Source organism: Mustela putorius, unplaced genomic scaffold (assembly GCF_011764305.1).
Source record: "Mustela putorius furo isolate JIRA1106 unplaced genomic scaffold, ASM1176430v1.1 tig00000765_pilon_pilon_pilon, whole genome shotgun sequence".
Lineage (NCBI taxonomy): Eukaryota > Metazoa > Chordata > Mammalia > Carnivora > Mustelidae > Mustela > Mustela putorius.
In genome coordinates, this window is record NW_025421470.1 from 2,351,483 (window position 1) to 2,628,587 (window position 277,105).

Below are 277,105 nucleotides of genomic sequence, written 5' to 3' on the forward strand. Positions count from 1 at the left end.
TGCCACAGCACCCAATGAACTACCTCCCTCTGGCTCCTGTACTCTGGGGAAGGGCAGAGCCTTAGGCCCTGTCAATACTTTCTGGCATGCAGTAGGTGCTTAATACTTGTGCTTCCAGAATGAAGCAGGTGTGAAGAACCCACATGGAAAGGAGCCCACCCCCAAAGCTGGCTAAGGTCATCGCTTGCTGGCAGCTCAAAGTCAAAGACTCAGGGCTTAGCGGGAGCTGGGCACATGAGTGGATGCCCTCCTGCCCAATTCCAGGACCCAGGGTGGCGCCGAGCCTGGATTTGGCCTCAGGTGGCCCAGCAGCAAGGCCTCCACTGGGCACTGGCTGGCCAAGGTGCACGTACCAGATGGACCGCCCACGGGGCCAACTGAAACAGCGGGTCTGCGCTCACCCTCGTCCCTGGGTGTGTGGGCGGGGGCACCGGTCAGACACAGCACGCTAGGGCTTCACATCATAGCATCATCCCTGCGCCTTGTAGGCAAGAGGAACTGGGCTCCGCCTAAGCCCCACATTTCAGGACTGGGGCTGACCGGGAAGGTGTGCGCCCCCCAGGGAAGACAGGCCCCTCCCAGCGCCCAGTACAGATCCCGACCTGAAGCTTCCCCATCGTCCGGTGGCCCCCACACAGATGAGGCACTTCCTCTCTCTCAAGCACCCCTCGCTGCTGCCCTCCTGTGCACACTCTGGAGGTGGGGGTCCCGCCGCTGCGCCACAGTAGGCAGACGGGGCCCCAGCGGCCGGGACGACCTCGTGTACACTGGGGCCCGTCCTATCAGGCGAGCAGCAACCACCCCCCTGCCCAGCGGGGCCTGTGCCAAGCAGCTTCACCCCTACACACTCACAACTGTGGACGTTCACACACAGTGTGGGGAGTGGGGGGCGAGACGGACACATAGACAACTCCCAGCGAGAAAGAGCCTCTTTGCAAGTCTGGCTTCGCAGCCCTGTCCCCGGCCCTCCCAGGGGGCTTCCAGCCTCTGGGTCTATCGAGTGGCTGCGGCCATGGTATTTCAGCGCGAGTACTGACTGGCTGCTCTCGGGCGAGAGGCTCCTAGTTACACACTCAGTGAGGCCACAATGACCCCTCCCAGGCCCGGCCTGGCTCAGGCCCCGGACCCCGTCTGGCTCAGCACTGCAGCGTGCTGTACGCGGTCCTGCTGTCGAAGCCCCCACAGCGCTCAGACAATCCCTGCTGGGGGCACGGAGGGGTCTGGGCCGCTGACCTTGAGGTTGCTGGGGTGTTTGTGTGTCCATGCCAGGAGCATGGCGGCAAAGAGGTCCCCGGTGCCCACAAAGACCGCGTCGACCTTGTGCATCTCCATGCGGATGCGCTCTGTCACCACGGAGCCGTCGGGGTTCCCTGGAGGAGAAGAGAGCGGCCCATGGGCTCGCAGACCTTGGGTCAGCAGAGGACCAGCCCCTCGGGTCTGGGAACTGGCCGTCCCCCCTGCCCACTCCTCGCCTGCCAGCGTCCCCTCTCAGGGGCTCACTGGGGCAGACGCCCTGTCCCAAGGAAGGTGGTGGTTACTGGAACCCCCAGCAGCATGGCGGGCACGGGGGGAGCGCGGCTCCTGCGATGGGACACGGGCGGAGCCCGCGGCCAGGGAGCAAGGAGAGTGTCTACGGCCACGGGGACGTGAACTTACTGAAACGGGGGTGTGTGGGGGCGCAGGGGTACGCCCTCCCACAGACACGGAGGGAGCGGCGAGGAGGCCGTGTGCTCTCTGCGGCGGCGAGAGTGAGCCGCAGGGAACCCAAACCCAGGCGCATTCGCACGGTCAGTGAGGGACCCATGAGGCCCCACAGGCCCCCCCAGGACTCACGAATCCTCTGGCTCCCCAGCGCGATCAGGTAGTCACTGCCCCTCGGGGACGGCAGGTTGGAGCTGGTGATGACCACCGTGTCCGGGCCCATGGCGTGCAGCTCGTCCATGACCTGCCAGGGCACAGGGGCGCGTCAGCACAGGTCTCGGGATGAAACACCCAGTGGGTGAACCGGCGGGTCGCGCTCATCTCAGGAAAGGGGGCTCGTCCCCCGGGGGCAGGGGCAGCACGGCTGAGCTGCAGGGACGCCCACCTGCTACGGGTCACTGCAGACCCGGACGGGCTGGGCTCTGTTGTAGGTCCCAGATGTGCCCCCCACCCCCGTGTCAGCGGGCCCCGGATGCGCGCGCCAACACCGTGTGAGGAGTCTCCCGGTGCACACACAGACCCCCGTGCACTCAGACATGACCGTGCCGCATGCATGTGCACACACGGACGCCCCATGTCCGGCCATGCGCACCCTCCTGCTGGCCTCTGCCAACCCCGCCGACGCACACGGGTCCCGGCTCAGGGTGCACAGCGAGCCCACAGGAGACGCTGGGATAGCCGTGCACCACACTGTCTCTCCAGGACAGATGTGCGGACCCCCGGCCTTGGCCTTGGCAGGTCCCAGTCTCCTGCTCTGCAAACTGCGTCGGCGTGGACGCAGCCGAGCACGAGGCTGCCGGCATGGGACTGGCTGCAGTGTGTGGCATCTTTGGTGGGGACAGTGCCATCGAGACAGAGGATGCGCCCACCCCCACAATCACACCCAGAGCGCCCGCCATCGCCCTGATCTCCCAGGACCCCAGAGAGGGTGACTGATCTCAGCCCCTGTGTCTGCGGCTCTATTTGGGCCGCCCCAGGACCCCTGCAGGACCCCCTTGAGCAGAGCCAGCCACGGGGTCGCCCAGGCCCAGACCCACACTGCAACTGCCGTGCCCAACACAAGGGCCGCAGCCCCTGCAGGCCCCCAGGGTGCCCATCGCTCTCGTCCCCAGGGCACTCGGCTGTCCCCTCCCCACCATGCCCGTGCCCCGTCCCAAGCCAGCCTCGGGAGGTCTTACCGACAAGGCTTCTTCCTGACTGTGAATCTTTCTGCCACTCAGTAACCTGCGAACAGGTGGGCACAGGTGACACCCTGCTTCTCTGGGTCCTGCCGGAAACGCCCCCAGAGCTGCGGGGCTGGGTAACGCCTCCCAGCCTGCAGCAGCTCGCGCCTGCTGGCCATCACAGACCCGGCCGCCGCGGCGACGTGGCCAAGGACCCGCTGAGAGTAAAACTTAACCCCCAGGGACAGCTGCACAGGCCCCTCAGAGGCCCGTGACTGTGACCGACGTCCACGGAAAGTCAAAACGCGGACTGCAAAGGGCAGGTGATTGACACAGCGCCCTCACAGGGACAGGTGGGCCAGGTCGCGCACCCCAGCCCCCGAGCCTCTACCTCCCACTCCTTCAAAGGCAGCCTCACAGACGGGGGAATCCACCAAGCCACACTGTGGCACCGACGAGCGCACGCAGACACCCCACGGCACCAGACCCTGCTCGTTGCCCCCCAGACTGGCTCTTCATCAGGGGCCCCACGATCCGAGAGACGGTCGGAAGCTCACTACCGCGAGGGCCCAACCAGCTCCTTTTAATCCCACCCAGAGACTGGGACGTGGGCTTCCGAGCACCCGGGCGGGTCCCCTTCATCAGCTGGCGAGGGGGGGTCTCTGCCCGGGGCCTGTGTCAGCCCCACGGGCCCTCAGCTCCTCCCCTCTCCTGCTGCTTAGGAGCTCGGCTGGGGTCAGCATGATCCCAGGACATGCGGTGAAATGACCGCCCACTCCCATTGGGCTGCGGCGCCCCGGGGGTGAACGGCCCATCCCCCCGCCCTGGCCAGATCTCTGCTCTGCTCTGAGGCCGGGCCGTCCGAGGAGTGGGGGAGGCTTGGCGGCCGGCCCGGCCAGCCCCACGGGGCGGTGTGAAAGCCTCAGTGGCTCCGGGTTACTCACTCAGCCTCGAACTGGTTGGGGGTTATGATGTCTGCGAGTGGCACGACCTTCTCCTTGTAAACCGGAAGGAGGTCCTCGGGCACGTACTGAAGGGGCGGGCGACAAGGCACAGGCTGATGCACCCAGGAGGGAGCGGGACCAGAGCATGTTTGCAGAGGGGCCCCCGGTCCTGGTGGGGGCCCACGACAGGGGTGCACAACGGGCTGACCCCTGCCGCCCCTCCCAGCCCAGGAGTCTCGGGGGCCACAGGCGGATTCTTGCCCGCGGGAATCCGCCTTCCTCCCTGGATGGCACCCCCGCCCCTACCCCCGCCACCGCTCTACATGACACTGAGGGTCGGAAGCCACGGCTGGTCTGCTGTCACACGGTTGGGGGAAGGTATAAAAAGTAGTACTAAGAACACGTATGACACACGGAAGTTATAGGAAATTCAAATTCCAGTGTCCACATGTGAGCTTCTGCTGGGAGATGGCCGTGTCTGTTCCTTTGCAAAATGTGGCTTTTTCTTGAAAATTTTACTTTTAAGTCATCTCTACACCCCACATGGGGCTCGAACTCACGACCCTGAGATCAAGGGCCGTACACGCCCCCAGCTGAGCCTGCCGGAGGCCAGCGGCTTTCTCACGCGGCGGGGACGTAGCCGCAGATATCTGCTCTCTAGTCCTTCACGGGAAACCCCGTCCGCCCACCCCTGCTTCGGGCAGGACGACTCGGCCGCGTGCAGGGCCCGGGGTGGCCCCAGGCGTGCGAGGACTAACCATGGAGCCTTGGCCGTTCCATTCGTCGCCCATCACCGGGTCGCACACTGTGGAGACACAGAGGGCATCCGTCAGCAGAACAGCTTACCCGGAGGATGAGGGCCCTCACGTTCCCGTCCGTGTGCAATTTCACGTATGCAGCCGACAGCCCGGAGCGCACGGCCTCCTTCCTTCGCTCGCCCTGTCACCGGGCACCGTGTGTTTGGTCGTCCCAGACGAACGCGTGCTCGGGTTTGTCTGACCCTCACTGTGCCTTTCCCGAGACGGGACGTGGAGCAGCACCCCACTCGTCTGAACCCGCATGCCGGGAAGGCCCCGTCTCCGTGACGGAACTGACAAGACGAGAAAGGTGTCGCACGGTGTGGGCCCCCCAAACCCGGCTCCTGCTCCCCTGGACACGTCCCCACGTCAGGGCACTGGATGCCCTCCCAGATACAGGAAGTGTCCCACACATGGCAGGACCCTGCAGAGCCTGGGCTGTGCTTGTCTGAATGCCAGGGCGGGAGAGCGGCCCAGATCGTCCACGTCCCTTGCAGCAGAGGCCTCTGGTTGGCGGACACCCTAGGAGCTGGTGTGGCGGCCTGGGGCTAGGGACTGGCCGGCTGGCATGTGCCTCAGCCTCGCCCCATGTCCACCCTCACGAGACAGACCCACCGGGACACCCATACCCTCTGCTGTCCTCTCTAGGCCTGACAGTGGCTACATGCACCCCAACCACGTCCGGCCCCTCCAGCCCTCACGCGCGGACAGATTAGTGCCCATCTGTCACCCACTTCCCACAACTGTCCCCACACAGACGAAGACGTTCTGAACCCTTTCCAGAGCCCCGAAGGCACGCGCCCTGCACGCCCAGCAGGTTCCGAGCTTACAGGCCGGGGGAGGTGGACAGGAAAGGAGGGGCGCCAGGAGGAGGCCGAGCCCCCGTCCAAGGGCCGCAGGTGCGTCCCGCGGGTTAGAGGAGGTGCCGGCCCAGCACGTACCGTACACCAGCTTGGAGTTCTGCTTCTTCAGCTCCCGCACAATGTCCACCACCGAGGCCAGGAAAGACTTGTCCCTCGTGTAACCTTTGGGAGGGAAACCCGGGCCACGCAGAACAGAAGGGTCACGTCAACCGCCCGGGACCGAGGCAACAGAGCACCCTCAAAACCGTTCTGCTTCACGGAACGGCAAGCGGGGCTCAGACCAACAAGTGTCCCAACGTCTGCGGTCCCTAAGGGGACACCGGGCATTTCCCCGAAGAAAAGCCAAGGGCTACATGAATGGAACAGGCCAAGAGTGAGAGGTGGACAGGAACACGCCCCTGTCGCGTTTCCCGAGTTCGAGAATAAGCACGTTGCGCCTAATGACGCCGGTAAATGGAAACAGGTCCTTCACCGTAAACTTGACTAAGGAACCAATGCGGGGCTGGGGGGCAGGACGTGACAGACCTGGCGTCTGCACCCCGCCCTCCCCAACACCCTGCGGTCCTGCTGCGGGGGACCGGCAGTCACCAGGACGGCGGACCGGGGACTCACCTGTGAGCACGTAGTCATACTTGTTCACGCCGTTCAGCTGCAGACCCTCGTAGAGCTCGTGGAGCTCATCAGAGTTCAGCACTTGACCCTTCCAGTGTGCGTAGCCTGTGGGGACAGAGCGACATTCAGCCCTTTTACTGAGTCGCGGGAGGTCCCCTAGCAAACTGCCAGGTCTGGGGATGGTCTCGGGGGGCCCCAAGCATACTGTGGCTATCCTTAACCCCTAGGAATGTCTCTCCAACCTTTGAGCTCCCAAAGCCTCCCTCCTCCAAAGCACATCACCCTCTCTCCCCCCAGTGGGGTCTCTGAGACTGGCAGCACCAGCAGCCTTGCGGGGGTGGGGCGGTGTGTGCCATCTGAAATGCAGATTCTCAGGCCTGGGCCCCGCCAGTGAGCCCGTGTTTGCGGGGAGGCTGGCACTCGGTTTAGGAAGGCCCCGGCTGATCCTTACCCACAGCAAACGTGAGAAACCTGGACCCAGAGGAGGAGCCACCAAAGCAGGCCCCAGGAGCCCCATCTGGCCTCCAGGCTGAGTGAGTTTTTGTGTTTTCACGTGGTTGGGGGAGAAAAAATAATTTAGACTTGTGAGAATTTCGTGAAACTCCGCTTTCAGTGTGTGTTTGTAAACCTCCAGTTCTGCCGGGCCTCCGAGCCCCATCCCTTACACGCGGTCTCCGGCTGCTTTCACGGGGTGAGGGCACCGAAGGGGCCAAGCCTGGTTACTCATCCCCGTGCCAGCCCTACTCCCCAAAACCTGCTCACCCAGGACCGAGCTTCCCTGGCCTCAAGCCATGGCCAGTTCTTTTCCTTTTTTTTAAGATTTTATGTATTTGACAGAAAGCGAGCACACAAGCAGGGGGAGGGGCAGAGGCAGAGGGAGAAGCAGGCTCCCCGCTGAGCAGGGAGCCCAGTGCAGGGCTGGACCCCAGGACCTCAAGATAACCACCTGAGCTGAAGGCAGACGCTTCACCGATGGAAACCCAGGCGCCCCCGGGAGCACCACTCGGAAGAGCCGTGCCCCGTAAACCCATGCCCATCAACAAACGGACACAGGAGGCAAGTGCGGTCCGCCCCCACCGGGATGGACTGTCACCAACCACACACAGGAGTGATGCACAGGCACACACGACCACGAGGGCGAGCCTGGAAGACATGCAGCTCAGCAGAAGACGCCACTTAAGGTCGGCTGTCATGTGATCGTTTCTCTGGAATCTTCAGAGCCGCAGATGGAGGTGAGCAGTCCAGCGCCCAGGAGGAGGGCCAGGGGGAGGTTGGGGAGCTGCTGTGCTGCGGGTTCCAGCGGGGCAGGGAAGACGCCCCCCCCGTGGGTGTGCGGGCAACCTGCAGTGCCACGCTTGACCACGTGAACCCGCTTGACGGCACAGAAATATGCTAAGAAAGAGGCTGTTTACAAACACTGGGGTTTGTGCCTGGGAGAGTGGGCGGGTGGCAGCTTGCGGCGTACGTGGGGACAGAGCCGCTGGCAGCGCCTCTCCACCGGCCCGACCCTGGGACACAAGCAGTGTGGGCGGCCGTGTTCACAGGCCTCGGCAGTGACCAGGAGCTCTCTGGGGCCCCATGTGTGAGCCACAGACCTGCTTGTCGAGCAGGGAGCCGACGGCACGGGGTGATGTCCCGGCCGGTCATGCACGGGGCGAGCCGAGCACCGAGTGCACAGTAGGACTGACAGTGGAGAGGGCACCACAGCGAGGCCCGCCGGACAGCAGGAGCAGCGCGGTGCTGGGCTAGGACACTTGTGGACGGGGATGGGTGGTGCGGTGACTCCCCCGGGACACAGTACCTGCTCGCCGGGAGTGCCTTGGTTCTCCTTACAGAGAAGCAACGGGGAGCCTGAGGGGTGTGGTAGGTGAAGCATGGTTGTGGTCGTGGTTGCGGCTCAGATCATGATCTCAAGGTCGTGAGATCGAGTCCCGCGTTGGGCTCTGTGCTCAGTGGGGGGTCTGCTTGGGATTCTCTCCCTCCCTCTGCCTCTGCTCACTCTCAACTTTTAATAAAATCTTCTTTAAAAAAATTTTAAAAAATTTAAATAAAAAGGTAAAATGGGAGCACCCAGGGGGTTCGGTCAGTTGAGAATCCAACTCTTGATTGCAGCTCAGGTCATGGTCTGGGTTGGGAGCTCGGACTCCGGGCTGGGCTCTGTGCGCAGCAGGGAGTCTGCTTGTCACTCGCTCTGCCCCTCCCCTGCTCATGTTCTCCCTCACATGCATACATAAAATCTTCAAAAAAATAAGGAGCGCCTGGATGCTCTGTGGGTTGAGCCTCTGCCTTCAGCTTGGGCCATGATCCCAGGGTCCTGGGATCGAGTCCCACATCGGGCTCTCTGTTTGGCAGGGAGCCTGCTTCCCCCTCTCTCTCTGCCTGCCTCTCTGCCTGCTTGTGATCTCTGCCGAATAAATAAATAAAATCTTAAAAAAAAAACAAACAAGATCCTCTCTCCTCGCCTGCTGCCCCGCCCCCGACTCTGCACACACCCCGTCATCGTCTTTTAACGAAGAGAGAGAGAGAGAGAGAAGGGGAGGGTACAAAGGACCCGCAATATTTCCGGGTTCGAAGCCTCGGGCTGAACCCCTGGGACTTGGGATCCAGCTGCAGAGACCACCCTGTCGAGTCCAAGCTGGGGGTGCTTCGGGTCCCTGCTGCCCGGGAGCTGCCCGACAGGTCCCCTCACCAGGCGGGTCTGCCCAGCACCTGGAGGCCGGAGTGGGGGCCCTGCCACAAGCCCCTGCACCTGCGGGTCCACGCACTCGGGGTCTGTCTTTCACCCCCCTTCTTGGGCGGGGCAGAGGCCCCTCGTGATGGTCAGTCCAGCCCCGAGGAGGTTCTGGGAGCCCACGAGGCAGCGCGCTACCGAAGGCCCCAGAAACCCCTCCCGCACCCGGGGACCTGGGCAGAAGCGGCGGAGTCTTGGCTTCTACCGAACTGAGGCTAATTATGGTGCCGTGCGATGTTCAGCAACGAATTTAATTCCAGCACCGAGTGGCTCAGCCAGTCTGGCTCCTTTAGACAGAAAGGCAGGTGGTTAAACAGCCAGGAGAGCCTGTGGGACCCGGGGAAGTTATTTCACAGCACTCGGAATGCGCGGCAAAGCGAGTTAGGGAAGGGCTTTCTGCGAGAACTTTCTTCTGAGTCCCAAACATCTTCCCCTCCGTCCACAGCTCACGGCACCCCGTCCCTTTTGCGAGAAACTCCACCAGGAGCGGCACAGCCCATCTTTCCTGGCGTGTGGGCCGGGCTGAGGCACCCACCCGCATACCGGTAGGCACTCTGCCAGCCTGAATCTAGAAGGTTCTTGCTGCAGGTTCCATCTGGGTTCAGAGTCACTGCAGGAGGGGCGATGCTGGGATGTTTCCAGGAGGGCAGTGGCCTCACGCCCCCGCCTCTACGGCACCGTGGGGTCACACGGCAGGTGGCCCCTGGGGCCATGGGGTCAGCCGATGAAGGAGCGGGCTCAGGAACCTTGTCCCCACGACCCGGGGCCTCTCCAAGGGCGGTGTCCCTCACGTGTCCTTGCGTTAGCAGTTCTGTTTCAAAGCCTCTGTGCACAGGAGTCGCTGTGCCCCCTGCGCTCAGACAGGTGGCACCACACGAGTTCCCAAGGTGCTGATTTCAAACAGAGAAAATCTGGATCCGCTCCATACCCCCCAGGGGCACGTGCATACATGGGGTCCTGCTCAGGGCCTGCGGTGGCATCCAGAAGAGGGCTCGGCCCTGCAGCTAGAACAGGTCTCCATCTCACAGAGGAGACCGGGGTGCCAGGAGGCTCCCCCAACCTGCCCTGGGGCAGTCAGCTTCAAGCAGCCAGGCCAAGACTCAAATGTGGCACCTGCACCCAAGGCCAGGCTACACCCCAGCCCCCTGCACCCCGCATGTGCTGGGTGGCCCCCCCACTCCAGCTCCTGACCGTCAGGCGAGGGGTGGGGTCCCCAGATTTCTCATGGCCCTTTCCTGTGTCCCCCTCTCCCCACTTTCGGTGACTCTCAGGCCAACAGCGCCTTACCTGTGTGGTTGGAAAATTGGACGGAGTTCAGCGCATCAACCTCGAATCCCAAAACCTACAAGACAAAAAAGGACCGGCTGTGAGAGAGCCAGGGTGCTGGGAGCAGGCAGGAGGCTCCCTGGAGCTGGGTTCAACACGTGGACTTGGGGGCCATGTGTGTTGGCCAGGGGCCGCAGCCAGGAGTACGCGGGGCACCACCACTTGGAGCGCTCAGTCTCTGGAAATCCTGCAGAGTAAAAATGCCCGAAAAGTGCGCGACAGCGTGGCGTCCGTCTCCAGACGCGGCAAGAGGGCTGTGAGGTCCTCTTTGTTTCAGGGATGTGGATTTGAGGTCACCGCGCCTCTCGGGGGGAAGTGCCCAGGGCTCCCCACTGCACAGCACAGCTGGCTGCTCCGTCCCCAGGAGCCCAGCTCTCACGGGCAGGGCCACCCGCTGCGAGGGGGCACCTCGGGGCCAGGGGCTGGCCGCGTGCCCACGACACAGGGGGCAGGTTACCGCACACAGGCTCCAGGTGCCACGGAGTGAGAAAGGAAGTTTGTACAAAGCAAAAGCTCCTTCTTCAACCAAGGGGAAGAAAGGTCACGTCCAAAACGGCCTAGATGCCTCCCCAAGCCACTGTGGGGCTGGCGAAGCGGCCAGGCCAGGGCGATCTTCCCTGGGGCTCACGCTTCCCGTTTCTGCGCATGCAACAGGCAGGCACGGACTCGCTCAGGGAACAAGACGCAGGCACGAGCCACACTGTCCTCTGTGGGGCCCGTCCCACAGCCCACAGCCCACAGCCATCAGCGCGGGTGGGTGTCGGGACATGGCTCGGCCCAGCCCTTGGCCGTCGTGTCCTATGCCGGCCCCGTGACCTCCTGCGCCTGACCTTCTGGCTGACCGTGGCTGGCATCGCTGCTGAAGACCCCGGCCCAGGGCCCTGCTGCACGGACCCCGACCGCTCTCGGGGCAGCCCTGCGTCCCTCCTTGTCCCTCCGCAGAGCCAGCTCCTGAGGAAGTCTTGCCCGGTGCGGCACAAAGGCCTCTGGGGCTCGCGGTGAGGGTAAAGCCCCGAGGTGAGGCCCCGACACCCAGGACGGAACCGAAGCCTAACGAGCGTGAGTAGCGCACCAGGGCCCGGCCGTGACCTCCAGACCCGTGGGAACCAGGCAGGCCCCCAGCGGGACCTGGGGTGGGGCCCCGGGTCCATCGGCACGGGGAGCCTCGCTCGGGTCTTCCTTCTCCCCCAACCCCGGTGTGAATGATGCGGCGGGGAGGGGTGTCAGGCTCACACTCGGGCTCCAACCACAACCTGTCTGGGGGCCACTTCATGCCCAAACAGGCTCACAGCCAGCCCTGACCTTGGAGCCACGTGACCCCACGTCAGGACAGCTGTTTAATTCGGATTCTGCTTCTGTTCAGAGCGGGCCAGGGCCCTGGCGCCAGCACTGTGGGAGGACCCACAGCCGGGACAGGGAAGGACCTCACCGGGCCAGAGCAGGAAAACCACGCCCCCCTCCGCGGGGACGAGTGAGGCACAAGCGTCTTGCCTGGAAACCCAGAGGCACGCGCTTACCCAGCAGCGGCACCTGTCTCCCCGTCTCTGCCTGCTTCCCGTCACCCCCGCCGGGTCCTGCCCGGGCCAACAACGTGACCTCTCCAAGTCTCTGTATCACCCTTTCCTGGGGAAGCACAGCCTTCCTCGACCCTCTCTGTCCCTGCGCACAGCTCCCTCGGGGGTGGCACAACGCCTGACCCAGCGGCCGGTACCTGCCTGCACGAGGCCACGGAGGGGCGGGGCCTGTCAGCCTGGGAGGATCCTGCTCCCCCCCAGCAGTGCTCCCGGCTACATCACACCCACCCCCCTGCGGCCCCAGGGCTCCTCCGCCAAGCCGGCCCCCAGCCCTCCAGAACCCAGTGCAGCACCCCCCCTGCCCCCTCCCACCCTGGCTGGGTCTCAGTTCACGTTTAGGGCCGAGGGCGCCCATAGACTGCCGGAGTCCCCGACCACACAAGCCACACACAGGCAGAGGGACCCCGGGGAGGCACCAAGAGAAGGGCCAAGGCAGCCACCCTGAGGGAATGTGTGCCATCCAAGCCCCCTGACCCCAGCGGCTGATGGTGGGGACGGAGGTAACCCCTGGGAAGGCGGCCCGGGAACGTTAACACCCCCGTGAACTGAGTGCGCGGGTTTGTCGGGTTCACGGGCCCGCTGACCTTTGGATTTTCTCCCTCTCCAACCCCAGAAAAACAAGAACAAAGGAGCCTTTTATGACACTGGTCCACAAGGACAGGACGGGGGACCCAGTGGGTGAGAGATTTCCACAAATCTGGAGACGCACAGATACTCCACGGGGACCTCAGCTCCCGCAGAGGGCCGCATGGGGTGGGTGGGCGTCCCGTGGGATGCGGCGGCCGAGGAGACAGCGGGGCGGTGCACAGATGAAGGAGACAGACTGGAGGGTCTGGGGGAGACACACGGAGAGGAGACCCCACGGGCTGCGGGTGGCCAGTCTCTGGCCGTCCCCTCTCTCTCCTACACACCAGGGACTTCCCGGCCTCTTCCCCTACTCACCCAACACCGCCCGCTCGCCTCCAGGCCTCCCCCGAACCTTCAGAGACGGGCTGCACTGCTCTGGTGCTCTGGAGCGGCCTCGGGCAGCCGCGGGGGCGAGGGGACGTCTGGGTGCTGCTCCCATTCCCGCTGCCCGGGAAGGATCTACGGTCAAGCTCCCCCTGTGCTCGCCCACCGAGCCACACACCTGTGACCTGGGTCTACCGCGCGCCTCTCTGAAATATGTAAGCATTTGAGCGGGTGTTACCAGAACTCGAAGAAAGAAAATATGACCCAGGGGCCCCGTGAAACTCCACAGTTGACACTGGCCCTTGGCCAGAGTGCCCGCTCGACAAGCAGCCTCCCGGCCTGCCGGCGCGGCTTCAGATCCCACAGAATTCTCATCACGGCGACAGACACAGCTCTGAACTGGCCACGACACAAATCCCGAGAACCTGCCAACTACCCGCTCACTGCTGCCGGCTGTGCAGATAATTAATCCCCTGAAGCCAAAACACGATGGGAGAATGAAGTCCCTACTTCACGCTTCAGGACCAGGGCCTGCTTTTCCACGTCAAGAGTAGCACCAGACACGGCTTCTTACTCAGTGCACATGCTGTGCCCAGGGCATGTACCACTGCAGGTATGCCACTGCGCAGGCGCGGGCAGACCACGGAGCAAGGACAGTCCAGGGGGCGTGCACCCATGCAGAGCCCGTCCTCACAGGCTCCTGGAGGCCGGCGCCCCTCTTGGCTTCCCGCGCAGCTGCTTAGGGAAGGTGGCAGGTGTGGCCGCGCTCGGAAGGCAGGTTTCCCGCACTTTCTGAGAGCAGGCGGCCCTTGGATACTGGGTGGAAGCCGGTGCAGCCGAAAGCGAGGGGCACCCTATGCTTCCCACAAGCTCGTGCAGCTCAATGAGGCTCAGACAAGTGGCCTGCACGAGGGCCAGTGGTTTTTCCGGGAAACATCCTCCGCGGGTTTCCAGAGTTAGCGGAAACAGGCCCCCATGGAAGCCGTCTGTGAAAGGGAAGCGGTGACCGTGAGGTCAGGACAGCGGGGGACAGTGGTCCCCGGTTAACACCTAGTAAATCCTCTCACTCAGGTCCCCACTCCGGGGCTGGACCTCACTGCACCTGCCACCTCTCCTGCAGCCCCTGCGGAGCCAGATACGGGTCGATACTTGGTCCAGGAATCCGGGCCGTGTCTGGACACCCTGGGAGCCCCTGGGTCCCCCCACCCCCTGGCCACGCTCCCCACCTGCTCTGTGTGCGGCCCACACCCAAATTCCAGCCCTGGACAAACTTCACGTGAGTCTTGTTTGGTGGGAGGAGTCCTTTGTGCCCCATGGGCTCTGCGGAGGGACAGGACCAACCCCCCACTGCTCCGGGACAGCCCTGCCTGTGTGCGTGTTCTGTGCGAGTCACATGGTTCCAATGCCTGAGAGCCCACGGCCCCTGGGGACACCCAGCACAGGTGCATGTGAGTGCAGGTGGCACCTCGGACGGGGGTCTGTGGCCCCAGCGAGGTCACCCAGGTAAGGCCAGCCGCCTCGGGGCAGGTGCTGAGCAGAGCAGCTGTGTGAGGCCGTCTGGTGTGGGACTGTTGCAAAGGCCGGAGTGACAGAACCCACAGGAGTTACATGAGTAACGAATGTAACACCCGCCCAACCGCAGCCCTCCCTATGACTTCACGGCCTCTCACCACGAGCGCCACTCCCTGGCCTAGTGGCTGGACTAGGGCAGGATCCCACATAACGCAGGCCACAGCGGCCACACCTCTTCCACCCACACAGACCGTGTGCGGTCACCATGGCAACGGGCACACGCACTGGAACCAGCCGCCACCCCTCACTTTTTATAACCTCTACCAGCACACCAGCAGCACGCAATCAAAAGATGCAAAAGACCCTTTGAGAAAGAGAAAGAGAAAGCCTGGCCACAGGAGAGGGACCCCCGCACCCCCAGAGTCCCCTCCTCCCAGCACTGCCCAGCTGGTGGCCACCAGCCCCCATGGGAGGCCAGAAGCCCTGGCCTTCCCGCGTCCACCATCCCGTGTGCCTCGGGACGACGGCTGGCGTGGCCAAAGCCCACGGCCTGGGCTCCACCAGCAAACCCGCCCCCATCTCAGAAAAACCCTGGGGGCCTCGGCCAAGCAGACCCCACAACAAAGCCCGCTCCCTCATCACGCAGCTGCAGAAAGCTGGCGGCTCCTGGACCACAGAACCACGGCCACGCTGCGGTGGCAAGCATCTCAGGCTCAAGCAAGCCACTGAGGTTCTCGGCCAGCCCCAACTGGAGGCATTTCTGGAGAGGTGCCAGGGCTGGGCACCCGCAGAAGGGCCCCTCCACCTGCCAGAGGCTGGGGGTGCGGCCGTGTGCATGGAAGCAGCCCATGTCCTGCTTAGAGAAGGCCGAGGGGCTCTCCCCTCCCATGCCTCCAGTGAGCTCTCCATGTGCAGGGGTGGGGGGGCGGGACATCTGCAGTGACTCCTCGGGGGAGGGGGCTTTCAGATGCTCCGTCGCGGCCATGCAGCCACCAGCAGTGAGCAAGGACAGCTGGGGTGCCCGCAGGACACCAAGCCCCACGTCCTGACCCGCACAGGGGCCACGCTGTGCCCAGATGCAGAGCCGGGGCCCTTCCTGAGGGCGGCTGCACATCGGGGGGGCCCTGGGCGGGTGACGCACGCTCTCCGCGGCCGGAGCCCCCTCTGTGCTGCAGCTTCAACCCACTCTGCTGACAGCCAACAAGACACGGTCATTAACGCAGCAGCTCGTGGGCGGGGGTGCGGAGCACTCCCAGCCGCGGAAGAGGGAGGCTCTGGAAAATTCCAGCGCGGCTCCCCCACCCTGCCCAGACCACCCCGGTCCCTCTGCGGGAGGTGGTCATTGTCTTCAAGAATCCTCTCTACGGCTTGTTTTGCAAGATCTGTTGCCGCTGCTGCAGGAAGTCAGAAATAGGAAAGAAGGGAGGCCAGAGTGTCACGTGACCACGGGCCCCCGTCGGGGTCGGCCTTGGGACTGAGAGCCCGGGCCCGGCCCACACCCTGGGACTACTGGGCCTGGCGGTTCGGCTCGACCCTGGTCCACTGTCCTCCGACAGGCGCTCCTGCTGGAAACCGCCCTGCAGCCGGCCCTCAGTCCCGTGGCCATCCCTGCCCATGTGCGTGCACCCCTCCGCCTCGGCCATCACAGCCCTGGACCCCCGAGACCCCTGCCCTGCTCCCAGCACACCCCGCGCCCCGATTTCCGGGCTCCCCGCGCTCGCGGCCAGGACCATGGCCCCCTGCCAGGCCCCGCACACCGTCCCTGTGCCAGCGGTTGGCTTCTGCTGGGGGCCGGGCTGCGCTACAAATCCCCAGGTCGGGGGGCCTCACCCTGAGTTCCCAGCAGCACCCTGGGTCTGGACGGGGAATAGGGCAGCTGCTCTGGGAGGGCAGCAGGAGAGGCACTGCCCCCTGGCCAGCCACGGGATGCTATATGAGGCTGTCTCCTTGCCTCCTGAAACCCCGTCACTGGTTCTGTTCCTCGGTGTCACTTGTCCACACCGCTGTGTGCTCACAACCGGCTGGTTCTAGGTCGGCGTCCCGCATCAGCGTACCCCGGGGACGACCAAGCCCACGAGCCACAAAGCCCACGGCCCCTGCGTCATGTAAGCTCCTGTGCACGGACGTACCCGCCCTGCCCAGACGGCGTGGACCGCGCTACCCCAGACCCCATGAGGCCCGGTCACTCAAACAGAAGCCAGAGCCCCACTCGGAGCACAGCACACACGCACGCCCACTACTCATCACACACACGCGCGCACACGCCCACACACTCATCACATGTGGGCACACGCACACATGCACACAGACACGGTGAGGAAAAGATCAGAAAATGGGACCAATTGCGTTCTGGCTTCCTCCATAACAAACAAAGAGGGGGAACAGAAACCTCAGTCCCAAACCGAGAAGCCGGTTAGGGGATCAAGAAATTGAGCAATTCTGGACCTTCCTGGAGGAACCGCAAAGTGACTCAGGCTGCCGACACACACACATTCCGATCAGCCGGGACCTGCGGAGGCTGGGGAGGCTGGGAAACGGGAATCACCACAGGAGGCAGGGTGTGAAGCACGCAGGGCTATGTGTCCTGGGGCACGAGGAAACATTCCAGAACATGCCTGGACCTGCTCCAGACCCAGCACGCCGCCTCCGAGGAAGTGGATGTCCATGCCGGGCAGGAGGCTGCTGCGCTCCCTCATGTCAGCGGTCTGGCACCGCTGGCCACTCCGCGCATCACCGGGAACAACGTCAGGGCGAAAACCCCGTCTTTTTAAGGATGACCTTCTTCCGGAATCTTCCAAGTGCGGTTCTGCTGCAGAAGGCCCTTCTAGCCTCGGGATGCTTGGGAAAAGAACGGAAAGATCTGCCTCTCAGCAAGGTCCCATGGAGGCTCCAGGGGATCCTGAAGGTGAAACGCTGTCCCCACACCGTCACGAAGACCCAGACATGGGATTCAATGGGCATGAGGCGAAGGCGCACCTCAGATACTCTGAGCTACTGGAGGGGACGCTCCAAGGCTGCGCCTCTCCGCTGTGAGCCCGCAGCGACATCGCCACCGCAGCACAGAGGTCATCCCCGACCAAGGCACGGAAGGCCCCTCCCCCGGAGCCCCCGGAGCCCTCCGCAGGCGTGCCGTCCCGCCACCACCAGGACTTCAGCTTCTGGCCCCCAGCAGGGTGAGAGAATCTCTGTGGTTTTAATGCCGCCATCTGCAGCGCTGGAGAGAGTGGCCCCAGGACACTGACACGACCCCAACCCCCACAGGTCTGCTGTACCCTCACCGCTATAGCCCAGGAGCAGGTGGTGTGGCTACCTGGGGGGTTCTGGGCGCTCCCCTCTCCCCGGGGGGTGCCGCTGACACACAGGGAGCCGGCTCAGAGGGACGGCACCTCCCGGCTCGGGGGAGCTTCCAGTGTCCAATTCCCGAGAGGAGGCCGTCCCACTGGCCTCTGGTGCCAGAGGCTCGCTTCATCTCCTGTCCCCCATCCCCCCCACCGCTCTCTCCGGGCCCCAGGATCGAAGGCCGGAGCAGCAGGAAGGCCGAGCCATGCACAGAGAGGCGTCCCCCAAGCCCTAGACTTGTCAGCCGCCTCTCCACCACCAGGGCCACGCGGGCCGCGAGCCCGCCCTTCCTGTCCTCTCTCTGCAAACATGGCATCACCCGCCCGACCCTCTCATTTCTCTGTTGCTGGTCTCTAGAACATACTTTGGACTCAGCCCAAAAGCCAAACTCAAAACCAGGGTCAAGGTTCTGCTCCTCTCTCTTTGGTCTGACCCCTTTCTCTGCCCAGGGAGGGTGGCTGCTCACGGGCCGTGCCTGAGGTGGCAGCGGTGTGCTTTGGGGTTAGGGTTAGGGTTAGGGTGGGAAAGGCTCGGCCCGCGGTACCCAGTCCCTGAGCCTGAGATCCCGAGACAAAGGGACAGCGGGCCAGTCCCCACAGGGGCTTCTCCAGAGCCCGGCTTCTGCTGCCCCTCCTAAGTTCTCTTCCCACACTCAGCTGCGTGCACAAGCATGCCTTTGTCTAGCTCTACGGATCGATGACCCTGAGAATGTACCCCGCACTGAGCACAACTCTGGGTGCTCAGGGATGCCTCCCCCCCGACCCCCTGCTGGAAAGTGCAAGTGTGGGGGCCCCAAGCCTATCCCAGGCCCTGTCCAGCCCAGCCCATCCTGTGCTGAGGCTACTCTGAGGTCAGTCAGCGGCCATCCCCACCCTCTCCCTACTTGGCTCTGCTCCAGCAGTAACCAGACTGGGGGGGGGGGTGAGGGGGGGGTAGCAAAACGCCCGTAAGGGTTTGATCCTCCCAGAGCTAAGGAACACAGGCCAAAGCAAGCACTTGCAGGCCGACAGGAAATCGCAGTGTGCGTGCAGTGAACTAAGAAACTTCTGGAAATTGTTCTTTTTATGGGCCGAACGTGTTCCCCAAATTCCTATGCTGAAACCCTGGTCTTCAGCAATTCAGAATGTAACTGTGTCTGGAGACAGAATCTTTAAAGCGGTACTTAAAGCAGAACGGGGTCATCAGGGTCGCGGCAGTGCACTCTGACCCACGTCCCCAGGTGAGGAGACAGACGCGCACAGAGGAACCAGGTGACCCCACCATCCACATGCAGACGCCGCTCGGGGATGGCAGCCGTGGTGAAACCTCCAGAACTGAGGCCACAGACGCCACAGCTTGAGCCGCCCGAACACACGGACACTGCCCTGTCTGGGGTCCAGCTCAGCGGGGAGCATGTTTGGAGGACCACCATCCCTGGCGTTCCCCTCCTCAGCCCTCTCCATCTCCCAATACTGTATCTTATTTCGGTAATCAGCAGGAAGAGGAGGAAATTAGGGCAAAAGACACACACAGGTAAGAACTGAAAAGCCAACCCACATCCCCTCCTGGTAGAGGTCGCGGCCTCCAGGAGATGGCGCAGGCAAACTTGTGTGCCAACCCTGTCCGGTCCTCCTGCATGCGCCCCGGGCACGCTGGCCCACCTCATTCAGTAGCCAGCACCTCCAAGGGATGTTCACATGCCCCAACTCTTCGGGCCCTAAAACCACCCAGGAGCAGGCATTCATGCCCATTCTACAGATGAAGCAACTGAGCTCAGAGTGGAAGAGCGCCTCCTGCCTTCGGAGACCCCAGCCATACGCCTCCTGGGCCTCACCACCCTAGAAGGAAGTGCTGGGATGGGTCATCTCAGAAGCAGAGCCCCTCCAGCCCCCCGGCAGGTGGGAAGGAGGTAACAGGACCACCACGCTCGCCCCAGCCTATGTCCCACGGCCCCGGCACACGGGCGAGGATGCCGGGCAGGAGAGAAACCCCAGGTAAGAACCGCAGCTCTGACCCTAAGAGGCGCCTCGCTGTGGAAGTTCAGAACACAGGCCTGGAAGGAATAAGGGCGCCATTATGGGGGTGCCCAGGTGAGCCGAGGAGGGGAACGGTTTGCCCGGTGCAGGGAGAAACAAGGGAGTGTGTGTGGCTGGACAGTGAGGAGGGACTAGGCACAGGGCACAGGGAAGCCAGCAGGGGCCCCGCACACCTCTGCCAAGGGCAGCTCCCACGACTCCTTGGCCAAGAAGAGAGAGGACTGCTCCTCTGACAGGGACAGCAGGCTGACGCTGTTCTCAAGAGCCCTTCCTGGTCCCGCCTTTGGGGGGGGGGGCTGCTGCACAGACCCTGCACCTTTGTCCCAAGCACAGGACCACCCCAGGGAGTGTGTCCACACCATCCACCCAGAAGCAGAGCTCCCCCTTCTCCAAGGACTGAGGGGCACGCAGGGGCCCAGCCACACTTGCTTCTTGCCCTGGGGTTGCGGGCCAGGGACAAGAGGCCAAGGCGGGCAGTCCAGGAGAGCCACGACCTTGCTGTGACCACCCAGCACTCCTGCTGGGCAAACAGGCAGGGGCGTGCCCCTACCCTGGTACTGCCTCTGGGCTGGCATGAAACCCCACGGCATCCAGGCCTCCTCCTGCCCCTCGCCTGGCCACCCACCCTTGGGGCTGCAGCACGAAGCAGTGGGCTCCTGGCCTGGGAGACCCCCCAAGGACAAGCCCGAGCGGCGGGAGTAAGCCCAGCAGGAAGTCGAGGCTCTACAACATTTGAGAAGCGGCTTCGGAAGCCCAAGGGCAGGGGCCCGGTTCTGCGTCCGGGTCTCCGGGGCGCCGACACCTGCCGGGAGGCCTTCGCAGCCCCGCCCGCCGCCCCGGACCACGTCCCGGAAGAGTCCCCGGAGGTGGGACCCACCGCGGCCGGCGGGAGCCGGACTCCACCGGCTGGCTCGGCGTCCCCGGCGGGTGCGCGGCCAGCCCCCGCCCTCCCCGCGTCCCGCGCCCCCGCCCGGGGCAGGGTCAGGAGGCCGCCCCCCCCCCCGCCCCGTCCCCGGGGAGCCGCAGCCGGCTGGGGCGCGGGCGGCCACTGCGCCACGGCTCCCGCGGGGCCCGACGCTGGGCGGAGGAGCGCGGGCCGGGCGGCCGGGCCAAGGTCGGGGGCTCGGGGTCCGGCGGCGCCTACCTGCAGCGGGAACGTGGCCGCCCGGTTGCCCACGTAGCCGCGGACGACGTGGCTCTGGATGGAGAGCACCCGGCACTCCGCCTCCATGCCGGGCCCGCCGCGGCCGCGCGCGTGTCCGCCGCCCGCGGGGCTCGGCTCGGCTCGGGGCAGGCGCTGGACTCGGGGCAGGCGCTCGGCTCGGCGCGGGCCGCCTCCGTGACCTCAGCGCGGCCGGGAGGCGCGGGTCCCGCTCGGCGCGGGGGCGGGCGGGGCGGGGCTTCCTCGGTCCCCGCCCCCGCCGTGCGCCCGCCCCGCCCCGCCCCCTGCGCGCGCCCCTCCTCCCCGCGCGCCCGCCCGCCCCCGCCCCACCCCCCCTGCGCCGCGCCCGGGCGCCGACCTCCCCGCCACCACGCCGCCCCTCGGGGAAGCCCCGGCCGGCGCCCGCCCTGCTCTCCCGGGGCGCCCGTCTGGGGGCCGCCCCTCACCCCCGCAGCGGCCTGGCGGCGAACCTCTCCGCGGTGCCAGGTCACCCTTGGGGACCCCCAGCCGCGGGCACGTGGCCGACCCTCCCGTGGCAGGACGCCGGGGCAGGCCACGCACGCACCCCCGCGCGCCCCGTCTCTGCCTTCGGAGCCCGCCGCTGCGAGTCCCTTCCCGCTGCCCGCGGTCACTACCCGCCCTTCGCCTCCCACGCCCACCTCCGCAGGCCCGGGGCGTGCCCTGCCCCCCATCCCGTGAGGCTCCCTGCCCCCGGGGGCTTCACGCTATAGGACTGGGTGATGGGGGTCCTTGGAACCCGTCTGTCCTGGGGGCAAGACCGATGCGGGCGGCAGGCGCTGGCCCAGGCGGGAAGGAGAGCAGGGCCTCAGGGTCCAGCTTCTCGAGAGCAGGGACATCCTGACTAATGCTAACGGCGACATGGAGCGCCTACTGTGTGCTAAGCCCACGGCCCCATGAACATGTTTAAGCTCCCCAAGGCCCGATGGGGCCGACTTCCCAGAGGAGGAAGCAGGAAGAGAAACCCGGCCCTGGGGCCTGCCGGGACCAGACGTGCCAGCCGCCGTCCTCACCGCCTGCTCCCCGTCCTCCTCCCTGAGTTCAGCCACCCTTGGCTCTCAGGACGCCTCCTGACTCTCTGCCACAGACCTCACCCCTCCCCACCTTGATCTCTCACCTCCCACCCCTCTGCTTTTCTGGACAAACCTCCTGAGCACCACCCCCCACCTTCAGCCCAGGTAAACCCAGAGCACTTAGGGGGGAAGAGGCTGACAGGCCTCCGGGACCCCAGGCTCTAGTACGCTTCTCCTTGACAGAGGGCCCAGGTTGAGGTCAAAACCCTGGGCATGACATTTTGGTGAGTTCGCTTTTCACTTGGCTTTGGAAAGGTCCTCACTTCCAGGGCACCCATGGACATCAGGCTAGTCACGGGAGAGTCCCCTGGAGAAGCTGGGAAACCGAGTCTGGCCCCAGGGGCAGCTTTCCAGCTGCAGGTGCTTCGGAGATCACTCAGGTGGGGCAGATAAGGGAATGTCGGTATTTCGTGAGCACAGTTCCTGCTAGTGATTTGTCCTCAAACAAACCTCTTTCCTGGGGACAGATAGTGCAGACCTTGCGAAACCTCAGTCTGCTGAAAAGATCCTCAGTGTCCAGGCCAGCCAGGTGATAGGTGGGGCGTCTCACCACTGTGTCGGGGTGGGGGAGGGGTGCTGAGCCCCACCCCCACTCCAAGGCAGACCTGCCCTTCCTGGGAGAGGACACAGAGCCTGTCCTGGAGGCTTGCTCTGAGCTGATTAGGAAGAGGCAGCTGATTGCCAGGTCCCCTGGGGGAGAGGGTGGCGGGAGAGGCAAGTGGGTGGGCTCCAGGAGGTTCCCAGAAAGTGGTTCACCGAGAAAGAACAGAAAGAATCTGTGGCTGAGCCTGCTGTGTTTGGGGCCCCCCAGACCCAGGTATGTGTGCACCTCTGTGCCATGATTATTAGTCCTTCAGAAGAGTACCCCTGGGGCTGGAACCGCACTTGGGCCTGGGTCCACCCCCCCCCCCCCCCGCCAACGCCACAGGGGATTGTGACCTGGGAAAAGGCTGGTTGAGCCCATCCCCAGAGTGTATTACCTTCTACTGGAGGTGACCTTCACGGACAGGCTGCCTGTTAGGGGTTGACTGTATTCCCCCAATTCACATGTCCTAGTCCCGAACCCCAGTACCCGCGGGGTGTGACCTTATTTAGAAACAGGGCCTTCCACAGATGTAATCAAGTTACAGTGCAGTCCTTATGGTGGGTCCTAAGTCCAGCACGACTAGTGTCCTTATGAAGTAGGGAGCACACTCTCCTCCGCAGCCCCCAGAAGGAACCAGCCCTGTTCACACCCTGGTCTTGGGTCTCTGGCCTCCCGAGCTGGGAGAGAATCCGTTTCTGCTGCTGAAGCCACCCGGGTCCCTTGGCCATCAAGCTTGGCCCCCTAATGGTCCCAGGCGTTGGCACCAGTCCCGAAGAAGCAGACAGCCATGGAAGGACAAGCTGGCCGGGCTCAGCTCACATCGTGTGTCCCAGATTTTCTGCGGCCTTCCCAGTGTCCAATGTCGTGTCCTACCAGCAGACCGTGAATACGGACTTCAGCCCCAGGAAAAGTCATCACTGTCCCCAGGCTCCTCCGGGCCAGGGCGCTGCCTCTGACGTCAGCTGCAAGGGATAGGAGAGACTTAACCACTATAATCACTATTATATTGTCTGTTGTATCCCCCAGAATCCTATGCTGAAGCCGTACCCGCCAGAGTGATGGTTTCTGGAGCTGGGCTCTGTGAGGTCATGAAGGTCGAGGGACATTAAGGGGCGGCGTCTGACTTGGGAGGTTTGGGTCCTTAGAAGTGCAGCAGCAGAGGGGGGTCCCTGCGTGCAAGCTCAGGACAGGCCCGCGGGCACGCCGTGAGCAGGAGGGGACACCTGTACGCTGGGAAGCGAGCTCTCTCTGGGGCCAAATCCGCCCAAGTCCAAGGGGAACCTTCGACTTCCAGCGCGCGGAACTGGGAGAATTGAGCCTCTGTCGTTGGAGCAGCCCGGCCTGTGGGATTTTTGTCCCAAGCTAAGGTAGTCACTGCCAACATCCTTCTCCCTGGTGGGCCAGGCGGTTCTTCGATGCCCCTGCCTCTACGGTCAGACCCCGGCACCTCGCAGACCACCGTGTCCCGAGCATACGACCAAGGTGCGCACACCGACAGTGTCTTTCCCAGCACCAGCTTTATCCATTCCTCAAGGTCAACGTGCTGATGAGGCAGGGTCAGGATTCCAAACTCAGCGACATCTCCCCACGTGTTGACCGTGGCTTCTTACGGGTCACACACAGCACAGCACGAGACGGGCCACATGGCACTTTAGGCAGGACAGGACGTGGACGCGAACAACTCCCACGCGACGTCAGTCTGTGAGTGCGCCGTGAGACAAGGTCTCCGTCGGTCCGGGTCACCTCCTGGCGCTTACTGCTCTTATGTCCCAGCAGGGAGGGATCTCCGTTCCTCTCCGAGATCAGTCTGGCAGTGCCCCGGACTGCCCCGGGCAGCAGCTGCCGTTTGAAGAGGTCAGACACGCCGGGGTCAGGGTCTGAGAAGTCTGACGGTTTGCCGTGAAATCCTCCCTTTGTAGAGGGCTGGCATCAGTCCCGGGCCCTGCGGACCTCCTCTGCTTCTGCTGGTCGTCGCTTCCGGCTGTGGTCGGCCGGGGCTGGGCTACCGCAGGACCCCCGAGAGCTCACCTCATGGCTGGACGCACGCCCCTGCTTGATGAGACAGACTCCGTGGTGCTTTCTAAAATGTCATTGCACTAGGTGCTCTCTGTCCTGCGGGTGGGTTTTGTTCTTGGCTGAGAGGTGGTCCGAGGTAGGATTTCGTTCTTACTCACACGGTGAGGTCAGCAGGTTGGGAGATGCTGCCATTGAAAAGATAGTCTGCCACTCAAGGTTTCCAAGAGGTCAGGGCGCCCACGCCACACAGGGCCACATGGGCGAGCACCAGGTGGGTTGGAAAGGGGGGGTGCACAGGCAGGAGACTTTATTGGGGTTTCAAGGAGAGGGGCAAGGCAAGGCTAGTGGGATGGACATCGATTGGTTTGAATACCTGTGGCAGGCTCTGGGGTCCAGGGCTATCTCTGGTTGTCTGGTCTCCGGGCAGAGCCATGGCAGGAGAAGGGGCGTGGGATGTGGGTCTGGGCTGCTTCCTTTGCATGGCAAAGGCCCATTTGCTGTCTCTGAGGGTTGGCTGGCCCCGAGACGGACAGTCTCTCCACAGCCAGCCAGGCCCAGATCCCGGGGCTCGGGAAATACAGAAAATAGGGCAACGCAGGTCATGTAGCAGGGTGAGCTCTGGACACTGGGGTCACACTGGCCCGGCGGATTCCAGCCCCTCATGGCCGTGGGCATCTTGGGAGTCAGTGTCCCCCATTTCTTCCAGTGTAGACGACACCTGGGTGGGGCACCGGCCAGCGTTCCTGGGAGTCTCTTCCTCATGATTTATCAGGATTCCCTGGTCTGTGGGAACCGAGCTGGTGGAAAGGTTCAGTCTCTGATGACCGCTGGACTCCAAGCCGCCATTATCGTGGGGTGAACACTCTAGCTTGAAATCCTCCCGTATTTACAAGCGGCTCCATCCATCCTCTGAGAATAGGCATCTGGACATTGCTCAGTTCCAGAATGTTCTTTTTTATTTTTTATTTTATTTCTTATTTTTTAAAAAAGATATTATTTATTTCAATCTCAAGTAGGTGGAGAGGCAGGCAGAGAGAGAGAGAGAGGGAAGCAGGCTCCCCACCGAGCAGAGAGCCCGAAGCAGGGCTCGATCCCAGGACCCTGAGATCATGACCTGAGCCGAAGGCAGGGGTTTAACCCACTGAGCCATCCAGGTACCCCCAGAATGTTCTTTTTTTTTTTTTTTTTATTTAAATTTTTAAAGTAAGTTCCATGACATGAGGCTTGAACTCACGCCCTGGAGATGGAGACCTGAGCTGAGATCGAGAGTCAGACGCTCTGGACCCCTGCTGTTGAGCCACGTGTCAGGCTCGGGCTTTGCCAGCAATCTCCCTGGGACTCTCTCTCTTTCCTTCTCCCTCTGCTCCACGCCCTGCTCGCTCGCCCTCAGATAAATAATAAATAATAAATCTTAACAAAGAAGAGGAGGAGGAGGAGGAGTCTGATGCTGAGGAGACCGACCCACCAGGTGCCCCCAGAATGTCCTTCTTGAGAAGCAACGAGTAGGGGGAGGGCCTGGCTGGCTCCGTTGGAAGAACGTGGGACTCTTGATCACAGGGTCGAGAGTTTGAGTCCCACACGTAGGAGTTTACTTGGTGCAGAGTTTACTTGGAAAAAAACAAAACAAAACAAAACCCAAAGAGGCAACAGCAGAAGCCCAGGCCTGGGTTCCGGGGTGTCCTTTATTCTGAAGGATTATCTCTTTTGCTTTCCTTGTGGGAAGATCCTCAACTTTTTTTATTTTTATTTATTTTTTTTTTAAAGATTTTATTTATTTATTTGACAGAGGGAGATCACAGCAGGCAGAGAGGCAGGCAGAGAGAGAGGAAGGGAAGGAAGCAGGCCCCTGCTGAACAGAGAGCCCGATGCGGGACTCGATCCCAGGACTCTGAGATCATGACCTGAGCCGAAGGCAGCGGCCCAACCCACTGAGCCACCCAGGCACCCGATCCTCAACTTTTTTAAATGATTTTTTTTTTTAAGATTTTATTTGTTGGTCTGACAGAGAAATAGAGAGAAAGCACAAGTACACAGAGCGGCGGGCAGAGGGTGGAAGAGAAGCAGGCCCTCTGCTAAGCAGGGGGCCGAAGGCAGCTGCCCAACCAACTGAGCCTCCCAGGCGCCCCGGGCCACGACTTTTTTGAACCTTGAGAGAGCACTATGGGTCAGAGTCTTCAGGAAAAAAAAAAAGAGAGCCCAGGGAAAGCGAAGGAATCCGCGGCCGGAGTAGCAGCTCTGGGGAGGGGAGTGGCCGGATGTCCCACCGTCCGAGCGGGCCCGCTGCGCTGACCGTCCTGGCGACCGCTCTCTCACGGTGCCCCACGGGGACGGGTGCCGGTTACTCATGGTTTCCTGGTCGCAAGACAAACTCATGTCGTAGACCACTTGGGGAGACGACAAACATCACAGGGAAGAAAATGGAAACCACAGTCCCATGTCTCGAGGGCAGACGAGGGTTCGGGTCGTCTTTCTCGGCCTGTCTGTGTGCGTTTACGCGAATGTGGTAGGTGCTCAAGACACAGACTGACGTGAGACGTTCTTCTTCTTTTAAGATTTATTTGGGAGAAAGAGGGAGATAGAGAGAGGGTGACGGGAAGGGGCCGAGGGAGAGAGAGAATCCCAAGCAGACTCCATGCTGAGCAGAGCCGGACGCGGGCCTCAATCTCATGACCGAGATCATGACCTGAGCCAAAACCGAGAGTCAGACCCTTAACCAACTGCACCATCCAGGCGCCGCTTGAGACCCCCTTTTTTTTTTAAGATCGCAATTTGTGGACACCTGGGTGGCTCAGTTGGTTAAGCGTCTGCCCTCAGCTCATGAGGATCGAGCCCCATATCAGGGTCCTGGGATCGAATCCCGCATTCGGGCTCCTTGCTCACGGGGGGTCCTGCTTGTCCCTCCCCCTGCTTTTGCCCCCCCATCCCTCCCTTTCTCTCTGACAATGGAAAAAAGATTTTTTTTTTTTTTAAGATTATAATTATTCGACAGAGATCACAAGTAGGCAGAGAGGCAGGCAGAGAGAGCGAGGGTTCAATCCCAGGACCCTGAGACCGTGACCTGAGCCGAAGGCAGTTGCTTAAAGCAGACTGAGCCACCCCGGTGCCCTGTCGCGGCCGGCGCGACAAATCGACCAGGAAACGTGAGATAAGAGGACGGTGGAAAGAAATTCAGAGACGAAGAGACGGGGGCAGGAGGAGCACTGCGGAGGGTGTCCGGTGTTCTTCCCCGTCTCACAAGCATTTACAAGGCAGACCCCACCAGGAGGAGGAATACAGCAGTACCTAGTCACATGACCGCTAGTTTCTAGAACAAGTTTACATCAACTACGAGCCAACCTCGTGATGCCAGGTAGTCTCGGCTAAAGCCATTAGCGAGACAATCAGCCAGGGAGTGGGTCGTGGGAGGCACAGGAACGACGCGGCCCACGGAGAATTCCTGACCCTGACCGCATACCGCATTGTTCCTGCTGCAGGGAGAGCGTGTGGGAGGTCACGTAGGCGCGCGCCCGGCACACAGCGCAGACCCTTGCTCCGGGTCACTCGGCTTTCCCGTCCTTAACCCCTTGTCAAGGGGTCCGGACTTTAAAGGAGACACAAATCAGGGCCTGGTTTGATTCACGACTCCAACCGTGCCGTGGCCTCCAACAGCACCCCAAGATCACGACTTCGAATGGATAATGTACATTCATAATACTACATTTTTACACCTCCCACACGTCCTCCAGGATTCTGGGACCTTCCCTCCCACGGAGCTGTGAGAACGGAACGAGTGTCTTACTGGACGGTCACGTCCAGTGCGATGACAAATACTTCACTAGACTCGCTCGTGGGTAAATCTTCACGTGCGTTCCTGACGACTCAGTACTAAGTCGTTGACACGGAATAGTTCGCACCTTTTGCTTCTAAAGGTGAATTGTCTGATTTCACTCCCATCGGTCCCTGACCATCACTGTAGCTCGGCGGCTTCCAGACCAGGGATCTCTGTTTTCAAGGAATCCTTAACACTTGGCAAATCAAAAACACAGGAGACAACTCCAGGTGTGACTCCGTATCATTTCTCCCTAGAGTGTCGTGGAAGTCGAGAGGGCAAATCAAGGGGATGAATGTAATCGTGGTCTGTGTGCTTCTGAAATCACACTGGGCAGGGGTGACCTGGCCTGGGTCGTGTCCCCCTGGAGGCCACGGCAGTCCTGGGCTCACATGCCCTCAGCACCACCCGTGGGCCTCACGCGGGAGGGCGGTGGCCTGGGGGGGTCCCCTTCAGCGCGTCAGCACCTCATCTGGAAAAGTCCCAGGGGCTCGTGGGTGGTTCTGCTGGAAACCACATGTGGCACACACGTGGCACTAGCCAGTGCTAGCCAGGTCCCAGAGGAGTTGAACCCTCCTTTGGCCGAGAGCCGCCATGGCCCAGGCCACACGTGGGCTGGCCTGCAGGGACACAGGCTGCACCTGACTGATTGCTTCTGTATTGGGGGGTAAATGAAATGTATTACTGAAATGGATTTCACCTGTTTTTTTTTTTTTTTTTTAAATGTGGCTCCTGGACAATTGGGACAGCTGTCCCCACGTTTCCACTGCACGGTGCTGGCACTTCCATGACGAGTGGCCTGTGGTCCTGGACCCCGAGCAGCCGCCGTTGCTGCCCGCACCGTGGAGCCTGGCATTTCCTGGCCATCGCACGCAGAGCCCGGGGCCCCTTCAGTGAGCGGCTGTGGGGTGCCAGGAACAGGGGGGTACTGAGGGGCAGGTGGCTCAGGGCGGGAGCTGGGCCTCCTCCCGCCAGTCCCCCTGCAGGGTGACTACGGAGCGGGCGGCGCCTGTGTTCAGACTTGGCTCCCTGCGTTATCAGGCGTCTCCCTGGGGAGCGGGTCCTGAGCAGGGCGCGCTACCCTCCCCAAGGCCCGCCTCCTCACTGTTCTCAGAATTCACTGACCAGGTGCCTGCCGCAGGGCCTTTGTGTGTGCGACTCCTTCTGGTCCAGACACCCACAGGCTCTTTTCAATCTCTTTGGGCCTGTGTTCAAATGCTACCTTCTCGTGAGCAGCCTCTGCCAGCAGAGTCAGTTAAGTTAGGGCAGAGACATCCGCAAATGAAACCATGCATCTTACCAACGCTTGACACAAGCAGCAGCGCTGCCAGTCTCTGGACTTCTGTGAGCTCAGCAGAGACTTAGAAGGTAACCCAGTGTCGAGTCTGGTACCAATCTGTACAGGCTCGGCCTGACGTAGGGCCAGGGTGATCGTTCCTCTGGACAGCACCCGCCCTGAGCACCACCCCCCCGAGCTCTGACTCACATGGCCTCCCTGCCCGTCGGCTCCAGCGGCTCCAGCGGCCCCTGCAGCGCAGAGCCGGGCAGAGTTGAGCCTGTCACGGAGTGTGGGAGGGTGGGTGCCCCCGGGGAGCTCAGAGTCCGGGCGTGCAAACGGGGAGAGGGCCTGTGCGGCCCACTCTTAAAACTGATGAGCACAGGGGCGCCCGGGTGGCTCAGTCGGTTGATCGTCTGCCTTTGGCTCAGGTCACGATCTCCGGGTCCTGGAATCAAGCTCCCTGCTCAATGGAAAGTATATTTCTCCCCTTACTGTCCCGCAGCTCAGTTGTGCTTTCTCTCTCAAATAAAATCTTCAAAAAAAAAAAAGCCCCAAAATACAAAAAAACCCAAAAGCTTTGACGTGTGCGGTTTTAGGTCTGTGGGAGATGAGTGATGGGACTCCCAACCCCAAGCCCTGGGCAATGGGTTTGCTCCGACACGTGCAGCATCTTAGGATGGGGTGAGTGTGGGCAGAAGGCCCCGTGCCTCCCCCACCAAGGGGCGAAGGGTGAACGAGAGCCAGGCAGAGGCAGTCGGGCCAGGCAGGAGCCCCTTCTGGGAGTTTGCATTCAATCGAGGTACAGCCTGCAAAACCTGGGCTACGTTTTGGAAAAGCGAGAGCCCGAAACCCAACTGGCTGCTGTGGCAGGAGTTCCCCAAGGAGACCTGGGGTCAGGTCAGGGTGACGAGCAGCGGGGACAGGTCCCGCAGGCATTCGAGTTGCTATTTGAGGGGCGAAGTCACACTCTGCGGGCTGGTCTGAAATCCAGACCACAGCCGAGGAAGTCTGGGAGCGCGTGCAGGTAAAGCTGGAGCACGGCCCTGGCGCCCGCCCGCCCACCCAGGGAGCCTGTCACGGTCCCCCCACACAGTGCGGCAGGTCACCCGGCAGACCGGCCTCAGGCTGCAGTGGCAGCCTGTCTCTGGGGCAGAGCTGGGTGTCTCCGCCCGGGACAGGGCACCTCTCTGCTCACGTGTCAGGTGAGGCCCGGGGAGCAGAGGCGTCCGGCTGGTAGTGGTGTTTCTGCACAGGCAGCTGCGGGGATGCTTGAAGGGTCCGGGAGCCGCGCCCAGCAGCCCCTCACGGAGTTGGGGTAAGGATGTGTGGGGGAGGGACAGGGCCGAGCCTCCCCGTCAGGCATGTGGGCCGATGTCCGCGTCCGCCAACCCCCTGCCTTCCGGTCGTTCCCCAGAGGCGTACAACATCAAGGACTGATGTGAGTGCAAAGAGAGGTTCTGTTTATTGGACTTGGCTTGGATGCGACGGACACACTGCAGACAGAAGTACAGACTGATCGTCAACACACGGTTCTTGCCAGCAGAGCCAGGTAAATCCAGAGAAAACACACAGATCAAAAGACAGGTTCCATTTCATGTCCTTTCCAACACCAACAAGCGCTTCCGCACGTCCCTGACCCTCCTTTGTGCTTGCGGGTACACGGGAGTTAGGACTACGCATTTATAAAGTGTGGTACCAAATTGTACAAAACTAACCAGACAGGGGGTCGGGGGCAGGAAGAGGACTGTTTTACAAACTACTAGATCACCAGCGTTAAGGTAAGGGGTTTCCAGTTTTGGACTTCCAAGTCCCCTTCGCTACTCTGCCTGGGAAAATGACATGCACCGTGTAGAAACTGGTGTTCTAAATACATTTCTTTGCGCAACACACTCGTGTGTGTCTGTAACAAGAATTAAAAAAGTTTTCTTCCTTCGTTGCCAAAATCTAGGTATTAAAAATATGCCCCCGTAAACCTACCGAACTTACCCACAGAGTAAGTCAGGACAGATTGGGAGGAGGGACAGGGTCCCCGGTTGCTCCCGGACCCGAGTCCGGAGGCGCGGCCTCACCAGCCGGCCCAGCTCCCGGAGCAGCAGAGGCCGCCGTGCGTGTGACAGGAGGTCCCTGCATTCACCCAACTGTGCCCTTGGGTGTCTCGCTACAACATCTCAAGCCCGCTGGACTACACGGCCTATCTTTAAAGCTAAATTAAAAACCGTTAGAAAAATAATCTGGCCAATGGTAATGGGACACTTTTTTCTTAGACAAAAAGTTAAAAATACACGACTCTTCCAATCTCATCATCTGCCATGATCGGGCTGGGTTCTGTCTTACCAAACGCAGCACTACGCAGCACTACCGGCCCACGCAAACACCGGCCCAGCACCTCGGACACCAGACTTCCTGTTACAGGGACTGACGGCTCAGTCGAGTCACGTCTTCTCTCAGGGACTAATCAGGACCGAACTTCATTACAGAGCAAGCAAAGGACAGGGTGCACCCCCTCTCTTGGCCGGCGTCCACTGCACGGGCCGCCTGACCCCAGGGGCGCGTAACTGCAGACAGAGCCCCACCCTGGCGACGTGACGTAGAAACTAGAGTCACGTCAACACAGCCCCGCCAACCAAGGGGGCCTCCCTGGTCAGGCGAAGTGGGGGCTGGTCCCACTGAGCAGCCCTGGGGGCCTGTACGGGGTGGAGGCAGGACGGGGAGGCAGCCCCCACTCCCGGGAGGCCTGAGGTCCCCTGAGCAGTGCGCACCAGGGCAGCACTGAGCACCCCCACACCCACATCACAGACCTCCGAGTTCATTCCTTTCTTGAGGTCTGTGATTTGTGTTCGTAAACTCTAACGGGAGCCGGGGGCCCAGGGGCTCCCCTAAGGTGACCACGTGATTCCCGAATGCGCCCCCCGTCCATCACTCGAGCTCGGGGCTGGATGCAGCTTCCCTGCGCTCCGTCCCAGCTCCTCCTGCGGAAGGCTGAGTGCCCGCCTCTGACTCTCATAGTGAGCGAAAAGCAGAAATCTACAGAAATCTTCAGCGCAAGCTTCCACACTTCAGGAGAGGGGGCCGCGAATGAATCAAGACGCACACGCAGTTCTCAGAGGGGCCGGTGTCGGGCTTCCAGCGGGAATGCAGGCCGTCGACACTGCCGCTGCGCCTGCGAACTGACGCCTTTCCGCCCGGAGTCAGGAGAGTGGCTTCCGCGGAGGCCGCTCACTCCGGCGGGCGGAAGGGAAGGAGGCAACCGGAGCACAGGACCCCGAGCAAGGAGTGTGCTCCGTCGCAGGTGAGCGCCGAGGAGCGTCGCTCACCGGTCAAGACACTTTGGGCTGGCCTGAGAGGTAGGAACACGGAAGGAAACAGGGCCCAGGGGAGGGAAGGGGCGCCCTGAGGGCGGAGGCTCCCCTCTCCCCGCCCCTCCTGCAGGTCCGCGTTATTGCTGGTCGGGTTACGGGCGTCTGTCCCGCACAGACTGCCAGGAGTCTGCAGACCGGGGGAGACCAGGAGCCTGCGTGGCCGCCGCAGTGCTAGTGCCCGAGCTACGCTGCCGCCTCCAGGCTCCCGCGGCCTCAGTGCCACTTGATGGACGGTCCCTGTGCTCAGCTCCCAGGCTGGTGGGGGTCCCAGAAGTCACCGCAAATGCCAGGCCCAGAGCGCTCCCACCGACGGCATGTGTAGCAAAACCTTCAGGCAGAGGCCCACAGCGCCCGCTCACACCTTGTTGACACGGAGTTCACGGGGACTTAGAAACCAACAGAAAAGGCCCCACCTTCTTAAAGTTATAATTTATAGGCTCTGTACAAACGCGGTCTCTGAGAGGTTCTGCGGCTCCTAGAAGAAGTCCGCAGCCGTTGGCCTCCTCTTTGGCGTGGCGGGCAGCAGCTTCCTGGTCCCCGGCGGGGTGCTGGTGGGCGAGCTCGTGGCGGTCTTTAGCACTCCATGCAGGGGCTTCTGCTCAGGGTTGAAGGCCACTCGGGAGGGGCCCGTGGGACTGACCAGGATGCTCTTGTCTGTCTTCTTGAACTCTGGCCCGGATGAAAGCAAGGCCCCACGTTAATGGAGCAGCACTTCTGACCTGCCTCCCCCGGCCAAGCAGCATCCCCCGTGGGCACTTTCGCCATTTCACACCGCCGGCGGCTCCCACGGGAGCCAGGCCATGCACCCCAGCAGGGCAGTGCCTGTCCCGAGGCTGAGAATGGGCCCAGGGCTTCAGAAGGAAATGGAGCCGGCATCCTGGTTCACGGGGCCGAATGAACCCATGTCTGCAGACACCACGGGAGGGGAGGGCCGGTGGGTCTGATTCTGAGAGGAGGGGGGTCAGGGGCGCTCAGGGAACACGATGACTTCCCTTCCCGCTCTCTGGCGCCCCCCACCATCCGATGTCTCCAGCTCCCGGAACAAGGCCTCGCAAGCCCTGGGGCCTCTCAGGGCCGCGGGATGGTCCCTTCCCTCCTCATGCACACACACGTGCACACACATGTGCACGCACGCACACATTTACAGGTGGGCCCTACGAAGAATCAGGTCTTAAACACACTGCATCCTTTTAGAGTCTGGCTTCCGTTAACAAAACAAAACAAGCCGATCGCACCTGGACTAAAAGCAACCAGACGAGAACGTCCCTACTGCCGTCTCCCCTGGGACATGGCTCCCGAGGCAGCCACCGCTGGCCACCATCCGTCGGTGCACCAGGCCAGGCCAGCCTTGCGCATTCTGGGTGGTCCAGGCTCAACAGGGCTTTCCACCACACCTTCTCCCAGGCAGACACGCCTAGAGGCAAAAGGAAACCCCTCCGCACCCAATCCTGGCCGCCCCACCGAAAGCCTGGCAGCACGACTTACTACTCGGGAATAGGTCAGGGCCTGCGTCGCCCACACTCACCTGCGGTCATGTTTCTGTTCAGCCCGAAGGTGACTTTCTTGGAGCTGGATGGCATCTTGTCTCGCTGCAAAGGGAGAACCACCAAGGGAATGAGACAGCAGTGGTGGGGGCGCTCGGCCGGGCGGACTGCACCGACCCCCGGACACCCTGTCTGGACAGGCCAGCCCTGGGCCTGGTGTCTCTGGGCACACGTCAGGCACCCTGGGGGTGATGCAGGGCACGGCATAAGGTCTGAACCTCCCAGCCGACGGGAGAGCTCAGCTCTTCAGAGCGGCAAGGGAGCCCATTCACCTGGAGTTTCACAGTCTCACACACACCAGGGACGGATTCTGGCTTTGGGAGGCAGCGCACATGCTCCCCAGCGTTTCCCACACAGATCGGGGGCTTCTAACAACTCAGAGTTAGCCAAGATGCCTTCTGTCTAGAAGACTCCGGGTGCGGGCCCGCCCTGCATGAAACACCCCATTTCTGGTGAACCCCCCAGTTCTGCCCACACCATTCATGCTTTAAGGCCATACATGTTTTAGGACAGGAACTTGTCTCCTGTCCTCAGGGTCATGTGGCAGGTGTCCCCGGGACACGGTACGTGTACGTGGCGAACACAGGCAGTCGCCCCTCCGCTAGTTTGAGCAGGTACCGTGGCTCAAACTCCTTTTCCCAGAACGGTCCCTGTGCTGTGGGCCTCCCGGCAGGGCCAGCCCAGCAGCCCCCGGTCCACTCGGCTTCGGTCTGCATCTGGCTCCACACCCCCACCGGCACCTGGTGGAGCTGGCCATGTGCTTTACCGCGACCCCGACCCAGCCTTCCGGGAGTAGCCGCCACTCCTTCCTCAACCCTGATCAGTCCTCTCCTATGTCCTAGGCAGTGACCCATGCTGACCTCCTCCAGGTCTCCCCTGTTCTCAGGCATTCAAAGACGAGGCTTCACCCACGGCACCTGCAATCCCCGCAGCCAATCCCTCAGGCCATCCCAGATTGCCGAGACGAGCCCGTGTGACCCCTGCCCTGGGGACCCCCAGCACGGCAGACCGGGGCTCCACGGACAGCAGTGGGCCCCGAGGCCCAGCGCCCCGCGCCCGCGTGTGTGGCTCCCAGGCAGCAGTGGGCTGTGCGGCTGTGGGGAGGCTGAGCTCACGCACCTGCATGGCATGGGGCGCAGAGGCGACGGCGGTGCTGCTCTTGGCTTTTCTGAAGAACAGTGGCTTTGGTAAGAAGGGGGTGTCGAACCGCACAAAGTCATTCTCTGGCCTCAGTGGCCGCTTCTTGGAAGGGCTGGAAACGCCCCCACCCCCCTGTGAAGGGAGGGGGAGAGGAGAGGTCACACCCGTGTGCAAGGGGGGACCGGGGCCCACAGGACACGGCATCTGCAGCTCAGACACTCCCCCGCGCCCTGCAGCACTCCCTGCGCCCGACGCGGCTCTCGGACTCAGCGGGTGTAGACCCCGGCCGAGTGCTCCCCAGCCGCTCAGCCACAGGAGCCACGTTTCTCTATCTTCCCGCTTAGCTGTCCCTGCTCTGAAGACGCCGGCCTTTCAGAGACCACCTGTGACACGGAGCTTGTCTCCTCATTTCTGACCAAAGACCTCACCAGCCGCTGAGACGTCGGGGCCAGGAGAGTGAACATGAGGTTCAGTTAGGACCTGCAGGTTGGTTATGGCCGACAACCCTCCCCAGGTATGTGGCAGCCAACTGCTGGCCCCGCGAGGCCCCTGCTCCGGCTGATGTCATGCCGCTGGTCTCTGCAGGGTCTCGGCGTCCCTAGCTTGGAAGCTGCTGCCTTCCCTCAGCAGACCCCATGGTGCCGTAAGCAAGGGCCTGACCTGGGGGCCTCTCTCGCATGCCAGCACCCCACGGCAGAGACACATGACCGCTTTTGAGAGGAAAAACCTCCCTTAGCAATTGTTCTGGTGCCGAGGAAAACTGTCTGGGCCTGAGAAGTAAGACGAGATTGCTCGGATAGTCTCAGCGAAGAAAGAGACCAAATGAATGGTGCGCGGGGGCTGAGGGACGGGGGTACCAGCGACAGAGCTGCTCAGGGGACGGTCTAAGGCGAGACCGGGCTTCCCAGAGCCCAGCGGACAGATCTGTGTGTTTACCCAGCTAAGACTTTCCCCAAGCACAGACTCACCTACCTAACTGTCAGAAGCACCGTTAGCCTGGGAACAGCGCTTAGAGCAGACATGGGTGCCCCTGACCCACGGCCTCGGCTCCCTGGGTGTCGCACAGCAGTGCGTGCCCATGCGCATGCTGGACGCGGGCAGCAAGCCTGTCTGCGAAGGGGCCAGGGAGGAAGAACTGACAGCTCAGTGGGTCGCAGGGTTGTAACTACTGCGAGGTGGCCACATAGTGGGGTGGGGGCAAAGGGGAGGGACACATAAGCAGACACATAAGCACAGACGGGCAGACAGGCTTTCCATTAAAAAGATAAGAAAGGTAAGAAAACTGGCCCCAACAGCATCAAAGAAAAGCTGGGAGTTGACGAAGGAACAGGAGAACAGGGCCTGGCGGGGACGCCTGCCCGTGTATACGGCAGGGCAGCAGTGTCCTCGGCCAGGGGCACTCCCTCCTGGCTTGGGGCTGGCCCCTCTGCAGCCGCAGGGGGGAGCAGCCTGCTGGGGCGGGGGCGCCAGGGCACCGGCGTAGTTCCTCGTTGGCCGGGGCTGTTACAAACCAGGGCTGCTACTCGGCCCGGAACTCTGGCCTGTCCCCCCACCTCTGCCCTGAAGATCGGGGCCGGTGGCCTTACCAGAGCTGGGACGAGCGTGGCCTCAGCCTCTGGCACCCCGCTGAGCGACACAGACTCAGGCCCCTCCTTCCTCCTCTTCCTCTTTTTCAGAATGGCAGCTTTCTGAGCAGACGGGCTGTGCAGGTCAAGGCTGCTTGGCTCCCCCTTCTTTTGCTTCAGCCTCCCGCCCGGGGACAGGGGCCAGGCCAACACCGGGGGGCCGCTGCCATTGACCGGGAGGGCTCCCAGTTTCCGCTTCTTCTTCGGGATGGGGGCCCCACTGGCTGGGGAGGCTCCTGGAGCCAGGGCCTGGGTGCGGGCGCTGCTGGGGCCGCCAGGGGCCGCGTCCTCCGGAGGCAGGGGTGACGCAGGCTCCACGCCCCCGCCCTGCACCGTGGGGCTCCTCTTCCTGGGCCGTTTTCTCCTGCTGTGCACTGGGGTGGGCTGCACGCTGCTCTGCTCCTGGGGGCCCGGGGTGGCCACTGTCCCTGGCTCCACAGGCGTCTTCGGGACTCCGCCCGTGCTGGCCTCCGGCTCGCCACCCCCGTTCTGCTCTGGGCGCATGGCTTCCGGCCCCGACCCCGAATGCTCAGGCTGGAGGTGGTTCTTCTTCTTCTTCTTCTTCCTTTTTCTCTTCTGAACACTGGCTTCGCTCTCCTCTTCCTCAGCAAGAGACAACTTGTTTCCTAGAAAGACACCAGAGCCCGTGAACAGTGTCCAACGTGGGAAGGGCCATAGGCTTTGTCGGGCGCCTTGCTTTCCCTGGCCCAGCCAGGACCAGAGCCTCCGAAGACCAGTTCCCGCAGCCGCGTTCAGGCCCGTGGGAACCGCAGAGCCAGGGCGGACGTGAACACCAGCGAAGGGGGGTGCCGAGTCCCGCGCTCTTCACACCTGCGCACTGCCCCTGAAGGTGCCTCCAGGAGGGAACAGGGGCTCTACATTCTGGGAGGCTGTGGGTGGTCCCCTGGACAGCCACGACACTCAGCTCTTTCCCCTCCAGCCGCCAGGAGCCCCGTCTGGGGCCAGGCCTCCCAGCGCTCCCCGACAGCGGCCCGCACCCGCCGCGCCCTCCTCCCTCGCCAGCACCGGCTTCGCGGCTCACCTCGCTCCTTCTCCAGGTCTGTTCTCTCTACAACTTTATTTCCTTTTCTCTTCTGCCTTCCTCGGTCGAGGGTTTGGTCATCTTCATCAGCAGAAACACCGTCCACAAAACCGAACTGAGACACGCTTCCTGCCGGACCCCAGAGCCGCCGCTCGTCAGCCGAGACCGTCAAGACTCCGCACCCGCCTCGCCCGGGAAGCTTCTCCACCCTGACTTCCACGTCCTCATCCTTGCTCTCATGACCTCCCCAACCCGAAGCTGCCGCAGACGCAGGGATGGCACCCGTGGGGGAACACGCTGACAGCGGGGCCCCTGGGGCTCAGCCACCTCGCTCCCATGGCACTGGCCACAGACGACAGCTTTTCCCCAGGGGCACAATGACCATGACAGCAGAGGAAAGGGAGCCCAAGAGCTTGACTCCTTTTTCCTGGAAAGCTTCAAACTGGAAGTTTCCTGGACCAACAGAAATTCCCCCATTGAAATGACAAGGACCCCCCTGCCCTGCTGCGGCCTGGGTGCACGGTGGCGGGGCAGCTCTGCCCGCGGACGGCCGTCACAGGCGAGGGCTGCTGCTAACGCTCCCAGCGCCTCTCCGTCCTGTGCCTCAGCATTTGCCGTGACTGCCCCAGCGGGGCCACGTGCAAGTACCGTCACCCGCTGCTTTCCTCCGGCCTCCTCACCTTCGGAGAGATCCCGGAACCTGAAACACAGAACAAAGGCCCCTGAGGAAAGCCCTCTTTTCTCTCTTCCGCAAACACACACGACCTGACGTGTAGGCTGTGCCCTCTGGGCGGGCGCAGGCCACTGTCTTTTCCTTCCCCAGGGGAGGCCAAGGGTGCTGGCAGCCAGAGGCCTGAAGTGGGGGAGGAACTGCCCTCCGGGACACGGCGACCTGCAGACTCTGTCTTGGTTCGTTCACACAGAACAGAAAAAATGACAATTTCTTTCTCTGGGCTAGAACAGTTTCCCTCTCCGCCGACAGCCCCTTGTCCTCTCTGCTCACCCGGTGGAGAAAACGCTCCCCGCGGGGCCGGGGCCGGAGCACATGGTAAGCGTGGGGGCTGTGTGCTGGTGGGGGGCTGAGCTCTGGGGGTGTGGGGAGCGGGCCTGAGCCCGGCTCTGCCGTCTGCCAGCTGGGACACCAGCCGAGCCCCGTGGGCGGTGGGGAAATCAGAGAAGCCGTCCTACAGGGCTTTCCTCAGCGTGGACTCCCGTCCAGTGCTCAGAGGGGCGGCTGTGCACAGGGCGGCAGTCCCGTGGGCTGCTCCGTCCGAGTTACAGGCGCAGCCGCTCTCCGGCATCCCCACGGTAGGAGGGTGGGGCGGGGGGCGATGAGGGGCCTCGATCCCAGCTGAGCGGCTCGCCTGCACCGCAGTCTCTGGCTCTGCTGATGTCCGCCGCTGCCACTTCTCTCCGCACCACTAGGAGGCGGCCGCGTGTGGGCAGGGGCGTGGGCAGGGGACGCACCCTCCCCCACGAGATGCGTGAATACAGGCCGTGCCCACTTGTCACCTACTTTTTGATGAGCTTGGAGAGACGCTTCCTGTTGAAGGGAGGGATGTTCTTCTTGTTAGTGATTTCTAGGAGTCGGTCGGCAACGGCCTTGTAGTCAAACTGTGCGAGAAGAGCAGCGAAACGTGACCCGCAGGCGAACCCACTCTTAGAAAGTCCCTTCCGCTGGTGACAGACACCGGCAGCGTGGGACTCCGGGCGCACTCAGCAGGATGGTCCACAGGTGAGGGCTAAGACCCAGTGACCAAGAAGTTCAGGGCCATGTTTGAAAAATTTGTTCTACTTTTTGTCGGGGGACGCTAGACCTCGTCCGTTCTATTTATTCTTTCCAAGTCGTGGCAAACCACACCCCATGAAGCTTGTCCGGGTGTGCGTCTTTGTCAACTTAATCTAGATGTCCAACTCGTGCTTGGCAACACGGTAACCTTTCCTGGAAAAGCACGGAGCTGCCTTTGTTGTACAGAACGGGATCTATGGTTCGGGCCACAGTGGGACTGACATCTTTCAAAATTCCGTCCCCTTGGTCTCCAGTGAGCTCCTCGTGAGGAGGAGGACGTCAGCGGGTGAAGACTCCGGCCGCGCAGAAAACGAGCCGTGACCCTAATTCCCACTTAGCCAGGCCTCACCACAGCGAGTCCACGTTCTACTAACCTGGAGCAGGGGCCCGGCGTCCTCCAGGCGCCCTCCAGGCTCCCCGTTGTCGTGGACCCCGTCCTTTCTGGACTGCTGCTTGCCCAGCGCTATCAAAACACACCCAGAGACAGAGCTGTTCAAACACGCGGCCACGACTACTTCCACAGGAGCCACCGTCTCTGCCTCTGCACAGAGAAAATCCTGCCAACACATCTGTCAGCTCCCGAAGAAGTCTGTTAAAGGAAGTCCCGGACAAATCGCACATTTTGCCTTTCAATGACGTCACAGACAAAACCTCTGCTGCCCTCAGTGCCCGCCAGTGCTCTGTCTTCACATCAGCCGCAGCGGGGACAGGAGGCCCGGGCACATAGGAGCAGAGCACTCGGGAGTCTGTCCTGGTTTCAGGTAAATTTGAGATGATGCACTAACGTCTCACAAGGCTGCTGCGGCAGACACAAATTATTAATAATGCGACTCTTAACATTTAAAAAGGAATTCAAAGAGCACTGATGACCATGAAGAAGCAGATAGAGATCACCAAAACTCACAACTTGTCATATCCTAGAGGCTGGTTAGTGGTGGGGCCTCTGGGCCCAGCCTGGAGAAGACAGCGCAGGGCTCTGTCCACGCGGGTCCCAGGCAACAAGCAAGACCCACGGAGCTGGGGACAGCCCCGTGATCATGCAACACCTGCTCGAGGTCACCTGGTTAGTCCCCTCACCCACGCTGAATTTAAGATTAAAGTTTTTCTTCTTTCGTTGTAAAAGAACAGTTTTTCGGATTAAAAAATAATGCACGATTGCCGTAGAAAATGGAGAGCAACAGAAAAGGCACAAAGGAAGCAGAAGTCCCCCATAACTGCCGTAACTGCCGTGTGGGGCCGGCAACGGTCATTCCTGTAGCCTCCCAGACTTTTAAGGGCACGTGCCAAACCAGGCACCTTGTACGTAGTTTTGTGTCCTTTTGTAAAAAATGCTGAAATTCCCTCTGGCCATCAGTTTTTGAATCTCAGCTTAAGGTCTATGTAACATTTCAAAAGCCTGGGTATACCCTGACTGTCCCGTTTACCTAACGCCACACCCCTCAGCACTGCCAGGGTCAAGGGGCCCCTGAAATGCAGGGTCCAGGGGCAGCCCCAGCGGCAGCAGCCCACAGGCTTCGGAGAGACCCCGGGGCCCCGGAGGTGAGGAGGCGGCGCGGGAGCAACGCCCATGCGCAGGGAGCACACCTCGGACCCTCTGGCAGACACAGGGCCCCATCAGGATGTTTAAACCTCAAAAACCCAAAACAGAAACAAAAGCGAGTGCAACGACAACATAAACCCTGCGGAGACTGGTGGGACCAGGAGGCGCGGGCGTGGTGGGCATGGAGGGGGCTCCTGGGTGCAGGGCTGCGTGTCAGCGCAGCGGGGAGCCAGCTTCCCCCACCCCACCCCACCTGCTTCTCTGCCTACTTAGGATCTCTGTATCAAATAAATAAATAAAATCTTAAACAAAAACAAAAACAAAAACAAAACCGTTCCGCTGAGAACTCTGTCCAGACCCACTGTTGGGGGAGTCGTCTCACCCGGCTGCTCTTTGCGGACTGGCTTCCTCCACGCTGCCTCATTTCCCGGCATCTCTTCCTCGGAGAACGCGGTCTCACCCACTTGGGTTCTCTGTTCCTCGAGGGTCTCTTCGGGGCCGAAAGGAGACTGGTCTACGATGGCTTCCAGAACACCCCTCGCTATTGTCTGCACCAGTGTCTGGCTGAGGGCGGAAGACAGCAGGGAGAAGGTGACGACAACGCGCGGCCCGGTCGTGAGCGTGGGTGGCGGGGTGCCCAGCGCTCGGCCCACGCAGCCTCCCGAGCACCTGCCGGGACCCGTCACCCAGGCAGCACCGTGCCTGTGCCAGCCAGCCGCACCGGTGCGGGGCCAGCGGACAGCCACGCGGGGAGGGTGGATGCAAGTGGGAGGGCCTGACTCCTGGGATGTCTGGGGTCAAAGCCAGCAGAGCCCATGCCGGACTCCAGGCGTCCCACATCTCGCACAGGGAATTCCAGAGTCCAGCTGTTCTGGGCTCTGCATAAACCATCGCGGGTGCCCTGAGTCGCGCCTCCCAGCGACTCTACCACCACTGCCCATGGTTAAGCACCGAATGAAGCCGCGAGAGCACACATGGGACTCACTCCTTAGTCCTGGCCGCAATTTTGCAGAATGGATCAATAAACTTGAGATTCTGATCTGCCAAAAGCTGAAATTCAAAAACAGAACAGAAACAATGTTTGATACGTACTAGGAAACGGAGCCACTCACCTTTTCCACACAGGTTACGTCTGGAAAACAGTTCTGTCCACACCCAAAACCCACCGTGTGAACTGCTCAGATGGTCAGAGGCAGGCCAAAGGCCACGGCTGTCTTCCAGTCGCCTGGTCAGTCCACTGACCAGAGAAAACCAGCCCACTAACCCATGCTGTTCTGCGTTCTCTGCCCTACAGACAAGCTCTTCACAGATGTCAAAAACTGTAATATTTTTAAAATGTAATATTTCTACTTCCTTTTAATTAAAAAAAAAAAAAAGTGTTCACTGCAGAACACCTGTAAAAATAAAAAAGCAAAGATCGCTGACAGTCCCGAGTGGGAACCCGAGTCCTTCCACACACAGTCCATGCACGGGTGAATCCACGCTCGGGAGAGGCATCCGCGAGCACAGCTTTATTTGCTGCCTTTCAAAACATCGATACCATGACCCCATCCTTGTGCTGATACTGGACTATGTTCGTCGCTTCCCATGGTCCCTAAGTGAGACCTCCCGGGGCATCCTTAGCACACAGCCTGTGTTCCCGCATGCCCTGCGCCGCTCGGCACGTGCTCCCAGCTGGGGAAGGATCCGCTGAAAGAGCCTGAGCCCGTTCCTGACACCCCTGCGGCAGAGCACAGCGCCTCCTCCGCAGCCTGGGGGCCACGGGCAGAGCCAGCGCCCCGGCCAGGCCGGCTATGATCAGGGGACACTGGCAGCCCCGCGGCGTCTTACCTCTCTCCCTCCCACTTTGGACAGCTCATGCAGATAGATGCCGATGAAGTGGAACTTCACCCCGTTCGGAGACTGGCTCTCGGGGTGCAGGATTTCTTTCATCAGGACATCGAGAAACAGCTTGATTCGGCTGAAGAAACCACACACACGGTTCTATGAACTACGGCAGGCCAAGGCCTCTCTCTTCCCCAAAAAGGAAATAGTCACGTTCGTTCTCATGCTCCGCGGCGTGACAAAGCACTTGAGGCCGAGCGCGTGTTGCGAGGAGAAAAGCAATCCGTGCAATGGGTAGAACACGCGGCACGTGGGCCCGGCCCCTCCAGGAGCCTCTTTGGGCTCCGAGTTCTTCACGCGGAAGGAGGCTCTGCTCCTCCCCGGAGTTAGCAGAGCGGAAGGCAGAGATGAGGCAACTCATCCCAGCTTGCTCATTGAAATGCTTGAAAAACACACTATTACTTTGAAAGATTTATTTTACATTTTTATTTTTTTAAGATTTTTTTTTTTTTAATATTTGACAGAGCCACAAGCAGGGGGAGCAGCAGGCAGAGGCACAGGGAGAAGCAAATCCCCACTGGACGCGGGGCTTGATCCCAGGGAGCATGACCCGAGCCGAAGGCAGACGCTTCACGGAGTCACCCAGGCGCCCCTACTTTAAAAGTTTTAAAGCCACCAAATGCTGGTCTCAATAATTTACCGACCTCTCTTCCCAGCCATCTCTCTTCAGAACCTCGAAGGACTGCCTCAGGACCAGACGGATCAGCTGGAGAGAGACAACTTTTGTTACCCAAGGAGAGAGAGAAACGTCCGTCAGCAGAGGAAGAGACCCATGGAACCGGCAGAGCCGCATCTCCGAAGTGAGAACAGTGTCAGCATCACTGCAGGGAGCGCTAACGAAGGACCCAGACTCACCGACCTCGAGAACACAGAGCCGCCCTGCAGCGCGGATGCACATACCGTCCCGTGACTGCAGGAGCCCTCGCCTCGCCCCACCCGGACACCCTTCCCCTGTCCGGAAGCCGCCGGCCGCCTGCCCTCCCCAGGCCGCTGAAGTCGACGGGGGAGGCGCGCAGGTCTTACCATGTAGAACTTGTCCAGGCGCAGCCGGTCTATCCCCTTCCACTCGCGGTTCATCGTCTGCCAGAACGTCTGAATGAACAGGTGCTCTGCGGCGAACGAAAGGCTTTGAGTACTCGGTGTCGGGCTCACATACGACCACACAGCAAGAAAGTAACACAGGGAAACAAACTAGGATTCTCTGTTATTTACTTTTTCCAAGAATTTTTTTGGCAGCTAGAAAATCTGGTCAACAATTAAGTTCACTCAGTAATTTCTTTTCCATTTCCACAAAGCCCGTCATAACAGGAAGGCTGCGGTATCTTGCTGTTCAACCACCCTGCTCTACGCAGCGCTTCTATCCATCCCCTGCAATGCCTTGTTTCTGTCAAAATCAAAAATTCTCTGAGCCTCGTCTACAGGGCCCCTTCCGCCCACCTACACCTAATCACCAATCCAGAGCCATCGATTCTGACGAGCGCTTGGACGATCTGCGCAGAAACTCAGCTTTCGGTTTCACGTTCCGTGTCAGCTGGTTGAGTTCTTACCAAACATTCTATTTTTCTCTTCTGAGCCGCGAATCTACCACTCTTCCATCCAAAAATAACTGTTGAATTTTTCAGCCTGTTTTTACTTCTTTATGCACATTCTTCCTTGATATGTGAAAACCTAGAGAATATTCCGCGTGTAGACTTCTGCTTGTTATGAGTGGGCTGGAGCCCGGCGGAAACATGGAGCCGCTGGGGTCCCTAAGGCCGGTGGGGGCCCCGTGCTGCGCAGCACTAAGCGGAACCGACCGCCACTTCTGCGATCTCTTCCCCCTTAGTCAGGGATCAAAGCCCGAGTGTCTCAGGGATAATTCATCTATCCCTCTGCCTGTGCTTTCTAGTACAGAGGGCTCACTGCGCGGTCTACCAGTGATGACCCTCCGTGGTGCCAGTCTTCAGGTCAGCCCGGCCGCCAGAGGCTCCAGCGAGCCCCGGCACATGCATGCTGAGCCTCTGAGCGCGTTACGGCAGCTCAGAAGGCACAGACTCTGGAGAGTTTCACTTTTAAAAACAAACCGAAAAAAGAAAAAAAAAAGATTTTATTTTTTTGAAATCTGTGCGAGGTCACATCATACTGCGCAAGATGCCTCTTTCAGGGTCATGGCTTTCCCACGGGGAAGGTCTGTCTCCCGCCAGGTGCGCACTGGTAGCCCCAGGTGCTGTTCAACAAGCCCCTGGAGAAAGGAAACCCTCAAGGAAGGAGAAACCACAAAGCCTAGTTTCCCAGGCAAGTTACCCAAGCTGATGGACGAGGAAGCTTTGAAAAGCAGGAAAATGTCAGGACTTACGGGCCTCTGAGTTGTTAACAACGTGGACGAGTTGGGAAATAGTGTTCGCTAGCTCCTCCTGCAAAGGCGGGGTCGGGGAGAGACAGCGGGGTTACTAGGCGGCAGCACCGGGACGGGGCAGCATCTGCTGGCGTCCGGACCTCCAGCCGCGCACCATGTCAATTCCACCACACGCGCAGGTCCCAGTCCCAGGGGACTGCTGTGCCACGGGAAAGGCCTCTGCGGATCACGCTGCGTGTTAGGGACAGCAGCTCTGGTTTCTGCGCAAGTGACCCACACGGGCAAACTAGCTGCCAGTTCCTGGCTGTAAACATCTGATCGCGGGATGGAGATTCCAGCCTTAGCCCCAAACTACGGCACAGCGATGATGGCAGGGTCCCCTGGCGGTTAGACACGGGACGGTCACTCCTCAGGGCTGCATGTGCACAGACAGTCCTGGCCTCCCCCGGCTTGCGGCAGGCTAGAGCGGGCCCGGGGGGGGACGCGAAGGTGACGGGCTCCCATCCAGGCTCCGCCCAGGGCCAAAGGGCCCCATGAAATCAAGCCCTGCTACAACACGGCAAGCCCGCCGGTGGGGAGAATTTGGTGGTCCGGGTCTAGGAAGAGACCTCCCCTGGGGAGTGGCCACCAAAGAATCCTGCTCAGGACAGGAGCACAGCCCTCGTCAGGGGGACCTGCGTCCGCCCGCGCTCACGTCTTCCTCCCCCGCTTTAAATGAGCTCCCAGACTGGAAAGGGGTGCTCCCGCTCCTGTTTTCTTCCTCCACTAAAGCTGTCGGCTGTCACTGCTGAATGTAACTGAAAAATATTTGGCCCTGCTGTCCTACTCAAAATGTGTTCAGCGGAGTAAAAGCAGTAAATCAAAGTGTGCCATCACTCGGCCTGGGGAAGCGGGGGGGCCGCACGCTAATCCAGACCCGTCAAGGCCGCGATGGGCTTGCAAGCCGGCGTCCCCGAGGCTCACCCTCTGCCCTACAGAGGCAGGCCTGCTCTTACGCACACGCAGCGAAGCTCTGTCAACACTCAGGCCCCTCCGGAGACGGCTTTGGTGGTGGGGCTCAGCGTGCGTGGCAGCTGGGTCCAGAAGAACACGCACCTCCGTGCCCAGCCTCCGCCTGACCTTAAGGTTCGGGCGTCAGAGGCAGGTCCGGGGTTGGTCTACAAAGATCCCGACCCCCCGCAAGGTGGCCACCCAGTCCTCACAGGCTCTCAGACCACTGCTGTGCCACGACTGACCACCAGCAGTAACAGACAAAACAAAACTTGAAAATATGCAGTCATGTAAAACTTCCATGGGATGAGCTATGAAACTATGACAGAGAAATACGGAATCTCCATTGTAGGCACATTCTTGGTTATTTAAAAAGGTAACCTCACTGCCTGGCCCCAGGGTCGCTCTCTGGATGGACGAGAGGCGGGCAGCTGAACCCTGAGCAGTGACGTCACAACGCGTTTCCGTGCACGGGACACGGACCCAGCAGAAACGAGCAAGCCCCTTTCTCCACCTGGGCCAAAACACCCCAGCCATACGACAAAGGGAACTGTATGTTACCTGGAGGAGGGGTTCATCCTGCACCCACATGCAATAGAAGAGCCCTTTCCATATTTTTAGAAGTTCTTCTTGACTGAAACCTCCTAGGGGACAAAACAGCACAAACGTCTTAGAGCCCTCGCATTTCCCGCCCAGAGCCTAGAACCGCCACGCGAGCAGGGACAATAACACGTTTTCATTCTCTTACCCACAAAGGTCTTTTTACCAATTTTTTTTTTTATTTTTAAGGCTTTATTTGAAAGAGAGTAGAGTCTGAGCACAAGTTGGGGGGCAGAGAGGAGAAGGAAAAGCAGACTCCCCGCCGAGGAGCTCAGTCCCAGGACGCCGGGATCATGACCGGAGCCGAAGGCAGATGCTTCACTGACTGAACCACCAGGTGACCCACAAATGTCCTTTTTATTCTGAAGCATCCACTTCCTCGGGGTATAAAAATAAACCTGTGTAGATCATGTAGTTTTATGCCTGACGGGGCAGGTGGTAGTGGTGGTACGTCCTCATTCTCTGGGTATTGTGTAAGGAAGTGCATGCCATCACAACAAAAAGTCAACTAGAAGGCGGTCATTTACAAAAGGAGCTCCCTCTAGGTGGCCCTCTCCACCGAGAGCCTGCGTCTCACCCCGGCACGCTCAGGCCGCACTACCCACACTGGCATGGCTCTTACAAAACACAACTGCAAGTCCCAGTCCCGTACAGCTGCCCTGGGGACACTAGGAGAGCTTTGCAATATTTTTGCAAAGACACCTTATTAAGGATCCTGCCAAGAGGTCAAAGGGCCACACCCCAACCTCTCTCCCTCCTGGTTACAGTTTTCACTAACTGGGCAATGTCTGCCTGACTTTAAGTGACATCACCTTGCTTAGTCTTGTCCGGACTCATTTTCAAGCCATATACCCCCCTGAACAAGACACGAGTCACACACAGCCTTCTCGCTCCCGGGCAGACCCCCGGCATGGAGTAATTGCTGAGTGACATAAAGGATCGCAAAAATCAGGTAAGTGTACATTCTTGGGAGTTTCCAAGCCTATGGAGAACAAACAGAATCCTCGAGGCTTGGCTCATGTCCCCAATGGTCTGTGTTAACACTTCACTAGGAGATGCCAGCAAAACGCTTTTGGAATATCAAAGGACGACAAAATAGGTGAGTGCCAGGAAGCTCGTACACACCGGGCATCAACGTACTTTCAATACACTGAAAGGTCATTAACAAGCGGTGAACAGACCCCTCCTGACATACTGAAGTTAGTTTGTCCACAGCGGGAGTGCACCGCCTTCCAAGTTACCCGAGACCTTTCTCTATCAGCTCTTTTATTACAGTGCATTTGGATTCTCTGTGATAGGTTCTCACTTCAAACCACTATACCAGGAGCTAAAGTTTATTAAGATGTATTTCCTTTAGGGGTTGGGCGAATGACATGGCAACCAGCTTCCCCACCCCTCCTACCTTGCGTGAATAAGCCACACCTGGGGGCCCGCCGCTGCTAGCACGACTATGGCGTGAGTGACAGATCTGGAGCCCCAGCCAGAGCGAGTGATGCAGCGGCCGGCTCCTGCCTGGATCCTGTGGCTCAGAAAAATCCACGAGGTGATGGGAGAGCTCAGCAGTTCAGTTCAGTTACTTCATAGGAAGAAATTAAAAAAAAAATGTGTGATACTGGTAGTGTGGTTGTGTGAGAACGAGTCCTCAGGCTCTGGAGAGCCACAGGGAGGTGTGTGGAGGGGAGACGTCTGCGGTTCACTTCACGACACCCTGGTGGAAGGGCGACGTGGACAGAGGGGACAGCCCAGGCAGGGAGTCACGGGGCGGCAGCGGAACAGTGAGTCTGCTCCTCTCAGAGGCTCCTGCCCTCCCCCCACCTGCCCGTGCCGGAGAGCCTGCGGGAGAAGGGACGGAGGAGCCGGCCGAGGAGAAAAACAGTCTGGGGCCATCAGGTGAGCTCCTCCGTGAAGCTGTGCTTTGCTGTTTCCCCTAAAAACTAGTCTGGCTTGGGGGCCCATGGGTGGCTCAGTCGGTTCAGTGTCTGACCCTTGGTTTCGGCTCAGGGTCACGGGATCTGCCTGACACTCTCCCCCCCCGCTGCTCCCCGTCTTGCTCACTTGCGTCGGCACACACTCTCTCCAACACGTCAAATGAAACCAGGGCGTCCGTGTGGATATTTTGTCAGGCTGTAACTGAGAAGAAGTCTTAACCAATAAGGACACATTTTTATGGCAAGATGCTCGTATGTTACACCAAAAGTTACACAATCAAAAGCGCCTTGTTCACTACCCCCTAAGCCCCCAGGGACCCGGCGTCCATCTCTCCGGATCCTCCCTGGGTGCCAACGTAACGCTCACACGCGTAGTACAGAAACGCACGGACGCATGGCTGTGTGTGTAACCTAGACAGCGTCACACGTGCTACGCTTTCCACATTTGGCCACACGCTTAAAAATAGCGCAGCGTATGTTTATCTCCAGACGGTTCTTCTCACCAACTCCAAGCGACAACCTGACGCACCAAGCACGTGGGGCTCACCCACACCTCTAACAGGCAGAGAGGCAAAGTGTGTGTATTGGAGAGCTTCACGTGACGGAAGACTACGGATCCCACCCCAGTAACGGGCCGACAGCAGACCCCAGACCGTGGGCAGGACAGGGGGTCGGACGTGAACACACAGTCTGTTTCTTCCCCTGGGAGGCAGCGAAGTGTCGTGGACACGAACCTGTGGCTGGGCCCCAGCTCGCTCCCTACTGGCCGTGCTGTATCGGAAAGCCAGCGGCCAGCCCTGGGCCCGTTCCCTCGCCTACAATGTATGTAGTTTCTGGTTAGGGTCAAAATCAAAAGCATGTTCTAGACGCGCTTTGTAAGAGCAGAGCACTAGTCAGTAGCACGAGCTACTGGTAGGTTTTATGATTTTTCACGGTCTCCATCCACGTGCACGTACGTGTACTTTCAATATATGTATAAAAATCATTGGTTTTCACCAGGAATTTAGTTGGTCAAAACACAGTAGCATTTTTTTTAGACATTTATGAAGTAATCTCTACCCCTAACGTGGGGCTCGAACTCATGGCCCCGAGATAGAGTCCCAGGCTGCAGTGAGCCCCCCGTTTTTCTTTTCTTTCTTTCTTTTTTTTTTACGTGCACTTACAGTTGACACACTGTGTCACATCAGTTTCAGGTGCTCGCGACAAGCTACCGTGGGTCACCCACACGACGCCGTTACCATGTCACTGCCCATATCCTCCGTACCTTTCACCCTGTGACTCACTCATTCCATAACCGGAGGGAGGCCTCAAGTACCCATTTTTGAAGCATTTAGAGTAAAACAGAGAAATGCTCATCATTTAACTTCTCTTCACTGTGCGGGTAAAGTACTCATCCGAAGCAGTTTTGGCTCATAACTGCTTTTCATCTGTCTTCTTGGGGCTGACTTCCTCAAAGGAGTGCCACTCAGCTTCTGGCACCAATATGGGTTTAGTTACTTCGCAACAAACGAGGCGAACACGAACTGAGATGTGGGCAGAGTAAGCTCCCACGGGCTGTGGGACCCGTGGAAGGGAAACACCTGACTGCCGCTGAGCCCCGAATGAGCTCAGGAGTCATCTGAGGTCCGGCGAGTCCACATGTGGAGAGCTAAACACACCCCCAGCTCTGCACGAGCCCAGAGACCCCCTAAACCTATCAGTATGAGGAAACACTTCCCCCATTACTGAATCTGAAAGCCCATCACCCTAAGATGCACGGCTCCTTTATGAGCCACCGTATGAAAGCACGAGGGCAAATAAAATGCTCACAAGGTTGATTTTAAGAAACGTTCCCAGGTCTGCAGATGTAAATGTTTAAAGTTGCAGAATCAATAAAACTGGGGGGTGCGGGAATTCTATCTTTTGTTGATTGCTCTATTCCCAGTGCCGAGACTACGGACAGCACGCAGGAGGAGCTGTTTGCTGAAGACGTGAACGCACGAAGAGTACAAACGAGCTCTCGTTTGGAGGACAGCGATCGTTCTGTGAGTGCTTCACGCAAACCGTTAAAACACCAAAGCAATATTTAGCGGCTTGAGGCACCGCAAAGATTTCCAAATTTGTTTTTAGAATCCTAAGGCCATCAGGGCATCTGGTTGGCCCTGTTGGTGGAACATCTGACTCTTGATCTCAGGGCCTTGAGTCTGAGCCCACTTTGGGTGTAGAGATTACTTTTATTTTTTAGTAAGTAGGCTCCGTGCTGAGCGTGGAGCCCAACATGGGGCCTGAACTCATGACCCTGAGACTGAGACCTGAGCTGGGATTAAGAGTCAGACACTTAACAGACTGAGCCATCCAGGTACTACAAGATCACTGAAAAACAAAAACAAAAAAAACAAAAAAACCCCAGAACAAAACACAAAGCTATCTATGTTGCTGATGGGCAGTTTTGTATCACTAAGATGAAGATTTCACACTTCCTTTACTAGGCACACGACAAAACACAACAAACTGGACGCCTGGGGGGCTCAGTGGGTTAAGTTGCTGCCTTCGTCCAGAACGTGATCCCAGGGTCCTGGGATGGAGCCCCGCATCGGGCTCCTTGCTCGGCAGGGAGCCTGCTTCTCCCTCTGCCTGCTTGTGCGCACTCTCTCTCTGATGAGTAAGTAAATAACATCTTAAAAAGACAAAAACAACAAAAAACCCGCAACGAACTGTGTGCCTGTCAACGAGATGCACACGTCAGGCCAAGTTACTCCCCAACCGGCATTTCACGCTGATGGGGCTCAGCGGCAGCAAACACCTTGTTTATTCTGTCCTCGTGGTCACTGCCTACCACACTCGCCATACAGTTTGTTTTCCGGAAGCCCAGCGTACTCCACGCATGGTGGTGAACGAGAGACACAAAATAAGTCACTCTCAGCGTGATGGGTGCTGATCAGACACGACTTTGTGAGCACGGGTGTATGCCCAGTGGCCGCACACCCCCGTGTCCCCTCAGATCCTGGGTCTGCTCGCCAGAGGGGTCTGAGCAACAAGCTCTGTCTGGCCGTCTCAGCCCTCATGTCCTTACTCTGCTCTGGGGCACAGGCCGCCCCGCATTCGCCTGATGTGCTCCCACTTGCGGCTGAGCAGACGGACGGACACTCAGCCTGTCTGGGGAAGGATGGCACACGGACAGGTAACGAAGCCGCAGCTAAGTGCCAGGCAGGGACACACTGGCTGTTCTGGAACCCTGGTGGGGCGGGGCGGGGCGAGGCGGGACGGAGGGAAGGCACTGTGGAGGGAGTGACGCTGGGCTGAGCGCCGGGAGTGAACAGGAGAAGCAGAGGCCCAGAGCAGAGAAACCAGAGCCTGGAAGCGGCACGAGGCTGTCGTGCAGGGGCTGAGGTGGGAGGGCCCTGGGAGGACAGACCGTGGCCTGCAGACCAGAAACCCAGGAAGGTCGGACGTGATGAGAACAGTTTCAGACCAGCCCTCGGCTGGTCGGTGGGGGACAGGTTCAAGAGAGCGGCAAACGGAGTTAAGGAGACTGGCAGGAAGCAGGCTCAGAGTCCAGGTGGCATCCAGGGGCTCAGGGAGGGCAAAGAAACCCGGAGGAGGACACACGAGGACGCAGGAGACAGCGGATGAGGGCTGGGGAGCCGATGGGGGAGCGGCGTGTAGGACACCACCGGGTGCCCAGCCAGACGCTGAGCGGATGGGGACAGAAGTGAGGCAGAGGAGACCAGGTTTTAGGGGGAGGAAAATGAAACGCTTCTGGGCGTCTGAGTCTGCGGTGCCCTTGGGACACCAGGCGGGAGGACCCTGCCCACAAGGCCTATCTGAGCCGCGGCAGCCAGGCCTGCCCCGGCCACGTGGGTCAGGACCCTTCAGCGGACGTGGGATGCCTGAAGCCGGGCCGTAAGTGGACTCCAGGGGTCCCGAGCGGAACGGAACTTAGCAATCTGGTCTTCCCCCCTTTCCCACAGACTTCCCCTAAAACGGCGTCTGCTCTCCCGGGTGCCCGTGTGCGGTTTCTCCCCGGCGGAGGCCCACTGAGAGGCCGGCGCCGCGGCCCGTCGTGGCTGCTCCGCGGCCTCGGAAGGCAGCAGCGCTCGCAGCCGTCCAAGCACGACACAGAAGCCCCGCTCCCCACGGCGCTCGCGGCGTCCGGAGCCCGCGCAGCCTTCCGACGGCCTCGCACGGGTCAGGAGCAAACCACAGGGCCCGGGTGACCCGGCCACCGCCGCTCGTCCCGCTTCGAGCCCCAGCAGCCTCCGTCTCGCTCCTCTGACGGCCGTTCCCGGGCGCGCGCGCTCCCCCGCCGCCGTCCGCACCCGCTCCCCGCCCAGGGGCCCGCCCGGAACAGCCCGGAACCGGGGCTCCCCCTTCCCCGGGCCTCCCTTCTCCTTCCCGGCTCAGACTCGACCGCCGCTCCCGGCGCCCGCACGGCTCCCGGCGCCGCGCACCGCAGGGGCCCGACCGTCCGCGCCGCCGGCTCCCGCCAACACGTGCTCCCGCCGAGGCCCTCGGGGCGCGGCGGGGGCGCGGGGGCCCGGCCCCGGGTCAGCCGCCCTGCCCCCCCGCCCCGCGCCTCCGGGCGCCCCAGCCAGCCCCTGGGTCGGCGCGCTGGGTCGGCGGGGGCGGTGCCCGCGGCGCCGACGCGCACGGACGGGCCCCCGCGCCCCGCACCGCCCCGCCGCCGGCCGCCCGCGCCCACCTGCCTCCCTCTGGGTCTTCACGCTGAGGTACTGGCGCAGCTTCCTCACCGCCCGCTCCCGGATGCCCTTCTCCTGGGACGCCAGCCGCTGCGCGAACTGCAGCTCGGCCGGCTGCATGGCGGGGGCCATCGCGCCCGCTGGACCATGCCCCGCCGCGCCCGCCGCCCGCAGCCTCCCGCCGCCGCCGAGCAGCCCGGGGCCGCGACTGCGCAGAAGGCGGCTGGCGGCGGCGGCGTCGCGGGCTGATGGCGTCACAAAGGCGCCCGCCGCGCGCGCTCGCGGCGCGTTCCGAGGCCGAGCGCGCGGACCCTGGCGGCGGGCTGAGCTGCCCAGCGGGGTTCGGGGGGCGTCCTCCGGCCTCGGGGGCGCGCGGGTCGCCGCAGCTCCGGGCGTTCAGCGGCGCGGCTAGCCTGCGTCCGCGTTGCCGGCGGAGACGGAAGACCGTCTCGGGGCTCTCGAGTCTTGAAGCCCGCTCCCGAGGGCTCCGTCCGATGGGGCGCTCCCCGCGGGAGACGCGGCGGCGAGCCCTTAACGAGGAGCCGCCTCTGCGCGGGGAAGACCCAGAAGGACGCGGTCCTTGGGGTTTTGGCGGGATGCTGAGGACAGCCCCACGGAGGGGTCGTCCTGCTGGGGGCCAGGTCTGAGCCTCTGCTGCCGTCGAGGCAGCGCCTTCCAGCGTCCCCAGTGTCCAGGTCCCGGGGCAGGTCCAGGGCGGGGACAAGTCCGGCGGCGGGGGTGAGGGGCAGGGCAGGACCCAGTGCAGAGTCCGGGTCAGCTCCTGGTGCAGGGATGGCAGGAACAGGGTCAGCGTCAGGTCTTCGCAGAGGATGGCAGGGACAGGGTCAGGGTCAAGTCTCTGTGCAGGGGGGTGGCAGGGTCAGGGTCAGGTCTCTGTGCGGGGGTGGCAGGGTCAGGGTCAGGTCTCTGTGCGGGGGGTGGCAGGGTCAGGGTCAGGTCTCTGTGCGGGGGTGGCAGGGTCAGGGTCAGGTCTCTGTGGGGGGGGTGGCAGGGTCAGGGTCAGGTCTCTGTGCGGGGGTGGCAGGGTCAGGGTCAGGTCTCTGTGCGGGGGTGGCAGGGTCAGGGTCAGGTCTCTGTGCGGGGGTGGCAGGGTCAGGGTCAGGTCTCTGTGCGGGGGTGGCAGGGTCAGGGTCAGGTCTCTGTGCGGGGGTGGCAGGGTCAGGGTCAGGTCTCTGTGCGGGGGTGGCAGGGACAGGGTCAGGTCTCTGTGCAGGGGGTGGCAGGGACAGGGTCAGGTCTCTGTGCGGGGATGGCAGGGTCAGGGTCAGGTCTCAGTGCAGGGGGTGGCAGGGTCAGGGTCAGGTCTCGGTGAAGGGGATGACAGGGTCAATATCTTGGTGCAGGGCAGGACACGGTCAGCGTCAGGTGTCGCGGCAGGGAATGGCAGGGTCAGCGTCAGGTCGGTGCAGGGAAGCAGGGCCAGACGCAGGTACAAGGACAGAGGCAGGGGATGATGGGCTGGTACAGGTCCCGACATGGATGTAGGGATTTAGAGTGTGGTTGAGCCTGTTCCCAGGCCTGGACAACGGGCAGGGGACCCTGACGTTGTTGTTGCCGGCCAGTTACAGAAACGGACGAAGTCTTAGTTGTGCAGTCACCCCGTCCCCCTGATCCACGGGCTGCACCCTACTTTGCAAACTCGGCGGGCACGCGGGGGCAAGCGAATGGACGAGGTGGCCTCTTCCAGCTGGCGGTGGGCGTCTCAGCTGCGGCGCCAGCTGGCCGGACCGCCCTCCCTATCCAGGGCAGACGCGGAGCCCGCTGTCCGAAAGCTTCGGGCCTCGCTAGTGTCGCTCAGAGCCCCGCGAGGGAGCGTGGCCGCCCGCCGTGTGCGGACGGTCCCTCGAAAGCACCGCCCCCCAAGCAGGGCAGGTCCGGTTCGACTTCCCTAACTTGCCACTTACACTCGGGTCTCCCTGTCCTTCTACTTTGCAGTTAACGACTTTAAAAAGTCCGGGCGAGCCGGGACAGCGCACGTGCGATCTCGCCCACCGCAACCCTCGTCCGCGGAGCCGAGAACGCCGCTGCCGCTCTGCGAGGTTTGACCCTCACTGCGCTCCGTTTTCGGCCGCGCGTGGTCGCGTTCCCGCGCTTTCGGCCTGAAGGGTCAGAGGGCGCGGCGCAGGCGCACGGAGCCGAGGCGGCGGCGGCGGCCATGGGCGAGGCAGGCGGCGCTGAGGAGGCCTGTCGGGTCAGTGAGGAGGCCTGTCGGGTCAGTGAGGAGGCCCGGGCTGCCCCCCGCCCCCCCGGCCTTCCCGCGCCGGGCGGCCGCCCGTTTGGGCTTGCGCGGTGCGCCCCGGCGGCCCGGGGCCTGGTCGGTGGCGGGGTGGCCCTGCGCGGGGGCCGGGGGTCCGGCGGGGCCGCTGACCGCTGGGGCCGGGGCCGCGACGGCCGGACGTGTGCAGGGAGCCGGCCCTCGGGCCCAGGTCCCCGCGCCGTGGCCCCCGCTGCCGGTGAGGAAGGTGGGGGAGCCCCGGGCGTCGGCCTGCTCGCGCCCGTTCGCGGCGCCCCCCGAGCCTGTGGGCGGCCCGACCCCGGGGGGCGGAGGACGCTGCGGGCCGGCCCGAGGGGGCAGCTGCGGCTTCGTGCGGGGAGCTGGGCGCGGGGCGGCCGGCGTCGACTCGGCCGTCGGGGGGCCCGGTGCCGGCGAAGGGCCGCAGCCGGCTCCCTCCGGGGCGTGCGGGGCGCGGGCGCGGGGCCGGCCGCGGGGACACCTGCCTGTCTTGCAGCGCGCGGGGGCCCGAGAGGAGTTCGTTAAAGTCCGCAAGAAGGACCTGGAGCGGCTGACGACGGAAGTGATGCAGATCCGGGACTTCCTGCCCCGCATTCTGAGCGGGGACGTGCTGGAGAGCTTCCGGAGGCTGAAGATCGCCGAGAAGAGTGAGTGTCCTCCGCGGCGGCGGCGGGGCGGCGGGGCTGCGGGGCCGCGGGCGGGGCCGCGGGCGGCGGGGCTGCGGGCCGCGGGCGCTGGGCTGGCGCGGGAGAGGCGCCCGCCGCCCGGGCCCTGCCCTCCGGCCTCTGCTCCGGCCGTGCGGACGCGGCGGACTCCCCGCGGCTGCGCTCCAGCGCTCAGGGCCGGGGCGGGCGGGGTCGCGCCCCCCCACGCCGCGCGAGGTGTTAACTGCGTCGGTGACCGGCGCGTGTTCACTTGTGCCGCGGCGAGTGGACAGGGCAGTCGCTCGGGGGTGAGATTTCTGGGCTTCAGAGAGAGGCGGAGAGTCCCCGGCTGACTCTGCTGGGCCTGAGGCCTCCCGTGGGCTCAGCCCCCCAACCCGGAGGGCACGACCCGAGCCGAAGTCAGGAGCTGCAGGGGTGACGGCCCCACCCAGGGGCCCCGCCGGCGGCCAGGTCGCTTCTAGGACTGACTGAAGTGCAGAAGTGCCGGGCCTTGTCCACGCGGGGTCTGAGGTTTGGCCTGCGCGCCGGAGCCGCTGCAAGGCTCTTAGATTCTGGGATCGGTTCTGCGGATCGGTTCTGCGGTTCCCTGACCGCGGTGAGTGGTCCTGAGCCAGTGTTTGGCGCTTCAGGCTGGTCCGGCCCCCTGCACTGGCCGCCGCCCGGCCTGGCCTGCTCTCCAGACGTGTTTCTGGGGGTCGGAGTGTGTGTCCAGCGCCGGCGTGGGCAGAGCGCTCTCGGGACCCAACAGCACACAGTTCTGGTTTGTGCAGATGCTCCTGGTCAGGACGGCAGCCGGCACGGTGAGAAGGGAGGGTGCTCACGGCCACCACGTCCCCTGTCCTGCTGAGCTTCTCTTTGGAGCCCCCAGATCCGCCCTGGGCTACCCTGTGGCGTGCTCTGGACGGGGGCTCCTGCACACAGCCTGCCTCTGGCCTCCTTGCTGGCCGCCAGCAGGGCTTGCAAGTGGACGGCCTCATGGACGGAGAGAGGTTGGGTGCTTCCTCCTGCTCCCTCCAGGCCGTGACTCCCACCCCAGGACCTCCAGCGAGTCTCCGCTCTCGCTGGGCTCTGGTGACAGGTGTTCTCCGCGTCGTCCTCCTGGAGGGCTGTTGCTAGCCTCCGGGTGCCTCACCAGCCCCTGCGCTGCTCTCTCTAAGCCGTCCTGCCCGCAGATGTCAACATCGGCGATGGAGACCCTGCGGGATATGCTGTAGGTCACCGGTTATGTCATAGCTCCAGGTCCCCGGCTTCCCAGCCCCTGGTTTTGAGCTCACGCTCAGCCCCCTGACCTGAGAGCAGCTAGTCACCCACGTGCACTCGAAGCAGAGCATGTTGGCGTGCTGAGTGCTTGGGCTTCTTTGCAAATTAGTGAGCCGGCGTTCTGGAAACTACAGCGGGGTCTCCTGGGTTGGTTAGCACGAGTCCGTCCTTAGTCGGTCTTCAGAGATCACAAAATCAAAGTTGTGCGTACGAGAGCAAGGGCCACGAACAGATCCGTGCCGACGAGGTCCGTGAGACTTCAGGAGCTCTTTCCTCGTGGTCCCCAGGCCCGGTCGTCCTCTCTCCCGCCCTCTGGCCCTTTGGTCATGGTTTGCTTGGCGGGTGCATCCTCTGCAGCAGCCTTTTGGCTAGTGGAGATGCCTGAAGTTCAGGCTTAGGGCCCTTCCCGTCACTCCACGGCTCTTCTGTGGGCGGTTGCAGGCACTCAGTTTTCGTTCCCAGCTTGGTGCCAGGGCCCCCAGGTTCATCTCTGGCCCTAGGTTTGGCCCAAACCGCCAGGCTCAGTTAGGGCCCCGTATCCCACTCCTACTTGGCATTTCTTCTGGTCTCACCTTGTGTCAAGTTCTCAGCATTTGTCCTCGTCAGCCTGCAGCCGTCAGGAAGCAGCCCCGGTCCGGCCAGGCCAGGTTCGTTGCTTCCTTACCGGAGGGAGACACACCCTGAGGAACTGGGGGCACCTTGCCAACGAGAAGCTAGAGTTGTGGGTTTGGGGAAAGGGTCGAGTTTAGGCGAAGCGCACATTAAACCACATTGATCTGCTGGGCTGCAGGCGAAGTAGGGCTGTGCGTGGGGCCATCACCGTGTCCTACTGCCGTGGACCCAGGCCTCGTTTCTTTGAATGCTACAAAGTTTAGATCAACGTAGAAAATTGTGTCTGGACGTCCCTTGTTTGAAGTTGTGCAGCTAGCGAGAAAGCGGGGCTGCTTCCCTTTGTCCCAGTGACTTTGACCCCGCAGGGGACCGAGGGAGGTTTCCTTTTTACTGGTGTCATTCCAAACAGCAACATTGACGGAATGGAATGAGCTTGTTGTGCGTAAGAAATCAGCCGTCCCTGACAGGGGTCGCTGTGACCCTTTACTGCCAGGCTGTGTTCTCGGGAGAACCGTCGTTTCCTGGTGACTTGGCAGCTGGGTTCACACCTCTGCTGGCCAGCCCCACAAACTGCAGGACAGGTTTCCTCTGTCCTACCTCTGACTCATGCTGTCCCTGCCCTCCCCTACCTCTGGGCTTCCTCGGTGTTCCTGGGTGGGCAGAAGCTTCACCTAGAGACCTAGGATCCCCCTCAGGGCCCACCCCTCCTCACTATTCACTCCCCTTCCGCCCCTGCCCCCACCTCTCTTTCCATAAGTCCTCACACGTCCCCTCCTGGCTGGATCCTGAATTCACGAGCCCGCGGCCACCGCAGCCACCGCGGCCACCGAGCCCAGGCTCCCATCATGTCGCTGCATCCCTGCCTCCTGTTTGTCCACTCACCATCACTTTCAGCCTGTCGCCGTGTGGCTTTTCGTAGCTCTTTGGTGATGTCATTCCCCTGCTTGTGTCTTCCATGGCTTCTCCTCGCTTTTAGGATAAAGACAAAAAAAAAAAAAAGAAAACCAGCTCCCCTGAAAGCACTGCCACCCAAGAACCTGAACCAAACGGTAGGCGGCTCGAAGGGCTCTGTGTTGCTGGACTGAACCTCAGTGCGTACTCAGTGCTTGCCTGACTGCCTAGACAGGCTCGGTCTAACCGTGGGTCCCGCCGGGCGTTCTTACGGCATACGGTGCTGTCCTTCTGAGAGCTGCTGTCCTTCTGAGAGTGTCATGTTACTGTCCTCCTCCGGTGACAGGCGTGGGGGGCGGGGCCCCGCGTTGGCCTCCCACGCGTTCTCTGTGCCTGGGTATTTGGTCCGGAGGGGCTTCCCCTTTCCTTGCGCGTTGTTCCTTCTGAATTGCTTGGTTCCCGTGGGGCCGGTGTGCTGTGGCCACCTAGGCCCGGCCTAGAAGATGTCCTCCTGGAGCAGCTTTTACCCAGTTTTGGCTGCATTTTTGCTGCTTGGGTGACGTGAGCTGAAGAAAGATCCTGTCCTTTTCCATTTTGTAAGGACTGGGTTCGGCGACTCTTACCTGGGCCTTCTGAGACCAGTCACGGGCGCCGTGGCCTTGAGAATGGCTCCCTCAGAGGCCACCCGGGGACCACAAGGCGGCAGCGGGAGCTGCTGGACACTCCGTGTGCTCTAGGAGGGCTCTTGGCCTGGACCAGGATCAGAGCTGCCTTCGCACTACAGTCCGTGTGCACTTGTCAGCTAGGAGGTGACGCCGCGAGGAATGAGCGCGGGCGGGGAGCGAGGCCGGGGCAGCTCGGCCTGCCTCGAGGGGAAGCTTCGTTTGGGGCGTAGGTGTGGTTGCTTCTTGGGCTCAGGCCTGCGGGCCCCACGTCCAACCAACAAACGAGTGTCAAGCCGTGAGCGGGACTTAATTCCGGCTCCAGCGTAGTCACTCCCTGTAGGGAGCCGGGCGGATGCGGTGGAATTTGGATTGGGGCAGCTCCTGCTGCTCCTGAGGTCTTCCGGGGATAGGGGAGTGTTGAGGAGCGAGGCGGGCTCTGTTAGAGGGTAAGAGGAGGGTGTTCTCGGCTGGGGTCATGGCGTGTGTGCACGTCCCAGCCCGGAGACCGCGGGGTTGCCTGCCGGCCTGTGAGCTCTTCCTTCTGCTTGATACGTGGAGCAAGGATTGGGGTATGGGGGAGTCAGGGTCAGTAAACGTCCGCGGTTCGTGGAAGACAAAATAATTGTAGTTTATTGTCTTTAATTTGCGACGAGAGGCAGGTGGAAGTAGGTGGAAGTTACCCCGCGGACCTGATGCTGAGGTAGCGACTAGACGTCGTCCTCAGCAGACGATTTCTGTATCGGAGCGAAGGGACAGTGTGAGGACTTGGGCGGAAGGGAGGGGAATTAACGATAGATGCTCGCGGGGGGAGGCCTGGGCGTCCTCCGACCGCGGGATGATGGCTGTGCGGGCGGCGCGGACGGGCCCACGAAGAAGTGATTAGTCTCGGTGCGAGGCGAGGCCAGGGCTCCGCGTGGAAATACGGAGTGGCCTGGACACTGCTTCGGCCGAACTCTCGGACGTGTCCCTGCCTGTAAGGCGGGGCCGGGGCTGTTTGCCTCAGAAGGTAGTGAGACTTACACTGAGACTCTCTGCGGGAAGCCCTCAGGGAGGAGGACCCCCACAGGCCGAGGGGCCCCTGAGCACTTGCTGGACCGAGTGAAGAAAGTGCCCTGAGCCAGCAGCGCCATTCCGGCCCGGACCGCGCCGCTCCGTGAGTTCGGAAAACGGTTAGAGAGGGTTAGGAGTGCGACTGACCTTGTTCGAATTCTTGTTCTTTCTTATCTGCGTGGAATGGGGGTACCTGTGGGTCCTCAGGCCTCCGTAAGGTGACCTCGGCGAAGCAGAGACTTGGACGTACCAGCAGAAGTTAACTCACTCCCTGGTCTCACCGTCTCGCGTCTGTTCATCTAACAACGACGGAGTTATTACTGTGTCAGTGTGTGTCAAAAGTTTTATCTTTATTACTACTTATTTTACTTACTTTTATTAACATATAATGTATTATTTGTCTCCGGGGTACAGGTCTGTGATTCATCATCTTACACCATTCCCAGCCCTCACCATAGCACATGCTCTCCCCAGTGTCCGGCCACCCCGTCCCCTACCCACCACCCCTCCAGCAACCCTCAGTTGTCTCCTGAGATTAAGAGTCTCTTAGGGTTTGTCAGGTGCCTGGGTGGTGCCGTTGGTTAATCGACTGCCTTCGGCTCAGGTCATGATCCTGGAGTCCTGGAATCGAGCCCCACATCGGGCTCCCTGCTCGGCGGGGAGTCTGCTTCTCCCACTGACCTCTCTCCTCTCATGCGCTCTCTGTCAAATAAATAATAAAATCTTAAAAAAAAAAAAAATAGAGTCTCCTAGGGTTTGTTTCCCTCTCTAGTTTCATCTTGTTTCCTTTTTTTCCTCTCTTCCCTTAGGATCCTCTGTCTTGTTTCTCAACTTCCTCATATCAGGGAGATCATGTGATAATTGTCTTTCCTGATTGGCTTATCTCGCTCAGCATGATACCCTCTGTTCCATCCACCTCCTTGCAGACGGCAAGATTTCATTTCTTTTGTGGCTGCAGAGTATTCCACTGTGTAGATACACCACATGTACTCCATCCGTTCATCCGTGGACGGACATCTTGCCATGGGCTCTTTCCATAGTTTGTCTTGTGGACACTACTGCTGTGAACATTGGGGTGCACGTGCCCCTTCGGATCACTGCATTTGTGTCTTCGGGGTAAATACCCAGTAGTGCGATGGCTGGCTTATGGGGAAAAACGTGTGTCTTAAACCAGAGTCTTATTTTTTAAAGACTTTCTTATTTTATTTTTTTAATTTAAAGAACTTATCGACATATTTTTTACTTATAAATTGACATGTTGTTTATTTTTTCCCCTTTTCTTAAATTTTTATTTTTTTAAATTTTTAAATTAACATATAATGTATTATTTGCCCCAGGGGTACAGGTCTGTGAGTCGCCAGGTTTACACACTTCACAGCACTCACCATAACACATACCCTCCCCAATATCCATAACCCCACCTCCCTCTCCCTATCCCCCTCCCCCCGGATCTCTTATGGTTTGTCTCCCTCCTGATCCCATCTTGTTTTATTTATTCTTTTCCTACCCCCTAACCCCCCACATTGCATCTTCACTTCCTCATATCAGGCAGTGTCCACAATAGCCAAACTGGAAAGAACGTAGGTGTCCATCCACAGATGAGTGGATAAAGAGGAATATATATACACAATGGAATACTATGCAGCCATCAAAAGAAATGAAATCTTGCCATTTGTGATGACATGGACGGAACTAGAGGGTATTATACTGCGTGAAAGACTTACTTAATTTATAGAGAGAGAGTGTGTGTAAGCATGGGAGGGACAGAGGGAGAGAACCTCAAGCAGACTCCCCGCCGAGCACAGAGCCCATCATGGGTCTCTGTCTCATGGCCCTCAAGCCATGACCTGAGCTGAATCAAGAGTTGGACTCTGACCGACTGAGCCACTCAGCTGCCCCTAGAATCCTATTAGAAAAAAAAAAAAATCCTGTTTATATGTGGTACAATATGTAAAATAGAGGGAAGTTACATTTTCGGCATATTTAGAAGATTCTGTCAGAACGTTACTTGTAAGATCAGCACAATGAAGGAGTTCTGATGAAAACAAAATATAATGTTACAGGTTTTGGAAATCAGATGCAGTACCATCTTCAGTGTCCAACTTCTATTTTTAGGTTTGGTTTTCAAGTAACAGGGAAAAGACACAAATCGTAGAGATAAGGAATTGCAAATGGTGAAGTTTTCAACATTTCACTCTGCAGCATCATGATGCTTTTCAGTGAAACTGATCTGAAAGTGTGAAGCCCGTGGGTCAGATGTTTTTGTTTTACAGTGAAGTCACAGGGTCCAACAACTCCCGACCTGTCCTACTGACCCAGGTGCATTTGGAGAGAGGTGGTGGAAAAGCCACTGGCCTGTCCTGTAAGATGCTTTGTAAACACATATGCTGCCTCTGCGATGGTGGGTGACGTAACTTAGCAACAAGCGGACATCTGAGCGGCAGGTGTCAGACACTCACCCCAGAGTCTGGGGATGGAATCAGGTACCATTTCCTGTTGACACCAAGCGAAAATTATGGTCTCGTTTCTTATATTTTAAAATCTGCAACATTAGTTTTTTTTTTTTAATTTTTTATTTTTTATAAACATATATTTTTATCCCCAGGGGTACAGGTCTGTGAATCACCAGGTTTACACACTTCACAGCACTCACCAAAGCACATACCCTGCCCTGCAACATTAGTTTTAACCTTTCAAAACTTTTTATTTAAATACGTGTTTAAGTGCTAATACTGTGAACTAGCCTTGTTTTGTTCCGGGAACATCAGTAATGAATAAGGAGCAGTGCAGCCATGATACACGGGGAGAGACCTGGCTGATTTTCTTTAGCAACAGGAGAGAGTTATTCTGTGTGATTTAAAATTTGTACATGTCAGCATGGTCGCGTAGAACCTTCTGCTGATGAAGTATTATGTGACTCTCGTCATCCTTGTCTGTTTAAGAAACAGGCAGTGGCCGCATGTGGCCAACTGGCCCAGCACCATTTACTGAGAACACAGCCCTCCGTCCTGTACTACAGTTGGTTTTGTTCTAAGCGGCTGGCATGTGCGGATTTGATTCTGAATTCTTTTGTTAGTTTTATTATTTGTTTTCATATTGTTTGTTATCAGTACTTACTAGTTTTTTAGCTGTTTTTTTTTTTTTTTTAAAGATTTTATTTATTTGACACAGAGAGAGAGAGAGAGCGAGATCACCAGCAGGCAGAGAAACAAGCAGAGGGAGCGGGGGAAGCAGGCTCCCTGCCAAGCAGAGAGCCCGATGTGAGGCTCGATCCTAGGACCCTGAGATCATGACGTGAGCTGAAGGCAGAAGCTTAACCCGCTGAGCCACTCAGGCGCCCCCTTACTAGTTTTTAATACTGATTTTTTACTTGGTTGTGTTTTATTCCAGCTTCCCAATGGAATTCTCTTCTTGTCTTTTGCCGGAACATTAACCACAGTTATTTTAAAGCTCTGGATCTGGCAACTCCATTGACTGGGTCACCTCCTGGTCTGCTTGTAGTGTCTACTTTCCCTCTTGGTAATCTCGGTAATTTTTTTATTGATTAACAGATTTTTAAAAAGTGAACACTTGTGGAGGCTTTGGATGGTAGTAATTTCTCTAACGAGTCATCCCCCCTCCCCTGCACTGTCTGTCCACCTCTGCAGCGTCTGTGTGCTGCTGACGTGTTGCTGAGTGCCTGGAAGAAGAAGGTGGCTCTGACCTCAGCGCACTTCTCTATGCTTCCGTCTGTTCTGGGACCGCGGCCCACCCCAAGTCCTGGCTATCGAACCGCTCTGTAGCTTATTTTCATTTCCCAGCTCCGTGCACTGCTGACTTCTCTGTCCAGCTTTGCTGCCTTGTTGCCTGTGCTGCTTTGGAATATGCCAAGGTCCCTGGCAGGAAAGGGGTGGGAGGCGGGGCTCCTGTGCCGCATGGCCTGTTCCGGCTCCTGGGTGCTGGCCTTGTTGCCTGTGCTGCTTTGGAATATGCCAAGGTCCCTGGCAGGAAAGGGGTGGGAGGCGGGGCTCCTGTGCCGCATGGCCTGTTCCGGCTCCTGGGTGCTGGCCCGAGGGCCCCCGTAGCTCAGTAACTCTCACATGCCTCCAGAGGGCTTAGTTGGTTTAAATTCCGCTCTCCTGATGATTCCCCAAGGGAAGGTTGCTGTGCCGCCTCGCGGTCGCAGCTGGAAATGGAAGCCCTTCCACGTATGTGGTCGTGATTTTTAAGTTGTTGAAAACACACCGTGATGTCATAAAGACAGGCCGTGCATACGATCCGAATTAAAGGAGGCTGAAGGTAAAACTGAAGGCCATACCTGCCCCTGGACTGGTGGTGGTGCCGGGAAGCAGAAAATACTGTAAAGGGCAGTTTGGGGTCTTTCGACAGAATCTGAATGTCAGTGGTAGATTAGTTAGAGGTATTAATACTAATTTTTCTAAAGTTGACAACCAGGCCGAGTAGGTGTGTAGGACATTATCCTTAGTGTGTGTGGGGGGCGGGGAGTGATGAGCAGACGTGAAGTGTTGCCGCACATACGTCTGGGTAAGAGGAATATGGGTATTGTCTGTATTATTTTTACTCATGCGATGTTCTGTAAGTTTGAAAAAGTTCGGGAAACCTCGTAAAATGGAAAAAGTGTTTGTAGAACATACGTGTCCTTTAGGCTCTCTTACGTTGTCAGCAGCGGGTTTGAAGGCCAGTGTACTGCGCGGTCTCTAAAGTGTTGGTGGGTGTTTCGAGATTAATTTCCCAAGAGTCTGGTGTTAATGCGAAGAGGGAGCCTCTGTTTCAGCTCAGAGAACGAGGCGTTCTGGTCCCTGGGCACGGGAAGGAGAGAGAGCGCCAGTCCGATGGGAGAGGAGATGGCGAGAAGGGGTTACAGGGGCACCTGGCTGGCCCCGTCGGTGGAGCGGGGACTCGCGATACGGGGGTGTGAGTTTGAGCCCCACGCTGGGTGTAGAGATGACGTAAAAATAAAGTCTTTAAATAAAAGAGATTTTTAAAATCAAATAATGACCCAAAGTTTCTAGTGACCCAAGTCTCTAATATCAGAGTGTCTCCTGCCCAATGTTCGGCGAGAACAAAAGGGGCCACCAGAAGTGTAATGAGGGTAGTGAGGGCACACAGGTGTGGGCAGGGTTTGGGGGAGACGCACGAGGGTCACCCCTGGCAACTAGAGGACTGTGGTGCCAGGACTGCCCCGAGAGCTGCCAGTACACACGAGGGCAGGTCCCTCCCCCAGAAGGTGGTTACTGCGGCTGGAAGGTCGGCAGGAATGGCGCAGAGAAGCGGGTGTCCTAGCAGGTCTCTGACCCCGGTCCCTGTGGAGACTGTCACTGTCCCAACTGAAGAGGAGGCTGAAAGCCTGGGAGACTGCATACTCCTGGAACACAGAGCGTGGTGGAGGGTAGGCCCGAGGGGCACAGAGGAGGGGGATGGTAGCCACGGTGGAGACAGCAGCGACGGTGTTGGAACGTATCACTCTGACACCGTCTTTAACTGGGCGTTCATGTGCCAATCAACGGAAACATTTCCCGTCTCTCTGGTTTGAGAAATACGTTAGCAGATCTCTTGACTTCGGCAAGATCGATCTTAGTTGTTTGTGACGGCATTTATTTTCAAGTGTTCAGTGAACGTAGTTTCTAAGTCCGTTAGGGAGGTGTTCACTATGTGCCCGGCATCTGTCAAGCACTGCTAGGTAAGATCGAGACACACAAAGGACAAAGCCTGCCCCTTTCCCCTGGGACTTTACAGGGAGCGCAAGGAGCTCCCACCTTCAGATGCTGCCGGCGGTGACACAGGTGCTGCCAAGTCCATTGGCAATGCCAGCACAGAGCGGATTCCTGTTAGTCACATGTGATCTTCGTCTTATAGAAGAAAACTCCAGTGGCCTTTAAGGTAGAAGAAGAGCGGTTTGGGGAGCAGAATTTTGGCAGCATGGGGAAAAAAAAATGCTATTTCCATGTTCTGGTTCCAACTCTTTTCCTCTCCCCCCTTTGGTTTGTTTAAAACACAATTACGGTTAATTAAGGTGTTGTTCCACTGGCGTCTAGTGTGTAGAAGGATCTGAAATGCACTTAGGCTCTTTAACTAAAGCCCCCCCTTTTAATGAACCCTGAAGTATTCTCATTTTTCCACTTTCTGAACTTACACTGTGGACAGGCTGATTAAGTGAACATGAGATCTTTAGGATGGGTCCTGATCCAGGATGACTGGTGTCCTTACGGAAGGGTACATTTGGACCCAGAGACAGCTGTGCACAGGGAAGCTGATGTGAGGAGACTGGGAGCAAGCCCAGTGACCGTGGAGGCTGATGGGAATCCTGGAAGATCCAGGCTGCTGAAAGCCGGAGGAGCCAGAGAAGGATCCTCACCCACAGGTTTCAGAGAGAGCCCAGGCCCGCTGACACTGGCCTCTGGATCTAGGGCAGAAGCTGTTTCTGTTGTCATAAACTGTCCACTTGGTGGTGCTCTGTTGCACATCTTCCAAAGACAGGGTCCATCAGCAGCTAATTATGAATTCTTTTCTAAACCTATTAGAGACTGACGTGGAGAAGTTAAGAGCTATTAAAGACACTTTCTTTTGGGGGCGCCTGGGTGGCTCGGGGTTAAAGCCTCTGCCTTCAGCTCAGGTCATGATCTCGGGGTCCTGGGATCGAGCCCCACATCGGGCTCTCTGCTCAGCAGGGAGCCTGCTTCCCTCTCTCTCTCTGCCTGCCTCTCTGCCTGCTTGTGATCTCTGTCAAATAAATAAATGAAATATTAAAAAAAAACACCAAAAACCCTTTCTTTTGGATTTGGGATCTTAAGCTGTTTTGGTCAAAAATAATACTTTGATGTTAACGTGAAGCTGTTTTGGTCAAAAATAATACTTTGATGTTAACGTGAAGCAGCTGGCAGTTACTGCGTCTGGTGTGGGCGCCGGTGACAGAGGCAGGGTAGGAGACCGTGATCTCTCTCACAGGGCTTCCATGTATTCGCTCGGTATTTTAGAAGCGCAGCTTTTCCTTTGTAGCGCTGTCTCCTGTCGCTGATAGTTCTCCGCACCCTTCCCGTGAACAAGTTAGCTTAAGGGGTACAGTCATTCTCGTGTTACTAAAACTTAAAGAAGGAATGTGCATTTCGGAAGCCATATCGACGTGGAAACGCCTGTGGCGCAGATCGCGTCTCTGCACTGGGAGTCCGTCCTGGCCGCCCTTTCGCTCCGCCGACAGTGAGGCCGGTGCCGGAGACCAGAAGTCAGAAGACGGTGTCGGCTGGGGGGCAGCTCCTTTCCTGTTCTGATACCGAGGCTGGATAAGATCATGTCTCGACTATATGTAATGTGTCATTCACTGTCCATACTCCTTCTGTCCCTGTTTTGTTTTTTTATTTAAGATTTTATTTATTTATTTATTTGAGAAAGAGATGGTGAGAGAGAGCGTGGGTGGGGGGAAGGTCAGAAGAAGCAGACTCCGCGTGGAGCCGGGAGCCCGAGGCGGGGCTTGACCCTGGGGCTCCGGGATCATGCCCTGAGCCAAAGGCAGTTGCTTAACCAACAGGTGTCGTCTTCTCTCTGGTTTTTAAAAAAAAGTCATGGAAGCAGCATCTTCTCATCATTAGGCCTAATCGCAGTGGCTGTGTGTTTTTCTCTGTTCGAGGGGTAGCAGAAGGAGTGGGTAGAGAAGTGAAATTCTTCTGTGTGACAAATATTTATAAAATTCCAAGTGCCATTGTAGGGATTTGGGGTGTATGGGAAAATGAACCCTGAAAATGTCTGCCTTGCCAGGGGTTTGTTCAGGGCTGCAGGCCCCGCTGGGGGCCTCGGGAGAAAAGCAAGGTGTGGGTTTTGTCGGAAGGCGGTGGCAGTGCTCCCCCCCAGCCACCAGGCGGCGGCCTCGTACAGCGGAAAGGCGCCCGCCGCCTCAGGGTGCTTGGGGTGGGCGGGTGCGGACTTGGAATTTTGTGGGGCACCTGGCGGGGAGTGGGATGTCTGATCCTGCCCCTCATTATGGCAGCCTGTGGCAAGGTCAGGTACAGCTACACCGGGCGACTGTGAAGTTGTCCTAATGAGAAACTTTTGGGCGGCCAGAATTAATTCCTGCCTATTTTTGTAGGTACGGCTTGTAGACATGAGATGTTGTGTCTCCTTTGCCACGTTTGAGTGACGTGCAGCTTGATGATACCAGCAAATTCAGAAGTGAGCTGGAAAGAAAAAGCTTGCACCACTAATAATTTTATTTTAGTTCCATTTTTCTTTTTTTTGCTGACCACGTGCACTTCATAGTTCCCTCATAATTACAAATAATGCAGGTCTTCATTTACGTTGTTATACGGCGCAGGTGTGCAGCTGTCCAAGCATAGCCCTGGAGTGATGGCTGATTTCCTGGGCGGCCGGGGCTTGGAGGCGGAGCAGAATCCCGGGGAGGGTCCCGATGTGGCATGATACGTGGCAGAAGAAAGACTTGAGCAGAAGAGATAGTCCCACGGTATTTCCCGTGGCTTCTGAGAAACGCATTTTAAGAGCACTCCTGCCAGCCGGTTTCAGAATCTGTACTGAGTTTGCAGCTTTAGGTGCTAATCTTCTCTCTAGGACAGAGGTTCCCTGGAACACGCAGACTCCGTTTCTCCAGAGCTTCGGGGATGCCCTGCTGTTCTTGGCAGTCCCCCGCCTTCTCCAGCCCTGGGCCACGAAGCCGCACCCCTCCTCTTGTCCGCACCTCCCCCGAGCGAGTGCCGCCAGCCGTCTCCCCCTCAGGTAGAGGGAAGTGCCAGCTCGCAGGCTGCTGCTTCCCACCACCTTCTGGTTTTCCGCCCCCTCGTTCCGGGTGCTGGGCTCGCGCTGGCTCTCGCTGGTTGTGTGTTGATTTCATTGTGTTAATGACCAGAGACCAGGCTGTCGTCCTGAAGCCAAACCTCTCAAAGTCTGTTCCCAGACCAGCGCCATCTGCCTCACCTGAGAACTTGCTGGAAGGGCAGGTTCCCAGGCCTGAATTGGCAGCTCTGCCCTTTAGGGGCTCCTGATGGACAGTAACACGTGGGGACCACTGTCCACAGCATTGCTGCTTGAGTCGGAGAAGGTGCGAGGGCTGCATTCCCCTCAGCTCTCAATCTACGGTCGCATAAAAATGGGAGATTTCTTAGTGCCTGAAGTCAGGACGCTTAAATTTTTAAGTCCTATATTTCTTTGCTTTTTAAATGTCAGTATTTCTACATCATAATATCTTTTATTTAAAATTGATCAGACGTGGGATGCCTGAGTGGGTTAAGCCTCTGCCTTCGGCTCAGGTCATGGTCCCAGGGTCCTGGGATCGAGCCCCGCATCAGGTTCTCTGCTCAGCGGGGAGCCTGCTTCCCCCCCACCCCCTGCCTGCCTCTCTGCTGCTTGTGATTTCTCTTTCTGTCATATAAATAAAATCTTAAAAAAAATTAAAAATCAATTTTGATTTCAGACCCAAATGTGGATATCTTGAGGATTTTTGTGGGCTTTCGAATCACCCATCTGAATGACTCTCGTGGAGAGGAAGAAAACCTTAGCTCCTTGCTCTCACGGTGGCCTTTTCTGGTCCGATCCCGGCTGCTGCCGCCCCTCTGTTGACAGCTGCCGCAGCTCTTCCTCCTGAGTCAGTCTGCCAGTCGGTGTGAATCAGCCCCGGCTGCCACTGTCTCTGTGCCGAGCCGCCTCCTGCTTGCTGTGGAGCAGATCCAAGTCTGTGCCACGAGGCAGGCGGGCTTCTCAGCCCTGCCTTCAGTCTCTTACATAACCCACTTCCTTAAAGCCTTGACTACGAGTCTGGCAGTAAAATGAGGTCTTAAAACCCAAGACTGAAAACAACAACAAAAGTACTGTCTGGTATGGGCTAAAAACGGACAGAAACCTGGAAAGCAGAACTTTTAGAATGCTGGTCATCGAAGGCCCGGTTCTGTGACTTAGCCCCCCTGAGCAGCCAGGGCCCGTTTTCCTAAAAGATGTGGCATGGTGGGTTCTCAGAGGGGACTCGTGCTTTGAAACGCTGAGTGTTATTGTGTCTCTCTCTTTCCAGGCCTGGAAAGGAAAGAGCAAGAGGTAGAGCAACTGAGGACAGACTGTGCGCACTTCAGAGCCCGCCTGGAGGCTGTGCAGGCTGACAGCATGAGAGAGAAGAAGGTACGAGGCCCGCAGGCCGCTGCCGGACACCCCACGGAGCGCTGTGGCGGCCGCGCCAGCCCTTGAGCCTCAAAGACTGTAGTTTAAAATGTACAGAATTATGGGGGCGCCTGGGGGGCTCAGTCCATTAGGTGTCAGACTCTTGATTTCCCCTCCGGTTGTGATCTCAGGGTCCTGGGATCGAGCCCTGCGTCAGGCCCAGTGCTCAGCGAGGCGTCCACTGGAGATTCTCTCTCTCTCTCCCTCCCCCACTCCCCATCCCCGTGCTCTTGCGCATGTGCGTGCTCTCTCTCTCTAAAATAATGCGTAAGTCCTAAAATAATAATAAAACGTGTAATTCTGAATGCTTGGAAAATAGTCAAACATTTGATTTTTTGACCATTTCATGTGGAGGCTCTTTACTGGATGCCTTGTGATTGTCACTTCCTGTTTATATTACTCTTTTTACTTTTCATTTTTTTAAAAGACTTATTTGAGAGAGAGAGCATGTGTGGGCGCGCGAGTGGGGGCAGTGGGAGAGGGAGAGCGAGAAAGAAGCAGACTCGCCGCTGAGCGAGGAGCCAGATGCAGGGAAGATCTCAGGGCCCCCAAGGTCATGGCCTGAGCTGGAGTCAGGAGTCAGACGCTCAACCAACGGAGCCACCCAGACGCCCCTAATTTTTATGTTTCCACTTCAGGGCACCTGGGTGGCTCCATCGGCGAAGTGTCAGCCTTGGGCTCAGGTCATGGTCTCAGGGTCCTGGGATTGAGCCCCGTGTCAGGCTCCCTGCCACTCCCCCTGCTTGTGTTCCCTCTCACTCTCTCTATCAAATTAATAAATAAAATCTTAAAAAAAAAAAAAGACCACTCTTGGACATTAAAAGCCACAGCATGATAAGAATCTTGAAAAAAGTGCACATTATAATTTATAATCAGAGATGTATTAATTAGAAATATTTGTACTTAACCTAGGGGATCATTACTGATCATGAATTGTTGATGTTAGAAGTAGCCGATGAATTTTATTATTTGCTGAGACTAATAGTATTTCTTCAAAATTACACATTCATGGTGTTTGTGTGGACTTAGTTGTTTCCCCTTCTCGTCTATAAAACTGGAATGGTCCTGCCACATCTGATGAAATTTGAAGTGTGTATGTTTTCATTTTTAACCACTGAGACGGTAACAGTACGAGGAACAGTAGCTAGCATATGCCGTTCCCTGTGCGCCCGCGGGTGGCCCGCCGCTGTCCGTGCTTCTCCCGTGGTCGTCCCGGCACGGCGGGCTCAGGAGGCGCTGTCAGCCTGGAGGGGGCCAGGTAGCGGGTCACAGGCCCGTTGCCTCCTGCGGAGTGTCTGGTCATGCTGCCTCCTTACGGGAGGGAGTTCCGACGGTTTGTGGCTGCTGTGGACTTTCCCCCAAACTGGTGGGTTTTGTACAGACTTTAATACTGAGCAAGCAGAAAAGGTCAGGGAAAGAGTTTTAGTCTCGAGACTGAGTGAGGTCGAGTGTCACATAATGAAAGTTGAATCTTAGCTTTGTCCTAGGCTAGGTCACGCTGAGCTAAGGTGGAGGGCTGGCTCGTTTGTCGGGGCCCCAAGGGTTCCTGGTCTCAAGGAAGTCGGCCGGCAGACCAGAAGGAATTTGGTAAAAGTTAGCCACGTGCCTGTCGGTTCGTGACTTACTGAAATTGCTGAGACGTCCTTGTTAAGGTTGAGACTTAACTGGGCAGAATCTTCGCTTTCCTTTTCTTCCTTAATCAATAAGGATAGGGAAAATGGGCGCTTTGTGAGCATTTCAGATGCGACACTTAAAAGTACGCCCAGGCACCTGGGGCCTGAGGGGTTTGAGCATCTGACTCTTGACTTGGCTTAGGTCATGGTCTCAGGTGGTGCTGACCCTGAGATCTGTGCTGGTGTGGCACCAGCTTGAGAGCGTCTCCCCCTGCACCGCTCCCCTGCTCATGGGCTCGTGCGTGCCTCTGCACGCTCTTAAATCAATAAAGAACAGAAAAAAATAAGCCATTCCGGTAAAGCGCGAGCGTAGAGGATGAAAGGGCCTGGTAGAGGAAGGTCAGACGAGTAGCGTGTTCCTGCCCTGACAGTTTGCCCTGAGTTAAAATGTGCAGATATTTTGGATTAAACGATTTCCTGTTTCCACTGAAGTTTCCTGTTTAATTGTCCTGCCACCGTGATACAGAGGGGAGCCCTTTCAAGTTTGCCGTGGCAAGGCCACGTCTCTTCTCGTTGTACAGAAGGGACAGCTGCCTTTTCCGTAGCCTTTTCTGTGGTCTCTGTCCAGGTCTGCACAGATCATGAGGCGAACTCTGGAAGCTTCTTTTAGACTTGTGCAATCCGGAAGGAATGCAGGGGCCGGACCCCAGATGAGAGCTTTGCCAGCAAGTGCTGTGGTGTGGGCAGACGTCACGCGCGACAGACAGAAGCTTCTGGGTCCAGGCAGTACGATGCGATGAGGAAACACAGTGTGGGCTCCAGCTCATAAAGACGTGTGCTAGCCGAGCCGCAGCCCCGGCCCCTGCCCCCCGAGAACGGCCACCGGACAAGGAAAGCTTGCTTGTGGTGGTTGAATCAGATCAGTGCGAGGCCAGCTGGGCCTTGCCGTGGACTCGGGGGCCGGCCGGAGAGTGCCCCATGAGGATCCACTTTACCCATGTGAACTTGTCAGGACTTAATTACTGTTTCTTACTTTACCAGCCGCTCTCTTGAGAGATGTTTCGTGTGACAGAGAGACCTGTCGTGCCAGTGGAGTTGGGTCACCTGTAGTGACTGTGTGTGCGTGTGCAGTATTACCACAGCCCATGTTGCTTTTGGTTAAAGTTTTTAAAAAGAATTATGCATGGCAGGAAGGTACGGAGAAATCCAGGGAGGTCCCCTGTGCCCTGCGCCCAGTGTGCCCTGTGGCAGCATCTGGGCTCACTGCGGTGTGTGGCACGAGCGGGAGACCAGGGGGACGACCCTCGGGGTGTGTCTGTCCATCACCGGTGCACACGCACTTCTGTGTGTGTGTGTCTAACTGGTTCTGTGCAGTTTTTTAAAGAAGATTTCATTTACTTCGTGTGCGCTGGGGGAGGAGCCGAGCGAGAGGGACGAGTAAACTCCCTGCTGGGTGTGGGGCCCCACGGAGCCGACCCCATGACGCAGAGATCAGAACCTGAGTGGAGAGCAGGAGTCGGACGGTCAGCGACTGACCCCCGCAGGCGCCCCCCCAGTGCAGTTCTGTCCCACGGGGACGTTCCTGGGACCACCACCATCTTCTAGAGGGTGAACTCGGAGATCAGCATGGACGTCCCTTCACGGCCCCCTGCTGCAGCCACACGTCCCCTGCTCCCCGCGCTCGCCTTCTGGCAACCACCAACACGTAGCTGCCATGTCAGTCCTTGTAATTTTATGTCAAGAATGTCACGGAAAGGGGATGTCATGAAAATGACTTTTTTCCCTCAAATTCATCCAAATTCTTGCAATCAGGAGTCTGTTCCTTTTTATTCCACAGCACGGAGCTGTCACAGCTATCTAACTAACTTCCTCCCTCGAAGGACAGTTGGGTGGTTTCCGGCTTTTCACTGTTACCAAGAGCGGGACAGTGAGCATCCGTGCGTAGGTTTCTGTGTGATCGTGCGTTTTCATTTCTTTGGGTAAATGCCTAAATTTGCAGTCACTGGGTTGCATGCTAATGCATGTTTCCTGTTTTGTTTTGTTTTTAAGGATTTTATCTATTTGACAGAGAGAGATCACAAGTAGGCAGAGAGGCAGGCAGAGGTGGGGGGAAGCAGGCTCCCCGCTGAGCAGAGAGCCCGATGTGGGGCTCAATCCCAGGACCCTGAGATCATGACCTGAGCTGAAGGCAGAGGCTTAACCCACTGAGCCACGCAGGCGCCCCAATTCTTTTTTTTTTTTTTTTAAGAGATTGGTTTATTTTAGAAAGAGAGGGGGCATGAGTGAGGGGAGGGGCAGAGGGAGAGAGAGACTCTCCAGCTGACTCCCTGCCGAGTGAGGGCTGACGGGGCCCGAGCCCACCACTGTAAGATCACGGACTGAGTCAAAAACAAGAGTCAGGGGCGGAGCCACCCAGGTGCCCCTGCATGTTTGGTTTTGTAAGGAATCGCCAACTTGTTTAGCAGAGCGGCTGCTCCATTTTACGTTCCCTCTGGCAGCCCGTGAGTGATTCTCTTGTTCCGCGTCCTACCCGGCATCTGGTGGTGTCGCTGGTTCTGTTTCGGCTGTTTCGGCAGGCGTGTGCTGGCCTGACTTGGCGGCTCTTTCCCGGCTGATCGCGTCGAGGCCTGCCGACATGCTCATTGGCCGTCTGCGCGTCCTCTCCTGGATCCGCTCGTGTCTTTTGCCCACTTTCCAGTGAGCTGCTGCTTTTGCCCGTTGGGAGGGTCTTACCACCCGCCAGGCAGACGTCCGTTACCGGACGGGCGGTTTGCCGACCGCTCGTGGCAGGCGGGAGTGAGGTGCTCCCCCTCTTGCTGGGGTCCTCCCGGAGCACACGCGTTCCGTCTGCTGGGGTCCTGTCTGTGGCTTGCTTTCTTCTGTGGTTGTGGATTTTGTGCTCTAGGAACTTTCCCTGTGGCCCTAGGTCCCCACGATTTCCATTTGTCTGATATTTTCCTATGTTATGTTTAAATTCTTGATCCATGTTGAGGCAAGTTTTGTTTAAGTTATAAATTTTGGTTGAGGTTTTTTTTTTTTTTTTTTTTCTCCCAGGGGCTCTTGTGCTTGGTGGAAGAGATGCTGTTTCTTCCATGGACCTGCTCTAGACCTCTGGGGGGTCCGTCAGGCGTGTTCTGGCTTCTCGTGTCCGGGAGCTGTTCTCCCGCCAGAGCTCACTGGCCAGGTTACCGTGGCCATGTAGTGAGCCCCAGCGTTGGGGAAAGGTTTCTTCCTGTCGAACATTTCTTTCCCCAAATTGTCTAGAAAGGCCCTTTACTTCTCCATATACGTTTTGTAATAAGCTTCTCTGTGTCTGTAAACATTCGTGCTGGGATTTTGATGGGAACGGCGTCATGCCTGCAGGTGAGTTTAGGGAGAGCCGCGATCCTGTCTGTCGTGTTCTGCCGTCCGTCGACAAAGCACGTCTTTCCGCTTCTGTGCGTTGTCTTTAATCTCTCTCATCAGCGGCCTGTAATTTTCCGCACACGGATCCTATACACGTTTTTTTAGATTTTTACTGAAGGCTTTCATTTTCTTTCTTTTTTATTTTTTGGTTTCACAGAACGTTTTTATTTTTATTCAACTGTAAGCAAGTTGCAGAATTAATACACCATTTGGAAACTCCAGACTGGCTTTCCTTCCTCCAGTGAAGAGCGATCAGTTTAATGGCGGACACCTGGGGCTTACTCACCCAGCCCCACAGCTCGTCTAGACCACCGCGCAGAGCCACAAAGCGACTCTCCCTGTAGCTCCTTCCAGTACCCTCTTTAAAGGAACCAGAGACACTGACCCCCAGTAACCAGTCTCCGACATAGCATACTAGGGGGCTGGCGGTGTCATGAAGACGGACCAGAAGGTGCCGTCAGGCCAACTCCAGACTCAGACTCGCAAAGGCAGCAGCAAGGAACCTGGTTTAAAAAAAAAAAATCTGTTTTTTAAAACCTCCCTTAAAGAATCGTTGATGCTCTGCTCTATTCCCGTAGACCGGATCTTCTCACCTGAATTTTTTCTTCTTTAAATTCTGAGTTGCTCTTCTTATGTTGATGATTTATGCCATCCTAGCACCAACATGTCCTCCAAGACAGAGTTCAGATTTGATCAGAACATAAAGGTATGACTGTTGAATTACAAAGGACAGGCAGAAGGGAAGGTCAGCCCGAGCTCTGTCTGGGAGAAGGGGAGCAGGGAAGGGGGAAATCTACCGGCACCCCCGAATCGAGATACCGCTCGGCGTCTCCAGGCTCTTCCCTGCTCTGGGCTCCTTTCTGCCTCCAGACAGCTGCTCACCGAGCTGGACACGTCGTCATTCTGTTCAGTCCGGAACACGTGCTGGCCACCAGGGGCCCAGGCTCATACTTTTCGTGGGAAGATGCCACTTCGAATTTACCAGAGCCGTCTCTGGATTGGCTGCTGAGAACGGCCTTGTCCCACCTCGCGGCCCACCTGCTCGTAAAGCAGCCAGACAGACATAAAGGTGAAGGCGTGGGGGCCCAGATCCCATGTAACTGGAGAGCAGTGTGCTGCTGCTGATGACACTGCCCTCCATGTCGACCTCCGGAGAAGGCAGCCATTGCCCTGCTGGGAGCGTCTGGGTCTGTCGTGACCAAGGCCTGGGTCAAGGCCATCCCATGCCATACTGGTGGGCTGATTCTTAACCTTGATTGGCATCAACACTTTGCCCAGCTCGTCTGACCTCTGCCCTGGTGTATTTGACCTGCAGTGGGTGTCCTGGCTGCTTGTTGACTTCCTGCAGGGTCAGGGGCCCAGACTACTTGCTGAGGTCCACCAGCATCGCGGGGCCGACCTGGGCAGACAGTGCTAAGTCTTGGCAAGGCGTAGGCCTGTAGTGCTGACTCAGAGTGGTCTGTAGACTGGCCGTGGGAGGCATGGGACCAGCGCTGGAATGCCTTTCTTTTTTCTTTTTTTTTCCCCAAGATTTTATTTGTGGGGCACCTGAGTGGCTCAGTCGTTAAACATCTGCCTTCAGCTAGGTCATGATCCCTGGGGCTTGATCCCAGGACCCTGGGATTATGACTTGAGCTGAAGGCAGACACTTAACTGACTGAGCCACCCAGGTACCTGGCATTTCATTTTCTTTGGAACAATTTTGAGTGGTGTTGTGTTTTAAATTTTAGTTTTCACTTTTTTGCTGTTAGCACACGGAAACGAGATTGCTTTTTGTGTGTTGATCTTATAGCTTGTGAGCTGGCTGGACTCACTTATGAAGTCTGAGGATTTTTTTAGATTCCTTGAGATTTTACATAGACGATCGTGGCATCTGCAGATAGGGAAAGTGCTAGTTCTTCTACTGTCTCTGCCTTTTGTTTCTTCTGTGTTCTACACGCTCTGGAACTTCTGCCACTGTGTTTAATCAGAGTGGCGAGAGCGGACAGCTTGCCTTGCTCCTGACCTTGGGGGAAGGCAATCTCTCACCACTAAGGACGATTTAAAAAAAAATAGATCTTGGGGTTTTTTTTTTTAAGTTTTTATTTAAATTCCAGGTAGTTACATAGAGAGTTGTATCCGTTTCAGATGAACAATACAGTGATTCAACACTTCGTACATCACCCAGTGCTCCTCAGGACGGGTGCCCCTGACCCCCCACCCCTACTTCCCCCAGCCCCCGCCCACCTCCCTGCAGTCGCCATCAGTGAGTTCTGTGTAGTTGAGAATCGGTTTCTTGGTTTGCCCCTCTCTCCGTTTGTCCCCTTTGTCTGTCTGTTTGGTTTCTTACATTCTATGTGTAAATGAGATCATCTGGTATTTGTCCTAATACTCTCTAGTTCCATCCATGTCATTGCAAATGGTGAGATTTTCTTTTTTTTTTTTTCTTAAAGATTTTATTTATCAGAGAGAGAGAAAGTGAGAGACAGAGGAGGAGCGGTGGGGGGGAGGGGAGACAGGCAGAGGGAGAAGCAGACTCCCCGCTGAGCAGGGAGCCCCATGCAGGCCTCGATCCCAGGTCCCTGAGATCATGACCTGAGCCGAAGGCAGACGCTTAACAGACTGAGCCACCCAGGCGCTCCGATTTTGTTCTCTTTTATGGCTGAGTAGTATTCCGTTGGTTCACAGCAAAGTTGAGTGGAAAATACAGAGATTTGCTGTGTATCTCCTGCGTCCATTCGCTTGCAGCCTTCCCCGTTGTAGGCCGAAATGCGATTGTAGCTGCAGTGTTTTGTAGATGCTTTTTATGGACTTGAGGACGTTCCCTTCGGATGCTGGTTTGCTAAGCATTTTTATCACGAGCGGGTGCTGGGGTTTGTCGGGTTTTCGGAACCTTCCATCCCACACTCCCATCCCGTATCTGTGTATGCTTAGTCCTCGGTCCCTGGCTCCGCCCTAGGCTACCCCAGACCTGCTGTCTCTAACGGTCTGCGTCTTCTGAATGTTTCGTAGAAACAGAAACACAACAGGTCGTCTTCTCCGTCGTGTAATCTTTGGAAGTTCGTTCACATTAGCGCGTCGGTCATTCCTTCCTGCAGTACCACACTTTCTCGATCTCAAGGCAGCTTCTCACTCTGACGGGTCATGCTGCCTTGAATGTGCACGTACACGTGCTCGTGGGGGTGTGTACTGTAATTGTTCTTGGGGGCTCCCCGGGGGCGTGGCTCTGGGGCCGGACAGTGAGTGTGCGGCTCACCTCGTGAGGACCCGCCGTACCGTCTGGCAGAGCGCGTGTGCTGTCCTGCTTTCTACCCGGGAAACGTGGAGGCCCTGCTTTTCCATATTCTTGTGGACACTTGGTATTGCTGGTCCTTTGAGTTACAGCCGTTCTCGCGAGTGTGTAATGGTATCTCACTGTGGTTTTCATTTCCATTGTCCTTGTGGTGAGTATCTTTTCACGTGTGTATTATTCATTTGTGTAGTTTTCAGACAGATGTCTGTTCACATCTTTTACCTTTTTAAATTATGTTTTTGTTACTGAAACAAACTTGACATATAATGTTAACATGAGTTTCAGGTGTACAACTTTGGCCTTTTTCCCAACCAACATCATCTTTTTAAAAAAATTTAAATTCAGTGTAGTTAACACACAGTGTGTGACTAGTCTCCATGGTAGAGGTCAGTGATTCGTCAGTGGCATAGAGCACCCAGAGCTCACTCCATCACGTGCCCTCCTGAATGCCTGTCCCCCGGTTACCCATCCCCCCACCCCTTCCCCCTCCAACAACCCTGTTTGTTTCCTGTGATTGAGTTTCTTGCGGCACCTGGGTGGCTCAGTCAGTGAAGTGTCTGCCTTCGGCTCAGGTCATGATCCCAGGCTTCTGGGATCAAGTCCCACCTTAGGCTCCTGGCTCAGTGGGGAGCCTGCTTCTCCCTCTGCCTCTGCTGCCACTCTGCTTCTGCTCTCTCTTCTCTCACACTATCTCTCAAAATAAATAAATATTTTTTTAAAAAAGGAAATAATTTAGTTTATTGATTTTGATGTTCAGTTTTTTTAATGGATTATGATTTTGTTATGACATCTAAGAAATTTGCCTCACCTAGGGCCAGAGACACTTTTTCCTGGCGATTTTACATTTAGGTCTGTGATGCATTTTGAGTTAATATTATTATTATTTTGGGTTGCCTGGGTGGCTCAGTGGATTAAGCCGCTGCCTTCGGCTCAGGTCAAGATCTCAGGGTCCTGGGATCGAGCCCTGCATTGGGCTCTCTGCTCAGCAGGGAGCCTGCTTCTCTCTCTCTCTCTCTGCCTGCCTCTCTGTCTACTTGTGATCTCTGTCAAATAAATAAACTCTTTTAAGAAATACATATATATTATTATACATATGAATATTTATCTAGTTGTTTTAGCATCAATTTGTTTAATAGATTATACTTTTTCCATCGAATTGCCTTGGTACTTCTGCTAAAATCAGTTGCCATAAATATTAATGTTTCATGGTTTATATGTTTATGTTTATGCTAGTACCACACTGGTTTGATTTCTGTAGCTTTATAATAAGTTTTTGTTTTTGTTTTTGAAATCAGGCAGTGTTAGTCCTCTTTAACATTGTTTTTCTTTTTCAAGTTTTTTTTTTTTTGCATTTCCATATGCATTTTAGAATCGGATAATCTCTTTGAACAAAGAAGCCTGCTGAAATTATGGCAGGGATTGGTAGACATTGAATCTGTAGGTCAGTTTGGGGAGATTATCATCTTACTAATATTAGTCTTCCAGTCCATGAACATGGTATGTCTTTCCATTGATTGATCTTCTGTACTTTTCCTTGGTGATGCTTTGTAGTTTTTATATACAGGACTTAAACTGCTTTTCTTAAGTTTATTCCTTTTTCTTATTTTTGAAGTTATTGTGAATGGAATTACTTTTGTTGAGTTCTTCTTGATATTCTTGTACTAAATGTGCAGCCCTGTGCCAGGGCATATGTGCCTGTAAGCACCACATGTGACTGTGGTGAAGACAGTCCTGTCTGGTCATTCTCAGCAGTTACTGTGTGATCTTGTCAAAGGTCATCATAACCAGACTAATTGGAATACGGACTGCTTCAACTGTGAGAAAAGCTAGATTTTGGAAAGGGAGTGCTTGATGTAGGTTTGCACATGTCCCCCTGACTTCTGTGGGTTCAGCTGCAGACCCCTGAGGAACACATCTAGGAATCCAGACTAGTTATTAGGATGAAACCAGGATTTGTAATCACCTAAGGCAGTATTAGCGTGTTTCGTCAGTTCAGTGACCATCTTTTCTCCTACAGTGAGTGTGAATATAGGTCTGGATGTGTATGGTTCTCTGCATACCAAATACCTCTTCCCCAGGGAGCTGTGAATGGACCACCCTCCGTCCAGCTGTGAAGGCAACAGTTTGATTTGTGGCCCATTGCTTCCTTTTCTTCCCCACTAACTGACCTGCACTCACCTCTCTAAAAGAAAAACCTAAAACACTTTAACTTTTCAAAAAAGATTTATTTGAGGGACGCCTGGGTGGCTCAGTTGGTTGGACGACTGCCTTCGACTCAGGTCATGATCCTGGAGTCCCGGGATCGAGTCCCGCATTGGGCTCCCAGCTCCATGGGGAGTCTGCTTCTCCCTCTGACCTTCTCCTCGCTCATGCTCGCTCTCATTGTCTCTCTCTCAAATAAATAAATAAATAAATCTTAAAAAAAAAAAAAGATTTATTTGGAAGAGAGCATGCGTGTATGCAAATGGGAGGGGGTGCAGAGGGAGATGGAAGCAGACCCCCAGCTGACTGTCAGGCCTGACATGGGGCTTGATCCTACCACTCTGAGAGCGGAACCTGAGCTGAAATCAAGAGTTGGACGCTCAACCGACTGAGCCACCAGGTTTCTATATTTCTTGAGTTTAAGGAAGCGCTCTCACCTTTTGAGGGAACTTCAGGTAACAGCAACAGTGCAACCAGGGGTGGAGGCTGGGGAGGCCAGGAAGCCCCATACGAGCCAAGAGCCACGTGGCACGAGTCTAGGAGTGATCGTAAGGTCTAAGGGCACATCAGGAGGACGGTTCACTGTTAGCAGTCCTGGCTGAGGTTTGCCGGCTGGCCCTCATGTTCCCGTCACACTGGCACCGGCATGCCTGGGCGCCTCCTTCCCACTTCTCCCTGTCTCTGCCCCAGATGTCCTAGCCGGGCTTAGCTGTGTCATCTGCTGTCCTTCCACTCGAGTGAGCCGGCTGGAGGGGGCCCTTCTACTGCAAACGGTGCTCTGTGGATGGCTGCATTCAGTCCTTACTTGGTTCAGGTGCCCCCACTGGCGTCAACTCTTGGTGCTTTACGTTTCGTTTTAGTTGAAGCTGGTTCAAGTTTTTGGTGAAACTTACAAGCTCTAATGCAGCAGTGCATTCTTTTTTAAAGAGCGTTATTTTTCTCTGAACTTTTAAAAAATATGGATCGTGACTGTCTAAGGATTAGTTTTCATTTGCCAACTGTTTTCTGTAATTCTGCATGCATTTTTAATTTTTTAATTTTAATCTTTATTTTTTTAAAGATTATTTATTTGACATAGAGAGAGAAATCACAAGTAGGCCGAGAGGCAGGCAGAAGGGGTTAGCAGGCTTCCCGCTGAGCAGAGCCCATTGTGGGGCTTGATCCCAGGACCCTGAGACCATGACCTGAGCTGAAGGCAGAGGCTTAACCCACTGAGCCACCCAGGTGCCCCCGCATGCATTTTTAAAAAACAGTTTGAGTAAGAAACCTGGTAGAGGTATTTGAAGGTTGAATGCTGTTCATTTGGCGGATCTTATTCTGTTCTGATTTTAGGAGAAGCTCGCTCTTCGGCAGCAGCTGAACGAAGCGAGGCAGCAGCTCCTGCAGCAGGCAGAGTACTGCACGGAGATGGGGGCGGCAGCCTGCACCCTGCTGTGGGGCGTCTCCAGCAGTGAGGACGTGGTCAAGGCCATTCTGGGAGGAGTAAGCATGCCCCCTGCGCTCCCGCGTATCGCCCATCCGTGTGGAGGGGCCCCAGAGGGCTCCGTGTGTCCTCTAAGGCACCCACAGATGACATCCACGTCTTCCGTTCATCCGTCCGGTAGCGTTGGCGTGGCGGTGTGCAGGGCCTGTGAGAGCTGGGGCTCTGGGGGTATGTAAGATGAACGACAGAAGAACCCTCCTGTCCCAGACCGTTGCACTTCACGATCGTTCCTTGACTTCTGCATACACTTAATGGGGTTCACAGAGGTTGTCATATCCACCCTGTAACGCAGGTTATTTCCTGGTAACATGGTATTTGATTTGTTGAAAGTTTCATGTTACTTTACATACGCATGTTAATAGTACACACACACTTTCTCTCTCTCGCGCTCTCTCTCAAAGCTTCCCAGAGGAAGAGAGATTTGACATGGGCTTTGAGGAGCTGGAATCGGGGTCAAGGGCATGCATGGGGAGGGAGAGGAGTGGCATCCTCAGAGGCACGGGCTGAGATGCCTGAAGTTAGATTTAGGGACGGTGCCTGGGTCAGTGGACCCAGAGCGGGGGGTTAGCACGGCAGGGCCGGGGGCGGTAACGTCACAGAACAAGGACAGTGCGTGAGTTTGGAAGGCCTCAGGTGCTGGGTTGCTGATTTTACCTAGTAGGTGGCACGAGTGGACCCCTGAGGGTCTTGAGAAAGAGAGTGACGGGGCGAGAGACCTCGGGAAGATGGTGCCGACCTCGAGTGAGGTAGATAGGAGGGGCAGGCGTGGGAGCGAGGCGGGAGGACTTACTGGAACGCTGGCCCCGTGGCGCAGGCAGGGCCCTGCTGTGCGCGGCAGGGAAGGCAGGCCCGGTGCCTGAGCGCCAGACGGGCCGGCGCGTGTGGCTGCGCTCTAGGCGGACGCTGAGGTTGTGCACGGGGAACAGGTGCAGGAAGGTTTGACAGGACGCCTCGCGACCTGGAGAAACAAGTTACGCATGACTTTAGGTGCAGATGGATTGTGTCTTAACATCTGTGGAGCTTTGTTAGGCTCAGTTACCGTAAAGCCCAGCCGCTGTGAGTGTGCAGCGCACCGGCTTGAGGTAATTTCCAGAGCTGTGCCATCCCCACAACCCGGTCTCACAACACTGTGGAGCCGTGGAGCTGCCTTGTGCGGTTGGTGGGGGCGTCGGCCTTGAAGGTCTCCCTGAACCCGAGTGCCCCTGGGAGGCGCTTCAGCAGTTCGGGGTGCTGGGAGGGACCTGCGCTGAGTAACAGAGATGCGAGGTGCCCGCCCACCTGCTCACCGCCGCCGTCTCCCGACGTGCTGGCGCTTCTCTTAACATTCTGTTTGGAAAGCTCTTCTCCAGTGGCTGAAACCTGTGGTTTTCTGCCTGGACCCAACAGAGAACGTATTTTGCTCGCATATTCCTAGTGGACTCGGGGTGAACCCCCCGGTACTTCCACTGCTGCGCAAGGTTGCTCCGTTCCCTCCCGTGTATTTCATTTTGCTCTTTCCATCGGGCTGCAGCGTAATTTTTCTACGGATTCCAGACTTCCTCTTTTTTGCTCTTTTCCATATGGGAACTTGTAACGAGGGAGTGGACTTTTAAGAACTGCTTTTGTCCTTCACGCGGAGGCTTCCTGTTGTGCCCTTGTGTTTTGCACCAGTATTTGCGCAGGGGTGTGACCCTTTCCTTTCCACACTTTCAGGAGAAAGCTTTGAAGTTTTTCAGCATCACTGGTCAGACCATGGAGAGTTTCGTGAAGTCACTGGATGGGGATGTCAAGGAGCCGGATTCTGATGAGAATCAGTTTGTGTTTGCTCTGGCTGGGATCGTGACAAGTAAGTCGTCCTTCGGAGACGCGGGGACTGCTAGCCGTGTGTCTGGGGTGGCGAATACGGCCCAGCTGTGTGAGTAGGAACGTCTCCCGGGAACGTTTTCAGTGTCCTGGGGTTCTGACCCCACAGAACCTGGTTGGGTGGGTCTGGGGTAGCCACGCAGTGTGTGTGTTGTGGGGCATCGCCCAGGCGATTGGGATATACTCGGTCAGGAAGAAGACTGATCTGGGAAGCACAGGATGGGCTGGCATGTTCTCTTTAGTTCTGTGCCTGGAAAGGAGGCAAAACAAAACCGTACGTTAGCTGCTTGTTACTTGGAATCACTTTATTAACATCTGGTTAAAGTAGGAGCCTTAAGCGTAAGCGGAGCTCTTGCTGCTGTTTTTAGTAGAGTAATTAAAGGATTCCGAAAACCCCAACAGTCTCCCAACGAGTATAGTTACTCTAAGGTAGAGTTCTGTGGCAAACCTGCTGTAAGTGATAAAGCCGGATAACTAGATAATTAATAAACACTACCTCAGTATAGTGGGAAGTGATAGGTAGCAGTGAGTATCCCTGTTCTGAACTCAGTGAGACAGATCTGTTGCTGTGACTGTTAGATTTACTTCCGATATTTTTGCTCTGTTCTGTCGCTCTTTCCTCTGTGCCCTATCCTGTGCCACTCGTAGGGCCATTCTCTGCTGTGAAACAGAGACGAAATCTTATTTTTCCTCATGGCATTATCCCTCATTACTAAAATCCGAATGAGGTAGATCCTGTGTAGACATTTTCTTCATAATCCCTTAAAAATTGGTGATTTAAAAAAAATTGATAACACTGCTTTGAACTGGATATGGAGACTCCAACGGTGTCTGGGCCAGTCCTGATTCAGCCCGGCCCTTTTCTAGGCTCGCATGGCACCTTCAGAAGGAGGGGGCTTGTGTTGCTCCACTTTTTAAATTGTTTTAAGGTATTTTTAAAAAAATATATTTTATTTATTTGACACAGAGAGAGTGCACACGCGCTTGTGCGTGCGCCAGTCAGTGGGAGTGGCAGGCAGAGGGAGAAAGAGAAGCAGGCTCCCCGCAGAGCAGGGGAGCCCAATGTGGGAGTCAAGCCCAGGACCTTAGGATCATGACCTGAGCTGAAGGCAGTTGCTTAACCAACGGAGCCACCCAGGTACCCTGTTTTGAGGTCTTTTTTTAAACAGAAGGCAGACTTGGTGATTGGATTCTCTGCTGTTTGCTGGGACCCCAAAGCCCTGTGATGAATGTAATTTGTCATTCTGCTAAGTTGTGAGTCCGAGCTGCTGGAATTGCTGGCTGGCGTGTGGGGCTGAGGTGGCTGGCCAGCAGGTAAAGCAGCCTTGTTGCCGAACATACGAACTCAGTTTGACCTTATTTATTTCGACTCGGAGGGGCTCACATGGGAACTCATAAAGAATTGGGAAGTACCCACTTAAATTTGTCACTTATATCTTGTGAATTTCACTGGAAGATGACTTCATTAAAGTCCTGCTTCACAGAGACCATGGGGGCTTATGCATCTCTCATACCAAGACTGTCCTCTGGGGAGCAGACAGTACAGTAACCTTGGCTCAGTTGTCACATAGTTCCTCTGCCTTCTAAAACAAGAAGTCTTTAAAAACATCTACATGTGCTTGGTATTTTGATAGTGATTGCCTTAAGTGTGTAGATTGCTTTGGGTAATATAGACATATTGACAATATTTGTTCTTCCAATCCATGAGCATGGGATGCCTTTCCATTTCTTCGTGTTGTCTTTAATTTCTTTCATCAGTGTTTCATGATTTTCAGAATACAGGTCTTTCACCTCTTTGGTTCAGTGTATTCCTAGGTGTCTTTTTTTTTTTTTTTTTTTTTAGATTTTATGTATTCATTTGGGAGAGAGAGAGAGAGAGAGAGCAAGCACAAGCAGGGGGAGAGGCAGAGGGAGAGAGAGAAGCAGACTTCCTGCTGAGCTGGGAACCTGACTCGGGGCTCCGTCCCAGGATCTGGAGATCATGACCTGAGCCAAAGGCAGATGCACTTAACGATCTGAGCCACCCAGGTGCCCCTATTCCCAGGTGTCTTACTGCTTTTGGTACAGTTGTAAATGGGCTTGTTTTCTTAATTTCTCTTTCTGCTGCTTCATTATTGATGTATAGAAATGCAATAGATTTCTGTGTGTTGATTTTGTATCCTGAGACTTGGCTAAATTTGTTTATCAGCAGATTTTTGGTGGAGTCTTTCAGGTTTTCTGTATAGAGTGTCACAGCATTTTTCAAGAGCTAGAACAAACAATCCTAAAATTTGTATGGAACCACAGAAGACCCCAAATAGCCAAAGCAACCTTGGGGAAAAAAAAAACAAAGCTGGAGGCATCACAATTTGACTTCAGATTATTTCAAAGCTGTAGTCATCAAAACAGTATAGTATTAAAAAAAAAAAACAGCATGGTATTGGCCCAGAATAGACATATAGCTCAATAGGACAGAATAGAAAACCCAGAAATGGACGCACAATTGTATGGTCAGTTAATCTTCAACAGAGTAGGAAAGAATGTCCACTTGGGAAAAAAAAACCATCTCGTCAGCAAATGGTGTTGGGAAAACTGGACAGCAACATGGAAAAGAATGAAACTGGACCATTTCCTCATAGCACACACAAAAATGATTTAAGAACCGGGATGCCTGGGTGGCTCAGCGGTTAAAGCCTCTGCCTTCGGCTCAGGTCATGATCTCAGGGTCCTGGGATTGAGTCCTGCATCGGGCTCTCTGCTCAGCAGGGAGCCTGCTTCTCCTGTGCCCTCTCTGCCTGCCTCTCTGCCTACTTGTGATCTCTGTCTGATAAATAAAATCTTAAAAAAAATGATTTAAGAATGGAAAAGACCTAAATGTGAGACTTGAAATCATCAAAATCCTAGAGGAGAACACATTGGCCAAAGCAACTTCGTTTTAGATATGTTTCTACATATCTAAAAACAAAAGCAAAATAAACTAAAAACAAAAGCAAAAGTAAACTGTTGGGACTTCATCAAATTAAAAAGCTTCCACACAGCAAAGGAAACAACCAACAAAACTAAAAGGCAACCTACAGAATGGGAGAAGATATTTGTAAATGACATATCTGATCAAGGGTTAGTATCCAACATATATAAAGAACAGATGTAACTCAATGTCCAAAACACAAATAATCCAGTTGCAAATGGGCAGAAGACATCAGTAGACATTTCTTCAGAGAATACTTCCAGATGACCTGTAGACACATGAAAAGATGCTCAATACCACTCATTGTCAGGGAAATGCAGATCAAAACTACAACGAGATACCACCCCACACCTGTCAGAATGGCTAAAATCAACAATGCAAGAAACAACAGATGCTGGCGAGGGCGTGGAGAGAAAGGAACCTTCTTCCACTGCTGGTGGGAATGCAAACTGGGGCAGCCACTCTGGCAAACAGTGTGGACATACCTCCAACAGTTAAAAATAGAACTATTCTGCCATCCAGCAATTGTACTTCTAGGTATTTACCCAAAAGACTGGAGATCACTAATTTTAAAAGATATGTGCACACCTGTATTGGTAGCAGCATTATCTAGGTAAATTATAGGTAAATTATGGAGACAGATGAAGTGTCTGTCGACTGGTGAATGAAGAAAGAACAGGTAGTTTATATGCACAGTTACTCAGCCATAGAAAAAGAGTAAAATCTTGCCATTTGCAATAAGATGGTTGGAGCTAGAGAGTATCCTGCTACATGAGATAAGTCAGAGAAAGACAAATACCCTATGATCTCACTCATATGTGGAATTTAAGAAACAAATGAGCAGAGGGGGAAGAGAGAGAGAGAGAAACCAAGAAAGAGACTCTTCACTCTAGAGAACAAACTGGTGGTCACCGGAGGGGAGGTGGGCGGGGGCTGGGGGACGTGGGGGATGGGGCGTCGGGGGACACCTGTCCTCATGAGCACTGGTGATGGACGGAAGTGTTCTACCACCGGAAACTAATACTATACTATGCAACTTCCTGGAATTGAAAGAAAAACTTAGAAAAAATTAAAATTTACAGACAAGTAAACTCACGCATGTCGTGGACATCAGAGCACCTGAGACTCGATAGCAGAGACTCTTGTGTCCGTGACAGTCACCTCTCCCTGTTGCCACTTCTCCTTGTCCTCCCACGTCCTGGCACTACCGCGGGCAAGCGGTGTGGAGGAGAAGGTGGGCTGGGACGCGACGCCCGGCGGCCGTTTCCGCTTCTGCCTCTGACCAGCCCCGTGTTTTTGGGTCTGGGACCCTTGGTTTCGTCTTCTCAGGGGACTGTCAGACCCCATGTGGTGACTGAGGTCTGTGCTAACCCTGGGCTTGAGTGGTTGTGCCTGTGCCTAGAGCATCACTTTTCAACCTCAGCACTAGAATCTTCCATTGTGGGGCCTTCCTTTGTGGTGTAGGAAGTCATCAGCATGCCTAGACTCTACCCTTAGAGAGGCCATTGTTAGCCCCCGAAGTGTGACAATCAGAAACGCCTCCAGATATCCCCAAGTGTCTCCTCAGGGCAAAATCAGCTTTCTGTGTCACTTTGAGAACCACTGCCCTAGGTCATGACCTTAACCTTTCATGTACATAGATTTAATTAATTAAACCAATTATCTAATTTATTTATTTAATTAACTAATTATTTAAATTAACTAATTACCTCTCACATCTGGGGTGTGAGAGGTAATTATTGAAAAATGTTTTAGGGTCGGGGCGCCTGGGTGGCTCAGTGGGTTAAGCCGCTGCCTTTGGCTCGGGTCATGATCTCAGGGTCCTGGGATCGAGTCCCACATCGGGCTCTCAGCTCAGCAGGGAGCCTGCTTCCTCCTCTCTCTCTGCCTGACTCTGCCTACTTGTGATCTCTGTCAAATAAATAAATAAAATCTTTAAAAAAAAAAAAAAGAAAAATGTTTTAGGGTCATCGAAGGGCTTTTTTGTTTCTGTGTTCCACGGGCCTGGTTCTGACATACTGGATTTAGTCGGGTTGCACAGAGGTCTTGCAAAATCAGGGGAATTAGGAATGTATTATCTACATTCTGGTTAGTCATAGATATCTATCTATCCGGTTAGTCATAGATATTTTCTTAGTTGTCGTTCAGCGGTTGGTCTTGGGTAATGTTGGATATCTGGTAATCCTTCCTTAGATAAGAGCTTTCCTCCAGCTGACATTGTATGGCCTAGACAATGAACTGTGTTGTTGAACCGGACTGTTTCCTTACACGCTCACATCCCTCCCCTCTTCATCTTGCTCAGGGAGGAAACAGTTATAGTCTACCTTGGAGTTTTCTGGATTAATGGGACGGAGGAGGCAGTTGATGTGCATGTTGGATCAGAGGGATCCCGACAAAGACTGTCCAGGTATCCTTCAGATCTGGGGTTATGATCCGAGAGAAGTAGTGTGGAACTCAGTGAATCCCTGCAGATGTAACTTTCTGGGTGAACTGTTGGTTTTTCGAGGTATGTTGGCCAACTTTATAGAAGGGACAGTAAAGGAACCCGAGCATTAACCTGTTCCGCGGGAGGGTGGGTGGCATGTGGTTGGGCAGCTCAGCAAAATGGGATACAATTATTTTGTTACGTGTTCACAGATCTTGGATGAGTGCGTATCCTTGACCAGTAGGCTTTTTAAAAGCAGGTGACACTAGGTGATTGGAAGGACTGGTACAAGGAATAACCAGTCCTTTTTCTTTGAAGCTGGTCGCCGTTGGCCTGTGGCCTTCTGAGGCTTCTCTGCTAGAGGGCACTGAGAAAGTTTTGTAAAGATTTAGCAGAACTCTTTTGGCTTTTGCTCTAGTTATTGGATTCTGTCCATAGAATCAGAATCTTTTTCCCATAGAGACCACAGTTCATTCTTGCTTAGTTCTTGAATCATATACATAGTTTGGACAAACTAATATTCCCCTCAGCTATAATCTGTGTATGAGAGAATTCTCTGGGATTTCTACAAGTCATCCTTCTGTAGTCCCGCAGGAGCTAGATCCCCCAAACTATGAGCAAAACTGCCTTCTGGAGGCTACTGCCCAGTAGGACTGGGCACCCTCTCAGCTCCGAAGGGCGTCTCCGTAAATGGCACACAGAGGCGGTGCTTTCACGGGGAGATTGCCCATGGCCCCCAGCTCTCTCCCTTGCCCCTGACAACTGAATGATTGACTCAGTAAGAAGCCACCACAGCAAATGCAAATAAACAAAAACCAAACAATAAAGCAAAGGTTACAGTATTAAAGTTAGAGGAAACTTGCTTATGTTTCTTGAAGAAAGTGTGGTGTCGTTTTAGTGCTGTCGATGAGAGTTTTGTAGGAAGCAAGTCCGAGATGAGCAGCCGAGACTATGTAACTTATCAAACACGAAAACTGTATCTGTGTTGCTACTGTTATTTTAAACAGCTTTTCTGAGATGTAATAATCTACTCTACAGTTTGCCAATTCAAAGTGTGCACTTTGATGGCATCCTGTGATGTGCCTACATGTCCACAGTCCACTCTGAGTCCTTTTGTCCCCCTGAGAAGAAAGGAAGGAATCCCGCTAATGGCCGTCGCTCCCCAGTACCGCCATTCGCCAGGCTCCGGGTGACCACTGATCTGCTTTCTGTCTCTGGACTGGCCCGCTCCCGGCTTTTACATGGTATAATCACAGCGTATGGGGTCCTCTGTGCTGGGCTTCTCCCACTCAGTGTCGTGTTTTCGAGGCTTGTCCGCGTGGTTCCTGTGTATGACTGGGTTTCCAGTGTGTGGCCGAACCGCACTTATTCCTTGTCCCTTATCCATCAACTGAAGGGTGTCTGGGTAGCTTCTACTTTGTTGTTATGAATAATGACGCTGTGAGCGTCTGTGTCCATGTTTTGGTGTGGACGTGTGTTTGCGTTTCTGTTGGGCGGGTAGTAGGAGTGGGATTCCTGGGGTCACATGATCATAGGGTTTCAGCCACTTCAGGGGGCTTTCAGCTCATTTTCCAGGCCTACCAGCGATGCCCGAGGGCTGCAGTTGCTCTGCGCACTCGTCAGTGTTTTTAATTAATTTTCTGATCGTGGCCATCCTAGTGGGCATGAAGTGGGATTTCACTGGCTTTCATGTGCATTTCCCTGCTGGCCAGAACTGTTGAACATCTTTTCACGTACTTGCTGGCCATCTGTATGTCTTCCTTGGGGAAATGTTTATTCAACACTTTGGCCCATTTTGAAATTGAGTTACTTATCTTTTTATTATTGATCTGTAAGAGTTTTCTGTATATTCCAGATACCAGTCCCTTATCAGACACGTGATTTACAAAATTTTTCTCTGATTCTGTCAGTTGCCTTATTACTTACTTTTTTTTTTTTTAAGATTTTATTTATTTATTTGACAGAAATCACAAGTAGGCAGAGAGGCAGACAGGGGGGTGGGGTGAAGCAGGCTCCCCGCTGAGCAGAGAGCCCCATGCGGGGCTCAATCCCAGGATGCCAAGATCACCACCTGAGTTGAAGGCAGAGGCTTTAACCCACTGAGCCACCAAGGTGCCCCGCCTTATTCTTTCTTGATAGTGTCCTTTGAAGTATAGAAGTTTTAAATTTTGATGATATCCAGTCTTTTTTTTCTTTAGTTGCTTGTGTTTTCAGTGTCATATCTGAGAAACCATTGTCTGATCCAAGGCCATGAAGATTTATCCCTATGTTTTCTTCCAAGACTTTTTGGTTTTAGCTGGATATTTAGGACTTTGGTCCATTTTGAGTCAATTTTCATATATGATGTCAACTTCATTGGTTTGCATGTGAATATCCAGTTGTCCCAGCACCATTTATTAAAAAGATTATTTATTTGTCCTTTCTTTATTCAATTATTTTGAAACCCTTCTTGAAAATCAGTGAGGAAAATAAAACGAGGGTTTATTTCTGGATAGACAGAAAGAAAGAGGAGCGTCCAGGATTGATGCCGTGAGCTGATCTGGTAGCACAGATGAAATTTTATGTTCGTCTTCAGATTGTAGTCAGTCAAAGGCAGAACAAATAAGTGATAAAGTTCATCCTCCATTCTTTTTTTTTATTTTTTTAATCCTCCATTCTTGATAATTAACAGCAAACTGAAAACAGAAGGAAAGTTCTGAAACTAGTGAAGGAGACCTGTGAGAATCACCTGAGACGCCGCGTTGACCTGTGGATTACTGGAAGCTGCCCGTCGGGGTCAGGGGGCGGCCAAGGCTGCTGCTGCCTGCTTCTCTCCAAGTTTGGCCTGGTTGTCTGAGCGGGCAATTTCAGTCCCTGCGGATCGTGCTTTATTGTTAGACCTAGCTAAAGAAAAGTCTCAGCAGCACAGACACAAATAAACGCGGGGGGCACCGATGTGGCCGGTGTGGCCGGGTGGGTGTTCACTAGTATTGACAGAGCCAGCAGGAGCCGCGCTTGGCATTCCAGTGGGGGCCGGTGGGATCACCTGGTCCCATCAGGGCCTCCGGCCGGCAGAAGCGTGATACTTGCCGGTCCACAGTACGGTGTAAAATTTGGAAAAGAGCTTTTTCAGGATTAGTGGTCATACTCTTTTTTGATCTCATGATTTCAGTTTGCTACTGTGGTTCCCAGTCGTTAGGCTTTCACTCCCAGGGTTGAAAATGGCTTTCAGTGTGTTTGGTCCCAGATGGAGTCGTATGCGTCCTCCTTCCGAGTGAACCCTGCCTGCCCCGAGCTGCTGAATCCAGGCCCCGGAGTGCACTGCGGTCAGGTCGCAGACATACTTAGATCCTGAGCTCTATTCCCCCGACGCGGTGTCTGCTAAGCACGGGGGACATAACTCAGCGTCTTGGTGACTGTTGTGCCTGTCAGTTACTCTCTGGGCTGTCAGCTCCCGGATGGCCGTTGGGTCGTACTTCGAGGGCTAGTCTGCATTTTCAGTAGGTCCGTTAGGAGACAGAGCAAAAAACACTCCGTCTCAGGCAGGCTTTCCCAGGCTCTGAAGGAACAGTGATTTTGATGCTCCGTCTTATCTTTCTGTTGCAGATGTGGCTGCCATTGCGTGTGGTCGAGAATTCTTGGTTAACTCAAGCCGGGCTCTGTTGGACACCGTGCTGCAGCTTCTGGGGGACCTGAGGCCGGGACAGTGCACCAAACTCAAAGTGTACGGTGGACGGTATTAAAAAGCTCGTGTTTATTTACTTATTAGTTAGAATTTGCTGACTGGGCTTCTTTTGCAAGTAAACACAGGTAATTTGGCAACAGTTCCAAAAAAGCAGAAGAAACACATGACGTGGAAATTAAGGGATGCGTTCTTTATTCGCTGCTGTTCTCACCCGTTAGAGCAGTCAGTGAGCCCCAGATGCCGTTATGTGACGCTTCAGGGTTCTGTTAATTGCCCCCAGAGTGAGCTTGGAGGTGTTTGTGACAGCAGTGTCCCACAGCCAGGTACGAAAATCGGATTGGGTTTCTGCTGGGTAAAAACCTGGTGGTTCAAACAACACGTCCTTCTCGGTTCTGTAGGTCGGAGTCCGGTGGGGGAGCTTACCAGGGTCTCTGACCAGCGTCTCTGGCCAGAGTCGCGGTGTTGACTGGCTCTTTTCCAGAGGCTCCAGGCGGGAGGCTTGTAGGAACGTTCAGGCTACCAGCGAATCCTGTCCCTTGCTCTTGTAGGTCTGAGGCTCTTATTCCTTGCTGGCTGTCACATGTGGCTTTTCTAGCTTCCGGGCTCACTGAATTTCTGATCACACGAGCCACCCATCTCCAAGCTCCGCGAGCTCACTGAATCCTTCCTATATTGGGAAGCTCTTGGACTTCCTCTTCTACCAGCTGGAGAGAATGCGGTGCTTTTGAGGGGCTTATGGGTGTAAGTTAGAGATCACGCGATGAACTCCCTCTTAATGGACTCTGAGTCCCTTGATGGGTCATGTCTGTTCTGTTTGCCGTCACTGTCAGCCATAGAACTTAGCACAACCAGGGTGTTTCGCTCTGTGTCCAGCCCCGGGGACTAGGGCAGGAGATGTCTGGCCATTTTAGGCTTCTGCCCACCACACTGTTCATTCTGAGTGGCTGCTTTTCCTCCTTGGAGCATTGTTTCTAGTAGCTTCTTTAAAGGCTCTGTCATCTTGGCTGGTGTCTCTTGGTTGTCTTTTCCCTTGTGAGTTGGGATTTTTCCCGTTTGTTCGTGTGGGGAGTAATTTGGGGTCGTACTGTGGACATTGGAATATGGGGATGCCCCAGGTCCTGCTGAAACCGTGAAGAAAGTGTCGTTTTGTTTGAGCAGGCTGTCAGCCTGGTTGGGTTCCCGTCACAAGCTCTGACCAGCCTTTTGGGTCACTTCCGGCTTCAGAACTGCCCTCTGGTGCCACCCGTGCCTGCCTGACGCCTGGCTTGTCGCCGGCCGTTTCGTCCCCAGGCTGGGATATGCTGCTTGTGACTAGACTGACACGCGCGGCGCCTGGTGTGAGGCCAGGGCTTCTGAACAGCCTTGTGGGGTCGCCTGCCCGATTGCTGAACTCCTGCCGCGGGCCGGGGACTGGGTTTCCCCCTCGCCTGGGCTGCTGGGGTTCTGCGCGCCCCGCCGCGTCCTGCACTTCCGCAGCGTCCAGGGCCGGGGAGGATTTCCTTCCACACAGCTGGGGTGACGTGGGGGCCCCGCGCTCTGCAGAGCCCTTCCCCGCACCCCTGCCCGAGCGGTGTCCGGTGCGTCAGTGCCACCCCTGAGCTCGGGGGCCGGAGGGTGAACTCACTGGTGGTCGCTGCTCTCGGAATTCTGCACTTCCCGGTCCGCCCGCTTGCTCCGGTTTGCCTGTCTGGGGTTTCACGAGCCGCTCCGTGCTTTCTGTTCAGAATTCTTCGCTGCGCTCCGTGGGAGCAGAGGGCGGGCTGTGGCTTCCGCCTCATCTGGAAGCAGATTCTGGAGTCTGTTCTGGTATTTTCTACCAACAGATACATGTCCGTGAGCAGTCCGCTACAGCACGGCGCGTGACTCCTGCAGGTCTGCGGATGTGCTCACACGTGCGTCTGTGGCTCTGGGTAATTCCTTTCAAGTGTCCTGCGCGGGAAAACGTGGGAGGTTGGCTTGTCTGATCCCCGACTGCCGGGCACTGGGTTATTTGCAGGCTTTCCCGCCCACGCGGAGCGGTGTAGGGAGCGTCTGTGGCGAACTCCTCCTTGCCCGCCGGTGCGAGCACCGCTCCAGGAGCCCGACGCAGAGAGCGGCACGGGGCAGGGAAGGAGCGCACGCTCCCGGGTGAGGCGGCTGCCGCGTGGCCACCCCAGCCTGCACCTTTCCCGACGGTGGCGTTCCGGGCCCCCCGGCCCTCCTCAGTGCTTCGTTCTCGGTTCCCCTCTTGGGAAGAGTGTTCTCTAGATCCTCCTGCCTGTCTCTGGGTGGATGTTTCCAGCGAGGGGCAGGTCTGCAACAGTTTTGTTCCTGTGAATTACCTGTTCGCGTCTGTTGCCTCTTTTCCGTAGGGTTGTATCTCTCCCGACGGGCTGTGGTTTCCTACGTGTTCTGGATACTGCACGTTGTCTCCTGCTCTGTGGTCTGTGCGAGGTCAGGGCTTAGGGGCCAGTTCGCCCGCTGCTCCGCTTCCGAGGCTAGGCTTTGTGTGGGGCTGCGTCTCTCCTAGTCCCTGCGGTTCCAGCGCGCGGAGCCCGTGCTCGCTCCCTCGGCAGCCCTTGTCCTGCAGCGGGATGCGCAGACTCGCATTCGGAGACGTTTGCTTGCTTGCCTGGCTGTTTTCCATCTGTCGGGGAGCAGAGCGCACCTGTGGACTGTTCGCCTCAAACCCCACTTGGGACCTCGGCCTTCGCCATCCCGAAGTGGCTCTCCTGCCATCATGGTCTCTGGCCGCCTTCGGGTTTGCAGGCCACTCGGCCGTGTTTTTCTTCATGGCGCATGCCCAACCTGGGTCCTCTGGAACCAGGACGTTTCTTGCACTGCAAGTCAACTTCTCTTTTTGGCCTCTCGCTCTCCGGACTGTAGCTTGGCTCTTCCCTTTTCATCTCTGTGAGCAAAGGTTGCTCATTTTCAGCAGTTTGGGTGTCTCAGACCCAGAGATAGAGAATTTTAAAAAAAGACTTAAATCTTTAGAACAGTTTTAGTTTCACAACAAAATTTAGAGGAAGATACAGAGATTTTCCATATTCCCTCTGGTCCCCACACATAGTCTTCTCCACTATCAACATCGCTCACCAGAATTTTTTTTGCCAACAGTGAGCCTCCACTGACACGTCATAATCTCATCATCGCCCAAAGACTGTAGTTTACCTGCATGAACTCTTCGTGTGTACGCTTGGTCTGCTTGGACCGCTGTGTTACGACATACGTTCATCAGGGCAATAACATACAGTGTTTCCGCTGCCTAGAAATCTGTTGTGTTCTCCTGGTTCCTCTTTCCTCCCCCACCACCCCTGGCAACCACTGATCCACCACCGGCCCCACCGCTGTGCCTTCACCAGTGAGCCCTGTCGCCGGGATCCCACGGGATGCAGCCTTCTCAGACCGGCTCCTGTCCCTCAGTGACATGCTGTCACGGCCCGTCCGAGTCTTCCTGTGGCTTTGAGTTTTAAGAGTTCTTTGTGTATTTTGGATGACTTTCCTCTATCAGATGCGTCTTCTGCAAATATTTTCTCTCTGTCCGTGGCTTGTCTTCTTACTTTCCTGGCATGGTCTTTCACGGAACACAAGTTTTTAATTTTGAAACTTATCAGTGACTTCATTCATGGAGCTTGGTATTGTGTCTATAAAACAGGTGTCACTGTATGGGGCGCAGATGTTCTCTGACATTATTCCCTGGTAGCTTTACAGTTCTGCATTTTACGTTGGGGTCTGCGATGCATGTTGACGTAGTTCTGTGGCCCATGTAAGATTGGCATCTGGGTTCATTTTCGTATGCGTGGACGTCCGGTTGTTCCAGTGCCACTTGTTGAAGAGACCATCTTTGCTTCCTTGTGTTGCCTTTGTTTGTTGGTCCGGCGTCTGCTGGCTGTGTTTGTGCGGGTCTGTTTTACTGAGCTCTGTTCTGTTCCATTCACTTCTTTGTTTTTTCTGTCACCAGTACCACGCTGTTTCGACCCCCGTAGCTTCATGGTGAGGCCTGAAGCCAGGTAGGGTTGGTCCTCCAATCTGTTCTTCTGTGCCATGTCGGCTCTTCCTGCCCTCTGCCTCTGCACAGACCTTACAATCGGTTTGCTAAGCCCCGGAGTAACCTGCTGGGATTTCGACTGGGACTCATGCATCTGCCGACCAAGTTGGGGAGAGCAGACGTCTTGACAATGTGGAGTCTTCCTGTCCATGAAAGTGGAATCAGTCTACCCGTTTTTTCTTTTTCTTTTCTTTTCTTACTTCCCTTCCCTTCCCTTTTTCTTCCTTCCAGATTTATTTATTTATTTGAGTGAGAAAGAGAGGAGGAACAGAGGGAGAGGGAGAGAAAAACTCCAGCAGACTCCTCACTGAGCCCAGGGCCTGACGTGGGGTTGGATCTCATGACCCTGAGATCATGATCGGAGCTAATACAAGGGTTGAACGTTTAACCAGCTGTGCCACTCCGAGGGCCCAGTCTGTCTGTCTGTCTGTCTCCCTTCCCTCCCATCTGCCTTTCTTTCTGTCTTCCATTTATTTAGTTATTTGCTTCATCAGAGTTTTCTAGTTTTCTTCATACAGGTCCTATACATATCTTGTTAGATATATACCCGAGTACTTAATTTTTAGGAGGTGCTAAGGTGAGTGGTATTGCATTTTTAATTTCAATTCTACAGGTACATTGTTGGTATATGGGAAACCACTTGGCTTTTGTATGATTGTCTGGTATCCTGAAACCTTACTATAATCTTACTGGTTCTAGGAGGGTTTTTTGGTTGATTCTTTTAGATTGTCTGCATAGACAATTATGTCATAGACAATTATGTCATCTGTGGACAAAGACAGACAGTTTGATTTCTCTCTTCCCAACCTGTATACCTTTTTTTTTTTTTTTTAAGATTTATTTATTAGAGAGAGAGAATGCACGTGTGTGTGTGTAAGAGCAGGGGAGGGGCAGAGGAAGAGGGAGAGAAGCAGACTCGATGCGGAGCCCCCCATGCAGGGTTCAATCTCATAACCCTGAGATCATGACCTGAGCCGAAACTAAGACTTGGAGGCTTAGTTGGCTGAGCCACCCAGGCACCCCAATCTATTTTTTATCCTTTCCTGTCCTGTCCTTTCCTGTCTTCTCCTGTCCTCCATGGCAGGCTCTGTGCCATCGTGGAGGCCATCATAGGGCTCAGTCTCACAGCCCTAAGATTGTGACCTGAGATCATAACCTGAGCTAAAACAAAGTTTATCAGATTTGTCCAATTAACCATTCCTAGTTTACCGAGAGTTTTATCATGAATGGGTGTTGAATTTTATCAAGTGCTTTTTCTGCATCTATTGATATGATTTTGTGATTTCTCTTTTTAGGCTGTTGATATGACAGATTACATTAATTGATTTTCAAATATTGAACAAGCCTTTTATACCTACGATAAATGCCATTTGGTCATGGTATACAATTCTAGATATGCTTTTTGGGATTCAATTTGTTAATATTTTGTTGAGGATTTTCGCATCTGTGTTCATGAGAGGTATTGGCCTATAGTTTTCTTGTCTTCGTGTTTTTGGTATTTGGGTAATGCTGTACTCAAAGAATGAGTTCGGAAATATTCTCTGCTTCTGTCCTCTGAGAGAGATTATAGAGAATTAGTATAATTTTTCCCTTAAATATTTGGTAGAATTCACCAGTGAACCCATCTGGGCCTGGTGTTTTCTGTTATGGAAGATTATCAAATATTGACTCAGTTTCTTTAATAGATAGAGGCCTCTACAGATCTGTTCCTTCGTGTGTGAGTTTTCACAGATTTTGTCTTTCAAGGATCAGGTCCATTTCACCCAGGTTGTTCACTGAGCTGTTCCTGATATTTGGTTATTATCCTTTCTGTGGGATCTGTAGTGCTGTCCCTTTTCTCATTTCTGATATTAGTAATATGTGTCCTCTGTCAGTTTCTTTTCAAAGAAACAGCTTTTGGTTTTCTTGATTTTTTTTTTTCTACTTGTTTCTGTATTCAGTTTCATTGATTTCTGTTTTAATTCTTATTTCTTCTGCTTATTATGGATTTAATTTGTTTCTCTTTTTTGTGGTGTCCTGAGGTGTAAATCTAGAAGATTTATTTTATTTTATTTTTAAATTTAATTTATTTTAAAAAAGATTTTATTTATTTATTTGATAGGGTGAGATTACAAATAGGCAGAGAGGCAGGCAGAGAGAGAGGGGGAAGCAGGCTCCCCGCTGGGCAGAGAGCCTGATGCAGGGCCTGATCCCAGGACCCTGAGATCATGTCCTGAGCTGAAGGTGGAGGCTTTAACCCACTGAGCCACCCAGGCATCCCGATGATTGATTTTAGATCTTTCTTTTTTCTAACGTAATCCAGTACTATAAATTTCCCTCTGAGTCCTGCTTTTGCTGCATCTCACAAATTTGGTAAGTTGTATTTTCATTTTCATTTAGTTCAAATATTTTAAAGTTTCTCCTGCGACGTCTTCTTTGGTCCATGTGTCCTCTAGCAGTGTGTTGTTTAATCTCTGGGTTATTTAGGGATTTTCCATTTACCTTTCTGTTACTGATTTCTGGTTGAATTCCACTGTGATCTGAGTAATGGTAAAGTTTCTAATCATAATAGCGGGTTCATCTATTTCTGCTAGCAGTTCTATCACCCTTTGCCTCAGGTAGTTTGACGCTTTGTTGTCAGGTGCATATGTGTTAAGGATTGTTATGTCTGCTAGAAGGACTGACCCTCTTGTTATCACGTAAATCTGTTCTTTATCCCTGGTCACTAGTTGTGTTCCTAAGTTGCTGTGTCTGAAGTTAATAAAGCAACTCTCCTTTCTCATTACCATTAACATGGCATGTCTTCCTTCATCCATTTATTTTTACTCTATCTTTATCTTTATATTTAAAGTGGGTTCTTATGGACTACCAACAGCTGAACTATGTCTTTGATCCTCTCTGACAGTCAATCCTTCCATGGGGGCCTGTGGACCATTGACAGTCATGGTGATGACAGATACCATTGGACTCACAATGACCACACTCGTGACTCTTCTCAATTTGCTGCCCTTTGTCTTTGTCCTGTTTCTGTCTTCCCGTCTTTTTCTGCTTCACATGGTTTTCATCGAGCATTTTATATGGTTCCATTTTCTCTCCTTTCGTAGCAAATCAGATGAACTACTTTTTCACTGGTTTTTGTTGCTGCCCTACAGCTCACAGAGCCTTTACGAGGAATCCACTTCCACTTTCAGACAACGCCGTGTCCGCCCCCCCGGGGGGGGGTAGGCGGGCCTTCTGGTCACATGGTGGTCACGATCCCTGCCTCCCGGGGGGGTAGGCGGGCCTTCTGGTCACGTGGGGGTCACGATCCCCGCCTCCCTGCCTCAGGTCCCGCTGCCTTGCCTTTCCTCACCTGCGGGCTGTGACCGCTGACGGCCGTCGCAGCTGTTACTTTGAGGGAACTGCTGATCGAGTAAGAAGAAGAAAAGCAAGTTTTTACTTTTCCTTCACTTATTCCTTCTTCAGACATCTTTCGGTTTTTTAAGTAGATTTGAGTTCTGACTTATGTTCCTTTTCTCTAAAGAGCTTTTAACATTTCTTCCGAGGCCGGTCTACTGGCAACAAATTCCAGTTGTTGTCTAAGAAAGGCTTCATTTCTCAAAAGATTTTATTTATTTGTCAGAGAAAGAGAGAGTGAGCACAAGCAGGGGGAGAGGCAGAGGGAGAAGCAGGCTCCCCACTGAGCAGGGAGTCTGATGCGGGGCTCGATCCCAGGACCCTGGAATCATGACCTAAGCTGAAGGCAGGTGCTCAGCTGCCTGAGCCACGAAGGTGGCCTTCTTCTTTATTTTTTTAAAGGATAATTTCACTGGATGCGGAACTCTAAGTGATTTTGTTTTTGTTTTTCCCCTCTCCACACTTTAAATATTTCGCTCTGCTCTCTGAGGAGAAGCCACTGTAACTCTTGTCTGTGGCCGTGTGCAGGTGAGCTGGTTTTCCTTTGGCTTTGGTCAGGGCTCACTCGGTCTCTGATTTTCCGCAGTTTGGACACAGCGTGCGAGGCGTGATTGAGTTTTGCACTCAACGCTGCTTGCGTTCTCCGAGCCCCTGGGGCTGCGGATCGGTGTTGGATGGTGGTTGAGGGAATTCTCAGCCACTCCTGCTTCAGGGATGTCTGGTGCTTTCCCTCTCGCTTCTCCCCTGCTGTCCCACCGCACAGAGGTCACACCTTCCGTGGCATCCCACGGTCCTTGGGCGTTCTGTTCCAGTTTTTCATCTTTGGTCCCTCTGCCTCGCGGTTTTCGGGTTTCCATTGGTGTGTTCTCCAGCGCAGAGACGCTTTCTCACCGTGTCCGGTCCACTAGGGAGCCCATTCAAGGCTGTCTTCATCTCTGTACAGTGTTGCTGACGCTAGAGTTCCTTTCTGGTTCTTCCTGAGGATATATCCGTCTCCGTTTACATCTGCCCGTCTGGCCTTGCGCGCCGTCCGCTTTGCCCGTCAGCGCCTCCAGCACGTTGGTCAGGGCTGTTCTGAATCCCCCGTCTGACGGTTCCGACATGTCGGCCACGTCTGGTTCTGGTGCGCGCTCTAGCTGCACGTGTGTTCTTTAGCCTTTTGTCCTGTGATTTTTGTCTCGGTAGCCAGACACGAGGACCTGGGTGGAAAGAGCTGCCGTGAATCACCTTCGTACCGTGGTGCTGAGGTGCTGGGGGCGGCACGCATTCTGCAGGCCAGTGATGAGGGCTCAGGCCTCCGGTGAGCCTGTGCCTCTGGACTCTGACCTTCACGAGCGTTTCTCAGTTTTTTCTTCCTCCATCCCCCTTAAGTGGGAGAGGCTGGCTGGAGTGGGCTGGGGCTGGTTTTTCCTTTCCCTTGGTCTGGCAGGCGCTGGTCGACCTGCCTTCCCCGGGGGCAGGCCCTGTTGGAAGAACGGAGCACCTGGCTGTTTCTCAGAGCGCTGCTTTCCCCTGCGCCTGCTCTGGAGGCCTGCGTCGGCTCCTGGAGGCACGTGTCACCCTGTCGTGGAGGCCTCTGTGACTGGGTCCCTCGGACGTGTTAATTCTCACACTTGTCCACTCTGAGCCGCTGGAGGTTGACCGGGTCTGCTCAGCTGTCCTGCCTGTGCTTCCCCTGCCGTGGCTTCCGCTCACGGCCCTCTGCTCCAGTGAGCCGTGACCCCCCGTCCTCACCGGTCTCTCCCTCCTTGTCTTGGGGTGACCGTTTGTCCTATGCCCCCCCTGGTCCTTGGGATCTTAGAGGAGCTGTTGATTTTTTAGCCTGGTGAGTTTTTTGCTTATTAGGGTGGTGTGGTGGCCTCCAGCTCCTGAACACGCAGAACAGGAAGCTGCAAGTCCCAGCTTTTTTCTTTTCTTTTTTAAGACTAGTTACTTATGAGCAAGAAAGAGCGAGTGTGTGCATGGCGGGGAGGTCCCCAGGGCTCCTGTCGGACCCCTCTCTGTGTCCTTGTCAGTCTCCACTCTGGTCTGCGTGGTGGCTCAGACTTCACACTCTGTGACCTTGGCCATTTCGCTCTTCCTCCGTTCTCTGCAGACGGCCCCCAGCAGCAGCTTCCCTTCCTGCTCCCCGGGGAGAGGCGGGGGTGGGTGAGAGCTTACTCAGCGCAGCTGCCTCACTGGCACCCACCCACCGTCACTTTCTTCTTTCACGAGTCAGAGGACTCTGCGGCCTTCTGGGATTCTTGGGTGAGGGGTCCCTCTGGTTTTGAGTAGCTGCCCTGGGGGGTTTTCTCAGTTGTCCTCTCTGGCACCGGCATCTTCACATCCCCCTCTCCGCTGGCTCCTCTTCAGCCCCTTTCCTCTCAGTTGTGCTGTGACCGGCTTCATCAGGGCCCGTCAGGCAGCTCTGCTCAAGCTTCGGTGGCCTTGGGATGACCATGACATGACATGACATGACACATTTCCCAGGATGAAGGGTGCCTCATGGTGCCCTGTTCATTTTGCTTTCCTTTGAAGTCCCCGTGGGCCAGTGGCCTTGGAATAGACTTGATTCTACTGTGGGAGCTGGGGCAATCTCTTTGGGGGGACACACCCACAGGGTGACATTCTTGTGGCTTGGCCTCAGTGAGTTCTTTCAGTGTCCTATTCTTCGGGCTGTAGAATTTCCCACTCGCCCTGGTTTATCTGCTTGTTTTGGGGGAAGACTCTCCAAACCTAGAAACTTCCGCTATCTGGTGGCAGACGCATGCGCTGAGGCTGGGCCTCTTGAAGTGCTTTGTGCTGGGTGACAGGACTGCTGCCTGCACAGTTCGTATCTCACAAGCCTTGGCCCCCAGGCCCCCGAGGGGGTCACCTTCCTGCCACACCAGCCAGGGCTGCTGCACTGTGGGCCGTTCTCACATTCAGCATAGCCTCTCAGGTGCCTGGGTGAAGCCCGGGCCGGCCTAGACCAGGCTCCATCCGCTGAGGCTGGAGACTTCAGGGCCACCAGGTGGTGACGAGCCCTGTCCACCTCTTCTCCATGCATTCAGGGCGTGCCATGTCGGGAGCTCCCCTGTCACCACTGGCGTCTGTTCTTGTCACCCAGGCCTGCAAGCAGCACCGGGGCCTGCACCGTGACCTTGGGGTCGCGGAGGGCCACGGTGTGTCCTGCCGGCGCTAAAGCTGGTGTGGACTCCGAGCCTCTCCTGTTGTGTGTCTTCTGCCCCCCACCCCCGACTGTAACGCGACACTGGCTTTGTCCTTGTCCTTGACACTCAAGAGCTGGACAAACAAGACTTTTGTTTTGTGTGGGAGACCTGGATTTCGGGAATCAGGCTAACTTCCAGCCTTTCTCAGTACCCATTATTTCTTTTGTCTTTAATTTTCTCATTGTTTCATTTCCTGCCCTTCGTTACGATTCTACCAGCCTATCAAACAGCCCGTGAGAGGCCTTTTAGCGTCTTGTTCCAGCTGCTGCTGAGGGTCAGGCCTGTTGGAGACGTCATGAGATGCGTTTGCTGGAGGCCCAGGTTCGAGGTGGCTTTCCAGCAGGAGAGAGGAGCCCTCCGGCGGGGCGAGCCATGGGGGGTGGTCAGGGAGGGCTTATCCACATTCCTGAGTGGTGAAAACCACTGGGTCTCAGCACACCACCACCCCCAGATTTGGGCCTGAGACACATGTTCTGTGAAGGGAATGTGTTTACTCTGTACCAGCCGTGGGGTATCCACAGGGCGTGGTTCGCTGTTCAGGGCCCGGGGAGTATATGGTGGGTATGGTCAGGGACGGCTGGAGAAGATAGCAGCTCTGCGAAGGTGTTTCTTGCCCAAGCACCTAGGGGTGGAGGATTCTAGAAATGCCCCTGGAGTTGGGGTGTACTTGGCTCTGCTTCTTGAAGAAGTTGTTGGTTGGTTTATGCCTCCACTTGACGGAGCCCCAGTGGTCATCGCAGGGTTCAGGGAGAAGTCCCGTGCGTGGAATTTCCCAGGCCCTCTGCTGCAGAAGCAGCTTGTGAGCGCTGCAGAAGACCAATTCATACTTTATAGCCAAACTAGCCTCGTTACATCTTTGAACAGATGTAGCTCTGAGTGGTTGTCGCTCTGTTTGCAGAGCTGAGCCCCGGTGAGCGGTGGTTCACCAGCCTAAGGACCCACGCGCTGATTTCCCCTGCAGGATCCCAGTTTCCAACGAGGGGAGAACTTGTCTGGGGTAGTCAGAACGCAGACTGTGTTTGATAAAGATGATTCTAGAAGCATTTCCACAAACTGTCTTTGTGGCAGTGCCTTAGAACTACCCTGAGGACACTAAGCTTGGAGGGGGACTCTGGAAGTGCCACCACAATGCATTCGGCGGGTGTGTTCCTTTCCCTCTTCCGTGCTCTGTGAACTTCTGCATGGCGCGGACTGTTTCAGCTCTGCTTTCCCAAGGCGGGGACACCGGAGGTGCTCAGCAAAGGATACTAAAGGAGCAAGTGAGATACAGTCATTCACTTTCCGGCGATGGTTATATCTGCTTTGTTGATAACAGTCATACAAAGTGTTAACCACGGTTTTGGTGGCTGGAGACCTTCACATAAGGATCCGATTAATACCCGTTGAAAAGAAATCTCCAAACATGATTGGGTTTTTCTCAATCCTTTCTAATCAATGCTTTATTATGTAGGAGGAAAGTTATCCTTAAGGACAGTTATAACGTATCTTGGTTGGTTAAGAGTTAAATATTCTAAGAGTTAAGAGTTATGTTAAGTTGGGCGCCTGGGTGGCTCAGTGGGTTAAGCCTCTGCCTTTGGCTTGGGTCATGATCTCAGGGTTCTGGGATCGAGCCCCGCATCGGTCTCTCTGCTCGGCGGGGAGCCTACTTTCTCCTCTTTTTCTCTGTGCCTGCCTCTCTGCGCCTGCCTCTCTGCATACTTGTGAACTCTCTGTTTCAAATAAATAAAAATGAAATCTTTAAAAAAAAAGAGTTATATTAAGTTATATATACATATATATATATATATGTTAAGTGTTATGTAAGAGTTAAGAGTTAAATATTTTGGGCGCCTGGGTGGCTCAGTGGGTTAAGCCGCTGCCTTTGGCTCAGGTCATGATCTCAGGGTCCTGGGATCGAGTCCCGCGTCGGGCTCTCTGCTCAGCAGGGAGCCTGCTTCCTTCTCTCTCTCTCTCTGCCTGCCTCTCAGTGTACTTGTAATTTCTCTCTGTCAAATAAATAAATAAAATCTTTAAAAAAAAAAAGAGTTAAATATTTTGAAGAAGGAAGTACGTTTTGAGGACAAATCTTAGATTATGTTTGATTTCCTTAGAGTTGGCAGCATTTCCAGATATTAACAAAGGTCATCAGAGCTTCTGCAATGTTTCTCTCTATCATTTGGGATCTGGAGCTGCTACGTATTACTCTTTCTCGGGCAGTAGAGCTTTCAGCCACGAAATGTTTGACATCTAGTGAAGTGGTCTAGTGCTAAGGTATAGATTGGTTGTTGGTGGTTTGAATATAACCTTGATTCTCCTGAAAGATGTTTTTTAGTGTTTCAAACTAGTTTGATCATTCTATGTACATTTTTTAAAAAACAAAAAAAGCTGTATCTGGCATTTTCATTAAGAAAAAGTCAAATAACCTAATATGCATATGGTGAAAGAGAGAATCCTGCGGTTTACAGAGGAAGCCCCAGTAGGCTGTGAGGATGGAAGAGGTTCTTGAGTTCAGTTGTAATGCATGATGAGGGAGCAGGAGGCTGGCTGAGGACAAAGCAAAAGCTGGCGCCTTGCACCCCCTCTTCACCCTTTCCCCTCCATAAGTGTAGCATCCCTCAGGCAGCCCTGACTGCCATGAACAATAAGCAAATAGTTAACTTGCAGAGCTCACAATCCTGCTAGACAGGAGTCTCCCTTGGCTTACAAATGTCCTAAATCTCACTAACAAAGACGATTGATAGCAGGATTGTGACACCCCACCAAAAAGTCTCCCAAAGATCTTAATGTTAATGGCTGGTCTAAAGACAACATTGATCCAGCAGCAAGGGCAAGGCCTCCGGCAGGCCTGGAACATCCTGGCACCTTGTAGGCCCTCTTTAGCATATGAAAACTCCACTGACACCTCCCTTCCCCTCACCTTCCCCCAACAGCAGGGTACATAACCTGCCACCCCTCACAACCCGGGGCAGCAGCAGCTCTTCCTGCCCACGGCTCCTGTCCCCGTGCTTTAATAAACCACCATTTTGCACCAAAGATGTCTCAAGAATTCTTTCTTGGTCATCGGCTCCGGACCTCAGCCCACCAAACCTCACCTAGGTTCTAGAACTTCATCATATGGCGCCCAACGTGGGGCTGTGAGTCTTTACATTTGGACTCTGAGCTTCGGTGCAAAATTGGTGAGTACTTTCTCTCCATTTACTCTGATTCCAGGGCCTTTTTCAAGGAGTATGGTCTTATTGGAACACTTGCATGTCAATTGCTCAGGCTGTAATCCTCTAGCCCGTGGCTACTCTGCCTTTTGGCTGTAAGCTAGTATCCTGGCCGGAATGGCAATAAGACCCAGAAACTTGATGGCCTCACTCTATTCCTGTTCTTATAGAAAGTTGTCTCTCTTGGGCACGGGACAGCCACCTAAGTCACCAGGACGGCTGCCAATCTTAAGACTCCCGTGTGAGGTTTCCTTCTGAATGATCTAATGTGATCCCCTCCACATGCCCGGTCTAGCCACTTCTGGCCGCGGGACCTCCACTGGGAGCCGGTCGAAACCAGTACCCGATTGAATTAAAACGCAACCGGGGACCGTTTCCTAGGGAAGTTGGCTGCAAGGACCACATGTGTTGGAATGTCGCATAGACCATGATGGATTTCAATCTTTACTGTTTCTCGTCAGTGTCTTCTGCAAACCGCCTAAAGCTATGAAAGTGAGTAATTTCCCTTGCCAAAACTTCTCCAGCGTTTTTGTGGGTTAATATGGCAAAACAGTATGCAGTCTTCAGGACATACGATAGCATGGCACAAGCATTTTAGTCCATTCACCAGGCACACATCAGCAGCCTAGGATGCGATGGGGAAGTGGAGGGACGCCGGCACCCCTCCAGGGCCTTTTATGGCAGGAATGCCTTCTGGGGAAGGCAGGATGGTGATCAATAGTGATATCTTGAGGGACGCCTCTGGTCGCTTTTGACACACAGGAACCTCTGACATATCCTGCGTGGGACGCTACCCAGGAGTCAGGGGGGATTTGGTAATGGACCTTCTTTACTTTTCTGGAAGCATGGCCTCAGTAGGCTTCTTCAGTTCCCAAGGACTCTACCTTGGGGTGCCTTTTAACCCACTGGAAATAATTTGGATTGCAAAACTTAGGAAAGGACCGAGCTCCTGTAACACTGCATGGCCTCAGTGGGATCTATCAGTTAGATCTCCTCTGCAGGAAGCAGGGCAAATGGACCTAGGGTGCCTGCATTGCTCATACCTAGGCCTTCATTGCTCTGCACTAGGACCCCAGACTAAGGGGCTTTTGCGGAATGTGTTTGCCCAAATGAGTCATCTAGTAAACTTTCTCCTGACATATTGGATGGTAATTACGTAAATAAGCCTTCTTCTAGTAAACCCAGGTTGCTGGGCCATCCCTAGCAAAGGGGACTCTGGCTTTATTTCTCTGTTTCTCTTAATAGATGTGGGGGCTTCTCCCTCACTCACGTCCCGTGTTAATGGCTATAACTGGAGCCAACTGGGGTTGGTCTAACTCGAGACAGAGACTATAAGGAATATTCCCAAGCAGCTGCCGAAACTCTCTTTGTTTCGGGGAAGTTTCCCTGTGTTCTCTGGCCTGACTTGGACTGCCTAACCCCTTCCCCCTTGCTGGTGGGAAAGCATGGCATCTGCTCCTCTGTTGGGGCTTATGAGCTCTGAAACCGGGAATCCTTTCTCTGCCTCCTGGCAGCACTTTGTTTCTTCTGTTTCCCCCTTATTGTGTTTCTGCACCAACGCGCGTGCAGCCTGCATGACTGGCCTCTAGATCATGCACCACGGCTCCTTCTCTCTCCACTGTCAAGGAGCAAGAAGAACACCCATTTTGCACCAAAGATGTCTCAAGAATTCTTTCTTGGTCATCGGCTCCGGACCTCAGCCCACCAAACCTCACCTAGGTTCTAGAACTTCATCAATGCAGATCACAATCAACACGCAATAACCTTTCTTTTTCTTTCACTGGGAAAGAATCAGTATCTGACAGTTAGGAGCTTTGGAGAGATATGAAGCCAGAGAACGCGGACACCTGTCTACTCTGCTGGTGGGAGGGAGGTGGAGGCAGGTGGACAGCACCTGTCGCGGTTAATATGCTCACGCCAGGACAGGTAATCCCCTCTTACGTGTATATACTCCAGAAAAGGTGTTAGCTATAAACACTGGGACGCTCGTGCAGAAACATCGTAGCATCTGCGTTTGAAACAGCACGTTTGGAAGCCTCTGTCAGCGGCAGAATAGGTGAATGGAGTGTGATCGATTCACCTGGGGATGCATCACTGAAAATACACTGTTACTGTGCAAGTCAGCGTGGACAGATGTCTCCCCATGGCGTGGAAGGTTGCGCACGGTGTGCTGCCACCCATAAGGGCAAGGCCGATGGAGTAGTTGGGCTCTGTGCGCTGTGAAAGCACCTAAGAGTGCGTGGCTGGCCGTGACGTGTGACCGACGCAGGGGTAACTCCCACCTCCCTCAAGTGTCTGTGTTCTGACAGAGTTCACAAAGGGGATTTGATGATGGTGACAAGATTTTATTTCTTAACCAGGGATGAGGATATTGTATCGTTCTTTGTATCTTTTTGTGGGCCTTTGACGTTACATAGTAGATAACAATTAACCTGTAGACTCAAGGTCACACACACGGATTTTACTAGCTGGATGAGGGGAGCCACAGAATCTTTTTTTTTTTTTAAATTTTATTTACTTATTTGACAGAGACACGGCAGGAAAGGGAACACCAGCAGGGGGAGGGAGAGGGAGAAGCAGGCTTCCTGCTGAGCAGGGAGCCCAATTCAGGGCTTGATCCCAGGACCCTGGGACCATGATGTGAGCTGAAGGCAGCTACGTAACTGACTGAGCCACCCAGGTCCCCGGAGCCACATTACAAACCAAATAATCCTAAAACTCGTCTGGAACCACGACAGACCTCAAACAGCCAGAGTCACCTTGAAAAAGGAAAGTAAAGCTATTCCAGATTTCAAAGTTGCATCACAAAGCTGTTGTCACCAAGGCAGTATGGTGCTGCACAAAAACAGACACAGATCAGCGGAACAGAGTGGAGAGCCCAGATACGGACCCTCAGCTCTATGGTCAGTTAATCTTTGAAAGAGTAGGAAAAATTTCTCATGGAAAAAAAACAGTCTCTTTAACAAATGGGAACACTGGACAGCAACATGCAAAAGAATGAAACTGGCCTGCTTTCTTACACCACACACAGACGTTCAGAGTGGATCATGACCCGTGCCAAAGGCAGACGCTTAGCCAGTTGAGTCCCCCAGACGCCCCAGCCCTTGTGCGCTGTCGGTGGGACTGCAAACTGGTACAGCTCCCATGGAGAACAGTGCTGGGGGTCGTCCAAAAGTTCGAGAGAGAACTAGCCTATGGTCCACTAGTTGCACCACTAGGAGTGTCCCCAGAGGCTACAGAAACCCTAATTCAAAGGGACGCGTACCCCCTGATGTTCACAGCAGCATTTTCTACAGTAGCCGGGCTAGGAAACAGCCCAAGTGCATCCACTGAGGACCGGATGAAGGAGATGTGGTGTGCGCACCGTGCGATGTTGTCAGCCCTCAAAAGAAGGACCTCTTGCATTTGCAATGACATTGATGAGGGAGCACGAGGCTGGCTGAAGACAAAGCAAAAGCTGGCGCCTTGTACCCCCCCCATCTGCTCCCCCTCAGTCCTACGTGTAGCATCCCTCAGGCCACCCTGACTGTCATGAACTAGAAGCAGAGAGTTAACTTGCAGAGCTCACAATCCTGCTAGACCGGAGTCTCCCTTGGCTTACAAATGTCCTAAATCTCACTAACAAAGATGATTGATAGCAGGATTGTGACATCCCACCAAAAAGTCTCCCAACTATCTTAATGTTAATGGCTGGTCTAAAGACAACATTGATCCAGCCTCAAAGCCAAGGCCTCCGGTAGGCCTGGGATACCTTGTAGGCCCTCTTTAGCAAATGAAAACTCCGTTGAAACCTCCCTTCCCCTCACCTTCCCCCAACCACAGGGTACATAACCTGCCACCCCTCACCAGCCCAGGCAGCAGCTCTTCCTGCCCACGGGTCCTGTCCCCGTGCTTTAATAAACACCACCATTTTGCACCAAAGATGTCTCAAGAATTCTTTCTTGGTCATCGGCTCTGGACCTCAGCCCACTGAACCTCACCTAGGTTCTAGAACTTCATCAACATGGCTGGAGCTACAGAGAATTAGACCAAGTGAATAAGTCAGAGAAAGACAAATACCACATGAGCCCACTCATGTGGACTGTAAGAAACAAAACAGATGAGCAGAGGAACAAAAAGGCAAACCGAGAAAGACTCAACTCGAGAGAACGCACTGATGGCCACCACAGGGAGGTGGGTGGGGACTGGGGGATGTAGGGGGGTGGGGAGTCAGGGGGCACCTGCCCTGAGGAGCACTGGGTGATGTACGAAGTGTTGAGTCACTGTATTGTTCATCTGAAACGGATCCGACTCTGTATGTAACTACCTGGCATTTAAATAAAACTGAAGATTTAATGGGACAGGCACTTGCTTCTATAATGGGCGCATGGTAAATGCTCAATGAAATTTCAAAAAAGGGGGCGCCTGATGGGTCAGTTTGCTAAACATCTGACTCCCGATTTCAGTCAAGGTCATGATCTCAGGGTCTTGGGATCGAGCCCCACGTGGGCTCCCCAGCAGGGAGTCCGCTTGGGATGCTCTTTCCCTCTGCTGCTCCTCCTGCACAAGTGCTCCATCTCAAATAAATAAGTCTTTAAACAGGTTTGGCAGGCTTCCAGCTGCCAGTTTCTGTTCATCATTTGGTCTGAGATGTCCGGTTGCTTCTCTCTCATTGTTCCTTAGCATCACAACTGGTGGTGGGAATTTGGCTACTTTAGATTCTAGCTTAGAGGAGCAGTTGGTGGTTTTTGTTTTTGGAGGGCAGACATCACAAGCCTTTTTGTTTATTTTCATTGCTGGCTGGTTTTGAAGTACCAGGTGTGTTCATTCTTCATTGTTTCCAAGTTGTAATTTCTTCCAAGATGAATATGATCATTGAGTCACTCACCTTTACTTCTAATGACTCAGCCTTGTGCAGCAGACTGCCAGGACAGCTTTCTGGCTTCTCACCAGGCCAGTCCACTGAGCCCCAGGCCGGCTACAGCTACGTGAAGACAGTGTCCTTTTCCACGAAGGAGAGTTTCTTGTATTGCTCTTGTAGCCTTTCGAGTTTGCGGGTGTCTTTCTGTCAGCCTGGCTTTCTGTCCTTCCATTGGCAATGTCGGCTGTGTCTGCACTCCCCAAGGCTGCAGAGGCGCAAGTTGTCTTTTGGAGCGTGTAAATCCGTTTATGACAAACCATCTGCTCAGCTTTGAGATAGGAAGCAGAATTTACTGTTTTTGTCACTGGAAGAAAGTCTGACCCTAGTCCTACGGTGGTTCGGGAAACAACACTTACTTCTAGTGACCCCGTGCCAGAAGAGGGCATTCAATGAGCAGTTTCTCTTGACTTTGCAATGGGAAACTCGATATATTATTTACAAAATATTTGTGGTTAGGATAGAAATCTTGGAACAGAAAGCACTTGCATAAGAAATAGGAAGTTCTCTGGGGTTGCTGTTTGCCAAGTCCTCTGCGACCTTGGAGCCGTCTCTGGGCTTCTGCGAGCTGTAGCCTGGCAATGACACGGGGTCTCGGGTGGTTCTGTGGTCGTTACAATGACCTTTATCCATCCTAGCTTCTTAAGGATGCCTAACTTTGACCAAATATAATCTTAAAGACATTTGTCAATTTTGTGGGTCTTTGCCGTGGTAAAGTTAAGTGGCAGTCAGTGGGGAATTTCAGTGTTTCCTGGAATTCGCCCCGTGTTCCAGTTATCCCTCAAGTGTTCATTTCACCTTTTACGTTTTAAAGAAGATTAGCTAACTTCATGTTCATTTGCTAAGGCAGGGGTTGCAACACTTTTCGGTCAAGGGCCGGATAGAAACTGTTTCAGGCTCTGGGGGCCATCCGTCTCTGTAGCAGTGACTCAGCCCTGGTCTTGCAGCGTGGAAGCCGCGGGCACAGCTCGTTGTGTTTTAAGGACTTCTGGCTCCCTGCGTGCGTGATCAGAAGTGAGAACTCCTCTCTTACGAATCCTGGATTGGAGGCCTCCGAAAGTTGTAGTTATGAATACGACCTTTGAACACTTTAATAACTGGAGAGCGAGATGACTAGTGAGTAGGTTTTGAAATGTGTAGAACTTGTCAGGAGAACTGGAAAGGAGCGGCAAGTTTGGCTCATTTTGTAGTCCGAGAGGAGGCTGAGGGCTGTAGTTCGAGACGCGGGCATCACTGCTCTGGCGGGCGATGGTCTAGTGTCGTCTTCTTGAACCTGGTAGCATTGCCTTGACTTTGAAAAAGCCATCGAAATACGGGGAGACGAAGACTGTCTCTGCGCTCTTGGCCGGGCTGAGGCCCGCAGTCACGGGGGTGGGTTCACGTTCCCTGTCTGAACTGAGCGCTCACCCTGTCCCAGGCCCCGGGTAAGCCGCGGCACACAGCCACCAGCTCTTTCGAGTTTGTGTGGCCTGCGCGGACGCACGTGCCACAGTCTGTTTCATCAGGCCCTTGTTAATGGCCTGAATCGCTGTTCTGGATTTTCTTCTGCCTCAGGCTCCACCGTGTCTCGACATGACACTGTTACTGATCCCATCTTGATTTAAAATTTCGATGTTTTGCTGTTTGTGGAGTTTGGGGAGTAGTTTTGATTTTTTAAAAACTTGCTTTATGATACATTTTAAAGATCCTGGTTACCGAATGTCCTGGCACCCGTACATTTGCCCCCAAAGCAGGCGCTTTACTCTCTGCGCCCCAGTGGGCCCTGCTGGTAGGTGACTCTGTCGTACGCTGGACGTGGCCCATCTGCGTTGGACGCCGGGCCTGGTATCTTTTCCTGGAGAGAACGAGCCTTCGGGTAGTTAGCTTTTCTGGGTTCTCAACTCTGGCTCGCCTGAGGTGATCAACAAGGTCCGAGCCCGTCCTTGGTTTTCCAGCTCGCGCTCTCCACGGGGCGTCTTCGTGGCTGCCGTGAGGAGCGTGGCCCCGAGGAGCGTGGCCCCGGCTGGGCCGTGGCGGCAGCCCCGCCCGTCCGGGCTCCCTCCTTCCCGCACCTGGGCTCCGCTCCCGCTCCATCCGCTTCCGGTCCTTACCTGCTGCTGCCGCCGCACCGCGCCGCTTTCCCTGGTACACTTCACCCGTGTAAGCTCTTCTAGGTTCTCCTCTGGACGGGCATTTATGCGCTCGCTGGCTCCCCGACGGCGTTCTGAACTTCCTTTTACGCCATTTATACCCACTGAACGTAAACGTACCCATTTTCTGTTGCACGATGGATCATTCTAGTATCTGACAATTCTCTTTTTAAATTTTGGTTCTTGTTGGTTCTTGGTGCTGTTGCTTCTGGGTTTTGTCTTTCATGATTTTGTGATTTTTGTCATGAAGTCACATTAGTACTGTATTTGTGGGGATTCTTTGAAGATCAGGTTGACGGTCCTTTCCTTCAAGAGGTTGTTGTTTACTTTGGCCAGGGAGCTGGAGGCGCTCCTGTCCCCCTGGCTGTCCTTTTTTCTTCTCTCTCTTTCTTTTTTTTTTTTTGAAAGAGGAGGTTGGGACGGACAGAGGGGGAGAGAAAGAATCTTTTTTAAAGATTTTATTTATTATTTAACAGAGAGAGACACAGCGAGAGAGGGAACACAAGCAGAGCAAGGGGGAGAGGGAGAAGTAGGCTTTCTGCCGAGCAGGGAGCCCGATTTGGGGCTCGATCCCAGGATCCCCCCTGGGATAATGACCTGAGCGGAGGGTAGACGCCCAACAACTGAGCCACCCAGGCGCCCCTGAGAGACAGAATCTTAAGTGGGCTCCATGCCTGAGATCCCGACCTGAGCCAAAACCAAGAGTCAGACCTTAACTGACTGAGCCCCCCAGGGGCACCTCCCAGCTCTCCTTTGTATTAAAATTACCCGGCTTGTGGATTTTCAGGCCACACAGAAAGTACGGATTCATACCAAGCTTGGAAGCTCACTCTTCCCTGGCTTTGTGTGGGGCTCTGTGACCGGAGTCTCTGTCTCGGATTGGTACGAGGCTTTTCCTTCTGTCCGTCTGTGCAAAGCCAGTCTGTCGGCCTGAAGCTGTGTGCTTCTGGAACCAGCCCTCTTGCGCACACGCCTGCTTGGAGTTGCACTTTCCTGCAGTTCTCATCACGGATGTTTCCCCTTCGCTTCTTGTAAGCTCATTCGTTCTTTCAGGGGTTTACAGATCTCCATGTTGTCTTTAAAAAAAAAAATTGCTTCACACTGTGAAATTTTGGGATCGTACTCTGCAGTAGTGTTAGAATCCTTGTCCGAGAGTTTTCCCGGTTTTATTAGACTCTGACTTGCCAGCTCTGTTCACAGGATAGCTTGTAGGATCCCGTTTAACTCAGACACTGTCCTTTCTCGAGAGCTAGCTGGGGCTGTGGTGCTCTTCGTGCCTGACGCCACAGATCAAACACACGCACGTGGCCGGCGCGAGCTGCCCAGATATCACAGACAGTGTTCCCTGAGTGCAAAGACAGGGTTAGCTTGCAAGCCGCTGACCGAATCATTGGTGTGCAGTATCTTTACGAACTGGGGGTCGCCCGTGTGTAAGTGCGGGAGCGGTGACAGAAGGGAGGGCTCGCCTGAGTCAGGCCTTGAGGTGTTCTGCGGGACCCGCTCTGCGGCTCTACCCCTTGATTGTGGACTCTGCCCAGGTGGGATTCTATGGGCCTGTGGCCGCAGCTTCCGTTCTCCTGTAGCGTCCCAGGGAGCCGTACTGCTTCACATAGGTCCTGCCTGCGGTGCCCGGCCCCCCGCCTGCAGAATGGGACATCGGAGCGGAGGAAAGTCCCTGTCGCACAGGAGTGTCGAGGGTGAGACCTCGGCGTGGGGCGGCAGCTCAACCTGTTTTCTTTCCTTTTCAGGTTACTGCTGATGTCCCTGTACAACGTGAGCATCAACCTGAAAGGCTTGAAGTACATCAGCGAGAGCCCAGGATTCATCCCGCTGCTCTGGTGGCTTTTGAGTGGTGAGGACAGGGTGTCCCCGTGAACCCTCTCATAGCGCCTGGGCCCCTCTTCCCCTCTGGCCGGAGGAAGGTGTCGGGTGTTAGAAACATTGGGACAAATTGTCCTGAGGTGTTAGCAGGGTTACCATTCTTCTCAAACTGTGGAGGCCGCAGTGGTGTGCTGGGTTATTTCTAGCTCTGCTGTTCAGAGGCTCTTTTGGGTTAGTTAGGAGTTTGCGACACAAAGAAGAATTACCTTTAAACATTTTATACTTATTTTCATTTTTTAAAAAGATTTTATTAGAGAGCGCACCAGTGTAGGGGAGGGATAGAGGAAGAAGCAGGCTCCCTGCGGAGCAGGAAGCCTGATGCAGGGCTCGATCCCAGGACCCTTCGATCATGACCTGAGCCAAAGGCAGACGCTTTACTAACTGAGCCACCCAGGTGCCCCCAAAGAAAAATTCTCTTATAAAACTGCTGGTAAAGGGTGTTTACCCGCTTCTTTCTCTGTGGACAAATCAGTGCTGTGTCGTCTGGGCCCCTGAATGTCAGGTGGAGGCACGTGGGGGAAAAAGAATCTGAGATTACAGCTCTGACATTACGTATGTGTTATGTGTACGTGGAGTTTTTGTTTTTTTCAGAAATAAAAGCTCTCTCTACTCTTTCTTTTTCTCTCTCACCACTAGTCTATTTGTTTTTATTTTATTTTACAAAATTCTCGTTCCAGTGGAGTGAACATACGGTGTTACAGGAGTTTGTGGTGTGCAATAGAGACGACACTTCTGTGTTACTCAGTGATCATCACGAGACATTTCCCCCATCCCCTGCCCGCCTCCCTTCTGGGGACCGTCAGTTTGTTCTCTGTAGTTGAGTCCGTTTCTTGGTTTGTCTCTTTCCCCCCCATTTGCTCATTTGTTTTTTTCTTAAATTCCGTACACGATTGAAATCTTATGGTACTTGTCTTCCTCTGACTGACTTCCTTCCCTTAGCACGATACCATCCGTGGTGTTTCAAATGCTAAGATTTCCTTCTTTTTTATGGTTGAGCAACATTCCATTGTGTAATATGACACCTTCTTTATCTTCTTTATCCACGCGCCAGTTGATGGGCACCTGGGCTGTTCCATAATTTGGCTGTTGTAGATAAGGCTGCTATAAATATAGAGTGCACATCTCTTTTCAAATTAGTGATTTTATATCCTTTGGGTAAATACTCAGTACTGCAACTGCTGGATGGTAGCATAGTTCTGTTTTTAACTTTGGGGGTATGTCCATCCTGCATTCCGGAGGGGCTGCCCCATCTTGCATTCCCACCAATAGTGGAGTTCCCCTTTCTCCGCACTCTGGCCAACGCCTGTTGTTTCTTGTGTTGTTGACTTTCGCCATTCTGACAGCTGTGTTCCCTGATGATGAGTGATGCTGAGCATCTTTTCATGTGTCTGTTGGGACTCTGGTATATTCTTCAGAGAAATGTCTGTTGATGTCTTCTGCCTGTTTTCAACTGGATTATTTGTGTTTTGGGTGATAAGTTGTATCTGTTCTTTATATATGTTGGATACTAACCCCTTAACAGATATGTTATTTGCAAATATCTTCTCCCATTCTATAGGTTGCCTTTTAGTTTTGTTGGTTTCCTTTGCTGTGCAGAACCTTTTTCTGTCACCTTTTTTTTTAAGTGTGCAGCTTAAACTCACAACCCTAAGATCAAGACCTGAGCAGAGATTGAGAATCAGACTCTTAATCAACTGAGCGACGTAGATGCCCTGAGAAGCTTTTATTCTTGGTGAAGTCCCACTAGTTTTTTTTTGCTTTTGTTTCCTTTGCCTCAGGAGACGTACCGAGAAATATGTAATAGTCAATGTCTGACCATGAATTTAACCTAAGATTTTGTCCCAGTTTATTCATCCTAACTTTTAACGCTGGGTATTCAGGAGGTGCATATTTCATTCAGGTGTGCGACAAATGGACTTCCCTATTTTTTCATTATTTAGATTGACCTCTATTTGAGCTTCAGTTCTACTTGGTGGTGAAAGCTTATTTTTTGTAACAGCTTTTTTTCAGTTATAATTGGTATGCAATAAGCTGCACACATTTGAGGCAAACAGTTGATAAGTTTTAATATGAATATACACCTGTAAAATCACTGTGCGATAAAGAGTGAAGGTGGGCGTCGCCTCCGAGAGGTACCGGTGTTCAATGGGGTGCCTCCCTCCCACCCCTATACTCCCCTCTTCCCAGATACATTCACCCCTTTCTGCACTTGAAGTTGTTTTCATTTTCACGAGTTAATGTACCTAACGTCATATATCCTGCGCTCCATGTACCTAGCTTCTCTCATCAACCTAACTGTTTTGAGACCCGTCCGTGTTATTGTTGTGGACTCGTAGTTGTTTGCTTTTTATGGCTAAGTAGTGTTCTGTGCTATGGGTACACCACAATTACTTTATTTATGCGGGTGATGGCAGAGAAATGGTGCAGATGCTGGTGATAGATGCCTGGCATGTCTCCAGGTTGCGATGATTACACACGAAGCTGCTATGAACGTGATAATCTGTCTTTGCAAGGACATACAGTCTCCTTTCTCTTGGGTGAATACTGTGGAGTGGTATGTCTGGGGGCGTGGAAGGTGGGTGCTACCATTTTGCACGCCCCTGAGCAGCACGTCCGTGTTCTGCCCCTTGTCCTCGTGGCTGCTTGCGCATCTCTGCTTCACTCTAGATAATCCAACAGGGCCATAGCGCTGCCTCGCTGTGGTCTTAATTTGCAATTTTATTATGACTGGTGATGCTGAGCGTCTTCTCATGTGCTTATTTCCCATCCGTGTATCTTCTCTGATAAGGTATCTTTTCATATCTTCTGCCCATTTAAAACAATTGGGCTGTTTTAATTGAGCATTGAGAGTTCTTCCTATATTTTGGATACAAATCCAAATACTGGATCCAAATGCCAATATTTTCTCCTGGGCTGTGGCTTGTCTTTTTGTTTTCTTAAGAGCATCTTCAAAGGTTGGAGGTTCTTAATATTTGTAAATAAAGATTTATGTATTTATTATTTTAGAGTGAGAGTGAGAGCAGGGGGAGGGTCAGAGGGAGAGAGACTCCCAAGCAGGTTCCCTACTGAGTGTGGAGCCTGACGTGGATGTGGGACTCGATCTCATGACCTTGAGATCATGACCTAAGTCAAAATCGGGGTAGACACTTAACTGACTGAGCCACCCAGGTGCCCAAGAGTCTTAATTTTGATGAAGTTTAACTTACTCTTTTTCTTTTATGAATTGTGCTTTTTTGGGGGGGGGTAGAAATCTTTGCCTAAGTCAAGATCTTAAGTATTTTAAGTTTGTTTTCCTTTAAGAGTTCTGTGGTTCTGCATTTTGCATTCAGGTCTCTGATCCATTTTGGATTACGACTGGCATGCTGCGAGAGGTGGGCGTCCGGGTTCTTGTGTTACATAAGGCTGCCTGGTTGGCATGAAGGCTCTTTTCTCCACTGGATGGTCCGTGCCCCTCTGCTGAAAGTCACGATGCCGGATGTGAGGGTACGCTTTGGGACTCGCTGTTCTCTTCTGTGGATGCATTTCTGTACCGTTATGCCAATACCACACTCTGTAATAAATCTTAAAAGTCAGTTGCTGTAAATCCTCTAACAATGTTCTAGTTTTTCAGAGTTGTTTTGGCTATTTCTGAGTTCTTTGCATTTCTACCAAAAAAATCCTCTGGAGATTTTTATGGAGATTTTTATGTTGTGTTGACATTTCGTTTGGGGAGAATTGATATTTTAGCGATATTGCTTCTTCCAAGCCACGAACACAGTATATATGTCTGTTTATTTAGATACTCTTGGGAGACGGTCTCTCATGTTTCCTTATGTCTTAAGAGCAGAGGAACGGACCTCCTTTGTTCCCGGCTGTCTTTGTAAGGCTGCTAGTACCGTGAGCACCCTTGTCGGGAGGGAGAGCTAAGGGCGGGTGTGGACGAGCATGCAGCAAAGGTAGTGCCTCCGTCCAGGGCAAAGGTGGGGCAGGCTTACTCCCCATTATGAAAGATTTGGGGCTCGTCTTGTGTCATGCACCGCCTGGCCTGTGCATGGCCCTGTGGGATCGGGTCTCGTGGGACTGGCACAAGTGTGGATATGGTGAATAGTGTGATTCTTTTTCTCGGGCTCAGGAGGCTCGTATTTCTCCTGCCCAGACCTGTGAACCTATGGCTGCGGACTTGTTAGCCAGCAAGCAGGATCAAACCCAGCTTCGGTAGTCTCCGGGCTGTGTTTCCTACTGCCTGATAACACCCACCCACCAGGGTTTCATGCTTGACCAAACAGCTTGTTTTCTTTTCTTTTTTTTTTTTTAAAGATTATTTATTTATTTATTTGACAGACAGAGATCACAAGTAGGCAGAGAGGCAGGTGGGGGGCGGGGGGAAGCAGGCTCCCCACTGAGCAGAGAGCCTGTTGTGGGACTCGATCCCCGGACCCTGAGACTATGACCTTAGCCGAAGGCAGAGGCTTTAACCCACTGAGCCCCCCAGGTCCCCACCAAATAACTTGTCTTCTCTTGAGAACGTGAACGGAGGGACCCAGAGGATCAGAGGTGGTTGCACACCGTGTCTGCGGGAGGGGAGGGGGTGGTGAGAGTGGGAGGTCAATGAGGTGGGGGTACCTGCTCTTTCTTGAGGGCCAGTCACTGTTTTAAGTGCTTTCGTAGGTTCACAGATTGATTTCTCCGAATTCCATGATGAGGTACAATCCTGTTTTATGGATGAGGCAGCAGGAGCATTCGGGGCGCAGTGGCTCCAGGTTACGTAGCCGCTGAGCAGGAGCCCTGCTTGGGTGGGTTGGGCTCCAGACCCCAGCTCCCGGCCGCTCTGTCGGCCTGCTGCTTGGCCGGAAGCCCCTCAGACATGAGCCTTAGTCCTGAGCGGCATCATCCCCCCCCCCCCCCCCCCGCCTGCCTGTAGGTCCGCTTGGCTTGCCTCAGAGGTGGGTGTCTGGGAACCACACGCATCTCCGTCTCAGGAGCCTGCAGCCGGGGGTCCTTCAGCACATTCGGGCAGCTACTCGCTCATTGAACAGGGCTGTGGCTCCGTGTTCCGGACAGCCCGTTTTAGCTGTGGTGCTCCGGAGACTGTCCGGGGCTGAGCGAAGATTGTCGCGAGTCTCCCTTTAATTTGTACAGCCCTCCAGGTCCACGCCGCCTGCGAGCGTCCGTTCCTGACGCTCCCCAGAGATGGCGCTCCTCGACCAGGTGGCGGTTCCTGCGGGCACTCTGGGTCACGCCCAGTAAGGGAGGGACCTGGTGAAGTGGCCTTAATGCCACTTTTCCCCACTGTGGCATCGGGCTTCCTTGTCCACGAAGACAACTGCTTGTTCTTCTGATACAGTGAGCACCGCCCAAACCCGAATAAATCTGTTTTCCTGGTACCTTCAGAGTTGCTACCACAGTCAAACAGAGACAAGGTCCCGTAAGCCCAGGCTGTTTGACCTCTGAATTCCCTATGGAATTACTTCAGCTTACAAATTGAAACTTGTTACAGAATTTGGTGCATGTTTTAGGAGGGTGCGTGTCTATTTTATTACAGAATAGGAAAATAGGAACAAAAATAGTTTCCTGAAAAGTCATCTGTGCTTCTTGGTGCTCGGCGGTGGCGGTGTGACAGTTTCCTGCATTCTAGACCCTTGTGACTGCTTAGAGCTAGGAGAGGATTTGAAACCCGGCTTCCTGTACCCCTTTGCTTTTAGGTAGATCTGCTTTGTGAAATACACTAGAGAAAGAAAAATCTCCTCTAGTGTTTTAGGTGATCTAGGAAAAAATAGGACCCCGTTCTGGCAATAACGGGGTCCTATTTTTATCAGTTCTCCGTTGGGAGATTTTTAAACACATCAACTTTGGATGCATTTGACTCAGATTAAAACTGCAGATTTTCTACTTGGGAATTCACCCAGCCTTTTAGAATCCCACTTTTCTGATCTGTGAAAGGAAGATTTCTACCCCAAGCGTCTTAGTGTGTATTAGCATTCAGTCTCGGCAGCGAAAGCTCGGTCTTTTTAATTTGCTTTGATTAAAGGTGGCAAGTTGTCTCGCGTACCCGGACTTGTCCGCCCCAGAGTGCAGGACCAGTTGCTGTGAGTCGTCCCTGCCTTAACAACCTCATTTCCTGTAACGTTTGTCGGATTTCACTTTCCCTCCCTTTGTTCAGCTCTGTGCCCGGCTTTCCCCCAGGCTTTCTCCACATTCCTAGCATGCCTCGTAGGCTGCAGAACTGGCGCAGAAGGCCGGTGAATGCTGACGAGGGCAGGGTGTGTTGGGAGGGTGGCCACACGTTATGTAACTGCTCACGCAAACGAGTATTTCCATCACACTTTTAACTTTATAGCGCCGTGTTTCCTACCATGTGACAGTGTTGCCTCCTGCCTTACAGTCACTGTTGGTCCAAGGAGTCTGAGACGTGTCAGTCCTGCCAGATTTCTGTCTCTAGCCCAGACCTCTGTCCTGAACTCCGGACTCACTTCTCTCACTATCGGCTTGCTGTCTCCATGTGGCTCTGTGAGACCCTTCCGACGTCCCGCTGTGCACGACCGCTAGCCGAGGCTCAGTGTGCTCAGACTCCGTGCCGCGCCTTCCCCACGCTGACCTCTGGCCGTGGCCTCCCCACAACAACTCTGTTCCGATTTCTCAGGCCTTTGAAAACCTTAGAGGGAATGTCCGCTCCTTTCCTTCCACGCCCACATCCAATCTGTTAGGACCTCTTGATGGCTCCACTTTCAGTCTGCCCAGAACCTGACCGCCGTCTCCCAGTCCCAGCTGGCTTTGGGCCACGTTCATCTTTCCTTCCGAGAGCTCCGGCGGCCTCCTGCAGGTCTTCCTCCTGTCCAGCTTCTCAGGGCATGAGTTGGGAGCCAAGGGTATGATGGAATGGATCCCAGACCGACTCTCTGTACTGAAAACAGTCAAAATGCTGAGTGAGATGAAAAAAAAAATGTAAAAAATTGCTCCTCTGAGCTAGAAAAAGGGTAATTGTATCCAATGCCCAAAAGCCAAAGGAATGTGGGACAGCAGAGAAGTTCTGAGACCTGAGCTAATGCCCACTTTGAGGACATTTGTCAAAGTGACTTTCAGTTTCCACAGCCTCTCAGGGTGTAGGGACAGGAAACAAAGACCAGGTCCCTCCCAGATGAGTACCCTCGCAGGGACACCCGGAAGCATTTACCAGCATTGCAGGCGTAAACTGAGGGTGCTTCTCCAGCCCTCGGCGACTGCAGGAAAACTGCTCTTGGGGAGGCCATCGAGAGGACATGAGCGCTGGTTGAGACCAGGGAGTGGGACTCAGGCAGACAGAGGTTCCCCCCCGCCGTCCACCCCGTCCTCGGAGTGTGCGCGTTCCTTTCTTCCCTGCTCCCACGAGCTGTCCCAAGGATGTAGCCTTGAGATGGAGATGTGGTGTTGAGACCAGTTTGAAGGGATACGTGACTGAACCCCACTTACGGCCTCTATGTAAAATTTTACGTATTTATTTATTTGACAGACAGAGATCACAGTAGGCAGAGAAGCAGGCAGAGAGAGAGGGAGAAGCAGGCTCCCTGCAGAGCAGAGAGCCTAGTGCGGGGCTTGATCCCAAGACCCTGGGATCATGACCTGAGCTGAAGGCAGCGGCTTCAGCTGCCTTCCAGGTACCCCATGTATTTATTTTTTAATTTGGTAAAGTTTTATTTCAGTTCTAGTCAGTTAACACACAGGGTCATACTAATTTCAGGCGGGGCAAGACAGCGGCTCAGCACCGATGCTCGGACCGGGACCCGAGTGCGCCGACTCCTCCCACCCCTCGCTCCCACCCCCCGCCCTTCCTCCCCTCTGGCGGCCGTCAGGGTGTTCATGGTAGTTGAGAGTCCATTTCTGGCTCATCTCTCTGATTTTTACCCTCTGCTCGTTTGTTTTGTCTCCCGGATTGCACATGTGCGTGAATTGTACGGTATCGGTCTCTCTCTGACACTCTAGTTCCATCCACGTTGTTGCACGTGGCTAGAGCGAGTTCTGGTGTGTGGCGGGGGACGCTCTGTTGTGGATATACACGTGTCGCAGCGGGCGCGCATGCGGGCTGTGTGCATAGTTGGGCTCTGCCGATAATGCTGCTGCGGACATCGGGGTGACGTGTCCCTTTGAATTCGTGTGTTCGCGTTCTCTGGGTAAAGAGCCGGCACGGCGAGTGTGGGACTGGAAGGTAACTCTGTTTTTGTTTTATTCTGGCGGGGGAGTGTGGGGACCCCCGGGTCTCGTGGCTAGCCGACACAGGCCTTGTGTGTGCGTTCCCTTTGCTCATGAAACCTGCCGGCGGCTGTCCTAGAGTGGCCAGGCTTTTTCCGTGGTCTTCCCTCGCCCTCCGTCTTCAGAGGCGGATCTCAGGTCACAGCCAGGAAGCTCCGAGGAGGCTGTGAACCGGCAGTCGTCTGTTTGACCTCTGGCACTGCGTGTAGTGGAGGAGAATCTCTTCTGAAAATTTGCTACCCTCGGTTGGTGTTTAGGCAGCTTTGAGGCTTTCATTCAGGCCCCATGGGTGGTCCTCATTTAGAGAATAGTCTTTTCTGGAGAGTTCTTGAACTTCAGCTAAGTCCTTAAAGAATTGTTAGAGCTAAGGTTTTAAGAACCTGAGTTCATATATTAAAAATCACAAAAAGTATGGGAAACATCACTAGCGAAGTGATAATATAGATAATACAGGCTTGCAGAAGATTTCAGATATAAGAACTATTGGATTGGTATAAAAATAGTACGTTTAATATGTTTCAAGAAATCAAGGAAGGGATTGGTACATGAGTGAAGAGCCAGAGATTATAGAAAGGACCCGCAGATCCGAAAAAGGAGCAGAGGTGTTTTTGGAGATGAGCAGTGCAGTGATTGGATATACATTTATGAGGCTATTTAATCGCAGGTTGTCCATAGTTGAAGAGAGAATTGCATCGAGAGGGACACATGTGGAGAAATTACTCAGAACGAAGCCCAGAGGGAGAGGGGTGGTGGGGCAGGTTGGGGTGTGGAGGGGAGACAGAGAGTCCGAGCAGGTCGGGGTGTGGAGGGGAGGCAGAGTCGCCGGGACCCGCGGGAGTTCTGGGAGGAGAGCGGGTGGGACAAGCCACCCTTGAAGAGAGCGGCAGAGACGTTTGCCGCACTTGCTTCTGTAACGTGCGACGTCTGCCCGCTTGTAAGCCCGTAGTGAAAACCGCGGCATGTCGAGGACGGAGACGGTCTTAGAGGCAGGCGGCCAGTAAAGACGTGGCTTCCCGCGGCGGCGCTTCCGACGCCAGTGGCTCCTGGTAGCAGCGGTGTCCCGTCTAACGCCAGGAGAGTTGCTGCCGACCGAGTGCGCGGGGCCTCGGGCACATTCATTCTTCAGAGCGGGGGCGGGATGCAGCTGCCGCTGTCCCACAGCCCTCGCCCAGCGTGTGCATCAGGGGGCGTGGGCGCAGAGGGCGGGTGTGGGAGAGCGTGAGGGCGGTGGGGAAAAGCAGATGTGTGGGGACGTCTGAGTAGGGGCGGACCGGAGGAAGCGAACAGAACCAAAGCCACGGGCTTAGAATGCCAGGAGCAGGCAGCAGCGGGGGCACCGGTGGAGCGAGACAGGTGGCGGGTTTAGGAGTGGGTCCTGCCCCTGGGCTGGCTGGGCCCGGGAGGAGCTGCGGGCACGGCTGGCTGCAGACTCGGACGGCTCGGCGCAGGCTAGCGCACAGGTGACGGAAGCAGAACGTACACCCGCAGGTAACCGGAACGCAGCGTGAACTGCAGGGCGAAAACTAGTTCAGAAGGTGGTGAGAGAGAAAACAAGAAACCACGGGGCAGGAGAAGCGACCAGCGCAGGAACTGTGAATGGGCGCCATGACCCGCTGACAACAGCGTCAGGCTGGGTCCAAGACCGTCATCGACAGGGTACGTGTTGTTCATAGCGGTTCCAGCTCGGGCTGCAGAGTGCGTACAGGCTGAGAGTGAACGGAAAACATACCAGGCAGGTTCTTGCCCGTTCATCAGAAGGACATAATCACTGTGAATTTATATATGCACTTGCTAATGCAGTCTCAAAGTAAACCAAAAAACTATAGAATTTTGGGCGCCTGGGTGGCTCCGTTGGTTGGGTGACTGCCTTGGGCTCAGGTCATGATCTTGGAGTCCTGGGATCGAGTCCCCCATCGGGTTCTCTGCTCAGTGGGGAGCCTGCTTCCCTTTGACTCTCCCCTTCTTGTGCTCTCTCTCTCTCTCTCATTCTCTCTTTCTCAAATAAATAAATAAAATCTTTTAAAAAACTATAGAGTTTTGGGTTATAAAGTAGGCCTCAACAGATTTCAGAGCAGAATCGTGAGGAATGTCTTCTTGGACCACAGTACAGTGAAGCTGGAAATAGTGACAAAAGAATAAGTAGAATCCCACATCTAGAAATTAAGTAATCCATAAGTGAAAGATGAAATCATAACAAGTCAGATATTTTGAAGTGAACAATAAAAACATTACATGTCAAAAATGACGAAATGCATCTAAGTAACTGTTTATTAGAAGTTTTATTAGTTTAAGGAGGAAGGCGGAAGTTGATGAGCTAAACATCTACTGTAAAGACCTTTGTGAAAGTTGAGACCACCCAAATAAAGTACAAGCAGGAAGAGAAGAAAGAGACAAAGGGGCTGTTACCAGCAGGTTCTGCGGCTGGTCTGTGCCGCTGACTGAAGCGTCAGCAGAGCGAAGGCTGGGCCCACAGAGACCATCTGGGCCGAGGGATGGCAGCAGAAGAGCGTGAAGCAAGTGCTGGAAGTCCGAGGCCTGCGGGACCCCGGGGCGCACCAGTACGTGCAGGGCCCGTAAAGGAAGTTCAGCAGAGAAGAGAGCAGAAGAAACTATTGGAGGGAGTGACGTCTGAAGACTTCCTCCCTCTGATGACGGAGAGTCCGTACGTGCAAGGGGTCCGTGGGGTGTCAACCAAGACCCGTGCTGGACGCATCGCAGTCGGACCGTTCACACTCGAGACAAAGAAGGCATTTCGGAATCAGCAAGGGACTGCGACCAGGTGAACAGCTCTCCGCCTGTCGGAAACCGTGGTGGTGGCACGGGGGAGCATCTGTCCACGTTCTGAGTGGAAAGACTGTGCACCAAGAATTCCATGTCCTCCTAAACCACCCTTCAGAAGTGGGGTGAGCCACAAGCCTGGATATATGAAGCCGGGGGCGTTTTGTTGCGGGCGGAAAGGGCGTTCCTGAAGCTGGGAGGGCACGAGGCCGGGAGCTGCGGGGGCCACATGGGGACGGCTGGGGTTTCCGAGCCGCGCTCTGTCCGAACTGATGCTGGGAGAGATCTTCTCCCCATGCTCAGTATTTACTGAAAAGAACTAAAAGCAGGATCTTTTTTTTTTTTTTTTAAAGATTTTATTTATTTATTTGACAGAGAGAGATCACAAGTAGGCAGAGAGGCAGGCGGAGAGAGGAGGAAGCAGGCCCTCCGTTGAGCAAAGAGCCTGATGCGGGACTCGATCCCAGGACCCTGAGATCATGACCTGAGCCGAAGGCAGCGGCTTAACCCACTGAACCACCCAGGCACCCTAAAAGCAGGATCTTGAAGAGCTAGTCGTACAGCCCTGTTCACTACAGCGTGGCTTACAAGAGCCGAGATATGGAAGCGACCAGAATGCCCGTCAGCGGCTGAACGGACAGAGGGGAGGTGGGGTGCGCACAGTGGGACCTTGCTCAGCCACAGAACAGAAGGACATCCTGACCCCTGCGACCACGTGACTGCAGCTTGGGGACCTTACGCTGAGTGAGGGAAGCCGGACCCCAGATTCTGCGTGAGTCCACTCATTCGAGGTACGCAAAGCAGTCACGCTCCGAAACTGGGAGTAGAATGGTGGGCGCCGGGGCAGGGGGACGTCTCACGGGGCCACAGTGTCAGATCTACAGGTTGAACAGAGTCCTGGAGATGGACAGACAGCGGGGACGGTTGCACAGCAGTGTAGACAGACTTAGCACCACTGACCCATGCCCTTGAAAATGATTAATAGCCCAAGTTTATGTTATGTAAGTTTTAGCATGATAAAAAAGTAGAATATTTCGTGTGTCCGCCGTGGCAGTCTAGTAAAGCCACATGGGAGGAGTCACAGGCGATCGCGGCCCAGAGAGCAGCTTCCCCAGACTGTAACATGCCCCGATTTGTGCGACACACACACACATGAAATGGCATATTTAAACATCCCCATGGCGGTGACTCCCCCTCCTCTATGTTCGTGCTCCTGCCGGGGCTCTGGAAGCTCAGCTCGGCGGTGCCTCGTGGGAGTCTGCGGCCCGGCCCGGCCCTGCCCGGCCTGGCCCGGTCCACAGAGCTCGCCCTCCTTCGGTTTCTGTTTCACCTGGAGACAATTTAACATTTTCTTGTTCTTTTGTTTCTCAAATGCCATTTACCTCCAACTAGACTGAACAGTGGGAGCTGGATCTTAGGTTTCTCTCGCATTCCTGTGACCACCGCCTGCCTCTCCCAGCGCCCCTCAGCCGTGGCCTCGGGCCCACGAGCCGTGCAAGCAGCTCCGCGCAGTGCAGCATTGCCGGCAGCTGCGGTCCGGTCCCCTCAGGCCGTGGCTGCGCTGCCCACGGGCCGTGTTCTGCCTCCCTTCAAGGTCTGCTCTCCAGCTCTCCACTGGCCCGAGCCCGGACTAGACCGCAGCCTCTTCTGGATCTGTGCCACCTCCTCCCCAGCCTCTGGGCTCTCTGCCCTCGCCTGCCAGCTCTTGGCGCCCCACGCGCGGCCTAGCCTCGGTGGCGGACTCCTCTGGCTCTGCACGCGCCTCAAGGTGACCCCACGGCCTAGACTGAGACCAGTTATGGCGTAGTTGGCCTCCGGGCGGGGAAGGTTAGCCCTAGACTTAGTTTCTCTGGGGCCGTCACCCTGGTTGCCCACCATGCTCGTGGCCCTTTTCCCTGAGCAGGCCTTCCGCACTGGCCCCCGGTCAGCGAGGGCCCCCGCAGTGCCTGGTGACGGTCTCCGCGGTGGGAGTGTGAGCGGGGCAGGATGGAATCTTCCTCGTGGACCTTCCTGCCTAGAGCTGTGAGGAGGGCCACTCTGGGCGCAGAACTACTAGGAGGCGCCAGTCTGTGCTGCCTGTGGCAGTGTCGCCGGCCGCTGGAGTGAGGCCCCCTGTGCAGCCCGTGCCTGAATCTGGGGGGAGGCGCCGAGGCCCGGGACGCCGGCCGGAATGCCACCGTTGCTTCATCCTGTCCGTCCCAGTCCTGGCTCTTGAGTTCTTTCTCCAATTTCAGGGTACTCTGGAGGCTTCTGTGAATCACCCGTTTTGTTTTCCTTCAGGTAGTTCAAGGCTCACTTCCTTTTGGTCAGGGTCGTGTACCTCCCTCCTCCAGCCCACACCCCGGTGCCACTTCGTCGTCTTCCATGGCACCTGTCAGCCTTGACGCACAGCACAGCTGCCCTCCTCATCCCGTTGGCAGCTCGTGTCTGTCTTCCACGCTGGTGCGAGCGCTCCGGACGGCAGGGCTCTTCACGTGGTTTGCAGGGGGAGCCGGCCCCTTTAACACGTAGGAGGTGCTCGGAACTGTGTCTCCGGTGAAGGGATGGAAGACCAGTTGGCTTGAAGGTGTGTCCTCTCAGGGGGGAAAATCACTGCTGATGATTTGTCATATCACAGAGGAGGTGGAGGGCTGGTTTGTATGTCTCTGGGTTGTGTAATGAGGGAGGCTGAGAGGTTTGGAGGCTGGGGAGAGTTGGGCCGTGTGACCTCAATGTCCCTGTGGGCCCAGGGATGTGCCATTGCGGGAGCACCGTCTGTGCTCTGAGTCTGGGCAGCTGTGTCTCTGTTACGTGAACAGTGGTGATAACAGTGTGATCAAAAAGTGAACTCTTTATGACCTTTATTTATAAATGTTTTTTTAAGAAAAGATTTATTTTTATTTTTAAAGATTTTATTATTATTATTTTTAAAGATTTTATTTATTTATTTGACAGAGAGAAATCACAAGTAGACGGAGAGGCAGGCAGAGAGAGAGAGAGGAGGAAGCAGGCTCCCCGCTGAGCAGAGAGCCTGATGCGGGACTCGATCCCAGGACCCTGAGATCATGACCTGAGCTGAAGGCAGCGGCTTAACCCACTGAGCCACCCAGGCACCCCCGTATTATTATTTTTTTTTTTTTGAGAGCATGAGCAAGAGTATAAATGGGCGAGGGGGCAGAGACAGAGGAAGAAGCAGACTCCCGACTGAGCAGGGAGCCCAACACAGGGCTCGATCCCAGGACCCCGAGGTCATGACCTGAGCCGAAGGCAGATGGTTAACCAACTGAGCCACGCAGGTGCCCCAAGATACTTAATTCTTTTTAGGTGATCGGTATATCCAGTGTAGAACTTGAACTCAACCCAGAGGTTGAGAGTTGCGAGCTCTATGGGCTGAGCCAACCAGGTGCCCCATTAAGAAAGATTTTTGATATAAGTGTTTTATTATGTTGGTTAAATATTCCTCCTAATACTTCTGTGTTAGGCCAGTGTTCAGACTGTCAGTGCAGTAGGTGTGGTATTTGTCTTAAAGAAAAACAACCAAAAACTCTCCAACAATTGACTTGACACTTGGCCTCAGAAGGTCTTACAGGCCAAAGAAGTCGACCTTTCTGTAAGAGATGGTGGGGCCTGTTCTCTTTCATTAATCAAAACTTACATAACACTTTCTTTTTAAGAAAAGGTTTTATTTATTTATTTGAGAGAACATGAGGAGGGGGAGGGACAGAGGGAGAAGTAGACTCCCACTGAGCAGGGAGCCAGAGGCAGGACTCGATCCCAGGACCCTGAGATCCTGACCTGAGCTAAAGGCAGATGCTTCCCAGACTGAGCCCTCCAGGTACCCCTATGTAACACTTACTAAGAAACATAACTTAAAACACTGGGTGTGCAGCCATGGATGGACTTGACTGGTCAGATGACCACATCATACCTTGAAGCATGGCGGAAAGTGTTTGGCTCTGCACGTTGGATCCATCAAGATGGAGGCCATCCCAGATTACTGTCGTCTGATCGAGGTGTGACTGACTCTCACAGTGTAGAAGCGGGAGCTCGTGGACATGGGGAGATGTTCGGTGTGGGATGTGCTGTTTGAAGTCACGGTAGAAACTATGTATCCACATGGAACTATCCAGAAGGTGAGGAGAAACTTGGGAGTCTGTGTGACCGGCCAGAGGCTTGGGGTGTGGGGTGGTGTGTGCTGCGCAGGCCGCGTCCACACAGCGGAGGGCAGGTGCTGCGCCTGTCTGCCTCACGGGAGGCCGTGGCAATCCAGTGGAGGAGGACGTGGAAATGGCCGAACTTAAAATAAGGAGGAAACAGTTCTCTGAGAAGGAGAAAGTCTAATAGGGTCAGACGCAACGGAGGCTCAAGACAAGAGGGATGGAGACAAGGCTTTGCCGGTGGGGGCCCGCTGGTGATCTGTGGCGGAGCTTCTGTGGGGACGCGGGCAGGAGCCGGTGCCGCCGGGAGGCAGAGCAGGGGGTGTGCCTGGGCCAGGCGAGCCGGACAGCGTTTTGGGCATTCGTGCCGAGGGCAGTCAGATTCTGACTTCAGAGAGAAAAGTCCCTAAAAGCTGAGCGTCAGTGTGTCTCACGTCGAACACATGCAGCTTAGCGTCTTGGACGAGGAGTTAGCTTCCCTTACGCTCTGTCTTTACCTGGCGATTTCCCTTCTGGCATAAAAGTAGGTTCCTGAAATGTGAAATCTGCTTCATGTTTAGTGGTTTGTTTTCACATAGGTCCCTAATGCTGGAATCATTTTCATGATCATCTTCTCTGTTCATCTTTAAGAAAAGACATCTTTTGGGGCGCCCGGGGGGCTCAGTGGGTTAAAGCTTCTGCCTTTGGCTCAGGTCATGATCCCAGGGTCCTGGGACCGAGTCCCGCATCGGGCTCTCTGCTCAGTGGGGAGCCTGATTCCCCCTCTGCCTCTGCCTGCCTCTCTGCCTACTTGTGATCTGTCTCTCTGTCAAATAAATAAAATCTTAAAAAAAAAAAAAAAAAGACAAGATGTCCCTGAGTGGTCTTCATCAGCTCGCTAACGAGGGACTTGGAGCTTAGGGTCGTCGCTCTTTACCCAACTGTGAGGCCGAGAGTGCCCCCCTGATTGGCAGGCCTGCCGGCTGTGGACACTCCACTGAGGACATTAGTTTTGTGACTTCTCAGAAGCCATTTTTACTCAGAAGTCAAAAGAAATCCTTCAGAAGGTAAAACTGGGGAGTTAGTGTTTCCCACATATTTGTTGGGTTCTATTTCTTGGACACAAATACAACATTGTACGTGCCACAGTTGTGGAGGGAAACTCTTATGTCCGAAGGTTGTACGGTCCCAGTAGAGGGAGGTCCTGGCTGGACCAGCAGACACTGACCGGGCAGGGTGCCCTCTAGCCTTGTGGACATCATACCCCCGGCCAGAGTGTCTGGCCACAGAGGCCTGTGTAGAGTGGAGGTGTTGTCAGGGCACCAGAGGCTCTTGTGACTTCAACCAGGAACAGCCCAGAAGTCAGGGACCCACCCCCACCCTGCCCCCGGCAGTTTAATCCGGGAAGGTGCCCGTTAGAGCTCGGCTCGTGTTGCTGCAGGCTCCAGGACCCTTCAAAGTCGTCTCTCGTGCTGGGTCAGGTCACAGCATGCCGACACTGCTGACCCTCCTGTGCATGACAGAAAACTGGGCACTGGGCGGGGAAGCGTAACCCAGCTCCCAGCCCGGTGCAGCTGGGGTTAGGACCCCATCGCCCTTCTTCCCTGCGGGCCTGGCTGCGGTCTGTATTTCCAGGACTCTGTGCACAGCTTATCCAGCACCTTCATCTTCTTCCTCGTATCTAATTAGTCAGGGCTTCAATCTCCCTTTTTCTTTTTCTTTTTTTTTTTTTTTTAAAGATTTTATTTATTTATTTGACAGAGCGAGCACAAGCAGGGGGAGGAACAGAGGGAGAGGGAAAATCCGCCTCCCCACCGAGCAGGGAGCCCGACGTGGGGCTCAATCCCAAGACCCTGGAATCATGACCTGAGCCCCTGAGACGCCCCTTCAGCCTCCCTTTTGTGATCCACATGACTAAGAGAATGAGATCCTAAACTCCGGTAAGGGCTTTGTGAAACAAACCAACCAACACCCACCCTCGGCCGCCCCCGCCCCACCCCGCCCTGCGCTGATAGTCATGCTTGGGTCTCTGTCCCTAAAGGTAGTAATGTAGGTGATGGGGAGTGGGGCATGGGCATCCAGGTTTTCACACCTGCCCAGGTCCCTTTAACGTGTGAGGCAGGCTGGAGGGTTCGTGCGCCGACGCCGTCATGCGATCCTGTTGTCGTGCCAGTGACTGGCTTCAGCTTCGGGGCCTCAGCGGGCCCGTGCCTGGCACCCGTCTGTCCACAGTTGCTGGCCCACAGGTGGGCGCGGGAGCGAAGTAGGTCCATCTGGACCCCGAGGGTGGAGGCGAGGCATCTCCCTCCCTGGATAGGAACCAGGATGTGCACTGTAGCCTGGTGGGAGCGGGGAGGGCAGCCTGTAGGCGATTCTCGGGAGGGCAGGATGGAGAGAAGAACCAACCCTGGGCTTCGATGATGGCAGCGAGCCACTGAGTGCAGCCCGGCCTCTGCACTCGCCGAGAGGTGATGGGCTCTTCCCGCTCAAGCCAGTCGGAGCCGCAGTCTCGTACTTTTGACCGAACTGTTCTGACGCGCTCTTCTGTTGCAAATCCAGGAAAAGTTCCTAAATTGGGTCCAAGTTTCCCCATACGCAGCGTGAGGGCACGTACGGTAGGTGTGATGGTTGGAGGTCATGGACACATGTGCTTGGAGACTCGCCCCGCCGGCTCCGTCCTCCCTGCCTTTCTGATCTGGACCAGATGTGCGGCTCAGGCCCCCGCCGGGAAGCCTGCAGCAGGTGTGGCGCCGGGGTGGGGGTTGGATGCTCTGCAAATCCTACCTGTTAGCTGGGCCTCGAGCCAAGCTGGCTGAGCCGCCTGTGCTCCTGGGCTCCACCGTAGAATGTAGAACGGTGACACCGATGTGAGCTTCGGCGCCGGCAAGAGCTCAGTCAGCCGCAGACCTCGTGCGACCAGCACGGGAGCTGGGCAAGGAGGCAGGGCCACGCGGAGTCACCAGCACTCGTCCGGTTTTGACCTGCAGGAATGGTAGCTGTCACGGTCTCAGTGGTGAGTGAAAATTGGGAATGAGATGTCATCAGCATAATTAAAACATTATTTTGGCCTCAAACAACATTCAGCGAAGTTTCCTTTTAAGCCGAGTTAGCTGTGTTTCACTTCACTTTGCACAACTGTAAACATCGGCCAAAACAGTAGCTTACGTGTGTGGTTTTCAAGGGTGGGCACAGAGGGCTTCGCTCTTAGGAACACGGAGCACTGATGTCATCTGCCGGGAACCCAGCTTCACTGGGGTGAGGCTGTCGTCCGTGAGGTGGGGTAGTGGAGGGTTGCTTTCTATTTGAATTTGTTTTTTTTCCAAGATTTTATTTGACAGAAAGACACAGTGAGAGAGGGAACACAAGCAGGGGGAGTGGGTGAGGGGGAAGCAGGCTCCCCGCCGAGCAGGGAGCCCGATGCGGGGCTCAATCCCAGGACCCTGGGATCATGACTAACCCGAAGGCAGACGCCCAACGCCTGAGCCACCCAGACGCGCTGCCTTCTGTAGGACATTGTAAGATGCGTGTGACTGGCTTAGTTTTTAATCCCCGGTCGCCCACGTCACGTTTGTGTCAGGAACCGCAGCGGATGCCACTATGAACTCGACCCGCCGGCGAGCGCTTGCGGGTGGCGGCCGCCGGACTGAGGCCCATGCTCACCACGTTTGGGCGCTGCCCACAGCCGCCTGCTTTGCACAGACGGACACTAGGGCTCGCGGAGGTGTGCAGGCGCCCCAGGGCCCCATGCCCCGGAGCGAGCTGCCTGAGCCGCGCGGACCCAGAGGCGTGGCTGTGGGCAGGGTGAGCGCTGGGGACAGTCGCGAAGGTAGAAAGCAAGTGGCAGACCCTCGGCTTCTTGTCCACGTAGGAACGGGACTCATGGGGGCCCAGCAGGATGGCGGCCTGTGTCCGACGTTGCTGTCCTTCCCTGAAACTGGACATCGGAAGGACATGAGTGACGATGTAACGCCCCCGGCCGGCCCCTGGCTTCCAGCTTGCCCTCATCTCGGCTGCTCTTTCAACTGTCAAGGGGGGAGACGTGCCTCTAGGGGTTTTCTTCCTCCGCAGCAGGACCCAGCAGTCCCTCCCTATCGTCCCTCCTGAGTCAGCAGGGGTGACTTCTCACTTATTTGGCAGGTCACTTGCCAGCAGTGTTCCCTTTCCTTCTGGCCCGGAGAGATCTGTCCCCGTGGTGGAACTGCCGTGACGTGTGTGGAAGCGCCGGGAGCGCCCGCGGTGTGGACCACCGTCCCCTGGGGAAGCCGCCGGCCTCCGGGGGCGGTACCGCGGTTGTCCTGCGGCAGTCGGCAGTCCGCGGCCGCTCCTCCCACCTTGCTGCCGGACACACGCGGCGTTCTCTCCAGTTCCGAAGGGGTCCAGAGCCCGGAGGACGGGCACATCTCCTCGGCAGGCTTCGGACTCCTCCAAGGAAACACGCAGGCCCCACGCTCAGTTGGGAAGGCCGGGACCGCCGCCCCGAAGAGAGCGAGGCGCACACTCATGCGAAGAGGCCTTGTGTGTCCGTGAGCTCTGGCCTTTGTGGCCGACGGCCCGTGGCCAGCATCGTGGTATAGATACACGGCAGCATTTGAAAACCACCAAACGCTGGAGGTCCGGCCGCTCTGAGTTCCAGTTGTTAAAGCAGAAGCCGATAGGAACATTCTGTTTTACGGGCATAGCGGGAACTCCGTTCGAGCCGGGAAGACAGGGAGGGCCTCGCGCTCCTGCGTTTCTGCTGCCCCCTGGTCTGCAAGTAGAGGCAGCGAGAGGCCGCCGGAGCTGTGCGTGTGTGCCGGCTGGTCTGGCTCTCCTCGGCAGCCCTCAGCGGGAGAGGAGCGGCAGCGGCTCGGATCGGGGCACGTTGCAGCGGTCCCCAGGGTGAGGCGAGGCAGTGGGGACCGAGGTCTGTCCGGTGCATTACTGGCTTGGCCCCCAGTGCTTGTATCTGCGGGATCCTCGAGCGATGGGTGTGCGTCTGTCGGGCTGCAGGGGGCTGGAGAACCGGTGCTCTCGAGGTGAGGACCCGACTGGCGCATCTGTGGGGTGTCTCAGAGCCGTCTGCCGGGGTGTGCTGGCTGACCGATAGGGCCGGATTAGTTTCTGTCACATCCCCTTGCGGACTAGATCAATGGCTTGAAAGCGCATGACTGTGCCCGCAGCGTTCCCCAGGGGAAGGCTTGCTGACGGCGGTTTGCTAAGAAGGCTGCCCGGCCCACGGTCTGCGCCTCCTCCCTTCGCGGCTCAGAATGATCCGGATGCTGGAAAGCTGCCTCGGCGTATTCTCCGCGCAGAAGCTGAGGTTTGCAGTCCTAATGGAGTCCTTGATCTCCGGGCAGTGACTGCTGGTGATAAGACCCTTTTGTCCCCATCCAGAGCACCTTCCTCATTTCTGACTCCAGTAAACCAAACTACTCATCGCAGAGTTGCCTCAAAAGCATGGGAACGGGAGGGAAGGACAGGCAGAGCGTGCGGGCAGAGGACCTGAGAAGCCAGTGGCGTCTCCTTTGTCCCTCAGCTCAGTGTTTGGCTCCAGCGGTAGGCCCATGTCCTGTGCCTTCCGAGCACAGTCCTCGGCACTGCCTGTCTGCGACCTCTTGCCCTGCAGGAGCCCAGACAGCGTGGCAGTCGCACGGTCCGCCTCACCAGGGAGGTCGTCTGCCCCGTTCCTGAATCACACGCAGCCGTGATGTGTGGTTCGGGGCCCATGGTTTCCCGTCGGCCTCTGTCCGATGAATGAAGGAGCCCGGTCGGGCCGCGGGGGCCGCAGCACGGCTTCCGACCTTGCCGTGCGGTTGCGGTTCGGTTCCCCCGCGTACGTTTGGAGGACGTGGGTTTGCCTCGTTTCACCCCGAGCCGCCAGCCGGTGCCCCGCTCTGCATATTGCCGGCTGGTCTGTGGTGTGCGTGAGTGTGCAGGAGCCCCGCACCCGTGCACTGGGCTGTGGTTGCCCACCCATCTGTCGTGTGGAGCAGCGGCTTTCAGAAAAAGCTAGTTCTAGGACCGCAGTGCCCGCAAGGCGGGGAGTCAGGATCAAACCCAGCTTTGCTCACCCATGCGGGAGTGTGGCCAGTGACTTCCCGGGAAGATGCTCACTGTTAGGTTCTCTGCGGATTCATTTCATTTTCCCTGCATACCCGTGAGCCCACGAGGAGCCAGGTGCGCTGCTGGTGTCCTGGGAGGGGAGGGCTGGGCGTCGGGGCTGCTCTAGTGCGGGGTGGCTGGGCCAGAGCAGAAGCGAGGCGGAGGGCCGGAGGGGCTGCAGGGCTGGGGATGGCAGGAGCGCCGAGCGTAGCAGCAGACGATGGGAGGGAGCGAGCCAGCTTGGGCGAGAGGCAGCCCCCGCCCGAGCAGAGGACTGTCTGTGAGCGCATTTAAGACAGGAGTGGCCCAGAGCTTCACGGGGTAGGAGAGACTTCGTGGGTCTTCGAGGGTCTGCATTTGTATCAGGGGACCTCTTGAGCATCCCTGGTTGTTTGCAGTGAAGAATGTGTTGGTGCACGAATATGTGTGGATTTACTACAAAGCGAAATGATTACCCACGACTGATCAAGCATGCAACGTAATGTTTATAAAGCATTTCTGACCTCTGGGGACCTCTGACACCATGTATCTGCTTTGTGACACCACCGTACTCTGTGATACAGTGTGTGGCACCTGTTCTCATTTAGATCGGCTTATTTAATTTCCAAATATTTGAAGATTTTCCAGACATTTTTATTGATTTTTTTTTAAAGATTTTATTTATTTATTTGACAGAGAGAGATCACAAGTAGGCAGAGCAGCAGGCAGAGAGAGAGAGAGGAGGAAGCAGGCTCCCCGCTTGAGCAGAGAGCCCGATGTGGGACTCGATCCCAGGACCCTGAGATCATAACCTGAGTCGAAGGCAGAGGCTCAACCCACTGAGCCACCCAGGCACCCCATTTTATTGATTTTTTTTAAAGTAGGCTCCTCACCCAGTGTGGAGCCCAACGCAGGGCTTGAACTCATGACCTTGAAATTCAGGCCCGAGCTGAGATCAAGGGTCGGACAATCGAGTCACCATGTGACTTGAATTCTGATTTATTTCTGCTGTGGTTAGAGAACATACTGTGTATGATTCTAATCCTCCTAAATTCACTGAGATGTTTTCTAGCCCCAAGTGTCGTCTGTCTTGCAGATGTTCCTCATGTACTTGAAAAGATCGTGTGTTCTTCTGTCGTTGGGTGACGTGTCGTACTTTGAAGGTGGTTGAAGCTGCTGCTGAGGTTTCTCTGTCCTTCCTGGTTTTCTGTCTCCATATCCTGTCAGTTATCAGGGAGGTCAAATCTGTGGCCATCTCTGTGGATTCCGTGTTCCTTTCGCTCCTGTCAGTTTTCACCCTGTGTGTTTTGCAGCTGTGTTAGTAGGCGCGCGCATGTGTAGGGCCGTCCTGTCCGCTTAAGGAATGGACTCCTTGATCGTTCCGCAGTGTCCTTCCTTGTCCCTGGCCGTGATCCCTCTGAATTCTCCTTTGCTGAGGTCCGTACAGCCACTGCAACTTCCTTCTGATTAGTAACATTTATCTACTTATGGGGATGTATGTACAAAATACACATATAAGATACACAACATATATTAAAAGTATATGTACATCAAAAGCATATTTCCATTTTTGTAACCTACCCTGCATTTATATTTAATGAGTCTTCCTTTAAGGTGTTGACCTTAAAAATAAAACTGCCAGTTAACTTACCAACCAAAATGGGTTTATTTGGGGATAACAGAGAATTGTAGCCTAGTTAAGGCAACACCGTGGACAGGTCAGGAGAACAGAGCAGAGGAGCCTGTTTTGTTTTGTTTTAAAGATTTTATTTATTTACTTGACAGAGAGAGATCACAAGGAGGCAGAGAGGCAGGCAGAGAGAGGGAAGCAGGCTCCCTCCTGAGCAGAGAACCCAATGTGGGACTCGATCCCAGGACCCTGAGATCATGACCTGAGCCGAAGGCAGCGGCTTAACCCCCTGAGCCCCCCAGCGCCCCGAGGAGGCTGTTTTATAGAGGAGGGGCTGGGCTGTGTGGACAGAAAGCACTGCAGCCAGTGGGAGTTCCGGTCCCATTCCTCGCCCGCCGCTTACACGCTACTCTGCGCTCCGTACAGACTCTGCGGTGGCCGCGTGCTCTTGGTTGCTGACAAGGAAGTCGAGGCTCAGAGAACGCAACTGCCTTGTCGCAGCCTGACACTTTGGAAGGACCGCAGCTGCTGTTCGCGTCCTGGCCTTCGGCCTGCGGACCCTCTGCCGAGCTCGTGTGTTTTCTGCTGGGCCATGCTGTCTATAACTCCCCCGACACGGAATGTGGACTATAAAAATGACATGTTGCCTTCATCTAATAGGCTACACCCTTCTGAGACTTCCGTGTCTGCCAGGGGTGTTTCTGTTATGCTCACTGGCATCTGCTTATTTTACTGTGTTTTGGCGTGTGTTGAAGTGGGACTAGCTCGGTTGTGGTGCAGCCTCTGCCCGTGTACCGGAGCGGAGCCGTCTGCCGCCCAAGAGTATTTTAGAAAAGGAGCAAATTCCTACTTGGGCTAAGTAACACCTTCCCCCCTTCCCTCTGTGTGTGATCTGTTGTCTAAAGTGTCACGTTGAAAAAGTCGAGGAGTGATTTTGGAAAGAGGGAAGCGAGGAATCTGTTGCTGGAGTGTGATTCCGAAGCAGATGAGCTCGCGGAAGAAGCCAAGATGTTCACATCCGTTACGAGGGCATGTTAATTCAGAAAGGTTGAAGTTTTAATATCTCTTTGGATTTTTAAAGAAAAACTTAAACAAAGTAGCTACTGCATAAAGTTCTGCCAGTCCACGTCCTCGTCATCTATCTAATGGTTGATGCGTTAGGCTCCCAGACTGTCAAAACCCACTTGAAGGCGCTGTCTGGGGAGCCTTTCCAGATGCCCGTCTTCATGTCTGATCGTTCCTTCTAGAGTATTCCGTGCTAAGTATTACAAGCGGGTCATATTTGCACTTTCTGCTTTCTTGCTTGTTAGTGGCCGGGAGCTATTCTAATTTAAGAAAAAAATCTCTAGGTCAGAGAGACTAGATAGAGGGTGTATTTCTTTGTCTCCCATGAAGTACATGGGCTCATGTTGGGCTCAGCGTCCCGTCTGTAGTCCCTGCTGTCGAGCTGCGGGTTTACCTGTCCCCACGGTGGCTAGTGCCCAGGCCCGGGTGCCCTGCAGCTCCCGGCCCTCGGGGAGCTCACTTAGAACAGGCGGTCACCGAGCTCCGGGCCGTCCTCACAGTCGCTGGCTCAGAAGTGAGCAAGACGGAACTCCTCCCCGGGCAGTCTACACGCGGGTGGAGAGACGTGACGACACAGAATGGCGTATGTCATGCGATGTGGATGATGGCGGGGCAGCACCAGGGGCTGGCGGGGGACGGCGGGGGCTGCTTTCCAGGCATCTGAGCGAGGCCCGCGTGAGCCGAAGGGCAGCCCCGCGGAGGTGTGAGAGCAGAGCCGCGCCGGCCGAGGACGGGCACGAAGGCCGGGTGGCAGGCCCGGGCCGTGAGAACGTGGGAGTGGAAGAGGCTGGCGAGGGCTGGGGAGCGTCAGGAGAGCCAGCAGGAGCTGGGAAACTGCCGTCAGACGAGGGCCGGCCCCTGCTCCGAGCACTGCCCCAGGTCTTCACGGCTGTCTCCAGACCTTGACCGTCTCAGCGCAGGGGGAAGGGGTGGGGGGAGCGCAAAGAAGCGAGGCGGGGGGGGGAGGAAACCAGGAGGACGTGGTGCCCAAAGCAGCACTGCCTGCGCCACGCGCTCCCGCGCTACCAAGCCGTGGTCGGCGGTGGGCTGGGGAGGCAGGGGCTCAGCTGTGTGGGGGTGGGTGGTCGGGGGCCTAAAGCCCAGCCTCAAGGTTCCTCCCTTGGTCCGTGGTGCGTGGACGAAGGTCAGATACGCTGCCGGCTCGGTGTGGCCTGACCGTGCGAGGACACACTCAGCATTGGACGCCTACCAACGGCGTGGGGTTGAACCTGAGGCGGTGACACTGATGTCCGCGTGTGGCTCACGGATGGGCTCTGCAGGCGGTCTCAGGAGAGGCCCCGACGATGTTCTGCACAGCGGCCGTGTCGCCGACTCTTTGGTGGCAGGGCAGGAACTCAGTGGAAGGGCTCCTCTCACCAGCGGCAGTGCCCGGAAGCCCCCCACCCCGGCTGTTTCTGCTTCCCACGCGGACCCCTGGCGGGACGCTGCAGGCTGCAGAGCCCTTTCCTGGGGCAGCGGCACAGGCGGCTGCCGACCCCCGCCCTCCCCCGCCGGAGCCAGCTGTTGACCGGGTGACCGTTTGCTTCCGTTTGGATAAGTTTCATTTAGTAGATGGTGATTTTGTGAGTTAAAAATAAAATTATATTTTAATTGTTCTTGTAATTTAGCAGGATTCTGTCGTCAAACCTTTTGTAGTTGCCCTGAAGTTCCTGGGTTTGCCGGTCTCTGTGTCCTTTGCTGCAGGCGGCTTGCAGTGGGCCCCTCCCTTTCCCTGCTTGGGTGTCAAGATTATCGCTACATTCCCCAGACGTGTTGCCTTTTTGGGTTGGTTTCGTCTTTCGTCAGTTCCTTGAGTGAAGGTAGGGCTGATGTGGGGCTTATCTCCGAGTGGCCCCGGTGGCAGAAGAGCTGTGCTGCTGGCCGAGGGGCCGTTTCTAGATGGCCGACAAGATGCTTGGCCGGGATTAGACGCTACCCGTGAAAGCGAGCGCGCACCGGCCTTTATGGAAGTGCTAAATTTACTCAGACCGTTATTTTCATACGAGGCCTCCTGTGGCAGTATTAAACATCGTGAGCGTGTCTGTCTTAATGCTTGAGGCTCAGTAACGTGTCCTGGTTAGGGAATGAGAGAATCAGGCTTGGTTGGTCTGTGAAGACGGGTTTTGGTTTTATTTTAATGGGGTTTTTGTCTTATTTTAATGGGAGTTTTTAGAAATGAATTTTCCCTCCACCACAGCACAGAAAAGTAATTTTAGAGACATCTTCTGTGGTGTTTCAGGAGTAACATGCATTTACATTTGTGTGGGAGGCACGTGGGGGCCTCCGTAACCTGGAGCCGTCAGATGTCATCGTTGGGCCCGTGGGATAGGTGGGAAGCCGTGTTCTCTCCAGAGGGGCCGGCAGGGCAAGAGTCCCAGGGCCGGAGTGTCCTGCTTTGCTGGAAGGACACCGAAGGCCGCGTGGCAAGCACGGGTCGCCTGTGGAGAGTGGGCTGTTTGTCCCCTGTGGTGTGGAAGTTGCTGTTTGTGGAATGCCAGCCCCGTGCCGAGCATCTCGGGAGACGCTTTGAGCCGTCTCCTCGTTTGGTCTTGCCGGGAACCATGTGGGTGATTTAACAACCAACGCCTAACGAGCCTGTGTTTCGGTAATTTTGCTGAGATGGCGCTGGCGAGTGGCTCTGGATGACGTGTGTCCCCTCCGTAGGCTGCTGCCCTCTGTCCTGGAGGAGGCTGCCCCCTCGCCTCAGGTTCTCGTCTGCGCGTTCAGTGTAGGGATTGGCAAAGACAAGGGCGGTCACCAGGGCAGTCAAGGAAGGGAGCCGGGTTCGTTTCATTTCAGGCCGGACTGCGGCCAGAAGGACCCTCTGAGCGTGTATGGGAGCTCGCGTGTGAGTGAGCGTGTGTGTCGGGAACACGTGTGAGAGCCTGTGTGTGTGTCGGGAGTGTGTGTGGGTGTGTGTGTGTGAGTGAGCGTGTGTGTCAGATGTGTGAGCATGTGTGAGTGTCAGCGTGTGTGTGAGTGTGTGTGTCAGGAGCATGTGTGTGAGGGTGAGTGTGTGTATCAGGAACATGTGTGAGCGTGAGCGTGTGTGTCAGGAATGTGTGTGTGCGTGAGAGCATGTGTGTGTGAGTGTGAGTGTGTTGGGAGCATGTGTGTGAGCGTGAGCGTGTGTGTGTGAGCCGTGCTTCAAGGAGCCAGTTCAGCCATCAGGAAACCCATCGGGCTCGGTCTGGTGGTTTTCCTTGTGTCCGCGTGAGCGCCTGTGCTTGGGAAGTGTGGCACGGGAGGCAGTGCCCGGGACAAGATCTGACAGGGTGTGTGGGTGTCTCGGTGACCTGTCCTTGTCCCCTCGTCCTCATTTAGCGCTGGCCTGATTCCCGGAGTGCTGTTTCGCCGCATCCTTCCTTCTCCTGCCCTGGGGGGTGGGTGTGGGGTAGCTGGAAACACCCGTCATCGTCTGGGGACCCGGGGTCCGGGGGGCCCAGTTTGGGACGCAAGGAGCTAGCGTGACGGTGATGACGAACGTGTGTGGACAAAGGGAAGGGACAGTGAGGGAGAGGCGGGCAAGGGGGTTCTCCGAGCTTCCTTCCTTCCTGTCGGGCAGCTGGGCCTGTCTCAGGGCTCCTTTCTAAGGAACCCGGGTCAGCACGTACCCGCTTCAGGGTCTGTGTTCAAAGAAACGCAATTAAGAATTCTTTATGCTTTTATTGAAATCTGGTTACATCCTGGCCTTCACAGTTTGAATTTTTCCCCAAATCCCTGCAGATAATAATAGGGAAGTTGCCTGCCACTGAGCCTGCGGCCAGCAGTCAGTCCTCCGGCCCAGCAACCGGCCCATGGGGTCGGCGGACCTGGCGGAGCCCAGCAGGTTATGGGCGTGGCGCGTTCCTTAAGCCTGCCTGCAGGCACGGCTCCTTCCAGATGCTGCAGCAGGGGACAGATGTGGCCGTGTGAGCCGAGTGCTTCTCAGAGGCGTCTGTGACAGACACCAGTGGCAGGAGAGCTCAGACCTGTGAAGGATGTCACCCAGGGAAGGCGCAGCTGACTTCGGATTTGCCGGTGGCTCTGCTCGCCCATTTCTCTCTCCCACATCCTCCGCACTCCGTGATGTGGAAACGTTTACGAAGAGATCCGCATACTGTTTCGGAGGAAGCTCGGTATGGGGCAGTGATTTCCTGTCCCTCTAAGTGCTCAGCAGGACTTCGTGAGAAGAAAACATCCCCAGAATGTCAGGAGGGGACTAACCGGGTAGAAATGTAGAAAAAAGCCAAGCAGACTGTTACTTCATTTGTTTCGAGTTGCCAGAGCTTTAAGAACGAGATAATGCTTAGGAAAATCGCGCGGGCTCACTTGTCTGATTTTCAGGACGGGCAAAGTGACTCTGTGTCTGTAGGAATCAGGACGTCAGTTGTGAAGGGCGGGGACTGACTGGAAGGGACAGGGCACGAGGGAGCTTTGTGCGGATAGAGGCGTTTTGTATCCCATCGGGATTATGGTTCAGACGGGTGTGTACACGTGTCAAAACCTTCTGAGCTGGGGACGCCTGGGTGGCTCAGTTGGTTGGACGGCTGCCTTCGGCTCAGGTGATCCCGGGGTCCCGGGATCGAGTCCTGCCTCGGGCTCCTGGCTCCACGGGGAGTCTGCGTCTCTCTCTGACCTTCTCCTCACTCATGCTCTCTCTCACTGTCTCTCTCTCAAATAAATAAATAAAATCTTAAAAAAAAAAACCACCTTCTGCGTTGTACAGGTAAGATCTGTGCAGTTGATGCAAAATTTAACTTCATTTTGACAAGACCATCCAAGAAAAATGGGAGTTTTTTCCACATAATTTTACACTCTGTAGTAATTGAGAAGCAGAGCTCATTGTACGTGTCCTTATTTTTATTCTTTTTGTTCTTTATTTTTTCTTGGCGTTCCAGGATTATTTCTTTTATCACTTTCCTCCTGTGTAGGGAGTACCCTTTAGCAGCTCTCTCTTCAGTTTATTCCTTCAGACTTAGACAAACTTCGCAGAAGAGGTGCCCATAAGATTGTACAAAGAAAGAAAACAACATTGAAAGCTGTGTGAGAAAAATGGCACGCCAGCCGCGGGAGAAAAGTAATTCAGTGATACCTGCTTCCCTGATGTTAGCGCCTTCTGGAGCCACAGACGAGTCACTGACACAGGAGATCCACGTCGGTGCCCTACTAGAGCCTCGTCTGTAGCTCTCATCAGAATCTTGACAATTTTCCTACTAATCTTCTTTCTCTGAAAACAGGTAGAACTCACAAACAATGAAATTCAGCTATTTACAGTGTACGATTCCGTCATTTTTAGTACGTTAACAGTTGTGCAAGCATGACACGGTCTATCTAATTTTAGAGCATTTTCATCACTACTAGAAATCTCCAGCCCATTAGCGGCCACTCCCGTTCTCTTCCCCCAGCCCCTGCAAACCGCGAATCTGCTTTCTCTGTCTGTGCATCTCCTTTAATCTGGGCCATTCACGAAGCTGGAATTTTGTCATTTGTGAGTTCTTTCGTTGAGTGTGTTTTCACGGGTTGTCTGTGCTGTACTGTGTGTCAGTACATCCTTCTGCTGCCGCATAATGTTCTCCTGCGTGGATACACCACAGTTGTTTGTCCACTTGTCGTGTAATGGGCACTTGGGGGACCCCCATCCTGGGCCTGTGTTGCGGCTTGTGAAGTTAGCACTGGTGAGGTGCAGCAAAGCTGCCCAGATGGCCAGCAGTGGCTCAACAGCAGGCCACGGGAGGGATTGGAAAAGAGTCCTGGAGGGGCCTATGAGGGCCGCACGGGGAGGGAGGGCAGAGTGCAGACACAGGGCAGCAGGACATGGGCTGGGTCAGGGTCTGTGGGTGAGTGCTCTGGGCTCCTGGGTGAGGGCTGGACAGAAGAGTGGGGCTCTGGGAAGTCCACGGGGCTCCATCGCAGACATACGTACGTCAGGGGAAGGTGCTGGGAGGTGGGGCGGGGCTGGTTCTCAGGGCTGCGGGAGAAGTCCTGCTGGGAACGGCATTTGCTTGTGACTCTCTGGGCTGTTTTCTAGGGCACCTGTGTGCTTGAACGCCTGCTGTCGGTTCCCAGTCCCTTCAGGCCACTTGACTGAACGGAAGGGACGGTGCAGCTGAGCTGTGGTCTCAGCGGGGACGTCACTGAGCGGGGCCGCGGTCTCAGCGGGGACGTCACTGAGCGGGGCCGCGGTCTCAGCGGGGACGTCACTGAGCGGGGCTGCGGCGAATGGTCCCAGATCCGTTTTTGTGTGGTGCCGCCTTGCTGTGAGAGTAGTCTGCTGGTGACAGAGTGTCTTAATTTTCTTTCATCTGAGGACGTCTGGTGTTCCTCTTCATTTCTGAAGGACATTTTCACTGGGTATAGGATTCTGGGTTGATGATTCTTTTCTTGTGACATGTGGGAAGTGTTGTGTCACTCTGTTCTGGTGCCTGTGGTTCCTGGTGAGGGATCCAATGTCATTGGATTGTTTTTCCTCTCATAGGCAACGTCTCAGTTCTCTCTTGCAGCTTTCAAGATTTTCTTTGTTTTCAGTTTTCAGAAGTTGGGCTATGATGTGTCTCGGCATAGATTTCTTTTTGTGTGTGTGTGATTTTATTATTTTTTTCAGTGTTCCCAGAGTCATTGTTTATGCACCACACCCCGTGCTTCACGCAATGCATAGATTTCTTGAGGTCCATCCCAATTTGAGTTTGTTCAGCTTTTTAGATCAGTAGGTTTGTGTTCTGCCGAATAGGGTAAGACTCAGCTCTTGTTTCTTAGACTATTTTCCAGCCCTGCAATGAGACAGATGTTAGATCTTCTTTATGGTCCCACTGGACCCAGGGGCTCTGTGTTTTTTTTCTCTCTGTTATTCAGGTTGGGTAATTTCTATGGTGCTATCTTCTAGTTCACTGATCCTTCCTCTGTCTGTCCCTCTTTCTCTGTCAAGTTTTTAATTTCACTTATTGTATGTTTCAGTTCTAATGTTTCCCCTTTGTTCTTCTTTATATCTTTGATTTCTTTGCTGAGATTTTTTTTTTCCATTTGCTTCCAGCAGGTTACAATAGCTCATTTAATAACTTTTATATTGGCTGCTTAAAAACTCTCGTCCAATAATCTTCATATCTACATTGTTTTTGTGTTGGAGTCAGGTGAATGCCTTCTCTCACTCTGGTTGATTCACTCATCTCCCAACTTGGTAACTGAGCCATCTTAGGAATGTTTTCTGTCTCAAGTAATAAGTCTCCCGTGATTATTTTAAAAGATAAAGTGAGTAGTTAAAGCTCAGAATTTGCTGATCTGTGGCCTGAACAGACCTAAATTCTGTGTTATGTCCCTCCTGTAGAGTACATAAAGTGATTACCTTTCACTTCGTCTGTGTTTCCTCCCAACCGGATTCTCTCTTTCACGTGTGTTGGCCTTCCTGATTCTGTCTGTGTACCCATGCTGTCCTCTCTCTTCATGTACTTCCTTGTTAGGCGGAGCATGTCCTGCCAGGTCTCCAGAGAATGGGTGTGTGGGAGACAAAGCTTCTGAGATAGTATGTGTTTGGATGATTTTTACTTTACCCTCACCTAAAATAGTCATAGTTTGGCTGGGTATAGAATCTCAGGTTAGAATTATTTTTTTAATTTCTGAATTTCTGAATTTTGAAGACTATTACTGTATCTTCTAGTATGCAGTGTTGAGCAGTTTTGACTCCTAACTCTTTGTATCTGATCTGTTTTTTCCTCTAGAAGCATATAGAATTTTGTTTCATTTTTTGAGCTGAAATTTTATGCTGATTTGACTGAGGTATTACATGTATATTTTATAATGTTGGTAGAAACTAAAAGGGCCCCTTTCAGTTTAGAAACTTAGCTCTTTTAGTTCTAGTAATCTTTTTTCAATCATTTTGAATTATTGAGTCATTACTGAGTGATTCCCTTTCTTTGTTTACTCCGTTTTCTCTTTTTGGACTATCTGTTATTTGAATGTTGAGCCTCCTATTCTAGTCTTTTCTTCTGTTCTCTGTCTCTTTGTATTTTTTTAGTACCACTTATAAAAAACTTTTTATTTTTTTAATTTCTTTTCAGTGTTCCAGAATTCATTGTTTATATACCACACCCAGTGCTCCATGCAGTACGTGCCCTCCTTAATACCCACCACCAGGCTCACCCAACCCCAACCTCCCTCCCCTCCAAAACCCTCAGTTTGTTTCTCAGAGTCCACAGTCTCTCATGGTTCATCTCCCCCTCCAATTTCCCCCAACTCACTTCTCCTCTCCATCTCCTAATGACTTCCGTGTTATTCCTTAAATGCTCCACAAGTAAGCAAGACCATATGATAGTTGACTCTCTCTGCTTGACTTATTTCACTCAGCATCATCTCCTCCAGGCCTGTCCATGTTGATACAAAAGTTGGGTATTCATCCTTTCTGATGGAGGCATCATACTCCATAGTGTATGTGGACCACATCTTCCTTATCCATTCGTCCGTTGAAGGGCATCTCGGTTTTTCCCACAGTTTGGCAACCGTGGCCATTGCTGCTATGAACACTGGGGTACAGACGGCCCTTCTTTTCATTACATCTGCATCTTTGGGGTAAACACCCAGTAGTTAGCATCACTTTTAAGAGATTTCCGCAACTTTATTTTCCATCCTTCCTATTGAGATCTTCATCTCTACTATCATGCATTTAATTTCTAACTGCCTTTTTTTGAAATTAAAAAATATAACATCTCATTCTTGAATAATGGATGATATAACTTCTTCTATCTCTTTGAGGAAGGTATTAATATTTTTTTAAATTTTTCTTCTCATTGAACACTCTTCTTTTCCTTCCTTTTGTTTCTGTTGAAAATGATGACCATCTTTTTCTCAGAGATCTGGTGATATGCGTTGTCTTCTCATGTTTAAGGGTGAGATTCATAGTACAACACCCATTCATGATAAAAACCCTCAACAAAGTAGGTCTAGAGGGAACTTACCCCAACATAATAAAGGCCATATATAAAAAACCCACAGCAAACATCATAGTGGGAAAGACTGGGAGCTTCCCCCCTGAGGTCAAGGTCAAGACAAGGATGTCTACTCTCATCACTTTTATTCAGCGTAGTGCTGGAAGTCCTAGCCACGGCAATCAGACAACACAAAGAAATAAAATCATGCAAATTGGTAAAGAAGAGGGAAGACGTTCACTATTTGCAGATGACAGGATACGCTATATAGAGAACCCCAGAGACTCTACTAAAAACACGATTGGACCTGATACATGAATTCAGTAAAGTCACAGGATACAAAAATCAGCAAAGAGAAACATGTTGCATTTGTATCCACTAATAACCAAGCAGCAGAAAGCGAAATTAAGAAAACAATCCCATTTACAGTTGTACCAAAAATAATAAAATGCCTCAGAATAAACCTAACCAAGGTGGCGAACGATCCATACTCTGAAAACTATAAAGCAGGGATGAGAGCAATTGAAGGTGACACAAAGGAATGGGAAGACATTCCGTATTCATGGATCAGGAGAACAGATACTGTTAAAATGTCCATATACCCAACGAATCTGCAGATCTAATGCAATCCCTATCAGAATGCATGTTTCACAGAACGAGAATAAACAGTCCTTAAGTTTATATGGAACCATGAAAGACCCCAAATAGCCAAAGCAACCCTGAAAATGAAAAAGCAAAACAAAACTGGAGGTTTCACAATTTCAGACTTCAATTTATATTACAGAGTTGTAGTAATCAAAATAGTATGGTACTGCCACAAAAAGAGACACAGACCAATGGAACAGAAATAAACCCACAATTATATGGTCAATTAATCTTTGACGAAGGAGGAAAGAATATGCAATAGGAAAAAGACAATTTCTTCAACAAATGGTGTTGGGAAAAGTGGACAGCTACACGCAGAGGAATGAAACTAGACCACTTTCTTATACCACACACAAAAATAAATTCAAAATATATTAAAGACCTAAATGTGAGACCTGAAAACATAGAAATCCTAGAGGAGAACACATGCAGTACTTTCTCTAACATCACCCATAGCAACATTTTTCTAGATCTATCTCCTGAAGCAAGGGAAATAAAAACAAAAATAAATAAAATAAATTTTGTCTTCAAGAAAAAAAAATTTCTGCACAGCCAAGGAAACATCAATAAAACTGAGAAACAACTTACAGAATAGGAGAAGACGTTTGCAAATGACCTATCCAACGAAGGGTTGGTATGCAAAATACATAAAGACTTGATGCAACCCAACACGGAGACCCCAGATAATCCAATTTAAAAAATGGCTGGGGGGGCGCCTGGGTGGCTCAGTGGGTCAGGACTCTGCCTGCATCTCGGGTCATGATCCCAGCTTCCTGGGGTCGAGCTCCATATCGGGCTCCCTGTTCGATGGGAGGCCTGCTTCTCCCTCTCCCACTCCTCCTCCTCGTGCTCCCTCTCTCACTGTGTCTCTCTCTGTCAGATAAATAAATAAAATCTTTAAAAAGTGGCTGGAAGACCTGAACGGGCAGTTCTCCAAAGAAGACATTGAAATGGCTAAAAGACAAATGAAAAGATGCTTAACATCAGTCATCAGCAGAGAAATGGAGATCCAAACCACAGTGAGAGCCTGCCTCACACCCGTCAGGATGACGAAAATCAACAACACGAGAAACGACAGGTGTCTGCGAGGATGCGGAGAAAGGGGAGCCTCGCGCTGCTGCCGGGAATGCGGGCTGGCGCAGCCGCTCTGGGAAACGGTACAGAGTGTCCTCAAAAGGTTAAACGGAGCTACCCCGTGACCCAGTATTTGCAGTACTGGATATTTGCCCCAAAATATAAGAGCACTAATTCAAAGGGATACGGACACCCCTATTTGAGAGCACTATTACTTACAGTGGCCAAACTGGGGAAGCAGCCCAGGTATCCAGCGACTGATCAACGGATAAAGATGTGGGGGGTGTGTGTGTGTGTGTGTGTGAGACACGTATACATACATATATATATATACATGTATATAAAGTGGAATATCACTCAGCCACCAAAAAGCATGAAGTCTTGCCACGTTGAATGATGTGGATGGAGTTACAGACAGTACCATGCTAAGCAAAAGGAGTCAGAGAAAGACAAACGCCGTATGATTTCCCTCGTGTGGAATTTAAGAAACAGAAACGAGCGAGACACACGAGCAAGGGATAAAAAAGAGGCAAATCAAGAAACAGACCCTTCCCTGAACAAACTGACGGTCAGCAGAGGGGAGGGGGGCGGCGGGACGGGTGAGATGGGCGGTGGGGATTCCAGAGTGTGCGTGAGGTGGTGAGTACCGTGCAGGAGGGCTGGGTCGCTGCACGGTGCGCCCGAAACAAGCGGGGACCGTGCGTCACCTCCGCTAGAGGGGACCGTGGGAGCGGTTTCTGCCGCCCGGACGCCCTGCTTGGGGTGCGGTCGGGAGCTGGACCGCGGTGAGAGCCGGGGCAGCTGCTCCCCGGGAACTCACGGGCCAGCACCGTTCACGCTTTCTCAGATTGGCCGCAGAGGACTCATGTAGTCTCCTGTCTGCAGGGCAGAGGCCTACGGACTCTGGAAACACAGTACGGAGGACGGGGTGTCTTCGAATTTATGGGTATGTTTTTGCAGAATTCCTGTGCTCTCCAGAGAGAGCATCCTCCTGCACTTGTGCCTGACCCTGCCCCAGACATTGTTTAGAAAGTAGATAACCAGGGGCGCCTGGGTGGCTCAGTGGGTTAAAGCCTCTGCCTTCGGCTCAGGTCATGATCTCAGGGTCCTGGGATCGAGCCACGCATCGGGCTCTCTGCTCAGCGGGGAACCTGCTTCCTCCTCTGTCTCTGTTTGGCTCTCTGCCTGCTGTGATCTCTGTCTGTCAAGTAAATGAACAAAATCTTTAGAAAATATGTATAGATAGATAGATAGATAACCAGTCCTTGAGGGGAAAAAGCAATTGCTTAGGGGAAGGGAGTAAGGAAGAGGGTCCAAAAATGTGATTTTTTCCCTTTTTTAAAGGTCAGTGTTACTGAGTTATAATTTTACGTGGGGTGAAATCCACTTACCCGTACAGAGTTCCAAGAGTTGCGACCTACGCCTCCATACATGTAAACCGAAGTTAATACCCAGGACGGTTTCATCTCCGCAGAGTATTCTCCGTGCCACGGTGGGGTCACCCCTCCTCACTCCCAGGCCTTGGCAGCTGCAGGTCTCTCTCTTCTCTCCTCCTGCGGCTTTGACATGTCCAGGGGCGCACATGCGCCGTCGTGACGGGTGCAGATTTTAGAGTCCAGCTTGTTTCTCGGCATAGTTCGAGATAGATCATGTTTTTGTGTGTATCAGTTGTTAATTTATTTTATTGCTATTTACATTTTTACTCTATAGAGATGCCATGGTCTCTTTTTATCTGTTCATCAGTTGAAAGAAGTTTGGGTTATTTCCAGATTTTCTCAACGATGAGTAAAGACACTGTGAGTAAAATATTTGAAGATATATTTAACCAAAGTAGATACATGAATGGGAAGTGAGCACGTGAAAAGATGTGTCTTTTCCAATATTTTGACAATTCTTATTGGGTGGTTTGTTTTATTATTAGTAATTATTGAGTATTTTTGAGTTTATACTCTGTATTCAGGTTTTTTTTAATAAATCAGATACATGTTTTACAAGTATTTTCTTCTGGCCTACTAGTTCATCTCTTCATTTCCTAACTATATCTTTGGAAGAGCAGATGTTTTTAATTTTGATAGCACTTACTCATTTTTTTCTTCTATGGATTGTGCTTTTGGTTTTATATCTGAGAAATTCTTACCAAACTCAAGATTACAAAGATTTTCTCTTGTTTTCTTCAGAAGTTCTTGGTGTTTTAGGTTTTACATTTAGGTCTATTGTTAATTTTCATGTAAGTTTTGTATGTGAGGCAAGGGTATGTATTCAAGTTTTCTGTTTTTACCTATGAGTGTTCAATTTTTTCCAGCACTGATTGTTGAAAAGGCTATTATTTTTCAAATTAATTAATTTTTTTTTATGGTGCAAAAGGTGCTTTAATTATAGCACAGGTCCATAGACTAGAAGACTTGCACTGGGTTTGGTGAGGAGCATCTGATTATACATACTTTTAAGTTTGTGGAGGGAGGGGCGGGGGCAGAGGTAATGTAAATTTCTAAGGAATTTCTTTCTGTTTGCTGAAAGTGGGGAGTACTAGTTCGTGAAGGTCCGGCTATATTTGTCAAGATAAGGTTGTATTTAGTCTTTTATGAAATATCTACATTAAGACAGCCATGAGTTACTTGAGGAATCCTTTTTTTTTTTTTTTAAGATTTTATTTATTCATGAGAGAGAGAGAGAGAGAGAGAGAGATCACAAGTAGGCAGAGAGGGGCGAAGCAGGCTCCCCGCTGAGCAGAGAGCCCAATGTGGGACTAGATCCCAGGACCCCGAGAAATGCAGAAATGCAGAAATGTCTGTTCATGTCCTCTGCCCATTTCTTGATTGGATTATTTGTTCTTTGGGTGTTGAGTTTGCTAAGTTCTTTATAGATTCTGGACACTAGTCCTTTATCTGATACATCATTTGCAAATATCTTCTCCCATTCTTTCAGTTGTCTTTTGATTTTGTTAACTGTTTCCTTTGCTGTGCAAAAGCTTTTGATCTTGATGAAATCCCAATAGTTCATTTTTGCCCTTGCTTCCCTTGCCTTTGGCGTTGTTCCTAGGAAGATGTTGCTGCGGCTGAGGTCGAAGAGGTTGCTGCCTGTGTTCTCCTCAAGGATTTTGATGGATTCCTTTCGCACATTGAGGTCCTTCATCCATTTTGAGTCTATTTTCGTGTGTGGTGTAAGGAAATGGTCCAATTTCATTTTTCTGCATGTGGCTGTCCAATTTTCACAACACCATTTATTGAAGAGACTGTCTTTTTTCCATTGGACATTCTTTCCTGCTTTGTCGAAGATTAGTTGACTGTAGAGTTGAGGGTCTATTTCTGGGCTCTCTATTCTGTTCCATTGATCTATGTGTCTGTTTTTGTGCCAGTACCATGCTGTCTTGATGATGACAGCTTTGTAATAGAGCTTGAAGTCCGGAATTGTGATGCCACCAACGTTGGCTTTCTTTTTCAATATCCCTTTGGCTATTCTAGGTCTTTTCTGGTTCCATATAAATTTTAGAATTATTTGTTCCATTTCTTTGAAAAAGATGGATGGTACTTTGATAGGAATTGCATTAAATGTGTAGATTGCTTTAGGTAGCATAGACATTTTCACAATATTTATTCTTCCAATCCAGGAGCATGGAACATTTTTCCATTTCTTTGTGTCTTCCTCAATTTCTTTCATGAGTACTTTATAGTTTTCTGAGTATAGATTCTGTGCCTCTTTGGTTAGGTTTATTCCTAGGTATCTTATGGTTTTGGGTGCAATTGTAAATGGGATGGACTCCTTAATTTCTCTTTCTTCTGTCTTGTTGTTGGTGTAGAGAAATGCAACTGATTTCTGTGCATTGATTTTATATCCTGACACTTTACTGAATTCCTGTATAAGTTCTAGCAGTTTTGGAGTGGAGTCTTTTGGGTTTTCCGCATATAGTATCATATCATCTGCGAAGAGTGATAATTTGACTTCTTCTTTGCCGATTTGGATGCCTTTAATTTCCTTTTGTTGTCTGATTGCTGAGGCTAGGACCTCTAGTACTATGTTGAATAGCAGTGGTGATAATGGACATCCCTGCCATGTTCCTGACCTCAGCGGAAAAGCTTTCAGTTTTTCTCCATTGAGAATGATATTTGCGGTGGGTTTTTCATAGATGGCTTTGATGATATTGAGGTATGTGTCCTCTATCCCTACACTTTGTGGAGAGTTTTGATCAGGAAGGGATGCTGTACTTTGTCAAATGCTTTTTCAGCATCTATTGAGAGTATCATATGGTTCTTGTTCTTTCTTTTATTGATGTGTTGTATCACATTGACTGATTTGCGGATGTTGAACCAACCTTGCAGCCCTGGAATAAATCCCACTTGGTCGTGGTGAATAATCCTTTTAATGTACTGTTGAATCCTATTGGCTAGTATTTTGTTGAGTATTTTCGCATCTGTGTTCATCAAGGATATTGGTCTATAGCTCTCTTTTTTGATGGGATCCTTGTCTGGTTTTGGGATCAAGGTGATGCTGGCCTCATAAAATGAGTTTGGAAGTTTTCCTTCCATTTCTATTTTTTGGAACAGTTTCAGGAGAATAGGAATTAGTTATTCTTTAAATGTTTGGTAGAATTCCCCCAGGAAGCCATCTATCTGGCCCTGGGCTTTTGTTTGTTTGGAGATTTTTTTTTTTTTTTAAAGATTTTATTTATTTATTTGACAGAGAGAGATCACAAGTAGGCAGAAAGGCAGGCAGAGAGAGAGAGAGAGGAGGAAGCAGGCTTCCTGCTGAGCAAAGAGCCCGATGTGGGACTCGATCCCAGGACCCTGAGATCATGACCTGAGCCGAAGGCAGCGGCTTAACCCACTGAGCCACCCAGGCGCCCCTGTTTGGAGATTTTTAATGACTGTTTCAATCTCCTTACTGGTTATGGGTCTGTTCAGGCTTTCTATTTCTTCCTGGTTCAGTTATGGTAGTTTATATGTTTATATGTTATGGTAGTTTATATGTTTCTAGGAATGCATCCATTTCTTCCAGGTTGTCAAATTTATTGGTGTAGAGTTGCTCATAGTATGTTCTTATAATAGTTTGTATTTCTTTGGTGTTAGTTGTGGTCTCTCCTCTTTCATTCATGATTTTATTTATTTGGGTCCTTTCTCTTTTCTTTTTGATAAGTCTGGCCAGGGGTTTATCAATTTTATTAATTCCTTCAAAGAACCAGCTCCTAGTTTTGTTGATTTGTTCTATTGTTTTTTTGGCTTCTATTTCATTGATTTCTGCTCTGATCTTTATGATTTCTCTTCTCCTGCTGGGCTTAGGGTTTCTTTCTTGTTCTTTCTCCAGCTCCTTTAGGTGTAGGGTTAGGTTGTGTACCTGAGACCTTTCTTGTTTCTTGAGAAAGGCTTGTACCATTATATATTTTCCTCTCAGGACTGCCTTTGTTGTGTCCCACAGATTTTGAACCATTGTATTTTGATTATCATTTGTTTCCATGATTTTTTTCAATTCTTCTTTAATTTCCCGGTTGACCCATTCATTCTTTAGAAGGATGCTGTTTAGTCTCCATGTATTTGGGTTCTTTCCAAACTTCCTTTTGTGGTTGAGTTCAGGCTATTTTTTTTTAATTAAAATGCATTTCTTAAAAAGAATGTAAAATGGCATTTGTATGTTTGTTGAGGTTTTATAAAACTGTGGTGTGGTCCAGTGTTTTCTAATCCTGTTTCTTCTTTCTTTCTTTCTTTTTTTAAGATTTTATTTATTTGAGAGAGAGAGCAGGAGAGGGGAGAGGTCAGAGGGAGCGGCAGACTCCCTGCCGAGCAGGAAGCCCCATGTGGGACTTGATCCTGGGACTACAAGATCGTGACCTGAGCTGATGGCTGTCACCCAACCAATGACCCCCTCAGGCTAATCCTGTTTCATTTATCTCCGATTGTCCCTTCACAATTGTCCCTTCATGGGTATCACACTGTCTTGGTAACTCTTAAGTCTTGAAATCAAGTACTCTTGAGTCTTTCACTGTTTTTCTAAACTGTTTTGGCTGTCCTAATTCCTTTCCTTTTCCAAAGAAATTTGAGAATTAGTTTGTTGATTCTACAAACAAGCTTCCTGGGACTCTGGCCAGGAGTGCGCTGGGTGTGGCAGGTTGACACAACGGTGTCGGGTCCTCTGGTCCATAAGCACGTTCTCTCTCTGCGTTTACTTACGTCATTAATTTCTTAACATCGGTGTTTTATGGTTTTTAGCATACAGATCTTGCACATATTTTGTGAGATCTATACCTAAATGTATTATGTTTTTGGTGCTATTGTGAATGATAGTCTTTTTAAAAAATTCTGTTTCCAAAGTACTGTTACTGATACCTGGATACAGTTGGTCATCGCGGGCTGACCTTGCTCAAACTCAAGTGTTCAGGGCTTCTGTGTTTTTACGGATTTTCTTTTCCTTACTTTTTAAAATCAGTAATGGGAATAACATTCAAGTTCTTAGCTCTAACTGAGAATCGATTTGCCTGTAGAGTTCTATCCTATTTTGCTGTGTCTTTTGAAGCTCTGTCATTTGGTACACACATACCTGATTGAGACTTTTCTGTCTTCTTGGTGTGTGACCGCTCTGTAATTAGGCATTGTTACCCCGTGGTCCTGGTAACATTTCCTGTTCTGAAGTCTACTTTATTTGGCAATATTGGAGAAAAATAGAAAAATATCTCTAGTTTCTTTTTTCCTCTTTTTTTGTTCACTGTTAGATTATTTTAATATTCTATTTTATGGTACTGTTGGCTTATCATTTATGCTTTAAACACTTTTTTTATGACTTGCCCTAGGGTCTACATTACAATCAGATGCGCTCTAGGAACGTACATTGGTGTTTCCCATCTATGAATCCTGTTTGGTTCAGATTCGTTTTCTAGCTGCGTCATGTCTGGGTCTGGCCCTGGATTACTTCGTCACTTCACCGTGGGCCTTTTGTTTCCCTTGCTTTGTTGTAATTTCTGATTAGATGTTGGACATTGTGTGCAGAGCAAAAGAGCAGACTTTTTCTGTAACGGGCTGAATAGTAAATATCTTTCAGGCCATATGTGGTTTCTGCTGCACATTCTTCTTCCCCCCCTTTTTAAAAAAGTGTCCCTTTAAAATGTGAAAATCACTCTTTGCTCACAGCCTGTACAGAAATGACTCGTGGGTGGCACTTGGTCTCGGGGCCGCAGTGAGCCGGCCTGTCTGCAGCAGGGGTGAGGTCAGCACGGCCGTGGACGTGGCCGTGCATCCTCTCCTGCTGGGCTGTCGGTGTGCGGTGAGACGGGTGTGGGTTTTGTTCTCGCCTTCTGTGCACAGCAGGCGTCCAAGTCTCCTCTCTTCCTCCTGCGGGGTGAGGCGAGAGCTGGGCTGCCCAAATGTCTTCCTCGGCACCTGCTCCCCCTGCGTGGCTGGCCCTCCCCTTGTGCCTGTGTTCAGGGGTCACCTTCCTTCCTCTCGCTCCTTTCCCGGCGGTGACGGCTGTTACTGGCTGCTGGGAGTTTGCTGCACTGATGCTGGGGACAAGGGGAGTTCTTTGTTTTGGGTGAACTCCTGTCCATCTGCGTCCGGGTGCCAGGGCCTTCCCAGCGATCCTCCCCCCTGTGGCAGCCACTCTCCGCTGCAGGGCTCTAGGCGGCCCATACTGGGGGGAGTTGCCATGTCCTCCCCCAGAGTAGGAGGACTCAAATGGTCCAGGCCCAGGACGTCCTGCCCTCCGTCCTGGATGGAGCGCTGCCGTCTTCACTGGGCCCTGGAGGCCCGGCTCAGCGCGGGGCCTGCGGCAGCATCCACACGCGGCAGCTCTCACCACGGACTTCCCGAGTCTGCTCTTGTGATCCACTCACTTGTTGAAAGAGTTAAGCATAGCGCTAAGAAAGAGGGATTGATTTTGAGCCTGGTTCCCATCACAGCATCTGGCTGAGAGTGGACGGACGGCACATTGAGGCTTCCCGGTCGGCAGGCGCGAGGAGCAGGACAGCCGGAGCCTCCTGGTTACGGCTGTGGCTCCGCGCCGGGCTGTTCACGCCCAGCCATGCTGCGGCGATGCTGTGGCGTGTGCCCGCCACTAAGTTCCCAGACTTGAGAGAGCCTTCCTTGGGAACAAGGTGGCACTGTGTGTCCTGCCGCCCATGACTCTGGGGGCCCTGGGGGCCCCAGGGAGCTGCTGCGCCTGTGTGGGGCTCGGGGGGACCAATGTGCTCCAAGTACAGACAGGGCAGTACCTCTTCCACAGTCTTCCGTGGGTGCAGCCGCGGCAGCTCTGCGAGCAACTTGGCAGCAGGAAGGCGCTCTTATTTTTAGTTCCGCATCTTCAGACTATCTGAGTGCGGGCGGTTTTGAGGATGGACATCACTAAATCAATGGTCATTGAGTTCTGTTGTGTCGCTCTTAGGTGCTAAGCCTTTAACTTAAGAAGTGACAGTGTCTCGGTCAGCTGGTGGTCACAGAGCCATCAGACTTGTCGTTCCGAAAGGCCGATAGACTTCGCCAGTTCCTGCAGAGTCTCATTCTAACCAGAAGCGTTCCCTCTCTTCCCCAGACCCGGACACAGAGGTGTGTCTCCACGCGCTGCGACTCGTCCAGTCTGTGGTCCTGGAGCCGGAAGTCTTCTCCAAGTCAGCCTCCGAGTTCCGGAGCTCCCTGCCCCTGCAGCGCATCGTGGCCATGGCCAAGAGCCGCAACCCGCACCTGCAGACCGTGGCCCAGGAGCTCCTGGAGGACCTCCGCGCCCTGGAGCGTGACGCATAGGAGCGCTCGGTGTGTCCCTTCCCCTCCCCCAGGCCCCCACTTTGTGTTCCGAAACCGTCACCGTGCGCCATGTGTTATAGACGGTAGAAAATGAGTGACTCGAGAGGGATGTGAATGCGTATGTATCCACACCACTTCCTCCTACAAGCGAGAGTGCCTGTGGGCAGCTGCTTGACCCGGCCAGGGGGCAGCTGTGGAAGATCCATCCTTCCGGCCAGCGAGGCCCACGCCCAGGACCTGGAGGAGGGCCGTCTTTGAGCGGCTCCCGCTGCTCAGGGGACTTCCCGAGACCTCTGGGTTCCCCTGCACGAAGGGGATGAAATAGTCACGTGCCCCGCTGGTCAGCATTTTCCTGAGATACATGTTTTGAAAAACAATTCATTCTCTCTCTAGTAGTGATAATTGATTCCCTAAAATGCAAGTTCACCTTTAAGCCTTTCGGTGAACTTGCTAGTTCAGGTGACATTGGACGTTTCAGTTCTGTTTTTTGTGCCTGTTTTACTTTTGAATAAAGAAAGCCAGAAGAGTCACTGGTGTGCACGACTCCTGTGTTCCGAAACACTGTACGCTCGCTATCAGGAAGTCGCTTATTGTGACACAGATACTTGGTCGGTGGGAAACACAGTCCTTAACGCTGTTCTGGGCATTTGTACACTCAGAAATTCCACTTTCCATACAGGAGAGATCAGGAAAAGGGGCCTCCCAACGAGCGCCCAGACCGCTGGATGAGTTCTTCAGATGATGTCTGCCGGGGTGTCCCAGGGTGCCCCCAGCTCGCAGATCCTTCTCAGCTGCGCCTGGGCCACTGGCAGAGCAATGGAAGCCGGAGCATGGAGAGGGGACGTTCCATCCGGGTCACCCTGGAGTGTCACATCCGGAAGCTCGTTTGTTCCTTTCTTGGGCTGCTTCCCTCGTAGAGATGCTGCGGGCGCTTGGGTTCGGGGTACCTCTTGGGGAGAAGGCACGTGCCACAGCCCCGGTGCTAGGAGCCTCGTCCACGTCTGTAAGCTGCGTCTGCTGTGTGGCGTGCCCCGAGAGCTTCATCTTTTCTAGCCAGGGGCGGGGAGGACAGCGCGGGTGGAGTCTCAGGGGCCGGCAGACCGGGGAACGCCGTCAGGTCTGCGGAGCCGGAAAGCCATGCCGGGAGGTGGCTTGAGACCCGTGGGTGCAGAAGTCGGTCCATCTGTGTGCGCTGGCTTGAGAGGTCTGACCGCTGGTGGGTAAAATTGAGGACACTGTGCGTTTGGACTCCTTCTAGCGTGGAATTTTCTGTTGGGGTGTTTGTTAGGGTAATGGGAATAAACACGTGTAATTCGCTTGTGCTGCCTCTAGAACGCAGAGTCTTTTCCTGCCAAAGATGGGATCGCAGCGCAGAGGGACGCAGAACTGGGCCAAAGCCCAAGTTTTGTGTAGTTTTGCTAATTAGTAGATGGATGTGATAAGTGCGCTTCTCCTCCTCCTAGTTATGAAGCGCAGTAGAGATAGCAAGATCCTCCTGGAAGCTCCTTCAGGAAGAAACGAAGGCATATGTTTCGAGCATGTATCTCCGGAAAGGTACTTACGGCCGGTTTTAAGGAATGGCTTAGCCTTTCTAATATTTCTGTGTTTCACATGAAGGTCAAGGAGACACTTGAGTTCGGGCAAATTATGACCAAAAAAGCATGTGCTTGGCAGTGTTTGGGGTGTCTTGTAAATTTAAAATCAGAAATAAAGGCAGGAAAATGGTACATGTATTTTTAAATTTATTATTTTTTAAAGGTTTATTTATTTATTTGACAGACAGAGATCACAAGTAAACAGAGAGGCAGGCAGAGAGAGAGAGAGGGGGAAGCAGGCTCCCTGCTGAGCAGAGAGCCTGATGCAGGGCTCGATCCCAGGACCCTGGGATCATGACACCCAACGACTGAGCCACCCAGGCGCCCTGTTAAATTTATTTTTTAAAGAATTCCTCTTCTAATAAGTTGAGGCTTTCTTCCTCCTTGGTGCTCAGTCTGTCTGTAAAGGCGTGGAGCCTGCCAGGCCAATAGCCAGGCCTCACGCTCCCCTGCCCTGCCCCCACGGGTGCTCAGAACTGCCCTCTTGCTCCTGGAGCTGGGGCGGCCTCGTTCCAGAGCAGACCCATGCTGCGGCTTTGAGGCTGGGTATCCTCAGCAGGGTCTGCGCATGGTGCCGGGCGGGGTGGAGGCGGCCTCATCCCGGAGGTGTACAGGGCCACATGCCTTTTACTTAGTTCGGAGGATTTTGAATTAATGAGAAGAGCAAGCAGACCACCACAAGGCCGGGGCTTGAAACCCGCCCCAGGCTGGCAGTCAGACCAGGGTCAAAGAAAGGTGTTAATGAGGTTGTAAATACGCCTGTTACCCCGGTTCTGCAGGCCTGCCATGAGCTCCGCTGCCGTGACATTAGTGGGAATGGAAAAGGTTGATGATACAAGTGCTTGTAGGCTTCCTAACTTCCTGAGAAGTCTCCAAGACAGACTTTGCCCTGTTTTCTCCTGTGATGCAGATGCGGACTCCTGGGTGTAGGTCCTGGTGTAGTGGGGGACATAGCATAGGATACAGCACCCCATAGGGAGGCTGTGGGCTCAGAAGGCGGGGCATGAACCCAGCAGAAGCTCTTTGCTCCTTTTCCAGGCCGGGCTCAGGTGGGGGGTCAAGAGACAGCCCGTACTCAGAACTCATCTGTCATGCTCACGGCTGTCCCTCTGTTCCGAGAGTGTGCGTGTTAGGAATTGTGTCCAGATGTAGACTAATCATGGAACTCAGTGGCATTACGTACATTCACGGTGTTGTGTAACCACAGCCACTGTCTATGTCCAGAACTTTCTATCATGCCAAGCAGAAACTCTGTACCCATTAAATAGGACCTCCTCACTGCTCCCGCTGTGCTCTTCCCAGCCCCTGGTGTCCTCTGTCCTGCTTCTGTCCATGGATTTGACTGCTCTACGAACCTCCTGTAAGTGGAATCGTAAAACATCTGTCCTTCTGGGTCTGGCTTGTCTTCAAGGTTTAGCCGTGTTGTGTCCTGTGTCAGTTCATCCCTTTTCATGGCGAAGTCACACTCCATTATACCTACACACGGGCACACCTCAGAGATACTGCGGACTCGTTCCAGACCCCCACAACAGAGCGGGTATGGCAGCGAAGGGACTCTCCCGTCCTGGTTTCCCTGTTACGTGTGCAGGAGCATTGTGTCGAAAGCCACAATGTCCGTGTCCTCATGATGAGATTCTTTATTGCTAGAAAATGCTCACCGTCCTCTGAGCTTTCGGGGAGTCATGATCCTTTTGCTGGTGGGAGGCTTCCCCTCGATGCTGACGGCTGCCGACAGATCGGGGTGGTGGCGGCGGCAGGCTGGAGAGGCCCCGGCAGCCTCGTAGAATCAGACGGGAATGACGCTTGCCCTTCCATGACTGATTTCTCTGCCGCATGCAACGCTGTGTGATGGCATCTGACCCACAGGAGAACTTCTCTAATCCTGCTGCTGCCGGATCGGCTAAGTGTGTCGCTGAATCGTTTGTGGCCATCCCAGCGGCCTCTACAGCATCTTCCCCAGCGGCGGATCCCCTCAGGAAACCGCTTCTTCGCTCATCCCTGAGAAGCAGCCGCTCCCCCTCTGCTCAAGTCTGACCCTGAGCATCTCAGCCCCACCTTCAGGCCCCACTTCTAATCCTAGTTTTCCAGCTGGTTCGAGCACATCTCTAGTGACCCCCCCACTGAAGTCTTGACCCCTCCGAGGTCCTCCATGAGGGCTGGAATCAACCTCTTCCCACGAAATCAGGAATGTTCTCAATGGCCTCGAGAACGGGAATCCTTCCTGGAAGGTTTCCTTTCATTTTGGCCAGGTCCATCAGAGGAATCACTGTCCACGGCCGCTGTCCCTTACGAAATGGATTTCTTAAATAATAAGACTGGAAAGTTGAAATGGCTCCTTGACCCACGGGCTGTGGGAGTGATGTTGTGACGGCAGCTGTGAAAACAGCATCACTCCCATGGTCCGTCTCCACCAGCGCTCCTGGGGGACCTGGCGCGCTGCCAGCGAATGGCCCGATTTTGAAAGGAATCTCTTTTTCTGAGCTGTAGTTCTCAGCAATGGGCTCAGAACCCTCAGTAAGCCATGTTGTAAGCACCCTGGTTTCCTTCGAGCACGTTTTCTTTGCATTTGCCTTTCGGCTGTTTGGTGCATGAGGGAGGCCTAGCTTCCGGCCTTGCTCAGGCTTTGACATGCCTCCTTCCTCAGCTTAGTCATCTCTCGCTTTCGATTCAATGTGACGTTCAACTCTTCCTTTCCCTTGAACCGTCAGAGGCCATTGCAGGGGCATTAATTGGTCTGATCTCAGCATTGTGTCTCAGGGAACAGGGAGGCCGAGGAGAGAGGGGGAGACGGGGGAAGAGTCCGTCAGAGGGGCCGTCAGAATGCGCTCGACACTTCTGAGTCAAGTTTGTCCTCTTACGTGAGTGCAGTCGGGGCACCCCAAATGGGGACAGTAGTGACATCGAGGATCGCTGGTCACAGATCACCAAAACCAATGAGGATCGCTGGTCGCAGATCACCATGACCAACGAGGATCGCTGGTCAAAGATCACCATAACTACACAGATCACCAAAACCAACGAGGATCGCTGGTCACAGATCACCATAACCACACAGATCACCAAAACCAACGAGGATCGCTGGTCGCAGATCACCATGACCAACGAGGATCGCTGGTCGCAGATCACCATGACCAACGAGGATCGCTGGTCGCAGATCACCATGACCAACGAGGATCGCTGGTCGCAGATCACCATGACCAACGAGGATCGCTGGTTGCAGATCACCATTACCAACACAGAAAGAATGAAAAAGTGTGGAGTATTGCAAGAATGACCAAAACGTGACACACGGACGTGAAGTGAGCAATGCTGTTGGAAATACAGATACAGAGCCGACAGACAGAGGCCATCAACCTTCAATTCGTTTAAAAAAACAACAACAGCAACAACAAAGCGGTATCTGTGAAACACAGGACAGTAAAGGACAGTGAGACAAGGCGCACCTGGGCCACGTCTGGGCGTTCGTCGGGCCACGTCTGGGCGTTCGTCTGCCCACGGACACTGGGTGCTTCTGCCTCTTGACTGCTGACCACTGCTGTGCACACGGGAGCATCTGTTTCTGGGCGTACACTCAGATGTGAAATTGTATCACACAAGATACCTGTGTGTCTGTCGGAGGAGCTGCCAAGCTTTTCCACAACAGCTGCACGATTCTGCATTCCCACCCTGCCTGAGGACTCCCATTTCTCCACATCTCTGCCGACACGGCTTGTTTTCTGTTTGTTTCATTAGAGCCGCCCTTATGGGAATGAGATGGCACCTCAAGGCCATCATCTTTGGATGTGGATGTCCCTGATGACAGTGACATTGAACATCTTGTCTTGTGCTTATGGGCCACTGGCACGTCTCCTTTAGGAGAAATGTCTGTTCATGTCTTTTATCTTTTATCTGTTTTTGAACTGGGTTGTTTGCTTCTTCTTGTTGAGTTCCAGGAGCTCTTTATATATTCTGGATACCAACCCGTTATCAGATAGGTGATTTGCAAATGTTCACTCCATTCTGTGGTTGTCTTTCCACTCTGTTGATAGTGTCCTTCAATGTGTAAGAGTTAAGTTTTTATCAAGTCTAACTTAATCTGTTTTTCTTTTGTTGTATGTGCTTTTGACATTATATCTAAGAAATCATTGCCAAATTCATGGTCGTGAAGATTTTCCCCTCTGTTTTCTTCTTGGAATTTTATTGTTTTCTCTCTGCAGTTTAGGTCAATCCATTTTGAATTAATTTTTGGATATGGTGTGAGGTAAGGGTCCGACTTTATACTTTTGCCTGTGGATTTCCAGTTTTCCCAACCATCTTTTGAATTTTGTGATTGTCATTTGGAAATATTACTACAAGCATGATTTTCAAAACACAAAGATTCCTGTATCTTATCCTCATTGTATTTTAGAAATCTTTGGTATTTTTCATGAGTAGCTTTTATTATAAGGATTTGGAGTTGTTGGAGCTCCCTCAGCTGCTCGTTTCCCACCAAGAATGCCTATTTAATATTCTTAGAACATGCTAGCCCCCAAAAATGCAAAAAAAAAAAAAAAAAAAAGGACTGACTCTCGGTCATATAGTTTAATTACAGTTTTTGATTGAAGATGTCTTTGTACCTCAGCTTTTTAGAATAAATGGTTTTATGCAGTCAGTTCCTCTTGGACGTCTGAGGGAGGAGTCGAGGGAGCAGGAAGAGTGGGTTCAGGGACCCGGGGCACGAGTTTGGGACCAGTTGGGAGACGGCAATGAGTGTGTGGGTACCAGCATGGGGCAGACGTCATGGTTTGCCCTGTGTGATGGCGTATTGGTGGAGAGCTGCGGGCAGGAGCAGTATCTGATTTTCCTTTCAACATAGAAAGAAAATAGATTTTGTTTTTAGCATCAGTACGTGGCCACACTCTCCGTCCGGAGCCCAGGGGTGGCCCGCCAGCGCTACCGCCGTAAGCCCCCGGAGTTCACGGTACCACGGCCAAGGAGAGACAGGCCTCCTGGGGCCAGTACCTGGACCTCCCATGACCCTGCACCTGACTTGCCGCCACACACGTGTCCTGCAGAGCACAGGTGAGGTGGAGGTGACGTGTCCCTGTCACATGCAGGACAGGAGAGCCCGCTTGTGCCAGCCCTGGTCTCCGTCACTATGCTGTCAGCCCCTCGGCCGTCTCAGGTCCGTGCGCTCCTGGCCTGCAGACCTCAGTCAGAGGCTCTTAGTGATGCTGGCGCCCTGGGGTGCTCAGCCGATCCGGGAAGCTTCTCTCCACACACACGCACGGAAGCACACACGTGGCACCTCCTTACAGTGTCTGGCATCTGCAGGGATCCCCCTGGTGGCTGGGAAGGGCCCCCGGCCCTGGGCGTGAGAATCGCGTGGCCTGGGGTAGGGCCAGGCCTGTGATGAGGGGCTCTGGCACGACAAGCATTAGGTCGTACCATGATTTCTGTGAGACGCTGAGGCTTCCCACACACACACGGGCCCTGGAGCTGGACACAAGGCATTGGTCTCCTGGTGGCCATCAGGGCTTGTGTCCACACTGCTGCAGCTCAGCCCTTGCACTCACGGACTGCAGGGAGGGGAGCAGCCGGGGCCACCGAGCGGCTTGCCCGCGCCCGGAGCTGTGATCATAGCCTGGCGTCCCCGCCTCCCCTCGGAGTGTGTCCCTCCTCATCTGGGCTCACTCCTTCTGCAGACCAGGGTCTGCTCCTGCTGTTGGCCTTTTGCAGTTCTGGTGACCAGTGGTTGCAGACCCTTGGGCCCCCCAGGCCGGTGTGCTCTGGGTGCCCCCTGTAGGTCCCTGAGGGCGCGGAGGGAGGCAGGGGAAGAAGAGGACAGCAGCAGATGTCCGCCGCTGACCCCCCCTGCCCACCCACCGAGTGGAATGTGGATGGCTTTTTGGACGCATGACAGGCTCCTGTGGCTGCCTGAGCCCACGGTAGCACGTGGCTGACACCGAGGGAGACACCAGATTCATCATCACTATTAAAAACCTTGATTCTTGGGGCGCCTGGGTGGCTCAGTGGGTTAAGCCGCTGCCTTCGGCTCAGGTCGTGATCTCAGGGTCCTGGGATCGAGTCCCACATCGGGCTCTCTGCTCAGCAGGGAGCCTGCTTTCTCCTCTCTCTCTGCCTGCCTCTCTGCCTACTTGTGATCTCTCTCTGTCAAATAAATAAATAAAATCTTTAAAAAACAAAACAAAACCTTGATTCTTAAAAGATTCTGGATTTGCAGATCTGGATCTGACTTGGATCTGCAGGTCAGCTTACAAAACTATTTCCTTCTGTCCCAGGGAGCTGATCGTTCTTGGGGTCACTGCAATCTGGTTTACCTTTGCCTGGGAAAACGGAGTCTTCCTCTGTGTCTTTCTTTGTCTGCGTCCCCGAGAGCTGAGGCTAACCGGCCAGGAGCAGAAAGACATTCCTGCCTGCTCTGGGCCAGCGAGCCAGCCCCGGAGGCCAGGCTTGGGCTGGGTTGGGGCCCACTGGGCAGGGCGGTGGGGCCGGAGGGAGAGGCGGCCCCATGCGGAAGGGCCAGCGCGTTGGCTTTGTTTTCGGTCTTTAACCAGATGCCCAGAGACGAGCTCCAGGACAGCAGCAGCTGGGAAGGTGCCACTTGGGGCAAAGCAGGGCGAGGCCGTCCTGTGGGCACAGGACTCAGACCTCCTCCCCGGACCGGAAGCTTGCCTCATAGGTATCCAAGCTGCTTTTGTGAGGGGAACCGTTCCCATGGCAATCTTTGTAAACGCGTGGCACACTGGCTGCCTTTCTGCGTTGTACTTGGCCGCTTCTCTGCGGGATGAATCAGTGTTTCCCCCGCCTGCCGCCGGCGGGGGGGGAATCTGGGAGCGGCGCTGGGGGCGTGTGAACGCACTTCGTCCCGCTAGGAGAGTGGGAGGTGGTTTCTCATGTTGGGATGAGCTCCTCGCCCACGTGCGCCCCCTGCTTACAGGGTGGGGGCAGGGCACCTACGGTTGCCCAGTCCCTGCCGTCAGAGCTGCTTTCCGTTTGGTTCTGGCTGGGCACAGGGGTGGCGGGGCAGAAGGCCGAGCTGTGAGCCCGCCAAGATAGCCGCCCGGGGCGTGTGGGGGCAAGACCTTGGGGTTCTCTCCTCGGGTCCTCCTGGTCTGCAAGAGGGTGCCTTTGAGAAGCATTGCCTTGCTCTGGCTGCCTCTGGCGGGGCCCGTCCCCCGTGGCTGTGCTGGCAGGTCTGCCCTTGGGGGAAAGAGGCAGCTGGAGCCCCGCCCCCACTGGTGAGGCTCAGCTCCTCTTTGCTTCTCTCCCGTCTTGACGTCTTGACCCAGTCGGAGTCCAGGCTCCCCGGGAGTGAGGAGGGAGAGGTCTTTCCAGGGCGGCGGTGGAGGCCCTGAGCTCCTGGGGTCCTCGTGCTCAGGGCTTTACCCTCCCTGGGAGCGTGTGAGCTCGTGGATGGCCCGAGAGGCCTCCAGCTACCGCCACGGCTGTCCCTCTCCTGCAGCCGCGTGCAGCCCTCCCTGCCTCCCCAGGCACACAGCGCCACGGCGCCTTCCCGCAAGCCCTGCCCTCACACCAAACACTGACTCAGGTGTGGACACAGGTCAGGCCTTTGTCATGATGTCCCCGACGTCGGTGAGTGGATACGGCCACAGAGCTGGTGTGTGAGCGTGCAGCTGTGCGTACATCTGGGCGTGTGTGTCAGCAGGCGTGTGCATGAGGGCACACGTGTGCATGGCGGGGGGAGGCGGATTCTGTCGTGCCTTCATGGCCGAGCCTGTGTCTTGTCCCTTGTCCAGAGGTTACCCTGTTAGGTCTCTTCTCTGAGCCTGTGAGACCCTGGTGGGAGTTTGGCTACAAATAAGAAAACCCAAGCCTCCATGTGTAGCTTGCTTTCTTGGAGAGCAAGGGAAGCACGTTAAAGAGTAAAAATCCAGAAGCGGCAGGCTCCTGAGGGATCGTCCTTCAGGGCACAGCCTCGGCCACATTGTCAAGCAAACAGCAGTTGGAGAGGGCTTGGTCATGGGGCTGGGCTGGGGCTGCCTTTCCTGACCTGTGTCTTGTCGGGAGAGATGGTCCCAAGGGTGGATGATTTTCCGTCTGATGCTGCGCTCCAACATTTTGCACATGGAACTAAGGAAATCCATAGTAAGGTTTTCCCAGACACACATGGCCTTCCACCGAGGGGGCTGGGCTATGGTTCAGAGTGGACATGTCTTCTCCTCTCCCCCTCATTTTGAGTCCCCGTGTTAGACGGAGTCGGGGTTCGTGTGGGTGCACGGAGGCACTTACATCCCACATCTCTGGGGATGTGTAGCTGTTTCTTTTGGCCATTGACCCAGTGTACTGTGGTCCGATGTTGGGTTAAGCTAATGAGATGGTGACAGATGACAGAGGCTGTCTCTGAGCTCAGCAGGACAGACCTGAAACACCCCTCCTCTGGGCCCTGCTCAGATCAGGCTTGCATTTCCTCTTACAACCAGCCAAGCTTCTGCGCAGCAAAGGAAACAGTCAACACAGCAAAGAGGCAACCCACGGAATGGGAGAAGATACTCGCAAATGACAGTACAAAGGGCTGGTACCCAGGATCTATAAAGAACTCCTCAAACTCAACACTCACAACACAGATAATCGCATCAAAAAATGGGCAGAAGACATGAACAGACACTTCTCCAATGAAGACATACAAATGGCTATCAGACACATGAGAAAATGTTCATCATCACTAGTCATCAGGGAGATTCAAATCAAAACCACATTGAGATACCATCTTATACTAGTACTAGTTAGAATGGCCAAAATTAGCAAGACAGGAAACAACGTGTGTTGGAGAGGATGCGGAGAAAGGGGACCCTCTTACACTGTTGGTGGGAATGCAAGTTGGTGCAGCCTCTTTGGGGAACAGTGTGGAGATTCCTTAAGAAATTAAAAATAGAGCTTCCCTATGACCCTGCAATTGCACTACTGGATATTTGCCCCCAAAATACAGGTGGAGTGAAAAGAAGGGCCGTCTGTACCCCAATGTTCATAGTAGCAATGGCCACAGTCCCCAAACTGTGGAAAGAACCAAGATGCCCTTCAGCGGACGAATGGATAAGGAAGATGTGGTCCATATACACTATGGAGTATGATGCCTCCATCAGAAAGGACGAATACCCAACTTTTGTAGCAACATGGACGGGACTGGAGGAGACGATGCTGAGTGAAATCAGTCAAGCAGAGAGAGTCAATTATCATATGGTTTCACTTATTTGTGGAGCATAACAAAAAGCATGGAGGACATGGGGAGATGGAGAGGAGAAGGGAGTTGAGGGAAACTGGAGGGGGAGATGAACCATGCGAGACTGTGGACTCTGAGAAACAAACTGAGGGTTTTGGAGGGGCGGGGGGGTGGGGGTTGGGTGAGCCTGGGGGTGGGGACTAAGGAGACACGTATTGCATGGAGCACTGGGTGTCGTGCATCAACAATGAATCTTGGAACACTGAAAAATAATTAAAAATAAAATAAAATGAAAAAACCAGCAACAGGGGGCGCCGGTGGGGGCGGAGCTCTGTCTGTTTGGCTTGACTCTTGGTTTTGGCTCAGGTCATGACCTCAGGGTCCTGGGATCGAGCCGTGTTGGGCTCGTGCTCAGGGCAGAGTCGGCTTCAGATTCTCCCCTCCCCTCCTGCCCCTCCCCGTCGCACTTGCCTGCACGCGCTCTCAAATACAAAGAAATCTTTAAAAAACACCCGGCAACAGAATGACCGGGGACCCGAGGCAGAGGCCTCTGTCCCGCTCCCCCTGCCCCCCTCTGTCCTGCAACTTTATCCTGTTTTTTTCTCTGCTGTACTGGGAAAAAATCCCATTCCTGGAAGTTGCCAGGAGAGAAGCCCTCCCTTCTCTCAGGCCCACACCCCTGCTTGGGACTGAGCGTCCCTGTCCTGGAGGCCCGGATGCTGGCTGCCAGCTCCCTCCCCCACGCACCCCTGCGGGCCGGGCACCGCCTTGTGCCCTGCTGACGTCACCAGCATGAGAAGCTCCCGGCGAGGAACAGAACTGCCTGTTCTCCGGGGCTCCTGATGCTATCGTCTGGTAGGAAACCCTGACTGAGCGCTGGGCAGGTGAAAAGCCTTCCTGTTTGTCGAGCAATTAGTCACGCCGTTCTGGGCCAAGACGCGTCCTCCGTGCCAGAGCTAGTCCCCGGGCCAGAGACTCGGGCCGGCAGCAGCCGGCGGGGTAGGGGCAGCTTCAGGCGGCCGGACGCCCGCTTCCCCGTCTGGGCCGCTGCCGCCCAGCTCAGCACGTGCCTGCGCGTTTCCAAGTCCTTCTGGAAGCCTGTGCTCTGGGCCGCGCTTTGCCCCGCTGGGGAGAGGCGGCTTTCCCGTTCACAGAGGGAAGCCGTGGTCTGTGCTGGGAGGGCTCGGGGCTGCTGCTCCCGCGGGAGGACCGGGGCCGGGGCGGCTCCCAGACGCTCCTCCTCCGGAAGGCGCAGGGCAGCACGGCCCGAGTGGCTGGCTGGGTGGAGGGGCCCTGCTCTGGCTTCGGGGTTCCCAGGGGCCGGAGGACGGGCGCACCAAGAACACCCACCACAGTTCCCCTGTCTCTGTTGTTTTCGGATCTGCAGGGCTGGGATCAATCGCCCATCGCAGCGCTCTGTGAAGACACTGGCCACACAGCAGGCCGGTCTCGCCCCAGACTGGCTGCTGGCCGTCAGGGCGAGCAGGCGGCCTCTCTTCTCAGGCCGGGACCAGAAAGCACCTGCCTCGCCGAGGTGTGGCCTTCAGAGCCATGGGAGGTGGGGAGAACGGGGTCGTGGGCCGGCACTGCCTCACAGGGCAGGAGAGCGTGTGCCCACAGAGACAGCCTCCGTGGGCCCTCGTCCTTCCGCGATCCCAGCGTGGTTCACCCTGAGAGAATCGTCAGCCCCTGGAGCCGTGCGGCGGGAAGGGGCAGGGCCGCCCAGAAAACCCCAAGCGCGGTTCCAGCCCAAATCAGCTTTCACTTTTGACTTTGGATCGCGTCCCATGGTTTTGGCCCTAGCGTTCATGTTTTCCGGATCGCATTTGGTTTGGGCTCCTGTTAGGATCTGCGTTTCCCGAGCACGCCTCCGGCACATGAGCGGGGAGGTAGGGACCCAGGTGTTCCTGCAGACGGGGCCCCGCAGAGGCAGGTCATGCTGCTGGGACGAGCCTGTCCTGATGCAGGTCCCCGGGAGGCCAGCTGGGGTGGCCTGGCCCCCCGCCCCACACCCCTGGCGGTACCGCTGGCCCATAGTGGCTGCGGAGGAGACACAGGACGGGACGCCTGGCTCAGCATTCGGTCTCCTGCTGGGGTCCCCCCTTCCTTCCCGCCTCTGACGGTGTCTAAGCTGCGTTTTATGACGTGGCCAGTGACTGCTCTGGGCTGAATCTTGCGGGATGATTATGGGGCCGACGGGAGCTGTGAGCCGTGCAATGATGCCGCACTGCCAGGGAACGTCATTTCGGGGAGGTCGGGCCTGTAAGGGGAGGTCCCCTTGCCACAGAGTTCACACTCCTGAAGCTAAAGCCTGCCTGAGAACAGCCCCCCGCCGCGCATCTCGTGCGGCAGCCTGGGGGCCCCGACCATGCCCCGACGGTGCTGAGCGACGGGCGGGACGAGAATGGGCCTCGAGCCTGTTCTTTCTCGGCAAAGTCTCCTGGCAGCAGCGCTTTCCCGGCTGGTGCAGCCAGGTGCGAAGCGGCCCATGGTGCAGCCCGGGCGGGGCAGGCGCGGCGTGAGGCCCTCAGGCCTTGCAGGGTCAGAGGGCAGAGAGAGCTGGCACGAAGGATGCCATGTCACCGAGGATCGCTGGGGCCGGCCGCTCCCTGGCCGCAGAATGTTCCGGCAACTCACTGCCCTTGGCCAGCCGCTCCCTGAGCGCCGCCTTCCTGGAGATTGTCCTCCCCACTTCTTAGAAAGCTGGTTACTAGAATTTTCCTGCAGGGTGGGTCCCTTCTTGGGAAACAGTTGGGAGGGCCGAGGACGTGCGCATGTAAACATCCCAGTCCTGGCCTCTGGGCTCCCATGTGGGACTGCAGACCTGCTCTGAGCTGGGCAAGGACAATCGATTGCAACGTCTTGGGGCCCCGTCCCAACCCCCTTTTCATGTTCCCCAGCTCAGTCCTGCTCGGCCCTGCACACCAGGACAGGGCCCCTGAGCTAGAGGAGGCTGGTTCCGGGGTGTCGGGGTGGCCTGGGGAGCCTGGAGAGCGGGTGTGGGTGCGTGGACGGCTTGGCACTGAGCAGGAGGGAGCAGGGCAAGGGGCCTGCCCCCGGAGCTCCTGCAGCCAGCGGCCGTGCATGCATGTGTGCGTGTGTCGACCGGAGTCCACAGGGAGCTAAGTCCTTGCTTCACAGATGTCTCTCTGGCGTCTTCTGTCCGACTGTGCCTGCCCCTTCCCTGCTTCCTCTTCGTGGCTTGGCCATCGAAACCACCAGCCCTGGTTCCTGCGCAGCAAGCAGCAGCCCAGCTTGTCACCCAGGTCCCCAGACCCTCAGCGGTGCCGTCCCTCTGCAGGACCGGTCCCCCGGGGCGTCGCTGCCCGCCCTCACCCACCCTGCGGCTGCTCTGCTCTAGACCCCACTCTGGCCAGCAGGGACTGGCCCTGAGCTTGCCCCAGCCTGCCCCACCCCCCTTCTTAGGAAGCTCCCTCTGTGCCTGGCCTTGGCATCACCCCGTTGCCAACCCTTGCCCGCTGGCTCATGGCCACACATCCTGGCAGAGCTGGACCCCAAGGACAGAAACAGCTCAGGGGCCCTGGGCTGCACCTGGGCAGCCGGCCAGTGCCAGGAAGAACGGCTGCACCCCTCGGAATACCGGGGGCAGCCTTGGGCCGAGAAGCGGGTGCTGTGGCCTGACCCAGGGCCGTGCACAGGCCACCGTCAGGGTCAAAGTGGGCCTCTTGGTTCCTTCCTTGGTGTCCTTCATCTTACGAAGCTCTGGCCTCCATGCCCAGGGCATTCTCCACCCGGTGGCCAGCTGGGTCTTTTGAAAACCTAAACTGGCCACATAATTCCGTTGCTTTGACTTTCCCGCGCTGTCCCGTGGCCCGTGGAGCAGGTGCGCAGAGCTGGCCTGTCGTGTCCCAGCCAGCGCGGCTCGTGCTGCCGCCTTGGCTCTTGCCTTCTGGGTGTGAGAAGGGGGCCTGGAGGTCCACCGTGCTGAGAACATGCCTGGGATACGGAGACGCTGGAAGTAGCAGGTGAGGGAACACTGCCGGGGGCAGGCCCCCTCATCACGGGGCTGTGCCCCCTGGGACACCTCCCGCAGCCCCCTCTTGTCTCGCCTCTCCAGACCTGTCGTTCTGTGCCATAGCAGGAACAGGCTTGGTTGGAGGGCGGCAGACTGAGTGGGGTGCGGGTCCGAATGCCCAGCCGGGGCCACCCCTGCCCGGCTCCGCTCTGCTGTGGGGCCTCTCCCCGGCTCTGCACATCAGCTGCCCTTGTGTTCTGCACATCACCCCCTGCCCTGCGCCTTCTAGAGGAGGCTGTGGACCGGCCTATGGGCTGAGCTCCGGAGGGCCACCAGGGTGGCAAGGCAGCTTCCTGGCTTTGGCTAAGAACGAGAGGGACACCGTCCCCCAGAGCTCTCGTGCCCCAGCAGGCCATCCAGGGAGGGCTCTAGCCTGCCTGGAGCTAGCGGAGTTCGCCCTGATGGGGCCGTGGGGAGGCTGGCTGGAGGTGGACATTGCTCACGAGGAGGACAAGGTGGGAACAGGACCCCTGCCCTGCTCAGCTTTCCATCAGTGCCTCACCTGCTCTGCAGGACACACGTTCTCGGAGCTGGGAAGGAGGACAGGCTTCGGCCCGCAGAGGGGCCTGTGCCCGATGCCCACGTTCTGCTGCGCCGGCTGAGGGCCTGGGAGGGGCAAGGAGTGAGAGCAGCGGCCACAGCCCCAGGCCTGCGGGGCCCCACGGCTGCGGCTCCCTCCCTCTGCGCCTGCGCCGGCCGCAGCCCACTCGCAGGTGGTGGGAAGCAGGCAGGAGGGGCGGCCCTGCTGGAATTGCGTTTCCTCGCGGCGGCGCTGGTTCCTGGCGCGGCGCTGTGTCCGAGGACTGAAACTAGGAAGCCCCACAGGGAGCGAGGGGGGCCCGAGCCCCAGATTTCCAACGCCGTCTGTCCAGGGCTGGGCTCCGGGCCCCCAGTCCTGGAGATCCTCCGCCCTGTCGTCCTGGGCACCAGCGGGGACTTGCACTTTGGTAACTTCGCCGTAAGGGACTGATGCCTGGTGTCCCTTAAAGATTCCTGTGCATGGACCCTGGGCCACTCGGCGCCCAGCTCAGAGCTCCCAGGAAGTGTTGGTGACAGGGACGGTGTCATGTCCCCCAAATTCCTATGTTGGACCTCTAGCCCCCAGTGCCTCAAGATGTGCATATATGGAGACGGGGCCTTTGGAGAGTTGGTTAAGGTAGGATGAGGTCACTAGGGCGGCCCCCATGCTATCTGACCAGTGTCCCCACGAGAGGAGGACATCGGGACATGCACAGATGGAAAGTGCGTGAGGACCCTGGGCGAGGACGGCGTCCACTCACCCAGGAGAGAGGCGAGAGGAGCCAGTCCTGCGCACGCCTGGGTCTGGGACCTCCCGATTCCGGGACCGGGACACTGAACTGTGGTTGGAGCCCCGCTCTGTGTCTCTGTCGCAGCGGCCAGCGCCGACAAGACCGCGAGTGAGCTGGACCGTGCGGGCACACCCAGGTGGTGGTCTGTGCCCTGAGCTGGGCACCTGCCCGCCCACGGGACACCGTGCCGTGATGCAGCCAGGCCCGCCCTGTGAGGCCAACCTTGGCAGGCGTCCTGGTCCCGTCGCCGTGCTGGGTTGGGAGGGGTCGTCCGTGGAGGCCGCCCACCTTGCTCTGGCCGGCTGCTTCCTGACAGCTGTCTCCTCCCCGTGTGCCCATCTCGCTCCCGGCCACAAGGTCGCGACCCAAAGCCTGGGGCTGCCGGACCCCGTGTGGCTGAGAAGGTGTGTTTCACTGTGGGGGCGGCGGGAGCTAGGCAGGAACTCCCTTCCTTACAGGTCTGACCACAGTGGCCACTGAACTCCCAGCTCCGAGGCCAGCGCATATCCGTGGGCGATCGGCCCCAAACACCTTTCCCCACCCTAGCTGTCCCCGGGCAACTCTGTCCCTCGAGGCTTGTGGTCTATCCAGAAGACAGCAGCGAAGCCGGGGCCGCCTCCTGGTGACCCTCTAAGGACTGGCTTTTTCCCAGGAGGGCAGCACTTCCCTCTGCTCTCAGGGCTGGTGGAGAACCTCCTGGCTGAGTCTCTACAGACCCCGGGTCGGGGCCCGTAAACCAGATCAGAGCAGCCTAAGTGCAGAAGCTGGATGGACGCACGGGAAGCCTGTTAGGAACATACGTTTACCAAAACCACCTTAAGGGAGATAGACGAGCCTGCCACTCCCCGGGACAGGTGCCCGTAGCGCTTTGAACCGACGGGATCATTGCATAGAAAATAGAGAAATCTGGGGCGCCTGGGTGGCTCAGTGGGTTAAGCCGCTGCCTTTGGCTCAGGTCATGATCCCAGGGTCTTGGGATCGAGCCCCGCTTCGGGCTCTCTGCTCGGCAGGGAGCCTGCTTCTCTCTCTCTCTCCGCCTGCCTCTCTGCCTGCTTGTGATCTCTGTCTGCCAAATAAATAAATAAAATCTTTAAAAAAAGAAAAAGAAAAAGAAACTAGAGCAATCCTACAAACCAGAGAGAACAGGGCCAGCAGGCCGATGGACAAACGGGCAGCGGTCCCCAGCAGACGCTCTGCAGCCGTTGGGCCGTCCGCGTGGGAAGCGGCGGTCATTGACCCGGCGGGGGCCAGCTCCGTGCTGACCCGCCTCCGGGGCCGGCGGGAGAGTGGGAGCCACGGCTCTGCCCGCGGCAGCCACATGTCGTGGGAACGCGCGGGTGAAGAGCACGCGCCGGGATCCTTCCAGCACAGCCCGGAGCCAGACCTACCTCGTGTAGGCGGTCAGGCATCGAGGGACGCGCGAGGGGACCTCAGTGGTAGAGACGGAGTGACGCACAGGGCGCGGGGAGGGGCTCCTGGCTCGCGAGGGCGTCGTGGTGAGAGCCGCAGGGGGCCTGCGCGGCAGATGGGGAATGTGTGGCAGAAGCCGGGGTCTGTGCCCTGGTGCCAGGAGAGAGGGAGGGAGGGGGAGGAGGAGGGGCAGCCCGGCCCACGGGCCACCACTGGGGAGGCCCCGTCCGGCGCCGCACCCGCTGCCGTTACCGCGCGAGGGCACAGTGCCGTCCTCTGTCTCTGCTTTCTCGCTTCCGTCCTGAACCCCCGGGATTCCTGAAGGGGGTGGACGCCCAGCTGGACCCGAGCCGACTGCCAGCCGCACCGTGTATCCTGAACGTCGCTGTGGGGCTGGGAGGGAGGGAGGCTGTGGACGGCGTCCGCGCTCACGCGGCCCCGAAGGCTGCCCTCCTGCTTCTCGGTCCCCCACCCCTCGAACAGGCCTCGTGACCAGAGGCTGCAGAGACCACGCGGGCTCCGAGAGCTCTTGGCTGTTCTCTCCGGAAGGTTTCGGGACCACAGGAAGGACCCGGCGGTGCTGGCTTTGGGCCCTTGGCAGGATCCAGGAGGGGAGACTCGCCCCCGTTTGTAGTTGTGGGAACGGAGGTGTGGCGGGGCCGGGCTTGCCCTGAGCTGTCCGCGTGGCCCCGGCTGCTTGAGAAGGCCCCTGCCTCTGTGCTCCCTGCCCGTTCTGGGAACGGGAAATGGGGTCGCTCGCCACGCTTCCTGAGGAAGCTTCGCCAGGAAACAGGCCAGGCTCCGGGGAGCTCGAGTCCAAAGCTGGGAGTGAACCTGGGGAGCCTGGGCCGTGGCCGTGGCCAAGCAGAGAGCAGGCAGCCGGTCTCCGCCTCCACGGTCTCCCAGCCACGGCTGGGGGCAGCTTCCGTGCACACGCCGGCCCCGAGAAGCTGGCCAGGCCCAGGGACCAAGCTTCCAGGAACCGGCCCAGGGAGGGGGCTCCAGTCGGGGCCTGGGGCTGTGCCAGAGCTGTGGGCGGTGCGCCTCCAGCCGGACTCTGTCCCCCAGGGAGATGCTCGGGCCTTCCAGAGGATGCCAGCTCACCGTGGCTCTCTGATTATTGGTTTCAGAAGCCCAGCTCAGACTCAGGCTCTGGCCCTGGGGCCTCAGGCTACTGGATCAGCATCTCTCGCAAGAGCTGGGTGGGGTCAGGACCGGATTTTTGGCCTGGCCTCTTCCCCACGGCCGAGTGGCGTTTGGGTCTCTGGCTCTTGGGGCCTCTTCCCAGGATGGCGCTGTGTCTGAGTGCTGGTGGCCCCGAGCATGGGCCCAGCGTGGCTCGGGGGGAGGGGTTGGGACCATGTGGGCCATGGGGGGAGGACGGCTTTGAGACACTGACCCTGACATTGGTCTTTGCTCTGTGTGGTACCTATTGTCCCCAAGTAGATGCTGTCCTCTGGTTGCTGGGGGACCCTGGGGAGGGCAAGGGGCGTCTGTCAGCTGTGAGTTTCCACCTGCTCAAGGCCGAGACTGGAGAGAGGCTTGGATGAAGGTGGGAGCCTTGGGACACAGTGCAGGCTGTGCTGGGAGGGGGCGGGGTGAGGGGAGTCCCGGGAGCACGGGGTCTGCCCCGTCCTGGCTCTGATGATGGAGAGCAGCCCCGCCCCTGCCCTTGGGTGGGGGTGTTGCCCTCGGGTAGCTGGGCTGTTGCCTTTCTGCAGAGCAGCCCGGAATCTCACTTTCTCGGGTGCCTCTGCTCCTCCGACCGGCGCCCCGCTTCCCGTTCTCCTGCCCGGTTCTTTCTCAGCTTGGCCCCCGTAAGCACTGGGAAGGGGCAGGGCACGGCAGATGTGGACTGGGCGAACGGGGGGGGGGGGAGGGAGTCATTACGTAAGCCCCTGCAGCTGGATGAAAGCTAGGAAGGGCACCGACAGTCAGCACTGGGGACAGCTCCAGCTAAGACCAGCCGGGAGCACAAGTGCAAAGGCCCTGCGGCAGGAGAGAGCCAGGCGTGTGGAGACCAAGCAGAGAGACCAACAGATCTGGAGGAGCTCTGAGGGAAGGTACGGGACTCCGGTCTGTCTGGGATGAAGACCAGAGCTCGTCACTGACCCCATCTCTCAGTGACCCAGTGGTCAGTGACACACGACGGGCAGTGGTGCCCAGGAGTGTGATCAGTGGCAGGTAAAGGTGGTTGTTCTCCGAATGGAAGACCAGTGCCAAGCAGACCCGCCTTTCTGGCTCCCAGGCTCCCAGATATGAAGGTGTGGGGAGGGCTGTGGGTCCCAGCAGGAGTTATAAATGGACTAGAGGTTGCCATGGTGACTGAAGTGACTGCTCGTGGGGCAGCCCCAGTCGGCGCCCCCATGGCCCCTGCGCTCCCCCTGGGAACAGGAGCCTGGCCGGCCTCGGCCTTTTAAGGGCATTTCTGGGCCAACACCTGCATTAGCCATCTTCGGCCCGACTGAAATGTGATCTCTCCGGAGCATGGCTCTGCACAGGGCAGGAAGCTCTTCCTGGCTGGGCCGACGGCCAGCACTGCCTGTCCCGGCAGGCGCCCCCACGTGCCACCTCCGCTGGTTGGGGAGGGGACGCGCAAACATCCCCCGGAGCCGCTCTGCTGGCCTCGGTGGTCGGCCACGGCGGGGAGGATGGCTGCAGGGAAGCCTGGGGCTTCCAGGGGGAGGGGGTCCCTGGTGGGTGAGGGCCAGGGTCCTGGGACACGTTGCCCCTTCCCTTGCCTGGCTTTGGGCTACTTTCAAAACCAGCAGCATGCAGCCCTGCAGGAGGCCGGAGGTGAGCGTAGGGGTTCCCAGGCTGGGGCCACTTGGGGTCTCAGGTCGGGTTTGTGTGCAGGGGGCCCAGATGGGTGGAGGCAAGCTGAGACTTCCGGAAGCCTGGACGAGCGGCCCCTGCGCCTGGTGAGGCTTCCCCGGTGCCTCCCAGCCAGGCTCCACCAGGGTTAGGGCAAGGGGCCCTTGGGCATGGCAGAGGGGCCACCCCCGGACTCTGGCCTGCTGCGCCCCGGGGACACTCTCAAGGTCAGCTGTGGAGCTGCCCGGGCAGGCAGGAGCGCCCTCAGAGAGCTTCCTCACACACCTGGCACAGCGGGCCATGCAGGCTCTCGAGCCCAGAGCTGGCTGCTCGGGCTCTCTGGCCCCTCCTGGGCTCATTCTCTGCCCGCCGCGGCCCCCCATACCAAGGTCATGGTTCCCCGGGCCTGGCTGCTTGCTTGGTCCAGTTGATGCGTTCTCAGCAAGTGCCTGCTGCTTGCCGACTGGGCCACACTCAGCTGGAGGGGCAGACAGCAACCGAGTGTGTGTGCGGGTTTGCCTTGTCCAGGCGGCAGAGGGGGGAGCCGCCTGCGTGCCACGGAGAGCTTACAGCCCAGGGCCCCCCTGCTTGTCAAAGCCGGCAGCAGGAGCCAGGGAGCCCCTTGAGGCCTGGCAGGCTTATGCCCCAGCGTCCGCACGGAATGGCTGCCTGCGGGGTCCCGTGGAGGGCTGAGTGGCAGCCCCCGGAGGGCTAAGTGCGGACTGCTGTGCCAGGCTGCGGCAGAACGAGCGCACTGATGACGCCACGCTGCCCAGATGTGGGTTGGCGCCACTTTAAATTCAATCAACTTAAGTTAATAATTGTATTTATTCATTTATTTGCAAGTGCAAGGGTTTCAAACAGATAAAGGGCATCTCTGAAAAACCCACAGCTGGTGTCCACTCACTGGTGGACGGCCGGACGCTTCTGTAACAAAGCCCCGGGGACTGGAAGGCTTAGACAGGAGGGAGGGATTGTCTCACAGTGTGGAGGCTGGACGCTTAAAATCCAGGGGTCGGCAGGGTGCCCCCTTCTGAGACGGAAGGAGACTCCGGGCTAGGCCTCCCCGCCGGCTTTTGGCGCTTGCTGACCTCTCTCGTGGGCCTTGGCCGGAGATCTTCACCAGCTCCTCGGTCCTCTCCCTTTCTCTGTGTGCAGGTCTGTGCCCGTGTTCCCTGTTTTACACAGACACGGTGGTGCTAGATGGGGGCCCTGCCCACCGGTGTGACCTCATCCTCACTCGCGACAGCTGCCACAGGCCTCCATCCAAATAAGGTCACCTTCTGAGGTGCCGTGGGTTAGAGCCTCAACTTAGTAGGAATTGTTAGGGGACGTGTTTCAGCGTAGGAGGTCAGGAACAGACAAGGACTGTTCGTAGTTTGGGGCCATGGCCAACGAAGCTGCTAGAATGCTTGTGCGTGAGGCTTCCTGCCGACCCACGCTTTCCTTCCCCCACGAGTGTGACGGTCGGGTCACGCCTTTTCAGGACACTTCCAGACTAAATTCTCTAAAGGGGCGTTGATTCGTCCTCTCAGCAGCAGGGACTGCGAATTCCTGTTCATTCCTAACCCCGTTCACCCCCGGGATGGCCTGTTGTGTACATTACAGGCTTTCTGATGGCTGCACGGCGGCATCTCTGCGGTGTTCGCCGGCATTTCCCTGATGACAAGTGAGGGGAACTTACTTGCTTATGTGCGATGGGTGTGCCTTCTTTGGTGAAATGTCTACTTACGGTTTTTGCCCATTTTTTATTTTTTATTTTATTTTATTTTATTTTTAAAGATTTTATTTATTTATTTATCAGAGAGAGAGCGAGCGAGAGCGAGCACAGGCAGACAGAGTGGCAGGCAGAGTCAGAGGGAGAAGCAGGCTCCCTGCCGAGCAAGGAGCCCGATGTGGGACTCGACTCGATCCCAGGACGCTGGGATCATGACCTGAGCCGAAGGCAGCTGCTTAACCAACGGAGCCACCCAGGTGACCCTGTTTTTGCCCATTTTTTAAACAGGGCGGTTTGTTTTCCTGTTTGGGGTTTAGGGAGTTCTCTCTCTGTATTCTGGATGTAAATTCTTCAGGGAAGAGCTTGCGAAGACTTTCTCCCGGTCTGCGGCTCGTCCTCTGCTTCTCAGTGCCACTTCTGGAAAAGCAGAAGTTCTTCATTTCGATGCGGTCCAGCGTACGCACATTCTTTTATGGCCCGTGCTCTTGGTGGTGTAGCTAAGAAATCTTTCCTTAGCTCAAGGTTACGAATCTTGGCTCCTGTTTCCTTCTAGAAATGTTACGGTTTGAGGCTATATATTTAGGTTTACGATTTTGAGTTATTTAGTGTATGGTCAGAGGCGTGGGTCAAAGTTCCACTCGTCTGCCTACGGACGCGCGACCTCCACTAAATTGTCTCTGCACCTTTGTTGGAAACTGTGTGTGTGTTTCTGGGTCTGTTTCTGGACTCTCTGCTCGATTCCCTTCGTATGTTGTCTTCCCTAATGTTGACACCGCACTGTCTCAATTGTGATAGTCTCGATACCAGGTAGCATCTGTCCACACTCAGGCTCCTTCATCCCATTTGGACTATCCCAGACCTTTCCCATCTCCCCGTGAACTCGACACTCAGCTCGTCGGCTTCCGCAGAAGCGTCTGATCGGACTTTGATTGCTTCGAAGGAACAGAGCCGCATACTCTGATCCGCGAACAGGGTTCATCTCTTCATTTATTTAGTTCACCTTAATTCCCTTCAGCGATATTTTGTAATTTACAGTCAGAACATGCACACTTCTGGTAAGATCTCTCCCTAAATATTTCATATTTTGGGTGTTCTTCCTTTTTTTATTTTAATTTATTTTTTATTTATTTTCAGCATACCAGTATTCATTATTTTTGCACCACACCCAGTGCTCCATGCAATCCGTGCCCTCTATAATACCCACCACCTGGTACCCCAACCTCCCAACCCCCCCCGCCCCTTCAAACCCCTCAGATTCTTTTTCAGAGTCCATAGGTGTTATTTCTTATTTAAACTTTGGATTGCGTGTGTTGCTTGTAAATAGAATACACTTTATTTCTGCACAAAGATCTTGTATAAACCTCACTACGTTTACTAGTTCTAGGACTTCTTTGTACATTTTCCCAAGGTTGCCCACACAGCGAATTCTGCCATCAGTGCAGAAAGACAACTTACTCCCCCCGCCAAGCTGGACGCCGCGTCTTTATTTTCCTGCCCGGTTGCCCTGGGTCGGATGTTCAGAATGCTGTCGGATCAGAGTGGGGAGAGCAGACGTTCTCACACCGATCGCACATAAGCAAGTAGGTTCCCCTCACTTGTCGTCAGGGAAATGCCGGCAAACACCGCGGAGAGATGCCGCCGTGCAGCCATCAGAAAGCCTGTAATAGGGGCGCCGGGGTGGCTCAGTGGGTTAAGCCGCTGCCTTCGGCTCAGGTCATGATCCCAGGGTCCTGGGATCGAGCCCCACATCAGGCTCTCTGCTCAGCAGGGAGCCTGCTTCCTCCTCTCTCTCTGCCTGCCTCTCTGCCTACTTGTGATCTCTGTCTGTCAAATAAATAAATAAATAAATAATCTTTAAAAAAAAGGAAAGCCTGTAATGTACACAACAGGCCATCCCGGGGGTGAACGAGGTTGGGAACGAACAGGAATTCGCAGTCCCTGCTGCTGAGAGGACCAATCGATCCCATCATCTCCCTGAAAACGGGGCTGCTCTCTGTGTGGGGCGCTGGTGGGGAGGGTCTTCAGGCCCAGGCAGCCCCCCACCCGAGCCCTGGGGCTCTGTTTACCGCACACGGCACCCTGTGAGACTGTCGGGCACCCCGAGCGTCCTCCACTCCCAGGAGCCAAACAGAGGGCGTCGGGCAGGCTGCCGCTCCAAGAAGACCCCTAAGCCACGCCTGCCCTTCCTGGCCTCTTCATGGCCCCACAGACCGGCCCCGCGTGTGTGTGCATGCGCATGCGTGTGCCCCTGTGTGCCCCTGTGCTGGGGCACTAGAAGGGGAGGCGGTGGGCTCTCCAGGCGGGAATACACGTGGGCCTTGGGTCCCTCCGTCAGGCCCTGTGGGGTTTCCGGCCAGCTTGTTTCCCAAACCGGCGAGGGTGGTTTGTGGCTCTGGAAGCTCCCCGTGCTCTTCGTCCCCAAGGTCACACCGTCCTGCAGGGCAGGCAGGCCCCCGCGGGTGGGGTGGGGCGCGGAGCTTCAGGGCCCAGAAGGTCATGGGGGGGATGGGGGGGTTCGGCGGGGGTGGGAGGTGGGAGGCCCGCGAGCAACCCGGCAGGCGTCTGCAGGAAGGTGAGGCGCACCCCCTCTGGCCTTCCCCAGCCCCCATTCCGCCGCTGCCTCTGTCTCCCGCCGTGGCCCGGAGAGGAAGGGCCTGTTTGCAGCCTGGCTCACCGCCTCTGGCTGCCACAGGACACTTGCCGTTGAGCTGGAAACCCCCCCGGTGAAAACACAGCGACCCACCGTTTGAAGCTGGGCTCCTGGTCCCTCAGGAACGCCCCGGGTCCCGTAGGCCCTTGAGTGGGACGGGGCCTACCCCTGCCTGCCCCGCCCCTGCCTGATCCAAGGAGGTTGGGGTAAGAGATGTGGTGGCTCTGGTCGCATAGACCCCCGTCCTTCCGGTCGCCTCCTGAGGCTTAGCCAGACTGTTCTAAGGAGCCCACTTAGGGGCAAGGCCGGGGCTCAGCCTACGGCCACCAGTGGTCTAAAGGGCATAAGTCTGGGGGTGTCGGCTGTGCGAGGGTCGGGAGCTGATGGTCGAGGTCGGCCAGCAGAGAGGCCCCAGGGGGACAGCTGGGGGTGGGCACCTGAGGGTCACTGCCAGTCAGCATCCTGACTCACTCTGACCCCTCAGATGTGTCCCTAACGACCCAGGGGGTCATTGCTGGGTTGTGTCCGTCCTACAGCCAAGACTTCCCGTACATGGACTGAGAGGCCAAGAGCAGTGGCGGCTGCTGACCACTCAGGGCAGCTCCGGGTCCCTTTGAAGGTCCAAACAAGTCCTGGGTCTGGCCTGGCCGTCAGGACTTTGGAACCAGAAGGAAAGCCCCACCCGCGGGCCAAGGTTTTCCTGCTCTTTGAAAGGATCTTGGTTCCAGGGTCCGGCCCTCAGAAGCTCCTGGAATCAGTCCATCCCCCTCCTGCAGCAGAAGTAGCCAAGGCGGCGGCGGGGCAGGGCGGGGCGGTCGGGGGGGGGGCAAGCAAAAGCCAGGGCGGTTGGCGGCGGGTTGGCCTCCGGGGAGCTCTGCTGACCCAGCGCCGTGGGACCGCCTCGCGGGCCGCCGCTCGTGTTCCAGGACAGTGAGCAGGGCCGGCTCCAGGTCCCCTGGCCGCGGGAGCACCGGCCCACTGGGCCCTCCCCTGGACTCCCACCTGCATTGGTTTTGGAACCCCTGGGACACCCTGGCCCAATGCAGGTCAGAGAGCGGCTGGTGCCTTAACCTGCAGCCCGTACACGGGGACACGGAGCTCTGCTCTGACCAGCCGTGCGGAGCCTTCTGCGCACGTCGTGGGAACGCCCGGGCCGCCCCAGGGCCCTGCGGCACTCTGCCCTTCCTTACTGGAGCCGCGCGGGGTTCGCTTTCCCCCTGGCAAGGAAGGGAAGGGCACAGAGCTGTGGGGAGCCCGTGCCGGGGAGCTGTGTCTCCGCTCTGAGCTCGGCCCGGGGGTGGGCGCCACCCCAGGCTGCCTTCCCACCTTCCAGGGCCCCTGGACATCTGTGGACATCTGTGGAACATGTGGGGGACCATGTTCCGGCAGCTTCCACGCATCCTGGCCCCTCTGAGCCAGCGGCCCTCGGGCTGCACAGCCCACGTCTGTGGGTGAGTCCAGAGAGGGCCAGCTCGCCACCTCCCGCCCCTGCCCTAGAGAGTGCGGCGGCCCTCTGGCACCCACATCGGTGGGCACCCCGCCCCTCCCACCTTGGGGGCTGTTTGAACCTCTCATCAGGCCCTGACGGCAGCCTCTGTCCGTCCCTTTTCCTGCCCCTGGGAACAGCACCGGTCCCGCTGGGCTTCCCAGTTCTGAGCCCAGGGGTGACACAGGCCGGGGTGGGGGTGCCTCAGGCCTGGCCGCATCCTCGTCCAGGCACCAAGGCACAGTCTCACAGAGAGACGGAGGCCTGTACCTCCTCATGTCACAGGGGGCCTGATGGTCCCCTCCCCCTCGGCTGAGGCTGGACGCTCCGGGACGGACGCTGGAGGACATCCCTGCCCAGCACGGCCGCACCCAGCTCCCACCAGCCCCTGCGCATGTCCGCCTGGCCCTGCAGGAAAGGTGGGGGAGATGGGAAGGCGCCGTGGCCGCCAGACGGGGCCCTGAGTTCGCACATCGCTGCGCTGGCTCTGGGAAGCCGAAGGCCGTTCTACACACTTGCACACACGTATCTAAGCACACACACCTGGGTGTACCTACGACGTGTGTTCCATGCATGCACCCATGCCGGGCACACACTCAGGCTGCGCCCGCACCCCCCGCCCCAGGCATCCGTGCCTGCGTAGATGCACTCGCACGCACCAACCCGGTTGCGCAAGCTGAGGACCCCAGCCCGGGGCACACACCACGGTTCAGAGGTGACGAGCGGCACTCGTTGGGCGTCGGAGGCTTGACCCTGGTGGGCAGGCTTCTCCGAGTCAGCCGGGGTGTCCTTTGTCGAGCTGGCTGTCCCACGGGGCGGTTCCTGGGGCCCCGCTCTCAGTCTCTGCGCCCCGATTTCTGCCCGCGGGACTGAGCAGCGACCGTGCCTTAGCTCACCCTTTCTCTGTGCTTGGACTTTATTCAGACCCAGCATTCCCGCAGGGTCCCCTACAGAACGCTCAGTGCCACACCAAAACTCAGTCCCTCCGCCTCCCCTAGGGCCCCTCTGCCCGGCAGCCTCCCTCTGGCCGTGGCCAAGCGTCTGGTGACAGACCCAGGCAGGGCACGTCTGGGGCGAGGACCCGCCCCCCGCAGCCGGCCCTTCACACCCTTTACCCGCACTGTGTCCCCCGGCCGCGGGTCAGGGCCTTCGTGTCGGGACGTGGGTGTGAGTGTGCGGCTCACCTCTCTGCCCGCGGCTGGCGTCCCCAGTGTGCGCGCGCCACGGTCTCTCCAGCCGTCCCCGTGCACGGACATTTAGGCCACGGACTGGCCGCGGGGTCATCCTTGCCAGTGACCGGGTGCGGGACTCCTGCCGTGGGCGCTGCTCACTGTTTGAGAGACGCCGTCACACGGCCTTCCGACGCGCCGTCCGAGCTGGGCCGCGCGGGGACGGACACTCCGGTCCCCACTCTGGGGACAGCTGCAAGGGCTGCCATGTCCCCCGCAGGTGGGCCAGGGCCTGGCGCTCAGCATGACATTGGAGGAGGCCACGTGGCTGCCGTAGCTGGTGCGTGTGCCCTGGCACCGGGGGGCCAGGGGACGCGGATATCTGGGGCCCTGCGGCTGGACGGGCTACCTGGGAGGGGGACCCTGGAGCAGTCCCAGGACCCCCGGCAGTCCCTTCCTGCGTCCCTCACCGCGCTCTTAGCACCCGGGCGGGGCTGTCCTGAGTCCCGACGGTTACAGGCCAGAGGGGGGGGGGGAAGGCCCTCGCTCGCACTCTAGCGTGTGTCCCGCGCTGGTGGGAAGGCCCGCATGACCCTGGCTGGGTACGTTGAGTGAGACTCCCACGGTGTGGGGTGTAGCGGTTGGCTTTGACCCTGACCCCAACCATCACTGCACACAAGGTTCGGGAGGGCGGCTAAAACCAGGGCGTGGGGGGCCTGATACGGGGGGTGGGGGGGCAGGTGTGTGTGTGAGTGTAGCCGGGGTGGGAAGGGGAGAGGGCTGAGCTCTGGGGACGGCAGGGTCGCGGGCTGCTGAGGACGCTGGGCCGCCTGTCCAGGCAGGTGCATCCGTCCGAGCAGGTGGCATCTGTCCCCCTCCCCTGCCTTCTGGCCTCACGGTACCCCCCCCCCCAGCCTGGTCATGCCTACAGCTGCCCCTTGAGCTCTGTGGGCACAGGGACCACAGGGTGAGCACGTGGCCACCAGGAAAAGCCGCTCGTGTTTAGAAGGCAGCCCCCCCGGGCTTGTGGCCGGTCCCCCCAGGCCCTCGGCAGGCGGCCGGCCGCTTGCCCCGAGTCCCCTCCTGTGTCCTTTTAGAGACACGGCCTTCGGTCCCACCCAGGCCTGTGGCTGGAGCTGAGGGTGCTGGGGTCGCAGCTGGGCTCCCCCTCCCTCCCAGGGGCCTTCCCTGCCGCCCAGGACTCTCGTGACCGGGCGCCCCTCACACACGGGGGCACACCCAGCGGCTTGAGCTCTCCGTGACTTCTGTATGGCACTGTCCCCACGAGCAGAGTCCTCAGTCACGCCGACAGCAGCAGATACAAATTCTCTACGTCCAAGTGACCCAGTGATCCCGAGGGTGACTTCCCAATAGCAGCTGAGAGTCCACTCTGTGAGTCTGAGTGACCACAGGATGATGGGACGTGAGCCGCTCCGGGGAGGACCGTGCCGGCCCCCTAGGGGAGAGCAGGGGCACGGGGAGTAGAGCCCCAGCCGGCTCTCCTCTGCCCCCCCGCCCAGCCCCGGGAGCCAGGGTGGGGGACAGGGAGGCCCAGCTGCTCCCAGGGGTGGACCTATCCCTGCCTGTCGACCCGTGTTCCAGAAAGTTCCTCTCCCGCTCCAGGCTGCCCTTGTCCGGGGAGCCCTGTCTCACTTCTGAGGCTCTGCCTGAGACGCGGCTCTGGGGCTGCAGGCCGTCCCAGCAGCCGACGGGGGCTCGGGGACCTGGCAGTGTCTCATCAGGCTCAGCCCCTCCACGACCAGGGAGGCCCCGCCGAGGCGGCCAAGGCCACGGTGCCACACCAGCGAGCCACGTGACGTGTGACGGTACAGCGGGCCGGGGCGAGCACAGGCAGCAGGCCGGCAGGGCTGTCCCTCATTCTTGCTCAGGCTGCAGGGCCTGGAGCGCTCCTGACTCCTCGGGCCCTCTCTGTCCTGCTAGAGCACAACAAACATCCAGTTACCGCGAAGCCGTCCGCCGGCTGCGGGTCCAGGACACTCGGCACACTGGCCGCTGTGCACCGTCCCCACCGCCCACCCCCAGAACTGCCGTCTCCCCACACGGACACTCCGTCCCCACGACACACGGCTTCCCCGCGCCCCCGCCCAGTCTGTCTCCGGACCTGCCCTCCCCAGGGACCTCACGTGCACACAGCACATGGTGCTGGTCTGCCTGTGTCTGGCTGGTGTCCCTGAGCACGACGTCCCCAAGGTGCATCCACGGGGGCGGGGTCGGAACGACCTTCCTTCCTAAGGTCGCGTACTGCTCCTCCGTCCGCCGCTGCAGGCTGGCGGTCGGTGCTCCTCGCTTCTCGCTCACCTCCTCACCCCACGGTGTTGGTGTTCTGCGGGGGAGGGGCCTCGGCAGCCGGACACCGCATCTGGGCGCGGTGACAGGCCGGCCGAACTGTGGTGTGTTTGTGCCGGCTGCCCGGACGGACTGGGGCGCGGGTGTCTGGGACATCTTGTTCGTGCATGGACACGTCCACGTGCGACCGCCGTCTGCGCTCCCGGGCCTGGCCATGCGAATGCGAGTTTACCCCTCAGCGGGTTTCAGCGAGCGAGCGCTGGGCCTCCTGGCGGGTCCGTCGGGTGATTCCGTCTGTGGCGGGGTCGTTCCTCACGCTCCTGGTCACACCGGTCACTGTGTGTGCGGGAGCGCGGCTGGGCTCTGCGTGTGGATTTTCATTCCTCCGCTTTGCAGAATTCACTCATCTGTTCTGGTGTGTGCGCGTGTGCATGCGTGTGCGTGTGACCTGTGAGCATGACCCCTGCGTGAGGAGGTGACTTGACTTGACTCTTTCCCTGCTCGGAGGCCTGCGGTTCCCGCCTGTGGCCCCGCCGCTGCCGTGGGTGCCCCGCGCCCTGTGGACGAGCACTGCGCGGGCAGGAACCCTCTCTTGCTGGTTCCCTTGAGAGCGGCAATCGTTCTGGGCCTGACCGTTCGGCCAGCGCGGTCCCCTGGCAACATTACAGGGGCCTGACCTTGAAGGAGGCGTCATCCCCCAAGCCCGGGAGGGGGTCCCGAGCAGCCGACCTCCCTCCTCTGTCTCGCTGCCCCGTGAGCACCCCCAGCCGGGACCAGAGGTTCCAGCTGGTGGCAGGCCACCCCCTTGGGACTTCCTGGCTGGTGGCTGGAGCAGCCGGACATGGGCCGTCTCCCAGGGCTCTCTCCAGCCGGGTCTCTGTGAGCACCTGGAGCCACGCTGCCTTCCTCTGGGAGCACCGCCAGCGAGCGCCGCATCCTCAGGTGTGGGGGGACGATGTGCCCGCGGCGGCCCAGGGACAAGCCAGCTTTGCCTGAGAGGACCCTTGGGTGGGTCATCCCAAGCAGGCGGGTCTCCAGGCCAGTGTCGGGGTGCGGGACTGCGACACAAGGCTCACCACGGGCAGAGCAGCCGCCTCCCCTCTGTCCCCACAGGCAGCAGGGAGTGGGGGGTGTCCTGGGGGCCATGCAGGGCTCGGGGGCAGCGGGGCTGGGGCTCGGGGTCAGCATCCAGAAGGGCCGTGGGTACCCTGGCCAGGAGTGCTGCTGCTTCCTTGCATATTGATCCATAATCGATCTATTATGGATCTGTTATCAGCCAGTGCTTATGAGGTCGGGGAACCTGGAGGTCGGGGGGTGGAGGGCGCCCTCCTGCCCTGGGGAGGCTGTCTGCGGGGAGCCCCAGGCTGGGTCCCAGAGCCAAGGGGCAGGGCGGTGCCCAGAGCCCGAGCCGGGGTTGGAATGAGGGCAGCGCACACGGCAGGGGCCTCGCGTCCAGCCCCTGTGAGCGGGCCTGGGAGGCCGGGGCCTTAGGAGGGGAGCGTGGAGATGGGAGCCCCAGCCCGACCCTGCCGCACCCCTGCCCACGGCACACACCAGCTGCCCCAACCGTCAGCGGGGGCCGGCCCCGAGTTCCGGAAGCCCTGGCCAGCGAGGGCGAGAGCTCTGGCCTGGCGGTGGCTCGGAGACCCCACACGGCACCGAGCACCTGTCATCCGGGCAGGGGGGCGGCAGTGAGAGCCCCCACCTGTTCGCCACCCCGGCTCCCACAGCCGCTTGGCTGGAGCCTGGACTCCAGGTGGGGCTGCGGCTGCCTCAGGACCCAGATGCCACCCCAGGCCTGGGCTTCCGCTCGGGTGGGGACACTGGAGGACAGCTGGGAAGCTGCCTTCCTGTGTGTGCGAGCTCACGTGTGCAGGCATGTGGGAGTGTGGGTGCAGACAGTGTGTGCGCGGGTGAGTGTGGCGTGCGTGTGCACAAGCATGTGTGTGGGGGAGAGGCGAGGACAGCCCTGGGACCCTCTGGCATCCCCGTCCAGGGGAGAGGCTGGCTGCAGCTGGTCTTGGAGTGGCCTTCAGAGCGTTTCTGGATTTCAGTAGCCAAACCCCAACCAAGGGCACTGGTGGCAGCTTTGAAATGATTTAAGGTGTCTCCCCGGTGGCCGGCCTCCCGGAGACAACGCCGGCTTCCGCCTGGCCGCGGGCTCGACTCAGCCCCTGGGAGAAGCGTCCGCCTGCCTCCCGCTCGGGCCGCCTGTGAGGAGGGGTGTGCGAGGCTGACGGGCATCCTGCTTGGGACCAAGGTCTTCTCCTGCAAGACACTGTCAGCCCCACCACCGGTCCAGCCCCCGAGGTCCCCGAGAGCCGGCATGTCACCACGAGCGCCGCGATCACAGGAGGGCGCAGGGGGCCGGCAAAGCGGGCGGGGGCCTGCGGACGTCCACCTGCCCCCTCGGCAGCCGGGCAGGTCGGAGATGTCAGTAAAGTGGGGACGTCACTCGGCTCCACACCCGGGCTGTTGGGAGAATTAAACGGGAACTTCTTGTGCCAAGGAGTCCACCGAGCCACTAATTTCCATCTCCTCCCAGGGCCAGGGAGTGAAGCTCGCTCTGCCGGAGTCCCGGGGCCTGCTGTGGCGGGTGTGAACCCCAGGATTCTGACCCACTTCTGCTCTCTGCTCCCCAACCAGCCCAGCAGTGGCCGTGTGGCCCGTCCTTCCTGCTGCCTCCCCGTGGTCCCTGTGGGGGACTGTGCCGTCCACAGAACCCTCCTTCCCAAGGTCGAGCTCTGCCCTGAATGATGCCATGTGCCCCCATGTCCCTGCTACGGGGACCTGGTGACTCAGGCCTTGGTGTCCCCCTTCCAAGCGCCTGATGTGAGAGGAATCACCCACCCTGCCACACGGGAAGGTGTGTACGGAATTCTGTACTCTGCACGTGGGAGACACAGAGACAGTGGCAGAGAGAGGGCACGGCGAAGAGTCACAGGGGGCACCTGGACAGGAGGGATGTCCTCTGGGCGTGTGGTGAGCCCCTATGGCCTGGCTTGGGACCCCAGTCCTGGTGTGTGACCTGCAGCTGGCCCTTCCTGGGCTGAGAGAGGACACGCTGGGTGGTCTTCCTGGAGGTGTGGGGCGGGTGGTGTCTGGGGATATCCAAAGAGAGGCAGTGGGACAGGACACCGAGGAGGCATCTCGCAGTTCCTCCAGACCGTCCGCCTCACCCCTTGCCTCTCAAGGTGGGAGCAGAGCTGGCCTTGTGGGGAGGGGACCGCCCTGTCCCCGGCAGTCCCGCATCCCAGGCTAGGGAACAACCAGGCCTGAGCCACGCCTGCTAATTCTGCCCAGAGGAAGGCCCGTCCCAGGGGTCCCTCTGAAGCTCTTCTAGCCTCGCTCTGGTGGCCGTGACTCCCCTCTGAGTCGCAGGACGGCGGGCCCGAGGTGGTAGGGGTGCGGGTAGGGGGCTAGCAAGGGGTGTGATGACCCCAGAGCCCCCCGGCCTGGCCTCTGCCGGAGGGGCGCCTGCTGCTCACGTGGACCTGGGGGCCTCCACGCTCACCACACCCTGCGGGGTCCTGGGGAGCTGCGCCACCTCCGGCCTCAGTCTTCCAGACAACGGGGACGCCTTGGTCAGGGGCCCGTGCAGGAGCCCGCGAGGGAGCTGCTGGAGATACAAGAGCTGCTCTTGGCTTAGGGACTGCCCTCGAGGTGCTCAGTTACACACGCATGTTGCCCCCACCCCAGCTGCTGCATCAGGAGGCCTGTGGTCCGGCAGGGGTCATGGGACACGGCAATCAGGACCGAACAGGCTCAGGGGAGACGGGCCTCCGTGGCTCCTCCGAGGGGACTCTGCCATTCGGGGCGCCAGGAAGCCACCCCTGCTGCCTTCTCTCCCCTCCCTCTGCCCTTCGGAGCTGCCCAGGGGGCTCCCTAGGCCTCCGTCACCCCTTCCTTCCTTCCTGGAACGGGACCCTGCTCAGTCCTCCACTCGGGGGTCAGAGTGGCCTCAGGACCTTTGCACATGATACCCATTTTCTGGACATGATATCCCGGATTCTCACAGGTTCACATCCTCGCTTCATTTGGTCCATGTGGCCTCACTCCGGTCTCGCGAGGCGAGGCGTCCTGTCCCGTGTGCCCTCAGCAGCTCACGGGTCCCGCACGCACTGTCATTCTGCCTCACACCCCTCCTTCGTGGCCCCTGCCAGGGCTGTCATCCCGTTTATTTTTCTTTCAATTAATTGCTCAGCCCTTCACCTTGGCAGGACACTAGGGAACGGACCCCTTATTTGGCAACGATCCGGGGGCAGAATCAAGAATTTACCCGTCTTCCCAGCAAACAAAACGTTGACGAGGGAGAACTCTTTCTAAACAGCCAACTAACGCAAGTGAGTGTATGATCGCAGACGCTCGTAAACGACGTGAATTTACTACGAACATGAAGGAACGGAAGGAAGATATCACCGTTTTGCAACTTCCAGTGAAAGACGGATACGGTGTGCGGTCCGAGCGGCTCCTGGAGGGAGGGGGTGACGGGGCTGTGGGGCCCTCACAGTGGATCGGGGCACCCAGACCCCATCCGGACCCCCACCCGGCCAGTCGCAGGGAGAGGGGCGGCCAGACGCTGTGCACTGTGGGACAGCACAGACCCCACTCCCACCCCGGGGCCGACCGGACCGAGACGGAGCCTGCAGGTGGCACCTGTAGCTCCCAGAAGCTCAGAGGGGGGAGGGTCGTCCCGGCCCCACCACAGCCCTGCATGCTGACCCAGCATGGCCCGGCCGAGCGAGCCCCGCGGAGCAGCACAGCTACGGCCTCTTGGAGCACCTTGGCACAGAGAGGAGCTGGGGACCCCGAAGTCGCCAGCGGACGTTCACTTCATTTTCGGGTGTGACCATTTGGGAAGGGAGACTTGTCTTCCGGGAGGCTCAGGCAGCCTGTGGGGACCCCCGCCGGTGTGCTGGATTTCCTTGGGTGGAAACATGAGCTGGGCTGTGGGTGCGGCGTGGCCGGGAGCCACTGGCCGTGGGTGGCTGGTCCCTGCTGACAGCGGCTGGGGGTGACAGCCTCTCATCTCCACGTTAGTCTCTACCGGACGGTTTCCTAACAAGAAGCCAGACATCAGCCAATCACTCCCTTGTCACTGTCGGTTGAGGACAGGGTCGTGTCCTGTGGGTCCCCAGGAAGGCCCAGCCTAGCATCATCAGACTTCTAGGAAAACGTTAAACACTAGCAGAGCTGTGGGTTTGGAAGGGTTAAGCCTGAGGACAGAAATCAAGACAAAGTGAGAGGCAGTGCTGGTGTTTTCCAACCTGTTTCGTGCAACCGAAGCCACAGTCCTGGCGAAGACGACACGTGTGTGCGTCCTGTCTGCCACACAAAGCCATTGACTGGTTCTGCCGCTCGCGCCCAGCCCGTACCAGCCGTGTGACCGCGCGGGGGACCCACTGACGCTCATCCCCAAACCGGGAATGGCTGGGAAAACTCTAAGTGCTCTTGACTTTTATATTAAGTTGGAGAAGTAAGGCATTGAGAGAATAGAAGGTTGCCACGTAGCACTCCTGCCTAACGCTTCTCCGCGTGCTTCTGGTCACCGGCCTCCTAATTTTCTGTTGTTTGGGGGCGCTGGGCCACTGCGGTGGGCGCCGCTGGGTCGCCAGAGGCCGGGTCAGAGCAGCAGGTGGGACGGGGCGGGTGGGGGGCTTTCCTGGGCACTTCCTCTAGCCGGTGGGTGGGCAGGAAGGTGCGGGAAGCCGCCTGGGGCCTGGTGGCCCTGGGGTCACAGCCCCTCAGGGAGGCTGGAGCCCGAGGGGCTGGATGGCAGTGGCGGGCGTTGGAACAGAAAGCCGCGGGGGCCCAGACACTGTCCCCACCCCAGCCGGAAAGCCCGTGGGCCCTGGCCGCCCTGGCCACTTCTGTTGTCTGTTTAGGGTTTTCTTGTTTGAGCTGCAGAACTGAGCTTGAGAAAGGAGAGCCTGTGGCAGGGGAGACGGCGGGCGGGTCACCGAGCAGGGGCAGCAGCCACACCCAGGCGGGCCGGGCCTGCCAGCCACCCCGCCGCCCCCACGGGCTGCCCCCCTGCATGAACTTCTGGCCTGTTGTGGACGTTTTGTTGAAAACCAACCTCATCGGGTAGAACTCCCGTCCCACAGAGCCCACCTGTCTTCAGGGCGTCAAGGGTCCGTTTTAGTAACTTCGCCAAGTTGTGCAGCCACGGCCGTGACCCACGTTTGGAGCTTTGCCGTCACGTTGTCTGTGAAAGAGACGGATCTTCGTTTGCGGTCCCCTGATGGCACAGCTGGGGACAGGGGCTTGGGCGCGGGGCGTGGCCTTTCTACAGGGGAAAGCCCCAAGATGGGGACACGGAGAGGCCGCGAGACGCTGGTGTGCGGGTCTGTCCACTCTGCTTCCTCCTGCACAGCTCAGGGCCCGGCAGAAGCGCAACCGGGGGAGTCCTCAAATCGGAGGAAGGACCCACAGGCCGGGGGTGGCCCGTGCGTAGGACCCGCTGGCCCAGGGGAAGCATGGAGAGGTGCGGACGTAGCCCGAGACCCTGCCTGGACCCGACCCAGGCCTTCTCAGAGGGGCCCGCCCAGCGCTGGGTCCCACCTGCATTCCTGCTGGGGCAGGGCCTTGCCGCTGGGCCTCTCTGGTAGGGACCCCTTGTCCCCAGTGGGGACCTGCTCACCCGCATCCAGGCTCCTGCTCACGGCAGGCCCAGGGGCCCAGGCAGGGGGCTGCGCCCGGGAAGCCTGGCAGGACAGGTGAGCTGTGGCCTGGCCCGCCTCCTGCCCCGCCGTCGTGTCCCGGCGCTGGGTGTGGGACTCCTCAGGATCTCTCGGGCTCTAGGAGGTGCGTGGCCTGGTGCCGGCCTTGGCTGCAAGGTGGCGGTGGGTTCTCAGGCTGAACCAGCGGAGCAAAGAGAGAGAACGTGGCATGGGGGCACCCAGTAGACACTGGCCTCCCCCGTGGTGGCCGTGGCTCCAGCAGGAAGGGGCAGTGGGGAGGGGCTGTTGTAGCGAGAATCTCTGGTGCCCAGGCCGGCCTGGGTGAGGACAGCCGGAGCGCTCGCTGGAGCCGGACCGGTGGGTCAGCCAGCGCCGAGATTTCCCTGGCCCAGGGCTGTTGGGCATCCCGGGATACAGCTGGGTGCATGGGGTGCCCACCGAGAGGGGGAGGCGGAGCTGGGCACCCGAGGACGGGCAGGAACGCCTGCAGGGGTGTGCCGGGCCAAGGAGCTGGAGGCACGAGGGTCCCATGGGCCGCGCTGCTTCCCAGGTTTGCCTGTCAGGGGGCGGCTGCTGGGGGGGCCAAGCTCTGACCAGCTGCACCAGCCCCGCACCAGCAGGTGGGACTCGGAGGGCTGGGCTGGGCTTCCGAGCTGGACTTTTCTCCCGGAATCTAATTCCCCTCCTGGCCCGTGTATGGGAGGCCCAGGGTGCGGGAGGAAGCCATCTGTCACCCGACGCGGGTTCCCCGTGGGAGGGAGATGGGGCGTTTCCGGCTGGCGGGGTGACAGCCAGGATGCCTCCGATGCCACCGGCCTGGGAAAAGTGGGCGAGGCCGCGGGACAAGGCGGGACCCATCACAGAGACACGTGGGGCTTGCTGTTGGCTGAAAAGGTGGAACAAAATCTCTAGGGTCCTCGGTGGGGGGCACGCACTGTCCACCCCCCGGCTTGGGCCGTCTCCCTGGGTCACACTGCCCGCTGCAGAGTGGATTCTGTCCCCCACCACCTGCGTGACAAGGATTCACCCCAGGTGGCAAATCAGCCTGCCCATGGCCCCCGTATACCTAATCCCAGAGGCTGCGCCATCCACGTCCAGTCTGGGCTAATGGGGGACATTTCTGCTGGGATCAGGCGTCCTCTTGTCCACAGAGGCCCCGTGGAGGAAGGAACCAGCTCCCGGGCCCTTTGGCAGCTGGGGAAGCCCTCCTCCAACGTTCCCCTAGCCCAGCACCGGGGACCAGCGCCCTGGGCCTAAAGCCTCCGGCGTGCAAGGGGCCGCCCGGGGTGGGGGCTCCGAGTCCAGAGGGCCGCTCCCTCCCCGGGAACGCACGCGGCCCGGCGCAGGCCAGGGCTTGTCTGTGGGGCAGGGCAGGCACGGAGTGTGCCCTGGGTGTGGGCATTTCCATGCGAGACTGGGGCTTCTCTCCTTGGAAACCGCGTCAGCCTCCTATAATCCGGGCCTGGCTGTGGGGACGGTGACTCACGAGGTCACACCAGTGGCCTGGCACTTTTGCACTTGGGCTGTCCTGGCTCTGCCTGGGTCTGGAGCTGACCTCCCCCTCTCCACCTTCCCATGCTCAGGGCCCTGGGCCCTGGGGGTGACATGGCTGGCCAGAGCTCACATAGATGGCCAGCGGCCACCTCAGGCCTGAGGCCAGCAGCTCTGCCCTCCCTGGTGGTGGAGTGCAGAGGAGGGGGCTTTGGGGGCTGGTGGAGTAGGACCCCTGTTGGTCCCTGGCCTGGGGGCTGTGTGTGACTGCCACTGGAGGTTCCCACGGCCTTGTCCCTCTGGTGGAAGGGGAAGTCCCTGGTCCTGGAAACCCCCTGGCCGACAGGTTTCCTCACTTGGGAAACTGCCATCATGTCACATGCTGAGTGTGGGGGACAGTGCCAGCTGGGAGCGGCTCCCATGGTGGCCCTGGGCAGCAGGTGCGGGCTACCTCCCCATGTGGGGTCCCCGTCTGCCGTGTCCGTGGGGCTCTGAGGCCCCTGACCTCGCCCAGGAGCCTCTGTGACCCCCACCCGGGGGCCGCTGTCCCCTCCCCAGTCCTCTCTCCTGCCCACTTTGTCCTGCTGCTCCACCATCACGAGCTCACCTGTGGATGCTCCAACCCAGACCACGGCCCCGGAGTTGTGTCCGCACCTGCCAGGCCTGCACCCCGACACCTGGGCACCCCTCCCTGCCCTTCCAGAGACTTGCGTTTCCTCCCCTGCTCAGCCGCTGCCTGCTCCTGGGCCACCACGATTTTCAGAGTCACACAGCCTCCCATTCAAGTCTCGTCCCTCCCTGGCCAGGTGTGTGGCCTCTGCCACCTCTGGTCTAGAGCAGACCCAGACCGCCCCTGCCATTCGAGGGGGGCACCCCCAGGCCTGGCATCTTCTTTCGTGAAAGAGACAGACTCCAGAGGGAAAGCTGCCCACGATTCCCTGCACAGTCGGCAACCTGCCCGTCAGCGGCCAGTCTGAGAGGAACCAGAGCTACAGGCCAGGCAAGGCCTTGACCTTGTGGCCAGAGGCTGCCAGGGGCACAGAGAACGTCTGTTCCATCAGCCCACAGGTTCCTGTGCTTGGACCACTGCCCTGGTCCTGAGGGCCCAGCTGTGCCCCTTGAAGCCGAGAGGAGGGGGACATGTGGCGGTGGCCCCCGGAATCCATGAAATCTCCAGGTTGGGCAAGGGACTGGGGAGGCGGGGGCCACAGGCGTGATCAGGGCGGCAAACGCAGTAACTGGACTGTTCCGCGTGAACCAGCCGGCCCGGCTCTCCGAGGACTGGGCCGCTGCGTGGACATGTGGGGCCACTGCAGGAGGGACAGCAGCTCTGGTCTTGTCCTGCGGGGCCTGGAGGGTGCCGTCCCTCTACGTACGAGTGTGAGGCTAATGTCCTCTTAGACGTGACACAGTTCCGGACAGCGGCCGTGTCCGACGCTCCCGGGCAGGTGGAGGTATCCCAGGCAGGAGGTGATGGGTGCGGATGACGTCACCGTGCGCGCCCTCACACCCCTGCTTCTTAGGACAACCTCCCCATCGTGGGCGCAGGAGGCTGAGTCGTGATGTTTTTGAGTGTGACTGTTTCAGGGGGCGCCCTTGCTCCAGGTTCTGGGACTTTTCTGCTCTTGCAGATCGGCCAGCGTGTGTGAGAGCCGAATGCGGGGCCCTTGGGGACACGGGAGGTGCCGTGCCCGAGGCCAGGCGGCGGGGGCCCCCGAGCTCTGGGTTCTGTCCTTCCTCGCCGTGGCCCTCCCGCTGGCTCTCTGGGCCGAGGCCCGCGGAGGGCTTTCTCCCTGGGCTTCTCATCGGCCCATCGGCCCATTTAGGTAATGACACTTCCTGCCCGTTTGTCTTGGCCGAAATGAAGTCGGCTCCGCAGGGATCTGGCCAGAAGCTCGCAGGAGACTTCCTGTTCGGGGAATAAAACGGAGCTGGGCCTCTGGCACGTCCAGGAAGCGGAGAGCCCCGCTTCCGGAGCAGCGGGCAGGATGACAAACAGGGGACCGGACGCCTGAGCGCCGCGGAGCACCCACGGCAGCGCGCGGCCTCCGGGGGCCTGGAGGCGGCCGGCTGGGCCCGAGTGTGGACATCCTGGCCCTGCAGACCCTGCCAATAGGAAACGGGGCAGGGGGTGGATTGGGCTGGTGCTTTCCTGGGAGACTAGTTGGGAGGCCCCGGCCTCGGCTCCCTGACCACTCCAGGCACGTTGGGTGCTCTCGGCTCTGCCGGTCTGCTGGACACACCCCTGCAAGGCCCGGGCCACCGCCTCCCACCGGACACTTTCCTTCTCAGTCTCTGGGAGGCACGTGGGGTGCTGGGACCCCCCCCCCCGCAGCTGAGCTCGGCTCACAGGCTCCGTCCCAGGCCCCACAGCTTCCCGGCCTCCAGCCCCCAGGCCTGGGCGATCTCATATTCCGGTGGGTTCCGAGCAGCAGGACCCGGGAAAAGCCAGTATCTCCCCCTCCCTCCGTCTCCTGCTGCGTCTCTGCGCTTCGAGCTTCGGCAGGGGGGCCCCCGGGCCTTGGGTGCCAGAGCACCCCCTCCTCCTACTGTCCCTCCAGCCTGGTGCACGGCGGGTCCCCGAGCACTTGGCATCCTGTGATCACCGAGGCCTGAAGCCTCCCTCATTAATGCTCCAGGAGCCCCTGGCCATGACAGAGACGACTAGAGGCCCCCCGGCTTCCCCCCCTCCAGGCAGGGCAGTCCTTGCATGTGTCCGTAGTGTCCCCAAGGCCCCCACGGGTGGGCCCCACTGCCTGCCCTCCCCCACTCACCCCCCACATAAACTGCCCTAGAATACTTCTTCAGCGTCTGCTTCTGGGGGGCCCACCCCAGCCAGCCCCCCACTCGTGCCTCACCATCCCCTGCTGGGCTTCAGGGTGGGGGGGGACCCTCACCAGTCCCCTAGGCCGCTCAAGTATCATGGTCCAGGGCAGACAGTGAGCCCACCTCTTGGCCAAGCCGCCGCTGGCTCTCTGACCCTGGGACTGCGGGCAGGGCAGGAAGGTGGGCTAGGAAGGGGGGTGCATCGGGAGGTGGAGGCAAGCCGGCGCTTTGGCCAAGGCTGCAGCGAGCGGGTGCAGACCCCCGCGTGGGTGGCGGGCTTTCCCTTTGCCGGCTTCCCTGGGACGGCGGAGCCTGCCCGGTGCGCACAGCGCTGGTTACATAAGCGGCGCGAAGACACACGGAAAGCCCCGGGCAAGTCAGAACAACCCCAGATGGGCGGGGATCCCAGATGGACAAACACGGGGAACGCGGTGAGTAACTGGTCGGAAAGCCCCGGCTGGCAGGAAGGGGACTCTGGGCGGTGGCTCTGGAGGAGAAAGTGGTGGGGCAGAGGGACGGACGCAGAGGCCACCAGGCTGGGCCTCCGGGTGGCCGCCTGCCCCAGCCCTGCTCCAGCCGCCCGCCTCGGCCTCCTGCTGCCCGCCTCACGCCCGCGGCGGGTGCGCATGCGCGGCTGGCGGCTGTCGAAACCCGGCTGGAGCTGGGGCCCGCGGGGATCCCGGGACGTCCCATCCCGAGGTCCTTAGCTCAGTCACATGTGCAAAGACCCCTGCTCCGAATAAGGCCTCATCAGAGGTTCCAGCGGTCAGGACGTGGGCAGAGTCTGGGGACCAGCACTCGTCCTACTCCAGCTGACAGGGCACGGCGCCCCGAGTCTGTGGCTCTAGGTGGGCTGGGGGGTGCCCCTAGAGGTGTCCAGAGTCGGTGAAGCGAGCTCAGGTCAGGACAGCCTCCCCAAGCAGCGCTGCTGCCCTAGGATCCCCGTCCTGAGCAGACCCCCGCCGCCCCGCCCTGAGCCCCTTCCCAGCCAGGCTCCCTCTGCCCACCCCCTGCCTCCTCGGGGCGTCTCCCAACCACCCCACCCGCAAGAGCACCCCCATCGAGGCCCTCCTCGCACTCCTCGTCCCCACAGCTTCTCTGGATGGGGACTGAGCCTGCCGGGCCCCGACGCCCGTGCCCGGGTGGGATGCCGGGGCCCCCAGGCGTCTTCTGATTCTCAGAGACCGTGAGGATGAGGCAGTGCGGGGCGGGGGGGTTAGAAAGGAGGCGGGAGGGGCTGGACTCCTCGAAACCCGGCGGCCGGACGCAGGCCGCAGCACCCCCCAGCCCAGCTCTAGAACCCCAGCACCCACAGACCCCCTGTAGGCCGCCCACCTCCAGTGCCTTGTGCCCGCCTGGTCCCCTGGCGCTTACAGGGGCCCCGTACAGAGAGCATGGACCCCGGGATCCCAGCGAAGAGGGTGCTGTTTATTTCACTCTCAGTCCCTCCGCTGGGGCTGCCCCATGCTCTTCCCGCCTTCCCCTGCACTGTGCTCCCTGGGGACAAGCTCGGTGCTTCCGAGGCCCCCGGGACCCCACTCTGGGGCTGTCCGAGGACAGCAGATGCAGAAAAATAGCTCCATCTCTCTAAGCCACAGGCCTCTTTTTTAGGAAGCTGACCCCATCTTCTGGCTTCCTGGGACACAGCCCTTAGACAGGTGGAGGTTTGCAGCTTGCCCGTGCTGGCCGCGCCCTGCCCTCGGCTGCTGGGTGTCCCCCTGAGCTCCTGTCTGTCCCCGTGAGCTCCTGTCTCCTGCTGTCACCCCCCCACTCAGGCTCCACTTCCTTCTCAGGCTGGAAGGGAATCTGGACCTTTCACACCCAGCAGATGGCTAGACAGGGAACGTTCTCACGGAGCCAAAAATGACTCAGGACGGGAAGTGGGGTGCTCACCGGAGCTCTGGGGGCACCTGTGCTTTCCAGCTCTGTGGTGGGATCCCACGCTCATCCCCACCACGGTGGAGGACCACGGGACCCTAGGATGCTGCTTCTCCAACGGGGGAATGGGAGGGGGCCCAGCTGGGGTCACAGGGCACCCCAGGGCAGTGGCCAGAGACCCACGGGTCCCTACACCTCACCCTGCCAGGTTCCCAGGGTCCTGACAGCCCCCATGATCCTGGTCTGGGGTAGGGCTGGCTCACTGTCTGTCTCCTGCTCTGCTCCCTCTTCTAGAACGTTCCCACCGAAGAGTGGACCCCCTGGTTCTCCCTCGTGTTCCCTGTGGACACACGCTGGTGGTTGTTTGTTGACACTGATGAGCCCGCGGAAGCCGTAGGGTTCATTTGTTCGTCCCCTCCGGCTGTGTCCCTCTGCTTCTTCCTTTTAACTTGGCTGTTGGCTCTCTGGCTTTACCCCCGTGTGTCTTCTGTCGCCGTCTGTCGCCGTGACTTCGGGGCCGTGATCTTGCCCCTCCCCTCCGCCGCTCTGTGCGGTGCCTCCGTTAACTTGCAGGAGCCCTTCCCCTCTGGAGACGCTGTCCCACTGCCTTCTGCCTCCGTGTTGTTTGAAAAGGGGGTTGGGCTTGTTTATTTGGGGCCTGATTTCTTTTTCATTAGTAGATTAAGGTGTGCAGAGAAATCGAGCAGGGAGCCCAGGGCAGTGCCCCTCCCCCTCCCCTGGTTAGAGTGTCCCCCCCCCACCCCGCCCCGCCCCACGCCCTCCTGCCGGCATTCACAGATACACTTGTCACAATTGCTACAATATGACGATCGACTAAAACCACAGCTTGCAGGAGGGGTCCCTCTTGGTGCTGTACTTCTGTGGTTTGGACTCACGTGTAATGACACGGAGTAGCCTCAGTGTCCTGAAACTCCGCCCTCCCCCATCCCCCCCCCAACCTTTCTTCTGTCTGTCCTTCTGCCTTTTCCAGAATATCTCGTGGGAAGCTTGCGGTACACAGCCTTTCTGGACTGACTTCTTTTACTTAGCGATGTGCCTTTCAGGTTCCTCCATACCGTCTTGGGGTCTCAGTGGTTTGGGGGAGAAAGCGAGGGTCATTGGACTTTCTCTTCCCAATAGGGCACGCATCCCTTTGCTCTTGGGTTCATGGGATCCTGGGGGTTTTGTTGGGCACGTTGTGATGGGGCTGGGCATGGTTTTCTTTGAGTCAGCTTTTTCTGGATTGCTAAGCTTGTTAAAACTGTGCGTTCGTCTTTCCCCCAATTTGGGACATTTTCTGCTTTTATCACTTCAACTATTCCCCCCGCACCATTGCTGCCCGCCCCTCCTCCTGACTCTCACGGCGTCAACGGTGGGCACTTGCTGGCTTGCCACGAGCCCCGAAGCTTCTGTTCAGTTTCTTTTTCAGGCTGATTTTTCCTCTGTTGCCTAGGTTGGAAATCTCCTGTGGATCTCTCTGTACGTTCTGTCCCCTTTCCTGTCACTGCCACTCTAGTAAGCCCATCGAATGATTTTTTAAATTTTCAGATATTTTAATCTTTCAGTTCTAAAGTTCCTATTTAGCTGTTTTTGTAATTTCTATTTCTCTGCCGAGAATTTCTATCTTTCCATTCACTTCAAGTGTGTTTTCCTTTACTACGTGGAGCATAGTTAAACAGGTGTGTCAGCATCCTCCTCAGATGGCTCCAGCATTGGGGTCTTGTAGGGGGCAGGGGCCGTACCTTCGGGTTTTCATTCTCTTGAGCATTTTTGTGTCTCCTTCTACTTCAAGTAATTTTGGGTCCCTTGGATTGTCCTGAATATTTTCAACAGTATGATGTGTAGGCTCTGGGTCTTGTGAAAATCCTCTGGAAAATGTGGACTTTCTTTTTTAAATTACAGCTGAGAGCCGTGGGTCCAGCTGGGTCAGAAGTTCTGTGTCCCCTGCCGTGGGCCGTGTTCCACCTCAGCTCAGCTCTTGGGGACTTTGCGGGGCTGCCACTGGTCGTCTTCTCCAGCTCTTCTCTGTCCCGGATTTCTCCCAACAGGACCCTTTCCTGCTTCCTCTGTCCAGAGAGAGGGAGGCCCCATCGGAGTCGTGGCTGTTTGTACCCACACTGCCGTGAGGCCCGGATGTGCAGTGGGCTTCCTCCTACTTCTCCGGGACCATAAGTCCACACCTCAGTGTACAAAGTCATTGTCATGGTGTGTCTGGTACGAGATTTTCGGGCTGATGTTCCTCTATTCCTTCTGATAGCAGGAAACGTAATCTTAATTAAACCTGGGGAAACTATGTCATTCATATTGTAAATCGTTACATTTTGTGTCATCTTCTCCCCTGACTTGCTGGTGAAGAGGGATAGGGTGGCCCGTGCCTGACTCTGGTGGGTTTCTGGGCTGCCTGGAGGACACAGGTGCGGGGGCAGGGGGGCTGCCAGGGATCAGCATCCCAAACACCAGTTCTAGAAGCGACTCCTTGGGCAGGGCTCCAGCCGGGAAGGGTTTCACTCCTGTCACAAAACTGCCCCGAGACCTCGAACACCCTCTGTGGTTCTCTGGCCCCCCAGAGCACAGCAGAGTCCGGAGAGCAGCGGGCGGCCAGGAGACGAGCTCTGGCGGGCTCTGGCGGGCTCTGACGAGCTCTGGCCCTGCCCACCCATCAGGCTGGGTACACGGGACCTGCCAGCGTCCCACTGCCCACTTCGCCTGTGGGTTCTGTCCCTCACTCTGGACTACCGTGGGGTTTGGCCCAGCCCACCAGTGGCCCTGAATCTGAGGGGCAGTGCTGTGACAGGGACAGGTGACCTGCCTGTTCCGCTGTCACGAATCCTATCAGGAATGGTTAAACCACTACCTAAGCACGTTCCGTCCCACACCATGGGAGCTCCGGACAGATGGACCCTGTGTGCACGGCTCTGTGTCCTACCGGGCATGTTGGGGTTCCCATGGGGCTTGTTAGAGACCCTGGCCCATGAGGGTCACACTCCCGCCAGCTGATCCCTTGGGAGTGTCAAGGATGTCCTTGTCACTATGGACACTAAACCCAGGTTGAGGGGTGGTGATGGGGATTCAGAAGCTGAGCTCCAGACAGCGGTAAGAAGCGGACCCCACGGTTTAGTGGGGAAACGCACCAACCGCAGAGCTGTGTGTGTCTCCTGCCTTCGCGGGGGAGGCGGGACATGGGCCGTGTCGTGCTGAGGGAGCAGCAGACGGAGTCCCACTGGCTGATCTGCCCACGCAGGAGGGAGGGCAGGGGCTGGTTTGGCTCCAGGACAGGGTCTGCGAGCTGGGCGGTGGGGGGGGGGGCAGCTCAGGCGGTGGCGGCAGAGGGAGGCTGAGGGGTGGCTTGGGCTCAGGATGTCCCCGGAGGGGGGGCTGCTCGAGGGGCCGCGCGGTCCAGCTGCAGCCTCTGTGCCCTTCCCTGGCCGGCGGGCTCTGGAACCGGGTGCTGAGGAGGCTGGGGGTGAGGACGTGGCGTCTGTGGGAGACCTTGGAGGCCATGGGACATCGATCTGAGGGTGAAGCCTCCAGCTTTCCTCTTGGCAGAGCAAAATGCAGAGGGACCGCAGCCGCAGGCACAATGGGAGGAAACCTGTTTCCTTTTACTTTCTTAGGGGGAACATGTGCGGTTCCAAGTGAATGCAGGGAAGAGACGTCTCTGCCTTGAACTTGGAGCCCACAGTACTGGTGTCCTTGGGAGCACAGAGAGCGGGCCCTGTCGGGCAGCCGCAGAGCACTCTGGCACCCCTCTTTGCTTGGGGCCGGGGGTCCTGGCCTCCCATGCCCAGGGCAGCAGGGGGCCCCGTCCGGAGAGCAGACTCCATGGCCTGACCCAGACAGCAGGAGGGCTGCCCGCGCACAGGATCTGAGAAGTCACCCGTGCACGCTGGCTCCGTGGGGGGTCTGTGCCCACGGAAGCCCCAGCAGGGGAGGGGACTCTGCACTCTTGTGCTCGTTTGCATGGGTCACGCCCACCAAAGTTTGCTCTGCCCGGGGCCCCGAGGAGGCCGAGCGTGCGACGGCTGGTAGGCTGCTGAGTGGAAAAGCTCCAGACACGTGCACGTACCGTGACCGAGCCTGGGCGTGGTTTGCACATTCACACACCGGCACACGCTGTCACACGTGCGCATGCTCACAGCGTGCCCTCACACGCACGCACAGGAATCTGCATGGTCACACGCGCGTGAGCTCACACACGTGGCTGTGCACTCCACACACACTCACACGTGAGCTCACACACGCATGTGCTCGTGCATGCACCGCCCACCCCACACGTGCACGCACATCAATTCTCACACACACGCCCCCCTCTCCTCTGCACGAGAGCAGTGAACAAGGTAGACGCCACCCCAGCTCACGTTCAAGTGCTCGTCTGAAGCTGCTTCGGAGGGTCCCAGAGGTCCGGCTATGTCGGGAACAAGCACAGATTCTAAAGAAGCCCGCGCTTCCGCAAAGTGAGGTGTGCTGGGATGAGGTCCCCAGGAAGCCACTTCTGCGAAGGCTGACACCGGTGTCACTCCGGGAGCGGGAGGACCCGGAGACGCGTGAGTGTGTGTCTGGTGTCTCAGAGGACGCGCAGGCCCCGTGATCGCCCCTCGGATCAGGAGATCCCGCGATGGCCCGCTGTCCACACGGGCCGCTGCAGACCTCCAGGAAATGGTGCCGGGCTCGGTCGGGGTTTGGGGGCGGCATCAGGAGGTCCGGCCGTGGGAGCATCTCCCCACCCAGGGCGCAGGCCACCTGCCGCCCAGCTCAGCAGGAGGTGGAGGTCAGCGCGGGCTCCCGGGGCCTGGGTTCGAGGTTGGTAGGAGGCTCCAGGGCAACCAAACAGGTGGGAACGGCGGGGCCGGAGGTCGGGAGCCACAGATGGAAGTCTGTCGACAGAAGCCTGTCCCGCTCCTCTGTCTTCAGTCACAGTTCCCCACCACCGTCCCGGCTCTGGCTCTGCTCCACTGTCCGTCTCTCTGCAGGCCTGGACCCCAAGCGGGCACACATGCCACCCGCTCCCCCCACGCCCTCGGGCTGCTGAGCCAGGCCCACCTGTGGGGGGACTCACAGGCTCTGTGCCCTGCAGGGAGGCAGCCACCTCGTTTGGGGACAATCCTCCCCCACCCACGGGCACCCCTGCCATTTCTGATCGGTTAACCAAGCAGAGCCCAGGGGCGCCGTGTCTCTGACCCCGCTCTCCGGGGTGGCTCTGGTCCTGCAGGCCTGTCCGCCAGCCCGCATCAGATTAGACGCAGCACCCAGGAGAACCCAGTCCTCGCTCGCGTCCCCCACAGGCTGGGTCCCACGCGGCACGTGTGCACGCGCACACCACACACACAGACACACACACACACACACACACTCCAGCCCCTTCTCATGCCCCCTTCTCTGTGCCTTTCTGGACTCTGTCCACCTCCCTAGGCTCCCTACGGTGTGTCCCCGCTGGGGCAGGAGGGAGGCAAAGACACCCGGGAGGGAAGGGTCACTGGAACGTGGTCCCAGGCTCCGGAAGGAGCGAGCCGGAGAGACGGGGCTGGAAGCAGGGGTGGCACCCGGGAAGACGCTGTCTGGGGTCCCGCGGGCAGGGAGGCGGGCAGGGCGAGGCCGGCAGGCTGAGCAGGTGGGGCGGGGAGGCCAGTCCAGGTAGACGTGGCTTTTCCAGGAATGAGGGTGGCGTTGGCAAGAGTTCCGGAAGCCGGGGCCTTGGGGGTGGGGCGGGTCCCGAGGACCCCGGGGGGGAAGGCACAGCACAGGGATGTGTTTCAGGAAGCGGGGCCTTCACGGCAGGAGGCGGGGACAGGAGGAGGCTCTGGGGGACTTCACAGATGCCCATTTGCTCAGAGGGCGCAGGGAAGGTTATGGGGTGGGAGGGAGGTTGGGGCGCGGAGCCGCGTGGGGAGAGACATGGACACCCTGGGAGCCAGAGGCTTCTTGGGGGCACTGACGGTGGGAACGGGGCTGTGGGCACATGGAGATGGGTCTCCGGTGCTCAGGGCAGACCGAGGGGGAGGCGGGTGTGAGCGCGTGTGCGTGTGGGTGTGTGTGTGCAGCACGCGTGTACACGCGAATGTGTGTGCGTGTGGTGCTCGCGCGTGCTCGCGCGAGCGTGCGTGTGTGTCTGCAGCTCCTGTGGACGGAGGCCGGAGGTGAGCTTCCCTGCTCTCCCAATCCCCAGGTCCAAGTCCAGGCAGAGGGGCTTTCCCGCGGGGCGGGAAGTTTGGAGTTTGGCCCTGGAATAAATGCTTTGAAAAGTAAGAGGGAAAAACATCGAAAATTTAAAAAAAAAAAAAATTGTAATGCAAGGGATTTAGCTAAGCAAAAAACAGCATTAACTTCCAGGAGCCGTCCTGAGGTCAGGACATGGTCAGCGTGTATTTCTGGCCCTGAGCGATGGGACTGGAGCTCTGGAATGTTCCAGACACCTGAAACGTCAGCCCAGCTCTCTGTTCTCTTCCCAAGCCAGAGAGCCGATTTAAGGATGTTTTCAGCAGGGACTGAAATGCAAGGAAGCGGGGGCGGGTGTTCCTGACTCGAGCGAGACTGCGGCTTCCCACCAGGCTGCCCCGGGGCAGAGGCGTCCCTGGCCGGGCTCGGTCCCCATTTCTGCGCGGGGGCCAGGGCCCTCTGCCTAGGGTTCTCTCACCTGCTTCCGTGCTCTTGCCTGGGCCAGTGAGCTCACCAGGACCCCAGTCTTACAACGGGACGCAGACATGGGCCGGTTGCCTCGCTGCAGGGGTGAGGGGTGCTCGGCAGCCGCCTGCCACGGGCGTCGGCGAGTGGGGGGGACCGTGGCTCCATCCTTCCCTGCCAGCTTGTCTGCTTCCGGAGCTGGGCGCCCAGGACCCCACAGAGCCAAGGGATTCCTGGAAAATCAGTCCACCCTGGGTTAAACCCACCGGCGTGCCTCCTGTGTTTGGCTATTTCCAAAGATCGACCATGTGAGCAATGTATGATTTGTGCTGTGACAGGACACCCAAGATAGTGTGGCCTTTGGGTGAAATCTGTGATTCCCACCATTTCTAAAGACTTGCATGTTCAGTCCTGGAAGAGTGAGCAGCAGCCCCTGCCCCGTAGCTCTGCTGCAGCGGGACCGCCGAGCGGAGAAGCAGAGAACCTGGGGGTGTGTCGGGGATGCCTCGATGGAGGACCTCTGTCTCTCTGTGCTCTCCCCTGGGGGTCGTGTAGACTTGGTGTCCCCAGCCCTCTGTTGGCGGGTCGTTTCTGGAAGATACACCTGGAAATACAAGCCCGGCACTTCTGTCCTGTTGGGGACCCGGCCCCCAGCCCCAAGGGCCGCCGGCAGTGCCTGGGGAGACTGGCCTGCAGGAGAGCACTCTGGAGGGTGGCAGGCAGCGGCTCAGGGCTGGCCGGGGACCCGGCACACGTCATGGGCGCTCTGCTGCCATCTGCTCTCTGTGACCGGGGCTGCCGGTGGGCTTGGAACCCACTCGTGGGGCAGGACCGCCATGGGCCAGGGTGGGCACAACGTCTGGGGCCACTCTGCCTCGTGATCTCTCCAGGAGGGTGGTCACCAGCTTTCATGATTGCCACGGTCCGAATGTCTGTGTCCCCCAGATTCTTGCATGGAAACCCCAATCCTAATGGGCTAGTATGTGGGGGTGGGGCCTTTGGGAGGGATTAAGTCGGGAGGGTGGGGTCCTCGTGAACGGGTTAGTGCCCCTGTAAGAAGGGACCCGAGAGAGAGCCGGCTACTGTCTCTGCCACGGGAGGACACAGCACGAAGACGCCGACCGCAGGCCGGGAAGGGGTCTCTTAGCAGACACGGGACCTGCCAGCAGCCGGTCCCGGACGTCCAGGCTGCAGGACAGTGAGAGAGGAGAGCCTCTTGGCTGAGGCCCCCAGGCTGTGGCGTTACAGGCGCCCGAGCTCAGACAGCGACGTCCCACTCTTTACCAATAAGTATTTCGGGGCTCCGGGGCGGCCCTGTCAGTTAGGAGTCAGATTCCTGGGTTCAGCTCAGGTCACGATCTCAAGGTCGTGCGATCCAGCCCCACCTCGGGCTCGCACCCAGCCCCACCTCGGGCTCGCACCCAGTAGGAGGTCGGCGTGGGGGTCTCGTTCGCTGCCTCCTCCTACCTCTCTTCCTTGAGTGTGTGGTTTTCCTCTCTCTCTCTCTCAAATAAATACATTAAAAAAACAAAACAAAACCAGCCCAGGGCTGAGTATCTGCTCTTACTCTCTTACTAGAACGTGGATGTGCATCCGTTTGCAGGTCCCGTGGACTGGCACCGGCACATCTGTCGCCGTGTTACAAAGCTCGCGCATCCGAAGCGGGCAAGGGGCACTCCTGCTACCTCCTCGGGCATCCCCGGGGTACCTGCCTCACGTTGCGGCTGGCCCCGGTCTAGAGCCGGCGTGGTGGGCCGGGCACACGGCATCTCCACTTAGAGCTCGAGGCCCTGGTTGGCTGCCGACGCCTGGAGCAGGGCTCGCCTGGGAGGCCCCGAACACGGCGTCCCGGAAGGGCCCAGCTGTGGGAGCCTGTCTCCCGCGCCTCGTGCATCGGGGTCCTGGCACCACGAAGCCGTGTGGTGACTTGTCAAAGCAAAGGCGTCCCCAGGACGCCTGCTCACCTGCCAGGACCGCCGGGCAGCTTGGGATCGGGCACATCCACGGTACGGAGCCCGGCTCCCAGGGGTGGGCCGTGTCTGTGGTGGTGCCGGAGGTTCTCAGTGGGCAGGGGGCAGCCTACCGAAGCCGGATGGGTTCAGAGTGGCCAAGCTCAGCCCCATTCACCTCCTCCTCCTCCCAAGTTAATAGACTGAACGCCTTTGCCGAGAATTTGGTGGAAAGTACGGGTCCCCACCCCGCTTTCCACGGTGGCTCCCACCTTGCGTCAGTGACAACGCACTCTTACGAACGGCAGCCCACGCTTGTGCAGGGTTCAAACGTCGGGGCGTCCTGGCAAGTGGAGGCGGCGGGTGGGCCCCACGCCGGAGTCGCAGAGAGGAGCCCCACCCCCCGAACGGCCTGTGGCACCCTCATTCACCCGATTCACCCGCCCGGCCTCCCCCTGCAGCTCCCCATCTGCTCGCGGGCTCCGTCGCCTCGTCTGTCCCAGAATGTCACGGAGCTGGATCACACGCAGCTCATCCGACGCCTTTCAGAGGATGCGGCGCGTGAGATTCTAGAGCAGTGGGGGGAGGGGTGGGGGCAGCCGGGCTTCTTCCTGGGGCTTCTTCTCTTGCACTTGAGTCTGCATGAACCGGTCTAGATTATCCTCGGACGGTTAGTGCAGGGGTGATTTTCTTCTTAGGATTCAAGGAGGGTCGCAGCTGGAGAGGCCTCAGTCTCCTAGGATAGAGAGGAAAAGGGTGAGCGATGGCAGCTTCTCCTGGGCCAACAGCTTCTCCAGGACCAGCAGCTTCTCCAGGACCAGCAGCTTCTCCAGGGCCAGCAGCTTCTCCAGGACCAGCAGCTTCGCCAGGGCCAGCAGCTTCTCCAGGATCTCCAGCTTCTCCAGGGCCAGCAGCTTCTCCTGGGCCAATAGCTTCTCCAGGACCAGCAGCTTCTCCAGGGCCAGCAGCTTCTCCAGGGCCAGCAGCTTCTCCTGGGCCAATAGCTTCTCCAGGACCAGCAGCTTCTCCAGGGCCAGCAGCTTCTCCAGGGCCAGCAGCTTCTCCAGGATCTCCAGCTTCTCAAGGGCCAACAGCTTCTCAGGGTTTACAGCTTCTTCAGGACCAGCAGCTTCTCCAGGGTCAGCAGATTCTCCAGGGTCAGCAGCTTCTCCAGGGTCAGCAGCTTCTCCGGGTCAGCAGCTTTTCCAGTGGCCAACAGCCATGGACTCGACCATCAATGCAAAATCCCTCCTCCCAGTGACCTCTTGCCCTTGCCTGGAAAGCTGCTCTGGGCAGCCCACAAAGCTCACCCATTGGGAAGTCTCCACTCTGGGCATAACCTGGCAGCCCCCTCAATGGGCTGGTCAAGCAAAAAGATGCCTGGTACCCTACCGGGGTCCCCCCCAGATGGTTTGGGCTTGTTGGTGCAGCTGAACCTATGCCCTGTGTGCTTCTCCCCTGGACTCGGGTCAGTGGGCTCCCCAAACATCCCGCCGATGCCTGTCCCACCACCACCTCCAGCATGTACACCAACCCAACCAACGCATCTGTGTCCCAGCAGCAGCAGCCACGTCTTGCCAGCGTCACCGCCACCATGAACACACTGCCGTTCTCACCACCGACGCCACAACCCTGCTTGGGCGAGGACAGCCTGGCGTATGAAAACTCCCAGCACCCTTCACTCCCTTGATCCGTGGGGTTTCCCTTCGACTCAGGTCTTCACGGCCAACAGCGAGGTCTACTGCTGAGGCTTGCTGTGCCTGCCGACCTCTGCTCCGGGCCGGCTACGTATCCGACATCAGGGCGACTTACCAGCCTGACCGCGGGGTGGGCGGCCCTGGCTGACCTTGGGTGGTGCGTCGAGCGCGGGCTCTCTGTACCAAGCCCTTCCGAAGCCATGTGCCTGGCAGAGGTGCCTCGTGGAGGCTGCCTGATGGGACCTTGGCCTTCAGTGCAGGGACAAGGCGGCCAGCATCTTCCGACCGAGCAGGGAGCGCACGCATCGCTGTGATCACAGCAGTGTGGGGAGGCTCCCTCGGACCGTGGCTCACTTCTGAATGAGGGACAGTCATTAGCAACCACTAAGGGTCCTTCATCTCAGGACAAGGATTCAGAGCACAGGCGTCTTGTTAGGGGGATGACCCCAGGGAGCAGGGGTAAGGGAAGGGCTGAGGGGCAGGGAGCTGCCGGGGACAGGGTGTGGTGGGGCCGCCACTGAGGGCCACCCAGCCTGCACGTGTGTGTCGCCGGCCGGGGTGGCCACAGGCTACCCGGGGAGACGGAACACCGTGCTGCGTCCCTGAGGCCACAGGCTTCCAGCGCAGACAACCTGAAGCCGGCGAGTTACTATCCCTGGGACCGTGGCCAGAACCCCAGTCTGCGGCAGCTCCCTCCCGTCCTGCTGCTGCTGTGCCTAGGGAACCGCCTCCGGGAGAGGACACCCGTCTTTAGCGGGAGGCTCTGGGGTAACGTGCCCCTTGTTGGGCGGCTGGCCAGCGGCCCGGTGGTGGGGAGGGCTGCCGCTGGGAGCCAGGCTGCCCCAAGACGCCCCTGCCGTTCAGTAGTGCCTCCGGGAAGCAGAGAGCGGCGGCCGTCCAGGGAACCTGGCTGCGACCCCCTGAGGGCGAGGTCAGGTGGTGAGCGTCCTTCAGGGTCGGCCTCGGGCCCAGGAGAGCGCGTGGGGACGCAGAGCTCGCTCAGCCACTGGGAGGACCGTCCCCAGCCCCCAGCAGCGTGTGCCCCCTCCCCACCAGTGGAAGGGGTCTCAGCCTCTGCTTTCATTAGCAACTCAGAAAGGGACGATGAACTGATGGCCCTGGGCTGTGTATGGGCCTGAGCACTGCCTCCGGCCCCCTCGCCTCCCGGGACCCCAGGTTCGCCTTGAGGCCTGGGCGAGCAGCCATCTGGGGGTCCTACAGCCTGGACCCTGGGGAGGAGACGTGATCCTGGGTCCTGGGTGCTGCCCTGTCGGAGCCTGCCTGTGGCCCGTGTGGCAAGTGACACAAGCCCTCTGTGCCTCCGCCTCCTCCTCCTGGAAGCGGGCTGGCAGGGAGCCCCCTGGTCGGGCAGGGCAGGGAGGGGGCAGCGCACCTGCAGGCCCGGGCGCAGCCGGGTGGAGCTCCTCCTGGAAACTTCCCCGCCCCTCCCGTTTCTGCTGTGAGATAAACACAGCAACCGACTCCTTCTGTCTTGCAGAACCGTCCTCAGCCCGAATTCCTAACCTCCTCCCTGAGCATCAATACCAGCTACATGTGCACGTGAGGGCCTCGTGGGGCGGGGGGAGGGGCTGGCCCCTGCACCCAAGCTGAGGGGGGCGCGGAGGAATAGGGCCCAGCGACAGAACAAGGCGGTGTCTGTCCCAGCACCACTCGTGAACAGAACGAGAGGGACCCTCTGAGCACAAACGTGGCCAGACAGCACCCGGCCGGTCTCCCCCCGGGGCCCCCACCGCCTACCTGGAGGCCGTGCAGACCAAGGAGCAGAGTTTGGAACCTGACAGCGTCGGGGGGGGACCCTCTCCAGCCCCCGGAGCGAATTCACGTCCAGGACGCAGAGGAGCCCCTGCAGCTCACTAGCAGACGCCCCAGTCATCCGACGGAAGGCCTTGGACCCCCGCTGACACCTCCCCACAGAAGACATGCAGACGACTCACGGCCACACGTAAAGGTCACCGTCACAGACCGTCTGGGGCCACGTCCTGCACGTCCAAGCCCTGTGGGCAGTCACGCCGCCCACGTCCAAGCACTGCTTGGAGACTGTGTGCTTTGTGTCTCGGGGAGCAGCCTCAGTTTCCCCGTTCGTCGACGCAAGGATCGTTGCCCTGCCCTGGAGGGAGTGGTGTGTGAGATGCCGTGTCGGGTGCCCGGCTGGCTCTCCCGCGGCTGGGCACCGTGCCCGCTCTCCTGCACGGTACAGGGGGGCTAACCTGTCCCAGGGACGGTGCCCTGGGCCTCAGCCCTGCTGGCCGTCCATGGCTCCGGTCAGGCACCCCGCCCCTGGGACCAGCCCTGAGCTCCAGCAGTGTCGCTCTCCGACCGTCTGTCTGTCTGTCTGCTTCCCTATCAGGCATCCTCTTGACGACATGTTTTCACGGCTGGCTGAGTCTCCTTCCCAGCCCGAGGCCCGGCCTTCCTCGACCCATTCGGCAGAGGCTGGAGCCATGGAGGTCACAGCAGCGGGGCAGACTTTTTGGGTCTCAGGTCTAAAAGGGGCTCGTGAACTCCCTATATCACAGGCGATTATGACGGGGAGGCAGGACCCAGGTGGGATCACCAGAGCCCCTGTGGCCCCCACCAGAGTTCTTGCACGCCTTGGGGTCTCCTGAGCGCCGGCTGCGGAGAAGCACTGGGCCCGCTGCCCCCACGCAGGGACGCTGTGGGGCAGGGCGGTGGGTCCCGAACACGCCTGCTTCCCGCCCCAGCCGGCGGCCGGGATCCTGAAACGCAGCCTCGGGTTCGCCTTCTTGATGGGGCTCCTCACCGGCTCAGGAGCTCCTTCGGGGAGTCTGCGTCTTAGAAGGGAAGACTCCTGCCCTCACCAGCTTCCTATACCCAGGGCTTCCCCCACAGTTTCCCAAACGTGAACTGCGGGAGGAGGCACGACGTCCCGTGTGGACACCGGGAGCCCCGGCCCCTGACCTCTCCTAGGTTTTGCCCTGGGGTCAGCTTGCTGAGTTGCTGAGGCTTGGAGGGGACACGGAGGATGCTGTTTGTCCTCAGACCAGGAGGACGAGCAGCTGGCTCGGGACACGACCAGCTCACGATGGGCGTGCCTGGGCCGCGGCCCCATGACCCGGGGGAGCCCCAGATTCATGTCTGGCAGCTCCGGGCAGGGCGATGGGGGCCGGGGCTGGAGTCGTAGCCCAGAGAAGTGTCCCTGGTGCCCACGGCCGGGACAGGGTCTACCCAAGGCTGTGGGCTGGACGCCTCCTCCCTCCGGCTGAGAGGCCATGGGGACTGGCTGCCCTGTGCCCACGAGGGACGGGGATGCGGGGGAAACCGGTCCCAGGAGCTCGTGGGTGCAGCGGCTTGGGGAAGGGCCCCCTTTCTGGGAGGCGTGGAAGACAACTCGACCAGAGTCTGGGGGGTCGCGGGGCTGGAGAATCCCAGTGGCGGGCGGCTTGGCCTGGGTTCCAAGCTCAGGGAAGGAGACGCAGCCACACTGAAAACAGGCTGGGCTCGCTCACTCGTGGGGCGAAGAACGCCCAGGTGTGTCTGGGTCCCGGGAGGCTGCAGGGGGCGGGCCTGGGTGTGACCAGGTCCCACCGGGGACACCTCTCCAGCCCGGCCTTCCAGGCGATGGTGGCCCCGCGTGCCCCGTGGGCTGATGTTCCTTCACCTCGGTCCTGGCAGCCCCCCCAGCTGGTGGCCGGGCCTGTGCCCTTGGGTCTCTCCCCAGGACGCACGGCACATGGCTGAGAAGGGGCTCCCTGTGGCTCCTCGCAGTCCGTGCACAGACGGACACCTGGCGGGCCCCTGCTGGGCACTGGGTCACCTCCAGCGCCGTGCGTGGCCTCCAGGGGAGGCATCCGAGAGAGCAGGTGAAGCCGGCCAGGTGGGGTGCAGGCCCCTCCCCACGCAGGGGGCTCGCGGGCTGGTCCCCACTGCCTCTGCTGCTGTGCGCTGGGCGATGTCTGGCTACAGCCCTGGCCTGGGCTCCCGGAGCCCTGAGGGAGCCGCCCGGCTCCTGGGCTCTCCTGGTGGGGGGCCATCGCTGAGCATGTCGGGACCCCCGGCACATCCCGGATGGGCCGGCTGGTGTCCCCTCCCGCCCGCGCCCGCACCCGGCCTGTGCGCGCGAAGGGACTTCCCAGCCTCCCTGTGGCCGGGCGCCCGCGGCCGCGGGATGAAGGCGTGGACGCCGCCAGGGAACACAGACATGGATCCTCCACAGTCTTCAAAGTGTCTCCTCGCTTTTGATGCAGAGTCTAAATGCAAGGCCAGGTGTTCCAAGGGCCCTTTAATATTTAAACAGTTGTCTCCGCTTAGAAGGTCAGTCCGGAGCTCGGGGGCACGAGGCTGGGCCATGGGGCAGGACGGGAGGCAGGGCCGGGGCCAGGGTGATGGCGGGTGGCTGCGGGGGACACGGGGGACAGAGGAGGATGGGGTCCCCACTCACTCCCGTGGGACCTGGGAGCCAGCAAGAACCTCGTCTGTACCTCAGCGTCTCCGTCCGTGAAGTGGCTCCACGACTCCCTTCAACCCAAGGGCAGGAGTGACCCCATTCACAGAGGGGAGCACGCGCCGTGCCGGGCGGAGCGGCCGCTGGGGAGCAGCCTCTGTAGACCGAGGCGGCCGCGGCCCTGGCAGTAGCCGGCGGTGCTGCCGAGGGAAGCCCGAGGCCTCCTGACCCGTGAGGGCGAGGCTGAACCCCTTCCCAGCCTCCCCTCACTGCACTTCTGCCGCCGCCCTGATGCCCGCAGGGCTTTCTGTTCTGAGCGTCTGGCTCCCCTGCTGGCCACCACCCCGGACATGTGTGCCTTTTAGAACGAAAAATAAATAAAATCAGTGTATTTGTATTTTCTGTGTTGTTCCTTGTCGATCGCAAATACAGGGGCAACGGGGGGCTCCGTCGGCGGAGCCTGCAGTTCTTGGCTTTAGCGCAGGTCAGGATCCGAGGGTCGTGGCATCGAGCCGCGCTGGGCTCCCTGCTCAGTGGGGGGGGGCTGCTTCTCCCTCTGCCCCTCCCCCATCTCTCTCTTTCCAAACAAAAAGCCAATCTCGCGGATATAAAATAACACTTAAAGGCCTGAGCTTCATTTTTTAATTTGACATTGGATCTCAGATTTCCCCGGCAGACACACTCAGGAGGCCGAGGCTGGCGGTCGGCGCCTGTCGGGAAGGCCCCTGTGACACCGGCGCCGTCGCTGCGGCCTGCGAGGCCTCGGGCATCCTCCCAGCCCGGGGCGGGAAAGCAGGGGTGCGTCCCGTGCACACAGGGATCTAGGGGAAAGGACTGGCGGGAGGCGGCTGCACGGTTGGGGTTGTGGGACTCACACGGGGCCGAGCTCCCCACCCCGGCACAGCCTCCGGAGAGCCGAGTCCATGGTCCCCGAGGTGGGGGCCTCAGGCCTCGGTCAGAGACAGGGGCTGTGTGTGTGTGTGTGTGTGTGTGTGCACGTGCGTGTGTGTGTGTGCGTGGGTCCCGCCTGGGCCAGGCAGCCAGCCCTGCAGGCCGCACCCCAGGCCCCTGTGCTCTCAGAGCAGAGCTGGGCGCCCTGGGCCAAGGGAGGCCAAGACGGGCCAACGCCAGACGCTGGGACCACCGGGAACAGCTTCAGAGGAGCCGGCGCCGCGGACAGCCCTGCTCAGGCTTCTGGGAGAGGACACGGTCCCGATACTGACACCCCCCGTCTGTGCTGCTCCGTCAGGTGGCCCCAGGGACCCCTCGGCCTCCCTCGTCACGCAGCCTAATGCAGGGCCCACGGCCCTGACCCGTCACCCCTCCACCCCCCTCCCAGCCTCCAGGCTCCCCGCGGGACCTGCGTCCAGGAGCCTCCTGCCCGGACAGGCGTGCCGCGGAGCTGCTCCCGAGGGCCCTGAGCGAGCTGCTGACCTCAGGCCCGGGGCTGTTTCCCGGAGCTCCTGCGCCTCTAACTGGGAGGCCCTGATTGCGGCTGATGAGTCTGTGGCGGGGAAGGTCACCAGGGAAATGCTATTAATACCGTCCATTGGGTAGCGTGGGCGGCCGCAGCTCTCAGCTTGGCGGGAGCCGCAGAATGTTCCACTTGTGCCCTAGGGCGCTCGAGCAGCCGGCGAGCCGGGGAGCCCCCGACACCCCACCTCACTGTGCTGAGCTGCCACACGTGGGCCTGTGTCCCCCTTGGAGCCCCCACGGGGAACAGTCAGCGGGCGGGCCACCCAGCCCTGGTGGGTCCCCGCAGCCACCGCCATGGTCCTGAGTGGGGGGACGAGGGGGCCTCCCCGGGGACTCCCAACACCAGGGGGGTGCCTATGGCCCCTTTGCACCAGCAGGGACATGGCACCGGCCCACGGCACTGGCCGTTACTGAGGGAGGGAGGCTCCCCTGGTTGAGAAAACGGTCACGGACATCGGCGCATAGAATGGTGTCCCTCCAGACCCTTCCTCCCAAGCAGGCCAGCGTGCCCTTTGGGCTCAGCAGCGGGGCTCAAGGCCCCAGTCACAGGATGGGGCACAGAACCCTCACCCCGTGCTCTCGCCACCCAGTTCGGCGTGTTCCGCAGGAGGGCCCGAGTCGCTGGGAGGGGATGCCTGTCTGGAGAGCCGGCCGAGGGCCAGGTGGGGCTCCTGGGCGTCCTCACTGGGGTGACCTGAAATACACCAGGTGTCTGGGCCTGTCAGGGGTTCTGGGTGTGGCTTTGCACGGTTTGTGCTCAGGGCCCCGGGATAGTGTTCACAGCGCTCCCAGGACACGCGCGTCCCCGTATCCTTCCAGCCGTGACACGCGGCCCCAGGGCAAGGAAGGCCTGCAGGCAGGTCCTGAGCTGGGCACCAAGGTCCAGGAGGCAAAGCGACGGCCCAGGGTGGCCCGAGGTGTGAGAGCCGCTGGGTCACGTCGGACCGCGGTGCAGTCGCTCAGGACCAGGCCCAGGTGTGTTCTCTCCTGGGCTGAGGCTCCTGGAGGACACGGGGCGTCTGGGTTCTCCTGGGACACCCCCCACCGCACACAGTGCTCGTCACGCGGTGCACGTGCTCAAGCCCCAACCCTTCCGCGCTGGCCCCTGGCTCGGTGGGGACGGAGCTAACACACCCGCAGGGACATCCGTCCCCTCCAAGCCGGGCCAGCCTTCCAGCCTTGCGGTCCTGAAGCCTCTTCCTTCCTTCGGCTCTGACGACTGACGTGGCTTTCTCCCTCCTGCCCCCGGGAAGGTGCTTCCAGAAAGAAAAGGTCAAGAGCCAGCAGGCTTCCCCGGCCCAGGGGAGTCAGGCTCGGGGCAGACTCAGCAGATGGGGAGTGGGCTCCGTTTCAGGGAGCTCGCCTGGGAGCTCATGGACCAGCCTCCTTCCAGGGCTGGGCCGGGGGGGTGGTGTTCTTCAGTCGGGAGGGTCGAGCTCAGAGCGGCCGGCGGCTGGGGCTTCGCCTGGTGCATGCCGGGGCCCTCTGGGAAGGGTAGAGCGAGGCCCCAGGGCACCGAGGCAGCCCAGCATCCTCCCAGCCCTGGTCCCGGCCTTGCGGGGAGCGGTCGCGTGAGCAGGAAGAGCACGGCCCCCGGAGTGCGGTCCCGGCCCACGCCCCAGACCGGAGGGTGAGGGCGGACGGGAGAGGAGGGAGGGGGCACACAGCTGTGCCAGGGGGGAGGGTGAGGCCAAGGGGCTGCTCTGTCTTGTGGACTGTGTCCTGCACCCACCAGGGATGAACTTGGGGTGGAAGCCCGGACAGCACCACTCCAGACAGACGGACGGACAGACAGGCTTGAACCCCACTGGGCCACACTCAGCAGGACCCCCAACACTCAGAGCGACATGTGGGGGGAAGCCACTCTTCCCACCTCGTGTGAACTAGATACGACACCCCTCCCCTCGCAGGGGCGGAGATGGGGTCAGGCCAGAGGTAGATGTGTCCCTCGGTGGGGGGTGGGGGCCATGAAAGGGATGAAGGGGTGCAGAGAGGGAGCCTCGGAGGCCAGACCGGCAGGGCACCCCCCCCCCCGGAGGTCTCGGAGGGGGGTCACAGCCGGAAGTAGCCCCTGCCCCCGTGTTAGGAGGCGCTTTCTTCAAAGCCAGGATGTGAGATGCTCAAAGCCACCGTGAGGATGCTCTCGTGGGGGTGCAAGCCCGGAACCGACCTTGGCCGACCTGCTGTGGGGGGACGTGACCCCTTCCTCAGGAGCAGGGTCCCCCAAGCCCTCACGAGAAGGTGTACTTCCCATGTGCCTTAAGCCCCTGGTCACCCAGGGTGTCCCGGCTGAGCATGGGGCCCCCGGAGCTCAGGGACATCCCTGCTGGGCTGGGATCCCAAGACGGCCGGCCTGGGGCCGGGAGCTGGACCGTGCGGGTTCGTGTCCCCCCAGGAGACTTGGGCACTGTCCGTCAGCACCAGCAGCGGGCGGCCTCCTTGGGGATCCTGTGATTCGTCACCGCAGCTGGGACTCAGGAGAGCCGGGGGGCTGTGGACACTCACGCTGTGTGCCCGTCGACCCACCGACCCACCCCCTGCCCTGCCCTGACACCCCAGCCTCACGACAGCACGTCCCTCCCCTCTCTGGCTGTGCGGTCAAGGCCGCAGCGCAGGGGCCCCTCGGGGCCGTCGCCGTCACACTGGCCACACCTGCGTCTGCCCCGCCTGGAGGCCTGGAGGCTCATCAGCGACCTTTCCCGTCAGACCAGACCCTTCCTTGATTTCAGAAATGCGCTTCCTTTAGCAAGGCACGGGGGCGACTTTCTCTGTGGGACGGGCGCTCGTCTGCGGAACCGCGAGGCCGGCGTGGGCAGTCTGGCCGTCCGGTGCCGGGATGCGCTCCGGGAGCCAAACCGGACCTGCGGCGGCTGTCGGAGCTCGGGGAAGAGGTTTCCGGGCTCGGCTTCGGTTGTGGCACAGCGAGCCGCCCCAGGGCTGGGTGGCTGTGACCCTTCCCACCTGTGCAGGTCTCCTGGGGGACAGCGGCATGTGGCAGGGGATGGAACACAGAGCTGAGGACGAGGCCAGTGGCGATGAGGCCACGTTTGACCATTTAAGGAACCCCAGGCTGCTCGGAAAGCCCCGAATTAGAAAGGCATCCAGACCCGCAGGGAAGATAAGCCCCCGGGCGCCGCCTGTCCAGCTCAGCGCACGGCCACGGGGGCCCGGCTCTCGGGGAGTCTCTTATCGACACCCAGACGTTGAGGGCTCGCGGCTTGGTCTGGGCTCTTCACAGATGGAAACACCCAGATGGTTCTGCCAAAGGCCAGGCTTTGCTTGCTCGCCCAGGGCTGGGTGGCTCAGTTTTAGGAAAAGATGTCTCCGTCCCCATTTGTAAAACAGGTGCGTGGCTGGGCCCACCGGCCGCCCAGCTTCATGGTCCTTACAATTCAGCGGCGGGTTCCACGGCTGCCCCGGTGTCGCCGGTGGGAAACAGAGTCCGGGGGGCGGGGACGCAGCGGGCGTCTGGCCGGCCCGCTCCGTATGGGTGGGAGCCGCTGCGCGCAGCCCTGTGTCTCCCATCACCGGCATCAGCATCCCGCGGCTTCCCGGTCCGGTCCCCGTCTCCCTCCACATCTCGGCGCCATGACTTTTGATTGTCCCCTGTCGTCTTGCCCACCTGGCCTTTCCTGATCCCTTCCAGGTCAAGGGTCACATGCCTCCACCTCTCTGGACAAGCAGGCAGCATGGCTACTGTCCCCCAGGGGCTGTGGGCCCCTGAGGGCATGCCTGCCACTTCAACTTCCTGGAGCCCAGAGCCACCAGCACCACCAAACGTGCAGCTGACCCTTGTCCCATTGGCAGACAGGCTCTGCCCCGTTTCTGCCGGAGCCGGGGGCAGGGGCCGGTGGGCTGGGAGAGAGGGGCTGGTATCCCCCCACTCTGCTGCACCTGGCAGGGCCATCGGAGCCTTCCCGGGGGAGGGCCCACAGCCCTTGGAAAGACAGACAGGCCTCCCTGGCGGGTCCCCGAGGGTCTGCTTACCAGACGCAGCCCCCTGTCTCGCGGGCCCCCTCTTAACTTGGTTAAATTGGCAAAGACCCCATTTCCAAATAAGGTCCTGTTCCAAGGTCCTGAGGCGTGTTCTGGGGGGAGGGGCAGGAGACATTGTTCCGCCCACTGGAACAGATGATCAAAAACTTACCCGGAAACACGATAGGCCTCCAGCGGCCGTCAGCTCACAGTCGAGCAGGACGACACACTCTCTTGTACACACGTGGTAAAAATACCCCCAGAGTAGGAGTCAGGGAGCTGGCCCTGGGGGCGGCGGCAGGTAGATGGGAGGAGGGGCGCGGGGCTCCAGCTGCCCGGCCCAGGGGAGGCCCAGACATGCTCTCTGGCCGCACGGCCTCCCCGGCTCGCCACCCACGGGAACCCGAGTCACAAGCCCAACCCAGAACCAGGGGACCCACGTGACCAGGGCCCCCCTCCCCCGCTGCAGGGGTCAGGGTCCTGTCGGAGGGCACACCTCTGCTGGGAAGGGTCCCGCAGGCTGTCCCCGCCTCCTGTGGGATGGTCCCCCAGAGCGAAGGGCCTAGAGCAGGAGGCAGGCGCTCTAGAGGCCGGTGTGTGACTTCTGCCTGGGGTCATCTGCTTCCCGAATCCCCCAGGCCCCGGAAAGGGAGCCACCACCCTCCTGAAGTCACATCTGCTGATCGGAAACCCAAGCCGCCCCCACCTGCACTCGCTCCCTGCGGAGCCCGGCAAGGCGTGTCCTGCCCGGACGTCCCGGGGAGTCGCAAACAGGGCGAAGTCCGGTCCGCGTCAGCCTGGGCCGCTCCTTCGGGCGTCTGTTTGCAGCTGCTGGGAGTGGGATGGCCTTGTCTGTGCCAGGGTCAGCGGTCCCCTGGGGCATCTTCCTGACCAGTCATGACCCCGGCTGAGATCCTGACCCCTCTTGCCGGAGCCCGCTGCTCTAGGCTCCTAAAGATCATGGAAAACCCTCAGAAAGGGACACCTCCAGGCCTGCTGTCCTTTTTTTCTTTTTCTTTAGAGAAAGCAGCAGAAAGAGCAATATTCTCCCCTGCCAGGGTCGGGGAGGCGAGGCGGGGGAGGGGCAGAGGGAGAGAGAATCCTTAAGCAGACTCCCCACTAAGCGCGGGGCCAGACGTGGGGCTCAATCTCATGACCCCGAGATCATGACCTGGGCCAAAATCAAGAGGGCCAGACTGAGGCTCCGGCAGCGAGTGCAAGGGAGACCAGCCCGGCCCAGACAATGCCGCCGTCTCGTTGGCCCTGGGGTCCATCTGGGGGGGTGTCCCTTTCACAGGGGTCCGGGGTACTCAGTGGCTCCAGGGCACTGGGCAGACCTAAGGGACATTTAGGAAACAGCCCTGCCCCATGGCCAAGGCCTCTCTGTGGACACCTGAAGCAGATCCCTCAAGGGCCTACCCCAAGGACAGGGGCCAGGGGCTGCCCTGCCCATGATAGGGACACGGGCCATAGCGCCCAGGGCTGGGGGAGCCAGCAAGGGCACAGGTCCCACCAGGTCCCATGGAGGGCCATGCTGGGCCCATCGCAGGGGCCTCTGGAGCCTGGAGCTCATGCCTCAGGGTCTCTCGGGGGCCCGGAGTGATGACATTCCCAGGCACGTCAGTCGAGGGGGTGGGAGGGAACTTGTCTCTGTGCACGCAGGGTTTTAAAATCTAGGTTTTATTTGTTGTTCGTTCGGTGAGGCCAAAAGATCAGGAGAGAGTTTGTGCACAGCACGTGGGTCTCACAGGGAAGCTCCAGGGCCGGGTGGGGGTGGCGGGAAGGGGCGGGAGCCCCCACTGCCGCCTCTCAGGGAAGGGAAGGTGGGGCAGGGGCAGGGGCTGCAGACGGGCTGGTTTGCATGATTTCGGCCGACTGGAGGGACGTAGGCCTGGCCCTGGTCGTCTGGCTCCTGGCCCAGGGTGACCGGGGCAGGGGGATGGTGGCCAGGAGCGTGGGGGGTGTGGGTCTGCATGGGAAGAGATGCCCCGCCAGGGCCAGTGGGCCCCAGACATCAAAGCACAGCCGACGGAATCAGAAAGCATGGTGATCGCAGGCTGTGCGGTGTGGGGACTGGGAGCAGGACAGCGGTCCCAGGGCCGAGGCCTCCGCGGGTTCCGGACAGAGCGTGGCCAGAGTCTTACTCCCCGGTGGTCCTGTGCGTTCACCCCCATCCCTGTTGCCACACGGCACTAGGGGAGGGCACCGTGGGGGCCCACTTGGCTCCGTCTTGTCCCCCGAAGGGCCCTCCGCACATTTTGGAAGAGGGTCTGGATGGGAAGCCGTGTGCCCAGCGTACGAGGGGCAGAGCGTGAACACAGCTCAGGGGCTCAGATCCTGCCGGGTGCCCCAGAAGCAGCGTCCTGGATGCTCGTGGGCCACAGCCCAGCGGGGTTCCTTGCTGACAGCCGCCACCCACCCCCACCCGCCCCGCCGGACCTCAGCACTGACAGGTTCCCACGCGCAGGGCTGCGTCAGACCTGGGGGGGGCCTGGGCCTCTCCAGCAGGTGGGGGAGCCGCGTTTGCGGCCACACCACCCATCAGTGGCCAAGCCACGTCTGGACCCCCAGAACAGGCAGAATGGTGGATGGTCCTCAGCGGAGTCATCCTGGCACTGTCAGCGTTTCCCGGCTCAGGCTGGTTTCGGAGAAGGAGTGGTCCTGCACCACCCATCGAGTCCGTCTGGCGGAGGGTTTGTGACAGACCGAGGACAAAGCATGGAAGCCACGGTGCCACTTGGGCCACTAACAGATGCCGTGGCCTGGAGCCCGGCTGTGCTCCGCTCCCCAGCTCATCCAAAGTCCTGGGGCTCAGAACGAGGTTTCGTCCAGTGCAAAATGGCAATGACAGTGAGGGTCTTTGGCTGGTGAAGCAGAGGAAGAAGCTGGGAAGTGCTCAGTGTAGAGCTGGTCACGGGGGGCTGGGGGGACCAACATGACTGCCCACAGGGGCTCCCTTACCTCAGTATGCCTGGTGAGCGCGGAGGGCGGGGAGCCGGGGCTGGCCGGCCTCACCGGGCATGCGCCAGGCCCAAGGCCAGAGCAGGCCCCAAGCTGCCCCGCACAGCGGAAGGAGAGCAGCCCGAGCGGCAGGAGGGAGAGCCTCGGAGCCAGGGCCACCTCCGGGCCACCCCAGGCCATACTGGACTACTCTGGGCTGCCCTAGCCACGGGGGGGCATCTTGGGGCATCCTGGGCCATGCCAGACCACCTGGGGCCACCTTGCGCTGCTCTAGACCACGCTGGGCCACCCCGGGCTCCTTCCTAATGCCGTGCCGCCTGACCATGGTGGGGTCTGGCTTGGAGGCCTTGGGCTTGTGCGGTCCCCACACAGGAGGGCCATGTTGAGAAGGACATACTGTGCCACACCCAGGCCCGATTTCCGTGTTTTGGGTTGGGTGGTGGGGAGCACAGGCGAAGCGGCGGACTGAGCTGTGTCCACGGAGGCCGAGAGCCATGTGGACATCAGGCCCGCACTCCTTGGTGATCAGTGAGAAAACTGATACAACCATAGTGAGTCCTTAGGGCTTACATATCACTTTGCACTTGGAAAGAACTTTCTGGAAATGCAGCGCGAGCGCACACACACACACACACACACACACACAGCCCCACGTCCCTGCGAAGTGGGACCTGGGTGCTCTTCTCCCCACCACGTGGAAGGAGCCGGTCTGGTGCTGGGAGCCAGAAGACCCCCCCCCGCCCCGCCCCAGGGCTGGGGAGCACAGGGGACCCAGGTCTCTGCCCTCCCCTCTGCCTGGCTACCCTCTTACCCACTTGGGCTCCAGCCATGGCCCGGTCACTGCGGGCCCCAGGGCAGCTGGCAGGGGCCAGTCCTAGCCCTGTGTTCTGTTGATGTGTTGGCTGATTCACATTCATTTTCTACAAAGCCTTCGCAGAAAGAGTGGCTCTTGATAATAGAATTTTTTGTTTAAATGTATTTATTTGTCAGAGAAAGAGAACACAAGCAGGCAGAGACAGAGGGAGAAGCAGGCTCCCTGCTTAGCAGGGACATCCCCGACCCCGATGCAGGACTTGATCCCAGGACCCTGGGATGGTGACCTGAGCCCAAGGCAGCCGTGTAACCGACTGAGCCACCCAGGCGTCCCAAGAGTGGCTCCTAAATGGAGACACAGGCTTCCTGTCCCAACAGCCCAGGCAGGCTCCCTGCGGCTTTCCTAGGAGGCTCACGGCCAGTGACGTGGGGACCGCACTCCGGGGCACCAAGGCGGGCAGCCGGGGAAGCAGGGGATGCCGGGAAACAGAGCAGGGCTGCTGGCTGCCAGGGCTGGGCTGGGGTTACGTTCCCCTTGGACGTGAAGATGAACGATGGGCTCCCTGCGGGCTGCCTGGGCTGCCGAGGGACGAGGCTGAGCGACGGCCATCAGGGCAGGACTTGCTGGGAAAGGGGGAGCGTGCTCCTGCAGTGTGGGGGGGCTGGGGTGCATGCTCCGGGCTCCGGGGGGGCAGCCCCAGCCCCTGGGATGGTGACACCTGGTCTCACGGCCAGGACCCCGGGCAGGGGTGATGGACAGACCCGCTCGCTGGGACATGCAGGAGACGGTCAGCAGAGTGTCGGCACCCACATGGGATTGGACCCTGGGGCGCTGGCAGGACCAAGGAGCCGAGAAGAGCCAGTGTCTGTCATGTTGTCCCCACCCTGTCCTCCAGCCCGGGGGGAGCATCTTGGTTTTCAGGCACACATAAGAGGAAGCGTCCAGCAGCTCGAGTCAAGCTTTCCCCTTTCCTTCATGTTGTCACAAGCTGTGTCCCTGCCAAGGTCCTCTGTCGGAGCCCTGGCCCAGCCCCTGAGAGCGGGACCGCTTTTGGGGACGGGGCCTTTACAGAGGGGACCAAGCTCAGATCAGACCGCTGGGCTGGACCTGACCCTGTATGGCCGCCCTCAAGAGAGGGCGTGAGGACGCAGGCGCAGAGGGAGAGCACGTGGGGACACACAGAGAGGACGGCGTCCACACGCTCGGCAGAGAGGCCTCGAGAGGAGGCAGCTGAGGAGCGCGGCCCGCAGCCGGCTCTCACACGCCCGCCCCCAGACCGGGAGCCCGAGCGGGCCTGGTGTCCCAGCCTCCCGCCAGCTGAGCGCTGGGATGGCCGCCCCAGGACACTGATGATTCCGTGTAGACATCACAGTTTACAAAGCAGTTTCCTTTCCTTCCTCCCTCCGGTGCCATGGGACCAGACACTCCCAGTTAGGCAAGGACCATACTGGGCAGGGTGGCTCAGCAGCACTGGGGGAGGGCGGGCACCCCAGGCCCCAAGGGCTAGGGCATCGCTCCTGCTTATTCTCCGTGGACGGCTGCCCGGGAGCCCTGCCCCTCCGCTCACCGGCCTCCCTAGGAGCCCGGGTATCCTCCGGACGACCCCTGGGCTGCCTCCCCTGCCCCCACCACGAGGGAGTGCAGACCCACCGCATGCCCGGAAGGAGGACAGAAGCCCTGGCTGGAGACGAGACGGAGCGTGGGCCGTGGGGAGCCAGCCACCAGCTGGCTGGTCCTTCCTTCCAGGGGTGTCCCCGCGGGGTCAGGCTGGGGAACCCAAGGGGCTGGGCCCCGTGACGTGGTCGAGGGCTCCCCGCCCGCGCACCAGGTGAAGGACTCAGCCCTGAGGCTTCCCCTCCCGTGGGCCTGACACGCGACCCCCTCCGAGGCCCACATGATTCCGCTGGGTCCCTTCGCTGCGCTGGCCGCAGCAGACCCTCGGCATCCGGAACGTCTGTCAGCAGGGGTCACCGTGCACCTTGTGCTACGGTTCAAGCCCCGGGCCTGGCCCTCGAGCCTGCTGCTGTCCCAGCGCCTCCCTGTCCTGCTGCCGGACCCCTGGTCCGCGTGACCTGCTTCCAGGAAAGCTGCTGGAGAAGAGTCGTCACCGGTCAGGCCGCGCTTAAGGGAATCCTTTCGGGAATTCAATATACGGGAAAACAATTCCTCGGCAACTTGCATTTTCTTTGAACTGGTATTTGAAAATGTCGGGTTTCCCGAAGGTGGATCCCCAGGGCGCTACCCAGCGGTCACGTCGGGGGAGGGGCAGGCGCGCGGGCGGAGTGTCCCCAGCGTGCTCCGCTGCGACCCGGCAGCTGTGGCTAACGGCCTTTCCAGCGGCAGGCGCGGGGGGACGTTCCCAGCTGTGCTCTGGGAGGTTCCGTACCTCTCCTCCGTGGACGCCCCTGAGTGCCGGAGCAGAGGTCATGCCCCACCTAATGTAAACGTGGGAGGCGGTTCTCAGGCTCTGGGAAGGGGACGTCAGGATGACCTCCCGGCAGAGGCCCGGAGACTTTGCTGCAGCGTGGCCGGACGGGAGGACAAGGATGAGGCCGTGGCCGAGGGACCCGGCCGGCCTGTCCCAGGGCCAGCTCCGGCTGTGTCCTCCTGGGGGTGTCCCTTCCCTGCACGGAGCACCCCTCCCGCTGGTACCCCGCTTCCCCCTCCTCGGCTCCGACCTGCTGCGACGGGGAGGAGAGGAAGTGGCCTGGGCCTCGGGGCCCCGCTCCCCTGCACGTGCTGGGGGGAGGGTGTCGGGTGCTCTCGGCCGGGGGTCCCCCGAGGCAGATGTGGGGGCACGGGTGCAGTGGTTCAGGAGCACGCGGCGCCGTGGCTGAGGGAGGGTGGATGCCAGAGGGGCTGGCCGCTGGCGGGAGCAGAGACCACACCGCCACATGGGGCCTCTGTGCCCGGAGCTGCACCCCAGGCCCCCCGCGTCCCCACCCTGTGGGACTTTGCCCTCGGAGCCGGGGCAGGCCGAGCACACCCGTGTCCTGAGAACACCCTCGGGCAGGGCCGATGGGCACTGGTCAGGGAGAATGACGGCGCCGCGCCCAGGAGCACACCCTCCGCCGACGCTGCGGCCAACCTGACCTTGGGCGTGGGGAGCACCTCCGGAACGGGGACACGGCCAGAGGCGGGCGCGCCCTGAGTGAAATGAGCCTGAACCCGTGAGCGGCGGCCGGAGGCCCAGGAAGCCGACGTCAGATGGCGGCGGGCGGCGTCAGATGGCGGGGGTCGGGGGGGGCTGCTCCTCTCCCAGGAGCCTGGACGCAGGGACAGAGCAGCTGGGACCCACCGGCTTTCCGTCCGTCTCAGCAGCTGCCCTGCAAGCACGTGTCCTACAGGGACCGGGCCCCGGCTCCCACTGGCCCTTCTGGCCCCACAAGGCCAAGACCGTGACCCTGTGGATGGCCAGCCCCAGCCCGAGAACCTGCCTGCAGCCAGGAGACCGGGGTCTGCCTGCTGAGTGACTGGTGGCAGCACATTCACCGGCGCGTCGCCGAGCGCCTCTGGTGTGACTTGTCCCAGCAGCTGGGAGCCTGCAGCGGTGCCAGGTGGCTAGGAAGGGACGTGAGACGCGGTGCCTGAGGGGTGGGGACACAGTGGGTGGCTGAGCAGGGCGGTGGCAGAAGGGGGGGGCGTGTGCGTGTTACTACGGGAGCACACGTGGGTGTGCGTGAGCGTGAGTGCGTGAGGGACCAGCAGGCCGTGTCCCCGCCAACCGGATCGGCCCTGAAGGGCTTGTAAGCGTCTTTCTGATTCGTGAAGTTGTTGGAAATCCCTATAAAGGAAGAAAATGAATTATGTGCACCGGCACTGTCCCCCAGTCACAGACCCCCCGCTGCTGCTCTGTGACAGCTCAGCTCCTCTCTGGGGCGCAGGACGCTGGACAAACCACACGGGGCGGCGGGGCTCGGACGTCGTGCTCCCCGTCACGGCCGAGCCCCAGCACGTTGTCCCCTGTTGGCCGCAAGATGAAAGTGGTCAGTGGGCCTGGAGGGGCAGCAGGAGGGGTGGGCGTGTGGGGCCAGAGCCCCGCGGGATCTCTTCTCTCCGGGCCATGACCCTGGCTGGGCCGCCGGCCCCAGACGGCCTCTGACTGGACAATCCAATCCCCCCTCCCGAGGAACTGGGCACTTGGAGGAAAGGGCCGTCAGCCCTCCAGAGTCCTCAGGAGGAAGTGGGGAGCTGGGGTGTCTCCTTCTCCTGTCCCCGGCTCAGACCAGGGCTCAGAGCTGGGTCCTGGCTCTCCAGGCTGCAGGCGGCAGGCCCAGGGGCTGGTTGCGCGCCCGGACCCCGTGAGCCGGTCCTTCTGCGCCTGTCTCCCAGCGCGTCCCCTGCTGCTTCTCTGGGGATCCCGAGAACCCAGCCCTCCCACCTGCCCCATGGCCCTCTCCTTGTCTCACACGCCTTTGCCCCCACCCTAGTCCCTCCAGCCCCTTCCCTGGGCTGCGCTGTCAGTGCTGAAGACACCCCCTCTTCTGAAAGGGACTCCCCCCTTAGCAGAGCTGGCCTGTGCCCTGCAGGGCGTGTCCAGGACGCCTCCTTCCAGGCAGCAGCTTGGGCCACAGGTGCCCGTGAGCCTCCCACGCGCCTGGCAGGCCTCCCTGGCACGCTCCTTCCAGGCAGCCGTGCGGAAGGGAACGTGGCGTCCCCAGGACCCCAGGGCTCTGGGCCCTTACCGGGAGCCCCGGCCACGCTCTGTTACCCTTGAATCTGAGCCTCAGGTCTGGGCTCAGGGTCCTCATGGGGGAACAGAGTGTCCACACAGCCGACCTCCCTGGCAGTTGAGAATTTACCCCTCGGACGGGCGCAGAGGGAGGGTGCGCGGGAGGGGAGAGCGGGCGGCCTGCAGGGCGGGTGCCGCATGCCCGTCCTCTGGAGCCCCGACCCCGGGGCCTGCCCGGGAGCCCCTCCTGTGGGGGCAGCGCCAGCCTCTGGGGGGGGTCAGCAGTCTGGAGCCCCATCGCGAAGCTAACGAGCGCCCCGTCTGCCCTTATCCCGTCTCTGAGCGTGAGTGGGGGCCTACAGCCCGCGCCCGAGCAGAGCCCTTGGCGCTAGTTTCCTTTTCCTGCCTGACCTCGGGAGCTGGGGTAGGAGTGGCCAAGCTTTTATTAGGCCAGGGACGGTCCCTGCTCTCCTGACGTCCGCGCCACCCAGATCAGCTTTGACACGCTCCGCCGTGCACTGACGTACCGGCCGCGGGTGTTCTTCCTTTTCTGTGTGATGGCGTCATTGCTGCCAGGGGAATGTGGCCTAACCAAACCCTGATTTAACGTCGTTACACAAGGGTGCTGGCGGGCGAGGGCGCCGTGGGAATGACAGCTCAGAAGCGCAGCCTTGGCCTCCAGGAAGAGACTCACAGAGACGGGCAGGAGAACCATATATGGAAGAAAGAGGTAAAGGATCCATATTCTTAATATGTAAAGAGTTCTCAGAATAAATAAGAGCAGCATTTACCCTACTAGGGGACACCCTTTGGTTCCCCCACCCTGCCCCCAAAGGCGTCTGTGGCTCCTTCCCGTGGTGGCAGACCTCAGGAGTTCCCCCTCCCTCAGCCCGAGCCCACGGGATTCAGGGAGCTGAGCTATACTGCAGCTCCAGAGGTCAGACGTGCGGTGCGCTCCGGACTGACAAAGGGCCTCCCTGGGCCGCGCCCCGGCTGGAAGCACTGAGCAGAGCTGGGAGCTCCCCAGATGTCTGCCATCAGCACTGTAAGGTGCCATGAGCCGCAGGAAGACAAAGTCCACACAGGGCAGTTGAGCTGGGAGACGGTGGCCAGGGTGCTAGAGAACAGAGACACTGCCTACCAGGGCCTAGATCAAGCTCAGCCTGAAGCCAGTGCCAAAACCACGAACTTTCCTTCTTAGCTGAAAGCCATTTGGGTTCCATTACTTGTTTTCACAACTGAAGAGGTCTTGGCTAAAAGCCACTCACCAAAAACAGGGCAGAAAAGGAGAAGTGACCCTGTAAAGAAACAAAAATGGCCAAGAACAGGAAAATAAGAATCCATCTCTGTAAGGACACTGCAGAATCACACAGTAAGAGACACACACTGTTATGAATTGAATCATGTTCCCCCAAAAGAGATACTGATCCTCACCCACGTGGGGACCTGGAGGAAATGTTCTCTCCTCCCAGGGAAAAGGTAGGGCCGGGTTTGCGGCTGTCAGAGGGGACTAGGGCAGGCCAGGGGGCAGGACAGCTCGGCCTGCCGCGAGAGGCCCAGACCAGCGGCAGCCAACCCCCCCAGGGAATGTGGCCTCGCTGGCCCGCCTGACCACGCATGTGCAAGTCATGGGACCGTGGGTGGGCGTGGCTGGAGTGGGGGTCTCCCTGTGAGTGGGGCGGATGCAGGGCTGGAGCCTCCCCCTGCTTCTTTGGACGTGGGGTGCTCGAGGTCCGGTAGCCCCAAGAACCACCATTTCCTCCTTCCCAGTGGGGGCCTGATTCACAGAGACCCCCGCACCACAGACCCACACACCTCATGCGCCCACACGCCGCTGTCCATGGGAGCCGACGTGTCCTCTCCTGGGAAGAGCCTCGCAGCTGCGTGGTGACAGCTCAGCGTGGCGGGCGGGGTGAGGTGGCCGGCACGCTCCCGAGAGCCTGCCGTCCGGGCCCACCTCGGTGCCACGCGTGGCCCCTGGCCCACAGGGATGGGGGTGGGAGGCTGCCGGGTGGTCCTGTCCCGCCTTGGGCTCTTGCTGGACCCTCACACCTGGTTTTTCTGTTTGTTTGTTAGTGTTTGGGTTTTACTGTGATAAAATATACATAACATAAAATTGACCATTTAAACCATTTTTAAGGAGACTATTCTTTATTTTAGAGAGCTAGACGGCAGTGGGGAGGGGCGGTGGGGAGAGGGAGAATCTTCGACGGACGCCGCGCTGAGCGCAGAGCCGGACGCGGGGCTCGATCTCACCACCCCGAGCCCCTGACCTGAGCTGAAATCACGAGTCAGACGTGTAACCGACCGCGCCCCCGGACGTGCCTCGTTTCAGCCATTTTAAGTGCACGGCTCTGTGGCATTAAGCCCATCCGCGCTGCTGCGCACACTATACCGCCCACCGTCCCCAGAACTGTCCATCTTTCCAAACAGAAACTCCGTCCCCGTGGAACCCTGACTCCCCACCCCCTCCCACAACCCCCATTCTGCTTTCTCTCGGAGTCTGACCGCTGTAGGAAGCTCGTGTCCGAGGGACCAGTGGAGACCCGGCCTCCGGTGACTGGCTCGGGTCACTCAGCACGACGTCCTCCGGGCTCCCCCACGTCGCCGCGGCAGGTGGCTGGCTAAGTCGTCCAGTGTCTTCCACACGGCGGACATCATCCCCCGTCGAGGGACACTCCGGTGGCTTCCACGTGTAGGCATCTTCAGACACCAGCCATACCCCTGCACACACCCATGGGTGGAAATAAGCCGACACGGAGACAACTCAGGGTTGAGGCCCCACCTTCTGGTTGCCCCAGGACGCTGGGCAGTTTCCAGCACACGGGGGGCCCTGCTCTTCAGATGGGAGCCTGGGAGACCCGGCGGTGGTGGCCTTGGACCCGAGGACTGAAGACACCAGCTAGGAGAGCCGGCCCCCTCCTGAGCAGGACTGGAGAGGGGCCCCTGGAATGGAGGCCTGAGACTGAGCGTACCCAGGGGACCCGTGGGCCCCTGACCCAGGCGGGACAGGTGGGGGTGGGTAGAGCGAGCTGTGCTGGCCGCAACGTCCCCGCTCGGCTGTCCACGCTTTCAAACACAGGCTCTGGGGCACATGGTCCCTTCCCTGTGGGTGGGCACAGGCTCTTGAATGACGGGGAGGAGGGAGCGTCCTGAGAGCCGCCGGAGCCCATCCGAAGCCTGTAGGAACCTGCAGAGGAAGACTTCTGTCCCTAGAACTGGAATGTCTCCTTCCCTGTCCTCACTCCCCTTCCCTCCCTCCACCGGTTTTGGGGGCAGAGCGGGAGAGAGCGTCTGGCCCAGATGACCCATAGTGGCTGGGCCTGGGGGTGGGGGTGGGCGCTGTGGCGTGTCCCTGGGTCCCGGTCGGGGAGGACGCCCGCCACTCGGGCCTGGAAGGAGCAGGGTCCCACACCAGCCCTGGGGCCCAGGAGCCTGGGGAAGCACCGAGGAGGGGCCGAGAAGGGAGAGGGGAGGTCTGGGCGCCTTCTCTGAGTGGCTCAGCGGGGGGGGGCGTGTCCCGGAGGAGGGCACCCCCGGAGTGAGCAGATGGGAGCAGGCATGGCCGGGGGGAGTCAGTTCTGGGGCCAGAGGGCAAGGCACAGCAGGACACCTGGCCTCAGGCTCCTGAAACAGTCCCGGCCCGCGTGCCCTCGCCCCCGCTGCCCGAGACCCAGGCGTCTGTCCTGCTCGGCGGAGCCTCCCCCTGCGGCAAGCTCAGTCTCCCCCTCACCCCTGGCCCCCGGAGCCCCCAGAGTCCTGCACATCGGGGTCCCTTGCTGCTTTCCCTCCACCGGGGGGGGTCGCTGAAAAGCCTCTCATGTACTCCTGGCGCCAACCCGAGGACCCCGGGACCACACGCCATCGGGTGGGGACCACAGGGGCTGGGCCGTGAGCTGGCCTGGAGTGGACGCCCCAGCTGCCTCCCCCTGCTCAGCTCCCACTGACTTGTCCCCAGCCCTGGGGGCCCGACAGCCGGTGGCAAGGGAGAGGGCCTTCCCGGGGGCGGCGTGAAGAGCCCAGACCCCGCGCCGCACGGGCAGGCCTGTGCGGAGAATGTATTTGCCCCCAAAGAGCCCCTGGGGTTCCGTCTGTGGGGATGGAAACAACTGCTGACGTGGGCGGGGGTGGCGGGGACACGGGGCCTCCCCTGCTCTTGAAAAGTTAAAACTGCTTTGGGGCTCGGAGTAGCTCCCACCGCCCCACGGCACAGCTCGGCCTCCTCTGCCGGCAGACGGGCGAGGGGAGCCACGAGGCAGCCCACCGCGTCCTCTGCCCCTGCTCCGTGACTCCGAGTGGCCCCAGCCACTGGGCAGGTCTCACACTTCCGTGGCTCCAGTCCTGGTCTGGCCTGTCAGTTTTAGGTCTTTGGTTTGTGAGAAGAAAGCTCTGGAAGCCTCCTCCCAGGTCTTGGAGGGAACCAGAGCGTCCGGCCCCGACGCAGGGCTGGCTGGCCCTTCTTCCCAGTCCGCCTGGTCCCGAGAGGCTCCGCCCACCTGCAAACGCACATGTCCTGAGTGGTTTGGGGCCCCGCTGCTTGCTTCCTCCCCAAATGTTTGGCCTTTCTGACTTCCCAGGGATCACGGTGGAGACGCAAACGCCACCGTGGAGCGCTGGCCCCGCTGGACACTGTCCCACTTGGTTCCGTGGCGTATCTCTGCACGGCTCATTGCTTGTCACCCTGCGCTGGGACGCGTCGTGACGGCAGGTGCGCCGTCTGGTCACCAGCTCGCAGTCATTCCTGCTCGCCGATGCCTGCGACGTCTTTACCTCCTCATGACATAAACCTACGTGTTTTCTTTTTAATGAACAATACAACAGCGATACCAAAAACCATGGAAACGAGGTCAGAAAGAATGAAACACCTTTGCAGGCTGTACGGAAGAGGCTGGGTGCAGAGCCCGGAGCCGCGTGTCCTCCTGGGCCTCCGAGTCACCTGGGCAACCGGGGAGGGGGGTGAGAGGCTCTCTGCTCTCTGTGGCCCCCACACCGCCTGCTGCGGTGGCCTGAGCCCGCAGGTCCCCAGAGTCTGCACACCCTGCCGTCCCTGCGACCCCGTCCGCAGCCTCCAGGGACCATGCTCCTTGCTGGGGCTGCGCTGTCCTGAGCTGGCCGGGCCAGGTGTCCAGGCGTGACCCCGATGCCTCTCCAACAGCCACATCATCTCCGAGCCGGGCCCCGGGGGGATGTCAGAGCAAAGCCTCATCAGAGGGACCAAGATGTCAGCATGGAGGGAAGGACAACCAGGGGTTAAATCGGGGATGAAAGGGCCACCTGCGTGGCAGGATTCCAGGCAGACCCTAAAACCACGATGCCGATGACCGTTAATGACAGGACGAGAGGCCTCCCGTAGGCGGCTGGCGCAAAAGGCAGGCAGAGGCTGTTGTTATGAAAAGCCTCGGGGAGAAGCATCACAACGCCGGTAGCATCACCCGCGTCTTCTGTTTCGGTCTTTGTGTACTTCTGTATTTTCTAAATTTCCTACTGAACGTTTTTTTACTGATTTTGTGCCCACTCAGTGATGCTGAAAATGCCTGTGTTCCATCCCAGGGTCCCAGAAAGACGCAGTGTCCCCGCCTCTTGGCCACTGCCTGTCCCTCCCATGGGTCCCCCAGGAAGCTCCTGGATGGGGAACCTTTGCCTCTGCCCCAGGGTCTGGGCGGACCAAAGCACTTAAACTCCCACCCCCACCCCCCGCAGACCTTCACCCCTGTGCTCCATCCCTCCTCCCCCACGAGGTGGGAAGCCACACTCAGGACCGGCCCCCGGCCAGACGAACATCCCACTCGTTTCCCTCCTCATCCTGGCCTCTTCCCCCGCTTGAGCCCAGACACCCCCTGGGCCACACCGGCCCTCGCGCAGGCACCTCCAGAGAAAAGTCACACGGCCGCCGTGCAGTACCTTGCAAAGGCACGCTGGGCAGTGCTGGGCATTTCCACCAGCTGTGCCTCTGCAGCCTACCGGCTGGCCGGGATCCCCCTCTCCTGCATCCCCTCGCAGTGGCCTCCTCCTGGCCGCCTGCCCTGTGTCCTCCGCCTCAGCTCAGGGGACATGGGAAGGAGCCCCCCGTGGGAGGCCACTTCCCCTGCCCAGCCCCTCTACTGTGTCACCCGGGATCCCTTTCTTCCTTCCGTCTCGGCTTCCGAGAGCTCCTTCCTCACCACCTCCTGTCCTGCTGTCCGTCTCAGCGAGACGCACGCCCGCGAGAGACGACGCCTGTCTATCCCCTTCCTGCTGTGCCCGCACTCCCAAACCACGCACAGTGCACGGCACACACTCGGACGCCTGGAGCGTGACCCCCGGGCACCGCACGCCTGGCCCCCCCTCCCCGGCAGGCCTGCCCCCTCCCGCCCACCCCATCCCTGCCGGTACCCGTCGCGGTCCCGCCGGAGTCCGGGCACGCGCCTGTTCCCGGTTCTGACGAACCGCAGAAACTCACGTCATTTCTGACAGGACACCAACCAGCGGATATCCCGGAGACAACCAGACAAGAAGCGCTGCTCCCAGAAGGAATCGAGGTGCTCTGGGCATTTCCTATGCCAAGCCCAGAATAAGGGATGTGGCCACCCTGGGGCTCCTGGTCCCGGTTCCTGGTCTGCATGAGGCCAGAGCATCCCAGAGGATCCTAGCTTTTCTCCCCAGTCGCTTGGGACCAGCAGGAAGATGGAGGGGAATGCCGGCATTCAGGGTGTGGGTTCCTCCCAGCCGAGGGCAGCTGCTTTACTCTGGGTGTGCGCCCAGGACACGTGACCACCCCCCAGGTCTCTGGTGAGCCCGACAGGTACTGAGGCCGGCGTCTCGGGCCCTGGCTGCTCCCTCGCCCTGTGCTGACTGTCCTCGTACCCCGGCTCCCCAAGACCACCGTCTGCAGAACATGGGGAGACAGACGGCCGAAGGCCTGTTGGCATCAATCACAGCCCTGCTTTAGTATCCGGCCATTGGGCACACTGGGGATTCCTCACTGGTGACAGAGACAGAAACGGGCACTAGAGTCCAGGAACTCTGCATCAGGAGCCAGCAGGTCCGAGGGTAGGACACGCTTGCTGGTGTGTGTATGTGCATGGGCCCGGGATGCTGGAATTCTGCCCTGCCTGTCCCATGGCTGCCTCTCCAGGGTCCATACCCTGGCCCGAGGGTCCCCAAGACCCAGGATGCCTCTCCTCTCAGCCTGTGGAGGGCCTGACCGAGGAACACGACCGCTACCGAGGCAGTTGCAGGACAAATGCATCCCAGAGGAGCCGTGATGGGGGGGAGGGGTATGAGATCATTGGAGCCGGTGGCCCACTGAGGCTTTGAGCTTTCTTCCTGCCTGGCGGACCCAGGCCGGGGCAGTGTGGACGCGTCTGCAAAGGTAACACACAGCAGAAGGGACGGTGACCACCGCTGAGGCCTGAGGATGCTGCGGGCAGCCGGGTTTGTGGTCTCATACCTGAAGTCACGGCGCTGGTGCCTTCAATAAACCACACTAACCCAGATGGAACAGCCGGGAGCCCGGAGAAGGGCCTTGGGTATCTGGGAGGAGCGTGTCCAGAGAGAAAAGCACCTCGTCGTCCTATGGGTGACGAAGGGAAAGCCATCCTGAAGGGGGCGCTGCCGTCGCCATCGCCTTCAGCCCCGAGAGAGCAGCTTCAGAGCACCTCCTGGGGCCAGGCCGGCGGCCCCCCTGCGCCAGGACAAGTGCTGACTTCCAACCCCACCTGCACTTACCGACGTATTTCGAGAAGTTTACAGCTTGTTCGGGCTTAGCACCTCGGGAGCCCGGCCAGGAATACGGGAATATTAAAGAGACCCACTTGCTGGGGGTCTCCCCACCCAAGACCTAAAGGCAGGAGGACGAAATCCAGAAACGCTGCAACGACAAGTCGGGCGTAGAAGTTCCGAAGAGAAGAGCACCGGAGTTCCTGCTTCTCCCGAACCCGCCGCGGCACAGGCAGCAGCCCCTGCGTGCCCCTCGCAGCCTCTGAGCCCTTCTCCCGCGACGGTCAGCGAGCAGACGTCCGATCTTTGCTTCCCTCTACCGAAGCACACATGGTGCATGTCTTTCCTCCCTCGTGACACGTGCAAAGCATACGAGACTAGAAATCTGAAAAGAATTCAAGGATTCTGGAAGGAATTCTGGCCTCCCTGTGCCAAGGATCCAGATGATAATGGAAGACACTTGGGAGCGGGCGCCCATCGAGGGCAAATTCACGGGGGTGCCGGGGGAACCCCACTGGGGGAGATGGCAGCCTGAGGTCAGACGCTCCCTCCCGCCTGCCTGCCCTCCCGGCACAGCGCGCTCTGCACCCAGGCGCTGGGGGCTGGCCGCAGCGCACACAGGGCTGTTCAGATGGTCGGAAGCGCCCGGGTGCAGGGACCTTCTGTGCGAAGGCAGCTTTGGCTCGTTGGCCGCAGTTTTTACTCAGCGATGACAAAATGTTTCCAAACAGCCGGCCAGGTGCTTGCAAACACCTATGACCTTTCAAAAGACTTGGCTGGACCTGGGGTCGGAGGGGGTGGAGGAGCCCCGTAGGCTAGATGTCTCCTGGATGAGCCTGCGGAAAGTTCTGGGCTCCCGGAATGGGGGGGGGGGGCAGGTGAGTGTCCTCGGGCCCCTGGTTCCTTCTCTCTGAGTCTCACTCTCCCATGAGCAGATTCGTGGGGTGCCCCAGAAGGGAAGAAAGGCAGTTATAAATGATTCCTCCAGAAGAGAGTAAAGTCCTCCTCCAAATTCTCGGCGGAGAAACCTGGGACGGGTAATAACCTTCTGAAACACGAGGAAAGCTCGGGGGTTACTGGTGTCCTCGAGAGCCTTTCAAACCTGACCCATGAACCACTGCCCAGGGAGGCCCACTGGGAAATATTTGGTCCGGCTGCCGACTACGCATCAGGAGAAGCACAGCTCGGTCTGCCGCGACGCCCTTGCCAGGCCAGCCACGTCTCCAGGCGACGGTCCACACGTGGAAGCTTCCGGAAGAAGGCTTCAAGTCGTGCATCCAACTCCCTTAATGCTCGTTCCCCAGCCCCTCCTATGAAGGAGTATTTTCACGTAACACAAAGGAAAACGATTTGAGGCTCGATACAGAACTCAGATCGCGCACCACGGCCTTCCTAATGCCTGACCCTCAAACCGCGCCGACCACCCGCCGCCTCTGTCTTCCCTCGGACACTGTTTTCTTTCCTGCCCAGGCACAGAGGAGCTCGGGGGGAGCAGCGGGGCCCACAGCGCTTGTCACCCCTGCCAATGTCATCCTGTGCAGCCGCAGGGCCGCCCCCTGCAGCTCCAGGGAAACAGGCCGCGACATTAGCGACCCGCCCCACGGCCCCTGCCAAGTGTCCAGCGCTGGCAGGAGCAAGTCCTGGCCTGACGTGGATGCACCTGCCCGCGGGGGCCGCTCCCCAGCGAGCAGAGTCCGCCCGGGTCTGGACACACAGCCCGGCCCCGATCCCATCTAACTCGGTGTCCATAGCGGTCCGAGAACCCGAGGACCCGCTCCCGGCCACGCGGCTGGCCTCCCCGACAGCGGCCTCGGGCCTCTTCGCCCCTCTCCATCCCCCCGGGGCCTCATCAAAGTCGGGCCGCCCGACAAGGGCCTGCTCCGGGGGACCTGGCCCGCGCTGACCCGCGTCCGCGGCAGGAGGGGCCGGGCGGGCGGCACCGGGCTCCGGCGCGCGCGGGGTCGAGGCCGGGCGGCCCCGCGGTCGGCGGACGCTGCCCGGTCCCCCGAGTTTCCCACCGGGACAAAGCGACCGGAGGCTGGTCGCCCGCCGCCGGGAGCGCTTGTCCCGGACGGGGCGGGCCGACTCGGGACTGGGCGCGGGCGTGTCCCCGGCGCCCCGAGGGCCGTCCTGCGGGTCCGCGGGCTCCCCGAGCCCCACCTGCCGCTTCCCCCGACGGAGGCGCCGGGGCCGGGCCGTCCGCTTGGACCGAGGGAGACCCGCGGCCTCTCCCCGATAACGGGAGCCCGGACCCGGCGCGCGGAGAGGGCGCAGCCGCCGCTGTGCGGAGCTTCGGGGGGCCGGCGAGGGGCCGCGCGGGAGCAAGCCCCGGGGGCGCGCGAGGGGAGGGCGCCGCGCCGAGGGCCGTGCGCGCGCCGCTGCGGAGGGGGCGCCGGGACCGAGGCCCAGCCGCCTGCAGCGCTCGCGGAGCCCGGCAGGGGGCGCGCGCCGGCGGGAACGCGGGCGCGGGCGGGAGGGCCGGCCTCGGCGGGCCTCGGGCGGCCGGCGCCCCTGACGTCACCGCCCCGCGGTCGCCGGGGCGACGGCCCCATCAGCGCGCGCGTCAGAGCCTCCAGTCCCTTGGCAACGGCCCGATCTCCCGCTCTCCCTTCGCCTGGCGCTCGTCCGCGCGTCGCTCTGGCGTCAAAGTGACGTCAATGGGGATGTATCAATCCGGCGGCGGCGGCGGCGGGGGCGGGGCCGGCGGGGCGGGGCGGGGCCGGCGCGGCGCGGGCGCGGGCGGGGCCGAGGCGCGGCGGGGGCGGGGCGGGGGCGGGGCCGGGGCGGGGCCGGGGCGGGGCCGGGGCGGGGCCGGGGCGGGCGGCGCGGGCGGCCCGAGCGCGCGGCGCGGCCTCAGAGCTGACATGCGGCGCGGCCCGGGCGGCGGCGGCGGCGGCGGCGGAGGCGGCGGCGGCGGCGGCGGCCCGAGCAGCAGGCGCCGGAGCAGCGCCAGCGACCGAGCGGGCGGCGGGGAGCGCGGGGCGAGCGGCGGCCCTGCCTCGGCGCGCGGAGGGCGGCAGCGGTAAGGCGGCGGCGCGGCGGGGTGGCCGCCTCTGCGCTCGGGGCGGCGGGGCCGGGGCGCCGGGGCTCGGGTTGGCGGCGCCGCGCGGGGCTCCGGGGCTCGGAGGCGCGCGCGCGGGGGTCGAGGACCGGGACCACCGCCCCCGCCGCCGCCGCCGCCGCCGGGCTCCCCTTTGTTGTGGGGCGGGCGGGCGAGCAGCCCCCGGGGCTCGCGGGCCGGGGTCGGGACGGCGGGGCGCGGGGCGCGGGGGAGCGGCGGCCCCGCGGGGTGCAGGGGAGCGGGGTGCAGGGCCGGCGGCCGCGACGAGCCGACCGCGGGCGGCGGGGCGGGGGTCGGCGCGGGAGCGGGTCGCGGCGCCCCGCGCGGGGCCGGGGGTCTCGGGGGCCCGGGCGCAGCGGCCCCGGGCGGCGGGGCGGGCGCGGGAGCGGGTGCGCGCCCGGCGGGGTGAGGAGGTTGGGTCGGAGCAGCGCGCGGGGGCGGCGGGGCGCGGGGGCGGCGGGGCGCGGGGCCGGGCGGGTCGGGGCGGCCGGCGCTGAGCGCGCTCCCGGCGGCCCGCAGGTGCGGCGCGGAGCCATGGTGATCATGTCCGAGCTGAGCGCGGCCCCCGCCGGCCCCGGCCAGGGCCAGCAGAAGCCCCTCCGCGTGGGCTTCTACGACGTGGAGCGGACGCTGGGCAAGGGCAACTTCGCGGTGGTGAAGCTGGCCCGCCATCGAGTCACCAAGACCCAGGTGCGTGCGGCGGCCCCGCCGGGGCTCCCCCCAGGGGTGCGGGGCGGGGGAGCCCTGTCCACCGCGGGCCGGCCCCGCGCTGACGGTTCTCGGTCCGGGGAAGAGAAAACGCTGCATGTCGCGATCCCGAGCAGTCCGTGCGGCTCTCGGGGCCGGCGGCGCGGGGGAGCGCCCCGACGTGGCGCACCGTCTGCCCGCGGACTGGCTTAGGTTCCGCTGACCGTCACTGCTTATTTTTCCCTCCAACTTTTTGTGATGTTTTGGGGCTGTAAAGTGTTTTAGAAATGAAGCTGTAGAAAACAGAGTGTGTAAGCAAAACGTGTGTTTTTTAAACAGACTATCTTTTTTTTTTTTTAAACCATAGGTTGCAATAAAAATAATTGATAAGACCCGATTAGATTCCAGCAACCTGGAGAAGATCTACCGTGAGGTTCAGATCATGAAGCTTCTGAATCACCCTCACATCATAAAGCTGTACCAGGTAAGGGCTCAAGTTCGCCTTTTCCTGTGGGTCCCCGCAAGGGTGGTGTTCTCCGCAAGAAGCCTGCAGTTTCCGGATTTTGCCCCTCTTTGGGTCTTTGTGGCAGTCAGGGAGGGGAGGGGTGTGTGTACGGGAAACTGGTTCTTGTGAGGTCTTCAGATGTATTTTCAATTATTTTTCTGGCTTTTGGATCATAATGGGAAGTTTGCTTCATCGAAATGTTACTTAGTGTTGGCATTCGTTCCCGTTTTAGATGCGTAGAGCTCAGATGTTACTATGAAAACAGACCGCTCGATCTGTGTACTGCCGCAAGTCAAGTGTTTCGTGGAGAAGGACAGATTTTAGGGAAACGAGACGCTGTCTGCTTTTGCAGATAATTGTTAACGTTGAAAACCGGCTGCTCTTACTACTTCTTGTAAATTTACCTTTGCAAAGGCAGCAGTGACCATCCGTCTTCCCCTTTAAACTCTCCCACCACAAAAGGAGAGAGGGAAGTGCTTTTGCCCTGGCGAAACAGGGAACTTGCTATCGAATCCACGTTGGGAACACACCTCACCCTGGCCGCCCATTGGTGTGTTTTCTGACTTGATGTTTGTTATCGTGTTGAAACTAAGAAATTATGTCTTTGGGATCTAAGCGTTGATTTAATTAGGACAGCAAAGCGAAGCTGCCTTGGAGTCAGCTGCCGGCTTGTGCAAACGAGGGGCCGTCGGCTTGCAGAAGAAGTTCTGTGCAGATGCTCAATGTTCCATCCAGCTGGGCTGGGCGTCAGGTCCTCTCGGTGATTCTCGTGAAGGCCTGTGACTCTGAGATGAATGTGGCACGGGGTGCGCGTGTGCCCATGCAGTTGGCAAGGCTGGGTGTACAGTGTGGTAGGAGAGGGAATTAGAATAGAAAATTACCCCACGGAAGCCGCGTCATTGGGCTTGTGTTCCCCGAAATGACCGTTTACTCAGAGTCATTAAGAGCAGGGTGCCCGTCACTGTCCACGCTGGCCTGGGCTTTGTTTCTGTGTCATCTCCAAGTCGTGCTGCTCTGATAAGAAGTTTCCTCATGGTCCCTGATGTCAGTGCCTGAGAAATGTGCCTGGCCTGTTTCCGCAGGAGGGGGATGAGCCCTGTTTTTGACTTTGCCGGAGGGATGAGCCAGGCCACACCTTCCTGGGCTTCCTGTCCCCCGGCCAGCCCAGTGTGTGGAGCAGCCCGGTTAGAGGGCGCACGGCCCGCGTCCCTGGAGTTCACCGTCCTTTCCGGGGGTGTGGGGGGTGTTTGGTGGCTGAGCGGCTCGGAGGGCAGCGGCTCCCGTGGGACGGCCGCGCCTGTCCTTCCTCGAGGTCTGACACCGGTGTGATTCTCCTCCGGCTGTGCCAGGCCCGCAACCGTGGGGAGACACTTCCCTCTTGCCTTGAGCATTTCTAAACCTCAGAACATGTTCAGTCTTCGTTCTTTCTCTTGTCTCTTGAATTGAGGGAGGGATAAACCGCGGGCTTCTCACTCGCGATGGCTACACACACCGAGGGCTGGGACGGTTACAACTTCCTGGCCGGCACCGCCTCCCCTTTCTTGTTAGATTTACGGCTGAAAGCAGTTGTCTTTAAAGCGTCTTTTTTAAGAAACAACTATATTTTGAGCTTTAAAAAAGCCTGCTTCTGTAAGAATGTGTTGTCTCTGTGTGTGTCTCTCTCCGAAATATTTTAAAATAGAGGGACACACGTTGCTTCTTCTTACCGTGCCACAGATTTAAATTCTACCTTGTTTCTGAAAGCCTCTTAAACATTGGTTTTCAGAGTGAGATCGAGTTCTTGGATCAGTATGTGAATCTGGCGGGTGTATTTGACCTTGGCTGTTGCTGTTCCCACGGCCCGAGTGGGTCTCGTACAAAGAGCGGTCTGTTTCTCACCTGGCAGCACCTCCGGTCAGCCCCTAAGTTACCAAGTCAGTGAGGCAGGTGGGAAGCGGGTATCGGCGTCCGGGTGAGCTCAGCGGCTGCGGGCCAGGCTCCGGGCGGAAAGCCACAGCGGTTCTCTCCCGGCGTCCTGGTGTCCAGGGCCGAGGCCTCGGGGCGGCGAGGCAGCGGGGCCGGCGCTGTGATACGGGCGGGTTCTGGCGCAGCCGGCTAGGCGGGCTGGTGCAGAATTCCACTCCCATGTTTTAAATTCTTGTTTTGCGTAGGAACCCCTGTCTCTGTTCCTTTAACGCAGAAGTGTGTGTTTTCTCTTTCTTCTTAAACATACTGGATGCACTCGTCCTGGGAAGGTTAACAAGTGACACGGGTCCCAGTGGTCCGTTTACTCCACGGGTCTGTTCCCTTTCCGTGGGGTTAAACGTTAGGTCTTTGTGTTTCTAGGTTATGGAAACAAAGGATATGCTTTATATCGTCACCGAGTTCGCAAAGAATGGAGAAATGTTCGGTAAGCCACGCCTCTTTTGGTCTCTGGTGGAAACAGACCTGGGAACTTGGCCCCAGCCGCCCCTGCAGCCTCTGGGGCTGCCCCTCCCGAGCTCCTGCGGCGCTCTTTCGCCGCGCCCCAGAGGGCGGCCGGCTTCGGGGTGTCGCGCTCTAGCTTTGGGCTGTCACTCCTCAGATTATTTGACTTCCAACGGGCACCTCAGCGAGAATGAAGCGCGCAAGAAGTTCTGGCAGATTCTGTCGGCCGTGGAGTACTGCCACAGCCACCACATCGTGCACCGGGACCTCAAGACGGAGAACCTGCTGCTGGACGGCAGCATGGACATCAAGCTGGCAGGCAAGGGAGCCCAGGCCCGGCCGCCTCGTGGGGGCGGGGAGGGGTGCCCACCGCCCAGGGCCCCCGGGCCGCTCGCACACACAGCTGCAGAACCCGGGCCCTGATGTGTCTACCGTGACTTCACCGCCCGTGTTCTTGTTCCTCAGATTTCGGGTTCGGGAATTTCTACAAGTCGGGAGAACCCCTGTCCACGTGGTGTGGGAGCCCCCCGTACGCGGCCCCAGAGGTCTTCGAGGGGAAGGAGTACGAAGGCCCCCAGCTGGACATCTGGGTAGGAGCCCGCGTGTGCGGCGTGCGGGGCCCCCAGGGCTCTTGGGAATGGCTATGGAGCCCGGGGCGCGGGCGCTGACGGGCAGCCTGTGATCCTTCGCAGAGCCTGGGTGTCGTGCTCTACGTCCTGGTCTGCGGCTCGCTCCCCTTCGACGGGCCCAACCTGCCGGCTCTGCGCCAGCGGGTCCTGGAGGGCCGCTTCCGCATCCCCTTCTTCATGTCTCAAGGTAGGCGCCGCCGCCAGCCTGCTGCGGGGCTTCTCGGGCCCCCCGGGAAGAGAGTTTTGGAGAGGGAGGAGGAACTGATCGCCCGAATTGCCGCCTGACTGGGCCAGAGTGTGCCGTCAGGTGTACGGGTCAGCCCCGGGTCCCTGCGTCGGGTGTACAGGTCGGCTGCGTGGGAGAGACCCAGCCCACTGGGCGTTTTCCCGTGCCCTACTTATGGGGATGTGGGTGCCTGGGCTCTGCTGGTGTCGGGTCCCCCGCCGGCCCCAGCACTGGGGATGCTGGCCCAGTCACTGGAATTTAAGTCTTCCTCTGTCTGGCCGTGTGCCCTCAGGAAGGGACTCTGGTCCCCAGAAGGGCTGCGGTGGGTACCGGGTGAGAGGTGGTGGGTACATGCCCGCAGGTGGCTCCTGCCCCGGGCTCAGCGGGTCCCCTTCGCCCCCAGACTGCGAGACCCTGATCCGCCGCATGCTGGTGGTGGACCCCGCCAAGCGCATCACCATCGCCCAGATCCGCCAGCACCGCTGGATGCAGGCCGAGCCCTCCGTGCCGCGGCCCCCCTGCCCGGCCTTCCCCACGCTCGGCTACGACGAGCAGGTGCTGGGCGTGATGCACAGCCTCGGCATCGACCGGCAGCGCACCGTGGAGGTGAGCACCCAGCCCGCCCCGGCCCCACGGGTGCCCCGACGGGGACGCACTCCCTGCGAGAAGCGGGCGCTCGCCCATCGAGTTAAAACAGGAACCTGGGCTAATTTAAGGGCCAGCTGTCTGCTCCTCTAGAGGACCTTCTGGGCCACCCAAGAATAACCCTAGGAGCAGTGTCCAGGGCCCCGGCCCCGCTCCCCAGCCCCGCCCTGCCCCCCCCCACCCCCGGTCCTGACGCCCGCTCCGACCCCGCTCCTCTCCGCCCCCAGTCCCTGCGGAACACCCTGATGCCCGCCCTGACCCCGCTCCTCTCCGCCCCCCAGTCCCTGCGGAACAGCAGTTACAACCACTTCGCTGCGATTTATTATCTCCTTCTGGAGCGGCTGAAGGACCACCGGCCCACCCCGCCCGCGGCCCGGCCCAGCCCCGCCCGGCCACAAAGGCCCAGGAGCTCAGACCTCAGCAGCTGTGAGGTGGGGGACCCGGCCCCTTCGCGGGCTTTGCCCTGGATGGTGCGCCCTGCCCCTGCCAGAAATCCCTTGCCTGGACGGGCCCGGGAGCCAGACGCTGAGCACACTGGCCCCCGGGCCACATCTCCGGCCAGTTAGGCGTGGGTGTGGGGGGTGGGTTCCTGTGTGGCCACCTCTGCTGAGGGTCAGGCACCGCCCCACGGCCACTTGTTCCTTAACCGTCCCCGATCTGGCCTGTCCCCACCTCCCGGTCACCCCGTGCAGCGTGGCCCCGGAGAGGAGGGTGCCTGTGTCCTAAGCCCGGTCAGCGAGTGACTGATGTCTGTGAGGCCCACAGCAGAGCTGGTGGGGTCTTCCTCGTGACACTGCTGGTGACGGTCCCCAGAGCCGCCTGCCTGATGGTGTCTGTCCTCTGCCTGCCCACAGGTGCTTCAGGAAGGCCTCTCGGGCGACTCTTTCCAATCCTCCCTGCTGTGCCCACAGCCCCAGGCCTTGGGGCAGTCTGTCTTGCAGGCCGACACGGACTGTGACCCCCTCAGCTCCCTCCAGGTGTGTGACCTTCACCGGGCAGCCGTCGGGGGAGGGGTTCTCCCAGCCGTAGCGACGCCCCCCCCCCCCCCCCCGCCAGGCCCCACGGAGCCCTGGCGTTACTGGTCTGTGTCTGTCCTCTCGCAGCCCTGGCTTTTCCCCCTGGACGCCAACTGCAACGGAGTGTTCCGGCATCGCTCCGTCTCCCCCAGCGGCCTGCTGGACGCGCCCGTCGGAGAGGAAGTCAGGCAAGGCCCAGGCCTGGAGGAGGAGCGGGAGGCCCAGAAGCCCCTGTCCGGCGGCACGGGCCGCAGGCATACGCTGGCCGAGGTCTCCACCTGCTTCTCCCCGTGCGCCCCTCCGTGTAAGTGTCCCCGCGGGCCAGGGACACGGTCCTGGAGTGCGGCCTGGGTGGTGGGTTGACGGTTGAGGCTCTGACCCACCAATGTGAAGTGAACGTTTCTTGTTGGTTTCTGATGACACACGTCCAGATTGGTCACTTGTTTGACCGCCTCTGCCCCCCCTGGGCCATGCAGATGATGCCACAAGACTGCACGTGGCCCTCTGGTGGCAGGACTGTGGGGTTTAGCTGCCCCTGGGGGCTGGGAGGGCAGGTCCTCCTGGATGGAGGGTGACCTCATGGGAACCGCCCCACCCCGAGTCAGCTGCAGGGGCCACTGCTCACTTGTGGTGGCCGGCCATTGTCACGGCTCCCAAACTCCGATAGCCTCTGGCCGTTGTGGGCCCCTCTAGCACGGCTGAGGGTAGACATGTGGCGGCAGGTATGGCTGCCCGCCCCGTCCCCAGGCTGCATGGGCACCCACAGGCCTGGGAGAGGCTGCGCCAGGCACGGAGAAGGTGTCCCTGCCTGTTCCTCTCCCAGAGCCATGGCCACTTGTGATTTCCAGTGAGAATGGTTGGATCCCGGGGGTCTGCTTCTGGCCTCGGGAGCCTCAGGGCCCCCTCAAGAGTGCGTGCTCCTTCCTCAGGTATAGTCATCTCGTCCTCCGCCGCGAGCCCGTCGGAAGGCACCAGCTCCGACAGCTGCCTGACCTCAGTGGGTGACGGCCTGGCGGGGCTCAGTGGACGCCTGGACGCGCAGGGGCTGGTGGGCCCCTGTTCCCCTCTCAGACTGGTCTCCCCGCTCCTGGGGGCCCAGTCTGCCACCCCAGTGCTGCAGGCTCAGGGAGCCCCAGGAGGGGTCACGCTGCTCCCCATCAGCTTTCAGGAAGGCCGGAGGGCGTCGGACACCTCGCTCACTCAAGGTGACTTCTGCTTTTGTGCACACTTCCCCTTCCCAGTAGATGCTCTGTGGCCATGAAGGGCACTGCTTTGTCCTGGGGCAGAAGTCATGTCCCCAGCATTTCCCTGGGCCCGGCCCAGTGGCAGAGCTCCCAGATTCTAGATGTCCTGCTCTTCAGGGACAAGCTCCCCCAGTCTTCTGGTGGCTGGTCTGAAAAGCGCAGTAGACACGTCGATGCCCAGTCCCTCCTAGTTTGGAGAGGGTGGCTCCCACGGGGTCCCTCCCTTGTCCCAAGGCTGTGCTCCTGCCCTCCTCCCCAGAGGCTCATCTGCCCCAGACTTGTACCTGTGCCCCAGGAGGGGCTGTAGCGAGAAGCAGCCAGGTAACCAGAGGGTACCCATAATCGTGGCAGGAAGGCAGGCCATCCATCTGTCCCTTCACATTTGTGCTGGGTCCCTCCCTCTGCCTCCCCGTGGTCTTCAAACCCCTCGCCGGCCTTGGGGAGGAGACCCGCTGACCATCCTGGTCGTCCGCCCTCCCCCCAGGGCTGAAAGCCTTCCGGCAGCAGCTGAGGAAGAACGGGAGGACCAAAGGGCTCCTGGGCCTGAACAAGATCAAGGGGCTGGCTCGCCAGGTGTGCCTGCCCTCCTGCTCCAGCCGTGCCTCCAGGGGCGGCCTGAGCGCCTTCCAGCTGCCTGCGCAGAGCCCGGGCCTGCACGGCAGCGGGGCCAGCAGCCGGGAGAGCCGGAGCCTGCTGGAAGAGGTCCTGCACCAGCAGAGGTATGCGCACTTGACGCCCGTCACGGTCCCCGTGGGAGCACTCCCGGGCAGCCGGGTCTCTTGTGTGACCCTATCTCTCGAGCTGGTCCCCTTGTCCGTGCAATCCGATGAGCGCACCGCCCCCAGCCTGGGGAGGGCTGCGAGGTCGGGCCTTGTTCTCTGCAGAGGGTGGCGGAGGTGGGGAGCCGTCAGGTGCCCTCACTGTGAGGCCCGCCTGTAAGCTGGGGGATGGGGGGGCCGTGACTAAGAATGTCACGTCTGGTTGGCATCTCAGCTGCTGTGAAAGCCAGACGCAGAATGGAAATGTCAGGAATTGCTCAGGGGATTAGTCACGCACAGCGCGGCGCATGGGGAGCAGCTCCAGCCGGAGGCACGGCGGCGGGGAGCCCCGGGAGCGCGTGCGCCCGGCTGGGCGGCAGGACTTGCTGGACAGCTCAGCGGACAGGGCGGCCGTGACCCGGTCCCTCTCCCCACCCCCTCGTGCCCCTCCAGGTTGCTCCAGCTGCAGCACCACCTGGCAGGCCCGCCCAGCTGCCCGCCGGCCCCCCAGCTGCCCCCGGCCCCGCTGGTCCTCGCCCCGTGCGACGGCGCCCTCCTCGTGTCGGGACTCCAGAAAGAGCTGGGGCTGGGGCCCGGCCCGCTGCTGCCGGCCCACCTCCTGCAAGCTGGGGGCTCCCCGGTGGCCTCGGCAGCCCAGCTCCTGGACACCCACCTGCACATCAGCCGCGCCCCGGCCCCCCATCCCGCGGCCACGCTGCCCCCTGGCTTTGTGGCAACGGGACTGCCGCAGGCGGACTGTGAGATGGAGGACCTGACCGCGGGCCCGCGGGGCACGTTCGTTCTGGTGCAGTGAGGGCCCCGCGTTCGCTCGGGCCGCCGGCCCTTCGAAGCAATAATTTCGGAGTATGTGAAGACGGTTCCGGACTCAAAGCCAATACGTTTCTAGAAGCGAAACAAGCAATACGTTTGGTGTTTTGGCTTTTTTGTTGGTATTTTTTGTTTGTTTTATTTTTTTTTTTTTTTTTTTTTGCACTGAGCAAATGTAACTCTGAGTAGGACCTGGAAACTTTCTGAAGAAAAATAATAACTGAGGGGTGTGTTGGGGTGGGCAGATGGGAAGCGGGCGGCGGCGCGCGAGGGACAGGGCTAGGCCGGACGGGCCGGGCCACTGCGGGCGGCCGGGGGCGGCGGGAGGGGCGGCGAGGGTGGCGGGGCCGCGGAGGGAGCCGCGCGTTCATCGTGTGTGTGCCTGTGTGTGCTTAGTACCTTTTCTTTTTAGTTAACAATCCTCTACTTCCCGACACATTTACACTTCAGAGCGAGAACTGTGAACTTTCTGCGTTAGGCGTCCGTTTCTGCAAAGCTCTGCTGGCCAGCCCAGGAGAAAGTAATCGACCAATTCCTGGAGTTCCCTACCCTGAAATCAGAGCCCCGAGGACGGTTTGTTCCCGATTTTAGATGAGAACTTTCATCAACTGCTCGAGCGTCGGGTTTCCAGGATTCTTCAGAGGAGCCCCAGGAAGAGCCTGGAAGTGGGTGGGTGACTGGGAGGCTGGGGCTCCAGCCCGGGACCCGCGGCCTCGAACCCCCCGCGTGCCTTGGAGGGGCCCGGAGAGGTTTCTTCCTGCTGCCCGTCTTATTTCCGCTGCTAACTAAGTTTTTATGCATTTCATTATCAGGGTCCAAAAAGAACAACCGGCTGGGGGTGGGGCGTGCGACATGGCAGGGGTGCGGCGGGCGGACGGAGCAGGGCTGGCGGGCACGGGTCCCGGCTGGCCGCCCCGCCTGCCCACGGCCGGCCGGCGATCCGGGGTCCCCCGCCTTCTGCAGGCCCCACGCTGGGCGGGCTCCCGTTCAAGAGCGCGGCGGGAGAGGTCGGATCTGTGTTGTTCGAGCTTCGTTCCTTTTTTAGAGCAGACGTTGTACATGTATGTAAATGGGAAACAGATAGACACTACTTATTTTTTATATTTTTTACTACACCTTTGTGTTCCTGGTTTAAGTCCTCTCGGGTAACGTTACAGAGCGCGAGCCCCGGGTCTGCGTGGAGGAGGGAGGCGAGGCGCGTCCCCCCTGCCGGTGAACCCGGGCGGCGGCTCCGTCCCGCGGCAGCCGCCGCCTCAGCCCCCTGCGCCCCTCCGCCCCCGATCCTTTCCCGACCCAGGTGCCTTCAGCTCACTTTGGCTCTTACGACCTACAGTATTAACAGGGAAAGGTGGGCATTTGTAGAAGCCAAAGACTGCCCGGGCTCCCGGTGGCAGAGAGGCCGCGGGCCGCGCGCCCGGCTCCGTGTGTCGGCCCTGCTCGCTGCTGCCGGTCCCCCCGCACCCCCGCCACCACCTCTGCTGCTGGCCTGTGGCTGTCGCCAGCCTCGGGGAAGGGACCGTCCTCGTGCCTGGCCACCGAGAAATCACCAAAGCCTCCTGCTGCTCGCAGACGGGGGCAGGGGGCCGGAAGGTGTCGGCGCAGCCCGGCCCAGGCCTCCGGGGTCCGCAGAGGCCGCTCGGCTGACTCCCCCGCGAAGGCGGCCCCTCGTTCACTCCTCGCTGTTCTAACGCCACAGATCAAAGGCCTCAGAACCGTGACAAGCACTTTACTTCCTCGGAAATTTCCTTTCTTGCTGTGAGTCGTGTGTCCCTGCGTCTTGTGTGTAGGCGTGTGCGACGTGTGCTCCGTAGTTCCCCACACGCGTGGGGCAGGCTGGGCGCCTGGTTCTAGGCACTACGTGATCTGAGATGTACATAGTCTGTTTTTTTACTGTAACTGGTTTAATTATTTTATTTCTTATGTTAACATGAGAAATGTATGCCAAATGATTAGCGGGTGTATGTTTTTTAATTTAATATTTAAATAAAATATTTGGGCGAAAACCCTCAGCCTCTCCCTGTGCGTCGTCGGTGTGGGAAGGCCCACACTGGGGTTCGCGTCCTAAAGGGGGGGGCACGGTGCCAGCTCCCGCATCAGCCCGGCCTTGAGCAGCCTGCGGCCCCCTGGCCTGCCTGGTGGCGGCCACCACCTCCCCTCCCTGGAGGTGGGGACCCGCCCGCCACTGAGCCTCAGGTCCGGGCGCAGGAGGAGCGGCCCTGGGCTCAGCGCTCCTGGGCCTTACGGGTTGTCTCTGCCTTCCCAGGGCAGCCGAGGGCAGGCTCTGCTCACCTAGTTCTTCCCCCTCCCCCGACCCCATTCACGCCTCCCTCCTAACCCCAGAATTGCTCCGCGGATCCACCGGCAACTCGAGGATTTGGAAGACTCTCATGGCCTATTGCTCCACCTCTTAAATCGGCTCCACCGAGTCCGAGCCCTACGTGGACAGGGCTGCTGCGTGAACCAAGGATCCCCTTCATTTTGATTCCCTGGCGCATATTTTTTGGGTAAAAAGTTCTTCGATCTTTTTACGCCCGTTGGGACAGTCATTGTCCAAAAACTGTGGAATGGCCCCTGGACCCCGTGCGTGGCTAGAGGGAGGGACGTGCTGCCGGGAAAGCCGCAGGCACCGCCGCTGGCACCTCCGTGACAGACGGAGCAGTCTCCGTGTCACACACTGGTGGGCACAGACGACGGGCCCTGGAAGCAGAGACTCCCAGCAGAACCCCGCACCCCTGGGTTCACACTGTGACTCTAGCCAAGAGGGGGACGCGGCCACAGGCCTGCTAGCACGTGCTCGGGCAGGAATGAGGCCCGAGGAGTAGCGCTGGGCCATGAGAGGGAGGGAACTCTGCCTCCTGCTGACATGGGGACGGACCTTGAGGACATGACACCGAGCACAGCAAACCAGGCAGAGAAAGACCCATCCCCTGTGACCCGCTGATGTGGCTGTCCAGAGCCGTCGGATCCATGGAGACTGAAGGGGGATGCTGGGTGCCAGGGGCTGCGGCAGGGGAGCAGGGGGTTAGTGCTGCATGGGGACAGAGGTCAGTGCGGGGCCGATGGAAAGTTCTGGAGACAGTGGTGAGGGACAACACAAGTGGACTTAAGGCCACAGAACCGGACACCAACACGGCTGAGAGGTGCCTTTCATGTCACGTGTGGCTCTAGGTTCTCTTGGGGAGAGGCCCGGCTTGCAGAGTAGCGTCCCACGGCGGAACCATGACGAGAGGACGCGGCAGGACAGCAGACTGGGACCCACAGGGAACCCAGAAAATGTCTGGGTCTGCGGCCAGCCCGGGGACCGCAGCACGCGGGATCACACCTCGGCTGGTGCCCGCCTGGGAACAGTGACCACATCCTGCTCTGGGCGGAGACTCTGGATGCTGGGAGTCGGCAGCGCCTCAAGGTGGGGGGTGGGGGGCTGCAGCCCCGTGTCTGTCCCCAGCCAGGCTGCTGGATGCCGGCCGTGTGGCTTGGGCCGCAGAGGAGTCTACTGCGTGCTGACCTGGCGTGGGGCCGTGGCCCCCCAGGGAGCGAGAAGTGTCCATGGACCGGCTGTTCAAGGCTTAGCCACTTGTCTCCAACTGTGGACTCGGGAGCTTTCTCCCTTCGCCGGGTGTGTCCTCTTCCAGCCACAGGCTCAAGTGTAACCTGGGGTTCATGGGTCCCACTGGGTCACGGATCAAAGACCGCGATCAGCACGGGGTGGGCGCCCCGCAGAGAAATGCGCCCCCAGAACAGAGCAGCTCTGCCGGCAGGTGACTGGCACACAGCACCATGCACCCTTCCCATGGGTGTGGCTCATGGAGCTTGGACAGCATACCGCGGGCACGGATGTCCCCAACACCAGTGCGCCTTCTCCCAGAAAGCCCCCAGGGTCCTCGGGGACCCTTCTTCTTCACCCGTCCTGTTCCCTGTCACTGTGGGTTAGTCGTGCGTTTTCTGGGGTTTCCTACCGACAGACTGTGCCTCGCCTGCCCCCCATGTGCCCGGCTTCTTCCTCTTGCGTGGTTGCTTGGTGGCTGGTCCCGGGGCGGTGCCTCCCTGTGCTGGCCCCTCCCTGCCACCGAGCGCTGCTCCCGGTGTGGAGATGCCCGTCTGGGCCGTGCACCTGCCGACAGCTGTGGGGTCATCATCGGTGTGGGCTCTTCCCAGTGCGGCTGCTGGGAGGGTCTGCGCCCGTATCTGCGTGGACGTGGCCTGTTCAGCCTGGGTGGGGAGAGGTGGACACCCAAGGGCTGCATCATGGACCATGATCGCCGCTCACTCTAGTAGACGTTGCCGAGCCCAAGCCACCGAGGGGCTGCGGCCGTTCACCGACCCGCCCACGGCACGGGGGCATGCTGGGGGTTCCATCCCCTCGGCACCCGGCAATCCTAGTGCCATTCTAACAGGCGCACAGGGTGTCTTCCTACGGTTTTGTTTTGCACATTTATTTTGCATTTTCCTGAGGATGAGTGATGCTTACAGGTCGTTTCTCTCAAGGTGATTGAGTCCTTGCTAGATTTTTAATTGGCTCATCCGGAGTCTCATTACTGAGTTGTAGCAGATCGTTACCTCGTTCCCATGTACGTTTCTTCCTCCGACGTGTGTATGTGTACATATGAGCGCCTCCACGTGTGCATCGGCCCACAGGCATGGACGGACGCACGTACACACGCATGCATACGAACACACACGTTTTCCCCACCTGTGACTTGCCGTTCACCAGAGGAGAGGAGTTCAAAGGTTTAATTTTTATGAAGTCCTACGTGTTTTGTCTTTTCTGGAGCATCTCATGTCCTAAGAGACCCTGCGCCCCCCAGCGCTGAGAGGCTCTCCAGAGCTCCCTTCTGGAGGCTTCCTGGGAGCTTCCCTTCCGGTCCGCGTCTGTAACCCACTCTGAGCTGAGTTCGCCGGTGGCCTGGGACAACCGCTGAGGCTTGTTCTTTCTCTGTGCGTGTCCAGCTGACCCAGAACCATGTATTGGAAAGTCTCTCCTTTGCCCCCGTGGAATCAATTTGAAACATTTGTCAGAAGTCAAGCCACCGTGAACGGAAGGGGCATTTCCGGACGCGGTTCTGCTCTGCTGGGCGGGACGTCTCTCCGGCGGCGACACCACACTGTCTGGATGATGTCGTTCCTCTAGCTGGAGGCTTCATGACCGTGCGTGGCGTCCGTCTGCTTCCGTGTTCTGTCTCTGCGTTCGTGCTGCTTGTCCTGGGCTGTCACACTGCCACACGCACTTTGTTTTTTAAAAAATTTTATCATTATTTGACAGAGAAAGAGAGCCCAAGCAGGCAGGGCGGCAGGTAGAGGGAAGCAGGTTCCGCACTGAGCCGAGACTCTGATGCGGGACTCGATCCCAGGACCCCGGGATCACGACCTGAGCCGAAGCCAGAGGCTTCACGGACGGAGCCCCCGGGCGCCCCTCCCATACACATTTCAGAGTCCGCTTGTCCTTCTCTGTCACCCGCGCCGCGTCTGTCTGCGTGGGGTTGGCGTTCTTTCTTCCGCAAAGGTTTGGGGGATTGCGTCGGAGGGGGCGCGTGGGGCCGGGCCTGCTCGGCGGGGGCCGTAAGCCCCACAGTCTCACGGCCGCGCCAAGCAGAGCCAAGCAGAGTCCCTCTTCCATTTTCGAGCGAGCTTTGGACGTTTGTTTTTCAAGGCAATTGCGCATTTCACCTGGGCTGTCGGGTTTCTCTCGGAGGCTCGCAGTCACTCCCAGTCTCGCCGTCTGCGGAATCTGCAGCCGCCGCGGCCCCGGGCGCCAAGCCTGGTGCGGCCGCCCACGGGTCCCTCCGAGGGGGAGGCGGGCGCACGCGTGTCCCGGGGCTGTCGGGGGGCGCGCCGGGGGGCACCGCTGCCCGCGTGCTCTCCGCCTCCTGCTTCTCCGTCTTCCTTTATTATTTGTTGTTAAGACCCAAGTGTGCGGAGCGCCATGGGCTCCTGGGGTATGCGTCCGTCCGTCTCCGCTGCCCACACGCGGGAACCGTCCCTCGTCAGCCCCGTGCGTTTTCGGACCGTGCGTTTCCTCTTCTGGAGGAATTGCCCGTGTCTTCGCCGTGGACGGCCCCTCTGTCTCCTCGGGGCTCCTCCCTGTTCCGGAGGCTGCCCTGACCTTAACGCAGCCCGTCGGGCTCCCGCGGGGTCGGCGTGGGTGCCAGCTGCTTTCCCGCCCGAGCTCGTACTTCCTGTAGACGGCCCTCGGGGGTCTGGGAGGTGAACGCGGCCCGGCGTCTCTGCCCCTTTAACGGCGAACGGAAGCAGCAGGCCGGTCCCCGTCACCGTCTCCCCCTCACCCCGGGGCTGTCTCTCCTTCGCTTCTCGTCCTGTCCTCTTTGCGTGTCTTCTGCTGGGCTGTGTCTCCATTTCCCCAATGAGAGGGACTGTGCCACCTCTCTGCCCTGTCCACGTGACCCCATGCCACACAGGGAGACCGTGGGCTTCAACAGAGCCGCCCACTTTTACTGTGTTCTGTAGAGCAGCGCTGGCTGGGACTTACGTCTCCGACAACAGCAGGTTTGCAAGCACAGCGGCTCCCCCCGACAGCTACCGAGATGAAGTCTGAGTGAGGACGGGGGGCTCCTCCTAGCCTGGCACAGAGGTTGGGCCGCGTGCCTCTGTGGGCCTTTGCTTGTTCAGATGGGCCTGGGGAGGTGTGTGGAGGCAGCAAGCCCCATGCCCTGCGGCCCCGATGGGCCACGGCCTCTCCAGGCCCTTCTGCACAAGCCCACCGGCCACGCGGCTGATGACAGCACGCGCCCTAGGCAGCTGGGGGCACGTCCAGGCAGGCCCGGGCAGAACATGACTGTGGATGCTGGGCCAGCGTGGCTGCTGCTGGTCACCTCTGAAGCTTCTCCCTGGCAACTTGCATCCAAGGTACCAGCCCCCAGAGGACGGGGCTCGGGCCCAGCGGCTTGGGGCTGGAGTCAGGCCCGGGTCTGCTGAACCTGACTTCTGACCTGGTCCCTTGACAGTCCACTGTCCATCCACTCTCACTGGGTGATCAGAACATCCCACAGAGCGAGTGGGGGCAAGAAATGGGTCCTGGGCTGGGTCCAACCATCCAAATGGGCATCGGGCAACCTTTCCCGAGGCTGGGCTGTCCCTGGCCTCAAGGTGCCAAGGCTGAAAGGCACACCAGTGCCAGCTGATGTGTCCCGTCAGCCCTGGCCAGGGCCCCTCCAGGCAGCGAGCTGGCTCAGAGTCTTGGTTTTGCAGGGGGACTCCCTGGGCAGAGGATGATGGACGGAGAGGCTAGGAGCCCAGTTGGAAGGGACTGGAGTCCCACTGCCCACCACCCAGGGGCCTTCCAGACGCCTAGAGCTCCCAGGGACGCTGCCCAGACTCCCGGGGGCTGGGAGCTGCAGGCAGCCTGTCCACGGCATTCTGGGCCCGTGCACGTAAGACACGTAACAGGCACGTTCCCTCCACGTGTGGGATGTGATTAATTTTCCCGAACTAGGCACGACAGCCCCGCAGGCTTGGCCTGTCTGACTGTGCTGACCTCCGCCTCTCACAGGGCAGCACCGCGCTGGCCCTGGAAATCCCGCGTGCTGGCAGCCCCCCGCACCTGCCCGGAGGTGCGGGGGTGGGTCTGCGCAGCCAGAGGTCGGTGAGGTGCTGCCTGCCACAGCCCCCCTGCCCGGGGACCATGGGCCAGGAGTCGTGTAAGGTTCGCGGGTGTGTGGCAGGTGTGGGGGGACTGGGCAGGGTCAGTAAAGCTTGGACGGTGCGGTGGGGCTGCCTGTGAACGGAATGTGAAGCCAGGCCCTGTGGTGGGGGGGCGGGCTACGTCCAACACACGCCCCAACCACATCCCCCACCCCCGCTGGAGCCTGGTGACATGGGGGCCGCCTGGGGCCAGCCGTGGTCTGGGGCGTGGGATTGAGCAGGCTGGGGATGGGGTGCTGTCGGAGGCCCTCTGTGTCCTGCTGTTCTGGGGTCACTCTGCCCCCCGCACGACGTGGTGGGAGCAGATGTGGGAGCCGCGGGGGCAGAGGGCTGGTGCGGGGCTGCAGTCACTTCGCGGCCGAGCCCTCCCTCCCCGAGGCCCCTCTTGCCGCTCAGAGGGCCACGGCCTCACCCCGATCCGCGCGGAAGGCTGGAAGCACAGAGGCCTTGTCCCCGCAGGGTGGCATGTGGGGACACAGGCCTGAGGCCAACCGTGGAGTATGTAGGGCCCATCCCCCCCGGCCGGAGCAGCCCCAGGCCCGCTCCCCCAGGTCCCCCCTCCAGCTCCCCAGCCTGCCCCCACGTTGAGCCGAGGTCATCAGGGTAGGCCCTCATCGCACAGGCCTGGTGTCCTTACAAGAAGAGGGGACTTAGGACACACAGAGGGGAGAGCACAGGCTGAGACGCGTGTGCTGTGCCCACGAGCCAAGGACATGGAGGCCGAAGCAGGCGAGTCCCCACCTCTGTCGGGTCCAGGCCCCTGGCATGACGTCACAGGGACTCTGGGTCTGTCGGCCGCCCTTCGATGCTCCACATTCCCCCGCCCCCTCCAGGCTCCGGGAGCACATTGTCTAGAAGTCCTGACGCATCGTCGCGGTGGAGGGACCCCTGCCCCACGCCTGCACGGGGAGCCAGAGATGTCTTTAGGGAGACCAAGCAGCCATCATCGCCTGCTGATCCCTCTCCTCTCTCCAGCCAGCAGTGGACAGTTGGGAGCCTGGCACTGTCCTGGGCCGACTGTGGGAGGGGTCAGTGGGCCTGACTTGGCGTCGGAGGGTGGACCCCAGCAGGGGACACAGGGCCCCCCTCCCTGCTGGACAGACAACACTGTGTCCATCCCGGAAGGGCTGCTGGCCGAGCAAAACCAGCTGCCCCTGAGGTCCAGGCTTTATCTGTGGAATGGCCCCAGGAGTCTCCTGGGTTGATGGGGACCTTGGCCACGGGCTGCCCAGCAAGGGGGAGCCTTGCCCCCAGGGCTAAGGGGCTGAGGCAGGCTTAGACCAGGCAAGGGGTGCTCCGCTGGGTGGGGTGCAGGGGTGCCTGTGCCGGCTGTGGGGGGTCCCCGGAGGGGTGGGTGGAGGCTGTGATGGGAGAGCTGGCCACTCAGGACCCCTCGGGAGGAACGGGGTTGGGGGAAGGAGCAGAGCCCGGCCCATGGTCTGCCCACGCCAACCACAGAAGGGGCCTGGCAATGAGGTGGGGGGCACGAGTGGCCTACGTCGGGGCCAGCGCAGTCCCCAGCGGTGATGGACAGCGGGGGGTGGGGCGGGCGAGCAGGGGCTGAGGCTGGTGCTTGCCCAGCAGGCCAGCCACCCAGCCGGGCCCAGGGCCCCCCGTGCCACCTCCCAGTGTCACCGCGGAGGGCTCGGGGGTAAGGGGTGTTTGTCTCGGTCGGTTCAGGCTCAAGGGGTGGTCTGGGGGGCCCTCGGCTATGCTGGGGTGACCTGGGGATGGTGAGGAGAGGCTGACCTCCCCGAGCCCATGGAGAGGGCAGGCTGCTCCGTGGCTGTGGGACCCCTGCCGCCAGACTCGCTGGCCAGTCGCCGGCCCTCAGTCCCTTCTCCTCCGGGGACTGGTGACATGTACACAAGAAGGACACTGAGTCCCGAAACGCCCCGCTGCCCTGGGTGCCAGGCTCCTTCCAAGCCAGGCCTGGGAACGCAGCTGTCCTTGGGGAGGGCCATGCTGGGCCGAGGCAGGTGGCTGTCCCTTCCTTGGGAAAAAGGGAAGCGAAAACACAAGAAGGAAGCAGCTTCCCGTGCCGCGGAGTCACAAGTGCCTGGGACACGGGAGGTGGCCGTGGGGACAGCGGGTGCCAGGCTGCTCTTCCCTCGTGTGCCTGGCGGTCTCGCGGCCAGACCCGGGGACACACACGGAGACCGCTCGCTGGGCGGCCGAGGAGAGCCGGCGGGGCGTCTCGGGGCCGCTCCCCAATCACACCGCCCCGGGCTTCCGGCTCCCCTGTGCGGCGGGGCTCGCACCGCTGGCCCCACGGAGCTGCTCCTCTGTGGGACACCGAGGTTGGGACGTGGTGCGGGGGGACGATGGGCGGAGAGAGGGGGTGGATGCAGTGAGGGGCCCGACTGCTCCTGGGGGCAGCGCTGAGAACACCCTTAGTATTGTCGCTCCGGGAGGAAAGCCTCTTCCGCGACGTCCTTGAGCCCAGGGCAGCTGCAGAGACGGCTCCTGGGGTGTGGCCGGGTCAGGACAGCAGGGGACTCCCAGGAAGGGCCCGGGGAGCTGCGGGGAAACCCAGGCTAGCGCCGGGGAGGAGTGGCTGTGGGGCCGCCACCGGCCAGGGGGTCCCGGAGGCTAGCAGGGCGCGGGAACCCCGTGCTCCTCTCTGCCCCCCAGACGCCCTCTGGCGAGGTGCCGGCTGTCCCACGCCGTGACTCACCCTCACGCCCACTCGAGGGGGCAGGGTTGGTGTCTCCAGGGCCGGGATGAGGAAGCTGAGCCCTGGGGCTCAGCCTGCGGGACGCAGAGGAGAGGGCGTTGGTGCTGTGCCCTGCACCCCCCACGGGCCCCGGCACCCAAGTGCTCCATGCCACCCCAAGGGGGGCGAGCATCCTCTGGCCTGCTTCTGTCCACACGCGTGTGTGCGTGTGTGTGTGTATGCGCACGCACAGACCTGGGTGCCAGCAGGCCCAGAACCTGTCTCCCTACTTGCTCTGACTTGGTCACCACCGCAGGCTTCAAAAGCAAATATTTTGTCCCCAAGCTGCGGAGGAGGAAACCCGAGAGGTCTGGTGACTCAGACCCGCCCGGCTCACCAGCTGTGTCGGCCTGTGCGACTCGGGCCAGGCTCCCGAGAGCTGGGGACCGCCCTGCGGCTCGGCCGGGCTCTCACCCTCTGTGGGTGCGTCTGTCCCCTCGGGCCCTGCTTCCCCCAGCCCAGCAGGCCCCACTGTTTCAGGGTCCCGGACACCCCTCCTGGTGGTGACAGCCACTGTCCAGGCTGGGGGGCGTGAGCTGCGCCAGCCCCACCACGAGGGAGAGCACTTTGTGCGAGTGCGTGCGTGTGCACGTGTGTGTGTGAGCACGCGTGCGTGCGTGTACACATGTGTGTGTCCCGAGGCCGAGACCTCCGCTGTCCAGGCCCGCGGGGCTGTCCAGCGAGAGCGAGGAGGCCAGGACGGGGGGAGGCCTGAAGTCATCTCTGCTCCAGAAACCGGATCTGGGCAGATCTTCTTTCCGGGCCCAGGGGAGCCCTGTGCGCCCAGGCAGAAGGAAATGAAAGTTTACTGTAAACAGTGCTCCCGGGAGCCTTCAGTGATTGTCAGATATTATCACAGAGACCTGCTTCAAGGAAGGCGCCGTGGGGAGAGCTGGCCCGGCCAGCGGTGGAGCCGACTCCAAGGAGGCAGAGGGGCCACTCTGCCCCGCTCAGGCTCCCCTAAAGCCCACCATCCCCTCGGCCCCCGGGGCTGGGGTCGCAGCTCAGTGCGCAGGTTCCCGGGCCCGTGGGGCTGGCCTTCGGGGGCCTCGGGGCCCAGGGCTGAGTCACGGGCCCGGGCTTGCTGGGCCTGGGCGTGGCCGATCCTCTGCACAGACATTATTCTCGGTTTTCACGTGAACACCCGTCCTCTTCAGGTGGCCTTCCGTCCTTGACGCTGAGCCCTGGGGGACTTTCTCTTTTTCTTGCTTATCTTGGGGGACAGACTCAGAGCCAAAGGCAGGGAGCCTGGCCGGCTTGACTCCGAGTTCCAGAGGACCCATCAGGATCCTTCCGGATACGGGAGGTGGGGCCGTGTCTTTCTGCTTGGGGGGTCAGCGGGTGGGAGGGGCGCACGGACTCCAGGGAGAGATGCTGGGGTCCACGCAGCCTACCGCGCTCCTGGAGGAAAACGCAGGCCAAGGGCTGATTTGCAAACTACGTGTGGTCGCCGTGAGCTGTGTCCGTGCGTGCTTAATCCCATGGGGCTCCAGGATGGGGAGAGGCGGCACCGGGCACGGGCGCCCACCTCGCGGGCAGCACCTGGCCTTCACCCGCCACTCCCTGCCTGTCCCCCATCCTTCCTGTGCTGACCCGCCCCCAGCCACTCCGACGCTTACACCCTCCTGCCAGGACACCCTGAGAACCCTTGCCTGGGCACCCGCACACCCGCACATCCCTCAAGACCCGGCCGTGCTCTTCCGCTTGTTTCCGTGGCGTCTCTGCCTGACGCCCCCTTCCTGGACACGTTAGCATTAAGCTGGTGTTCCTGCGTGAGGGTTGGTCAGTCTATATTAGACCTCTCTTGGCTGTACAGAGGCTCCTCGAAAAGTTGAAACTAGAGCTACCCTGTGACCCAGCGATCACACTACTGGGTATTTACCCTAAAGATACAGATGGAGTGACCTGAAGGGGCACGTGTACCCGCATGTTCAAAGCAGCGATGTCCACAACAGCCAGACTGTGGGAAGAGCCCGGATGTCCATCCAGATGAACAGATTGAGAAGATGCGGTTCATATAGACAACGGAATATTACTCAGCCGTCAAAAAATAAAATCTTGCCATTTGCAACGACATGGACGGAACTAGAGGGTGTTATGCTGAGCGAAGTAAGTCAGTCAGAGAAAGACAATGATCACATGATCTCATTGATTTGAGGAATTTGAGAAACAAGACAGAGGATCACATGGGAAGGGAGGGAAAAATGGAACAAGACGAAACCAGAGACGGAGACAAACCCTAAGAGACTCTTCATCTCAGGAAACAAACTGAGGGTTCCTGGAGGGGACAAGGGTGGGGGGTGGGGTGGCTGGTGATGGACCCTGGAGAGGGTAAGTGAATTGTGTAAGACTGATGATTCATAGGCTGGTACCCCTGAAGAAAATGATACATTTTATGTTAATAAGAAAAAACGAAAGAAAACTTTCTTGACTCAGAATCTCCATTCAAATAAATATAAAAAAGGAATTCATTAGCTTACATTAACTACATCTCCCAGCATCAGCTTCAGGCTTGGCTGGATCCAGGAGCACAAATCATGGTCTCAAGGTCTGCCTATCTCTCCATGTCTTGGTTCTGCTTGTCTCTTATTGACTTCATTCTGGGTGACAACTCTCTCCCCACGGGGTAGAGGTAACCTTTGACAATCCCACATTTGCCTTCTACCAAGTTAGCAGCCCCGAGTAGGAAGAAGCCGATTTTCTGGTCACTCCGTAAACCAGTTCCAGAGACGGTGCTCATGGTATGGCTTGGGTGAGGTGTGCACCCCAGAGCCAAACACCGTGGCTGGCAGATGAGATATACATCTGTCCTTATACTGGATAAGCTTAGCCCTTTAGGAAGGAGAGAGGTTTGCTGCCTGGTGGAGGGGAGAGGGAGGCTGAGTAGTGTCACCAGCAGGACGGGTGAGCTCCTCGCGGTAGCCTTGTGCTTTTTAAGTGTCTCTGTACCCGCAGCCCCTTGCCCCATGCAAGGCACATAGATGAGTGCGATCTTTCTTCACTGGCGATCACCCCTCTTGCCCTTAGGGGCTTCTGGGCCTTAGAGAGTGGAGCACATGGGCTCCAGGGAGTTATAAAATGGCAAAAGTCATCTTTGGGAAGTCTCTCAGCTGCCCAGGTCAGGCTCTTCTCCTCTGGTGTCCTCAAGAGGAAGGATTAAACTGCAGCACACCTGACAGGACACCCAGTGCCAGCTCTGGCAGGGTCCGAGCCTTGAGGTCATTATTTGGGATCCTGGATCTAGCCATGCCTGAAGCCACTCTGGGTGATCCAGTGTGGAAGCCAACACATTTTCCTCTTGAGTTCATCTGAATCGGTATCCCAGATTACCATGTCCCAGACTCTGGAAGAAGGGGGTTAGGTCTTTTAGGTCTTCCTGAAAGTATGCATGAAAATGACTTCCCCTGTAGCCACCATTGTTAATAGGACCAACCATCCTGCTGTCAGAGGTGGGGAAGGAGTTCAGATGGATTCGGTTCTCGATGAGCCACGAGGGCACCCCCCGCCCCTGCCAGCTGGGGCTGGCTGCTTCCGAGGCCCTCCTTCCTCCTCAAGGGTCAGGAGAGCCCCCGCCCTGCCCCGCAGGGGTCCTCTGACCGCAGGGAAGAGTGGGGCAGGGTGTGCGGCCCTCACGCAGGCCTCCAGCTCACCCCGCCGTCCTCACCCTCTCCTTCTCTTCACCTAAACCCCAGACGCATGTGCTCCCTCTGGCTTCCCAGCTCCTCCCCAGCCCAGCAGGTGCAGGAGAGCAGTGGGCCCACGACAGCCGCCTTCTCTCTCTGTGCACGACGGTCACGGAGCCGCAGCTTGGCGTGAACACGGAACGGTTTCATTTGGGCCCACAGCCGCTTCCAAGCCCCCCTGAAGACCCCACCCCACCCCGTCCCTTTGGACTGTCCCAGTGCTGTCCACCGTCCAAAGCAGCTTCTCATCCCTCCCAGGGCACCCCCCAGAGTGAGGGTGTGTCGCACGGGGCTCGGAGGAGAGGTGCAGGCGTGTCCACCCTCCAGGCCACCTCCACTCTCGGGCACCGGCCGCCCTGAGGTCCCCAGCTCCGTCCCAGACTGGGTGGGGGCAGGCCCCAGGGCTCGTCCGGTGACTCAGCTGCATGAGGCCCCGCAGGAAGTGTGCATCCCTGGAGGGCCTCCTGGCATGGGTGTGCGGTGTGGGGGACATAGGAGGGTCAGGGTGGCTCAGCTGCCGCGCGCACCCCCGGTCCCCAGTTCCAGGGCTCGAGTGAGAGCCTCCTGCAAAGTCTCGCTCGCGGTCCTGGTGCTCGCGGGGCCGTTGCTAGTTCGTGCGGCGACCCCATGCCGCCCCACCCCCGGTGCTGGTGCTCTTGCGGCATCCGGGCTGCCGAGACTCGGTCACAGGGGTGCAGCGGTTTCCACCCTACTCCGTCTCGGATCCCTGTCTCTGGGGGACGCCAGCCGTCGTGCTGTACGCAGCTCTGTGGGGCGGCCCCGCGGCAAGGAGTGGCGGTCCCTGCCCGCAGCGGTGGAACCCGTGCTCTTGAGAACAGAGCCTCCCGCCCCGGTGACAGCGTCTGATGACACGGGCCTGTCTGACATCTTCGTGGCGAGCTCGGGCTCAGCCCTGAGTCAGAATTCCCAAATCCCTGAGCCACAGACACCGGCGGTAATGAACGCTTGATGGTTTCCGCTGCTGAGTTCTGGGGTGAAGCGTTGCCTGGCCAGGGCAGACGCCTCTCCTCCGTGTGTGTGTGCGTGTGTGCACACACACGTATGTTCTTCTGGAGAGCCCTGACAGACACGGCAGCCGCATACGCCGCCTTCCCAGGCTCCCAAGGTCACTCCTGTACGACCTGGGGCCCTCCCTGCCCCGAGGACACCCCCCATCTGTCTACACCCCTGCACACGGCTTCTTTATGAAATGCTTCCCAAGTGACCCGGGTTTGAACGAATTTCTCGTCCGGCCCAGGCATGGCCAAGCCAGCCCTCATCCGAGCCAAGACCCAGCCCACGGCCGTTGGAAGGGACTTTCCAGACCTTTCCCGGCGGGAGGAACCCGCAGGCAGCTCCCACCTGCTCCTTCCATCCACTCGCAAGAGCACCAGGGACCGGCAAAGGACGTTTTAATGAAGAAAATGTTGTCAGAGGCACCACAATTCCTTTCTGCTTTCTCGGGACTGACGGTCAACCTTCACGTGTCCTTGCTCCAGGGCCAGCGTGTGAGAAGGGAGGACCGAGGTCAAGCACCGCCTGCTCAGCCCCAACTGAGCAAGCGGGACGTGTGGCCTCTGGGGCTCCAGCAGGGAGAGGCGCAGAGGGGCTTGGCCCCTGCCCTGGGGGGAGGGATTTCCTTACCCTGTCCCTGGCAGATGGCTGTCCCTCAGGAGGAGGGAGGCACGCTCTCCTGGCAGGGATTCCGGGGCTCGGTGCCTCGCTGGGGAACCACAGAGGGGCCCGGTTTCCCCATGGGCAGCAGGAGTGGAGCCTGCCTCTGTTAAAAATGTTTGGCATTTTGGGGGCCCCTGGATGGCTCCGTTGGTTGGACATCTGCCTTTGGCTCAGGTCGTGATCCCGGGGTCCTGGGATCGAGCCCCGCGTAGGGCTCCCTGCTCGGCGAGAAGCCTGCTTCTCCCCCTCCCTCTGCCTACCCCCTGCTTGTGTTCCCTCTTCTGCTGTGTCTGTCTGTCAAATGCATAAATAAAATTTAAAAAAAAAAGATTAAAGTTTGATATTTCGTTCACTATGAGTTTTGAATTCATTTTGATTTTTAAGAGTGTTGCCCTAAAACAGCGCTCGCCTTCACGAGTGAGTCGTTCAGTGAGACCCGCGGAAAATTCTGCGCCAGGAAGAGGCTCTCCCTGCTGAGCCCCGAGGCTGGTGTCTGGTTTCTGCCCTCAGGGGTGTGGCACACAGTGAAAGCCTGGTGTCCGGGGTCGTCTGAGCAGGGCTATCTCCCGCCGAGCCTGAACCCCATGCAGCAGGCACCTGTGAGGCTTACTGCCCACTGGAGCCCGGGGCCAGCCCCTGGCAGACCCCAGCAGAAGCCCAGTAAACAGCGGTACCCGTGAGGGGCCTGACCACCACCCCCCAGGCCAGGATGCTGCATGGCGGCGGTCCCTGGCGCGGTGGGAGGGCCGTCCGGAGGGACACAGCAGCCGCTGTCCATCAGCTTACCTGTGCGAGCCCCCGCCCCGGGCAGTGCTCTAGAGGGCAGGCAACCTCTGAGGCAGAAAAGGCCTCAGGGTCAGTGTGGATCCTTCCAGAAGAGGCTGCATCAGGTCTTGCCAGCTCGGACCATGGGTCCGTGTTATTCCATCTGATAAACAGAGGGAGGGCAGCGAATGCTCCTTGACCCGGAGCTGCGCTGGGGGCTTCCTCCTGTCGCCCACCCCCACCCTCCTGACCCCCGTTGTGTGGCGGGGGCTCACTGTGTTCAGCGACCCCTCTGAGGTTGCCCAGCACCTGTCCCCGGGGCACCCCGGAGCGCAGACCTCCCCAGTCTCCCAAGACCGGGCCTCCGGAAAGGGAACGAGGGGCGGGCCCCACTTCCTGGTGCTTCTCCATCGACCTGGTCGGGGACGTGCAACCGAGCCCTGGGACGGTCCCGGTGGCCACCGGAAGGGACAGGCGTGGGGAGGCAGGCCACTACAGTTGCCTGGGCTGCAGTTCCCCAAGGAACTCCTCTGGGCCATCCACTGTCTGTTCTATGTGTGGCCGACTGGAGGGGTCCCACCCCACCTGAGAGCAGGCACCCACGGTGGGGGGGGGGTGGCGAGAGCACCGGTGCTGGGGTGCCGGGAGGAGCCCCATCCTGAGGACAAGGGAGCATGCCGCCCTCTCAGAGAAGGAGCTGGGCGTCCAGAAAGCTGCTGGCAGGGCTGAGGGAAGGAGAGGCATCAGACGGAGAGGCCTGTGTGTGGGCAGACCCTGCGTGGACGTCAGCACACACGTGTCACACACGCACTGTGGATATGGACACACACACACACACACACACACACAGAACTAGGCTTTCCGCTTACCCCCACTCAAAGCTGCCAGGTCACACATCAGCCAAAGCTGGGTTTCCACTCACCCTTTTCCCTGTCTGAACTCTCCATCCGGATCCCCAAGGCCTGCCCACCCGAGTCCAGGTCAGCCCAACCTGCCTCGCCTCCTGAACAGGGCCATCCCAGGATGTGCCAGGCCAGCGACGGGACCTGCTTCCGGGATGGGCCCTCTGAGGGGCAGGCTCAGAGCTTCCTGATGCAATCAAAGGCTCCATCCCAGCCCCAGGAAGTACCCCGTACCCAGAGGAGAAAACCGAAGGCCAGTGGGGCCAAGGCTCCCCCAAGGTCACACAGGTAGGCGGGTGGCCTGGGGGCGGAGGGACTCAGCTTGGGAATGAGAATCAGCGTGGTGAGCACGTCCAGCATTTTGCCCTGGGCCCCGGCCCCCAGCCCTCTCCTGGATAGACAGTGGGTACCAGTGAGTGCTTGCAGGGGCTCGTGGAGGGGGTTCTGGTAGCCTCCCCTCCTTTTTCCCATTTATGCCCGATGAGGAAGACCCCACTGATGACCTAGAAAACGACCTTGATGCCTACTTTGTAAACGAGATCACCATTATTGCTCAAGCCCCTGCCAACCCACTCCCCGCCCCCGGACGGGCTTCCTCTCCTGCTAGTCATTCATTCTCCGCGTCTCTTCCTCATTCCTTTCTGGAAGGCAGGTGAGCGCGTCTCCCTTCCGAGCCTCCCTCTTCCCTGGGACTCCGACCCACACGTCGCTCATTCTTTCCGTCATCTGCAGACAGCCCTCAGGCTCTTTGCCTAGGTCTGCAGACATCCTGAGCATGTCTTCCTCCTCTCCCTGATGATTCAACACCTCGCTCGGGCAGAAACGTCCCTCGGTAGCTCGGGGGTCGCTCTTGTCCCGAGGTGGACTCTTCCGGAATTTACGCAGCCTCGCCCGCTTTCTCGTGGTTAGAGTGGACGCTGTGTCTTTCCCTATCCGTTACTTTCAACCTCTCTGTGTTCTAGTGGTTAACCCGTGTCTCTTGGCGAGGACATACGGCGGAGTCTTGGTTTTCTCAGCCAGTCAGATAAGCTCTGTCTTTCCATTCGAATGTCTGGTCCATTTACATTTAATGTAATCAGGGACACGGTTGGCGTCGGAGCTCCCACTTGCTATTTGCTTCCTCAGTTGTCCCACCTTCTCCACCTTCTCTTTCGTCCTTTGTCCCTGCTTTCCAGACTCTTCGGGGCTCTGCCTCTGCCTTCCTACGGATCAGTGTTCGCAGCTGGGACTGCTTTCCTTCAGCCCGAAGAGCTTCCTCTGCTGTGGTTTCGTTGTGTAGGTCTGTCTACTGGGAATAAATTCCTTCAGCTTTTGTTTGTCTGCAAATACCTTTGTTTTCGTACTCATTTTAGAAGGATGTTCTCACTGGGTATGGAATTCTAGGTTGAGAGTTCTTTCTGTCAGCACTTTGAAGATGTACTAAATTGTTCCTGGCTTTCGTTGTTCTTAACGGGAAGGCACTTGTCATTCTTACTGTTCTTCCCATGGAGGCAACGTGTCGTCTTCTCTGGAAGCTTCTCAGGTTTTCTCCGTATTTTTAGTTCTTAGCAGTTTCCCTTTAATGTGCCTGGGCATGGTTTTCTTTGCCTTGATCTTCTTCGGAATTTGCAGTGTTTCTTAAGTCTATGGGATGATGTCTTTTATCAGTTTTGGAGAAATCCTCAGCCGTCATCTCTTCAAATATTTATTCTGCCCCATTTTCAATCTCTTCTTCGGGGATGCCGATTACACAGAAGCTTGGACGATAGCTTATTTGTGATTTTCTCGTACGTCCCTGAGTTCCGTCCTTTTCATCTCCATTTCTTCTGTCTCTGCCTCCCTTTGGATAATTTTTATTGACTTGTGTTTGCCCAAACTGTATTGTTGAACACACATAAATCCAACGCCTAGAAGATGTAACGTCCCGTTCTCATAGTTAGTCTCTGGCACTCAGGCACACGTCCAGAATGCTGTTTTGCGTCTCCCTCTTTCTTCTGGCTACACTCTCTCCCACCCATTTAAGCACTGAGCTTTCGGCTGTAGAGTGCCTTTGGTTCCCTTTCAGAGATCCCATTTCTCGTTTGAAATTCTCCATCCTTTAGTTCATTTTATAGGTTTCTCCAAATTCTTTAGCATATCTGTAAGAGTTATTCGAAAGTCCTCATTCAGTAACTTTAACATCCGGGTCATGTGTGCATCTGCTTCTCATACCAATTTTCCCTCTTGCTCAAGGGTCAGATTTTCCTACTTCTCATGTCTCGAAGTCTGTTATTGTCTTCTGGGCATTATGGCTAAAGGAACTGCAGGCCGTGGGGTGAATATGGCTTCTGGTAGGTAACTAAGCGACTGGCTGACCCCTCTGGTCCCCTCAGGAGGTAGAGGTCTTCTTCATCCTAAAAACAACAAGACCACATTGACAATAAAAGAACAAACCCCCTGATCTCCTCATCTGGCTTTCTTCTCGCTGCCTGGCTCCTACCTCCTCTGAGTCCTCGGCCGACTCAAATCCGTGTCCACTTCTGAACCTAGAGTCTCTATCGGTGGGCTCAGCTGCGGCTTTTGGGTCCGGGGTGGGGGGTCCCAGCTCTGAGAGGCCTCCTTGAGATCAGCCCACTCGGTACCCCTCTCCTGACTCTTCCTCCAACCCCACCAGCCCCAGGGATGGCCCATCCAAACGTTCCACTCTCCATCCGACTTCTGTCCCAGCGTGAGCCTCCTCTGGCCATTGGGAGTGAGTGAGTGACACACGACCTCCGTGGGACAGCCTGTAGAAGCTGGCACCATTCCTGAGTCCCCTGTAGCCTCCCTGCCATGGCCACTGCATGTTTTGGGAGGGTCCCTGAGTGAGATAAAGATGGGGTCATAAGCCTTGGAGAGCTTGGGGCTATTGGTGACCTTAGCATGACCTGACCTGTTGGGACAGATGAGGGCCCCACTGCCCGTCTCCAGCCTGTTGGTCTAGAGAGAGAGGCATATCCTGGTTCCTTCCTCTTCCTCACCTCACACCCAGGACAGACCAGCTCACCCGGATGGAAGCCTGTGTGCTCACCTGTTGCCCTGCTGACCCCTGGTGTTGCCCTGCTGACCCCTGGCCAGGGCTTCGCGGTCCTCCCCGGCGTATGCCGGAGCGCTCTCAGCTGGGGGGCGCAGGATGGCCCTCCCTGACTCCGAGCATGTCCCTGGAGCAGCTCCACGAGCAGAGCCTGCCGCTGGGACGGCTGCCCACGCCGCAGGCAGGAAAGCCCCTCACGGCCCTACACGGCGGGTTCTCTGCCCGGAGGCCGCCAGCCCTCCAGCTCCTGACCATCGCTACCGCCAAACCCCACGGCCTTTGCCAGGCGGGTTCGCCTTCCCACACCCTCTGCCCCGCCATGCCTGGTCTCCATGCATCCGCCCCCATCCTGTGACCTCCAGTGTCCGTCGTCGTCAGGAGGTTGAGACCAGACTCCCCGTGACACCAGGCCCCTGTCTTCTGCCCCCGAGCGGCGCTCGCTGCAGCTGGAAATGCCGCGTGTGTGTGCGCCACGTCGGGGGTCAGTGTCCGCTCTGTGACCAGACGGACACTCCTAGGCAGGGGTGTCCAGTCTGCTCGCTGCTACACTGCAACTGCCTAGTGCCCGCACAGGGAAGTCACAAGATGTGTGTTTGTTGATTGAATATAGAAACAGATGCTCTGGGACACCTCGCCCTCGGCTCCCCGTGCACAGGACCGTACCGCCCCGGGCAGTGGGGACAGACGCTGATCGGGATCTGCCCTGGCAGCGAGGGGTGTTCAGAGAGCAAGTCCCCACAGGGTGGGTCGCGGAGGGCAGCTGTCGCCGACACACCTGGGGCAGGAGGGAAGGAAACCGCCCATCCTCTGACGTGGGGCGCCAGGTCCGCCCCTTTGATGACCGGCCTCACGGCATCACAGCCAGAGCGCGGGGCCCGGGGCCAGGGATTCCTTCCTGCATACCACAGGGAGCCTACCTTGGCCCCTGCCTTCCCGGCTCACACGTTGTCCCTAAGCCTGGGGTGACGGGCCCGGGAAGGCGCCCCCAACTCTTTCTCAAGTTTTCTCTCTGCTTGGTCCCTGCTCACATCTCTCCCCGTCACCCTCGGGAGTTAGTACCATTTTGCTGCTGGGGGTGGCGGGGGACGCCGCTCTCGGGGGTAGGAAGCAGCTTCTCACACTCTGTGTGGTCTCGTGGGTGACCGTCACCCTTGTTCAGGGGACGCCAGGAGGGGGACAGGAGGGACGCTTCCTGAGAACGTCCTGACTGACCAGGCCTGTCACGACCACGGTTGCCGCCGTCAGCAGACCAGCTCGTGGCTCGGGTCCAGAGAGTCCCACGACGTGCCACCCACAGACCGGGCTGCGGTTTCCTTGAAGAGCCGGGAGCAAAGTCCCCGGGAGCCCAGAGAGGCCCGAGGCTCTGTCCTTGGCAGGCCGTTCCCAACAGGCCTGTCCCCACACCCCGGGAACACTCCGTCGCTGCTTGTTTCAGGGTGGCCCTGCTGGTCTGGTGTGTGGGCTCAGACCCACCCAGGGAGCGTGGTCTCTGACACGGAGCGTGGGATCTGGGCCCTCCCAAGCTGGCAGAATCTGCAAAACTGAGACATTCCCATCACGACCACTTACCCCCTCGCTCTTTCCACTCCAGACCCCTCCCCACCCCAGACATGGCCCCTCTGGGGCCTCGCGGGAGCCACAGGCATTTGCAGGGGCACAGAGTTGGGGCCACAGCTGGCTTGGTAGAGTGGATGTCTATACTGGCGGGTCATGCCCCCGTCTGGGCGGCACACCTGGGACGTGTCCATCCGGTCACTCCCCCTCGGCCACCCTGGCCTTAGTGGCCACAGGGTGAGAGGTCGAGTCTGGAGGCCCCTGTGTCCATGAGTCCTGGTTCTGGAAACGTGTGAGCTTGGGAATGTGGCCAGAGCTGGTCTGCAGAACGTTCTCCGAACCTGACAGCTCATATAAAGACCAAGAACACCTCGGCCAGGGTCCCTGTATTTGATTATCCTGGAAATGGGTTCAATGTCATCAGGAAAGAAGCTTTTGTATAAATAATTAGAAACAAATCTTGATCAACCTTGCAATAGGAGAGACTGAATTATCTTTTTATTTTCTTTATAGATATTTTTGAATAGGAAATGCTGCAACATTATGACATCATTGTCCCATGGAGAGACGACCTCGGTATCCAGTTGAAAGGGAGAAAAAAAGGGAATTAGGTTTGTCATGTGATCGACAATTTTCCTAGATTTTGTCATGTACATGGAATTTAAAATATGAGCCTTTGCTAGGATTTCTTTTCTCATTCCAAATAGGCACTTTTGCACCTACATTTTGTGGTTATTATTTTGTATTGTTTTTCTTGGAACGGTGCCCCAAAGTGTGAAAGCTTCAGGCCCACGAAACCTGGATCTGCTGCTGTGCGGGCCCTGAGTGACGCAGCAGAGTCAAGGAAGCTTCTGGAAGGGTGGCAGGGAGAATGAGGTATGTCGGGAAGTCTGCCGGCAGCCGAGCCAGGGCCCCCAACGTGGCTGCTCCCCAAGGACACGAGGGCCCGTGTCGCTGCTCCCTGGGCTGGCTTCTCGTCTCAAACAGAACGAGAACAAATCTTGCCGTCACAGGGGGATGTTGCAAAGATTTAAACATTAAAATAAATGTCCGGTGTTTTAATAATGAAATACATTTGATTTTTTAGGGAAAGAGGCATTTTGAAGGATTGCAGATAAATGCTTAAAAAAAAAAAAAAGACTATTTTTTAGAGCAGTTTTAGGTTCCCAGCCGAACGAAGCCCGGTACCGATTTCCCGTGCCCCCCCCACCCCCCGCCCCAGCAGCCTCCCCCGCCCCGGCAGCGCGACACACTTGCCAGGAGGAGATCACCGAGATCGATGGCCGCTGACGTCACCGCCCTGCCGAGGCTGGGGCTGACGTCAGCGTCGCTCCTGGAGGTGTGAGTTGTGTGGGTTTGGGCGAAAGTCGGATGACCCGCGTCTGCCCTCGCAGTGCCAGACAGAGCAGCCTCCCTGCCCCGCCGGATCCTCCCCCTGCCCCCGTCCCCCCCACCTCTGGGCTCCCCGCAGAGTTCAGAGTGCGCTTCGACATGAAGCTTTTGATCAGGAGTAATGAAGACAAACACAGGAGAAACAAGACCCGCAGCCTCGGCAGGCCCCCCGGGGCGGTGGGTGGGGTCTCGGAGGGGTGCCGCCCTGCGCAGCCCCTGCCTGACCCAGAGACCCCAGGATGGGATCTGTCGACTCCCCGCTGAACACAGCCCCCACAGCCCCCAGGGCCGCATTTCCCTGCCAGACGTCCCCGGACAGGGACGGAGTCACTGAGCTCGGTAGCCCCGGCTAGCCCGGAGCAGAAGGCCCTCCCCGCCGGGGGTCCAGAGCAGCCTTGGCGTCCCCGCGTGGCATCAGACACATCTTGGCCCATGGCCCTGACACCCACGGGGGCGACGCCCCCCTCCGGGACCGGTCCGACCCAGGCCACCGGGACGCCCCCCTCCCGGACCGGTCCGACCCAGGCCACCGGGACGCCCCCCTCCAGGACCAGTCGGACCCAGGCCACCGGGACGCTTGTTGCCCCGCTCTACACACGCTCCCCTCCCCCAGCCCCCTCCTCCCTCACCCCCAACCCCCTCCTCCTCCCCCCTTGGCTGTAACTTGGCCTTCAGCAGCGGCTGGGCTGGCGCGGAGCTGGCGCCAGGCCCGGGAAGTCCTCCGTCCTCATGCATTATTCACGAGGAGAGGCCGCTGCCGGTGTCCCGCAGCCCCCAGGTGATTTTCCCCGGGGTTGGCGCAGCCGGCCAGGCTCTGGGCTGCCCTGATCCTCTCTCTGCTCATGCCCAGGAGTGGGCGGTGGGCCTGGGGCTCGGCTCGGCCAGGACGGGCCACCCAGCCCGGAGCCCAGCAGCAGGACGGACGCCACCCGGTCCCCACTGATGGGGAGACGGGGTGTCCCTGAGGGGAGCTGGTCTCGGCCATGGTGAGGGGTGAGCCCACCGCCGGGCCGGCAGCATCTCCGGACCTACTGCCCAGGACAGCCATGGCTAGTGTGCCCCGAGCTGCCCCTGCCACGACGGCCCTCGCTCAGCCTGCCTTCCGGGTCCCGCCGTAGGCACCTCCACTTCCTGCCCACGGGCCTGTCCCCGGCAGTTGGCCTCAAGACCCTGGAGAAAGGCACAGCGCTGCGCAGGGCGACCGCCCCACGGTCATGGCCAAGGGAGCAGAACCCCCGGAGCTGACAATGGCACTCGGGGCGTCCGCTCGGGCTGGGGGCTCTCTCACCGTGTCCACTCCGCCAGCCAAGCCGTCGAGTGGCCATGACCGCCACCCAAAGCCAGGGGCCCAGTCCTCCCCTAGGCTAGGAGTAGGAGCCCCGCCCCACCCACCTGCCATATGGGCTCCCCTCCCTGGACGACCAGCCCTGCTGAGAATAGAGGCGAGGGGAGGCAGAGAGCATGGGGAAGACAGCAGCCCCCTGACCCGCAGCCCCCCAAGGGGCACGTTCTCAGTGGGGCTGTCCCTCTCGCCGTGGGACTCCCCACTGAACGCATGTGCTGGGTCCACTGGCCCCCCCCGGGACCAGCAGTCGAGCTGGGGACGAAGCCCAGGGATCTCCCAGCCGTGCCCCTGCCGTGCCCCTGGGACTGTCTCCACGACCCTTGTGAAGCAGGTGGGCTTGTCCTTGACCCAAACAGATAGGGTGTTTCGAGCATGTTGACTGTCCCCGTGCACCTGTGACGTGTCCCCATGGGAGGCTGCTCGCTTTCCGGGTTCCTCTTTCCAGCAGGTCACAGGGAAGGGGCTCCTCAGGCTGCGGGAAGCTGACCCGGCCCGAGTCACCCGTTTGCCTCTCTCGTCCGGACACGGGGACGGAGGGCCATCCTGGTCCTGCTCTGTGGTGAGCACAGTCCCAAGGGGGTGCGTCCCCGCACAAAACACAGCGCGTGAAGTCAAGGAAGTCGGGGGAACTTCTTCACTCTCCAGAGGACCTCGGTTTTCTTTTTCCCAGAAAAGAACACCCTTCATTAGCCAGAAGGACGAGCAACCACTTCCCCGAGTGCACTGACTGTGTGATGCATTTTTCTCAGGGACCGCGTTTTAGGGGCATGTCCGGTGCATCGCGTGAAGGACGCGCTCGTGCTCCAGCAGCTCCCAGGGGCGGTGCCGAGCTCGCCGGGGTCGGAGAGGGGCATGGCCACGGCCACGAGGAAGCGGCAGACGGGAGGGACAGGAGGGCGGGAGCTGCCGCGTGGAGGCCGCGAGTGACGCTGCGAGAGGCTCACGGAGCCGCTGCCGGGGGGGAGGGGCGGTGCTGCGCGTGCGACCGCAGACCGGATGCATCGTGGAACGGGACACGGAGGGCAGGAGAGGGTCGTGAGAAAACACGCACGGAGAGAAATCCCCGAGGACATTTCTCCCTCGGAAAACAAGCCGACCTCTCGGCGCGGTGCCTGAGTGGTGGTTCAGAATCTGCACGGAGCCTCCAGGAAGCCGGGCGCGGACTCTCCGGGGTGGGGGACATCTGCTCGCCACCGCGTTCCTTGTGTCCCTCACCCCCTGGGTCCCACGTGGCAGCGCCCGTCTCCCCCAGGGAAGACAACCAACGGTTTGGGTCCGACGTCAGAGCCCGATGCCCGGGGCGGGGAATCGGGGTCCCCTCTGCTCCCTGGGAGGGACACAAAGGGGACCCGCCCTCCATCCGACTGTTCAGAATG

At 58.1% G+C, this 277,105-nt stretch overlaps 6 protein-coding genes across 40 annotated transcripts in view; 2 read left to right on the top strand and 4 right to left on the bottom strand.

Annotated features, from left to right (window-relative positions):
* PDXK (pyridoxal kinase) overlaps window positions 1-20,904 on the bottom strand; it is a 21,655-nt gene extending 751 nt beyond the window's left edge. The window contains exons 1-9 of the mRNA XM_045084371.1: window positions 20,673-20,904; window positions 10,099-10,153; window positions 6,081-6,185; window positions 5,547-5,630; window positions 4,567-4,613; window positions 3,809-3,894; window positions 2,880-2,925; window positions 1,834-1,945; window positions 1,234-1,370 (exon numbers count right to left, since the gene is read on the bottom strand). Of these exons, the coding sequence (XP_044940306.1) occupies window positions 1,234-1,370; window positions 1,834-1,945; window positions 2,880-2,925; window positions 3,809-3,894; window positions 4,567-4,613; window positions 5,547-5,630; window positions 6,081-6,185; window positions 10,099-10,153; window positions 20,673-20,759 (759 nt within the window). The 5' untranslated portion in view covers window positions 20,760-20,904. The remainder of the gene's footprint in view (window positions 1-1,233; window positions 1,371-1,833; window positions 1,946-2,879; window positions 2,926-3,808; window positions 3,895-4,566; window positions 4,614-5,546; window positions 5,631-6,080; window positions 6,186-10,098; window positions 10,154-20,672) is intronic.
* A 10,005-nt stretch (window positions 20,905-30,909) lies between these two features.
* RRP1B (ribosomal RNA processing 1B) lies at window positions 30,910-54,146 on the bottom strand. Of its 4 annotated transcripts, XM_045084372.1 has the most exons (16): window positions 53,928-54,145; window positions 47,280-47,362; window positions 45,729-45,786; window positions 44,417-44,502; window positions 44,038-44,099; window positions 43,340-43,469; window positions 42,495-42,559; window positions 41,892-42,073; window positions 40,344-40,432; window positions 39,697-39,794; window positions 38,861-38,880; window positions 38,181-38,309; window positions 37,100-37,764; window positions 35,493-35,645; window positions 34,355-34,418; window positions 30,910-33,498 (listed from the first exon to the last, which is right to left on the bottom strand). In XM_045084372.1, exons 1-16 carry the CDS (start codon window positions 54,055-54,057, stop codon window positions 33,305-33,307), a joined length of 2,208 nt encoding a protein of 735 aa, XP_044940307.1. In that variant the 5' UTR covers window positions 54,058-54,145; the 3' UTR covers window positions 30,910-33,304. The 4 variants fall into 4 exon arrangements, with proteins under 4 accessions (XP_044940307.1, XP_044940309.1, XP_044940308.1 ...); XM_045084374.1 differs by lacking the exon at window positions 47,280-47,362 and having other exon boundaries at window positions 53,928-54,060; XM_045084373.1 differs by lacking the exons at window positions 45,729-45,786; window positions 47,280-47,362 and having other exon boundaries at window positions 53,928-54,146.
* Window positions 54,147-54,431: 285 nt separating this feature from the next.
* Window positions 54,432-160,718, top strand: LOC101683404 (heat shock transcription factor 2 binding protein). 19 transcript variants are annotated; one of them, XM_045084379.1, is made up of 11 exons: window positions 54,432-54,566; window positions 55,882-56,158; window positions 56,676-56,826; window positions 69,876-70,040; window positions 71,326-71,429; window positions 83,292-83,441; window positions 85,135-85,267; window positions 94,242-94,371; window positions 116,876-116,979; window positions 152,357-152,417; window positions 159,980-160,718. In XM_045084379.1, exons 2-11 carry the CDS (start codon window positions 56,102-56,104, stop codon window positions 160,179-160,181), a joined length of 1,257 nt encoding a protein of 418 aa, XP_044940314.1. In that variant the 5' UTR covers window positions 54,432-54,566; window positions 55,882-56,101; the 3' UTR covers window positions 160,182-160,718. The 19 variants fall into 19 exon arrangements, with proteins under 19 accessions (XP_044940314.1, XP_044940311.1, XP_044940316.1 ...); XM_045084376.1 differs by having other exon boundaries at window positions 54,485-54,620; XM_045084381.1 differs by having other exon boundaries at window positions 54,485-54,620; window positions 94,242-94,359.
* Window positions 160,719-183,581: 22,863 nt separating this feature from the next.
* On the bottom strand, window positions 183,582-200,062 carry LOC106006790 (collagen alpha-1(I) chain-like). 12 transcript variants are annotated; one of them, XM_045084398.1, is made up of 5 exons: window positions 197,592-198,616; window positions 196,486-197,411; window positions 195,957-196,050; window positions 194,625-194,900; window positions 183,582-194,313 (listed from the first exon to the last, which is right to left on the bottom strand). In XM_045084398.1, the coding sequence occupies exon 5, from the start codon at window positions 186,939-186,941 to the stop codon at window positions 185,928-185,930; it is 1,014 nt and encodes a 337-aa protein (XP_044940333.1). In that variant the 5' UTR covers window positions 186,942-194,313; window positions 194,625-194,900; window positions 195,957-196,050; window positions 196,486-197,411; window positions 197,592-198,616; the 3' UTR covers window positions 183,582-185,927. The 12 variants fall into 12 exon arrangements, with proteins under 12 accessions (XP_044940333.1, XP_044940337.1, XP_044940335.1 ...); XM_045084402.1 differs by having other exon boundaries at window positions 183,582-192,314; window positions 193,357-194,900; XM_045084400.1 differs by having other exon boundaries at window positions 183,582-192,314; window positions 192,794-194,900.
* Window positions 200,063-236,093: 36,031 nt separating this feature from the next.
* On the bottom strand, window positions 236,094-242,600 carry LOC123393212 (basic proline-rich protein-like). Its single transcript, XM_045084550.1, has 3 exons — window positions 241,941-242,600; window positions 239,013-241,514; window positions 236,094-238,857 (listed from the first exon to the last, which is right to left on the bottom strand). Exons 1-2 carry the CDS (start codon window positions 242,598-242,600, stop codon window positions 240,396-240,398), a joined length of 1,779 nt encoding a protein of 592 aa, XP_044940485.1. The 3' UTR covers window positions 236,094-238,857; window positions 239,013-240,395.
* SIK1 (salt inducible kinase 1) lies at window positions 241,879-253,011 on the top strand. Of its 3 annotated transcripts, none has more exons than XM_045084407.1 (14): window positions 241,879-242,025; window positions 242,584-242,754; window positions 243,119-243,235; window positions 245,582-245,645; window positions 245,820-245,981; window positions 246,128-246,252; window positions 246,355-246,478; window positions 246,921-247,123; window positions 247,390-247,593; window positions 248,017-248,139; window positions 248,266-248,482; window positions 249,108-249,383; window positions 249,907-250,141; window positions 250,634-253,011. In XM_045084407.1, the coding sequence occupies exons 2-14, from the start codon at window positions 242,599-242,601 to the stop codon at window positions 250,992-250,994; spliced, it is 2,367 nt and encodes a 788-aa protein (XP_044940342.1). In that variant the 5' UTR covers window positions 241,879-242,025; window positions 242,584-242,598; the 3' UTR covers window positions 250,995-253,011. The 3 variants fall into 3 exon arrangements, with proteins under 3 accessions (XP_044940342.1, XP_044940343.1, XP_044940344.1); XM_045084408.1 differs by having other exon boundaries at window positions 247,444-247,593; XM_045084409.1 differs by lacking the exon at window positions 247,390-247,593.
* The last annotated feature ends 24,094 nt before the right edge of the window (window positions 253,012-277,105 follow it).

Coding starts and splice junctions, on each gene's coding strand:
- SIK1 (XM_045084407.1), top strand. CDS start 242,599: ATGGTGATCATGTCCGAGCTGAGCGCGGCCCCCGCCGGCCCCGGCCAG. Junction 243,236..245,581: donor ACATCATAAAGCTGTACCAG/GTAAGGGCTCAA, acceptor TTGTGTTTCTAG/GTTATGGAAACAAAGGATAT. Junction 247,124..247,389: donor ACCGGCAGCGCACCGTGGAG/GTGAGCACCCAG, acceptor CTCCGCCCCCAG/TCCCTGCGGAACACCCTGAT.
- LOC106006790 (XM_045084406.1), bottom strand. CDS start 186,941: ATGCATGGAACACACGTCGTAGGTACACCCAGGTGTGTGTGCTTAGAT.
- RRP1B (XM_045084372.1), bottom strand. CDS start 54,057: ATGGCCCCCGCCATGCAGCCGGCCGAGCTGCAGTTCGCGCAGCGGCTG. Junction 42,074..42,494: donor ATTGCGGCCAGGACTAAGGA/GTGAGTCCCATG, acceptor TTCCGCCCTCAG/CCAGACACTGGTGCAGACAA. Junction 39,795..40,343: donor ACGCCGGGCCCCTGCTCCAG/GTTAGTAGAACG, acceptor CTTCTCGCACAG/TTTGACTACAAGGCCGTTGC.
- LOC101683404 (XM_045084379.1), top strand. CDS start 56,102: ATGGGCGAGGCAGGCGGCGCTGAGGAGGCCTGTCGGGTCAGTGAGGAG. Junction 56,159..56,675: donor TCAGTGAGGAGGCCTGTCGG/GTCAGTGAGGAG, acceptor CCTGTCTTGCAG/CGCGCGGGGGCCCGAGAGGA. Junction 56,827..69,875: donor GCTGAAGATCGCCGAGAAGA/GTGAGTGTCCTC, acceptor TCTTCTCTCTAG/GACAGAGGTTCCCTGGAACA.
- LOC123393212 (XM_045084550.1), bottom strand. CDS start 242,600: ATGGCTCCGCGCCGCACCTGCGGGCCGCCGGGAGCGCGCTCAGCGCCG. Junction 241,515..241,940: donor GTCGCTGGCGCTGCTCCGGC/GCCTGCTGCTCG, acceptor CGGTGACGTCAG/GGGCGCCGGCCGCCCGAGGC.